At 36.3% G+C, this 273,245-nt stretch overlaps 2 protein-coding genes across 2 annotated transcripts; both read right to left on the reverse strand.

Moving 5' to 3' along the window:
• Nucleotides 1-56,353: 56,353 nt before the first annotated feature.
• On the reverse strand, nt 56,354-75,099 carry LOC101398725 (disintegrin and metalloproteinase domain-containing protein 18). The gene is made up of 6 exons (XM_087418666.1): nt 75,045-75,099; nt 74,396-74,472; nt 60,840-60,895; nt 57,995-58,073; nt 57,522-57,598; nt 56,354-56,558 (listed from the first exon to the last, which is right to left on the reverse strand). The coding sequence occupies exons 1-6, from the start codon at nt 75,097-75,099 to the stop codon at nt 56,354-56,356; spliced, it is 549 nt and encodes a 182-aa protein (XP_087274792.1).
• Nucleotides 75,100-80,534: 5,435 nt separating this feature from the next.
• Nucleotides 80,535-204,327, reverse strand: LOC101398993 (A disintegrin and metallopeptidase domain 3-like). Its single transcript, XM_087418641.1, is given in 19 exon segments — nt 80,535-80,598; nt 82,697-82,865; nt 91,502-91,616; nt 93,850-93,936; nt 105,784-105,973; nt 106,247-106,337; nt 106,833-107,028; nt 109,781-109,879; nt 133,083-133,269; nt 143,516-143,652; nt 150,765-150,846; nt 151,951-152,117; nt 152,347-152,418; nt 169,164-169,226; nt 178,720-178,897; nt 179,363-179,439; nt 188,948-189,026; nt 196,782-196,837; nt 204,210-204,327. Coding segments are annotated over 19 exon segments (2,220 nt in total). The 5' UTR covers nt 204,321-204,327.
• Between the last annotated feature and the right edge of the window lie 68,918 nt (nt 204,328-273,245).

The following is a 273,245-nucleotide window of genomic DNA, read 5'->3' on the forward strand; positions in this document are numbered from 1 at the left end:
ACCTTTACTCAATTAGCAAATGATTATATCCAAATGCATTTCACTGAGTAATACTGATCTATTCAAATATAATTTAATTCCTCTAAAAATACAAAATCATGTTGGGGAATTATGAATCACTGCTGCCTAAAAAGCAAGCATATATGCCTGAGTCTAATTTGAATTACTCCTCAAAACTGTTTAAAAAGCAAAATATAAAAATGAATTTTAATCAGTGGCTTATGACTACTGTTATCCTCGCAGTTCCTCAGTGAGGAAACATGATTATACCTGAATGAAATTCAGTCTGAACTTTTTAAATTTCATGCTATTAAAATTAGATCATAAACATGTGAAATAAAAGGAATTTTAAAATTTCAGTATCTACTGACTTGCCATTCCAATCTATATATAACTTGCGAGCTGTAAACATGGATTTTTGCCCAGGTAGCTAACTACCAAAAACAAGAATTAAACCATGAGAAAAGGAATGTGGAATGCTATGCTGGAAAACCTCAAACACTCCTCCAAAACTACGTTTCTTTAATTCAAATTTAATCTTTATTGAGCTTGTGATTCAGTTCTTCCAATTCTAAAGTTATGTGATACATACTACATCCTATAGAGGGATCCAAAGTTAAGGCAAAAGAAATATATAAGAAAGATCAATACCTTTTCCCAATATCTGGGCACACTGGTTATCAGTAGTTTGGCATTGTCCGTTATAACAATATGCAGTTCCCAACCTGCACAACTGGCCATTCAATGCATAAGTGTCAGGAACACAATTACCAGAAGTTCCATTGCAATACTCTGTAAAATCACACTCTTGATCAATACTCTTTCTACATGGAGTGCCTGCTACTGATATCTAGGAGGAAAAAGCAAAAGAAAATCACCTTCTGTGAATGACTATCCTCAATTACTTACTGAAGAGATTTACCAAATAACGTATGCCTGATTATTGATACTTGAGGGAATCACAGAGTTCCCTCAATGAAGTTCCCAGAAGGAAAAGTTAGGAACAGTATTCATGATGAAGCCTGAAGAAAAGGAACTGTCTCAAAGATGTTAAGGATCCCTTCTGACAGAGGGTTTGCACCTGCTTTGTGTTCCACATTGGGAGGACACGTGACTCAGCCAGCATTTGGACAGAGATTAAACAAAGTAGTTTAAACACACCTGTTCCTCAAAATTGGCAGAACAGTGTCTCTACCTTTCTGTTCTTGGAGAGACCCAGGAGCTGAACCGCCTGGTTTCAATCTCTTGCTTGGACTTTGACTAACTTATTTGTGTGGTTAGACACATAATCTCTCTGTTTTGCAGTTTCCTCATTTGTAAACTTGGGATAGTAATCCTTCTCTCACAGGGTTCTTGATAGTATTAAACTGAATTAATGTAAAAAGTGCTTAGAACAACACATGGTGAACAATGTATGTAATAGCTACCATCATCATTATATTTATTATTATCAGAGAGCAGAAAGTCCTAGCATAGCTCAGAGAACAAGTACAATTATTGTCAAACTTTTATGGTCTGAATACTAAATTGGTTGTCATTGCCTTCCACAGTGAAGGTCACCACGTCCAAATGCTGACCCACTATGTATGTTGAAGTAACTAACACACACACACACACACACTCTACAACCCAGTTTTATTGAATTAATACTTAACGGATTGAGACAAGACAAGTAATAAGTGAATGAAGTGTCTCGCAAAAGTGATGAAATAAACAACTCTTTCAACCTAGAATTCCATACCTTGGAAGAGTATATTTCAAAAATGAATGAGAAATAAAGACTTTCCTAGGCAAATAACTGAGAGAATTCATTTTTAGCAGATCTAAATTATGATAAATAATAAAGGGAGATCTTTAGTAACAAGGAATATGATACTAAGCAGAAATCTACAAAAAGAAATAAAGAGAGCCAGAAATGGAATAAATGATGCTAATTACAAAATCTCTTTTCATCTTATTTTACTTTAACTAAAAGATAAAAGACTATATAAAGCAAAAATAGCAACAATGTATTTTGTGTTTATAGTATACGGAAGTGTTGTTCTATTATAAGATCCATTCACTGTACATGAAGAGGTATATTACATAAAATCAGACTTTGATTAATCAAAAAATTTTAAACGGAGTCAAACAGTAAAATGATTTTTAAAGTATAAATAATAAACCAAAAGCAAAGATAAAAAGAAACCATGTGTTGTATAGTTTTAGAGTTTACATTTAGTTTGCAGAGCAACTGTAAGTATATAAATGGCTGGTGGAAATTCAACATAGTATAGCCACTTTGTAAAACAAGTTTTCAGTTTCCTATAAAGTTCCATATACATTTACCATATGATACAGCAATCTCACTTGTAGGTATCTATCTAAGGGGAATAAGACTCTATGTTCATACAAAATATGCTTATGAATATTCTTTATAGCAGCTATATTTTTGTCACCAAAAACTGAAAACACCCCAAATGTGCCTCAACTGGGGAATGTATTAACAAACTGTGGTACATACTTAACAATGCTTGCAATACTATTTGGCAACAAAAAAGGAATGAACTAGTTTGAACATCACACAAATGAATCTCAAGTGTTTTCTAAGATGCCTAATTATAAAGTTTATGCATATATGTGACTCAATTTATGTTATATTTTTGCAAAAGCAAAATTATAGATGCACAAAACAGATCTGTAGCTACCAGGGTCTGTGGGTAGAGGTGTGGAGTGACTACAAAGGGGCAGAGGGGGATTTTTTGAAAGTGCTGATGAAATCGCCTATCCCTTGATGTGGTGCTAGTTATAAAACTGAATACGTTTGTTATAATACTCAGAAGTATTTGTGAAAATAATTTTACTATAATAAATTACACCTTAATTGGAAATTTGGGGAAAAAGAATATATGGAATATTTATGTGTATGTAATTTACCAGAATTGGAATTATAAAACATTTTGCATTATGGAACTTGCGTTCTTATCCAAACATATGTCTTAAAGATAATATCATATTGGTGTATGTATATTTAGCCTGCATTTATTAACTCTTACACGATAATTTATGCAACCATTCCAATACCAATAAACATTGCTTGCCTTTATGATTTTCTATTGCAAATAATTCTGTAATTTTCCTTCCTGAGCTTTCCATACATGTGCATGTTTCTAGGGTATATACATAAGAGAGAAACTGATGATAATCAATTAACTTGATAATTTATACTCTATTCAGAGATATGCAAATATTTCTCACCAAAGGGATTATAGCTGAAATTCTACAAACACTATCCAAAAAAGACCTCTAGCCACACTCCTTGTTTTTAAGATTGCTGTTTGGACGACTGCTCCATGATATTGGGTTATTATTTTTAATAATGTTTACCTTAATTACTGCAATCAGTGTATACGTTGAACAATTCTACTTTCATTGCTGTAAACTGCCTAGGAACTCCCTTTGCCTCCGTGTGTGTGTGTGGGTGTGTGTGCACGTGTGTTTGACTTGCCTTTTACTTATCAATGTTTGAGAGTTCTTTGCATATTCTGTATGCTACACGTTTTGTCTGTTATTCATATCCAATTTTTTTCAAAAGTAATTTGCCATTTATTTGACTTTACAATTTCCTTGACAGTTGATTTTTTTTTGATATAGTAATGTATATGTCTATTCTACTCTTTATCTGATCATTTAAAAGATGGTAAACTGTGGTTTCAACACAATAGAGTAATCAGGACCAATCTGAGATGTCTCCTTCATTTCATAGTAATTTTCCTTATGAACTGGTGGTTTTTTTATGCTCTCTTTATTTTGCTCCACTGAATTACTTCTATATTCTTTTTATCAATTCCACATTAATTTAATTAATATAGCCTTCTATCATCGCAGTTCAATTTCCTTTTCATACATGTTAGAAACTTACGTCACATTTTGATGTACAGCATGGTCCAGAGCCACATTTTACAGGCCCTTTCAGTTTACATGTCTTATAATCACAGCACTTCTTAAATTGACATTCCTAAAATTTCATAAGAAGAAATATTATTCTAGTTCAACTACTTAATTAATAACTAAGCTGTTTATTAATCTCAACTTCTATTTAATACTCTCCGGTGTTCAACTTTTCAAATTATATTCAATCAATTTTTACTATTTCTAGAATATTCAAAGGCACATACAACTATAAGAACTAAATAAATAACATCTAAAATAGCAATTGACCAGGAACATTTATTACCTAAAATATTTAGTGTTAATTCATAAATTAACCAACATGGAAATATATCCTTGAAAAAAGGATGATTTTTCAAGAGAAACTTTCCCCAATCGTCTTTTTAGTGATTGTTTACTAAAGTTGCCCTCTGTGAATAAAGCTAAAGTAGAGTTAGGAAGTATATTTAATAAAAATAGATTTAGTATAGTAATTCTGTATCATTTTATTATAATGGAAATAAAAAAGGATATGTCAATACATATATATTTTTACAAGGTAAATGACAGTCAACTGTTACTCAAATTAGGTGATAATTTAAACAACGTTAACAAAGCAAATATTGTTTTTATGTAAATACATTGCATTAATACAATTCTTTAATATTTTTGTATTCTTAACACTTTTTTTAATCAAATAATTTCCATTTACTCAAAAATCCAGTTTCAAAGATCATGTCCTTTAACATGAAAGTAGGATTCTTCTTCATCTTTAATTTTCCATTTGTTTCTACTTTTTTATGTGTTTATGTGAATAGATATGTATTTATAAATATTCCCATACTAGAAATAATATAGAAAATACAGAGTAAAAGTGGAAGTTGCAGTTATACTCCACAGATTCTCTAGGGGTAATCACCTCGTATATTTCAGCGTTTAGTGACTCAAAGTTCACTATCATTATACGAGTGTATGTGTGTATATACATTCTTTCATGAACAGTGAATAAGGATGCTCTTCCAGCCATGTTTATCAATACTAATTGTGACCAATCAATTTAATTTGTAACAAGCTAATGGGGAAATAGTTTCACATTTTTTCATTTTCAGTTCTCTGATTACTAGTGAGTTTGAGCATGAATTTGCCTTTTGTATGATTTTATTTATGAATTAAATCATCATTTCTTTTGACCATTTTGCATAGTGGATTCTTTTTCCCATTAAGTAGTAGGAACAGCTTTTATATAATATCCAGTAATCCTTTCATTCTTCTATATGTTTATAACATTTCTTTGCAATCTATTGTTTGTCTTGTTAATGGTTCCTGTCATTTTGTGTAATTTGCAATGTTCTTCTTCCTTTATGGCTCTTGGGTTTTATGTCTCCTTACCAAGACCTCCATTATGCCAAGGCTATGTCATCAACACTTTATTCTGATATTTTATTGCTTTTTAAAAATGTATAAATTTATTTTTTTAAATGCATCCCTCTATATTTTGTGGAATATTTGCTCAGATATTTATTACTAGTCATTACATTTGTGAATACAGGAGCAAATAAATGCACACACTTGTATGTGTGTGGGTGAGAGCACAAAACAGAGCTTCCATTTGTGTAAGATGGGGGATATTTATGAAGATATACATGCCAAAGCCATTCTGCCAAAGACCACCTGAAACACATCTGTAGTTGAACTAGTTGGATTTATTGCTAGTTTCAGCAAAGGAGAAAAAATACCACAGGGAACTGCGACACCCCTCAATAAGAGGGTGTAATTATAGGACCTGGGCTCACGTTAGGTGATTGGCGAGGATTTAAGGAATCTGGACTTTACTAGATTAGATGCTGTCAGAAACCAGGGGTCCATCTATGACTGAGTATTTTAATAATTCTCACTTAGAAGAAGAAAGACTATACCAGTGCTCAAGCTTAAATTGGCAAAGGAGCAGGAATCACTCCTGTTAGCCAGGACAGGAGGGTCTTGAGTCATTTTTGTGACTTGGGCAATTCTCAAGTTTTAACTGTATTCGAACATAATTAGTGGCCTTGCTTTTTTCTTCACTCATCATGTTCACAGATGTTGACCTTTTATGAAACTGTATGTTCAATAGGAGAACACCACAGTCCATCTGTGTGAGTCAGGTCAGCTCCTAGCAACTCCAGGGCCCAGCTGATATTATTAGGCCAGATGCTGCATCTCAGGGGTTGCTTCTCCCTTTCTCATAGGGAACGCATTGGATTTATAGACTAACACTTGTGACATTAACTATTTCCATCCTGGAAATAGATGTTATATATAACTTTTGCATATTTAGATTGTTAGATCACTCGATAGATATAAATGTAGATATATAAATAGATACAGACATATAGATGTCAACTTTCATTTCTTAAGCCAATAGCCCAGTATCACAGTGAATAAAATTAAACAGCCTCATAGAATATTTTGATATTTTACAAGGCAAGCTTTCCCCCAAATCAACTCTTTTTCTAAAACGTTTCTTTGTATTCTTCGTTAATTCTCTTTAAGAAAAACTTTCGAATAAACTTTCCAAGTAACATTATTCCTAATGGGGTATTCTAAATACACCAAATAGTCAATCCTTGCCCACAAAGACAAACCATACATTACTTTAAAGATAATTACACTTTCTAGGCATTCATTCAATCAGCAAGTATTTGTTGAGCACCTAGTAGGTACCAGACACTGCTCTATGCACTGGTGATGTAGCAATGATCAAGACATGGACTACCTATTCACTTTAATTTTCGGTATTGTTTGGGTTTTTTTGCCAGTACTACCTCGTTTTAATCACAGTGTGTGTGTGTGCGTGCGCATGTGTGTGCGTGTGTGCGTGCATGTGTATTTAATTTGCTATGTATGGCCATTGTTCCAAATTATTAAAATGGATGCATACACTTGGGTTAGTTTTCCTTTCTAGATGAAATTTAGAATCTATTTTTGCGGAAGAGTAGTTCAATTTGGGTTAAAAGGGGAGTATTTATGAGGATTTAATAGAGAAGGAACTGTATGTGGTTTGACTTTAAATATTCCCATCCTACAAATAACTATCTACTCAAAGTTCTGTGTCTTTCACTTTTGATAAATTATTCAGATCTTTGAAGCACTGGAAAGTATTTACCTTGCAAAGTACTTGTTAACTTTATTTCTATTTGTTACATAGTTTTAATTTTTTAAGAGTGTAGTGAACTTGCTTTTTTCATTTCATTGTCCAATTTTTTATTGACATTTTTTATCAATACTATTACGTTTTTGTCTCTCATATTCCACTACTGCATTCCAGCAGTGATAACAGGCATTCTTTATTGTCAAATATAATGGACATGCCTCTAATGATTCGCTATTATGTATTAAATTTGTTGTACATTACTGGTAGAAATTTTCTCCAAATTGATAATTTTAAGTTCTATTAAAATGCATGATTTTGAGAAAAGAGTATTTAGTGATATAGTTTCTTTCTCAATCTGTTGTGGTCAGAATATGTATTTTCCTTTGTTTAGTATAATAATCACATGAATAAATTTACTTAGTTTGCATTCTTCAGGATAAACATCAGATGTTGCAGACCGAATTAGCCACATTTACCATGGAAAAAAAGTTTTAATTTAAAAACAATAGACAGACAAACCATGGTTATTCAGGCTTGGTCACCTGGCAGACATTTTCTAAAAAATAAATGAAGCATGCCTGTCACTTCAAGGATAACAAACAAATTTGCTGCTACTGTTGTAATTCAGTCCTTCAAATGAAAACTAGAATTTTGGAAAACCTTTATCAATAGGAGCTTTATTTTCCCATTACTTAAAGAATTTTGCGATGATATTAATAAAAAAGAAGCTTTGATATTTTATAATGAAATATGTCTACATTTAAAAAGTCTGCATAATTCAGTGAACCAATATTTTCCAAATGACGAATACATGATGTCACAAATTTATACATGGGTAAAAGATCCATTTGAAGTGCAATATAGACCAATGGATTTTAATGTAGTGGGGTATAAAAAAAATCCATTAATTTTGGTTTCATATTTGACAATGCAACTAACCTTTAAGAAATTTTTGCTTGTCAAGTTTGGTGTAGTACTCAAGTAGGATATGTGCAATTTTCTCAAAAGGCTATTAAAATTTCCCCTCTTTTTCTAACTATGTATTTGTTTGAGGAAGGATTTTCTTCCTACTGCAACTTTCTTCGCATTACAACAGAGTGAATGTAGAAGACGACTTGAGACTCTAGGTATCTTCTATGAAACCAGACATTAAAGAGATTTGCAAAAATGCAAAACAGTACCACTATTCTTACCATATTTTATTTTGTTTCATAAATATATTTTTATTAAAATATGTGATTTATATTAACATGTAGTGGATTTATCCTTTTTTTAAATGAATTATTAAATAAATATGTTTACATGTCTATTTTGTTTCTAATATGTCAAATATAACTCAAAAATCAAAATCTTTTTGGAGTACTCAATAATTTTTAAGAGTAAAAGGGCTTCTAAGACCAAAACGTTTAAGAATCATTTGTTTAAATAAATATGGATTATATGTTCCCTACTAGATGGATTGTCACAAATACATTCAGGGACAGAAATATACCACTGATGCTTTAAATTTTTGCTGTACTCTTTTGTATTTATTTATTAACATTCAATTTTTCCATAGTAATGTAATATTGCTGACTTATGAGTTAATATTTTAAATTTGCATTTCTTATAAAATCACCAAATTTATGAAGACATTAAAATGTATTAATAAAATCTTAAATAAAATATTCTCCACATCTCAAGCTATATTCTCTTTATCATTCCAAATATTCTTTCTGTGTTTCCTTGGTTTTACATCAATAAGTATGCCAAAGATTAGTCCACTGCTGTTTCCAGGGTCTCCAACACCATACACATATTTGATGTTTAGCTGGAAACATTCATGGGACTTAGCATATAGCTGTATTCAGCATATAGCTGTATTCAAAGATGAGATTTATCAAAGCAACATAGCAAGAATATATAGCCAGAGCAGTAAGGGGGAAAGACACATCACACAGAGTCTGGAGAAATCCATGCACAGATTTCTTCTTCTTCCCAGGAAAAGACACATTGAGTATGATCCTTTATCTAGCAGCATAAAGGCAGTAAGCATCACATGAAATGTTTCTGATTCAGGAAGCCCATTTGAGGCTCAGCATTTCTATTTGGGTTTGGTCATACAGACACCCTCTGTCCATGTGGTCAGTCACAATCCCCAAAATTCTAGACACCTAGAAGGAAAGCAGGTGTCCACCGTAAAACGCATTGTCTGTACAAACAGTCTAGGAGTGGCCAGGCAACATTATCAGCTAGAGAACATTTCAAACAACATATTCCCAGATGCCAACCAAAGGCCAACCTTGCAAGTAGGACCTTCAAAAGACAGCAGCCTCAGGCCTGCTAAGTTAACTCTGGCTGCACAACTGCATTGGTATTTTCACAGATTATACATTTTTGAGTTTGCTGTTATTGATTAAAAATGACTACTTTGTTTATGCTTATTTTATATTTTTTCTGGTTACAGGACTGGGATGTTTACATCATTCTTTTAAAAGAACACTTATTTTCTAATAAACGCCTTTAAAAACAAAGAATTTCTTCTACTTAGTAGATGGATTTTCAGGGACAGTGTTCTTTACGTTAATATTTATTTTCATTATGTTGGGAGAATGGATCATATTTATTTTCAGTTTCTCTAATTATTCCTGCATGGCCTAATGCATGACTGATTTTTAAAAATACCCCATGGGATTTAAAAATTATGTAAATTCTCTTTTGCTTATAAAATCCCTTAATATTAGATTATTCTTGTTCGTTATTGATACTATATGTCATTTTATAATTGATTAATTGTTAGCCTGAGGGAAGTATATTAAAGCCTTATTACTATGGATATGCACATATCTCCATGTATTTTATTTTATATATTTTGGAAACATCTCATTGGCCACATTAAGTTCAATATCTTGCCCATATTCTTAGTCAGTTTTATCTTTTTCAGTAGGAGCTATTGCTTATTTCTTGTTTAATGTTGTTGGTTTAGAACTTGGCTTGGTTTCCTGGTAATATATCACACACATAACTTCTGTCACATAAAAATAGAAAGTATCTTCTCTCTCATTGCGTGGTCTGCTCTTTCACTCTCTTATTGGGGTTTTCAACAGCTGATATTTTATCAGAGTCCAACTTAATCTTAAAAATTTCTGAGATTTAGAAAAACTTATAAATTATATTTTCTCCTATGTTTTCCTTTATTTGTTTTCCCTTTCACACATATATCAACAATACATATGGAACTAGGTTCAGTGTATTACTAGAATAGGTAAAGACTTTTTTCTTGTGTATATTTAATTGTTCCAAAATCATTTTTTGCAAATGCATCATTTCCTCTGCATTCCTATGTCCTTTTTGTCACAAAATAGTGACAAATTGTTTGCGGGTCTGTTTCTAGATTTCATTCTGTTCCATTTGTATGTGTCTGTCCACGCACAAACTGACTTAATCACTATAATTTAATAATGAATCTTGGTGTCTGATAATTTCAGTGCATCAAATTTGTTCTTTTTCAAGAATATTTTGACTAGTCTTACACCTTTTATGTTTTCATTTAAGTTTTAAAACCAACTTTTCTATCTACACACACACGCACATGCACAGAAATTCCTGTTAGCATATAGTTTGAGATTGCATCTGGGGATGATGAACATAGAAAAAAATGACATCTCATCAATATTGATTCTTCTGATCTTAAAATAAGGCATATTCTTGAATTTATGATGTAGTTCCATAAGTTATATTAGCAGTGCTTTACAGTTTTATATTTAGTGGTTTTTGTACATATTTTATTAGATACATTCCTAAACATTTTATGTTTCTTGGCGATATTATAATGCTGTTATTTTAAAATTTTCTAATATTTGTTGCTGATACAAAAAAGTCTTTTGACTTTTGTGAATTAACTATGTAAACAATGACCTTGCTAAATACACTTACACATGCAAACCATAATTTATTTCCAGATTATTTGGGGTTTCCATTTTGCACAATGCTACTATTATGAATGACAGCTAAATTTTTTCCCTTCTAACTGTTATATATTTTCTTTTCTTGCTTTGTTTTGCTGGCTAGCTTATCATATTCAATATTAAGTGGAAAAGATGATAGTGGGCATCACTGTCTCATTGCTGACCTCAGGGATAAAGAACATTATGTATGATTTTAAGAATAAGATTTTATAAATACCCTTTCTTAAATATAGTGAGTTCCCTTCTATTCTCTGTTTACTAGAAGATTATTATCTATCCTCTGAGATAATCACTTTTTCTTTTATTCCTGAAATAAACCAATGAATTCCCACTAGTTAGGCAAAATGTAAATGTGTGTTTGTTTGTGTGTGTCTGTCATTACATTCAATTTGTTAATCTCTTACTGAGAATTCTGTGTTCATGAGAAATACGGACATCTATAAATCCATCCTTGAGATATTCTCATCAGATTTTTTTATCAATGTTATTTTATTCTTAAAAAAGTGAGTTAGTGCATATAACATTTTCTCTATATTCTAGAAAATGTATAAAATCACTACAATTTCTTAATTTTAAAAAATTCACCAATAGGGCCGGCCCTATGGCTTAGAAGTTAAGTGCACGCGCTCCGCTGTTGGTGGCCTGGGTTCGGATCCCGGGCACGCACCGATGCACTGCTTCTCCGGCCATGCTGAGGCCGCGGCCCACATACAGCAACTAGAAAGATGTACAGCTCTGACATACAACTATCTACTGGGGCTTTGTGGGGAAAATAAATTTAAAAAAAATTCACCAATAGAGCCATTTGGCATGGATTTTTCTTTGATGAGAAGTTTTGAAATTATAGATACAATTCCTTAATATGTATTCCCAGATTCTCTATACCCTTACTCTACCCATGATGGTATTTTGGGTCCTCTTATGTAAGCACCGTGAGCAAAGAGTCTATATTCAATCATTCTACAATTCACATATGTCTACTCATGTTGGCTTTTATAGATGCTGTTTTTCATGGGATTGTCCATTTTATCTAGGTTGTTAAATTTATTAGTATAATGTTGTGGGTGATATAATCTTACTATTTTTTTTGTGTGTGAGGAAGACTAGCCCTGAGCTAACATCCACTGCCAGTCCTCTTTTTTTTTTTTGCTGAGGAAGATTGGGCCTGGGCTAACATCCGTGCCCATCTTCCTCTACTTTATATGAGACGTCGCCACAGCATGGCTTGACAAGCGGTGCTCTGGTGAGTGCCTGGGATCCGAACTGCAAACCCCAGGCCGCCGAAGCGGAGCATGCACACCTAACTGCTGCGCCACTGAGCCAGCCCCTCATTTTACTATTGCTAATGGCATATCATATAAGATCTATAATGATGTTCCATCTTTACTGTTTTTCTTGAATTTCTTTTCTTTTCTTTGCTAGTGTTAGTATGGGCTTACCCATTTAATTAATTTAATTATTTATACAAAGGAATTATATTTGGTTGCAGGATGATAGCTACAGAATCTGTGTTAACCACGATGATGTTTTGGGTCTTCTGATGTCAGCACTGTCTGTACAGATCATTTTGTAATGATCTTGATTTTCATTTCATTTTCATGTAGTTCAAATTACTCTCTACTTTCCCTTTTGATTTCTTCCTCCAGGATCTATTACTCCTTCTTAATTTCTATCCTGATAGTTTCAGGTGTTTACACTTGGCCTTTCCTATCCTTATAGTTTTTAATCCACATGTTGGGGAACCAGTGTGAGGGCCTGTCAGTTTCTAAGTATCTCACCACAATGTGTCACCAAAGAACTAGCAAAATGACCACAGGTTAGGCTAATGAATCCATTGAACCTAATGTGAGATGGATTTTTTTCAAGGAATCCAGGTATCACCCAGATTCTCTATACCCTTACTCTACCCATGATGGTGTTTTGGGTCCTCTTATGTGAGCACCATGAGCAGAGATTCTATATTCAATCATCCTACAATGATCTGGGTATTTCCCATTCTCCAGTGTACAGCTGTTCTAGTTAATGGCATAGGTCAGTTTGTGGGGGAATTATTGAGGGAATTGCTACTTTATATCCTTACTGGGGCATTGTAAGGTCTCATCCTTGGGCTGGCCCCATGGCTTAGCGGTTAAGTGCGCGCACTCTGCTGCTGGTGGCCCGGGTTCGGATCCCGGGCACGCACCGACGCACCGCTTCTCCGGCCATGCTGAGGCCGCGTTCCACATACAGCAACTAGAAGGATGTGCAGCTATGATGTACAACTATCTACTGGGGCTTTGGGGGGAAAAATAAATTAATTTTTAAAAAATTAAAAAAAAAATAAGGTCTCATCCCCTACTTGAACAGTGAGCTCTGGCTCTGAGACTCGCTTGGGTCTGGAAATTTAGCAAGGCATTGTGAATTTCCTCTTCTAGTAATTGGCACTGGTCCTCTGCTCATCTCTTCTTAATTTTTAGTTATATACATCAAGCAATATCATCACTGACTACCCAGATCTCTCTTAGTCATCAGTACAAATCCAGGCAGGTCAAAACCACTAGTTGCCATCTATGCCTCTCTTACCAATTACATCCACCTTGACCATTATGATTAAGTGCTGCCACTTGGCCTCTGCTACTTTGGAATTCAATGATCCCTAGTGACACCAGGATACCCAACACAATAAAGGCACTTCCAACCATAAGCCCTAGCCCATAGAAGAAAGCTACCACTGAGATTTTCAATAATGTAGGACCTCCTCAGTAGTGCATTTGCTCGTTGCTTTAGCAAAAGGAGTGTTCTCTGGGCCACCCAAATAATTGGACGCTGGATTTTTTATTCTTATATTCTATTATAATATGACCATTACTATGAACTTTTGACCTCTTCCATATTACTCTGTTGAGGTAGTTCTGGCATATCTACCACATTTATTGTAGGCCAGATTGTTCCCAATCTTCAAGGATCCATCTAGCAGCAAATCGAGACTGGCCCCAGGTTTCATTGCCAAGGTATTAAACTTTGATTTACCAGAGAGCATCCCCCTATCAATAAACTACACTATTGAGGCCTATATTTTAATATCTTGGGGTTAGCATCCTTAACATCCACTCCTAGCATGTTCTCCATGGTCTTGTCCATACATATTAGCAAAGTCTACAAATTTTTAAAAATAATATCTTTATTCCAACAGCAGAGAATACTTCCTCATTTGGACTAGAACCAACGAGAGAAGGCCAGGCCAGATATCCAGAAGAACAAGCATCATCTCAGGAGACATCCCTCTCAGGTAAAATCTCTGTGTGCTCTCCAGGCAATGTGAGGCTGCTCTCCTCCACCATGGGGATAACAGTCATTTCAAAGCCCAGGGAGCTCCAAGGAATTAGGAGGTTTAAGTCTCTAAAGTGCATCTGTTCAAATGTCCCAAACCAAGAAATTAGTACATTTTCCCATCTGGCCAGCAAGAAATCCACTTGCAGATTCTATTCTGAAGGTCTGCTTCCTACAATAACTTCTGGTACCAGCTGATATGGTTTGAGTTCCACCAGAAACAGACTTTGAAACATGAATGCATCCAAGTAATTTATTTGGAAGGTGTATTAGTTCCCTATTTTTTGTGTGTGTGTGAGGAAGATCAGCCCTAAGCTAACATCCATGCTAATCCCCCTCTTTTATTTGCTGAGGAAGACCGGCTCTGAGCTAACATCTATTGCCAATCCTCTTCCTTCCCCCCCGCCAAAGCCCCCATAGACAGTTGTATGTCATAGTTGCACATCCTTCTAGTTGCTGTATGTGGGACGCGGCCTCACCATGGCCGGAGAAGCGGTGCATGGGTGTGCACCCGGGATCCAAACCCGGGCCGCCAGTAGTGGAGCTCGCGCACTTAACCGCTAAGCCATGGGGCCAGCCCTATTAGTTCCCTATTGATACTGTCATAAGTTACCACAAACTCAGCAATTTTAAATAACACAAATTATCTCATAGTTTCTATAGATTAGAAGTTCATATAGGTAAACTAGGCCAGGTCATCTTTACAGTCTCACAAGGATAAAATCAAAGTGTCGGAAGGGCTATGATCCTTATTGGAGGCTCTGGGAAAGAATCCACTTCAAGGCTCATTCAGGTTGTTGGCCAAATTCAGTTTCTGTGGTTGTAGGACTGAGGTTCCTGTTTCCTTGGTTTGTCTTTTCTCCTAGGAACTATCAGCATTCCTTCTTGTGTTTCCATGTGTCTGCCTCCAGTAACAACAGGTTCATTCCTCTCACTCTCTAAGTCTTTGTGATTGTCCTTCTGCCACATCTTTCTGACTTCACCTGGAGAACGTTCTCTGTTTTTAAGGGCTCATGAGATTAGAGGGGACCTACTCAGATAATCCAGGATAATGTCCCCATCTTAAGGTCCATAATCTTAATTACTTCTGCAAAGTACTTTCTGCCATGTAATATAACATATCCTCAAGTTCCAGGGATTCCAGAGTGAGGACACCTTAGAAGGTCCATTCTGCCTACCACCAAAGCACTGGTGTGGGAGTATAGATGTTAGGGAAGTGAAGCAAGCCAATACATGTGAGTTTGTGAACCGGTTACTGGTCTTGTAAGGTAAAGCTAATTCCCACAAGTACCTCTGGGAAATGATATAGAATAGCGGACAGCAAACATTTTCTGTGAAGGATGAAATAGCAAATATTTTCAGCTTTGCTGAAATGGTGCACCATATGGTCTCTGCTGCAACAATTCAACTCTGCCATTGTAGCAGGGAAGCAGCTACAGTCCATACGCAAACATATGGGTGTGGCTGCATTCCAACAAAGTTCCATTTACAAAAATAAGTGGCAGCTGAATTTGGCCCACTGGCCACAGTTTGCAGAACTCTGATGTAAAGCATGCCTCAGAGAATTTCCTCATAAGGAACAAGAAACCTGGGGCATTTATCCACCAACTACCCATAGTAATTATCTGAGGGCTGACCATTAGTCCTGTGCACATTTAGCCCACTCTGCTAATGGCCGAGCATGCTACTGAGGCCAGAGGAAGCACTCCAACAGAAAGTCTCAGATACTTGAAGCAAAAACACTCTGTAGGAACAGTCAACGCCAAGGAGATACTAGTAGGGCACTGACAGTATCTGCTATAAGTGTCAACCTGCCTACAGTCAGTAGCTGCGGAAGATCACAATGTGAAAACCTACCCCAGATTATATTGCTTTATTCTATCTTTCATTAAAAATAACCAGTTTTTTGGCAGGTAATTGACACCGTATTTAGGGGTAGATGAATCCAGGATGAGCATAGTGCCACTTAGAAAACTAAGATGACATTGGGAAATCTGAGATAATTGGAAAATCTATATACATATATACAGAAACACACAGAATCATATACATACATACACACACACATATATGCGTGCGTGTGTGTATATATATATATATAACGTTTTGGGTAATGGTGGATAACTAAGAGAACTTGTAGGGATTTAATGTTATGTAAACAAGTGGAGGTCAGCTATTTTTGTAGGTGGATAAGGAATTCATGTAACTACTGGGGGAGTAATCACAAAGAAACCTTATTTTATTTAAATAGATGAAAATTGTTAAATATTATGTAATAGTGACATCATAATAGACTAAGTTTGTAGTCCTATCTGTTGAGAAGAGCGTGCATTGAACATTTGCTTGAAGGAACTCTAGTAGACTGCGTATCTGTATTTAGAAGTGAGCAAATAGAAACATTTTGATCATCCTGAAACTTGGGAAATGCAGAAATGTTTGAGAATGATTAATAAAAACCCGTTATAATGTTTCGGTATTCTTGCAACCACAAGAGATAGGGAAAAATTTGGTCCAAATTCAGAAGTTTGTAAAGAAAACAGAGACTGAGAGCCTATGAGTTAGGAAACAAGCTGTGGATTAAAAGAAATTCATTTAGTTTATATGCACATTCAAAGTCTCTTTCCTGGCATAACTGCGAACAGTGTGTGCCAACCAAGTTTTCATGACTCATTTGTCTTCTCAATTGAAGAGGTGTGGGAAAGTGATTCATATATCTTCACTTACCCTCATTTTCATATCTTAGTTCTATATTGAAGACATAATTGCATATAGTATTCCATATATGCCATGACAACCACTTATTAGAAACATAAGAAATTGTGCTCAAATTTCAATTTTCATTACTCACCTCTTCACTGCCACAGTCACATTCTTCATTAGGTTCCAAAATCCCATTACCACACACTGATTGACTTTGATATAATGGTTGCAAATTTGAAAAGTTCTGAAGACATTTAGCCTCAAATTTGGAAACAAAATATCTATAGTCATGCATGCTACAGTTGCTAAAAATCTTTATACCACCGGAACCCCTAAAATGAAATAATATTCCTCAGGTAAATAAACTTGGCTAATAAAGCCACATCTAAACAATGCTCCATATATAATGATACTAATTGCAAGATGGCTCAAGTGAAAATCTTGTACCTTCGCAGAGATGAAGTCAACCATGATTAAATTTCAGTTTATCATTGCTTATCTTTAACATTCTTTTTTTAAAAATGACATTGAAAACGTATCTGTCCAGGAAAGCAATATGGTGTAATGGTTAAATCTACTTATTATCTATCAATTTATCTATTGATCTAATCTATCTATCTATCTATCTTTCTTTACCTGATATGCTCTTCTCTTATACATCCAAAGCTTCCTTCCCTCGTTTCAGTCAGATGTCTGCTCAAATGTCACCTTCTAAAGAGGTCTTTCTTAACAACAGTATCTGAAATTTTGTCCCCTCCCACATTCTCCTTCGATTTTCAATATTTATTATTCTACGTGGTACTTTTGCATCATGTAAAAATAATCTTCTTTATTTGTATTTTTTAAATTTATTTTTACATGACCTAAATTATGCACTAAAATGTAAGTTCCACTAAGGTCTTCATTTTCATGTTCACAGCTACATTTCCAGTGGAATATCTAATAGAAATGTCTAATAGATGTCCAACAGACATTTCAAATATACTACATACAGTATTGAACTACTTATCATCTTAACCAAGCCTGCTCCATCCACTGTTCTCAGTTTCTGACAATTCTTTTTCTCTCTCACACTCTATACCAACACACACACACACACACACACACACACACGAATATAACATATCCAATTAAAAATTTTTATGTTGATTCCATATGGAAATTATAACATTTTAGATATATTGGGTTAAATAAAATTATTATTAAAATATATTATTGCAATTAATTTCATCTGAGTCTTTTAATTTTTTAATACAGCTGCTAGAAAATTTAAAATTATATATATGGCTCACATTTTTTCTATTGCACAGTGCCACTCTAAGCAATCATGTCTGAAATACTAATACCTAAAAAGCTATATCTGAGATGACAGAGGTCCTGGGTTGTCTCCTGAGCCTCCAAGGAAAGAAATGTATAACTGCTAAGGTTTTGGAGTTGGAAGAGTGTGAGAAAAAAGAGAAATGCTTTAGCTCTATGTAATGGGATAAATAGGGGAAAGTGGGAGAAATATCACAAGGAATAATCTTATTTAAGCAAATTTCTCTATTACTTTTAACTACTTGGTTTTAATAGGCATCAGTGCCACTCTGCTTTTGCAGGCCACTCTCATGCAAAAAGCTAAAAACTTTGAGCACCGATATCCTTTCACACAAAATTAGAGAGGGACTCAGGTTATTTTCTACTTGGACCATATGCTTTTTGAGTGAAAATTAAAAGAATTAATTAGAAATTGGAACTTTTGTTTAAGGTGGGTACAAAGCAATTTATTTTTTAAAATCTCTGCTGAAAAGATGGTCATGGCAAGGAAGAAATGAACAAGTTAGCTATATATAGCGTGGAGTAAGACGAAATTGAAATAATTATTTCAAGAGAACTTAGCTTTCCCTGCAGCCCTAACTCTTTCTGAATCCTGTGGACAAAATTTGGCAAAATCTCAACTATCTACTTTCTTTACATATACACTTTGGTAGCTATAATTAAACGGACTAAAATAAACAAGCATGCTGTTTGAGTTCACATGGAATTTAATTACAAATTCTAAGTCTGTTTTCAAAAAGCCCGTCAGTCCTATCACCTTTCCTAGTCATTTCTAATTTCCAGTCTCCAAGACAAGTGTTTCACATCTTCTCTCAAAGTTCTTTTACTCCTTGTTCTCAGCTTCCTATCAGAAGAAATTGTCCTCATCTTTAACCTCCATTAATCAAACTACCTACATCTTTATCTATTTACTCTCCTAACATCCTATCACAGTAATTGGATATACCCAGCTCTGATAAATGCTAGCCCCTCTACTTATGCACTAGATTCTATCCTCTCTAATTTACTCAATGATTTTGCTCTTAAGTCTTCATTATATCCAACATCATCATCTTTCCCCTCTCTTCTCTCCATTTCTATGGGTCTATAGATAATATGTAGTGTCTCCATCAATAAAATTCCTCCCTCGATCACGTGTTTATTTACTATCTCCATTTTCTCACCTCCTGTAGAGTTCATCAAGTTTCTTAAAAAATAATCTACAACATTGATTGAGCTTGTATTGAATTTATAAACCTTCTGGAAAAATTAACAATTTTATAATAGGTCGTCTATTTTCTTAATGCTGGTATACACACACCAATGTTGTCTAGCTTTATGTTATGGTTGCTCTAATTTGTATGATTCTGTTTATTTATGTAGGTAGTCAATAATAATATCTGCAAATAAGGATAATTTTTGTCCTCTTCCAATCCTTCCTCCTTTTTCTTTCCCTCAAAATACTAGTTGAAGTTGCCAGTACTGTCTTATATTGTTAAGGGTAATTTTAGACATCTTTGCCTTGAGCAAAAAATACCATAACAACCAAAACAACAATAGTATCATATGGTTATACAATATTTCATAGTCTTCATAAATCTTAAAATTTTCCCTCTCATTCCCTAAGTGAATATTTCTTAATCATGGGATTTACCACTTTCTGGAGTCCGGCATCACTTAGAAAAATTTGTTAGTGTGATATCTCTTCATGCACAAAATACCATTCCAATTTTTGATGTGGAGTTGAACATAAGGAAAAAAAATTCATCACATCTTATAAACAGCCTCATAAATACATATATGAAATTAATTCAGAAGAAAAAAAAAGCCTTACATTGCTTCACGATTCATTATGCACGTAGCTCTTGGACAAGAACACTTATTGTTGTCATCATATGTTAATCCTATTTTAAGGCCAAGTAGTTGAGCTATAATAACTGAAAAACCCTCCAAAGTTATTGCATCTGGATACTAAAATAAAGAAGATTGAAGAGAATACCATTGTATAAGAAGAAAACAAATGCAAGTAATAAATTAAAACATTTTTGTTCCTATAAAATTTTATATTTTAATGCTTTGACATTGAGCATATTTTTCAACACTTTATTTTGATGTGTCATTGAAATGAATATCCCTACTAGTCAATTGATTAAGAAGTATGAAAAAATGTAAAACGTATCAAACTACAAATATTGCCTGGTTTAAAATTTGGCATGTCCAATTCTATAACCTTAAACATATTTAGCATTTCTGATGCAATCAATATAAAACACATTTATTTAACTTTCTCATCAAATCAATTCATCCAATTAACAAATATTAATTCAATATACACGTCAGGCATTATGATAGAAGATGGGACTATAGAGGCATGCATGAAAGTTGTTGACTTTGTACACACTTGGAGCTTATATTACAGAAGGGGAGAAAGAAAATAAACAGGAAATTCAGAACAAACTTCCCAAATATAAAGAGATCATGAAAAGTGTTCTGAAGAAAATGAAGTACTACAACAGAGAATTTTGAGGAGGGATATAACTAGTTAGATAAGGTAGTTATAAAAACATATTTGTGGAATTGATATTTAGGCTGAGTTACAAAGTTTGGGAAATGACCCAGCAATATGAATTAAGGGTGGGTGCTTGTATGGGAACCTGTTGAAAGGTTGCAGTATAATGAGTGAAGTGAAGAAATGACAAAAGTTAGAGATGTAGAAAAGGCCGTGATAAAGAAATTTAGAATGAGATGTTATTAAAAAAAAAAAAGGCTGGTGGCAGTGCAGAGTGGCATTTAATATTATTTGACTTTGATAAATAAATCGTGATACTTTCCTTACCCCTTTAATCAAAATAAGCAAAATTCTGAGAACTTCTCTAATTTTTTTTACATCAGTTGAAATTTACAGTGAGTAAAATTTAACCAATCCATATCTAAAAGAAAAAAAGATTGTTTGTATGTGTGTGCACATGTATGAATGAAAACACGGAATATTATCTAGCAACATGGAAAAATGAGTTAATAGTTACCCTCTCCTGTTATCCTATAAGAGCTAAGTTTGAAAGAAAAAGAAAATCTCAGTATCAGAATCTGAAAGGAGGTTAAAGCCAGAGCAGAACATAAGAGATGACATCTGGCTGCCCAACAGGTTGTCGGGCAAGATGTAGGAACAAGAAGCTGGACTTTTAATGCCAGTTCAGAGAAAGGAGACATAGTCTTGTACTTCCATAATTATATAGTTGAAAATAAATCCCCTGTATAAAGTCATGCAACAGAATAAAATAACCCCCTAGTTATACTATGCAGGAAGAGAAGACAGATTATACAAAATATTAAAAACAGGAATAAAAAAGAAGACATCACTGCAGATCCTACAGATTAAAAACCTCTGAGGTGCAAAAATATAAAATCGAACCCCTATCTTATACCACTCACAAAAATTAACTTGAAATGGATCAAAGACTTAAACTTAAGACCTGAAACTGTAAAATTTTTAGAAGAAAACGTAGGTGAAAAGCTTCTTGACATTGATCATAGAAATGATTTTTTGGATTTCACACAAAAAGCAAAGGCAACAAAAGCAAAAATAAACAAGTGAGACTACATCAAACTAAAATGTTTCTGCACAGCAAAGGAAACAATCAACAAAATGAAAGGCAACCTTTGGAATTTGAGAAAATATTTGCAAACCACATATCCAATAAGGAGTTATATCCAAAATATATAAAGAACATAGAACTCAATAGCATATAATCCCAAATAACTCAATTAGAACATGGGCAAAGGACCTGAATATAAATTTTTCCAAAGAATACATGAAAATAGCCAAAAGGTTGTGAAAAGATGCTCAACATCACTTACCATCAGAGAAATGCAAATCAAAACCACAATGAGATAACATCTCACAATAGGTAGGATGGCTATTATCAAAAAGATAAAGAGATAGCAAATGTTGATGAGGATGGGGAGAAAAGGGAACCCTGGTACACTGTTGGTGGGAATGTAAATTGGTAGAGCCATTATGGAAAATAGTAGTTGAAAAGTTGAAAAAATACTGGAAAAGACAACCAACAGATAGCAAAACCAAGATCGCCCATACATTGCATTCTCTAACAAGGTGTTTAAAGCAACTATCACAAAATGCTCCAATAAGCTATTACAAAATATCTTAGAATAAATTAAAAAAAACAAAATATCTCATCAAAGAAATAGATAATATAAACAAGAAGCAAATGAAAATTTTACAACAGAAAAATACAATAAATCAAAAAATAAAACCCCACAAGATGGACTTAGTAACAAAATGGAGATGTCAGAGGAGAGAATGGGTAGACTTAAAGATTGATTAATATAAATTATCCAATCTGAACAACAGAGAAAATATAATTTTTAAAAAATTAACAGAGATACAGGCAGCAGTGGGACATAAACAAAAGATCAAACATTAATGTCATTAGTGTCCCAGAAGACAAAAGGAGTGTAGAGCTGAAAAATATTTGAAGGAAAATGGTCAAAAATTTCCCAAATTTTACAAAAGACATAAATCTACATATTTAACAGACTCACAAAACTTAGAATAAACTCAAAGTAATCCATGGCCAGACACATCATAATTAAACATAGCTGGAGAGAAAATTTAAATGTCTTGAAATCAGCCAAAGAAAAACACACACTGCTAATAGAGGAATAACGATTCATATGACATAGAATTTCTCATCCAAAATGATGGTGTACAGAAGATGTGGCACAACATTTTTCACGTGCTGAAAGAAAAGAAATGTCAACCCACAACTTTCACCCAGCAAAAATATCCTTCAAGAATGAAGATGAAAAAAAGACATTCTAAAATGAAGGAAAATTAGGAGACTATGTTGCCAGTAACCCTGCTTTAAAAGAATGACCAAAGAAAGTTCTTCAGACAGAAAGGAAAAGATAATAAAAGAAAACTTGTAGTATCAGGAATGAAAAAATCTATGCAGAAATAGAAGTATAATGATGTACACCTGAAATTTTTACAATGTTATAAACCAATGTTACTGCAATAAACAAAAAATTTAAAAAAAAAAGAGGAACAGAAAGGGTACATATATGGGAAAATAGACTATTCTTCTCCACTTGATTTTTTTAATAATTATGTTTCATAGTTGAAAACAAAAAGTATAATTTTGAGTGATACGGTTCTAAATGTATTTAGAAGTAATATTTAAGCAAACTGTATCATAAAATTCCCTATTTTATGATTATATGATATGATTTGGGACCTAAAATGTGCTGTTAACATTTCTACATTCTACCTGAAGTGGTAAATTGTTGATAAACACACCTGTTTGTCTGTGTAGTTGTGTGTGTGTGTAATCTCACTACAGAAAACACTAAAAAGCTTTATCAAAGAGAAATATTGAAAAACACTAAAGATTAGAAGTTGAGAGTTTCTGTAAAAAGACAGATAGGAAATATTTTAGTCTTTGTGTACCAGGTAGTCTCTGCCACAACTATGAATTCTGATGTTGTAGCAGGAAAGTAGTTATAGAGAACAGGTAAATGAATGGATGTAGCTCTGTTCCTATAGAACTCTATTTACAAAATAGATGGTGGGCCAGATTTGGCCTATGGGCCATGTTTGCTGATGTCTGCTATGGATAAATCAAAATGGAATACTAAAAAAATGTTCTAGTAACCCATAAGAAAGCTGGAAATGGCAACAGAGGACCAAAAAAACAGAGGGATAAAACAGAAAACAAATACTAAAATGACAGACTGAAATACAAACATATCAACAATTACATTTAATGCAAACTTGACTAAACACACCAATTAAAAGCCACAGACTGGCGAAGTGCAGGGGAAAAAAAAACATGACCCAACTATACGCTTATTACAATAAACTCACATAAAATATAAAGATAAACATAAGTTAAGAAAAAATATATAACATGTAAACATTTACCACAAGAAAGCTGGAGAAGGCTATATTAATAACGGGTGAAGTAAACTTCAGAGAAAAAATTATCATGGACAAAGGACATTATAACAATAATGAAAAGGTTCACTATACCATAAAACATAATAATCTTAAATGCTTAGACAGCAAACAATGGGGCTATGAAAAATATGAAGCAAAAACTGACACAATTGAAAGAATAAATACACAAATACATAATTTAGTTGGAGACTTCAACAACATTCTCATAATAATTGAAAGAAGTACTAGACAAAAAAAATCAGAAATTGTTTACAAGACATGAACAACACCATAAAATAATGTCTATAAACCGGCATTTATAAAACACTCAACTACAACGTGATACACATTTTTTCATGTGCACATTGAGTATTCACCAAGAGAGACCATATCCTATTTAATAAAACAAAATTTAACAACTATAAAAGAATTGAATATGCATTCTCTGATCACAGAAGAATCAAGCTAGAATAAATAACATAGGGATGAGAGGAAAATCTCCAAACACATGGCACATAGATATTAAACAACAGATTTTTAAATAATTTATGGTCAAAAAGAAAGTGTCTTTCTATTTATCTGCACCTATCATCTATCTATTATCTATTGTCTATCTATCTATCTACCTACCTACCTATGTGTCTATCCATATTATCAACTCTTACCGTTCTTATTCAACATAGTGTTGGAAGTACTAGCCAATGCAACAAGGCAATAAAAGGAAATAAAAGCACACATATTAGAAAGGAGAAAACAAAACTGTCCCTGTTTGCAGAAGACTGATTATCCATGTAGAAAATCTTAGGAAATATTAAAAATAAAAACTCATAGAACCCTAGATAGGAAACAGGTTCCAATCTCAACAAACAAAAATCAATCATATTTCTATATATTAGCACTGAACAACTGAAAACACAAAACCATTTACAATTTTTCTAAAAAAGTTAAAATACTTAGGTTTATGTATTAGTTTGCTAGAGCTGCCATAACAAAGTACTAAAAACTAGGTGGTTTAAATAACAGTCATTTATTTTCTCACAATTCTGCAGGCTAGAAGTCCCAGGTCAAGATGTAGGCAGAGTTGGTTTCTTCTAAGGCCTTTCTCCTTGGCTTATAGATGACCATCTTATTCTGATGTCTTCACATGGTCTGTTCTCAGAGTGTGTCCGTGTCCTAATCTCTTCTTAGAAAAACACTAGTCATATTGGATTAGTGCCCCACCCCGACACCCCATATGACCTCATTTTACTTTAATTACCTCTTTAAAGGCCACATCTCCAATTATAGCTACATTCTGAGGTACTGGGCTTGGGATTTCAACATATTAATTTTGGGGACACAATTCAGCTCATAATAGCATAAATGAAACAAAACATGTACAGGAACTACATGCTGAAAATTAGAAAATGTTGAAGACATAAATCTAAGAAGAACAAAAGAAATACAGAAACATAGCACATTCATGATTTCGAAAACACAACAGAGTAAAGATGTCAATTCTTCCCAGACTGATCTATAGGTTTAATGCAATACCTATCAAAACACCACCATGTTTTTTTAAAACCGATTCTGAAGTTCAAATGGAAAAGCACAGTAGTTAGAATAGTGAAAACAAATTTGAAAAAGAATAAATATGCCCAACTTTAAGCCTTATCATATATTTAAAGTAATCAAACAACGTAATATTGGAAAGAGAAGATAAATAGGTCAATGGAACAGATAAGACAGTCCAGAAACAGACCTAGACAAGTATGCTTAAGTGATTTTTGACAATGTTGCAAAATCAATTTAATGCAGAAAAGACAGTCTCTTCAGTAAATGATGTAAGAACAATCAGAAATTCATAGTAAAAAAAAAGTCTTCTTAAAAAATGAACAACTTAAATCTCACCCCTTATATAATTATTAACTCAAAATGGGTCCTATATCTAAACATAAATTGTAAATCTATAATAATTTTAGAAAACAAACGAAAAAGTCCGATGATTTCGATAATGCTTTATGGTTATTTAACAAGTTTTCATTGGGGAAATCTGGACAAAGAGTACAAAGGGACTCTTGTACTGAACTTCTTGTGGGTCTTAAATTTTTTCAAAGAAAAAGTCTAAATAAAGAAAAACACACAAGAGAGATCATGACATTGTCGGATCAAGCAGTGGAATTCTTCTTTATTGAACACTATCAGAGGTAGTAAATCCAACAGTCACTCACCATGAAGTGTCTCAGTATCTGAGGAGAATTTAAGAAAACTTTCAGTTGAAAGCAATGACAGTTTTTCATCAGTAACAAATTATGGTTGTAATGCGATTAAGTACTATACCTAGATTTTAGTAAAAGCATATTTGCTGCACCAAACATCAAAAGAACCATTCATTTAATCTTTTAGTCATTTACTTTGTAACCAGGAAGAGTAAAGAAATAATTTAATGCAACATTCCTTTATAAATTAACCAACAAAGAACAATCTTGAAATCAGTAAGAGATAAATGACAGATTACACACAAAGGAACAATAAACATTCCATTATTGATAGAATTCTCATTAGACAACAAGCAACACAGAAGGGTGTGGAATAATATGTTTTAAGTTCAGAAAGAAACGAGTATCATCCCCAAATTTATAAATCCAGCAAATTATCCCCCAAATTAGATTGAATAAAGATATTCACACATAAAATGCTAAAATAATTCATCGACAGTGGATATGAACTACAAAAATTCCTGAAGAAAGAGATTTAGACTGAAGGGAAATGATTCTAGATGGAAATTCAAATCCTCAGAAAATTAAAGAGTATGTATTGGAAATGGTAAATATCTGGGTAAATACAAAAGAGATTTTAGGTATTCTTTCTTAAGAGTTCTGTAACAATTATGACTATTAAAAGGAAAATGAATAGCATTATCTTGTGAGTTTTATCAATAAACTAAAGAATAAAAACCACATGAGTGTCTCACTAAATGCAGATTAAGGCATTTGACAAGATTCAACATTCATTTCTGGTAAAACAAACAAACAAAAGAAAAGCTATCACCAAAGCAGGAATCAAAAGAAGCTTCCTTAACCTGATAAAGGGCATCTTTAAAAAAACCTACAGCTAACATCATACAAAACGGTGAAACACCGAAGGCATTCCCTCTAAGACGGGGGAACAAGGTAAGGATTTGGACTCTCACCGTTTCTATTCAATACTGTCCTAGGGATTCTAGCTGGTGGAATAAATCAAGAAAAAGTAAAAGGCATGCAGATTGGAACAGAATAAATAAAATTATCTCCATTCTCAGATGACCTAATTATCTACATACAGAATCCCAAAGTCTATCAAACAACTCATATAACTAACTGTCTTTCCCAGCCTACAGATAGTGACCACAGAGAACATAGTCAAAAGATGGGTCAATTTGACAAAAATAATAAATATACTCCAATATCTCCATGTCTATAAGCCTATGAGTTCCTTTTTTTTCATTATGCCAACTTCATTGCAAATAGACCACCATTCATCACACATTTCAGTCAATCAATAAAACTGTAAAGCCACTCTCAAATTTTTGAGCTGGCACATTAAATCCAAAATCTCAAGTATTTTCACCTATATTAACAAATTTAGTATGAACCAAAGATCATTCTGTTGTTCTTTGTCTAGAACCGTCAGTATCTATTCTCTCATTTGTTCACAGGAACATGTCAATATAGAACAGCAAGCTCTTGTAAATTGTTTTGGTTTATAAATTGTCACCTTCTAGGGAAGGCCTTACTCCTTTTATTATTAATCTGTGAGCACAAGAGCTGATGGGAACAGAGCAGGGGTCGGTAAACTATGTCCACAGACCAAATCTGGCCTGTGACAGGTTTTGATACAGTTCGCAAATAAGAATGTTTTTTATAGTTCTAAATAGTTCAAAAACTCCAAAGAAAAATGCCATTTTGTAACAAATGAATATTATATGAGATTTAAATTTCAGTATTCATAAATAAAGTTTTACTGGAACACAGCTGTGCTCATTAATTTATATCCCGTCTATGTTGACCTTTGCACTACAATGGCAGAGTTGAGTCTTTGTGACACAGATCACACGGCCCACAAAGCCTAAAACATTTACTATCTGGCCCTTCACATAAAAGGTTTACCAATCCTTAAGATAGAGCTTGAAATGAGTAGGTGTCATTACAAGGCATTCAACTCAAATGAGGTCATTACAGGATCTTTAAGCAAGAAAAGTGAGAAAGCTCACCTCACCAGACAGATGAGGATCAGCTGCTTCAGGTGACAAAAACATTCTTAGAAGGACTTGGGGTTTAGAATTATCAGATTCATCGGGGTTCATCCAATGTTACCATCCCAAATCTGAGGTCTCACTCCTTTCTAATTATAAAGTAATAGATTTGGTGCCAACTTGCATTGATAATTTTGCAACATAAACAATTAATTTGGGACATGATTTTCAGCTATATTTGCCTAGTGGTTACAAGAAAAAAGAGATTATTTTAAAGCCACCACAGGATCCAAGAAGAAAGAATTTAATAAAAGCAACTGGTTAGCAGGTAAGAAATTATTGAGGAAGGAACAGAGGATGACAAGGCAACTCTGAGATTAGGAAAGCAGAATGTTGCTACCAACCCCAGGACAGGTTGTAGAAATGAGGAACCATTATTAGAATCCATAAGCAAGTGCTGTTCAGCAGGAGCTAACCCACAGTAGGAGGAGATGTTTCACAGGACCAGGAAGCAATAGTTTTGAGACATTGCTCCAAGCAGAGCCAGGATGTAGAGATACTGTGACATTTCTCCTCCTCCTGCCAATCAGGCACATTTGCTGAACATACCCCAAAGCCAGAAGGCAAAGAAGCCCAGGGAATAAATAGTTCCCTGTGAGATGGATCAGAGCAGGGGATAAGGAGGAAATGATTCTGAGAGCACTTAGGTGAGTGACTGATCCAAAATATAAATATTAATAAATATTAGAGGATGTAGAAATAAAAAAAATTAAATAAGGGAAAAGAAATTAGATGATGAGTCAAAATGTTCTAACATATAATTAACAAAATTCCAGAGAGAAAGGGGAAAGAAAAAATTATCAAATAAATAATATAAGAAAATTTCTCAAGTCAGAAGTTAATTAGTATCCAGATTGAAAAGCCTTCAATATAACCAGCATATTGGATGATAAAAGACATCACACAAGGATAAAAAGATCTCAAATGTTTCCATAGAGAAAACAAACAAGCAGACCACATACTAATGAATGAGAATAAGAATGGTATTAAATTTCTAAAGAGAAGCTAAAAGAAAAAGAAGAAGATTTTTGAAATTCCAAGGCCCAATTATTTTAAAACTAAAATTAACCAAACAATCTTTTAAAATAATTAAATACACTTTCAATCGTGCAACTCCCAAACAATTTACTACCCATCTACTTTTTCAGTAAATTATAGGAGCATGTATTCCACCAAAATGAGTAAGCAAGTCATGAAAGAGGTATATAGTATTCCAAAGAAGAGAAGATAGATGCTTCTTAAACAGCTATGCAGAAAGTCTAATGTAGATTGATAAAAGAGATATGTCTCCAGAGTTGAAAAGAGTAATTTCTGAAATATGTAGAAAAGTAGAGGCAATTTATAATTTTAACAAAGAATTTGGGCAAAAACAGTGTGATGCAATCACTAATTTGGAAAGAACCAAAAGTTATTCACAAAGGCAATTTCATCTTAGTTCATTATTTGGCTCATCAGAGAATAAAACACAATTCTAATAAGCTACATAATTATAGAGGAAGAATGGAAAAGGCAGAATGTAGATGTGATGAGCTATTAGAATGTTAAATTCTGACTTCAATAATAGGAAGTCAACAGCTAATGTCTAAATATGAATACTCAAGAAATGTCACGGGCATATTATTTAGAAATATAGAGTAAAGAATGGAAAAACTATTCCTACACACATAAACATGGATAACTTGCACAGACACAATTTTGAGCAAATAAATGGCAGACACAAGAATACACACTGTATTATTTCATTTACATAAAGCTCAAAAAGAGGTCAAACTAAGCAATGGTGATAGATGTCAGGATAGTGGTTTTGTTTGCTGTGAGTAGTAAGTGGGAGGAGGCATGATTCATAGGGGTCTTCTGAAGTGTTGATAATATTTATTTCTTGATCTCTGTGATGTTTATACCTACGGATTGACTTGGCCAAAATTAATTGTGCTATACACTTATGATTTGTGCATTGTTCTCTCTATAAGATGTACTTCAATAAAACTTTAATTAAAAAATAATGAACATGAAGTTATATGCCAGGAGGAAAAGTTAAAACAAAATGAGAAATAGGATTCAGGGGGTATAGATTAGGCAAGGGACTGATTTAGTTTTTTTCAGTATTAGTCTTGTGAAACCATTTGTATCTATAATTAGTATATGTGCATTACGTGATAAAATAAAAACTTTAAAAGAAAAACTAAGTATAGAATTTTTATATGTTTCAACATGAATACATCTTTTAAAAAGCTGTTCAAAAGAGTTCTGAAATGATACATAAAATAAAGACAATGCAGAATAATAATATAGTTAATTGGATACATACATTTGTAATAATAGTATAAAGTATGCATAATATGGGGAGCACAGATTCACGACTTTTGCTATTTCTTGAGCTTGAAGGAGACATACAGGAGGCTTTAACTTTGCTCTAATGTTTTGTGTTCTTAGAAAATCTGACGCAAATGTTAGTAGCCATTATGCCTTGTTGGTGCATGGGTATATTAATGTTTGTTCATATGATTTCCTTATGTTTGAAATTTATAATTAAGTAAATTTTCTAAGATTAAAATAATTTTATGCAAACAAAATAATAATAAATATACAGAGAAAAAATCAAGTTATTATACACTATATAACTACTTAAAATAATACTTATAAAACATAATATAAAGTTTAGAAAATTAGTAATGTAAAAAAGGATAAAAATTACATACCATAGCAATATCTGCATCATAGCTTTTATTGCATACTGTGCCAGGAAATGTTGCTCCCACATATTTAGGATGTTTCCTGTAACTACATCATAATAGTATTGCCTTTTTTATTAGCATAGTTATTAAGAAGAATGAATTTACTAGCTTATTTATTAAATTCAATCTTCCATAAAATTTAAAATGATTTTTCAATCATACAAATGTTTAATCTGGATAATATCTAATATATCATACAAAATGCTCAAATCATTGAAAACTATAATTCACTTTAATACTAATTTTCTTTCCTCCACCTAACTCCTAGACTTGATACAATTTTATTATCTCAAATTCTCCTCAATTTCCTTGATTCTGCATTCACTTTTGGTCAGTAAAAGTTAAAACAAAAGCGATTTTTAATTTGTGGAAGAAGTAATCTTCCCTGTCCTAAAGATAAGCATTTTTTCAAATTAAACATTACTAAAAAAAACAAATCCCTATTTGTCAAACAGTAGACATGAAATGTCTTAACATATTATAGGTAGTTTTAACTGAATAGTGTCAATTTTTACATCATTAATGAGCTTAGGCTTATATGTATTCTGTAGTATAGTTGATATCACAAAAGTTCACAATAGGCAGATGTTTTCACATAAATTAGATCCAAAATATATTGTTATGTAACTGATTCACATGGTTTTTATTTTTACCATATTTCCAACTACACTGTCACCTCCATGGCAGCACCTACGTTTTATTTAATGTTTCAAAGGGGATCATAGAAAGTTGAGGAACACAATAAAATGCATTAAATTATCAGATCAATGGAATTATTTATGTGTATCTCTTCAATAATGTAGAACATTGTGCTTACATAAGTAAGAATGCTATGTCATGAGGCCGTAGGATAAGACAGTCCCGTTTCCATGCCAAAAATCTTTCTAATACATCATCGGCATCCCCACTGGTAGAAACTTGGTTTTTATCTGACCACAGTTCCAAGGAGGACAGCATCACAGTCAATTTGAACGGAGTAAACATCTAAAAATAAGATTAATGGCATATTTATTCAAGTAACACAAATTATTACATAAAAGCAGTATATAAAAAATAAAGAAAAAATTCAGTTCACTATTTTGGGTACTGAATCAATTAAAGGCCTTTAACTCATTAATTTGTCATGACAGAATACAAATTATTTTCAATGATTTTTCATAAAATTATAAATGTAAAAGAGTTAAAACTTACAGTGTTGACAAGGCCAATAATCTGGATAATTTTCTGTGTTACAGCCATCATTTCTGATCCCATATAATCATACTGAAAAACAAATTTTTTTTATGATTTTTTAAAAATTATGAGCAACAGGGCCGGCCCGGTGGTGTAGCAGTTTGTTGCACTTCATTGGCCCGGGGTTCACAGGTTCAGATCCCAGGCGTGGACAAACGCACCGCTTGTCAAGCCATGCTGCGGCGGCGTCCCATATGACGTAGAGCAAGATGGCCATGGATGTTAGGCCAGGGCCAATCTTCCTCAGCAAAAAGAGGAGGATTGGCATGGATATTAGCTCAGGGCTAATCTTCCTCACAAAAAAAAAAAAATTGTGAGCAACAGCAATTTTTTAGTATAGTGATTATATCTTGGTGATATATTCAGGCAGAAAAACCATAGGATTTGTCAATCAATTTAAAGCATACTAATATAAATATGGTAACATTTATAATAAAAAGCAAAAAGAAAATTCATACTTGGACATTCGAAACAGATTCTCACTTGTTATATGTTTTAAAGACACCTTTGAGCAGAAACAATCAAAATCACCAAGAGGTACTAAAATAACTTCATGGATTTCTCCCTATTACAAAGGGATTTCTTGAGTTAGAAATTTTCTATGACACAGAGGGAATCATAGCATCTCCAGTTGCACACTTAGTAAATAAAGAAGATCACATAAATAAGGAACCATAAAACAATAATCAAAATGCTCAAATACATCTACAAGAAAAAAGACAGAAATCACAATGATGTAAAGTAAAATTACATAGAGTATGATTCAAAAAGTTTGATAAATAATAAGATGAAATATTGTGAAGGAAAGGAGAAAGGAAAGCAGTTGTCCTCTGAAACTGGTAAATTCTTGAAAAGATACGGACTCATTTTGGAGAGCTAAATGAATACACTGCTCTTTGGTGCATATTTAGAAAATGCTTAATACCTCTGCAAAGTTGCCAATTTTACAAATTGAAAACAAGGAATCCTACCAAATCTTAGAAATCTGTATAGCTTGTTCACTCACAATTATAATAGTTATTGAAATTGATGTACTGTTTACAAATGTTCATAAAAGAAGAAATGTAAAATTAATTACAAATTTCTGTTGGATGAATTCAAAATTAAATATATTCCAGATAAAATGTTTTCCTAGTCATACAAAAGACACTGCATTATGCATGTGTTAGATATATGAAATATATTTCTATAAAATACACAAATAATAAAATTATTATTTATGACAATCTGTTTGCAAACACTCAAGATCATCAAATAGTAGAAGTATAATTTCCTGTACTAAATGTTATGACACATTGGAAAATCACTAGCTCCAAAGGTTTATTCCACAAAGACAAAATTCTCAATATATGAGGAAGACAGAGCAATGCTTAATTAGTACATGCCATAAAAATATGGAAAACAAAATTGACACAATTAAATGAATAATTTAAGAAACCCACAATAATAGTTCAAGATATTAACACAATCCTCTCAGTAACTGATAGGACAAGAGGGCAAAAACTCAGTAAACACAGAAGGCCTGAACAACATGGTTAAAAGATTTGACTCATTAATACATATAGAGCACTGCATCCAACAAGCGCAGAGCATAATAAATCCTTTCCAAATGCATATGGAACATTTACAAAATTGACCATACACTGGGCCATAAAGGAAGCCACAATACATTTCAAAGATTTCACATCATTCAGATCATGTTCTTTCACAATATGGAGTAAAACAAAATATGAATAACAAAAATATAACTTGAAAATCCCCAAATATCTTGAATCTAACCAATATAATTCTAAATTAACCAAAGGTCAAATAGAAACATACACACACACACATACACACACACACACACACAAATGAATTAGAAAATAATTTTTTTTTAAACTAAATGTTGATGGAAATCAGACATATCAAAACCTGTGTTACTAGACACAAACCAAAAAACCTTGTATTCTATAACTACTTTGACTAGATATAAATGTTTTACCATGAATATATTAGAAAATAAGAAATGTATAAAATCAGTGATCTTAATATCTAAACCAAAGAAACTGGAATGGAAGAAATAAAGAAAAGAGAAGAAAGCAATAAACTGGAAAATGAACATAAAAAACCCCAGAAATCCAAAAATAGGTTCTTTGAAAAGATGAATACATGACAAACCCTTAATAAGCACTATCAGGAAAACAAGAGAGATGATATGAATTACCATTATCAGGAACGAAAGAGAGATCTAACTATAGATCCTACAAGATATTAAAATGATAACAATGGAGTATAAAAATGCTTATGCCAATAACTTTTTAAATTTTGATAAATTTGAAAATATCATTGAAAACACTATTTACCCAAACTGACTCAGATAAAGTTGAAAAAAATATAATCATATAACTATAAAAACTGGAACATGTAATAATAACCCTTTCCAAAAATAAATCACCAGGCTGAGAGGGCTACAAAAGCGAATTCTTACAGACGCTGAAAGAAGAAATAAAAACATTCATACACAAAATCTTCCACAATATAAGAAAAAGGTTAAAGACATCCTAATTTGTTTTATGAAACCAGCACTACCTTAACAACAGCTTAACCAGAAAAGATCACTGTTTTGCTATTCTTATCAAAAATACAGATTCTCAATCTAATCATGAGAAAACATCAGGCAAACTCATATAGAAGTACATTCTGCAAAATAACTGACTGGTAAGTATCTGCCAATACAAGAAAGGTACCAAGAAAGATAAAGAAAGGTGAGAAGGGATAAGAAAGACAAAGACCATGGTACGATAACAGATTAGAGGAGAATAAAGACAGGACAACTCATTAAGTAGTAGATAATAACAACAAACAAACACATAGAGACAGAGATTGGATTGGTGGTTACCAGAGGGGAAGCGGGGAGGGAGGAGGGTGAAAGGGATAATTAGGCACATGTGCAGTGATGGATTGTAATACGTATTTGGGTGGTGAACATGAGAACATAATGTAATCCATGCAGAAATAGAAGTATAATGATGTACACCTGAAATTTATACAATGTTATAAACCAATGTTACCGCAATAAACAAACAAAAAATAAATAAATAAATAAACATAGAAAAAACAAAACAAAAGACATGACAACTCAATGGAATGTAGGATCCTGGATTGGAGGCTGGACTAGAAAAACAACATTTGTGGGGAAACCATCAAAATCTAAACAAAACCTACAGACCAGTATTGTAAGAATGTTAATTTTAGTGTTTTGATGACTCTATTATAAAACTAAAGAGCAAAGAGAAATCACCAATAGCAATGGTGAGAAATAGAAATGGTGAAATCACTACAACTTTATCAGTTTTTACAAGATAATAAGAGAATATTATGAACAAATTTATTCCAATAATTTGAAAACTTAGATAATATGAAAAAATTCCTTAAAAACTTAACTAATAGAAAGTGAAACAAAACTTCAAAAATCTGAACTGCTCTATATATGCCAAAGCAATTAAATCTGTACTTAAAAATATTTCCTCCAAGAAAACTTAACATCTACATGGCTTCAGAGGTGAATTCTTCCAAATATATATGGAAGAGATCAAACCCATATGTATAAATTCTTGAACAGAATACAGGAAGAACAAAACTCACCAACTCATTTTATGAGGCCTACATAATCTTGATATCACACAGTGAAACAAAACATTATAGGAAAGGAATATTATACACCGTTATTTCATGAACATAAACCCTAAAATCCTAAACAGAATACTAAATAAAAGACCTATGATTTGTAAAAATGGATAAAATATATTAAACAAGTAGGATATATTTTAGAAACACAAAGGTGGTTTTAAAACTGTATGATCTTCTCAATGGGTGCAGAAAAAAAAGCATTTGATAAAATTCAACAACTGTCCATGATTTAAAAAATCTCAGAAAGCCAAGAATTTATGGGTACTTTCTCAATATTATAAAGGTTGTCTACCAAAAACTAAAGGGAAACATGGTACTTATAGAAAATGGCTACTCTATAAGGTAGGAAAAGGTTAGGAATGTACACAATACATTCATATGTTTTGGAGAGACCAGCTAAGACAATAAAGCAAGAAAAGGAAATATAAGCAAAAAAAAAAATAAAAATACAAAAGCAAGAAAAGGAAATAAAAAATTAGAAAAGAGGAATTAAAAGTGTCATCATTCACAGATATGATTGTGTACATAGATTTTGAAAGGAATCTACAAAAAAATACCTCATAAGAATTAACAAGTGAATTATGCAGGATCACAGGATATAAGATGAATACATAAAAAATCCACTGTATTTCCATAAACTAGCAAGAAAAACTGAAATGTTAAAGTAAAAAAAAAATTTTATTAGCCATTTACTAGTAAAAAAAACCCCATTTGATGGACCATCAAATACATAACAATAAAACAAAAAAGGATGTTCAAGACCACTACAGAACACTGGTGAAAGAAATTAACAAAGAATGTAAACATATGTATTTATGGATTGGAAGACTCAATACTGTTACGATAACAATTCTCCTCAAAGTGATCTGAGTATTCAAATTAATCCCAAAAGCAGAATCACAGTTGTTTTCTGTGTTCGTATGTGTGTGCGTGTATGGAAATTTGTAGAGCAATTCTAAAATGTATTTAAATGCAAAGGACCCAGAATAGTCACAGCAATAGTGAAGAATAAGAAGAGGATTTAAACAAATATCTTAAATGACAATAAAGCTACAGTAAGTACGACAGTGTGATACTGATTCAACAAAAAATAAATAGGCAAACAGAAAAGAATAGAGATTCAGGAAATAAGCCATACGTATTCCATGACTTTTTAAAAATTGCCAACACAACTGAATGAGATAAGATAGGTCTTTTTTATAAATGGTGCTGGAGCAAATGGATATGGAAAAAATAAACCTTAACCTCAACCTCACACCACATACTTTGATCAACTACAGATGGATCAAAAAACTATATATGAAAAATAGGTACATGAAAAGGTGCTCAACATCACTAATCGTCAGGGAAATGCAAATAAAAACCACAATGAGATACCCCCTTTCACCTGTTAGAACGGCTATTATCAAAAAGACAAGAGATATCAAATGTTGGCAAAGATGTGAATAAAAGGGAACCCTTGCACACTGTGGGAATGTAAATTGGTTCAGCTGTTATGGAAAACAGTATGTCGGTTCTTTAAAATATTAAAAAGAGAACTAATATGATCCAGCAAAATGAAATCAGTATCTCAAAGAGATATCTGCATTCCCATGTTCACTGCAGTATTATTCACAATAGCCTAGATATGGAAACAACCTAAGTGTCCATCAAAGGATGAATGGACAAAGAAAATGTGATATATATAGATAATGGAATATTATTCAGTCATAAAAAGAAGAAAATCCTCCCATTTGTAACAATCTGATGAACCTTAAGGGCATTATGCTAAGTGAAATAAACCAGACAGAGAAAGACAAAAACTGTATGGTTTCACTTACATGTAGAAGCTAAAACATATAAAGCAGATTTCATAGAAACAGAATAGAATGGTGGGTGTCACTGGCTGGAAGAAGAGGGAAATAAGAGATGTACCTATATCAAATGGTACAAACTTTCAGTTATAAAAAGAAGAAGTTCTGAGGATCTAATGTACAGCATGGTGACTAGAGTTAAATATACGGTATTATAAACTTGAAAGTTGCTGAGAGTAGATCTTAAGTATTCTCAACACACACACACATGCACACATGAAAGAAAAAAAGAGTTAACTATGTGAGGTGATGGATGTGTTAACTATCTTGATCTTGGTAACAAATCCACAATGTATACGTATATAAAATCATCATGTCATATACTTTAAATACATACAATTATATTTGTCAATTATTCCTCAAAAAAGTTGTAAAAAATAATAAGTGAATTGGTAAAATGGTAAATACCCGATATGTTCAAAGAAAACAATGTGACTAGAGAGGCTGGAGCAGGTTAAGGGAAGGGCAAGGCTGTCAGGAAGTGAAGTCAAAGATATACAGGGCTGGGGGCTGGCCCGTGGCGCAAGTAGTTAAGTGCGCGCGCTCCGCTGCGGCGGCCTGGGGTTCGCCAGTTCGGATCCCAGGCGCTCACCGATGCACGGCTTGGAAAGCCATGCTGTGGCAGCGTCCGATATACAGTGGAGGAAGATGGGCATGGATGTTAGCCCAGGGCCAGTCTTCCTCAGCAAAACAAAGAGGAGGATTGGCAGATGTTAGTCCTCACAAAAAAAAAAAAAAAAAAAGATATACAGAGCTGACTGGGGATGGGAGGCGGGTAGACAGTGTAGGGCATTCTAGGCTAGTTTGGGTTCTGGTCATAACTAACACCTAAAATAAAATATCTCTATTTGGAATGATAAAAAAAAATTCCATTATGTCTTCGAAATTAAGGAAAAATTTTCATTAAGTTTAAAGAGAGAGAGAGGGAGGGAGGGAAGTAGAAAGGGAGGGAGGGAGGGAGGAAGGAAGGAAGGAAAGAAAGAAAGTGGGAAAGAAGGAGGGAAGGCGGAAAGGTTTGACTTACCAAAGCTTTTTCCACTATAATGTGCATTTCTAGATATCGGGGTAATAGTTTTGAAAGAGTTTTCTTCTGAAAAAAAAAAAAGAGATTTAACAAATGTTAACATGTATTGAATTTGTTAAGTGCAAAGAGTAACATGTAAAGAAGGCAAAAAGAATGCATATAAAACTCTCATGAGGACTTAAATATAAAAATTAATTGCAAATCAGAAAATTTCACCTGAAAGCATATTCCAGGTTTAAACGAGTGCCAGTGAGCCTACTAGAGTAATGTAGAAGGCTAGGTACTCTCTATTAACACTGAATGAGAAAGTGAATATAAGGACACACATTCTGTTGTGTTCATCACATGACAAATCTACATTACCAGTTCACACTTGAGAATTCTTCATGGACTCTCCCCCTAAAGACTATGGTCACCAACTGTGCCACACTGGAAATCTTTCATTCATTCAGCAGAAAAGCATAGGAAATGTTTAAGAACTCATAGTCGACATAGAAATTCAGGTAGTGTGACTTGTACTATCAACCATATGGGTACACAGAAAAGAACAGAATGTATACTATCAGAAATAATTCTGTAGCTCCAAACCATAGGCTGTGTGTCCCATTTTATATGAGGTAATAATCTTTGTGCCAAGTCACTCAGCGGTAAATCAATTTATTACATCATCGTTTAGCACATTAATGGTGATTTTTACATAAGCTATATTTCTACCACATTGAAATCCCATTTCTCATACAGAAATTTCAAAGAAACCAAAATTTCTTCCTTGATCCATGTATATTGATCACTAAATATAAGAGTAAGGAGGGTACAAAGATTGGGTCTGTCATAAAATAGCCTAGGTTAAAACAAGCAAACAAACCGGACTCAGTGGGTAAAGCCTAGGTTTAAATGTTTGTTTATATTTCCATAGGTGAGGCAAGTACGCCTGCATGCTATACGTCTATTGCTGTCCTTATCTATGTGTCTGTCTGTCTGTCTGTCTGACTACATGCATATATACAATTTCGTAGGAAAGGAAGTACTCTTCACTCTCATTTTCCCTCATAAAATGCTGAAATACGTGGGTTTGGTCTCCTAAGCACTCTTGTATTATTTTCTCTACAACCTTTCAACACTTACTAGAGTTATAACAATGGTGATAATATAATTTATTGTTCTAACTAGAATAATGTGGGCTACACTAAGTGCACTGGGGGGGCGCTAAAAAAACCTAAATTACATAATTATTGAAATTGACATTTAGTTCAATTTTATTACTTTGGAAGACATAAAAATATTTCTACGCAAAAGTTATTTCCAAACTAGATTTTTTTCTAAATATATATATAAGTGTACACAAAGCCAAAATTTTTAAAGCTTTTCAATGATTAAAAATATAATAAGTAAAATAATCGTTCTTGATAAACACTCACGTACATTAGTTTCTTAGCTATTATCTCCCTCTAATTTTTCTGATAATTTTGGAACATTATTTATTTTCAATATCATCTTAAATTTTCATTATTCTGTTTATGATTTTGTTTAAAATGGCATTTTATGGCTAATATATTTGAAATTATCAATACCTTCAATTGACTGTATTCTAAACACAAAAATATTTTTAAATGGTAAAAAACCCTCTCTGAAGGTGATGACATATCGTCTAAATTCAGAGCAAATTCTGATGAATGGAGGATATTCATAATTCTAGTTATATTATGATAAAAACTAAAAAATATTTTAGGTCAAATATATTGTAGAGTTAAAATTCTTAGGCTCATCCAGAATATCCTTGTTTGATCATGTTTTATGAGATCCAATTTGTCAAATAATTTTCTTCTCTATGTGGTCCTTCTGCCAATTGTTGTGCACCTAAGAGAAAAATCAATACTGAGGGAATGATTTTTTTCCTTTGTGTTCAACATTAATTTCAAAAATAATTTCTATTTTTGTTACTCTTATAGTACACATATAAAAATATAAGTAAATGTTGACAACCACATCTTCTACATTGCAGCTTGAGTGAATATAATTATAAATTGTGTGCACCATAACCAATTTGAAGTATGTTTATGCACAGTAGGTTTTATATTTCAATGATGGCATTCCTTTTACCCCAACTTGTTGCCCTTCCAAATCCATATTCTTATTATCACAAAATAAATCAATTTGGAGTGACGTCAGCATCATGGCAGAGTGAGCTTTCCCGTAAACTCTTCCTCTGATAAGATACAACAAAAGTAACAGTCACAGACCAACAACGGACTTCTAGACAGTGAAAAGCAAGATTGAAAACATACACACTGCCGCACATCTGAGAGAGGAAGATGCTGGGACCCCGGAGGAAGTGGGGAGAGGTAAGGAGAACTCCTCTCCCTCCCCATCAGATCAGTGATCCAGGTCCGTTGGCTCCCAGAGATGGGGGAGGGGCGGCCCTCTGCAGGGAAACCGTAGCTCTTCAGGTTCTCTCAGCCAGTGGGAAACTCCCACACAGAGGACTCAAAACAGCTACAGGGCTACCCTCAACATCTGAGCACCCCAGGAGAGTGGATAATGAGGGGTGAGTGAGAAGCCCCCCACGCCAGGGACCCAGAAGGCAAAAGAGAGAGCCCCCCCCTTCCCTGCAAGATGGAAAGTGCAAATCAGCCAATCAGACCAGACCAAGTGGCCTGCCAATGGCAGGGAACAGCCAGGGCAGAGCGCAGGGGGCTCAGATTACACAGCCCTTAACCCCCACACGGTGGCAGTGGGTGGAAATTGCAACCAGATATTTCCAGGATGAGGAAAAATAAAGCCAATACAGGAACCACAATGCAAAGGTACATGAAATCACCAGACCAGAAGGAAAATGACAAGCACCCAGAAACCAACCTGGAAGATACAGAAATCCATAACCTAAATGACACAGATTTCAAAATAGCTATCATAAAAAAACTCAAACAAATATGAGATAACACAGAGAAACAATTGAATGAGTTTAGGAGTTTCTTCACAAAAGAGATTGAAATCATAAAGAAAAACCAATCAGTATTGATGGAGATGAGGAACACAATGGAGGAGATAAAGGAGAATCTGGAATCTTTAAAGAGCAGACCTGACAATATAAAGGAAAGAATTAGCATTGTAGAGGATAGGAATACAGATATGCTCCAGATGGAAGAGGAGAGAGAACTGAGACTGAAAAGAGACAAAGAAAGTCTCTGAGAAATATCTCACCCTATTAGGAAATGTAACATAAGAATTATAGGTATTCCTGAGGGAGAAGAGAGGGAAAGAGGAACAGAGAGCCTATTCAAGGAAATAATAGCTGAGAACTTCCCAAATCTGGGGAAGGAGCAGGAAATACCAGTAAGTGAAGCCAATAGGTCACCTAAATACATCAACAGGCAAAGGCCCAATCCTCCACATGCAGTGGTAAGGCTGGCCAAAGTCAATGAAAGAAGAAACAATATTAAGGGCAGCTAGACAAAAACAAAAAATAACGTACAAAGGAACTCCCATCAGGCTCTCAGCAGATTTCTCAACAGAAACTTTACAGGCTAGGAGAGACTGGAATGATATATTCAAAATACTGAAAGCCAAAAACTTGCAGCCAAGAATACTCTATCCAGCAAAATTTCCTTCAAATATAATGGAGAAACAGTAACTTTCCCAGATAAACAAAAGCTAAGGGAGTTCATGGCCACAAGATCCCCACTACAAGAAATACTCAAGAAGGACCTCGGGCCTGAAAAAAAGAAGAGAAAGGGAATACAAAGCTTGGAGCAAGGAGAAAAATAGGTAGATAAACTCAGAAAAATAGTAGATCTTTACCGGAATAGGTTAGCAACCACTTAAATGTCAAAATCAAAGATCAAAGGAAAGAATTCACCAAAAATAAATATAGCCTCATCAGTGTAAACACACACCCACAACACAAGATAGAATAAGGTATAACAAGAACGACTTAGAAGGGGAAGAGGAAAGATATTGAATTGACTTAGTATAAGGAAATAAGAGGCCATCAGATAATGGACTATCTCATACACAAGATTTTTTATACAAACGTCAAGGTAACCACTAAACAAATAATCAAAACACAATCACATATGATAAACAAAGAGAAAACTAGAAGAGTCATAAGACAGAACAACCAAACTGAATTGGCAGTCTGAAACAAATGGCACAAGAAACAAAGTAAATGCAAAAGAACTGGATAATAAGTGACAAAACAGCAACATTAAGCCATCATATATCAATAACTACCCTAAATGTAAATGGATTGAACTCTCCAATCAAAAGATACAGAGTGGCAGGATGGATTAAAAAGAAAGACCCAACAATATGCTGCCTCCAGGAAACACACCTCAGCTCTAAAGACAAGCACAGCCTCAGAGTGAAGGAATAAGAGACAATACTCCAAGCTAATGGCAAAAAAAGAAAGCAGGTGTTGCCATACTCATATCAGACATTGTAGACTTCAAGATAAAACAGGTTAAGAGAGACAAAGAAGGGAAATATATAATGACAAAAGGGACACTCCACCAAGAAGACTTATCACTTATAAATATATATGCACCCAACATAGGAGCACCAAAGTACATAAAGCAACTATTAACAAACCTAAAATGAGACATTAACAACACAATAAAAATAGGGGATCTTAATACCCCACTTAAATCAATGGATAGATCATCCAGACAAAAAGTCAATAAAGAAATAGCAGACATAAATGAAAAACTGGAAGAAATGGACCAGGTAGACATATACAGAGCACTCCATCCAAAAACATCTGACTGCACATTCTTCTCAAGCACGCATGGAACATTCTCAAGGATAGACTGTATGTTGGGAAAAAAAGCAAGCCGCAATAAATTTAAGAAGATTGAAATCATAACAACATAACATCATTTCAGACCATAATATTATGAAACTGGAAATCAACCACAAAAAAAAAAAAACTGGGAAAGTGACAAAAATGTGGAGATTAAACAACACGCTACTGAACAACCAATGGATAATTGATGAAATTAAAGGAGAAATCAAAAACTATCTGGAAACAAACGAAAATGAAAATATGCCAAACCAAATCATATGGGATGCAGCAAAAGCGGTCCCAAGAGGAAACTCATAGTGATACAAGCCCACCTTAATAAACAAGACAAAGCCCAAATAAGCAACCTTAAATTACACGTAACAGAACTAGAAAAAGAAGAACAAAGTCTAAAGTCAGCAGAAGGAGAGAGATAATAAAAATCAGAGCAGAAATAAGTGAAATTGAGACCAAAAAGACAGTAGAAAGGATTAATGAAGGAAAGAGTTTGTTCTTTGAGAAGATAAACAAAACTGACAAACCCTTAGCCAGACTTACTAAGAAAAAAAGAAAAAAGACTCAAGTACATAAAATTAGAAATGAAAGAGCAGAAATTAGAACAGATACCACGGAAATACAAAGGAGTATAAGAGAATACTATGAGAAATTATATGCCAACAAATCGGACAACCAGAAGAAATGGATAAATTCTTAGACTCACACAACCTCCCAAAACTGAACCAAGAAGAAATGGAGAATCTGAATAGACCAATCACAAGTAAAGAGATTGAAATAGTAATCAAATCCTCCCAAAAAAATTAAAGTACACAACCAGATGGCTTCTCTGGTGAATTTTACCAAAGGTTCAAAGATTTAACACCCATCCTTCTCAAACTATTCCAAAAAATAGAGGAAGATGGAATAATTCCTAAATCATTCTATGAGGCCAACATCACCCTAATACCAAAGCCAGACAAAGACAATACAAAGAAGGCAAATTACAGGCCAACATCGCTGATGAACATAGATGCAAAAATCCTCAACAAAATATTTGCAAACCAGATACAGCAATATATTTAAAAGATCATAAATCATGATCAAGTGGGAGTCATACAAGGGACGCAGGTATGGTTCAACATCTGCAAATCAATCACCATGATACACCACATCAACAAAACAAAGAATAAAAACCACATGGTCATCTCAATAGACGCAGAGAAGGCATTTGACAAGATACAACATCCATTTATGATAAAAACTCTCAACAAAATGGGTATAGAAGGAAAGTACCTCAACATAATAAAGGCTATTTATGATAAACCCACAGCCAACATCATACCCAATGGGGAAAGACTGAAAGCCATTCCTCTGAGAAGAGGAACGAGGCAGGGCTGCCCACTCTCATCACTCCTATTCAACATAGTACTGGAGGTTTTGGCCAGAGCAATTAGGCAAGAAAAAGGAATAAAAGGAATCCAGATAGGCAACGAAGAAGTGAAACTCTCACTATTTGCAGATGACATGATTTTATATATAGAAAATCCTAAAGATTCCATTGGGAAACTATTAGAAATAATCAACAACTACAGCAAAGTCGCAGGGTACAAAATCAGTCTACAAAAATCACTTGCATTTCTGTATGCTAATAATGAACAAACAGAAAAAGAGCTCAAAAAGATAATACCATTTGCAATGGCATCAAAAAGAATAAAATATCTAGGAACGAATCTTACCATGGAGGTGAAAGACCTATACAATGAAAACTACAAGACTTTATTGAAAGAAATCAATGATGACATAAAGAAATGGAAAGACATCCCATGCACATGGATTGGAAGAATAAACATAGTTAAAATGTCTATATTACCTAAAGCAATCTACAGATTCAATGCAAGCCCAATCAGAATCCCAATGACATTCTTCACAGAAATAGAACAAAGAATACTAAAATTCATAGGGGCAACAAAAGACCCCGAATAGCTAAAGAAATCCTAAGAAAAAAGAACAAATATGGAGGCATCACAAACTCTGACTTCAAAACATACTACAAAGCAATAGTAATCAAAGCAGCATGGTACTGGTACAAAAACAGACACACAGATCAATGGAACAGAATTGAAAGCCCAGAAATAAAACCACACATATATGGACAGCTAATTTTCGAGAAAGGAGCTAAGAACATAAAATAGAGAAAGGAAAGTCTCTTCAATAAATGGTGTTGGGAAAACTGGAAGGCCACATGCAAAAGAAGGAAAGTGGAGCACCTGCTATCGCCATCCACAAAAATTAACTCAAAATGGCTCAAAGACCTGAAGATGAGACCTGATACTATAAAACTCATACAAGAAAATATACGCAACACACTATTTGACACTGGTCATAAAGGAATCTTTTCAGATGCTATGCCTACCCAGGATAGGGAAACTAAAGAAAAAATAAGCAAATGGGACTTTATCAGATTAAAGAGCTTGTACAAGACAAATGAAACCAGAATCAAGATGAAGAGACAACTCACCAGCTGGGAGAAAATATTTGCAAAATCTGACAAGGGGTTAATCTCCATAATATATAAAGATCTCACACAACTGAACAACAAAAAAACAAACAACCCTGTCAAAAAATGGGCAGAGGAAATGAACAGACACTTCTCCAAAGATATACAGATTGCCAATAGGCACATGAAAAGATGTTCAACATCACTAATCATCAGTGAAATGCAAATCAAAACAACACTAAGATATCACCTCATGCCCATTAGAATGGCTATAATCACCAAGACAAAAAACAAAAAATTTTGGAGAGGATGTGGAGAAACAGGAACCCTCATACACAGCTCATGGGAATGCAAACTGGTGCAGCCTCTATGGAAAACGGTATGGAGATTCCTCAAAGAATCAAAAATAGAAATACCCTATGATCCAGCTATCCAATTACTGGGAGTTTATCCAACGAACCTGAAATCAACAACCCAAAGAGCCTTATGCACCCCTATGTTCATTGCAGCATTATTCACTACAGCCAAGAAGTGGAAGCAACACAAGTGTCCCTCGACTGATGACTGGATCAAGAAGATGTGGTATATATATACAATGGAATACTACTCAGCCATAAAAAAGACAAAATTGTCCCATTTGCAACAACATGGATGGGCCTGGAGGGTATTATGTTAAGCAAAATAAGCCAGAAAGAGAAAGACAAACACTATATGATCTCACTCATATGTGGAATATAAACAAACACATGGACAGAGAAAATTGTATTGTGGTTTCCAGGGACAATGGGGGTAGGAGGTGGGCACAAGGGGTGAAGGGAGACATATATATGGTGATGGACAAACAAAATGTACAACCCCAAATTTCACAATGTTATAAACTATTAAAACATCAATAAAAGAAAAATAAATAAATACATAAATAAATTTATCTTTAATATCTTAAGTTTTGGTGGTGTTGTTGTTGTTGTTTTTGTGAGGAAGATTAGCCCTGGGCTAACATCTTTGCCCATCTTCCTCTACTTTATATGCTGGACACCTGCCACAGCACGGCTTGATAAGTAGTGCATAGGTCCGCACCCGGGATCCCCAAACCCTTGAATCCTGGGTCGCCAAAGCGGAGTGTGAACTTAACCACTACGCCACCAGGCTGGCTCCTTTAATATGTAAGTTTCAAAATGAACTTTCAATAATCTTCACCATAATGTCAGATACGTCACTTTCAATAAAATGATCTTCAAAACTCATTAATTTATTAATAATTTTCATTTTCTTTATTTTTAATTTTTATTCATTTAGAAAATCCACTGAATCATAGAAAATTGCCAAAATACATCAGAGATCTCATGTATCATTCACTCTGTTTCCCCCAATGGTTACATCTTGCAAACCATAAGACATTATCAAAACCAGGAAACTGACTTGGTACAACGTGCGTGTGTATATTTCTATGTCATTTTGTCATGTGTACATTTATGTAACCACCATTGCAACCAAGATACAGATCTTTTCCATGACCACAAAGATCTCCCTTTTGTATCTCTTTAAAGTCACATGCACTTCCAACCTCCCCATTTTCTTAACCTGTGACAACCATTGATCTTCTCCCCATTTCTATATATTGTCATTTTAAGAAGGTTACATAAATGTAATCATACTGTATGTGCCCGTCTGACATTGGCTTGCTTCATTCTTCATATTGCCCTTGAAATTCATCCAAGTAGTGTGTGCATCAATAGTTCATTCCTTTTGTTGATGTGTAGTACTCTGAGATGTGAATGTACCATAGTTAAACCATTCACCTACTGAAGGATATTTTGGTTGTTTTTAACTTTTGGCTGCTACAAATGAAGCTTCTGCGACCATTTGTGTATAGGTTTTTGCATGGATATAAATTTTAATTTCTTCTGGATACATGCCCAGATATTTGATTGCTGGGTTGTCTGATAAGTGTGCATTTAGTATTTTTTAAGAATATTTTCAATGGCTGTACCATTTTCATTTCCACCAGCAATGCACGAAAGATCTAGTTATCCTAAGTCCTCATCAGCATTTGATAGTCACTATTTTTTTATTTTAGCTGCTCTAATAGGTGGAGAATAATATCAGATAATGATCTTAATTTGCATTGTCCTAAAGGCTAGTGATGATGTACATCTTTTCATGTGTTTTGTTTTGTTTCGTTGTCAGCTGTATATTCTCTTCAGTGAAATGTCTCTTCAGGTTTTGCCTATTTTCTAACTGTATTGTTTGCCTGTTAATGCTGACTTTGAGAGTTATTTATATAGTCTAGATAGCAGTCCCTTGTCACATTCTCCCATTCTTGTCTTTTCATTATTTTCACAGGGTTTTTTTGCAGATAAAAATACTTTAATTTTAAGGAAGGCCAATTCATCTTTTCCTTTCTTTTATGGATCATGCTTTTGGTATTATGTCTAAGAATTTTTTGCCAAGTCCTAGGTCCTCGCATTTTTCCTATGTTTCTTCTAAAGATTTTATAGTTTATTTTTAAATCTATGATCAATTTTGAGTTAATTTTTGTATATGGTATGAGATTTAGGTCATAGCTCATTTTATTGCCAATGGATATTAAACTGTTCCAGTACCATTTGCTGAAAAGACTATCCTCCCTTCATTGAATTGCTTTTATTTTGTGTAGGTCTATTTCTGAGTTCCCTATTCTGATCCATTGCTGAATGTGTCTATCTTTCCACCCATACCACACAATCTTGATTAGTGTAGCTACATAAGGCATCTTGAAATCAAGTAGAGTAGTTCTTCCTACTTTATGACTCTTTTCAAAATTATTTTAGCTATTTTAGTTTCTTCAACTTTCCATTTACCTTTTAGACTAAGCTTATATATAGCTATAAAACTTCTTTCTGGAATTTTGTTAGGAATCATATTAAATCTATAAATTAATTTGGAGGAAAATGGAATATCTACTCTACTGAGTCTTCCAATCCGTGAACATGGTATGTCTCTCCATTTGTCTCTCCATGATATATCTACTTTGATTTATTACATCAGCATTTTGTAGTTTTCAGTATACAAAGCCTGGATATATTTTGCTTGATATCTACCTGCAATATTTGTGTTCTCCAAAATTCTTATGCTGAAACCCTAATCCCAATGCAATCGTATTTGGAAGTGGGACCTTCCAAAGGTAATTAGGCCATGAAGCTAAATAATAAATGGGATTAGTGCCCTTATAAGAAGAGACCAGAGAGCTAGCTAGCTTCTCTCCACCATATGAGGACACAGCAAGAAGACAGCCATCTATATAAGAGGAAGAGGGCATTCACCAAGAATCTGAATATGCTGGCACCCTGATCTCAGTCTTCTAGGCTCTAGAACTGTGAGAAATAAATATTTGTTGTTTAAGCCAACCAGTCTATGGTAATTTGTTATAGCAGCCCAAACTGACTAAGACACTGTTTATTTCATTTTTGAATGATTGTAAATGGTATGTTTTTTCCTACAGTTTCCACATAGTCATCTCTAATACATAGAAACACAGTTGATTTTTGAACATTCATCAAGTATTCTGTGACTTTGCTGACTAAACTTATTAGTTCTAGGAATTATTTTCTACATTTCCTGAGATTTCTAAGGAGACAATCGTGTCATCTGCAAATGGCGACATTTTAGGGCTTCCTTTCTGATCTGTATGCCTTTTATTTCCTTTTCTTGCCTTATTATCCTGCCTAGGAATCCAACACTATGTTAAATAAGGGTGGAGAGAGTGGACATCCTTGCCTTGCACCAAATCTTAAGAGAAAAGTACTTAGTCTTTCTTCATTAATATTATGTTTGCTGTAGGTTTTTATAGGCACTTTTTAAAGATCTAGAACAAGTTCCTCTCTATTCCAAGGTCATTGAGAATTTACATAATAAATGGATGTTGAATTTTGCCTTATTTTTTTCTATATCAGTTGAGAAGAATGTGTAACTTTTCTTTTTTAACCTAGTAGTATGGTAGATTATTTTGATTTATTTTCAAATATTGAACCAGACTTCCATTGCTGGATAAACCCTGCTTAGTCATGGTGTCCAATCCTTTTTATAAGTTACTCAATTACTTTTGATGGTGTTTTCTTCAGAATTTTTACATTTATATTCATGTGCCGTATTCATCTATGAGTTTATTTGTTTTGTACTGTCTGTATCTAGTTTTAGTATAAGGACAATAGTGTCCTCACAAAATGAGTTGTAAAGTGTTGACTCCTCTTCAATTCTCTGGAGAAACTGTATAGAATTGGCACTATATCTTCTTTTAACATTTATTATAAATTTCCCATAAATCCATCTTCATCAGAGAGATTTTGTGTTTGAGAGCTTTTTTCATTGAAAATTCAATTTTTAATGGCTACAGGACTATTCAGGTTGTCTATTTTATCTTGGTTGAGTTATGGTAGTGGGTCATTTTTAAGATATTAGCCCTTTATTTACATTGCCAAATTTATATAATTAGAGTTGTTGGCAATATTGGAGATTTGGTTTCAGATTAGAAAGTAGAAAACTGGAAAGAGTGCTGCTTCGGTATGTACGACAGAGAAAAACCTGGACAAAGTACATATTAATGATTTTTCTTGAACCCATCAAAAAACTGAGACTGCAGATTAAACCACTAACCAAAATCTGGAGAGAGAAATATGCCTGCAGAGATGACCAGGAAGCAAGTATTTGCTTACCTGATTCAGATGACACCAAATGCCACATAAGCTGGTAAGGATATTCAGCTAGAAATTTTGGCTGAATTTTTAAAGGCCAAGCTTGGGCAAGCATCAAAGTATGAAGACTCTGAGAGCCATAAAAATATTTGGTTTCATAGCTTCTTACAGGGTCTTTCTCCAGAATCCCCACAAGCTACTCACAATGAGAACTGGAGAATATACTGAAAAAGACTCCTTCCTGGTGCTGGCTGGTGGGGAGGAACATCAGCCACCGTGGAAACTCTACCCAAACTCCTCTCCTCTATCTCCTCTCTGATACAAAATCCTTAATCTACTGGAGAAAGGGTAAGGAGTTTTGTACCTGAGGGCACTGGTGAAAGGGAGGCTGGGAGAGGGAAGAGGGAAATAAAGGTCTAATTCTGGAGGCAGAGGAAGGAATACTTGCTAGGCCCAGTATTACAACTGGAGGAGAGAGGTAGAGACATTTGTGAGAACTACATCCTCAAATCCAGGCTCATAGTGCCTTCCTAACACCAAGTCTTAATCCAAACATCAGAGAATTCCTCTGTTCTCTGCTCTATGCCTAACCCATGTTCTATGCTAAAATGTGTCAAGAAAAAATTACAGTAGAGGCAGCAGGGGGAGCTGGAAGAAACAGATTTTATCTGTAATGACTCAAAACAAAACCAAGTGGACAAATCCAAAGCCAAGCAGAGAACAGCAATCCCTCTAGGAAATTATCATTCACTATTAACAAAGATATCATTCACTATTAACAAAGATATCAGTAAAAGGAATGTGAAGCCTCTGGAAGGTACACTGAGTGTAGCCATAGCAATAACACACATAAACAGGCCTACATTCTGACTAGATTAATATAAACTTTCAAACGAAAGACCTAGCAGAAACAAAGCTATGCTCATATCCGAGCCTAAAAAAATATTTAATTCAGTATCTACTGCCTTATGTAACGTGTCTAGCTTTCACCAAAAAAATGAGAAGGTATACAGACACGCAAGAAGAAAATGCAATATGAAAGCTATACAAATCATGAGAATCAGACTGATAAATGACACAGATGTAAGAACTATCAGAAAGAAGATTTAAAGCAACTTCAATTAATACATTAAAGGCACTAATGGAAGATATTAAACAACATGCAAGATCATATTTGTAATTTCAACATCAAATACTTCTACCACAACTACGCAATACAGAAAGAAGTTGGTTGACCTGCCCACATGTGTCTAAGCACACTTTATTTTATCATTGAGTACCTTTGAGTTCTGCTCTTGATAAGGAAATGTTTCTTACCTTATAATTGGAAATGGTCTGGAAAAAGAGAAAAGAGTTCTCTCTGCTTGCCTCTCAGAGAAATCTGTTATTGTAATTTTCCTACAAACTTCTAGACAAAACCAATAAATGTCTGAAAGTAAAAGTTTGCCAACTTATCCTGTATTACTTTTACATAAGAATTAATAATGATATATCACTTAAAAATGAAAAATGCATAATAAAGTTCAAAAATACCCCACAGGAGAGGGTGAGCAACAGACAGAAACTACAAATTCCCTACAGTAAAAAAAGATGTGAAAAACAGAAGTTTTGAAGAATACAAATAAATTGACCTAATAAACATCTGTAGAACACTATATAAAACAATTGCTTAATATGGAGAGAAATAGACATACTGAAGTCAAACACATTCTCTGAACATGATAAATCTGTATCAAAAAGATATCTAGAAAATCCCCAAATATGCACACTTCTAAACTTCCCATGGGTGAATGGAGCAATAACAAGGAAAATTAGAAAACATGTTATATCAAAAGATTATAAATACATGTTATATAAAATTCATGAGGGCCGGCCCCATGGCTTAGTGGTTAAGTGCGCGCGCTCCGCTGCTGGCGGCCCGGGTTCGGATCTTGGGCGCGCGCCGACGCACTGCTTCTCTGGCCACGCTGAGGCCGCGTCCCACATATAGCAACTAGAAGGTTGTGCAGCTATGACATACAACTATCTGCTGGGGCTTTGGGGGGAAAAATAAATAAATAAAATCTTTAAAAATAAATAAATAAATAAATAAAATAAAATTGATGAAATGGAGTGACGTCAGTGAAAAGTAAGGTGACAATCTCCAAAAATTCTCTCCTACACAAAACTAAAACGAGAACTGGCAAAAACTGTTAGAATCAACTTTTTCAGATCTCTAGAAATTAACCAAAGGCTTACAGCACTCTGGGTAAGGTTTATTCAAAAAAAAATAACTCACCTCAGTAAAACAGTGATATTTGTGGAATTTGAATTTGCCCTAGACTCTTCTCCCATTAACTGAAAACTAATAGTCTGCATTTGCCATAAATATCAGCAGACTAGCAACCTCCAAAAAAAGAAGAATGTGGCTGGAGCATCTTCAAAGTCTTATTTCCAGAGAAATGTCATGATTTGACCTATTTGTGGTTCCTAGACGACCCACTTCAAACTCTTCTGAATTTGACCTAAATCAGATCTCATCTGGTATGAAAAGCCTTTTTCCCAAAGGTATTTGTTGAAAACAATTACAGGCATTTTTTTTAAAACTTCACAGTTCTCTGAGAAAGTGAATAACAGTGGGGTAACAACAGACCAACCAAAAAAACTTAAAAGGAAAAACTGGAGAATGAGATGTCCACATGGAGCTTTGAAAAGCTATGACAAATTTCTGCGAATCTAGAAGGTCACACACATGAATGGGACTAAGTGCATGCCCAAGGCTGTGTACATGCTTAGGAAAGACCTGAAAAGACTCTAAACTCTCACTTCTGCCTGATTTGTGGCTCTGTGCAAGCAGGAAGTGAAATGAAAGACATAGTTGTTAACTGCCTGGCTGACTGACATGCACACAGAGATCCTCAGCAAAGACTAGAAGACTTACTAGTTCTAAGCATAAAGAACTCTGTAGTTTTGATTTGCATTTCCCTGATAGGTAATGATTTTGAACATCTTTTCATGTGTCTGTTGGCCATCTGCACATCTTCTTTGGAGAAATGTCTGTTCAGGTCTTTTGCCCATTTTTTAATTGGGTTCTTAGTTTTATTTGTTGTTGAGATGCATGAGTTCTTTATATATTTTAGAGATTAACCCCTTATCAGATGTATGGTTTGCAAATATCTTCTCCCAGTTATTAGGCTGTCTTTTCATTTTGTTGATGGTTTCCTGTGCTGTGCAGAAGCTTTTCACCTCACGCCCGTCAGAATGGCTATAATTAACAAGACAGGAAATAACATGTGTTGGAAAGGATGTGGAGAGAAGGGAATTCTCATACACTGCTGGTGGGAGTGCAGACTGGTGCAGCCACTATGGAAAACAGTATGGAGATTCCTCAAAAAATTAAGGATAGAACTACCATATGATCCAGCTATTCCACTGCTGGGTATTTATCCTAAGACCTTGAAAACACCAATGCGTAAAGATACATGCACGCCTGTGTTCATTGCAGCGTTATTCACAATAGCCAAGACCTGAAAGCAACCTAAGTGCCCACCAAGGGACGAATGGATAAAGAAGATGTGGTATATATACACAATGGAATACTACTCAGCCATAAGAAACGATGAAATCAGCCATTTGTGACAACATGGATGGACATTGAGGGTATTATGCAAAGTGAAATAAGTCAGAGGGAGAAGGTCAAATACCATATGAATTCCTTCATTAAGTAGTAGATAATAACAACAATAAACAAACACATAGAGACAGATTGGATTGGTGGTTACCAGAGGGGAAGGGAGGAGGGAGGAGGGCGAAAGGGATAATTAGGCACATGTGTGTGGTGATGAGTTGTAACTAGTATTTGGGTGGTGAACATGATGTAATCTATGCAGAAATAGAAGTATAATGATGTACACCTGAAATTTATACAACGTTATAAACCAATGTTACTGCAATAAACAAAAAATTAAAAAAAAAAAGAACTCTGTGAGTGATCATTAACCCACCAATAAGATAACAGAACAGAGACTTCAGCAACTAAACACACCAAAGAATACAAACTTTAGAGAATCAGCCAAAAAATGTACAAAACAAACAACAACTACAACAAACAGCAATAATATTTGGGAGGGAGGCAAAATCTGATTTCCACAGTTACCAGATTATGTTATTTGGAATCACCAGTTTCAGTTTTCAAAAAATTATGAGACACGAAAAATACCAAAAGAGTATGGCCCATTTACAGGAAAAAGTCCGTCAACAGAAATCTTGGAGGAAGATTACATGTTAGACTTACTAGAAAAATACTTTAAATTAGGTATTTTAAATAATTTCAGAGACAAAAAGAAACCATGCATAAACAACTAAAGGAAAGTATAATAATGATGTCTTACTAAATGGAAATATCAATCAAGCCTTAGAAATTCTAGTACTGAAAAACACAATAATTGAAATGAAATATACATTAGAAAGGCTCAACAGCAGATTTGAGCAGACAGAAGAAAAATTCAGGGAACGTGATAGATCAATTGAGATTATACAGTCTGAGGAAGACAAAGAAAAAAGAATAGAGAAAAATGAACAGAACCCAATAGCCCTGTGGAGCACTATCAAGTATACCAACATACACATAATGGGAATACCAGAAAGTAAGGAGACAGATAAAAGGGCAGAAAGAATATTCAAAGAACTAATGGCCAAAAATTTCCCAAATTTGCCGAATAACATTAATTTATACATCCAAGCAGTTCAATGAACTCCAAGTGGGATAAATTCAAAGAGATCCACTCAAAGACACATCATAAGAAAACTGTCATAAGGCAAAGACTAACAGACAATCTTGAAAGAAGAAACAGAGAAGAGACTCATCCTGTATAAGGAATCCTCAATATGATTAATAATAGCTGACTTTTCAACAGAGACCACAGAGGCCAGAAGACGGTGAACTGAAATATACAAAGTGATGAAAGAAAAACACCTGTCGACCAAGAATTCTATATCCAGCCTACAGGTAAATTGAGAGAGCTTAATAATATACAAATGATTATCTATTTTGGAAAGATATGTTCCAGTACTATATAAAGCCACATATGAAAATATTAAAAGTAATTTTACCAGAATAGTGGTAATTAACAGTGACTCTATTCTTCTTGCCCTTATAAATTTTATTTAATAATATGTATTTTTATTTGAATAAAAACAAAAAATAAGACAGGTTACATAATAAATGATAAAACAATGTTTGAAATACATTATAACTTTCCATATATTCTAGATAGAATATAGATGTTTTACTTAAAGGTATGGAAAGAAGATACCAAATTCATTATTTCTGCTCACCAGCTTAGCTCCTTTTCACTACTAACAAAATTCTAGAGAACTAATCTGAAAGTATATCATAATATCAGAATAATCACAGTTACCTGTGAGCTTAAATGAACTTTATAGGGCTGGTATTTCTGCCAAATGTTGTTGTAATTTTCTGCTAACATTGGTATATCTGGATTGTCATTCTTCACTTGATAAATTATGTGCTCAAATCTTACTGAAGATTCCAATGGCTCAATTCCATAGCTGATATTTTCAAACTGAAGGAATCCCCTGAATATTTAGAAATCAACGTTATAAAAATCCTGCAAATGATGCCATCAAAGCTATAATCTAAAATGTTGTGAGAAATGAGGAACCATAGTACGAAACATTTAAACCCACTTTCTTTTCCTATTTTTTTCAGTCTACTGTTAGTAACTGAGTCACCACATCTGCCTTACTTTTGCTCGCATATTAAAGAACTAAACATATTGAAAAGTATTTTGTATTTTCTTTATAGTAGTCACATTCATTCAAGATATATTAAGACCAAGTGCTGGCTGGGAATCAAGATAATTGCTGAGAATTCCAAGAATAAAGTTCCTGTCCTTACAGAGGTGAGAATAACGGAAAGCAGGTATATACAGTAGAAATCTAAAGAGGTTGATATCTATGAAAACCACATTCAGGGAATGCCAATTTTTTGATTTGACATGAGTAAAATGCTGGAAATCAGACAACCAAAACCAAAAGGAAGTTAGGGAGAGTCTTTTCTATGCTGTGGGTCAGTCTTCCGATAAACTTACCTCCTTCCTCCTGCCACCATCAGTGATGAAAACCATTTATCCCTGCCCTTTACCTGAGGGACTTCTCAATTAGTTGTTTTATGTCTGATACTGAGTGCACCTAAACTGAGAGCATACAATATGTGGCTATTCAAGTAACTAATTAATGTCATTTTCCATAACTATTTGAGATAACTGACAGATAATGCGACAAGAGTTAGAGAGATGTTCTAAAGTTTCCTTTACTGAAATTATCCCCCTCTACACGCATCTTGAAAATACCCCCAGTCAGGTTTCCCTAGACTGATTTCATTTGAATGGGCCCTAAAGTCTAGCTAATAATATTAAAGTAAGGCCATCATAAAGGAAAATTTCAGATTTGGATGCCCCTTAACCCTTCGCAGAGTTGTGTCTCCTAGCCACTAAGTTTCATTTTCAAATATGTCCTAAGTTTTCCATGTATAAATACCTGAGTCCAGCACAGATGCTGAGTGTTGCAACCGAATTTGGAAATTCTGCAACATATCCTTGGTAATGGCAATGCATCTGAAAAACAGTATAGAAAGGAAAATAAATGCATTCTTTATGAATAAAAAATATATCGGTAAACATTACAGAAGACTCAAAATGTTAGAAGAGTTGAAAATAATAAGATTGTGTGTCACATAGATTTATTAATGCAGATTTTCAGGGAAGAAAGGTTTTTGATAACTCTCCTTGGTACCACCTCAGTGCCTAAGAGTATTCACTCAGTCTGGGCTCTGTGTCCAGCACATGCCACTTCTGTGTACAACAATCAGCCAGGTAACAGGTCATAATTATATGGAATAACATATTTGTATTAAACTGTCAACAGGAAACAAATATATCCCAACGGTAATGATATGTCCACTTCAATAAACAAACACATAATAATAAATATCTAAGACATCTGAATCTTACCTTAAAATATGAAGACTCAGAATGCAAAATTCCAGTTTCATTGTATGTATAAACCAAAAAGTTCTGGGATAAAAATGAGCTAAGAAAAACAAAAATAAAAAGTGTTTGAGCCATGAATTTAATATGAACACAAACAGTAAAATAATAAAAATAAATGTGAAATACATGATGCATATAATAATATGCTTTAATTAGAGTAATTTTAATGTAGCATAACAGTTTAAATTCACAGAACTGGTGTATCAGAGAGACCAGGCTTTGTTAACATTGCAATAGACTGAATCTTCTGTATCAGATATTTGTGAGTGCGTCTGTATATGTCTTCATTTAACAAATATTTACTGAGTGCCTATCATCTGACAGATCCTCTTCTAGGCACTGGAATACAGCAGTAAACAAAAGACAAAACCACTAGTCTTCATGACAGTGAGGGACACATACTGCTACCATGTTAGATGGCAATAAATAGGCCTGGATGAGGGACGTTGGTTGCAAAATGTAGATAGGATGGCATGAAAAGTCTCACTGAATAGATGGTTAAAGACCTGAAAACAAGCCACATGGATTTGTACAGAAATCTTATTCCAGACAGAGTTAGGAGAAAATGCCAAGACCGTGAGGCAGAAACATGCTTTGTGTATATGAAGAACAGCTGGGGGGCAATGTGCCTGGAGTGGAGCAGGATTGAGGATGAGAGACAGTAGGAACAGAAGGTGTCACAGAGGTGAGAAGCCATGGAAGATTCTGAGCAGATAAATGATAGGATCAGACCAACATTTCAATAGAATCAGACTGAATGCTGTGTTGAGAAGCATCTGTAGGGCAAATAAGCAGAAGCAGAGAGTGCAGTTAGGCTATTAGTCATCCGCGAAAGACAGGATGGTGGCTTGACCCAGAATAGTAACAGTGGTGGAGGTCCAATTCTGGATGTATTTTGAAAGTAGGACACACGGGATTTAATAATCCATCGGATGTGGGGGAAAACAAAAGAAAGAAAGATGTCAAGGATGACTCCAAGGTTTTTGTTCTGAGAAACTGGAAGAATAGAGTTACCATTTACTGAGATGGTTGTGGGAAGGATAAATTTTGGAAGAGGATCAGAAGTACAATTTAGACATGTTAAGTATGAGAATTCTAGTAAACAATTGTTTATCAAATAAGTAGTCAGATAAATGAATATGGTGTTCACTGGAGAGGAATAAAGTAGAGATGTAAGTTTGGGAATAATCAATACATAAACGGTAGATAATAACAAAAATAAACAAACACATAGGGACAGAGATTGGATTGGTGGTTACCAGAGGGGAAGGGGGGAGGGAGGAGGGCGAAAGGGATAATTCGGCACATGTGTGTGGTGATGGATTGTAATTAGTATTTGGGTGGTGAACATGATGTAATCTATGCAGAAATAGAAATATAATGATGTACACCTGAAATTTATACAATGTTGTAAACCAGTATGACTGCAATAAACAAAAAATTAAAAAATAATAAAAAAAAATACATAAACGGTATTTAAAGCCCAACACTGGATGAAATAACCACGTGATTGAATATAGCTAGGAAAAAACAAGAGTCAAGAATAACACAATGGAGTACTCTAAGATTAAAGAGGTGAGGAAGAATCTGAAAAACAAACAGACAAAATGTGACAAACAGGGGCCTGCCCAGTGGCGTAGTGGTTAAGCTCAGCGCACTCCGTTTCAGCAGCCCAGGTTCACAGGTTTGGATCCCAGGAGCAGACCTACACCACTCATCAAGCCATGCTGAGGCGGCGACCCACATATAAAATAGAGGAAGATTTGCACACACACACACAAAATGAAACAAACAAAAAACTGAGCAAGAGTAAGCACAATGGTGACGGTTAAACCAGGAGTCTGTAGTATTCTGGAAGCCAAATGAAGAAAGTATTTTATGGAGGAGACTATACAAGATGCTGCCAATTGGTCAAGAAAATGAAGACTAAAGATTAACTGGCATTCAGAAACATGAACATCATTGATGGTCTTATCAAAAAATGTTTTTAATGAAGTTGTAGAGCATTAAAGACCAACATGAGTTTCACTGTCACAAACTAGGTGAGAACAGTCGTGAATTAAGTGAGGATAATTTTCTCCAACCTTATGCAACTACAAAGATGCAGGAAGACACAATGCAGATGTTATAAATATATATTTTCAAAGATGCAATCAGAGAAGAGGCTGGTTGATTCCATTTATATGAAATGTTGAAAAAAATGCAAATTAGGAGACAGAAAGTAGATTGATTGTTGCCTGGAGTAATGAGTGGAAACAGGGATTAAAAGTGAAACGGCACAAGGAATCTTATGTGGGGAATGAAATGTTCTAAAATGTATTTATGGTTGATGGTTGCAACAATGCATAAACTTATTAAAATTAATTTACACACTTGAGTGACTTTTATGATATATAAACTGTAACCAATAAAATTAATAAAGTTGTTAAAAATAAATACATATATAATTAATACATTCATAAAATGTATGCCACTAGTTAAATTTCCCACCAATAACCACTTGATGTGTAACTATGTTTGATTTCATAAGACATACTTAATATACAACTTGTAGTTCTTGGGTTCAATGGCTTTATACTCAATTGAAGATTTACAAATATGTAGCTTATTTCTCAATTTGAAAATAACCATCTGGAAAATTAAAATGCAATGTTCTCATAGATCCAATATTCAAGACCTAATGAATTCTAAATTGAAAAATGGATTGATTAAACAATCTATATTATACTTCAATCCTGAATTTAAATAGTGTACGAAAACACTTACAAAGTAAAATCTAAGCTTTAAGGGAAAAATCAGATCTTACTGTTTTCTGAGATGCAGAGTGTATGGTTTTTCATCAACTTTAATGATATAAATCACCTAAAATAAAGGAAATAAATAAAGATGATTTAGTATATGAGAAATACATAAAATAAAATAGTATTTTTCACTGATGTCAAAAAAAGACTAGATCCATTTAAAAATTAACATATTCTTTAGAATTTATTTTTCTAAATACTAAGGATTTATCATTCTAATAAATTCAGGATTACGGATGAACTTAATGTGTATCACTGGCTACACATTGAAGAAAAAATGAAAGACTACATTTTGAAAAAATATAATTTTAGCATTATTAATACTATATATTAATTGTTTCTATTTAGAAAAACATACACATTTTCTAGTCAAGATGAATGAGACATGGTTGTGGCCTTCCATTTTACACCAAACATAATGAAACAACAGCACATTTAGAAATACATATATACATTCTACCATACACACCTAGAGCCACTTAGCAGTCCTCAACATATAAAAATGTAAGGGAAAAGGCCTGAGAGACTGAAGCCAGTGAGGAATGCCACATGTCCAGGCACAAGAGCTCTAGTGCAGCAGGACTGAACTACAGCAGTGCTCCAGGAGCAGGAGGGGGCTGGTGGATGTTCACAGAGTGAGTCAGTGCACCATCTCTACAAAGGCAGACAGACACCTCTCCAAGGAAATCCACAACTTCTCTTCAAGACAAACCAATTTCAAGAAAGATCTCTGATTAAAAGATCTCTGTGAGCTTAGGAGAGGGCAGTGCTGCTTATGACTGGAAACACCCAGGAAGTACAGGAAGGGCACACACTCAGAAGATCAGATGCCTAATAACCCAGAACAGAGGCAAACCTCGTCCCTGTCATTCCCCTAAAACGACTGCAATGTCCTACAACAGATCCAGTGCATTATCTCAGACTGGAAACAAACAGAGGAAGAAGAAAGTCTGACAGAATCTCAACTGTAATGGCAAGTGCACAGTAAAAACAGTTTAGCTTCTGAGGAATGTCGACACCAAGAAGGAAAGACAGCAATTCAACAAATGAAAAGAATTACTCCCGAGAAAACCATAAAGTGTGTAAGACAGGACCTGAAAATAAGGATATTTAATATCCTTAGAGAAGTAAGAGTACATATTAGGCCCAAGGAGTAGAGATTAGGGGTAATGGAATACTATTTCTAAACATTTCTAACACTCAATGAGTGCTTGTCATATGCATAGCACTGTCCTAAGCACTTTACATGTTCTTTTAAAAACATTTTACTCTCATGACAACCATAATTTTTATTTTGAGAAAAAGAGATTAAGCAACACTCCCAAGATAAAACATGTAATGAGTCTTAGAGCTTGGCAGAGGGGCCATGTGTTTTATCACTATATTACAGTGCCAACACGTGAAGAAGAGCAGACAGGGGTTATGGAAGGAAGAACAGACAATTATGAAAATGAATCAATTATAGATGATACAAATGAAAATGAAAATGTCAACTTTTAAGTAAACCATTATCCTGAATAAGAGATTGGACACATCTCAAGCAGGGATTGGTGAAGTTGAACATCAAAGCTAAGAAAGCTTCTGAGAATTAAATACAAAGTGTAGTGGTTAAGTTCGCATGCTCTGCTTTGGCAGCTCAGGGTTTGCAGGTTCGAATCCCGGGCGCAGACCTATGCACTGCTCATCAAGCCATATGTGGCGGCATCCCACATACAAAGTAGAGGAGGATGGGCACAGATGTTAGCTCAGGGCTAATCTTCCTCAGCAAAAAGAGAAGGATTGTCCAACAGATGTTAGCTCAGAGCTAATCTTCCTCACAAAAAATTTAAAAAAATAAATTAAAAAAAATGATTTTAACAGTGGAACATCTGCAAGAATAAATAAGAAACAGAGAAGCTATTTCCAAAATTTCCAACATCAGTTAATAAATATTTAAGCAGGCAAAAATAAAGAGAAAGAGAGAGCAATAGTTAAGAAATATTACTTCAAAATTGCCTAGAAATGGAGATTTTGGTATTCTCATTTCATGTGCTCACTATGGGTCATGTAGGAAATTATAAACAAAAAATTAACAAAAAGTGAAGGACCCAATACAGTCAATTATCAGAATTCTAAGGAAAAACAAAGTTGAAGTAATCACATTACCCAATCTCAAGATTTTCTATAAAGCTACCATAAACAAGACAGCATGATATTGGTGGAAAAAAAATAGACACAGCGACCAATGAAACAGAAAAAAGAGCCCAGAAATAGACCCACAAAAAATATAATCAACTTATTTTTTAAGAAAGTGCAAAGGTAATTCAAAGGAGAAATGACAGTCATTTCAACTGATGGTGCTGGGAAAATTGGATGTCTACATGCAAAATGATGTCCACATGCAAAATGATGAAACTCAACACACACTTCACACCTTACACAAACATTAACTGAATAAGGATCATAGACCTACATGTAAAATGCAAAACTATAAAACTTCTAGAATGAAACATCAGAGGAAACCTATGTGAACTTAGTATTGGTGATAAGTTTTTGTATATGACAGAAAAATACAATCCATGAATGAAAAATGATAAGTTGGACTTTACTTAATTTAAAATCTTTTGTTCTGGGGCCAGCCCTGTGGCATAGTGGTTAAGTGCACGTGCTCCACTGCTGGCAGCATGGGTTCAGATCCCAGGCGCACACGGATGCACTGCTTGTCAGGCCATGCTGTGGCAGCGTCCCATATAAAGTGGAGGAAGATGGGCACAGATGTTAGCCCAGAGCCAGTCTTTCTCAGCAAAAAGAGGAGGATTGGCGTGGATGTTAGCTCAGGGTTGATCTTCCTCACAAAAAAAAGAAAAAAATCTTTTGTTCTAAGAAAGACACTAAGACGATGAAAAAAACAAGCTATAGACTGGAAAAATCTTTGCAAGTCACATATCTGATAAAAGACTTGTATCCAAAATATACAAAGATCTTGTAGACTCAACAAGAAGGAAATAAACAACCCAATTGAAAAATAGGCAAAAGATCTAAACAGATATCTTACCAAAAAAGATATACAGATGGAAAATAAACACACGAAAATATGTTCAACATTATTTGTCATTAGAGACACGCAAATTTACACCTCAATGAGATAACACTACACAACTATTGGAATGGCTAAAATCCAATAACCTCACAATACCAAATGCTAGTGAGGATGTGGAGCAACAGGAACTTTCATTCATTGCTGGTAGACATGCAAAATGTACAGTCACCTTGGAAGACAATTTGCTAGTTACATATAAAACTAAACATAATCTTAACATACAATTCAGCAATCATTCTCCTAGGCATTCGTCCAACTGATTTGAAAAGTTATGTCTACAAAAACCTGCATGTTAAGGTTAACAGCAGCTTTATTCATAATTGCCACAAACTGGAAACAATCAAGAAGTCCTTTAATAGGGAAATGGATAAACAAACTATGAAACATCTATCCAATAGAATACTATTCAGCAATAAAAGGCATGAACTATCAAAACACGAAACCAACCCGGACACATTTTAAATGCATATTGCTAAATGAAAGAAGACAGTCTACAAATACTATATTCTGTATGATTCCAACTATATGACATTCGAGAAGAGGCAACACTATAGAGACTAAACAACAGATCAGTTGCCATGGGCTAGACAGAGGGGGTAGGATAATTGAAGTACAGGGGATATTTTAGAGAAGGGAAACTATTCTATATAATTCTGTAATGCTGGATACATGAAATTACACATTTGTCAAAACCCATAGACCTATACAGAACCAAGAGAGAACTTTAATGTATGCGAATTTAAAAAAATCATTTAGAAGGTCAAGAGATCCCACAGTGAAGGGCAGACTATGACAAAAGAATCTAACTTTATTACAAATGTATGACATAACATCACTGAAGTGGGTAGGGGACAAAATGTTCTGACCTAAGTAATTTTGGACACAAGTGGGGAACTGTAAGACCAAAGACAAATGAAGTCTACATAGTGCTAGTCTAGTTGGTAAAGTTTTTTCCCACCAGGATATGGGTTAAAAATTCTGAAACCACACTACATCTATACTGGGATTTTAAAATAAATAAATAAATCGGTGATGGACGATGAGAATCAGATTTCTCACTACTGGTCATGTAGGCACCTTCTACCAAGGACACACCAAAATGACAGAAAAGAATTCTAAAATCGTAAATGATCTTTAACAAATTCATCCAAACTGAAGATACTTTTCTTCATGTACTAATGCAGTGAGTTTATGACCTATGGATATGCTATGAATGAATCACCAAAAGATGAACTTCAGCAGGAAAAGTGAACCGAGAAGGAAGAACAGCATGCAAGAAGCAGTGATAATCAGTGACAACAATTCTATTCCTGCATGTTAGGAAAAACCGGCACCGAATGTGCTCTTCAGCTGCAATCAACTAGAAAACTAGATATATGAATGAAACAAATGCTTTATCCACTAGAAAATAGGCAGTGCAAGATTGTCATCATAGAGAGAAGGGATGAAAATGAAGTGGGCATTACAACTGCCCTGGCTTCCTGTCTCAGTGCATCTTCTAGACTGTACTGAAGGGGAGGGCTTTCCCTCGATTCTATTGATGAATACTAAGTCACACATACACCGAGTAGAATTTCATGAGGCTTGGTATATTAGTTTTATTGCTGCATAACAAATCATCACAAATATAGAAACTTATATGTAGGATTTTGCAGTTTCTATGGGTCAGGAGTCCATGCTGACTGGGTTCTCTGCTGCAAGGTCCCATTAAGCTGTAATCAATGAATCAGCTGGACTGTATTCTCACCCAAAGGCTCAATTGGAGAAGAATCTATTTCTACTTGCAAGTTCCGTCAGGTTCTTGGTAGAATTCATTTTCTTGCAGCCACAGGACTGAGAGTTTTAGATTTTTGCTATTGGCAAGAGGCCCTGGTCATTGACCAGAGGCCTTTTCCAGTTATTTGCCTCTTGGATACCTCTATGGGCAGTACACAATATGGCTGGTTGCTTTTACATTTTTCCAAAGAAGACACACAGATGCCCAATAGGTATATGATAAGATGCTCAATATCACTAATCATCATGGAAATGCAAATCAAATCACAATGAGAAATCATCTGACACCTTTCAGGATAGATATTATCAAAAAGACAAGAGGTAACAAATGCTGGCCAGTGTGTGGAGAAAAGGAAACTCTTGTACACTGCTGGTGGGAACTTTAATTGGTACAGCCATTATAGACAACAATATGAAGATTCCTCAAGAAATTAAAAATAAAATTACCATATGATCCAGCAGTCCTACTTTTGGTATATATCCAAAGGAAATAAAACCACTATCTCGAGATAGTCATACTGTTATGTTCACTGCAGCATTATTCACAATGGCCAAAATATGGAAACAACCTAAGTGTCTCTCAACAGAGAACAGATAAAGAAAATATGGCATATATACACAATGGAATATTATTAAACCTTAAAAAAGAAAGAAATTCTGCCATTTGCAACAACAGGGATGAACCTGAAGGGAATTATGCTAAGTAAGAATCGACAAAAACTGCATGGTATCACTTCTGTGTGATACTATACATCAAATTATCACATAGGATATAGACATATAAGCCACCCATACACTCATACAAACCACATCAAGACAAAAGAATCAGATTGAAATAAAAAGAGGGAAAAATTACAATCAGGCAGAAAAAATATATTAAGTATTTTCAGAGTAATAATAAGGATGGCCTGAGACTTTTCACCAGAAAATACGTAGGAACAAGATAAGAGGTTTACATCTTTTTAGTGAAGAATTTTTAAAAATCCAAAAAAAAAAATGCTGAGAAGTTTCATCAACCACAAAGTTACACTAAAGGAAAATTTAAAAGATTTTCTTCAGGAAAAAGAAGAGCATAATATCACAATGAAGTGTGATCACACAAAGTAGCATAAAGCACCAGGAATATTAAATATGTGGATAAACGTCATTTTATTTATCTGAGATCTAAGGATAATTTACAATTTAAAAGAAAAATAATGATATGTTCTGAGGTTTATAACAAAAGGAGAAATATACTGTATGTCAATAGCACAAAGAATAGGAGAATGCAAATAGAATTATATTGTTTCAAAATTCTACATTATGTGACATTGTATTATTTGAAGGTAACCTTTGATAAGTTAAAGATCCAATGGTGAAACAACAATCAATCACTAAAAAGAAAACAGAAAAAATATTGACAGTAAAAAGGAATATCAATGAATATTCAATAATTCAAAAGAAGTTAAGAAAGGAGGCCTTGACTCAAGCCGACCTGTTCCCCAAGTTCCCAGGTGGAACAGTGCCACTGGCTTTGCTCTGCAGACGATCAGCTGTGCCTGCCTTACTCTCTGAGCATTGCTGGGCTATGTAGCTCAGGTGTTCTTGCCAGCCTTTGTGATCAGGCAGGACTGGGAGATACACTCAGCACTGAGCTGGGCGATGACTCAGCTATGATGAGCTCCCCTGCCTGGACGGGATGGGAGGGCCATCTCCAAGCAGCCTCCCAGGTGTTCCATTCAGGCTGTCTGGTCGGGAGGGGCCGGGAGCTATACTCAGCAATGGGCCAGGCCACCAAAAACTGTCAAAGCTCATCAATGAATTCAGTCAAGTTGCAGCATTACAAGGTTAACATACAAAAATCAGTACTGTCTCTATACACTAACAACAAATTATCTGAAAAAGAAAGACAGTAGTCCCCCCTTATCTGCCATTTCACTTTTCACAGTTTCAGTTACCCGTGGTCAACTGCAGTCTGAAAATAACTCTACATCACAATGCCTACATTATTCATCTCACTTCTTCTCATCACATAGGCATTGTATCATCTCACATCATCACAAGAAGGGTGAGTACAGCACAATAAGATATTGTGAGAAGGAGAGAGACCACATTCACACAACTTTTATTACAGTATATTGTTATAATTCTTCTATTTTATTAGTTCTTGTTAATTTCTTGCTGTGCTTAATTTATTAAACTTTTTCATATGTATGAAAAGAACATAGTATATATAGGGTTCAGTTCTATGAGCAGTTTCAGGCACTCACTGGGAGTCTTGGAATATATCGCCCACAGATAAGGGGACACTATTATAAAGAAACAGATCCCATTTACAATAGGATCTAAAAAGAAATACTTAGGAATAAATTTAAGGAGGTGAAAGATCTCTACACTGAAAACTACCAGACATTGATGAAAGAAATCAAAGAAGACACAAATAAATGAAAAAGTATCCTATGTTCATGAATTGGAAGAATTAATATTGTTAAAATGTCCTTGGTATCCAAAGCCATCTATACATTCACTGCAATCCCTATCAATATTCCAATGACATTTTTTAGAGAAGTAGGAAAAACAATCCCATAATTTGTAATGAACTGCAAAAGACCCTGAATAGGCAAATAATCCTGAGAAAGAAAAACAAAGTGGGAGGCATCACACTTGCTGATTTCAAGCTATATTATAGAAGTATGGTAATACAAACAGTGTGGCACTGGCATAAAAACAGACACAAAGATGGGTGTCAGCCCAGTGGCATAGTGGTTAAGTTCGGACACTCTGCTTTGGCGGCCCAGGATTCATGGGTTCAGATCCTGGCTGTGGACCTACACAGTGCTCATCAAGCCATGCTGTGGTGGCATCCCACATACAAAAATAGAGGAAGACTGGCACAGATATTAGCTCAGCGACAATCTCCCTCGAGTAAAAAGAAGACTGGCAACAGATGTTAGGTCAGGGCCAATTTTCTTCACAACAACAATAACAAACAAAAACAGACATAATGATCAATGAAACATAATAGAGAGCCCCAAAATAAACCCATTCTTATATGGCCAGCTAGGATTTCACAAGGGAGACAAGAATACTCAATGGAGAAAAGACAGTCTCTTTAATAGTGTCGGGAAAACTGAATATTCACATATAAAAGAATGAACCTAGACCCTTATCTTACACCACTCACAAAACTTAACTCAAAATTAATTAAAGACTTAAATGTAAGACCAGAAACCATAAAACATAAAAACCATAAAACATAAAACACTGGAAGAAAAGAGAGGAAAAAAGGTCCTTGCCATGGGTCTTGGTGATGACTTTTTGGAAATTATACCTAAAGTTCAAGCTAAAAAATCAAAAATAAACAAGTAGGACTACATGTAACTAAAAAGCTTCTGTACGGAAAAGAAATGATCAACAAAATGAAAAGAGAACCTACAGAATGGGAAAAAATATATGCAAACCATATATCTGATAAGGGGATAATATCCAAAATATACAAAGACCTCATACAACTCAATAGCCAAAAAAACCAAAACAATCCAATTAAAAAATGAGCAAAGGACCTGAATAGACGTTTTTTCCAAAGAAGATGTACAAACAACTAACAGGTACATGAAAAGGTGTTCAACATCATTATAATTAGGGACATGCTAATCAAAACCACAATGAGCTATCACCTCACACCTGTTAGAATGGCTATCATCAAAAAGATCAAGAGATAACAAATGCTTGTGAGGATGTGGAGGAAAGAGGACCCTTGTGCACTGTTGGTGGGATTATAAATTGATACAGACAGCTTGGAAAATAGCATGGAAGTTGCTCAAAAAATTAAAAATAGAACTACCATGTGATCCAGCAATTCCACTTCTGGGAATATATCTGAAGGAAATTAAAACACTATGTGTAAGAGACAGCTGCACCCCCATGGTCATAATAGTATTATTTATAATATCCAAGACATGGAAAGACACGTACTTAGAATAGAATATTACTCAGCCATAAAAAGAAGGAAATCTTGCCATTTACAACAACATGGATGGACCTGGAAGGCATTATGCTAAATGAAGTAAGACTAAAAGGGCTGAGGAGAATACGTGGAAGCTGCGTAAGCCAGCAACGCTCAAGCCAAGAGACAGGCAGGCAGAGCAGAGAGTCTGCAGAGCAAAGCCAGTGGCCCTGTTTGGCCAGGGAACTTGGAGCGAGAGTCAGCTTGAGTTAAGAGAACAAACGAAGAGCTTCACCAGCTTTAGTGCTGCTTCTCCAGATGAGCCCAGACAAGCAAACTAATTCATAGCCCTGCTCGTTACGGAATATAGCTTTTAGCTTGCCCAACCAGGGAACCTAGCCAGAGCACACAGGAAGCTGCAGGGACCATCCAATAGCCCTGCCTAGAGTGGCACTTGGACAAGGAGCACAGCCCATGGCTTTCCCCATCTGCAGAGCAAAACTGGCAGCCTCACCTGCCCAGGGAATTCAGTGCACACTCTTGCCTGATTCTGGGGCCCAAACAATGAGCCATACAGGACCTGGATCCCATCCGGCTGCCCGTCAGAAAGTCAGGGCACCTTCTGCGCCTGCATTTAATAAAGCCCAGAATGCTTCACAAAGAGATTTTCCAACCTTGTCTTATTGCCTGAGATTGGCTCATCCTTTTTTTGTTTGCAAGACTGAATAATGGACCAGTTAGTTTTTTGAGGGAATACTTTCAAGCAGTTCTCGAGCTATCTTTCTGGCACATTTTGGCCCATCCCTAGCAGAAATATTAATATGTAAGTCTTTAATATCTCTTGAGATATTCCCATTTGGCTTCAGCCATCCATTTCTGCACGTCAGCAAGAACTAGCATCATGTGAATAAACTGGTAGAGATCTGGGAACCCTAGATTGTAAGCTTCAATTGGAATTCTGAATTCCTCATAAAATTTTTGAGGATTCCCTTTTGAGTTTGGAAAGTCTTTGACAATGGCCCTAAGCTCAGTTTTTGACCATGGAGAAAAAATAGTTACATGAGGTATTCCAGGCTCAGCACAGGACCTCACAGAGCCTTTATAAGGCACTGTTTAACCTCCAGCTCATCCTCATAGTGGAAAAGCAACTGAGCAAAGGAATTAGGTTCAGGATATTAAGAGAGAGGAGAGCAAAGGGAAGGAAAAGTTGGAGTCAGTCAGCGTGTACTCCTTTTTAGTCTCATAATCAATATGTTGCTTAAGATTTTCATTTGCCTTTTTGTAAGGAATATTTTAAAGAAGCAAATTTTTATTCATCCAATCTCCTAAAAGCTTCTGCATACCAATCAAAAAATACATCCCAGTGTTTTTGGGAAAATCGGGACCCCATTTTCCTTAGGGCACCTTGTAAATGGATAAGCTTATCTAGATTAAAACTTCTCCAGTGTGGCCATTGTAATTCAATATCATCTTTGGTAATGTCAATCGACTTCTTCAGAAAAGCACAAGTTTGGGGCCTAAAATTTTTAGACATATAGTTAGCCAGAGTCCCAAATGAATGAGTCTCAGACTCTTTAGACTTGGAGGAACCCATTTTCTTTCTTTTCCCTAAAAAAAAATAACCTAGCCCGGGGCCTCACACTAGACCTAGTCCAGCGTAAGTCAGATCCAGCGTAAGTGCGATCTCCGGACGCAGTCCGGAGAAAAAATGCCCAAATAAACTCAGAGAGCTTGTAATGCAAATGTGCAGAGCTGGGATCCTAGAGGACATTACCCTTGACAGTCAGTTGCAGCGAGAAAGCAGTGAGCACATGGGCTCAGCAGGTACCTTCGCCTATTGCTCATTGCTCCCAGAGGCCATGGGGGTATCTCCTTCACATCCCACTTCCAACACCAGAACTGTCAAAAGATAAGCTGAGGAACATTAAATTTTGAAGAGCTGATTTGAGCAAACAACGATTTGAATCAGGCAGCATCAAAACCCCAAATGGTTAGAGGCACTCCGTGGTTGGGGGCTAGAGCAGAGGACTTTATACGAAGACACGGAAGCAAAGCAAATTATTTAATTAGCTATAGCTTAAACAGTTGCCTTATTTGGGAAAATCTAGTTATTTGGCTATTTACGACTGCGTGTTCTTGAGTTTCGTTTTCTCTGATTCCAGTGCACTGACTCTGCCTTTGGTTTTGGTCTGCTTATGCAGGCTGCCAACGGCACTAGGGCCACCCCAGTCTAACGGCCTCTTTCTTGAACTCCTCTAACAGTGTATAGATAGATGTATAACACAAGATCAACAGTCAGCTGAAATACATATTCTGGTTAGATGGCTCTTCTGAAACTTACTACATCTTAAATCTAATATACTATACGTATATGTGTAGACATACATATATACATATGGTATACAAATATATCCCAGTTGTTTTCTGCTGTCCTTTACGATTTCAATACTTGCTTCACAGTGTAGCCTTGACTAAGATCCAATATGATCTAACACAGATTAATGGCATAAAACGTGAGAAAGAGAAAAGCAGTCTGATACTGAAGAGCTGTACTACCAGCTGGCCTTGGTGTTCTGCTGTTGAACATAAACACTCTCACAGAACTTCAACATCACACACAGCCACTGTGAAACAATTATGGATCAAGACAAAAACAAGACCATTTCATAATCATGTCTGAATACAAACAAAATATAAACACTTTCCGAGTCAGAAAAAATGACCAAATATGCCCTTATGGGGCTAATGTGAGTAGCTGTTGCTTCTTAACCAATTACAGCTTCAGGGCTGTTCTAGTCTTCCCTTCTCCTAGACAAGATTTACTAAGACACACAATCATACAATTACCTCTACTTCCTGATTGCATCCAAACCAGAGCAAAGTCCTGCTTCCTAAAACCTCCCCAAACCCCCTAACACAAGCCAACAACTCCAAAGGCCTTTCTAAAGCCCTCATATGGAGATGGCCCATGCTTCCCCACGGTGTGTGTTCCCCTCACTGCAATGACCAGGAAACCTGACTTGTTTAGCTACAGGTGTGTTCACACTGGTCTTTGGCAGGAAGGCACTGACAGGAGGAAGCAAACTCACCACAACTGAGGTCAGCTCTCTTCACCTGAGGAGTTTCTTCCCTGTGTTACACCAATAACAGCATGACGGCTTCCACAAATGTACTTAGATAAACCTTAGAAGGTTGGACACCTTCTTCACAATTCCTGTAATATCCCCAAATCCAAGCCATTGCTTTAGTGGAATATGTGTTATCAAGACAAACTGGAAGTCCATGAAAAAAGAATCCTTTATATATCTAATCAAAAAGAAAAAAGATGACGCAGGGTAGTAAGGGATTGAAGGAAGAGAACACGAGAGAGATAGGGAGGTCTACCGTAAGAAATAAAAGCAGAACATTAAGAATTCTCTATCACAGGAAAAAATGGCTTTCAGAGCTCCACATATAGAACACAAAAAATGGAGAAAGATACTGAACACTTCATGTCCTCCATAGCAAAACTATTTCATGTCCTGCACAGCTGCTGTATGCTTTGTGACAGGTAATTTGAAGTAAACAATTTGAAGTTTAAACTGTTCATGCAATGACAATGTAAAAACAGAACTAAATTAGGAAAAAAATGTAGAAGAAAATAAACTTTTATGTAAAGAATTTTTCAACAGAAGGTAGTTTCTTGTAATGGAATTGGAGTCATAAATTAAAGATTAGATTTCACGTCCAGAAACTTATAGCTTTGACACCCTTAACTTAACATTTTTAATGCTCTTTACTAAATACATATATAGATGATATATATAAAATAGGACATATATATATAATAGAAAGGTTAAAAAGTGAGAATTAAGTGAGCTTAGTACATTAAAATACAAATTCTCTAAAGGAAACTATTTTATTGTGATTTTCAAGTGCAATTTACATATATTTCATTTTTATTAAAATTGTTCACTAGTAAAACATAATCATGATAGGTTCCAATACTGGATGCCAAAATAGAGTCAATGGATTCTTAATTTTTTTACTTATTCTTATTTCAACAATTTTTCCTTCAACCTAAAAAAATGTTCTCAGGGTTATCACACATTGACCACATCACTTTAACCACATGGAAATCTAAATCCCTATATTGTGACTTATGACTTGTAAAATATTGTAGCTATGCCAATTTGAAGTATTTTAATCAAGAAAATATTCAAGACTGAATGCCTTCAATTTAATCACTTTTTTACATAGGAGGTAAGCATGTTTTTCAACTCCTTTTTCCGGTTAATATTTATTTATTGCAATCTTTTTCATCGTAATCAGGCAAACATGACATTTTTATTTTTCCTTTTCTTTTTTTCTGTCTTTCGTTAGCCATTAGTCATATTAAGTCTGATGCTTCTGGGTCAAAATTTGCAGGTCTAAATTGTACTCGACCAATTTCTCTGTCAGTGGCCATTCACAAATTTCTATTAATTGCAGGCTAAACCATTGTCACGTTTATTTCATATTGACTTTTTTTCTACCAGTATGATTCCTGAAAAGTGTTTACTATTTCTTGAAAATTGTGAACAAGTATGTCAGAAGAGACAGCGAGATGAAGGGAAGGGCACAGGACTGAGCAGCAGAGGTGTACGGAAGGAAGCATCAAAATGTACTAAGAGACAGAAAGAGCACAGTGAAAATATTTTGCTTTGCAATTGAATACAAATGAGTATGATCTGATTTAATACAAAGTAAATAAAAATAGTGTTAAAATTTTTAATTATAAAAAAATATTCTTGGTCATTTACCTGCTTCTCTGAATCTTCACTCTCATTTGACCTTATCTTCCGTGGAACTGTGAACTGCAGGAATATTCCTTCAGAATCTGCAGTAAGAAAATGGGGTTTTTTGTAACATGCTTGACTGTAACTCAGTCAAGCATGGGTTCCTAACCCTGAGTCCACGCGGGCTATGAAATTGTAGGTAAACTTATTATATGTGCCCACCCTCCTTCTTGGTCCACAGCTTTCACTAGATTTTCAATGGCACTTTAAAAATGGCTAAGATACAAACAAAAATTAGACGTCGCAGTTCCACAGGACCATCCTGTTCATTTCCAGAAGCACGTTGGGGCCTGTTGTCCTCCAGTCTCTGAGGAATAAATTGAGGGCAGCACACACCCCGCTAAATCCTCTGGCCACAGAGTAGGTGACCCAGGAAGACCGGCTGCCTTTCAGCTGCTGAGACCCTGGACCCCGGATGCAGAGTGGACTCCTTGGCCAGGGTCCTCAAGACACCTGCCCTGGTCTGCGGGGTGGGGACACACGGAGGCAGGCACCAGCAGGGGATCCGGGAAGGGCGCTGCAGGAGTCCCAGAGCTACAGGAAATCGTCCCCCAGGAAGAGCCCAGCCCTGCTCTGAGGCAAAAGGAGCAAGTCCAGGCTGCCCGGGGCTCACCCAGGCGGGCGTGCAGCCGTCCGAGCTCAGCGAGCAGCGCAAGGAGAAGGAGCATGGCTGGGCCGCGGGCGGGAAGCACGGCCAAGGTGGGAGGCGGTTGGGCAGCGCTGAGGCTCGCGGCCCGTGTCCTCAGGAGGACGGCGCCGCCCGGCCCTGGGGCGAGGGCTGCGGAGGACTGCGGTTCTTTCCTTGGAGCCGCTCACACCCTACGGGTCCCAAGTGGCCGGGCAGCTTCCACGGGGCGGGGAGAGGAAGCACCGGACTTGAGCACAGGCGATGGCGCACAGCTGGTTTGTTGGGGCAAGTTTACCTTGTTGAAATCCCTCAGTAGTGACGTGGGGGCAAGTAAGCATGATGTGCTTTTCTGGTGAAGTTCTTGGTAATTTCATTTCTCCTCGCCACAGTTTTCTGCCATGTTTTCTTGACTGTGGTGGAGGAGAAAGAGGAAGGGAGAAATGCTAACGATTTTTACGAGAAATTTTCTGCTTAAATCATGCTGCTGACAGTTTATTGTCTTTGCAAATCAGGAACTATCAAGAATATTGAACTTGGTCCTGGATAAGGCAATCAAAAGCACTTTTCTTCGTCTGAGTGTCTGTTCTTACAGTATTAGATTGTAACCGTTGAGGAGCAACCTAAGTGAGCCTTGCGAACAGTTACTCTAAGTACTAGCAAGGAAGCTGGCGAGATGGGAAGGGCAGCAAGGCAAACAGCGAGAGGAAAAGGGACACCACTGTAGAAGGAAGAGCAGGCAACTGTCTTTGAATTTTCTGACAAGTATCTTGAACCGCACACGTCTAAAACCTCACTCCACTTGTATCGCACCTCTCACCAAACCTTCTTTTATCCCAGGACACCCTGTTGCAAGGATGACTTGTGGCAGCAGTTGCAAAAATAAACTCTGGTCAGGCCTAAAACCTGGACCTGCCAGGGAGCAGTACACCTGGGAAATTCATCCTCAGAGGTTCTCAGAATAGAGCAGGCCCGTGATCATAATGCCCCAAATGAGGAGTGCTGTGAGGATGAGGGAAACTTAGGGAAGAATCAGCCCGATGTGTATTTTTTTTACCACACAATTCACCCACTTCAAGTGTACAATTGAATGATTGCAGGATTTTTAGTATCTCCACAGATATGTGCAATCATTACCACAGTCAATTTTAGTTTCATCATCTCAAAAGGAAACCCTGTACCATTTAGCCTGTCACCACCCCTCACCTCAGCTCTTCATCCCCCACCCCTACTCCCAGCCCTAAACAACCACTGATCCTTGTCTCTAAAGATGTCCCTGTTCTGGATATTTCATACAAATGAATAACGTGGTGTTTGTGACTGGCTGTATTCGCTCAGCATAATGGTTTCAAGGTTCATTCATATTGTAGCAGTACCTGTGCTTCATTCCTTGTTATGGCTAAATATCCCATTGTATGGCTAGACCATATTTTGTTTATCCATTCATCAGTTGATGGACATTTGGAAAAGGAAACTCTTGGCCTCTGTGGTGAGGTACTCCCACCCCTGATCCAGGAGCATCTTTGTTTAATGATGGAGGCTCTGTAGGTCCTAATTAGACTCCAGGTAGGCTGATGGTTCCTCAATCCACGTAGAATGCTTTGAGGTATGCAGAAGTGCACCATGCAGTAAGAGGGAGATGGGGAGAGGGAGCACTAAAGCGCGAAAATCTTACCCAGAAGAGCTCAGCTTCAGTGAAGAAAGAGCAGCAAGTCCGGGTTCCCCCAAAGGACAAAGATATGTCCTAGATCTCAATTTATATGAGGCCAAGGACGTATCACCTGGAGACACAACGGTTATCTACAGACAGGAACTCAGTCTGAGCAACTCCTTGAAGATAGAACAGATGCTAGTGACTCTCTGGGGGCTCTGGGGCTGGCCTTACCTAACACCACTTCCTCTCCATGTCCCAAAGCCAGCAATGGATAGGGCAGGGGAATCCTGAGCTCTTGGAGAGGTGCCGACTGTAGGTGTCCTCTCTTGAGATGGCAGCAGTTAGCATGGCCATGGGTACCTGAGGGCAGGCAGCAGCAGTGGACAATGGAATGTTTTCAGCTTGGGATGTGACAGTCTCCCAGCTTCCTAAGAGGCAAAGCTGCTTATTTCCTACTAAAGGATCCCAGGGGGAGAAGAAACAATAGACACAGCCTACATACTTGCACTCACAGGATTTATTTTGGTTTGTGATGCTGAAAGCTTTAAGCCATAACAAAAGGAGAGAAAAAGCAGATTTTTTTCATTCTTGGATCAGGCTAGTTAATGGTGAGTTTCTTAGTAATATCCCTTCTCCAACCTATGGCTTTTTGACACTATTCTTTAGTTACTGCTGTAAAAGAAATATAGAAAAATAGAAATGCTAAATGTTAATTGTTTTTAAAAGCTGTCTAATTTTCCTATGCTATAGGTATAGCAATTAATTGGTATAATAAGGCACTGGTTACACTGTCACAATCTATGCCTGTCCTCCACAAAATTTGTAAACCCAAGTTTCTTTTTCCTCGATCGTTTGTGACAGCCACATTAAAAGGAAACATTATAAATTGGTATTTATATATGTTTCATTTACACAGTCTCTACACTTTACGTGAGTAAAATCATTCTTCACTCCTCTCCACTTCATTACTCCAACCCAAACTGGTTCTAACCCTACTATACAATATGTCATTAGTAAAAGGCATCACTATCCATTGTGTCAGAAATGTTTAAGTCTTTGTAGTTCTCTTTTATTCTAACGCAAATACGTCCATCCAGTCATCACTTCATTTGAGTCTACCTCTGTTATATCTCTCAAGATTTTTCTGTTCTTTCCCTCCTATCTAATCTTGCCCTTACCACACCTCTCCTGTGGATTCTGTAGTCTCATAGGTGTTTCACTAGTCTCCAGTAATGACTGAATTGTCCCATACTTTATCCCAGTGAAATTTGTAAAAAGCAAACCATATCATGCTAAATCCCTCCGTTACCACTTCAAAAATACAACTATGTTCTGATTCATATATGGGAAAATTTAAACTCCTCATCATGGCATACCGGACACTTGTCTTGGATCATCATTACCCATGTAGATTTTATCTCCCAGCGTTCATAAATAGTAAAATGTATTAAGAGCACAAATTTAGAAACAGAGAGGTCTGAGTTTACATTTTAGCTTTGCTATCTTCCTGCTTTATATCAATAAACATTATTTAAACACTTTTTCTTATACTCTGCCAACTCAGAGTATAATTCTGTCAGTTCATTCTGTTGGTTCACTCTCAAAATGTATTCCTAAAACCATCTTTACCATCCCTGGTCTGAGGCACCATCTTTTCCCTCCTGGATTATTGCAGTAGTTTCTCCACTAACTGGTTTCTCCACTTCTACTCCTGCCATCATACAGACTATTTTCAACAAACCAGCCTTTAAAAGTGTAAGTCATGTGCTTGGAATCTAAATCCTCCAGTGATTCCTCCCTTTCAATCAGGATAAAACACAGATGGCCTCCAAGACCTCCCAGGACCTGTAGGAGTTTTACTTCTCTGACCTAATCACCACCACAGCCCTATTGCTAACTCTGCTCCAGATAAACTGGCATCGCTGTTGTTCATGAAACATTCCTGACTTAGTTTTTCATTCGATCACCATGTGCTAGGAAAGCTCCTGCCCTGATATACGCATGGATAGCTCTACCAGCTCTATGCCTGTGGAAGATAAAGCTGATTTACAGCTGGAATGGAAAAGCTCTATCTTTATCTCTGGGAAGGGCTGGATGTCTGGTTGCAATTTTTGCCGGGATAAGGGCAGTGGGATTTATGATGGGCTGTTTAAAATTTAAAATAAGGAACCTTGAGACCTTGAGCATGAGGTGTCTCTCTGACCCCCAATGCTCGCCTGCACTCTCTCTTGCTGCACTGTATCCTTCGCATTTAAATAAAAGCCTTATGTGAGTTGCCCCTGTGAAGTCAGGTGACTCCTTTCAAATGTCTAAATTGTAAATATTTGCACCTCCTCCAGTTATTTGCTTACATGTCACCTGCTCAACAGGACCTACTCAGTCAACCATGTTTAAGATTCCTGTCCAGTTCCTCCCTCAACATCAACTCTCCCAGTTACACCTACTGCTCTAATCTTTTCCATACAAGTAATCACTTTTCAATACAGTATATAATCAACTTATAAAATATGTTTATTACTTATAAACTGAATGCCTAACCCACTACCTCAAATTCTTGAGGCAAGATCTTAATGTAACCATAAAATACTGTTGGCAGGAGAAGTCTGTGAAAAAAAGAAAAAATAATAAAAGAAAGAAAGTAAGATACTGAATTTATGACTTAAGAGTTGGAAGAAATCAGGGAATTGGCAAGCTCAGTACATTGGTCTACGAGAAAATGACTGAAGTTGGGTGGTGTGAGGAGTTCAGGGGAAGACACTCAGCATGATGGTGAGACTACAACTTAAGGATGTGAGAGGAGGACAGTGAGCCGAGGGCCAAAATCCTCACCTAAGATGTGGGCTTTTAATAAAGTTGTCAAAGAAGAGGTAGAGATTGGTCTAGGCAGAAATAAGACTATTCTACATTGAGAGTAGGAGTTGTAAACGTTTTCTGGTGGCAGATAAAGAAACAGAGATCCCTTGACTTAACTCTGGATCAAAGTCAGATATGGGGCATTAGCAGATAGGTAATTGGATTAACTCTTGATCTCACTCTTGGTTGAATTTTTGAATTTTTCCATTTACTCCTTGTGATAGGTCTAATATGTGAAATATCATGATTTCTTCACATACATGAGTTAGAAATTTGAACAATATATACGGATGACTACTCTATCCCATTTTATAGTAAAGAATCATCTTTCTGCCTTGGAGGGAGAGTGCATCTAGCATTTTGCAAGGCATCTAATAGGTCCTCAATAAATGTAAATTCCATTCCCCATCCCCAGTAAAGAGGATGCATCAAGCTATACGTCAAAATCATGGAGTTCTTAAGAGTTTAAACCCTGGAGTCTGATTGTCCTAAACTCCAACTCAAAACCCTACTAAAATTCTATATGCATGGGGAATTGTTTAAATTCTTTATGTCTGTTCCCTCATTTCTAAAATAAGGATAACAATAACCATGGAGACTTACTGAGGAAGAAATGCAAATGTCGAAGGACAATCTGTGTAAATGTACCAATTAGAATGTTAAATGCAGGAGCAGGATGCACAATTGCTCACAAATATTTTAAGAACATACTTAAAATATCTTTAAAGTCATTTCTTATTGCAAGAATGCTGGTTAATAAATCTCTGGCTAATATTAGTTAACATTAAATATTTCTAAGTTAGTATAAAACAAAGTTAACAGCAAATGCTTTGCTTTAGTATATGACATTGAGAAATAGGCATCAGTGTGATGAAACATGGAAATAATAGCTTTCTTATACTGAGGTATTGCAAAAAATTAAAAAAAAACTATTTCATGAATTATATCATTTTGTCAATCATTTGATTCCTTTAATTCACGTTTAACTCTACATATGACTGCTTGCTGTTACTATTGCTGCCTTCTGATATACATCTGTATAAAAGAAACAGTGTTAGTTTTCGGGTTAGGAAACATTGTAATCTTAAACAAGATCAAGAAAAGTAAAACAGCTGGATTTGTACCAATTGGTCATTTAAAGTGTACCAATTTCCACTTTCCTTCCCATATCCCACTCAGTGATCATATATTCTAGTGTTTGGTATTTTCCAATGCTGATCTAACTTTTAAAGATTTAAGCATTTTTTAAATTTCAAACTAAAAATCCATCTATTATTTTTCTCTATCTTATTTATCTACATGGAAGACAGGATGGCATATTAATATATCCATGATAATGCTTCTCCAAAGTTCAAAAGGTAATTTACATGCAAATCTTCAAATTCTTAAATTATTATCTGTCTAGTTATAATATTTCTATTAAAAACTTATGGGGCTAGCCCTGGTGGCCCAGTGGTTAAGTTCCACATGCTGTGCTTTGACGGCCCACGTTGGGTTCCCCAGTGCAGACCTTCACTACTCATCTGTCAGTGGCCATGCTGTGGCAGCTGCTCACACACAAAAAGAGGAAGATGAGCAACAGATGTTAGCTCAGGGCAAAGCTTTTATTTCACTTTTATTAATGAGGTCCTTAATGAGGCCTCTAAGTCTTTCAGCTATGCTTAGTTACCTTTTGTGGTATTTATACAACCGACATTTTGTCTTTGGAAAACTCCTATACATACACAGTTCATGTTGAAGAGGAATGTCATGGTGTCCAGGTTCCTACTACGTGGCTACAATTCCTTGGCCACAGATGATAAAATCAGGTTTGAACACCTAACTCAGACAGACAGACAGAACACCGGCTGACTTTAGGTACACCTGCACAGCTATTTTCTTCCATCTCTTGAGAATATGAACTAAGAGGCATTGGCTGTGGACAGATTATTGGTATTTTATTTGAAAATGAATCTACGAAGGGTTGAGATATGTATGCTGCCCCATGTGCAAGCAGAGCAGTCCTTTTGGAGAGAATGGACAGAGACAAGAAGGATGATGCCAGTCATAGAGCCTTTGGGTGATGGACAGAATGACCTAGTTCCTGACCATCTAGTTTATGACCACCCTCTGTGCTTCAGCTCTACACCATTTCTTACCCTTGCAGTCCTGAAACCAGTTATTGCCTCTTTAATACTTAGGTTGTCATGACCAGATGTTGTTATTTATGATCAAAGATCCCTTATGATAACATCTCTTCCAAAAGTCAGATTTACTTCTGGCAACTATTCAGATTTTTCCAGGATGTCTTAAGTAATAGCACAGGAAGACTTATGAGAGATATCATTCAATTAAGTCAATTTATAGCAATTTGATGATCATGTAAAGGTGTATATAAAACATGCAAAATACGACCTTTAATTTAACTAGTTGCTGCTAGTTGTTGAAAATTAAAATTTGCTAACTTGGGAAATAGAGGTGTTGACAGAAATTTTATATCATTATTTTATCTCTATCTCCATGAATAAGAAACAAAACCATTTTCCTTTAGCATGGAACGAGACCCACTTATGTATCCTTACTTCTGCATTCTCATTTTCCTAAATATTCACTAAGCAAATTGTGGCTTGCATTGTTATTACATTAAAGAAAAAAGCTGTGCAAGTACCTTAATTCTAGTTTTAGAAACACATGAGCAATATTAATTACGTGTAAAATGGGGAGCATCCTATCTGTGATTTCCCCCTCATTCTTTGTCATCTTATATTTTTCTCACCTTTTGCATATTCTATTCACAAAATTTGCTTCCCTATCTCTATTAATCTCCTGGGCACAACTGACTGTCAATGCAAGGAAAATGGGGTTTCTTGGGAAGTAGACAGAACCTCCCAAAGCAATTATATCCAGCATGGCTTTTATCTGAAAGGCACTGAGGATTTAATGATAGCTTCAATTGTTTCTGGGCCTATAAGAACATGAAAGATACCTAACTACCTGAAGTCTGAAAAAAAATTGTTATATACTAAGACTCAATATTTTTAAACATTAAGCCAATCCATCCAACGATCCCTACTTGTAATATTCTGAATTACATCTGAATTCTTCCCGTAATGCATTTATAATATTAAATATAAAAGATAATGAGTTTACTTACTCTTCATTTACTGTTCACTCTCTACTCCAAAATCTCTTCATTTTACTCCATTTAAGAGCAACGATGGCAATTAAAATAAAGAAAGGTAGAAAAACGTAGACACTGATCAAGAGGCCATTTTTTCGAGGAGCAGCACCATTTCGTTTTACAAACGAGTATGTACTTTTACCTGAAAATGTGATATTACCTTTTAACTTTTTAAGAAATGGTATTTAAAGCTTATTATTAATTTGAATTATAACAATTTGGAATCAAATAATAGAGTTATGGAATGAATAAACTTAAATTTAAAAGTGTTTTCTATAATCTGTGACTATTCCCCAAAGTACCTTATGTATTTATGTCAACTCAATCAATATACATGTATATCTCATTGACATAAGTTTATTTTTAATATTTATACACATATTTAATCTTTATTTATATGCTGTACTCTTATGTATTTTATTCTATAATATTCCTTTCTATGAATTGCTACTTAGAATACATTAAATTGATATTATCTAATAAGTTATTCCACTTAAAAAATAGAACAAAAGGGATGGCCCAGTGGCGTAGTGGTTAAGTTGGCATGCTCCATTTCGGCGGTCTGAGGTTCTCAGTTTCGGATCCTGGGTGCAGACCTACACACCACTCATCAAGTCATGCTGTGGCAGCATCCCACATGCAAAATAGAGGAAGACAGGCACAGATGTTAGCTCAGCAACAATCTTCCTCAAGCAAAAAGAAGATTGGCAGCAGATGTTAGCTCAGTGCCAATCTTCCTCACAAAAAAAAAAAAAGGAAGAAAGAAAAATAGAGCCACAAAAAGAACTGTTTTACAAGTGGTTTAATGAAAAATTATTGGTATAACTGAGGGCTAATTTTAAAAAAACAATTAATGATAGTAAACTAGGTTAAATTTCCATATTATCTGCATAAGGTGATATTGTTCTAATTTTGACTATATTAATTAAAAAAATAGATATTCCTATAGGTGCCATAAAGATATTACAGAAAATTAGAAAATTAAAATCTACAGAAACTTGGTCCAATCAAACAAAGGAAATAAACCAGACGAGTAAAATACAAAAAACTAAATCAAGCAATCAGTATTACCACCAAAGCAACTATGATGGTATTAAATACAAATGAATTTAATGCCACTGAAAAAAGACAAAAAATCAGTAAATTTAAAACACACACAATCCAATTATATGTAGATTAGAAGTGATTTACCTAAAAGAAAGTGATTCAGGAAGTTTTATGTATTATAGAAAATAAATTGGCAAATATACTCACGTGCCACATAATGACGTTTCGGTCAATGATGGACTGCATATACAATGATGGTCCCATATGATTAGCACCATATAGCCTAAGTGTGCGGTAGGCCATACCATCTAGGTTTGTATAAGTACACTCTATGATGTTCGCACAAGGACATAATTGCCCAATGACACATTTCTCAGAATGTGTCCCCTTCGTTAAGAAACACATGACTGTACTAGTTTGAGCAGTGCTGGAAAACAGAGCACCAAGAAGATCCCAATTTCTCCACATCCTCACTAACACATTTTGCCTGCATTTGTTATTACAATCTGAATGAGCATGAAGTAGGATCTCATTGTGGTTTTGATTTGCATTTTCCTAAGATGTTGAGCATCTTTTCAGGTGCTTATTGGTCATTTGTATATCTTCTACGGAGATGTGTTTATTTAAATCCATTTCCATTTTTAATTGGGTTGTCTTTTTATTATGGACTTGTAGGTGTTCTTTACATATTCTGGATACAAGTCCCATATGACAAATAATATTTGCAAATATGTTCTCCCATTCTGTAGTTTGTCTTTCACTTTCTTGGTGGTATCATTTGCAGCACAAAAGTAAAGTTTGATGATGTTCAGTCAATCCATTGTTCTATTCTTCACTTGTGCTTTGGTGTCTTCTATAACATAGCCTATGCCAAGGGCACAAAGATTTACTTACATGTGTTCTAATGTTATATAAGTTTAGCTCATCCACTTATATCTATGATCCATTTTCAGGTAATTTTTGTGAATATTATAATGAAACAATCTATCTTCTTTCTTTTGCGCGTGGATATCTACTTGTCCCAACACCATTTGTTGAAAAGACCATTCTTTTCTCATTGAATTGCCTTAGCATCCTGTTAAAAATCAATAACTGTTAAGTATGAGGCTTTATATCTGGGCTCTCTGTTCTATTCCATTGAACTATGTGTCTAGCCTTATCCTTAGCACAGTACTACACTGTCTTGATTATTTTAGCTTTGTAATGTATTTTGGAATTGAGAAGTGGGTTTTCAGTTTTAAGTTTTCTTGAAAGCTACGTTTTCAAGATTGTTTTTACTATTCTGTGTCCCTTGAATTTATGTATGACTTTTAGGATCGGCTTGTCAATTTCTGCAAAAAAGACAGCTTGGGTTTGTTAAGGATTGTGTTGAATTTGTAGATAAATTTTAGGAGTATTCCTATACTAACAATATTGAGTCTTCAGATACATGAATATGAAATGTCTTCACATTTATGCAGATCTTTCTTTCAATAATGTGTTTTTAGTTTTCAGTGTCTTATACTTCTCATAAAATTATTTCTAAATACTGTATTATTTTGGGTGATATCATAAAAGGAATGTTTTCCTAATTTAATTTTTTATTGTGTTAAAATATACAACACTGAAAATTTATTATTTCAAACATTTAAAAAAAATTTTTTGATTTATTTATTTTTTCCCCCAAAGCCCCAGTAGATAGTTGTATGTCATAGCTGCACATCCTTCTAGTTGCTGTATGTGGGACGCAGCCTCAGCATGGCCGGAGAAGCGGTGCATCTATGCGTGCCCGGGATCCGAACCCAGGCCACCAGCAGCAGAGCGTGAGCACTTAACCGCTAAGCCACGGGGACAGCCCTATTTCAAACATTTTTAAGTGTACAGTCAGTGCATTAAGTCCATTCACATTGTTGTGCATCCATTACTCCATCAAACTCCAGAATATCTTCATCCTCCCAAATTGAAACTCTCTACCCCTTAAATATTAACTTACCATTTCCACCTCCTGTCAGCCCCTGTGAACTACCATTCTAACTTCTCTCTCTGAGTTTGACTACTCTAGGTACCTCATAAAAGCAGAATCATTCAATATTTGTCCTATTATGATTGGCTTGTTTTAGTTAACATAAGGTCTTTAAGTTCCATTCATGTTGTAGCATGCATCAGAATTTCATTTCTTTATAAAGCTGAATAATATTCCACTGTATGTATATATCACATTTTGTTTCTTCCTTTACATATCAATGAACATTTGGTTGTTTCCACCTTTTGGCTACTGTGAATAATGCTGCTATGAACACGGGTGTACAAATATCTGTTTCAGTCCATGCTTTTAATACTTTTGGGCATATACCTAGATGTGGAATTTTAGAATATGGTAATTCTATCTTTAATTTTTTAAGGAACCACCATACTATTTTCCACAGAGGCTGCATCATTTTACATTCCCACCAGCAATGCACAGGGGTTCCAATTTCTCCATATTCTCATGAACACTTGATATTTTCTGAATTTTTTTGAGGATAGCCATCCTAATATGTGTGAATTGGTATCTTGTTGTGGTTTTGACCTGCAATTCCCTAACAGTTAGTGGGGTTAATCATTTTTTCATGTCCTTATTGGCCATCTATGTATCTTCTTTGAAGAAATGTCTATTCAAGTCCTTTCCCATTTTTTAATTGGGTTGTTTCTTTGTTGTTGAGTTGTAGGAGTTCTTTACATGTTCTGGATATTAATCTTTCATCAGATTCATGATTTGCAAACATTTTCTCCATTCTGTGAGTTACCTTTTTACCTTGTTGATAGTGTCCTTTGATGCACAGCAGTTTTTAATTATGAAGAATTCCAATTTATCTAATTTTGCTTCTGTTGTGCTTTTGGTGTCATATCCAAATCATATCCAAATCATTGCCAAATCTAATGAAGATTTCCTCCTCTGTTTTCTTCTAAGAATTTTATAGTTTTAGCTCCTATAATTAAATATTTGATCCATTTGGAGTTAATTTTTGTATATGGTGTAAGTGTCCAACCTCATTCTTTTGCATATTGGTATCCAGTTATCCCAATACTGTTTGTTGAAAAGACTGTCCTTTCCCCTATTGAATGGTCAAGGCATCCTTATCAAAAATCATTAAACCATGTATGTGAGGGTTTATTTCTGAGCTCCTGATTGTATTCCATTGGAAAATTTCACTTTTCTTATTTTGTTGCCAAAAGTAATGTATCAACTTCCAAGAAGGTACAAAAGAGCCCTGAAGTCAATTTCTGTCTTTTTATTTTAGCTTCTATTGAGCATGACTGAGAACTCAGAAATTTTCTTTTACCGCTACAGTAATAAAGAAAAGAATATTGAGGGAGAAAGACATTTTATAATTTTTAATCAGACAAATGCAAAGAAACAGACAGCAGAAATCCTCCCTGTAATGGTGATGTTGAAATTGATCATACAAATGAAATCTCATACTATGAGTCTACACATGATGATATATCATAACTTTCCTCCAACTCAACAATCAATGAGTGAACAGAATATTTCTAATGACAAGAAGGAAATATGGTATTCTCATCCAGTTAGTCATACTTCAGCATGAACTATTTTGTCACAAATATCTGGAACATTATGTGTGTTAAAGAAGATCTATAATAGTATCCTTTCATCTTTTATAACAATTGGACAATTATAAACACTTTTTTTGACATGGTTCACAAGTGGACAAACATGTATGCAAAGTTGATTGGAAGGAGTTAGATGGTGTAGATGTGATAAACATTAAGATTAATCATTTTAATTGTTGCTTATAAATATAAATTAAAAATATGTTTATTTATAGTACATCATTTACAATTGATCTAAAGACAATGAAATAAATATGAAATAACAAAATATGAAATAATAAAACATGTACAGTATGTGGTGAAAATTACAAAATTCTGAGGAGGGAAATAAAAGAAGATCTAAATAAATGGAGAGACATACAGTGTTCATAGATTGAAAGATTCAGTAATAAATAATACAGATGTAAAATCTTTCTTAACTGATGCAAAAAGTTAACACAATTTGTATCATAATCACAGCAAGATTTTTTTGTAAACATTGACAAGCTTATTCTAAAACGTATATGAAAAGGACAAACCCTAGAATAGCCAAAAATTTTTTGAAAAAGAAGAATAAAGTGGGAGGAATCACTTATCCCGAAGTTAAAGATTACAATAATCAAAACAGTGTAGCACTGGTGGAGAGAATGACTTGTAGATCAATGGAACAGAATAGAGAACTGAGAAATACACCAACACAAAATGTCCAATTAATTTTTGACAATGGTGCAAAAACAATTCAATGGACAAGAAATAGCTTTTTCAAAGAATTGTGCTGAAGAAATTGACACCCATTAATCAAAAAATTAATCTCCCACCCTTTATAAAATGTAATTCAAAATGGATCATGGACTTAAATGCACAACATAAAACCACACCTTTTAGGAATATCATAGCAGAAAGTCTTCAGGACTTAAGATTGACAACCAGTTCATACACTTGACACCAAAAGCATGATCCACAAAGGAAAAAAGTAGACCTTATCAAAATAAGAATTAAAAAACGATTTTGGTCTGAGAAAAAACCAATTGCAGACTTGGAGAAAATATGTTCAAATTATATATCCAACAAAATACATATATGTAAAAAACAAAAAATTTCTGAAAATTCAACATTTAAAAACAGAAAATATCCAATTAGAAAATGGACAATAAACATGAACAGACTTTTTACTGGAAAGAATATGCTGATGCCACATAAACATATTAAAGATATTCAACATCATTCCCCTTTAGGGAAGTGCAAATTAAAACCTCAATGAGATATTAGTACACACCTAATAGAATGGCTAAAAAAAAATTAGTAGTATCATTAAATGTTGATGAGGATGCCAAAAAACTAATTCATTCATATATTATTGGTGGGAATGTCAAATGTCAAATGTTACAGTGACTCTGAAAAATGGTTTGGCAGTTGCTTTTAAAACTATAAATGCCTTACCATAAGCCCAGAAATTTCACTCTTGGGCATGTTTCCAAGAGAATTAAAAATTTACTTTCATGAAGAATCTTCTACATGAATGTCCATTGCAGATTCATTTATAATAGCTAAAAATTGGCAACCACCCAAATGTACTTCACTGGGTGAATAATTAAACAAATTTTTATACATCCATACAAAGGAATAGTAGGCAGAAATTAAAAACATTGAAGTAATCATACATGCAACAAATTGGATGCAGTTCATGGAAATTATGCAAGAGAAAAAAGCCAATCTCAAAGAGATACAAACTTTGTGATTCCATTTATATAACATCCATAAAATAGCATAATTAGAGAGATGGAAAGTAGTTTAGTAGTTACCAGGAGTTAGGAATGGGGAAAGAGAGGATCCGTGTTGCTATATAAAGGGGTAATGTTAGGGGCTGTGTAGTGATGATATACTTCTGAATCTTGATTGTGGTGGTGGTTACACAAATGTGAACATGAGGTAAAATTTCATAGAACGAAATACACACACACACATACACACAAATGAGTGCATGTATACTGGTGAAATCTGAATAGGGTCGGTGCATTTTACCAATGTCCATTTCCAATGTCCACTGGTTTTGATATTCTACTACAGTATTGAAACATGTTAACATTGGAGTAAAACGTACACAGGACTTTTCTCTACATTTCTTGGCAGCTCTTTTTGAATCTATAATTATTTCAACATAAAAAGTTAAATAAAAATCACAATGGAATATCGTTACACATCTAAAACTGGTAAAACAAAATCAAACAAAACAAACAAAAAAGATAATATCAAGTACTTCTGAAGTGTGGATCATCTGTGTAGAAAAAATGGAACACTCATAGATGAAAGGAGGGAAGGAAAAATGGTACAGCCACTTTGGAAAATAGTTTGGCTGTTTCTCCTAGAATTAAAAATACACTTACTAAAAACAAAACAAAACAAAACCTCACTCCTAGGTATTTACTCACCAAAAAATGAGAACTTATATATACACAAAAGCCTATGTGCACATTTATAACAGCTTTATTCATAATTGCCAATATCTAGAAACAACCTAAATACCCTTCAATGGGTGAATAGATAAGCAAACTATAATACCTCTTTTCAATAGAAGGCTACTTAACAATAAAAAAGAATGAATTACTAAAACATAAGGCAACAGGGATGAATCTCAAATATATATGTACTATATATAACATTCTGGAAAAGGCAAATCTATAGGGACAGAGAACATGTAATTGGTTACCAAGAATTGGCATTGGGGGATAAATATAAAGGAGGAGCCAGAGGGAAGTTTTGGGGTGATAGATCTATTGTGTATCATAACTGTGGTGTTGGGACAAAAGTCTGTACATTTTTCAATACCCATAGAACTGTATAGCATGGAGTAAATGTTACTGTGTATAAATGTTTTAATCCAAATATGTTAAATAAAAAATAAATATTAATAAAGAGACAATAGCTAAAGTTTTTTCCAAAATTTCCCAAAATACATCAAACCTATAGAGTCAAGAATCTCAGCCAACCCAAGCAGGATAAATTCAAAGAAAAATACAGCTTGGTAAATCATAGTGGAACTGTGGAAAATCAAAGCTGTAAAATAAGTTTCAAACTCAGACAAAGGATACAAGAAGCATTATATTATTAGCAGGAATATGAGAATGACAGCTGTATTCTCATCAGAAAATGCAAGCCAGGATATGATGGGATTACATCTTTGAACTCTTAAAAGAAATAATTCTCAGTGTACAATTCTAGTTTCACTGAAAATATCCTTCACAAATTAAGACATTATAAAAACATTTTAAAGACAAACAGAAGCTGAGACAATTGGTCACCAAAAGTCACACACAGGAAGAAATACAAAAGGAAGGTTTTCAGCTTGAAAGATGACGCACATGGAAATTTGAACGTGCTGGAAGAGTTGGAAAGCCCTAGAAAACAGTAAGGAGGTGGGTAAATGTAAATATTTATATTAAAAAATCTTTAATAGTCCATTGGCTATTTAAGCCAAATATAATAATGTATTTTCAGGTTTACAACATATATATAAAGAAAATATAACAGTAAAAGTACAAATGATGGAAAGACATAAATAGAATTATACTGTTATGACATGTTTACATTGTGAAGTTTAGAAAAAACAAATATGCTATATTTGTTCATGAATATTTACCAAATAATTAAAAACATGCTGTTCCCTCTACTATCCATATGTTATGGATGTGGAAGATTTGATTATTTTTACCTTCCAATAGTATGGTTAACTTGAAAGATGCAACTCAGTCTTGAACTATCACATCACGGTAGTTAACATCCTTGGAATATACAGTCTGTATAATAAAACCATCACCTATTCAATGACTTAACTATACCTATCTAGAAAACCTTGTGGATAAACAGAAATGTTTTGGGAAAGATGATTAAAATTAAGGGGAGGATTATTAAAATGTTCACTTCTAGATTTGAATTAATGTGTATACAAAACTTGGACACTATAATCTAGAGCTGTGCTGTCTACTAGCCACAAGTGGCTATTTAAATTTAAATTAACTAAAGTAAAATAAAATGAAAATTTTAGTCCCTTAGTTGCACTACCTACATATCAGGGGCTCAAAAGCCACATACACAGTGGAGATGCAGAACATTTCTATAAGTGCAAAAAGCTCTATTGAAGCACACCGATCTAATACTAACTCTGCACAATCCAAAACCCATCATCGATACTTCCTCCTGGTGATGATGGTGTCGGCTCACAAGACGGAGGAGCATATCCAACATCACATTGACAATTAAGGAAATTATTGCAAACCTAAAACAAAAACCAAATAAAACATAAGAACATTTTATGTGCAACATAAAAATTAGATGCATTATTTGTGATTGTTAGTCAATGTAAATTTTTAAAGGATTATCAATTAGTATGTTGAAGGTAATTTTCATTTTAATGTGGAAAATAATTTTCAAAATAAAATATAATAAATGTCCATGCAATATCTTTTCAAGTGTCGTAGAGATTTCCTCTTATTATCTCTTGCAGTTTTAAATAAAAGTACATAACATTCTTGATACAATTGAAATGCCTTCTTCTAGAAAGGCATAGAAATTATAAAATAGTGGGAGTTGAAATTTATTATGAATTGTGCTGGATTAAAAAATAGCTGTGATAAGAGCCAACTTTTACAAAAAAATGGAGGAAAAACTAAGGGAGAAGCTTGCTTAATCAGATACTGATATCAAAATTTATTTTGTTAAAAAATAGGAAGGCTAAAAAATATTTGTAAATGTGATCTTGTATACGAATTGCAGGAAGGATTAGAAGCAGAATAGAGAATCTAGAAACAGGTTGATGCATAAATTAAAATTAAAATTAAGAAAGGAAAGAAATAGGGCCGGCCCCGCGGCTTAGTGGTTAAGTGCGAGCGCTCCGCTGCTGGCGGCCCGGGTTCGGATCCCGGGCGGGCACCGCTTCTCCGGCCATGCTGAGGCCGCGTCCCACATACAGCAACTAGAAGGATGTGCAGCTATGACATACAACTATCTACTGGGGCTTTGGGGGGAAAAAATAAATAAATAAAATCTTTAAAAAAAAAAAAAGAAAGGAAAGAAATAGAAAAGAAACTGTAAATAATAGGACACGTAAGTGATTTGGGAGAGAATTTTGATACAAGACACACAGACAGGTCACTTTTTCATGGATTACTATATAAAATATGAAGCATCAATATGGCAGGAGACTCTAGTCACAAAGTTAAAGTCAAAAGCATGCTCAGAAAAACTTACAAAGTTTATAAAATTTCTATAACCCAGTAGATAATTTCACAATGGATGGACAAAAAGAAATGCAAATGGCAAATATGCCCATACATATATACTTAAGAATTGTACAATTAATTATTAAATAAATGCAAATTAACAATGGGTTTAGCATGTTAGAGGAGATTAAAAAGACTAAGAAGCTAGTCTGGCCAGAATTTGAGGAAGTGCACATTTTTATACATGATAGGTGGGAGCAAAAACTGCTATATTTCTGAAGACAATATAATATTTATGAACATTTAAATGGTGCATATATTTGACCCATCAGATTTCGTTGCTAACAATTTAAGAAATCAGATAAATGTGCAAAGGTGAATGTACGATAATGCCCATTGTACCACTTTTTACAATAGTTCAGTAAAAAATTTAACATTATTCACAAGTCCATCGGTAAATGACTTTTCAAACATAGTGTGAAAGAGACACACAGGGAAACAAACTGAAGCTATTGAAGGATGAAATGGATCTAAATGGACAAAAAACTTTGCTCTCACAAAAATGTTAGATTAGGGCCGGCCCTGTGGCTTGGTGGTTAAGTGCGCGCGCTGCGATGCTGGTGGCCCGGGTTCGGATCCCGGGTGCGCATTGAGGCACCGCTTCTCCGTTCATCCTGGGGCCGAGTCCCACATGCAGCAACTAAAAGGATGTGCAGCTACGACATACAACTATCCACTGGGGCTTTGGGGGGAAAAAATAAAATAAATAAAATCTTTAAAAAAAAAAAAATGTTAGATTATAAGTAATATGTGTAATGTGAATATATTAAATGTATGAGTGTTCAAATATACATCAGTATACATACACTCGATTATAAGCAATATTCATGTGTATAAATACATATGTGTAATCCTTAATAAATCCATTTACAAAATTTCATAATCTTAATCTGACATTATAATAATAGATTATGTTTCATATTGCATTTTGTATGAAGCTTAAAGCTTATTTGCTCATGAGGCCTATAAAAATCTGATTAAACACAAGGGACGAATGGATAAAGAAGATGTGGTATATATACACAATGGAATACTACTCAGCCATAAGAAACAATGAACACATAAATCATGTACATATGTATAAATAATAAAATCCATTTTCCTTATTTAACTGCAATTTTCCAAAAGAAATTTTCACATCAAATAATTCTGAACCTTATTATTATTTGGAAAACGTTATTAACAAGGATTTTTAAAACCATACATAAAAATAGAGTAACCATTACATACCCCATGTCCATGGCATTTTGTTTTTGAGTCACAATCGACTCTTCCTGCGTATTCACTGATATCATGGCAACTTCCACCGTTACAAAACTAAAATGTTAAAACAACCAACAACAGATGTAAATGTAAGGTCAAGAGTTGAGCAATTGCACTTGGTACATAAATTAGATGCCAAAGATATAGCTCTATCTATCTATCTATCTATCTATCTATCTATCTATCTAAAACAGATGAATCTGGATTTCAGGACATCTACTCATTCTAATAAAAGAACTTGAAATCAAAATAGTATGTTATTACTTTATCAAATATCAAAATTTGAGAATCAGATGCTATTTTTCCCTTGAGGAAGCAGAGCTGTGTGGTTATTGATACTAAGTGATGTAAGAACAAAAATAGCCAACTTATGATAAGCTAGGATCTATCTTCTCACTTTCTATGTATTTTTATAATATATACTCATATTGACCCTGTGAAGAAGACATTTTTATCCTCATTTTGTATTTGGTGAGAATTAAATTTTTATTTTTAAGGTCATGCTGTGAGTTATTGACAGAACCAATATTCAGTGCAAGACCTACTTTACTCACAGAGCTCAATGTTCAATGCTAAATACCAGTGTTTTTGTCATTTTTACATGTTTTCTAACTTTAATGACAATATATCTTATCTTTCACATTAGCAATGTGACCTTGAGCAAGTCGTTTAGTCCCTCCATACCTCAGTTTATCTACCTTTGAATTTATAATAGCAATTATACCCAAATAAAAAAAATATATAGGTTATGAGGATGAAATAATTTTTTACATATAAAGGAACAAAAGCAGGGTCTGGCACATGGTAGATGCTCACGAAATGCAAGATGTTGTTTTAATTATTCATGTATTTAACCTGATTTTCGTGTAGACTTTATGCCAATATTCCTCTATTCAAATGTTAATTTGAATATCTTTGGAGGCATCTTCTAAGTTTTTCTCAAGTTATCTGATAGAATATTCAATATATCATCAATAGTCTGAAACATTCATTATTTTCTATCACTATTGGTAAATAAAGAAAGAACAGATCTCAGCTTGTTCATTAACTGAAAGTGCTCTGATGAAGCCAGAAAGCCAGAAACAAAACGTTGAACAAATCAGCATTACCTGTGCACAAAACTATTTTCATTCTAGTGCTCCTTAAACATTGTCATTGAGGCAATAATAAATTGGTCATACTTGACTGGGTTGTTTTCAGAAGAAAAATAAGCCAGGAAAAGATGCATGCTTCTGATATAATTTTCTTCAAGTAAACAGATCAATGTGTAGCTGGCTCTTCTATAATGACGGGAAAAGCCAGGAATGCTATAAGAGTACTTAGCCCTGGTCAATGGCTGGGATGATGTTTTGCATATTAACTAACATATAAGACTTCCTTCTTTGAACAAGAGACAGATAGTGTCCCAGAAGCAATTACATCACGGTTCCCAAAATGAAATCCTTAATATAACTAAAAACATATTTCCTAAGGGGAAGTGCCTGTATTATGTAAGCATATTTTCTTACAGTCCTGTGTATAAGAATGGGTAAGGAAAAGGCAGTTAATTTTACTTATGTTTTCCTTGATTAGCTTGTCTGTTTTTGAACAATTACCTGCCCGAAACATATTCCTTTCCAAGTTTGAAATGAAAGTGCTGAGATGTGCTTGTCTCCCCTAGTCTACCTGTGTGGGCTAGGATCAGTTTGATATACTATTCTCCTGCTCTAAGTCCTACAAATAAAAAATTCAAAGAAGCTTTCTATCACAACCAATATTAAGCAAACTTGCATTGCTGGAATAATACCTATCTCCATGTAGTACATTGTTCACTTAGTATATTACAGCATTAAATTTATGAGTGTTTTACTTAGAATTTTTGTTAAAATTAATAAGGGAGACATACTTTTCTTCCTTGATAAATAAGAAATAAAGTCTCTCTCTCTCTCTTTTCCTATCTATTGATTGATCTATCTATCAATCAAGATACATAACCACAGAATGATTCCAATTCAAACTGACAGACCTGGTACACACAATAGCTCCCTTTTTCCAATAAATAATAGTGAAGGAGAATCAGAAAAAAGCAATTAGAAGATGAGAGATTTAAGAACTTACTGGGATTTTGAAATAAAAAGAAGGCCATTGATCGATAAAATGAAGTGAGAAAGCGACCACATTGAATACAATGGCAAAGCAGAGAGCTAGTTGGTCAGTCTCAGGGTGCTCTAGAGGAGCTGCAGCCTCAGAGTCACCAGGCAAAAGAGAGGAAGAAGAGCTGAAAGAGCGGGATTGGGAGGGTGGCAGGCACGTAGAATTATCAATGAAAGTCTGTCTGCGAAACCACAGAACCACTTAGCTCTCAATATTCACTACTCATCTCTCCCTTTCTCTGAATCACAGAATGCAGTGAACACAACATTTTTATCCCAAAGGAGACAATTTAGAAGAGTACTTTGTTTCCTAAAGCAACTGAATCAATGGTGACTACATAATTTGGGCTTCTCAAATGGTCTGTCCTATAGAATAGGCACTATCCAATTACGCTACTGGAAGGACCACAGCCTAAAAGCCAGCTTCCAAAATCAAGACTGTCATGTGACAAACCCCAGTCACACAGAGAAAGCTGCCAATTAGCTTTTTAATTTAAAATGCTGCGGTAGTAAAAAGTCATGCCAGCTTAAAGCTCCTACTGAGCCAAGCAGGACAAGTTAAAGCCTTTGCCTTTCCTTCCATCCTTCCTTGCCTCCCTCTATCTTCCTTTCCCTCCTTTCTTTCTTTTTCCTTCCATGAGGACATTGGCCAGTTGGGCATGGGATAATGATCAGACTTTCCCAGGCGGAGAATCACTGCTGGAGAAATGAGTAATCCGTAAAGCTTTTAGTGTCATTTAGGGCTGGTGTGACAAACCAGATGGCTTTCAAATGCCTTGCTCATTTTCCCACAGGACATTTGCTGAATTGAAGGATTGTGTGGGGTGGTAGAAGGTGAATTAACTAGGATGGCAACCTCCTGTGCTATTCATGTGCCTGGTTTCCATAGGGTTTTATTTCAACTGTTGTCATCACCATTGTGTTTTTCCCATATGTAAGACGTTGTTTCATTCTCACTACTTTTAGGATTCTTTTCCTTTGTCTTTATTATGCTGTATCCTACTGTGGATTTCACTAGGTTCATCCTATATGATGTTCTTTCAGCTTCTTGCATCTGTGGCTTTATGCCATTTGCCAAATTTGGAACCTTTCCGGGTATTATTTCCTCAAATACTTTTCCATCCTTGCATTCTTTCTCCTATTCTTCTAGGATAACAATATCATGGATATTATATCTTTTGTTATAATCCCACAAGTCCCTGTGGCTCTATTCATTTTTTTTCAGTCTATTTTCTGTCTATTGTTCAGATTGAGTATTTTTTCTGGTTCTGTCTTCAGCTTCACTTATTCTTTCTCCTGTCTCCTCCAATCTACTCCTGAGCCCTTCACTGAGTTTTTTGTTTTTGTTTTTGTTTTTGTTTGTATTGATGTCTTAATAGTTTATAACATTGTGAAATTTGGGGTTGTACATTTTTGTTGTCCATCACCACATACATGACTCCCTTCACCCCTTGTGCCCACCCACTACCCCATTGCCCCTGGTAACCACAATACAGTTTTCTCTGTCCATGTGTTGGTTTATATTCCACATATGAGTGAGATCATACAGTGTTTGTCTTTCTCTTTCCAGCTTATTTCACTTAACATAATAGCCTCCAGGTCCATCCATGTTGTTGCAAATGGGATGATTTTGGCTTTTTTATGGCTGAGTAGTATTCCATTGTATATATATACCACATCTTCTTGATCCAATCGTCAGTCGAGGGACACTTGGGGTGCTTCCACTTCTTGGCTATGGTGAATAATGCTGCAATGAACATAGAGGGGCATAAGCCTCTTTGGATTGTTGATTTCAGGTTTGTTGGATAGATTCCCAGTAGCGGGATAGCTGGATCATAGAGTATTTATATTTTTAAATTTTTGAGGAATCTCCATACCATTTTCCACAGAGGCAGCATCAGTTTGCATTCCCACCAGCTGTGTATGAGGGTTTCTGTTTCTCCACATCCTTTCCAACATTTGTTGTTTTTTGTCTTGGTGATTATAGCCGTTCTAAAGGGCGTGAGGTGATATCTTAGTGTTGTTTTGATTTGCATTTCCCTGATGATTAGTAATGTTGAACATCTTTTCATGTGCCTATTGGCCAACTGTATATCTTCTTTGGAGAAGATTGTTCATTTCCTCTGCCCATTTTTGGACTGGGTTGTTTGTTTTTTTGTTGTTCAGTTGTGTGAGTTCTTTATATATTATGGAGATTAACCCCTTGTCAGATATATGTTTTGCAAATATTTTCTCCCAGCTGGTGGGTTGTCTGTTCATTTTGATTCTGCTTTCATTTGTCTTGTAGGAGCTCTTTAATCTGATAAAGTCCCACTTGCTTATTTTTTCTTTAGTTTCCCTTTCTGGGTAGGCACAGCATCTGAAAAGATTCCTTTATGACCAATGTCAAATAGTGTGTTGCCTATATTTTCTTGTATGAGTTTTATAGTTTCAGGTCTCACCTTCAGGTCTTTGATCCTTTTTGAGTTAATTTTTGTGAATGGCGATAGCAGATGGTCAACTTTCATTCTTTTGCATGTGGCTGTCCAGTTTTCCCAGCACCATTTATTGAAGAGACTTTCCTTTCTCTATTGTATGTTCTTAGCTCCTTTGTTGAAAATTAGCTGTCTGTATACGTGTGGTTTTATTTCTGGGCTTTCAATTCTGTTCCATTGATCTGTGTGTCTGTTTTTGTACCAGTACCATGCTGTTTTGATTACTATTGCTTTGTAGTATGCTTTGAAGTCAGGGATCGTGATGCCTCCAGCTTTGTTGTTTTTTCTTAGGATTGCTTTAGCTATTTAGGGTTTTTTGTTGCCCCATATGAATTTTAGTATTCTTTTTTTCTATTTCTGTGAAGAATGTCACTGGGATTCTGATAGGGATTGCATTGAATCTGTAGATTGCCTTAGGTAATATAGACATTTTAATGTCTATATTATACTTCCAGTCCGTGTGCATGGGATGTCTTTCCATTTCTTTATGTCATCACCGATTTATTTCCATAATGTCTTGTAGTTTTCATTTTACAGGTCTTTCACCTCCTTGGTAAGATTCATTCCTAGATATTTTATTCTTTTTGATGCCATTGTAAATGGTATTATCTTTTTGAGCTCTCTTTTTGTTAGATTGTTATTAGCATACAGAAATGCAAGTGATTTTTGTAGATTGATTTTGTACCCTGCAACTTTGCTGTAGTTCTTGATTATTTTTAATAGTTTTCCAATGGATTCTTTAGATTTTTCTATATATAAAATCATGTCATCTGCAAATAGTGAGAGTTTCACTTCTTTGTTGCCTATTTGGATTCCTTTTATTCCTTTTTCTTGCCTAATTGCTCTGGCCCAAACCTCCAGTACTATGTTGAATAAGAGTGGTGAGAGTGGGCAGCCTTGTCTCGTTCCTGTTCTCTGAGGAATGGCTTTCAGTCTTTCCCCATTGAGGACGATGTTGGCTGTGGGTTTGTCATAGATAGCCTTTATTATGTTGAGGTACTTTCCTTCTATACCCATTTTATTAAGAGTTTTTATCATAAATGGATGTTGTATCACGTCAAATGCCTTCTCTGCTTCTATTGAGATGACCACGTGGTTTTCATTCTTTGTTTTCCTGATGTGGTGTATCATAGTGATTGATTTGCAGATGTTGAACCATCCCTGCAATCCTGGTATAAATCCCACTTGATCGTGGTGTATGATCTTTTTAATGTATTGCTGTATTCATTTTGCCAATAGTTTATTGAGGATTTTTGCACCTATGTTCATCAGCGATGTTGGCCTGTAATTTTCCTTCTTTGTGTTGTCTTTGTCTGGCTTTGATATCAGGGTGATGTTGGCCTCATAGAAAGAGTTAGGAAGTGTTCCATCTTCCTATATTTTTTGGAATAGTTTGAGAAGGATGTGTATCAAATCTTCTTTGAATGTTTGGTAAAATTCACTGGAGAAGCCATCTGGTCCTGGACTTTCATTTTTTGGGAGGATTTTGATTACTACTTCAATCTCTTTGCTTGTGATTGGTCTATTCAGATTCTCCATTTCTTCTTGGTTCAGTTTTGGGAGGTTGTATGAGTCCAAGAATTTATACATTTCTTCTAGAGTGTCCAATTTATTGGCATATAACTTCTCATAGTATTCTCTAATAATCCTTTGTATTTCCATTGTATCTGTTGTTATTTCTCCTCTTTCATTTCTAATTTTATTTATTTGAGCCTATTCTCTTTTTTTCTTAATAATTCTGGCTAAGGGTGTGTCAATTTTGTTTATCTTCTCAAAGAACCAACTCTTTGTTTCATTAATCCTTTCTACTGTTTTATTGGTCTCCATATCATTTATTTCTGCACTGATTTTTATTATCTCTCTCCTTCTGCTGGCTTTGGGCTTTGTTTGTTCTTCTTTTTCTAGTTCTGTTATGTGTAATTTAAGGTGGCTTATTTGGGCTTTTTCTTGTTTGTTAAGGTGGGTTTGTATTGCTATGAGTTTCCCTCTCAGGACCGCTTTTGCTGCATCCCATATGAATTGGTATGGCATATTTTCATTTTCATTTGTTTCCAGATATTTTTTATTTCTCCTTTAATTTCATCCATGATCCATTGGTTGTTCAATAGCATGTTGTTTAGTCTCCACATGTTTGTCACTTTCCCAGTTTTTTTCTCATAGTTGATTTCTAGTTTCATTGCATTATGGTCTGAAATGATGCTTGTTATGATTTCAATCTTCTTCAATTAATTGAGGCTTGCTTTGTTTCCCAACATATGGTCTATCCTTGAGAAAGTTCCATGCACACTTGAGAAGAATGCGTAGTTAGCTGTTTTTGGTTGGCGTGCTCTGTATATGTCTACTAGGTCCATCTCTTCCAGTTTTTCATTTAAGTCCGCTGTTTCTTTGTTGACTTTTTGTCTGGATGATCTATCCATTGCTGTAAGTGGGGTTTTACGATCCCCTACTATTATTGTGTTGTTGTTAATATCTCCTTTTAGGTTTTTCAATAGTTGCTTTATGTACTTTGGTGCTCCTATGTTGGGTGCATATATGTTTATAATTGATATGTCTTCTTGGTGGAGTGTGCCTTTTATAATTTTATATTGCCCTTCCTTGTCTCTCTTAACCTATTTTATCTTGAAGTCTACTTTGTCTGATATGAGCGTGGTAACACCTGCTTTCTTTTGTTTGCCATTAGCTTGGAGTATTGTCTTCCATCCTTTCACTCTGAGCCTGTGCTTGTCTTTAGTCCTGAGATGTGTTTCCTGGAGGCAGCATATTGTTGGGTCTTGCTTTTTAATCCATCCTGCCACTCTGTATCTTTTGATTGGAGAGTTCAATCCATTTACATTTAGCATAATTATTGATATATGAGGGCTTAATGTTGCTGTTTTGTCACTTATTTTCCAATTCTTTTGCATTTCCTTTGTTTCTTGTACCATTTGTTTCAGACTGCCAATTCTGTTTGGTTGTTCTGTCTTATAACTCTTCTAGTTTTCTCTTTGCTTATCATATGTGATTTTGTTTTGATTATTTGTTTAGTGGTTACCTTGAGGTTTGTATAAAAATCATGTGTATGAGATAGTCCATTATCTGATGGCCTCTTATTTCCTTATACTAAGTCAATTCAATATCTTTCCTCTTCCTCTTCTAAGTCATTCTTATTACAACTTATTCTATCTTTTGCTGTGGGTATGTGTTTACAGTGATGAGGTTATATTTATTTTTGGTGAATTCTTTCCTTTGATCTTTGATTTTGGTATTTAAGTGGTTGCTAACCTATTCCAGTAAAGATCTAATATTTTTCTTATTTTGTCTACCTATTTTTCTCCTTTCTCCAACCTTTGTACTCCCTTTCTCTTCTTTTTATCAGGCCTGAGGGCTTTCTTGTGTATTTTTTGTAGTGGGGGTCTCGTGGCCATGAACTCCCTTAGCTTTTGTTTATCTGGGAAAGTTACTATTTCTCCATCATATTTGAAGGATATTTTTACTGGATAGAGTATTCTTGGCTGAAAGTTTTTGTCTTTCAGTATTTTGAATATATCATTCAAGTCTCTACTAGCCTGTAAAGTTTCTGTTGAGAAATCTGCTGAGAGCCTGATGGGAGTTCCTTTGTACGTTATTTTTTGTTTTTGTCTAGCTGCCCTTAATATTGTTTCTTTGTCATTGACTTTAGCGAGCCTTACCACTATATGCCGTGGAGTGTGCCTTTGCCAGTTGACATATTTAGGTGACCTATTGGCTTCACTTACTGGTATTTCCTGCTCCTCCCCCAGATTTGGAAAGTTCTCAGCTATTATTTCCTTGAATAGGCTCTCTGTTCCTCTTTCCCTCTCTTCTCCCTCAGGAATACCTATAATTGTTATGTTACATTTCCTAATAGAGTTGGATATTTCTCAGAGACTTTCTTCATTTCATTTTAGTCTCAGTTCTCTCTCCTCTTCCACCTGGAGCATATCTGTATTCCTATCCTCTATAATGCTAATTCTTTCCTCCATATTGTCAGCTCTGTTCTTTAAAGATTCCAGATTCTCCTTTATCTCCATTGTGTTCTTCATCTCCATCAGTACTGATTGGGTTTTCTTTATGATTTCAATCTTTTTTGTGAAGAAACTCCTAATCTCATTGAATTGTTTGTCTGTGTTATCCTGTATTTCATTGAGTTTTTTTGTGATAGCTATTTTGAAATCTATGTCCTTTAGGTTATAGATTTCTATGCCTTCAGGGTTGGTTTCTGGGTGCTTCTCATTTTCCTTCTGGTCTGGTGATCTCATGTACCTTTGCGTTGTACTTCCTGTATTGGCTTTGTTTTTCCTCATCCCGGAAATATCTGGTTGCAGTTTCTGCCTGCCATCACTGTGTGGGGGTCAAGGGCTGTGTAATCTGAGCCCCCTGCACTCCACCCCAGCTGCTTTCTGCAATTGGCCTGGCCGCTCTGTCTGGTCTGGTCAGCTGAGCTGCACTGTTGGGCATGCAGGGAGGGGAGGCTCTCTCTTTTGCCCCCTGGGTCCCTGGCATGGGGGGCTTCTCACTCACCATTCATTATCTGCTCTCCTGGGGTGCCCAGATGTTGATGGCACCCCTGCAGCAGTTCTGTGTCATCTGTGTGGGAGTTTCCCACTGGCTGAGAGAGCCCGAAGAGCTATGGTTTCCCTGCAGAGGGCCGCCCCTCCCCCCTCTCTGTGAGCCGAGTGGACCTGGATCGCTGGTCTGATGGGGAGGGAGAGGATTTATCCTTACCTCTCCCCACTTCCTCCAAGGGCCCCAGCACGTCCACTGTCAGATGTGTGGCAGTGTGGATCTTTCTGATCTTCCTTTTTGCTGTCTAGTAGTCCATTATTGGTCTATGACTGTCCCTTTTGTTGTATCTTTTCGGGGGAAGAATTTATGGGAAAGCTCACTTCGCCATGATGCTGACATCACTTTTCATGGAGTTTTATAAATTGATTATTGTATTTTTCAGTTCTAAAATTTCCAGCTGGTTCTTCTTTATATCTTCTATCTCTTTTCTGGAACTTTCTATTGTTTCATTTGTTTCAAGCATGTTTGTAATTGCTCATTCAAATATGTTAATGATGGCTGCTCTACATTCTTTGAAAGATATTTCTAATACCAGTGTCATCTTGGTGTTGCGTCTATCGACTTTTTTCTCATTCAAATTGAGATTCCTGGTTTTTGGTATGAAGAATGACTTTCAATTGAAACATAGATATCTTGAGTGTTTTGTTATGATATCTCTGAATCCTGTTTCAGCCTTCTGTTTTAGCAGTTCTCCCCTGTTAGAGCTCTGGAGAGGGGAAAGGGAATACTGCCTCATTATTGTGAGGTAAGGCTGGAAGCATAGGTTCCACTAGCACCTGGGATGAGAGAAGCTCCTAATTACTGCAAGGGTCAGGGGTGGACCTCTCCAGTAGGCCTCTACTCATATCACCCTGGTGAGAGTTGAGTTGTGGCTGCATATTTTTATGTTGCTTGGCTGAAATAGAGAAGTTATTGTTTAATAGTGTACTCTCTTATTAGGCTGTTCCTTTGGCTACAGCAGTCAGGCTTTCCTTGATGACTTCTTTTTGTCTGCTCCATTTGGCATTTCTGAGTTGCTGGCTTCTCTGGCACCCAGTTTGGGATACATGAGGCAAAAAGAAAATTCTGACACTGTCTACCTGGAGTTAGAATGAGATCTCACAAGTAAAAGGGGTCAGCCCCACATGTCTGCTTCTACTTCAACACCAGATGCAAGTCCTAGACCACCCATACTTCTGACTGACTATAAATTGAAGGTTCCCATGGCCCTCTCCTCAGATCTGATAATTTGCTCATTTGGGTCTCAGAACTCAGGAAAACTTCACTTATGTTTACTTGTTTATTATAAAGGATACAACTCAGGAACAGCAAAATGGAAAGAGATGCATACGGCAAGGTATGTTGTGGGGAGAGGGATATCATAGCTTCCATGGCCTCTCCAGGCATGTCATCATCACAGCAAATTGATGTGTTCACCAACTTAGAAGCTCTCTGAATCAAAGGTTTCATAGCGTTCCATCTCCAGCCACACTACTCCCTTTCCTGGAGGTCTGCAAGTAGGGCTAAAAGTTCCAACTGTCTAATGGTTTGGTCCTTCTGGTGACCTGCTCCACCTGAAACTGTCTAGACGCCCCACCCTAAGTCACCTCATTAGCATAAACTCAGGTTTGGTTGGAAGAGGATGAGTAACAAAAAATATTCCTATCACTCAGGAAATTCCAAGGTGTTTAGGAGCTCTGTGCCAGAAACCAGGGACAAAGACCAGATTATTTTTATGATGTTATACTACATATGTGTACCATTTTTGTGCTTTTTTCTAATAAATGAGTGATTAAAGTAGTTAATAAATTTATGTATTTACTCTGCCATATTTATAGTAAACACTAAGTTTGTTTTAAATGATCTTTGAAGGAATGACGTTATTACATTATAATGCTGTCAGCACCGACATGTTCCTTTGTAATTACTTCATTATTTTTATGTGAGATTATCTTTTCCCATTCTGAGATAAGTTTACTACTCATTTCTATTTTCCTCTTATTTTTCATTTCTTAAACTGTTATATCTCAATGTAAAATATTTTAATTAAAATGTGAGAAATTGTGTACCTTTTCTTCTTGAGCCAATTAATTTTTTAATGATACTAGTTTAAAAATCCTTTATCCATTATGTTTCTCAAAATTTTTAAGAAAAAGAAAAATAAATAAAGCTTAGACTCTGTTTTATTATTGTGTTTTGTAGGAGGGCCAAATTTTAACAAGTCTATTTTTAACAAGTCCATTATATTTTTGGAGAAAGAATTAGAAGAGTAGGCTAATGAACAAATAAATGTTTTACTTTTATTACAAACTCATCTCCTTGCAAACCACTGCAAGACTAAATACTTCACTTTTTTTGTTTTCTTTGTTTTTCTTATTATTCAGGTTGTTCTGACCTACTTTTTAGTGTATATTTGATTCTTTCTTTTTTTAACACATATTATTGCAGACCAGATTCTGGTCTAATGAAGAAGCTTAGATTCTCAAGTATCAGAAATAAATTTAAATATCTATAACAAAATTCATAATAAAAAATGATAGTGAAGCAAGTATTCCTTTGACCAACAGAAATTCTGACCTTTGAATCTTAAAAGCATGATACAGTAACCAAAATTTGTAATATTAATTATAAACAAAAAATCTTAAGATGTTTTTCTCTCTCACTTTCTCACTCTTTTTCTCATGCACACACACACACACAGACACTCAGACACACACAGATCGTATACAGAAGCAAGTAAGATTTTTATTTACCTGATTCTCACCACATATAGTGCCATCAACTGCATAAGTTATATCCCTTGGTGTAGCTACTGTTTGATTTCTTAATACTGCTGACATACATATATGGCCTCCAAGGTAAGTATATTGAATATCAAAATTTGAATGAGGTACTATCTCTGAATGTGTCCAGTGACAAACCATCTTTCCACAAAGGGTACTCCTAGCAATATACAGCAGAAAAAGTTGTCCATATGTCACTTAGAGATACAATATATTAAATAAATAACAGTTAAAAATACGAGAATAATTAAAAATGTTACTCAGATCATAACACCAAAGCTATTCAGAACATATACCATCTTATGACATGCAACATATAAATTCATCTGTATGTACTAAGTTCATCATTCGTTTGTATTAAATGACTCTTTGCAGTACACACACACACACATACACATGCATTTGGAAAAGGTGTAATTTTCTAAATACACACTTAAAAAAACAAGACCTCCTATTACAGTTTCCATAGTCATCTGCTTGAAAATTCACTTCTTGTGCACATAGATAAGTAGAACCTTTAGCAACTGAAAAAATAAATAAAGTTCCAATTAGTCATCTTAAGAAAAAAAACATTAGAAACCAAACATGTGATAAATTAATACGGAGATATCTAGGGAACAGCAATGCCCAGTCAATGTAATCTACTATGAGGTTTTGGTGTTATCTACCAGCTATACAAGGAGAAGCACTAAAAACTACCCACTTGGGGAAAAAAAAAGGTGTCAAGGTGTAGAAATGATTAAGAAGTCAAATTGTCATTTGCTCTCTTATCTACAATTCTAAAATCAACTCCCTTTCAACCAATCACCTAAAATTTGACTAATATCCTATTCTTTTTGTCTTGTACTTGTGAGGTCTATTTTACCTCTTGACATAGTTCAAAGTTGCTTTGATTTTCAGTTTTATGTTTAAATTTGATTTTAAAAAACAGTACTTTTTATTATGACTATGCAGTGGATTACTGACTTTAGAAAAATATAGTTTAAAAATGAACCCCAGAAAAAAGATACAACTATTACATTTTCCAAATAACTCTACACACTGTACATCTGGATCTCGGCATGTTCCGCCAAAGCAGTAGGCAGTCTTATTACTGCATGGTTCTAAATCAGCAGATATTGCATCAGGTACACAAAACTCAGATATTCCATTGCAATATTCTGGAAAATCACACAGATCTTTGCTTTTCCTACATAGAATTCCTCTTTCAGATACCTGTGAGACAAAGAAAAACAAATATTTTTTAAAGTAGTACACCAAAAATGTAAAAAATTTAAATAGAAGCATTATATGTGTAACTATCATTTGCATTATTACTACACTTTTAACCACTTAAATATGAATCTACTTAAAAGTTCTAGTGAAATAGATTGGAAAGAACCCAATCTATTATTATATATATAGTGGAATATTTTCAGCCATATGAAGGAATAGAATACTGATACATGCTATAAGGTAAATGAACAGTGAAAACACTATATTAAGTGAAGAAAACCAGACACAAAAGGTCACATATTATATGGTTCTACTTATATGAAATATCCAGAATAGGTAAATCCATAAAGACAGAATGCAGATTGGTGGTTGCCAGAGACTGAGGGGAAGGGAGAAAGGAGAGTAAGAACTTGATGGGTCGGGGGTTTCCTGGTTGGGTGATGAACATATTTTGGAACTAGATAGAGGTGGTAGTTGCACATTGTGATTGTATAAACGTCACTGAATTGTTCACTTGAAAATGGTTAATTTTATGTTGTGTGAATTTCACCTCAATTTAAAAATAGGATCTAGTGAAAGCTCTAATAGTTAAAATGCTGTGGCTATCCTGAATATTTAGTTCAAGATAAATAGAAAATAACTGATGTAAAGCTACGCATATTTTTCTCAACCTTTGATTCTTGGGGACTAACTGCACTCCTGAAATGTTGTACTAACTCAGATGCCAGTCTTGACCACATTTCTAAAATATTACTTAATGGACATCTTTTTCATTTCTGCATTTCAAGAAATTTTCCTTTCAGGACCTACTCTACCTCCACCATGAGGGGTTATAAATCTCAAGCATCTGCTTCTAACTCAAGATGATGATCAGAGCACTTCTCCCTAGACACAGTGATTGATACAGCGGTGGGAAATTCAGTTTAGCAGGATCAGTCAGGCTTTCCTTCACTACCAAGGATTGAGACGGATGTTGGGAAAGAGAAGATCCTGCTACTTTTCTGAAATATTGTACACTACAGACTAGAAAAGCCAGGAGCTACATTGAGCAATCTCTACCACATATGGAGAAAGCTTGTTTGAGAAATGTCAACAAAAAAAGCAAGGATATCTGACAGGTGTATAGAATAAGAATCCTGTTGCACCTGTTTGAAACAAAGATTCAAGTGAGCATGAAGCTAGACTCATCTTTTACTTCAGCTTCATAAGCTTCATTTGCTTGGCCATTCATCATCAAGACACAACTGACCAGTACACAATTGGTATCACGCAGTATCAAATACAATTTTTTAAATTACATGTAGGAATATCTGAGTGTTGGTTAGAAACATGTTAATTATTTTACATGTCAGCAAAAAAGCTGGTTAAACTATTGTCTTCCATATTTTTGCACTTGGTATATGCAAGCGTATATCTAAATTGAGTGTATTGACTTGTGTATATCTAAATTGAAAACGCAAAAGAAAAAAACTGGATTAAATCACTAAATTTCAGACAAGCATTGGTGGAAACTAGCCTAATTGAAAGCAGACAGAAGAAAATAGCCTTTTACACTTATGGCCAATAATGAAAGAGCAGAGTGTAAGACACCTGTGAGCATTTAAATGACACCAAAGCCAAATTCTATGCTATAACACATAATAAAATTAAGGTAAACTAATGTAGTACATTTAGCCGTCACCCTGAAACCCTCCCTAGAAACTTGTATTGTGAATTTTCACTCCCCCAAATGTAGCAATTATCTCCATTTTAAAGAACTATACTTTGGGGTGTAGGTAGAGGGCAAAGGACTGTTTAGAAAAGCCTCATTGCTCAGTCCCACTGATTTGGAGACAACGGCCAAGATGAGAGCTCTGGTGAAGAGAAAAGCAACAAGGTTTATTGCTAAGAAGAAAAAACCCTGGGCTGGCCTCTACATTCACGCACCTTGAAAACAAATGACCACTGGCTTTAATTACTAGCCCATAGAGTGAAAAGGATCACACATAGAACAAAGTAGAATAATGTTAAGAGAGGTCACATTGACAGAGAAAAAACAAATCTGGAACTCAAAATCTCTAATTAATCAGCTTTATGTTTGTCATAGAGTCTTGAAAGTGACACAAAAAAGGTGAGCTACCATGAAGCAATCCCCGGAAGACAAATTTTACGCGGTGTCCTCTCAGATGTGGCTATAAAGGAAAATTGAATGGAAAACTTCCCAAGGGAAGTCAAGGATTCAGTCACCTTCAGGGCCAGGAGTCCTTGCTGAAAGAAAGCTTCAGTATTAGATACGCTACATATTGCTGACTATTTAACATGGACTCCTATTTTGCTATTTTCAAAATGATATTTTTTATTGTTATTGCCTGTCTATTCAAACATTTCATGTCAAGTGTGTGTTGAGTGGCTTATGTACAATTTTGCCATAAGTTGTTTGATCATGAAGAGCCACACTCAGGCATAACCAAGAGGAATTCATAGCACCCAAATGGTCTGGAATTGGTGTGGAATGCAGTAACTGGATGGGCCTTGAGTAAAGACTGAAACAATACAGAGAAAGACAGAGCTAAAAAGGAGGTGGAAAAAGACCTAAGGACATCCTCTGAATTCTAAAATCAACTATGTATCCGGGTACCTAAAGTAACATAATCGAAAGATGTGTAAAAAAAAGTTTTAAAAAATTGAAATATGTGTAAAAACAAAAAGCAAAAGTACACAAAAAAATTCATGAATTCATGAAAGAAAATAATGCAATATTTTGAAAGCTTACCAGACAAGTCTTTTCATCACAGCATGGTCCAGTGCCACACTCCGAAAAGTCAATCAGAGTACAGTTTTCAGGATGACAGCATTTTTCAAATTTGCAATGCTAAAAGCAAATATAATCCAGTTCAATAGTAGGAATTTTCAATCAAATAAATAATTTTACTTACGGTTAATTACAGTAAATGTAAGTTAAATACAATCACAGTATGATTTTTACTACTATATTTATTTTTAACAGTACTTAATATTTTCAGTATAAGAAAACAAGATAGCAATGAAATTATTTGTGATTCCATACTCAAGAAATTGACCTGTTAAAAATTTCATGCAATTTCTTTCAATCTTCTTTCTGTTAGTAAATATATGCACTGTAAGTTTTTAGATTCTTTTCATTTATTATTATCATAAGTACTTTTTCATCTTATCAAGTCTCCTCAAGATATAATTTCGAGAATATAAAACAATTTATGGATGTGACAAAATAGAAGTTTCAAAATTATAACAAGGTTTTATCATTGTGAATAATTTTTCAAAGAAAATTTCTGACTATTTTTTTAGCTATAAAATTTTATATTAAAGATTATTTCTAGAAGTTATTAGGTTATAGAGTACAAAAGTATTAAGGACTCCTTATAATATACTCATTTCCTTCTTTATGTACAGTTATCTATTCAACGTAAGAGTGATGTTTTACAAGACTGACAGCAATATTTAAAAATTAGTAAAGTGGATAGGCACAAATAACCGTTTCTATCTTTTTCAATTTTACATTTATTATTAATGTGCTAAAAAAATTGATATATCTGTACATTCTGGGTTATTTTATATTTCTATGCCTATATTTCCATTGAGGTATTCCTCTGTTTATTTCCTTTATTTGTAAGCATGTTTATATTAAAGATATTAACCCCTAGCTGCTAATATATGTTACTACATTTTACAATTTGTCATGAAAACTTACTTTTGTTTTGGCTGGGGTTTTCTTGGCAATTTTTGATACTGTGATATTGTAAAATCGAATACTTTTAAGAAATCTGAGAACTATCACCTTTTTGTGGATTTGTTCTTTGAGTTTATGGATAAAACTTTCTTCCATCCTAACCTCAGTAAAAATGTGAGTGTATAGTGTGTGTGTAAAATATTAGTGACATATATATATTTATTTTTATTTTACATTGAATGTTTGAGTGGTATGTTATAAGAGAAGCTGTAATAATGGATCTTTTTTCTCAAAAGTTAAATTTAGTTAAATGTAGTTAAATTTATCAGTTGCATTTATAGAATAATAATTTGTTCCTGATTTTTTTGTAATACCTAGATTATCTTGTAATATCTTACAAAAAATTAGATTCAATGTCTTCAATTACACTAACTGCAAAGTTGGTGTATTATTAAAGTATACAAAAAATTTATTACTGTATAACAAGTTTTAATATTTACAGGAGTCAGGTAATATTCTTTATTTCCATATTCATAATTCAATATTAAGAAAAGTGTTATGCTTCACAATACAAATATTTTAATAAAACATTATCAAGAGTAATTAGTAAAGACAGAAGATTGAACACACACTAAATATTAATACTGGGGGGAGAAAAGCAAAAATCAATGAGATGAAAGGGAAATTTCCACAGTCTAGAATCAAAGAGAGAGCCTAGAGTGGAGAGCATGATTTGACAATACTCAACATATAATGGAAATCTAGAATAAATGCCAGGCTTAGAAATTGACTTTTAATGACTTGTGGTTTAGGAATGGAATCTCATCATGGGAGGGATAGAGGCCAAAACTTTGTAAAATAGGTAGCTGTGATTTATCATTGAGAAATTATAGAAATCAAAAGGACATACCTTTACTCCCAGTAGTCCAAACTTTTATCAAATGTCTCTTCAGTATTTAACATCTTATAATTTTTATCTCTGTTAATTTAATGATATATTTTGAAAAATACTGAAATATTTCTCTATTTCTGGAGTAAACTCCAAAAGCATACATTTTTTCATATATTCATTGGGATTATTTAATAATTTTGATTGAGAAATTTTGCAAGTATTTTCCAAAGTATGAATCAATCATTCAAAGTAATGTTAAGCTGGCTATAGGAGGAATCATCAACTTTCATGATTTAATTTTATTTCTGTATGCCTGCAAAGAGCATTGGAAATTGAAATAAAAAAATATGTATACAATTTACAATGACATTCAAAAATATAAAATACTGAGTTAAATTTAAGTAATTAAAGACACACAAATAAATGGAACATACCATATTTACGGTTGGAAAATCACGACATTATGAACATGTCAATTGTCCACAAAATCATCTATAGATTCAAAAAACTCCCAAAATACCAGCAGAGGTTTTTTTTGGGGGGGGGGCTAAAAGTGGAAAAGTTGACTCTAAATTTCACATAGATATCCAAAGACTTAGAAAAGCCAAATCTATCTTGATAAAGAAGTACAAAAGATGAAGACACATTTTACTTGATTTTGTGAGCTAGGGTAAGGAGAACTGGAATTGGTGCAAGGATAGACATATGGATCAGTGGAACACAACTTAAAGAATATGATGAATTGTTTTTCAATAAAGGTATCAAGGTAATTCAATGGGGAAAGGATAGTCTTTTCAACAAGTGGGACTAGAACAATTGAATATCTATATGGAGAAATATATACTCTGATCCTTAACTTATAAAAATTATTCAAAATTGATAACAGACACACACATAAAAGCTAAAATCAGTAAACTTCTAGAAGAACACTTATGAGAAAGCTTTACAACCTTGGGATAGATAGGACACAAGTAGGATAATAGGTAAAAGGAAAAAAAAGTGTTAATATGGATTTCATCCAATTAAAAACTTTGACTCTTTGAATGACATCATTAAGAAAATACAAAGTCAAGCCACATACTGGGAGAAAAATCTGGAAAAGGGCTTGTATATAGTTTATATTAAGAATTCCTGTAACTACATAATAAAAAGAAAAACGACCCCATAAAAATGTCCAAGATATTTGAACAGACACTTTTAAAAGGAGACATATGAATGTCCAATAATCACATGAAACACTGTCCAATATAATTAGTTATCAGGGAAACATAAATTAAAACAACAATGAGATACCAGTACACATTTGAATGACTAAAATGAAAAAGACTGACAATAACAAAAGTTGGTGAGGATAAGCAACAACTGCCACTCTCATACATAGATGGTTGGAATGTAAAATATTACAATTATTTTGGAAAGTGGTTTGACACTTTGTTATAAATTTAATAGTACAATTAACATATGACCCAGTAATTCTACACCTAGATATTTACACAAGAGAAATGAAAACCGAAGTCCACACAAAGATTTGGACATGAATGTTCTTTAGAAGTATTTTTTATAATACTCCAAACCAAAAACAACCTAAATGTTCACTAATAATTGCACGGATAAATACACTATGGTATATCCATACAAAGAGATACCACTCTACAATAAATACCAATGAACTACATATACAATCAAGCATATGGCTGAATATAAAAATATTACATAAAGCAAAAATTCCAGCATCAAAAAGAATCCATCAGCTATGATTCATTCATATGAAGTTCAATAGTGGGCAAAAATAATGAGTCATGACAGAAATTAGAAGTTTAAATATTTATGGGATTGAATTTTAGGAGGTATAGGAGAACTGTCTATGGTAATACAAATGTTCTACATCTTTTTTTGGCATCTAATTAAGGACAACATCAATCAAATTAAAAAACTCAAGAGTGACATCAGCAACATGGTGAAGTGAGCTGCTCCCTTTGTCTCCCACCCTTCAAACTACAACTAAATGGACATTCATTTATCAGTGGAGGACACCCACATACACATCAGGATGCCTGAGAGACCCATGCAGCTATACATTTGAAGGTGGATGGACTACTCCCAGGGAGGTGGTGGAGATAGGTGAGCACTCTCCAGCCCCCAGGCAGTCCAGTATAAGTGTGCAACTGCTCTCCTAGCTGGAGCACTCATAGCACCACTGCAGCCCAGAGGGTGGGAGTGCACCTCAGTGTGACTGCAGAAACAAGTGACAGCAGCCCTGAGCCCCTACATGATTGCTACCCCATCTGGTGGGAGAGTCCACAGGGTCACACAGTCCACAGGGAGCAGCTCAGGTTCAGACCCAGTGGGGAGGCCGTGCCCACAAAGCACAATGGCTGGTGTGACATAGGAGCAGATGGTGGTGGAGCTGCACACCCAGGGGAATGAGCTCCTGGCTTCCACGATTGCCCCTAGTACCACGGTGGCCCCAAGGGTGGAGTGCATCTAGGCAGGACTGTGGGAACAGGTGACAGCAGCCCTGAGCCCTTGTGAGATGGCTCTCTGGACCAGTGGGAGAGCCCACAGTCCCACCAGGGTCCCAGGGAGTGGCTCTGGCTCAGACCCAGTGGGGAGGCCCTGCCCACCAAACACAATGGCTGGTGCAACCTAGGAGCAGACGGCAGCGGGTCTGCAGCCCAGGCAAAGGAGCTCCCAGCTGCAACCAATGCCCATAGTACTGCTGCAGCCCCAAAGTGGGTAGCACATCTCAGCAGGGCTGTGAGAGCAGGCGAAAGCAGCCCTGAGCTCCCAGGTGATTGCTTTCCAATTTGGTGGCAGAGCCCACAGGGCTGCTGCAGTCCCAAGGAGTGGCCCATGCTCAGATAGGCACAGCTGACAGGGATCTCACAGGGCTCAGATTACACAGCTCCTGCCCCACTATGCCCAGTGGCGGAAGGTGGAACCTGTAACCTGATACTATCGCTATGTGATGTCACAAACCCACTCCATCAAATAGTATGAAGAAATATATTAATACTCTAGACCAGAAGGAAAAAGACAAACACCCAGAAATCAATCCTGAAGGCATAGAAATCTAAAATCTAAATGACAGAGAATTCAAAATAGGTATAACAAAAAACTAGACAAGTTACAAGAGAACTCAGAAGGATGGGTCAATGAAATCAGGAACAAAATTAATGAACAGAGGGAATTCTTCACAAAAGAGATTGAAACTATAAAGAAAAACCAATCAGAAATGCTGGAGACGAAAAACACAATGGATGAGATAAAGAAAAATCTGAAGTCTTTAATTAACAGAACTGATATTATGGAGGATAGAATTAGCAATCTAGATGATAGGAATACAGAAATGCTTCAGATGGAGGAAATAGAACTAAGACTAAAAAGAAATGAAGAAATTATCTGAGAAATGTCTGACTCAATTAGGAAATGCAACATAAGGATTGTTGAGGGAGAAGAGACAGAGAAAGGAGCAGAGAGCTTGTTGAAAGAAATAATAGCTGACAACTGTCCAAACCTGAAGAAGGAGCTGGAATTAATGTAAATGAAGCCAATAGAACTCCTAATTACATCAGTGTAAAAAGACCTTCTCCAAGGCATATATTAGTAAAGCTGGTAAAAGTCAAGGACAAGGAAAACTATTAAGGGCAGCAAGCCAGAGGATACAAAGGAACCTCTATCAGGCTTTGAGTAGATTTCTCAGCAGAAACCTTACAGGATAGGAGAGAGTGGAATGATATATTGAAAATTCTGAAAGACAAAAACTTTCAGCCAAGAATACTATATCCAGTGAAACTATCCTTCAGATATGATGGAGAGATAAAAAAAACTTTCCCAGATAAATGAAAGCTGAAGGAGTTCATTGCCACAAGACGCCCCACAAGATATGATCAAGAAGGACCTCATACCTGAAAAAAAAAGAAGAAAGGGTTTACAAAGCCTTGTGCAAGGAGATAAATAGGCATACAAAATCAGAAAATTGCAATATTCTATCAGAACAGATTAGCAAACACTTAATTATAACTCTAAAGAAAAAGGGAAGGAGAACATCAAAAAAATATATAATCACTTCATTTTAAACACAAACTCACAACACAAAATGGAATAAGTTGTGAGAACAACAACATAAAAGGGAAATAGGAATGGAATGGAACCTGCCTAGACTAAGGGAATAAGAGGCTATCAGAAAATGGACTATCTCATCTACGAGATCTGTCATACAGACCTCACAGTAACCACTAAACAAAAATTCAGAACAGAGACACAAATGATAAATAAAGAGAAAACTGATAAAACCATCATAGACAGCCACCAAACTGAATTGGCAATCCAAAATACACAGAATGAGAAACAAGGGAAATACAAAACAACCAGAAAACATGCAATAAAAACATGCAAAAAAATTATCACTCTAAATGTAAATGGATTGAAATCCCCAATCAAAAGAGACAGAGTGGCTGGATGGATTAAAAAACAAGACCCGACAATATGCTGCCTCCAGGAAACACTCTGCTCTAAAGCAAACACAGGCTTAGAGTGAAGGGATGGAAGATGATACTTCAAGATAATGACAAACAAAAGAAAGTAGGTGCAGCCATACTTAGACAAAGTAGACTTCTAGATAAAAAAGACAATGAGAGACAGAGAGGGGCAGTATATAATGATAAAAGGGACACTCCACCAAGAGGACATAACACATAAATATATATACACCTAAAACAGGAAAACCAAAGTACGTAAAGCAACTATTAATTGACCTAAAAGGAGACATTAACAGCAACACAATAATAGCAAGGGACTGTAACACCCCACTGTCATCAATGGGTAGATCAACCAGAGAGAAAGTCAACAAGGAAATATTGGAACTAAATGAAAAACTAGACGAGATGGACTTAACAGATATATATAGACCACGCCATCCAAAATCAGCAGTATACACATTCTTCTCAAGTTCACATGGAACATTCTCAAAGATATACTATATGTTGGGAAACACAGCAAGCCTCAACAAATTTAATAAGATTGATAGCATATCAAAAATCTTTTCCAACCAGGGGGCAGGCCTGGTGGTGCAAGCAGTTAAGTGCGTGCGCTCTGCCGAGGTGGCCTAGGGTTCACCTGTTCTGATCCCAGGCACGTACCAATGCACCATTTGTCAAGCCATGGTGTGGCAGCATCCCATATAAAGTGGAGGAAGATGGGCATGGATGTTAGCCCAGGGCCAGTCTTCCTCAGCAAAAAAAGAGGAGGATTGGCAGATGTTAGCTCAGGGCCGATATTCCTCACCAAAAAAACAACACAACCCTTTCTGATCATAATGCTGTGACACTAGAAATCAACTACAAGGAAAAATCTGGGAAAGTGACAAAAACACGAAGACTAAACAATATGCTACTGAACAACCAATGAATCATTTAAGAAATTAAAGGAGCAATCAAAGAATATCTAGAGACAAATGAAAATGAAAATATACCATACCAACTCATATGTGATGCAGCAAAAGCAGTCCTAAGAGGGAAATTCACATCAATACAGGCCCACCTTAACAAACAAGAAAAATCTCAAATAAGCAATCTTAAACTACACCTAACAGAACTAGAAAAAGAAGAAAAAACAAAGCCCAAAGTCAGCAGGAGGAGAGAAACAATAAAAATTAGAGCAGAAATAAATTAAATTGAAACCAAAAAAACAGTAGAAAGGATCAATGAAACTAAGAGCTGATTCTTTGATAAGATAAAGAAAATTGACAAACCCTTAGCCAGACTCATCAAGAAAAAAAGAGAGAAGGCTCAAATACATAAAATTGGAAATGAAAGACTAGAAATTACAACAGATACCACAGAAATACAAAGGATCATAAGACAATACTATGAAAAACTATGTGCCAACAAATTTGACAATTTAGAAGAAATGGATAAATTCTTAGACTCATACAACCTCCGAAAACTGAACCAGTGAGAAATAGAGAATCTGAGTAGACCAGTCACAAATAAAGAGATTGAAACAGTAATCAAAAACCTCCCAAAAAATAAAAGTCCAGGACCAGATGGCTTCTCTGGGGAATTCTACCAAACATTCAAAGAAGATTTAGTAGCTATCCTCCTCAAACTATTCCAAAAAATTGAAGATGACGGAATACTTCCTAACTCATTCTATGAGGCCAACATCACCCTGATACCAAAGCCAGATAAGGACAACACAAAGAAGGAAAACTACAAGTCAATATTGCTGATGAATATAGATGAAAAAATCCTCAATAAAATATTAGCAAACTGAACACAGCACTACATCAGAAGGATCATACACCATGATCAAGTGAGATTTACAATAGGGACACAGTGATGGTTCAACATCTGCAAATCAATCAATGTGATATACCACATTAACAAAATGAGGACTAAAAACCACATGATCATCTCAATAGATGCTGAGAAAGCATTTGACAAGATCCAACAACCGTTTATGATAAAAACTCTCAACAAAATGGGTACAGAAGGAAAGAACCTCAACATAATAAAGGTCATATATGACAAACCCACATCCAACATCATGGTCAACGAGGAAAAACTGAAAGCCATCTCTCTGAGAACAGGAACAAGACAAGCATGCTCACTCTTACCACTCTTATTCATCACATTACTGAAGGATTTGGCCAGAGAAATTAAGCAAGAAAAAGAAATAAAAGATATCCAAATTGGCAAGGAAGAAGCGAAACTCTTGCTGTTTGCAGACGACGTGATTTTATATATAGAAAACCCTAGAGAATCCATTGGAAAACTATTAGAAATAATCAACAAAGTTGCATGGGACAAAATCAACTTACAAATATCAGTTGTATTTCTATACTCTAATAATGAACTAACATAAAGAGAACTCAAGAATAAAATCTCATTTCCAAATGCAACAAAAAGAGTAAAATATCTAGGAATAAATTTAACCAATGAAGTAAAAGACCTATACAAGGAAAACTATAAGACATTACTGAAAGAAATTGAAGATAACATAAAGAAATGGAAAGATATTCCATGCAGATGGATTGGAAGAATAAACATAGTTAAAATGTCCATACCACATAAAGCAATCTACAGATTCAATGCAATCCCAATCAGAATCCCAATGACATTCTTCACAGAAATAGAACAAAGAATCCTAAAGTTCATATGGGGCAACAAAAGTCTCCGATAGCTAAAGGAATCCTAAGAAAGAAGAACAAAGCTGGAGGCATCACAGTCCCTGACTTCAAAATATACTACAAAGCTATAGTAATCAAAACAGCATGGTACTGGTACAAAAATAGACACACAGATCAATGGAAGATAGTTCAAAGCCCAGAAATAAAATCACATGTATACTAATATTTTACAAAGGAGATATGGACATACAATGGAGAAAGGAAAGTCTCTTCAATAAATGGTGTTGTGAAAACTGGACAGCCACATGCAAAAGAATTAAGGTAGACCATTTTCTTTCACCATAGACAAAAATTAACTCAAAATGGATCAAAGACTTGAAGGTAAGATGTGAAACCATAAAACTCCTACAAGAAAATATAGGCAGTACACTCTTTGACATCGGTCTTAGCGGCATCTTTTCTAATACCATATCTACTCTGGCAAGGGAAACAAAAGAAAAAATAAACAAATGGGACTTAATTAGACTAAAGAGCTTCTGCAAGGCAAAGGAATCCATGAACAAAATGAAAAGACAACCCACCAAGTGGGAGAAAATATTTGCAAATTATGTATCTGCCAAGAGGTTATTCTCCCAAATATATAAAGAACTCACACAACTCAGCAACAAAAACCAAACAACCTGATCAAAAAATGGGCAGAGAATATGAACAGACATTTTTCCAAAGAAGATATAGATATGGCCAACAGGAACATGAAAAGATGTTCAACATCACTAATCATCAGGGAAACGCAAATCAAAACTACAATGAGATATCATCTTACACCTATTAGAATGGCTATAATTACCAAGACAAAAAATAACAAGTGTTGGAGAAGATGTGGAGAAAAGAAAAGCATCATATACTGCTATTGGGAATGCATACTTGTACAGCCACTATGGAAAACAGTATGGAGATTTCTCAAAAAATTAAAAATTGAAATACCATACAACTCAACTATTCCACTACTGGGTATTTATCAAAGAACTTAAAATCAACAATTCAAAGAGACTTACGCACCCCTATGTTCATTGCAGCATTATTCACAATAGCCAAGACATGGAAGCAACCCAAGTGCCAAGTGATGAATGGATGAAGACAATGTGGTATACATATATAGTGGAATACTACTCAGCCATAAAGAAGACAAAATTGTCCTGTTTGCAACAAGACAGATAGAACTTGAGGGTATTGTGTTAAGCGAGATAAGCCAGACAGAGAAACACAAACACTGAATGATTTCACTCATACATGGGAGATAAACAAATACATGGACGAAGAGAACAGATTAGTGGTTACCAGAGGGGAAGGGGGTTCGGGGTGGGCATAAGGGGTAAAAGGGCACATATATATGGTGACTGACAAATAGTAATGTACAACTGAAATTTCACAATGTTATAAACTATTATGACCTCAATAATAAAAAAAAAAAACCTCAGGAAGTCAGAAAGAAACCAAAATAAATAAATATAATGAAGACCACCTAGACACATCATAAGTTTTTGAGTTGAAAACAAAAGACAAAGTCACAACGCCTTTGTGGATACAAAGACAGATGGGCCTATGGATCATCTGGCCAGGAACAGCAGGCAGAAGCAGACTTGGTCACTGAAGTCTTCAGTGACATTGGGGACAAACAGCCTTCGACCATCATTGTTGAGACTCCTGATGAGTTCCATCAGCGTATGTGTGTGGGGGTGTGGTCTTGTAATGCTAAAGAAAGTGTATCATCGTTGTTGTTGTTGTATCAAGAAAGTAAAACCTGTCTTGTTAATTATAGCCATTCTGACGGGCGTGAGGTGATATCTCATTGTAGTTTTGATTTGCATTTCCCTGATAGTTAGTGATTTTGAACATCTTTTCATGTGTCTGTTGGCCATCTGTATATCTTCTTTGGAGAAATGTCTGTTCAGGTCTTTTGCCCATTTTTTAATTGACATAGGGAGAGAGATTGGATTGGTGGTTACCAGAGGGGAAGGGGGGAGGGAGGAGGGTGAAAGGGATAATTCGGTACATGTGTGTGGTGATGGGTTGTAATTAGTATTTTGGTGGTGAACATGATGTAGTCCATGCAGAAATAGAAGTACAATGATGTACACCTGAAATTTTTGCAATGTTATAAACCAATGTTTCTGCAATAAACAAGGAAAGAATTATAAAAAAAAAAAAAAAAGAAAGAAAGTAAAACCACTTCTTTTCTGCTGGTGGCCGCAACTATACATGGAAAAATACCTGATGATCAAGAGCAGTTAGTCACTCCAGAATTTACTGAGATACATTCTTACAATGCATGAGGAAGGAAAGAAATTAGAGCTATACTTAAGCAAAAGCCTGATAAAATCATAAAAGCTAGGCTCATCCAATGAGCATATTATGGTTCTATGCAAGTTTTTCTGGATTTGAAGGCTAGGAAGTCACTTGATCACTTAAGAACCAGCCTCACGCTCTGAACACCACTGGTCAGTGACCACTCCGGCTAATGACATGGACATGGAGGAAGAAAATGTAAAGACCTATTGCAGCCTATTGCAGTAGGTCTTTACAGCCATAATAAAACAGTGACCTACCCAAGATGAATTCCCTTTTTCCAATAAATACCCTTGAAATCCACTGGAGCAAGCTTCTACATCTCTTTGGTCCACTGTGACTCAATCCAGGATATTTAAGGAAGACTAAGAGTGCCCAGATGATGAAATAGTCATCCAAATCAGACCAGCTCATTCAAATGGTGCAATCAGGCTATCAGAGACAACTGAACCTCCTCTTGTGTCCCAAGAATAATCTCTCACAAAGTATTCAGGAGCTGGGCAATAAACTCCCCAGAATGGACAAAGCTTTGGTAAATGCTAAACAAAACTCCCTGCAACAAAATGGCTAGAAAAAGAAACCAACCAATAGTTCAAGTCTGCATCATAAGGCCATGTAGATCTGGATATTAGACCAGAGAGGATTTAACGAGGAAATTGATGGTCTGCCCTTGGGAAAAATTATCTCTTTCTACTGGTCTACAGAGTAGCCATGGTACTTTAAGATTTGGATTGTGGTCGGGAATATTCCTGGTCTCTCTTGTGTTTACTGTGGGCAAGCAAAAGGAAGCCAAGAGGGCCTCGATCCCCTGTCTGACATTATGCCATTTGGATTGGCACATTCTCTGCACACATATTTTACCTCCTTCAACAGCAAACAAGACAAGGATGAAGGGCTTCGTGCACATGAAATGAAAGTCGTATATACTGGTCAAGGTGTGTTGGAGAACTGATGGTAACCAAGTTTCCAAACTGTTTCATCTCTCCTGGGGACTGCAGCACAGTCCATTATGGTACCAAGAAGTTCCCCGGAGTGAGGTTGAAAGAATGTTCTTACTGGATTTGGAAATACTCTCAATTTGTAAAATGGAATCATATAAATTTCTGGTGGGCCCTTTGGGGCCAACACATACCCTAGCAGTTGTAACCAATATTACTGAATATATGGTGGGAATAGATATTTTATGTATTTGTAATAATTCTCTTGATTTTAAGGGATGTTCTCAATGGGGAAATGCTACAATTTGGACAATGATAGTGGGATGAGTATACAATTGGAATATCATGTAGCTCCCCTGATCTATCCATATCCTTATCGTGAAAGCAGCATAAGATACTGGCATAAGGGGAGAGGGAGAAAGTAACAGGGGCTTGTCGGAGAGAAAAGCGAGCTGGAAAGAAGATCACCATCTTGATCAAAGAGGCAGGGATACTCAAAGAAATCTACCATCTAATAATAAACCTGCGTGACCAGTAAAAAAGGGCAGTAGTGCACAGTGCCTCATGGCAGCTTACAGCAACCCAAATATGGCAGTGGCCCCAACTGCAATGGCAGTTCCCGGCATTATCATAGTCACGGACTGTAGGCATCAGGTGTGCATTGGTGGGCATTAGTAAAGTCCTTTTTTAGCATCCCACTATATCCAGAGGATCATAAACAGTTTGCCTTTGTCATCATGTAGCTTGGGTTACAGTAAATTCCCATGTGATTTGCTATTGCTGGATCTTCTGAGAGTGAGAAAGTTGGAATTGGATAAAAACTGTATTATTACCATTATATTGATGACATCATCCTAATTGGAAAAACTAGGGACAGTGTACAAAGTGTCCAGAATGAAATGGTCCAATATCTAAGTGAAAAAGGTTGGAGAACTAATCCAAGATACAAGGGCCTGCCACTCAAGCAAAGTCCTTAGCAAATATGTGGGCTGATACACAGAAAACAACACTTGAACCTGTAAAATTAAAAAAAGTAAAAGAAAAACTGCTAATCTTAAAAACCTCTAGGAAAAATGGAAAAAACATCCATCTGATGGGTGTGTTCAGATATCAGATACAATTTATAACACATGCAGGTGTTCTAAGACCATTGCAATCCACCTATAATCCAGACTGGACCCCAAAACAAGACCTAGTATTTCTACTACATGGGATCAAGGAAGATTGGCAAATGTGCCTGTTCTACCATCTACAGTCAAGTGACAGAGGAAAATCTGGGGCATATATCCCAGGGCAATGGCCAGTCCTTGCTAATACAGCATACATGTCCCTACTCTCCTCTCGAAAGTGCTACTTGGCATTAACTGCAATAGACACCTTTTCCAGGTATAATATAGCAATTTGTCTCTGCACAGAGGATGTTAGTCATACTAATCAAAGACTCTGAAATGGACAAAATTATACCTCCAGTCAGACAATGGTGCCAACTTTAGAGCCAAGAGTACTTAGCTCTGGGCAGCTGGCTGAGGAAGTCACTGGACATTTCATGATCTACATTGTGCACAAGCAGCAGGTGCTATTAAAAGATGAAATGTACTCATAAGATAAAATTTGGAAAAAGGATAAGCTGTACAATCAAGGCTTATTTTCCAGTGGAGCACACACTTAAGACAGGCAGTATCATCTCCAAATGTGGTAATTACCTGGAAGGAAATAGATTGGGAAGGAAGCTCAGACTGACTCTAAAAGAACCAAACCACATAATTAAACCTCTTATTTTTCTGTTATTCCTTTCCCGTGTCTCTCCCAAGACACCAGGCTACTGAGACTGAAAGGTAGGAGATAAGAGCCAGGGAGTGGTAGACATGAACACAGTGCTTCTTTAACTGCCATCTTTGCTTGCTGGATCAAGGTGATAGTGAATAAAAATGATATGGCCAAGAGGTCAAAACTCCCAAGGTGATCCTGCTGTGGTTTACATATCAGTGGATGGGAGATATTCCAAGATGGCACAAGATATACAAGAAATAAACTACTGAAGTACCTAAGGATGAACCAAGCTGAATGGTCTGGTTTGCCATGGTGAGGATGGAAGGAGAGTAAAGTAGTTATTGTAGACACTGGTCATACTGATCACATGGCCATGAAATAAGAGCAAGAACTCTGGCAGGTGGAGAAAGAACATCTTAGATAGACTCTGGGAGGTCAAGGATGGGAGGAGGGAAAATTAAATTCTTGGCTCTCATTTACAGGACACTTGGCCTGGCCCTGTCAATTTAAAATGCTTTGGTGATCTTGTCTCAGGCTATCACTACTGCCCTTAACCTAAGGACTGGATACCCATTCTATCAGGAAATCTTAACCTGAAACTTGTTGACTTCAGAGGCAGACAGCTGCTGCCCATGATAAACTTTTGAACGCTGATATGGTTCCCCTTGCACACATTTTATTAGATTTGGAGGTCTGCATTTCCTACCTAAGGAAAAACAAAACTCTCTTGTATACTTTCCTCAGGCCCATAGCCACTACTCTGATTGCTGGATTTATCATCTCATTGATCCTCTTGATGAAAACCATCAGCTGTTCCTTTGAACACTTCAGAATATAGATTCCCTCCTACAGGTCCCTTCTGGCACTTAGGTTTCTCTCACAAAAATCCCCACCTCACGTCAGCAAAATGCAGCTGCTGAGATTGCTACAAATGTCTTGGCAGAAATGATTTTGCCAAAAATAGCCCAATGTATCAAATCTAGGCTGGCTATGATAGCTAAATTGCTGTTCTCTTCAGAAACATTGCAGTCTGTTTGGCTGGAAATATTTAAATCCATTCAAGGAGTTTGTCTATCCCAAGGGACACAGGATTGGCTCAGTCTTGTATTCATTTACTATTTCTGCTATAATAAATTACCATAAACTGAGTTGCTTAAAACTACATACATGCATTATTTTATAGTTATAGGGGTCAAAAGTCCATAAGAGGTCTTATTGGACTAAAATTAAGATGTTGGAAGTTCTACATTCCTCCTAGAAGCTCTAGAGAAAATCCATTTTGCTGCTTTTTCCAGCTTCTAGATGCCACCTGCATTCCTTGGCTCATGGACTCTTCCTCCATCTTCAAAATCATAAGTCTAGCATCTTCAAATATCTTCTGCCTGCTTCCCTTTAATAAGGACACTTGTGATTACATTGGGCCCACCTGGATAATATAGGATATCTCCCCACATCAAGATCCTTAACTTGATCATATCTTCAAATTCCCTTTTGCCATGTAAGATAACATATTCACAAGTTATGGGGATTAGAACATGGGAAACTTTGAGGGTTATCCTACCACTTTTCACCATCTGGTCCCCAAAGACTCATGTCCATCTCACAGGCAAAATATATGCATTCCATCTTAACATCCACAAAAGTCAAAACTCATTATAGCATTAACTCAAAGTTGTTGATCTGCTAATTCGTCTCAATGGAGTAAAGGAGCAGTTGGGTCTGCAATTGCTCTCCTTTCCTCCCGGATCGTCCCTCAGTTTATCTGACTCCTGGGCATAGTGAGTGTGTGTTCAGTTCCATGACAAAGCCTCCATAATTATGTGAGCCAATTCCCATAATTTCCTGTCCTTATTAATATATTATAAAAATATATGTATATGAGTATATATATTTATTATATTAATACCTTATATTACCAGATACATATAAAAAAGAAAAAAATACTTCAATATTAATTTTTATGTAGATTACATGTCGAAACGATACTATATTAGATCTATTAAGTCAAAATATATTATTAAATTAATCTCACCTGTTTCTTTTTACTTTTTAAAAATGTGGGTACATTTTAAAATGTAAAATATAGGGGCTGGCCCGGTGGCGCAAGTAGTTAAGTGTGCACGCTCCGGTTCGGCGACCCAGGGTTCACAGGTTCGGATCCTGGGCACGCACTGCTTGTCAAGCCATGCTGTGGTGGCATCCTATATAAAGTAGAGGAAGATGGGCACGGATGTTAGCTCAGGGCCAATCTTCCTCAGCAAAAAAGAGGAGGATTGGGATCAGATATTAGCTCAGGGCTGATCTTCCTCACAAAATTAAAAATTAAAAATAAATAAATAAATAAATAAATAAAATTTAAAATATAAAATACATATGTGGCTCACATTATATTCCTATTGGATAACACTGACCTAAAGAAACACTAATGGAATTAATAATTGAACTTAGCAAGATTGCTGTAAATAAGGTTAAAATACAAATATCTATTGTATTTTTATGTATTATTAATAAACAGAAAACAAATGTTTATTATGATTTATAATACCATCAAAAATAAAAAACATAGAGATAAAAATTAAAAACTATATCAGTGAAAGACCTTTACACTGAATACTAGAAAATAATGTTGAGAGAAATTAAAAGAGATAAAAAAATGGAGGCACATACCTCCATTTTATCTAACCTCCAATTAATCTAAAGATTCAATGAAATGTCTTTTGATCTTTTTTGGCAAAAACTGAAAAGACAAATCAGAAGTTCATACCAAAATGCATAGGGCCAAGAATATTCAAGACAATTATGAACTAGAAAAACAATGCTGGGGGATATGTAATATCATATTCCATGAATTAACAAAAGTCTATAGTAATTAAGGTAGTGTGGTATTGGCAAAAGAGTGGGAAAAAAAGAAAAACTTATAAATGTTCACTTGATCTATACCAAGATTATGATTCAGAGCAGTGAGGGAAGGACAGTCTTTAAGTAAATTGTGACTGTTCAATTTGATATCTGTATAATATATATAACAATAAATTACAATTGAATTGCATATTTAAATGTAAATTGTATAAAAAATTCCTAATACCTTAGAGGAAAACATTTGAACATTTTTGTGACATATAGAGTGACACACATAAAGTGGTATGTGTTATCTACTGCTTCGTAACAAATACCTACTGGCTTAAAACAATAGTCATTTATTATTTTATGGTTTCTTTGGGTCAGGGATTTGGGTATGGCTTAGATGAGTAATTACGGTTTTGGGTCTCCCACAAATTGCCATCTGAACACTTGACTTGGCCTGGAGGATGTGTTTTCAAGGTTGCATCCACACATATTTGGCAAGTTGGTGCTGATTATTGATAAGGTCTCAGTTACTCTCCATATGAGCATCTCCAGGGGTCTGCTTGAGTATCCTTATGACATGGTGGCTAACTTCTCCCAAAGTGAGTGGTCTAAGACAGAGCAATGCAGATGCCACAATTGTCCTTTATGGCTTAGCCATGGAAGTAACACATCATTATTTCCATAGACCCTAATAATCATAAAGGTGAGCCCTATTCAATGTAGCAGGGTACTTTATAAGAACACCAATAGAAAAACTCCATTGGGGCAATGATGGAGATTGGTTACCAAAGGCAGGACTAGGATAAGGCAAGCAAGCCAACTAGTACACAAATTGTAAGAAGGTGCTCCCTCTCAGGTAATGCAATTGCTGACTCTGTGTGTTTTGTGGAAGTGATGGTTCAAATTGGTTACCATGGGTTTGATAAACATTCCCTCCCTAGGGACTGGGCTAGACCCTAGAGAGGAGAGATGGGAAAGCTGATAGCCTATGGCTCCTGAGGGGTTAGAGAAATATATCAGCAGGGTCTGATAGCCACTAACTCCCAAAACAAACGGATCATTCAAATTCTGAAGGTGCTAACCAGTGAAAAAGAGATTGGAGAAATTCAGGGACTTCTGGTTTCAGCTCTGACATATGAAGAGCTTGGAAGTCATCATTCCTGCCTTAACAAAGAGAAAAAAGCAGAAGAAAGGCAATTGAATAAAGAAGAGCAATCTTTTCAACAAATGTTGCTGGAACAATTGGATCTCCATATGGAAAAAAAATTTAGATACAGACCTTACCTTTTTCACAAAAATCAACTCAAAATGGATCATAGACATAGGAGTTAGGGAGAAATGACGGAGGACTGAATATGTGAAGCAAAGGGGATTTTTGGGGTGGTGAACCTATTCTGGATGTTACTGTAATGGTCAATAGGTGTCTTTAGGAATTTACCAAAATCCATAGAATTGTATAACACAAAGAGTGAACCTTAATGTACACTATTGAATTTAGTTATTATAAAGTATCAATACTGGCTCATTAATTGTAATAAATGTACCACACTAATATAAGATGCTAATAATAGGAAAACTGTGCTAGAGTTGAGATAGTGGGTGGGGTGGGTATATAGAACTTGTTGCTTTATCTGCTCAATTTTTCCGTGAGTCTAATACTGTACTAAAAAAAGTCATTAATATTTTTATAAATAAATAAATAGATAGATTGGGATTTTGTAGCCCAGTGATATGTTCTGCAAATGTGTAGGTTGTATGTTTAAGCTTATTAAACGCTGGAACTAATCTGGCTATTAGTTTGTTTTTTTCATGCCTTTCAAATATTTTTGTTCTTTTGTTAGTCTTTGTCATTTGATAAATTTGTTCTCGGTTCTCACACACATAGATAAACTGACTGGATATGTTCATTGTGACGTATGTTGGTGACTTCTGTAATGATTGGATAGACTAAAAACTGCCTATTCTCCTAAAACTTTTCAAGGTTGTAGAATGTTGCATACAAGGAAAACGAAATTTCTGTCTGGCTAGGGGAAGTCATGGGTAATTAGAGCCTTGCATTATACTACTGAGGTTTAAACAAGAAGTGGAAACCATTGCTACCAGGATGATTGACAACAATAATTAAAATAATATTTTCCACTAATGACTTTTGGTATAGTGTGCTGGGTATTGCTAACACTTTTTTATACAGTTCTGGGAAGTTGACCAAATTCATTTCAATTTCATCAGGTAAGGCTGAGAGCACAGTTTTACTGCTCTGGACTCCCACAGTGATGTGTCATCTCTAGATTATACCAATTCTTGTAAAATGCTAAATACTATTGAGTGTGTAGATATTGTCACAATCATTATGTTTTTATGATGACCTGCACTGATAAATTGATTGGTCTGCCCTGCACCTCATTTAAGCGTAAATGACTGAAGACAGACTCCCATTCAAATAATATTCTTGACACACTACTATACTGAATTACCAAAAAAGCAGCTAAGTTTCCATGGAGCTGGGTGGAGCTCAGCAACGAGAAGCATTGAAAGCAGTCCAGGATAAAGGAAGGAGTGTGAGAAAAAGGCCCTGCCATTGGGTACTGTGTCTGATTAGGACCCTATGCACCTGCAGGCATCTCCAACCTTGCCATTGGGTACTGTGTCTGATTAGGACCCCATGCAACTGCAGGCATCTCCGACCCCACCATTGGGTACTGTGTCTGATTAGGACCCTATGCACCTGCAGGCATCTCCAACCTTGCCATTGGGTACTGTGTCTGATTAGGACCCCATGCAACTGCAGGTATCTCCGACCACACAGCTGATTTCATCCACTGGCCCTGAATTTCCTTTGATATTCACTGGCTCCTGGAATTTGGAACTGAAGAAATTTATCCTAGAGTTAAGTGGAAAAAAGATATGATTCCAATATTTGCATTCTGTTAAAAGTTCTTTACGAAACAGTCCAACACAATTGGGGGGATTAACCCCCAGAAGTTCCACTCTAAAGACATTGGCTTCTGACACTTGTAAACTCCACAAGTAGGAGGCTGTCCACCCATAACAAACAGAAATAGCCCACCTAATGCTTCGCCTAAACTACTAGATCACTGGGGGTCCTCCCAAAAGACTTGTCTCATGCCAAAAAAAAAACTTAGTTTAGTGGATAAACAGCATACGTCTGAGCCTTCTACCATATTGATGATAAATTGCTTATAATTTACAGAAGTGAATGCTGATGAAATGATAGGAAAATGTGTACAAGACATGAAAAGACCATTCAAGCATAAGGAAACCCAAGGTAAGTAAGATATCCTCAATTCAAAGTTACATTCACATATATTCCTCATAACACAGCACATTCACTTCTTGGCACACAACCTAGAGAATTGCAGGCACACATGCAGCAGGAGACATGTGCAAGAAAAGTCATAACTCCATGAATCTTAATAGCCAAAGTTGAAAATAACTTAAATTTTCATCAATACAGAATATATAAATGAACTCTCATATTCATAAAATTAATACTAAAAGCAATCAAAACAATTGGACTATAGCTACACTCAAAAACTGATGAACTTTTCAAGTAGAATATTGAATGAAAGACCAAGTTACCAAGTGATATAAACCATATGATTGAAAATTATATAAAGGTAGAAAACAGTGAACCAAACTATATTGTGTAAGGATGCAAAAATAGGAAGAAAAACTATGATGAAAAGTAAAGCACTGAAATTATTACATTATTCTAAGCCATGGTTGGAAGGAATGGGCATGTGATTGATAAGGCACATACAGAGAACTTCTTTGGCAGAGGTAAGGTTTGCTTTGACCTGAGTGCAAATTATCTAGGTGCTTGTTAATTATCTATTCATTACACTCTTCACCCATATTTCATGTATATATTTCACATGTATTATATATCACAATTAAATAATGACAATGGCATAAATATTTATTGTTAAGCAAAGTGGGCAGAGAACTGTCTAAAAGTATATTTTAAGGAATAGAATATAACTTAAAAAGAAATTGTCAGAAGGAAACATTGATATGCAAAAAAACCCCACTAATAAACAATAGGAATAGTAGATAAAATAAAGCAACTATTTTCTGAATAAAGTCTTCATAGTACTTTCTAATGTAAAGATTAAAGATGATAGAAATGAAATATTTACAAAAATATTATGTAAGCTAATTGGGTTGTGAACCCTGTTATTTTGGGGGAAGGTGGCCCAGATATGGTTAAACCTTAGATAGGTTTAAGGTAATAATAATAAATAAATAGGTATGGTAAAAATTCAAGGATATTCACTAAAGGGAAATAAAAAGTATATATCCACTGAGTTAGTGAAAGAAATAATGGAAGAAAGGAAAACAAAACAGGTCAAAGGAAATCAACAAAAATTTAACTAAAAAACAAATGTGGCAAAAAAAACATAAAAATAAAAATTTTGAGACAAATAAAATTATAAAACTATGCAGTCTAAAGGAGCATAAGGAGTCATAACAACTAAATAGGATGAAGTATCCTGGAGGAGATCCTGGGACAGAAAAAGTCCATTAGGGAAAAATAAAGGAAATCTTTGGAGAAATGTCTGTTCAGGTCTTTTGCCCATTTTTTAATTGGGTTGTTAGTTTTTTTGTTGTTGAGATGCATGAGTTCTTTATATATTTTGGAAATTAAGCCCTTATCAGATGTATGGTTTGCAAATATCTTCTCCCAATTGTTAGGTTGTCTTTTCGTTTTGTTGATGGTTTCCTTTGCTGTACAGAAGCTTTTTAGTTTGATGTAGTCCCATTTGTTTATTTATTTTTTCTATTGTTTCTCTTGCCCGGTCAGACATGGTGCTTGAAAAGATGTTGCTAAGACCGATGTCGAAGAGCGTACTGCCTATGTTTTCCAGGCATTTGTGACAACATGGATGGACATTGAGGGTATAATGCAAAGTGAAATAAGTCAGAGGGAGAAGGTCAAATACCGTATGATTTCCTTCATTAAGTAGTAGATAATAACAACAATAAACAAACACATAGAGACAGAGATTGGATTGGTGGTTACCAGAGGGGAAGGGGGGAGGGAGGAGGGTGGAAGGGATAATTCGATACATGTGTGTGGTGATGGGTTGTAATTAGTATTTTGGTGGTGAACATGATGTAATCTATGCAGAAATAGAAGTATAATGATGTACACCTGAAATTTTTACAATGTTATAAACCAATGTTACTGCAATAAACAAAAAATTAAAAAAAAATAAAAAAATAATAAAGGAAATCTGAATAAACTATGGACTTGAGTTAATTAAAACAATATGCAAAAATATTAATCACAATAGTGTTTAAGGGGATAATCTTAAAATCAAAGACAAACTGAATAATAAATTAAAATCCAATGTAGATACTGAACTTATACAGAAAAACTAAATGAGAATAGAGAGATATCAGAGAAATACTAATTACAGGAAGCTAGTGTGTGCATAGATATAGATATATGGATGTATCCGGCCAAATAGACTTTAAAACAGAAATCAACTTTAGAAATAAAGATATCCAGTATTTGAAGATAAAAAATTAAATTTCTAGAAAGATATAACAATTTTACATAAGTTTGTACCATATAAAACAGCTTCAAAATATATAAAGCATGAATTGAGAGAATTAGGCAAATCCAACTGTATAGTAGGATGTATCAATATTATGTCTCAAGTACTGAGATGTCAGCCAATCAAAATCAGTAAAAACACGGAAGATGTGGGTCATTCACTTAAAAATTATGATGTAATCAAGTTATACAGAATTTTGTTCCTAACAATTAAAGAGCTTTCAACTTCTCAAGCAAATAAGGAACATTCCAAAAAATCATCATGCATAAGTGCGTGCAGGCAGTCACAACAAAATTCAATGATTAGCTTATCTTAGCAAGAACAACTGAAACAAAAAAAGATAAGAGCAAAAATGCTAAATATAACAATTACAAACCAAGGATTATGACTAATCGAATTTTGTGAAGCCAAGTTAAAATAAATGAAGTTCGCCCAGATACAAGAACTGAAACTAAGAGGTGAGGAAGTAAACAACCACATACATTTAATAACTTAGTGAACCAATGCAGTCACTTTGGAGGAATTCAGGAGATGATGTAGGTGATGATTATACTATTAATGATACTGACGTTTATGATACAGAAAGGTGGTTATTACTTTAATGGTTACACAATGAAGAAAATCTATTTCTTTAATCCATGCTACACTTACCCCATACTTAAACTCTTCAAATGCTTCAAATTCAGGATGAGTCAGTTATCAAATGCCCGATATCTTCCTATCTTAGATATCTGATAAAATGGTGCAGCATTTGGAAAAAAAAGTCCCTTCCTTTTATATAACATCTATATTTATAAGACTACATGAGAAGCACAAATGCAAGTCTTTAGATAAGCTATGAAGGTTTGTTACTAACCTCTGGAAGGCCACAATCACATTGCTCTGGCGGTTCCAAAATCCCGTTGCCACAAGACCTAGATCTTCCTTGGTTAACCACTTTTGAAGCTGCTTGATTCTGAAGACATTCAAATTCAGGCTGTGAAACTATACGTTTAAATTCATTCATGCTGCAACTGCTAAAAAACTTTGTGCCATGGGAACGTCTAAAATGAAATTATAATCCTCAGATAAATGTAATAAATCAGTATCGAAGTAACACTCCTCAATAAATTGCTATGAATTCTGTACTATTCACTTACAGAAGAGCCAAGAAGGAAGGGTGAGTGCTTTTATTTTTGATACAAGTTGTAAATAAAAGCAATAACTTCATTTCTATTGTAATTCGACATAAAAGACATCTAGCAAGTAGACAAAGTTAAGATGACATGAGTTAGAATATATTAAAACACAACAGTGTTTGGCACACAAAAAGCTCTATCTAAGTATGTTTTATTATTTATTATTTTCATTATTATTGTCAACATCATAATTATAATCATTATAAGAAGCATTAATTATTTATAAGAAAATAAAACAGTAAAAAATTTATGTGGAAAACCAAAGGAATAAAAGATGATTGATTGTGTTAATGAAAAATCAGGATTATTTGTACTTTGGTAACAAAATTAATCAATTAAAATATCTCAACATTGAGTATATAAAATGTATACGCCCTAGATTCTTTTTACTTTTTTAACTTTTTTTATATTTCTACACTTCTTGTTTTTTTACTGCGATAACATTGTTTTATAACATTATATAATTTTCAAGTGTACATCATTACGCTTCTATTTCTGCACAGATTACATCATGTTCACCACCCAAAGACTAATTCCAATCTATCACCACACACATGTGCCTAATCATCCCTTTTGTGTACTGTTTAATGGGTTTTTGTTTAATTTTGTAACAATCTCCAATTGAGAGAAAAAATGCAAATATAGTCCAAAGAATAAATTTTGTTTCTTGAAACAGTTAAGAGTGAAATGCCAACACAATATCTTGATAACTCTAAGTATTTTAATGTATAATTCTTACACAGAAATTAATTATCCTAAAACAGACCCTTGAATACCAGGAAGTAAAGATACATTCCTAACATCTAATCCTCAGTTTCCACTCACATTTACCTTCATCACAATATTGGCACTTTATAGCAGAAGGATCCAGTTTAGAATCAATCATTGTATTTAGTTTTCACGTCTCCTTAGTTTACTGACCTACATTTTTTGTTGGTTTCATGACCTTGAAAAGTTTTATGACTACAGGATGATTATTTGGTAAAAGGTCCCTCAATTTAGGATTATAAAATGTTTCCTCATAATTAAACTCTGGTTATGCATCTTGGCAACATTATCAAAGGAGAGTTGCTGAGTTTATTTCATTGCACCATAACAAATGGTACACAATCTCAATTTGTTATATTACTGATAAAAGTCATTTTGATCAGTTGATTAAGGTACGTCTGTCTGTCTTCACTCTAAAATTAATTTTTTTCCTTATCAATTAATAATTATTTGGCAAGATTGCTGGGAAGATGGAGACATAGGAGGACTCTGAACTCATCTCCTCCCATGGACACAACAAATTCCAACTACCCTTGGAATAATTACCCCTGAGAGAGAACCAGAAACTGGATAAAAAGAACCCCCACAACAAGGGACAGCACTGACTGAGGTGGAAGAGGCAGAAATTCCTTTCTGGAGAGGAAAAAGCCACATTCTAGCCACAGCACTTCATGGCCAGGAGCAATCTTAAGCTCCTGGAGGAGTGGGGGATCTGAGAGGGAGAGTTCTGCCACAATCAGCAGCTTTTGAACTCAGCACAACCAAGACAACTGTCATACTATTTGGCTTTGATGACTATTAACAACAATGGAGACTATCCCCAGAGAAGCTATGAACATCAGAGAAAGAAAAGCCTGCTCTTAAAGGGCTCATGCACAAATTCATCTGCTTCAGAAAGCAACATAAAATCACCAGGAAGAAAGATGCACAATCCTTCAGCAAAAAGAGACTCACATGATAGGCTATGGGCATATTTCCGGGAGGCAGGAGGTGGCTGGGACCACCTCTGCAGGGACTGAGACATTGGTGGCACCCATTATTGTGACCTAGTACAGGCATGCTGACAGACACTGGCAGAAGCCATTGGAGTTCTTCCCCTGGCCTGTTAGCACAAGAGTTTGCTCTGCCCACTAGAGCACTGATTTAATCCAGCTCAGTGAGGGTAGGCAGCCTGCCCTATGGACTGGCCCCACCCACCAGCAAGCCCTCAGGCAACTTGTAGGCCTGCATAGGTGGGGTGTGTGGGAACTCTGTAGCAGGGGAAGGGGATCTGCCTCTGCAAGGCACGGCAGGCATGAGGGGCAGGCCTGTGTTGGCAGAGTGTGTGGGGCCTCTGCAGCAGGGCAAGTGGGTCCACTTCAGTGGGTTGGGGCATGCACACAGGGCAGGACTCTGTTAACAGAGTGTGTGCACCTGGGGGCAGTACGGCTTGTCAGTTGCAGCAGACTAGTGCTTCTCAAGCATCCATATAGGTGATCTATCCCATATTCCAATACCTGAAAAAACTGTGTGCTGCCACGCCTGGTGCCAGCCCCACCCAGCTGCACTACTGAGAGAGCTGACTATATCCTTGCAGGCTGGAGGCCTACAGCAATTGTTAGCCCCTGAGCCTAGCAACCAGCCATGCTAGGGGCCTACTCACTTAACAGAAAAACTGCAGCAGGACTGTGCTATTAGACCTTGCAGCCAACTGTGTTGGGGCTCCTCCTTCCCAATAAAGTGATTGAAGGGACCACAGCAGTTGCATGCAGCCTTAGAACAAGCCAGCCTAGACTTCCTGTGCACCTGCAGTAAGAGCAACCCCACCACAACATAAGGACACATGTAGCTCACACAGGGGACATTCCTGGAACATTTATAACTGGTGACAAGAGGGAAGCACATTGCTGGGCCTCATAAGGCATCTCTTACATAGGGCCACATCTCCAAGATCAGAAGACGTAGCTGACCTACCTAAAACACAGATATAAGCACAGAGACATAGGAAAAATGAGGAGACAAAGGAATATGTTCTAAGTGAGGGAACAGCACAAATCCTCAGAAAAAGAACTAAACAAAACAGAGATAAACAATATACCTAATAAAGAGTACAAACTAATAGTCATAAGGATGCTCACTGATCTGAGGGAAGAATAGATGAATACAGTAAGAACAACAAAGAACTGGAAAATATAAAAAAGAATCAATCAGAACTGAAGAATACAATAATGGAAATGAAAAATTCACGAGAGGGACTCAATAGCAGAGTGGATGATACAGAATGGATTAGCAAGCTGGATAAAAGACTAGAGGAAATCACCAAGGCTGAACAGAAAAAAGAGAAAAAGAATTAAAAAGAACAAAGATTGTCCCAGTGGCATAGTGGTTAAGTTTGGCATGCTTTGCTTCAGTGGCCCAGGTTCAGGGGTTCATATCCCAGGCATGGACCTACACCACTCATCAAGCCATGCTGTGGCAGTGACCCACATACAAAAAAATAGAAGAAGATTGGCACAGATGTTAGCTCAGAGCCAATCTTCCTCAAGCAAAAATGAGGAAGACTGCCAACAGATGTTAGTTCAGGGCCAATCTTCTTCACTAAAAAAAAAAAAAGAATGAGGACAGTCTAAGGGACTTCTGAGACAACATGAAGCATACTAACATCTGTATAATAGGTGTCCCAGAAGGAGAAGAGAGAGACAAAGGGGCAGAGAATCTATTCAAAGAAATAATAGCTGAAAACTTTCTTAACCTAAAGAAAGAAACAGACATCCAGGTACAGGAAGCACAGAGAGCACCAAACAAGGTGAACCTAAAGAGGCCCACACCAAGACACATTATAATTAAACTGTCAAGAACTAAAGATAAAGAGAGAATCCTAAAAGCTGCAAGAGAAAGGCTACAAGTTACATACAATGGAAACCCCATAAGGCTATCAGCTGACTTCTCAGCAGAAAGCTTACAGTGTAGAAGGGAGTGGCACATTATATTTAAAGTGCTGAAAGGAAAAAAGCTAAGCCAAGAATACTCTACCTGGCAAGGTTATCATTGAGAACAGGAGGAGAACTAAAGAGCTCTCCAGACAAGCAAAAACTAAAGGAGTTTATCATCAATAAACCAGTCTTACAAGAAATGCTGAAGGGACTTACTTAAGTGAAAAAGTAAAGACCACAAATAGGAACAATAAAATTATCAAAAAATAAATAAAATAAAATCACTGGGAAAGGCAAACATACAGCCAAGGTAGTAGATCAACCACCTATGAAGCTAATATGAAAGTCACCAGACAAAAGTAATAAAAGTATCTATTTCCATGATAAGAGTTTAACAGATACACACACAAAAGAAGAGTTAAATATGATATCAAAAGCATGAAATGTGGGAGGAGGGGAGTAAAAGAGTAGAGCTTTTCGCAAGAGGTCAAATTTAAGAGATCATCAACAATATAAATTGCTATTTACATAGGATATTATATATGAACCTCATGGTAAACACATACTAGAAACCTATAATAAATACATGAAAAATTAAGAGAAAGGAACCCAAACATAATACTAAAGAAAGCCATCAAACCACAAGGGAAGAGCAAGAGAAGAAGAAAGGAACACAGAAGAATTACAAAAAGACCCATAAAAAAAACTAAGAAATTGGCAATAAGTACATACTTATCAATAGCTACTATAAATGTCAATGCACTAAATGCTCCAATCAAAAGACATAGGGTTGCTGATTGGATAAAAAAAGAAGACCCATATATATGCTGCATACAAGAGACACATTTCAGACGTAAAGACACTCACAAACTGAAAATGAAGAGATGGAAAAAAATACTCCATGAAAATGGCAATGGAAAGAAAGCTGGTGTAGCAATACTTATAGCAGACAAAATAGACTTTAAAATAAAATGTAATAAGAGACAAAGAAGGGCACTACATAATGATAAAGGGAATAATCCAACAAGAAGACTTAACACTTGTAAACATCTATGCATCCAACATAGGAGCACCTAAATATATAAAGCAATTATTAACAGACATAGAAGGAGAAATGGACAGTAACACAATAATAGTAGAGGACTTTAGCTCTCCACTTATATCAATGGGTAGATCATCCAAACAGAAAATCAACAAGGAAACATTAGCCTTAAATGACACATTAGACCAGATGGACTTAGAACAGTACGAAGCAGTACGAAGAGTGAAGTTTATAGCAATACAAGCCTACCTCAACAAACAAGAAGAATCTCAAATAAACAATCTAATAGTAAACCCCAAAGGAACTAGAAAAAGAGCAAAGCCCAAAATCAGTTGAAGGAAGGAAAAAATAAAAATCAGTGCAGAAATAAATGAAATAGAGACTAAAAAGGAAAAAAAAGAAAAAATCAATGAAACTAAGAGTTGGTTGTTTGAAAAGATTAAAAAATCGACAAACCTTTAGCTAGACACACAAGGATAAAAAGAGAGAAGGCTCAACTAAATAAAATAAGAAATGAAAGAGGAGGAATTACAACGGACACCTCAGAAATACAAACGATTATAAGAGAATATTAGGAAAAGCTATATGCCAACAAATTGGATAATCTAGAAGAAATGGATAAATTCTTAGAATCATACAACCTTCCAAAACTGAATCAAGAAGAAATAGAGAATGCAAATAGACCAATCACCACTAAGGAGATAGAATAGTAATCAAAAATCACCCCAAAAATTACATTCCAGGAGAAGACGGCTTTCCTGGTGAATTCCACCAAACATTCAAAGAAGAATTAATACGTATCCTTCTCAAACTCTTCCAAAAAATTGAAGAGTAGGGGAAGCTTCCTGACTCGTTTTATGAAGCCAATGTTACCTGAAACCAAAACCAGACAATGACAACACACACACACACAAATTAAAGGCCAATATCATTGATGAACATCAATGCAAAAATACTCAACAAAACACTAGCAAATCAAATACAATACATTAAAAAGAGCATACACCATGATCAACTGGGATTTATTTCAGGAATGCAGAGATGGTTCAACATCTCCAAATCAATCAACGTGATACACCACAATAACATAATAAAGAATAAAAATCACATGATCACCTCAACAGATGCAGAGAAAGCATTTGACACAATATAGCATACATTGATGATAAAAAACCGAATAAAATGGACATAGAAGGAAAATACCTCAAAATAATAAAGGCCTTAAATGCCAAACCCACAGCTAATATCATCCTCATTGGTGAAAAACTGAAAGCTATCCCTCTAAGAACAGGAACCAGACAAGGATGCCCAGTTTCACCACTCTTACTTACAATAATGTTGGAAGTCCTAGCCAGAGAAATTGGGCAAGAAAAAGAAATAAAAAGGATCCAACAAAATGGAAGTAGTAAAACTGTCACTATTTGCAGATGACATGATTTTATATATAGACAACCCTGAAGAATCCACCAAACAACGTTTAGAAATAACAAATGAATAAAGTTGCAGGATACAAAATTAACATATGAAAATCAGTTGCATTTCTATACACTAGCAATGAAGTAGCAGAAAGAGAAATTAAGAATACAATCCCATTTCCAACTGCACCAAAAAAAAAAAATACCTAGGAATAAATTTAACCAAAGAGGTGAAAGACCAGTACACTGAAAACTATAAAACATTGTTGAAAGAAATTGAAGAAGACACAAAGAAAAAGAAAGATATTCCATGCTCTTAGATTGGAAGAATTAACATAGTTAACATGTCCATACTTCCTAAACCAATCTACAGATTCAATGCAACCCCTATCAAAGTTCCAAAGACATTTTTCACAGAAGCAGTACAAAGAATCCTAAAATGTATATGGAACAACAAAAGACCCTAAATACCCACATGCAAAAGAATGGAAGTAGACCATTATCTTACACCATACACAAAAATTAACTCAAAATGGATTAAAGATTTGAATGTAAGACCTGAAACCATAAAGCTTACAGCAGAAAACATAGGCGGTATTCTCTTACATCTGTCTTAGCAGTATCTTTTCGAATACCATGTCTCACAGGTAAGAGAAATGAAAGAAAAAGACAAATTAGACTGCATCAATCTAAAAAGCTTCTAAAGAGAAAAGGAAACCATCAACAAAATGAAAAGACAACCTAAAAATTGGGAGAAGGTATTTGCAAACTACATATATGATAGGGGGTTAATATCTAAATATATAAAGAACACATACATCTCAACAATAGAAAAACAAACCACCCAATTAAAAAATGGGCAAAAGATCTGAACAGACATTTTTCCAAAGAAGATATGCAGATGGCCAACAGGCACATGAAAAGATGTTCAATGTCACTAACTATTAGGGAAATGCAAATCAAAAATACAATGAGATCTCACCTTATGCACGTCAGAATGGCTACAGTTAACAAGACAAGAAATAACAGGTGTTGGAGAGGACATCGAGAGAAGGGAACTCTCATACACTGCTGAAGGGAATGCAAACTGGTGCAGCCACTATGGAACACAGTATGGAGATTCCCCCAAAAAATTAAGAATAGAACTACTACATGAACCTGTTATACCACTGCTAGGTATTTATCTAAAGAACACGAAAACAGGAATGCATAAAGATACATGCACCCCTATGTTCATTGCAGTATTATTCACAATAGCCAAGACTGGAAGCAACCTAAGTGCCCATCAAGGGACGAATGAATAAAGACAATGTGGTATATATACACAATGGAATACTACTTGGCTATAAAAAAAAAATGAAATCTTTCCATTAGCAAGAACATGGGTGGAACTTGAGGGTATTATGCTAAGCAAAATAAGTCAGAGGGAGAAAGTCAAATACCGTGTGATCTCACTCATAAATAGAAGATAAAAACAACAACAAAGACATAGATACAGAGAATAGATTAGTGGTTACCAGAAGGGAAGGGGGAAGGGAAGAGGACAAAAGGGGTGACTGGGCACATGTTTACAGTGATGGATGGTAATTAGTCTTTGGGTGGTGAACAAGATGCAGTCTACACAGAAATCAAAATATAATGATGTATGCCTGAAATTTATATAATGTTATACACCAATGTTACCTCAATAAAAAAAATTATTTGGAGAGAAGTACTTTGGTTTTATGTAAATATCCGATTCCTAATTACATTTTCAGTTTATTCATTCATTTATTTATATGAATATGGAATCATGTTTTCCTGCTATACTAAATGGATTATATTATGTTACTATCGCTACTATTTACAACATTCAAATTGTCCCAGATTTGGCTATTGGGAGTCCCTTCAAAGTGTTTTTGTGTTCCTTCGACAAATCTCCATGATTCTTTGAACACTTCCTTATTTTCTGACACAAGATGTTCCAGGCTCACTTGTATTTTCTCTGCCTTAGTCCTGGAATCAATAATTTCTCCAAGGAGCTCCAGTTCCTTTCAGTGGAGAATAGTACTTTAAGATATGATCTGGGTGATACATGTGCTTACTGTTATTAAATATTTTAAGGTCAGTACCAAAGCCATACCAGCATCTTAAGAAATGTTCACAGTCCCTTTGCTCTCACCTACAATTTGCAATATCTCCGCCAAATTTGGCTCCTGTCATGGAATGAGCTCACTGATATTTCAGTCACAGGGGGGACCCCTTTTTGGGGTGTGGATTAGTCAATGATTTCTGAGTTCCCAGGTCTGTAAGGTTTTAGTGGTTCCATTGTGTTCCTTTTACTTCCTCCTACACAGCTACTTCCTTCAGCAGGTCTTATTTTCTTGGTGGGTTGGCCCCACCGGCTGGTATCTTTGGTGCGTTCCAATTTGGGAAACGTGGAACAGGCTTTTGCTTTTTGTTTGTATTCCTAGTTTTACTCTCTATTTTGTGAGAGAATTGGGGGAGGCTAAAATACCATGCTGATGGTATTTTTCTTCTTATTCATAAAACACATTCCTCCCAAGGTAAGACTCCCTCCTATCTTGGTTCTTGTCCTAAAATTTTCTTCCTTGCTGTTCCTTCTCACACCATGTCACTGCTTTTTCCTCAATAACTCAGCCTGTAAATATGAGAAGTATGCAGAGCTGCATCTTAAGGTACCTCTTTTTACCCTTTTCAAATTCTTTCTAAATGATTTGTTCATGGTTTTAATTCCCATCAACCACACATTTTAGATCCCTTGTCCTCTGAGATCCGGAATCATACAACTGTGCACTTAACTCTAATGGAGGACTTAGGACCCCCAATTTAACACATATAAATTCTCCTCAAGGTTTCCCCCCATTTTTCACCTTTCCTAAAATATTTGCATTTTTAATATCTGAAAATAAGTTGTGGCATCCAAAAACCTACAAATAATTCCTGACATCTCCCTTTCTTTCCATCTTAAGAAACTATTGTAGATTATTACGAGAATCATTATTTTTCAAATATTACTATATTGTTGTGCCTTCTGATACACTTACATTAATTTTATAAGAATAATTTTTACTCTCCATACTGCATGAATCAATTAAAAATGTGTTTTGTTACATTTATTATAATATCCCAAGTCCTGCATCATGACTGCATGATCAGACCCTTTCCTACATTTCCTATGCTCCCTCCTGGACTTCTTCCCCTGACTTGTCCTTTAGCCTCATTGTATTTTATTTTATTTTCCCTATGCCTAAAATATTCTTCCTTATAGTCCCAGTTATTTCTTTCTTTCTTTTCATTTTTATCCTTCCCCCATCTGTTTATTCCATTTTGTTGAGCTTTTCAAGTTTCTTTCTATCCAAGTATCACTTCACTTGCTGACCCTGAAAAGTTTTCAACAAGCTCTTTACATGACCAGATTCATTCCTTCACTTTCAGGTTCCAACATAATTATTTCCTCAGAGAAAGTCTCCTAGACCACTTTATCACAAAACTTCTTTTCCCCATGTATTCCATACTTATTTCCTTCTTGGTACCTACCATAAGCTATTTATATTTCATTTATTTATATGTCCATTTTTAATTTTCTGTTTGTGATGGACTAATATAAGATATTTAGGACATATCTATCTTGTTAACCATTTATAAGACAAACTAACATAATCCCTGGGATGCAGTAGATGTTTATTACATATTTCTAGAAAGAATGAATGAATTTCACCTCAAGACTCTAGTAAACCCCAGAAAGTCATCATCAACACCCATTTTCTCTCTATACTATAACATTGAATATAGAACTATTATACACATTTTCTACATATCAAGTACTCATTTTCTTAATAAGCTGTAAACAGGGACTTATGTATTTAATAAAAATATTCTTACTCAAATTATATTGCAAGAGATTATATGTCAAAGTCTACTACAAATATTTCCTAAGAGAAGCTATAGATTTTACAAAAATAACACTTTACATTGCCTCAGGATTCATTATGCATGTAGTTCCTGGACAGTAACAATTGTAGATGTCATCATATGTTAATCCAAGATTAATTCCAAGCAACTGTGCCATAACAACTGCAAATGCATCTAACGTTATCATCTTTGGATACTAAATACAAAAAAAAAACAGAATTGTTGTCTAAGTTATTTCTGCACGCCCTTGATATTTTCAATAATTTGTGGGCATATTACTTAAATGCAAATACATATTTAAAGAACTATTATACCAAATCATTATTTTCTTAGGAACATGGAAAAAAATTAGGTAAATTTTGTTATTCTTTTTGAGTAATAGGGTTTTTAATACAAATGGCATTGACATATAACAAAGGAAGATTATAGCTATAATGTTTTTATTACATGTTACTGATTTAAATTCCAATAAACTTTAAAAACTTTTTGAGAAGAATAAACATTGTTTCAATTTCAATAAGCATTGTTCACTTTTCAAGTGAACACTTGGAAAAAATACACAGATTCTTGAGGGTTGAATTGGTATCAGTTTGACTTTCAAAATAGTTTTAAGAGAGAGAGTCAAATTATTTTTTTCTAAAGGGAGAATACTATAACACCTTGCAAGTGGCATCTTTTTTGTCTTAGGAAAAAAAAAACTTGAGAAGCAGTGATGTCAGCAAGACACAAAGCCTGGGCAACCAATGACCTTTTTATTATCTCCCATAGTTTTGCCTTTTCTAGAATGTCACAGAGCTGGAATCATACAGTATGTAGCCTTTTCAGAGTGGCTTCTTGCACTAACGATTATGCATTTAAGCTTCCTCCATGTCTTTTCACTGCTTGATGGCTCATTTTTTTAATTACTAAATAATATTCCTTTACATGTATTTACCCAAATTTGTTTATTAATTCACTTATTAAAGGCCATCTTGGTTTCTTCTGATTTTTGCCAATTATGAATACAGCTGCTATAAACATTCACGTGCAGGTTTTTGTGGTTATATAAGTTTTCAACTCATTTGGGTAATTGTCAAAAAGAACATTTACTGGATCATATGGTAAGAGTATATCAAGTTTTGTAAGAAATTGCCAAACTGTTTGCCACAGTGACTGTACCATTTTCCATTCCCATCAACAATGAATGAGAGTTTCTGTTACTCCACATCCTCATGGTATTTGGTATTGTCAATGTTTTGCACTTCCAGTATGATGCTAAATAGGACTAGTGAGCTACATTCTTGCCTTGTTCCTCATCTTAGTGGGAAAGCATTTAGCTTCTCAGCACTAAGTAGTGATGTTAGCTGTAGGTTTTTTGTCGATGTTCTTTCTGAAGTTGAGGAAGTTCCCTTCTATTCATAGTTTGCTACAATTTTTTAAATCATAAATGGTGTTAGATTTTGTCAAATTCTTTTTATGCATCTCTTGATATGATCATATGATTTTTCTTGTTTAACCTATTGATGATATCGATTAAATAAATTGATATTTGAATGCTGAACCAGCCTTACATATGTGAAATAAATTCCAGGTATAAATATCAACAAGGATATATAAAATATTAAAAAAAGAAATTCTGGAGCTGAAAAATACAATAAATGAACTAAAAAATTCACTGGAAGGATTCAAAAGCAGACTTTATCAGGAAGAAGAAAGAAGCAGACCTGAAGACATGTCATCTGAAGTCACTGAGTCAGAGGAGAAAAAGAATAAAGAAAATGAAAGAATCTATGGACACTACAAGCAGACCACTATGAGTCTCAGAAAGAGAAGAGAGATACAAAGAGGCAGAGAGCTGATTTGAAGAAATAATAGCCAAAAACTTCAGAAATCTGAGGCAGAAAATGAACATTTAGATTCAAGAAGCTCAACAAAGTCCAACTAGGATAAACCCAAAGAGACCTAAACGGAGACACATTGTAATCAAACTATCATAAATCAAAGACAAAGAGAAAATCTTGAAAGTAGCCAGAGAAAAGTGACTTGTCACCTATAAGGGAGCTCCCATAAGATTACCAGTGGATTTGTCAGCAGAAACTTTGCAGGCCAGAAGGGTGGTGGGTGATATATTCAAAGTACTGAAAGAAACTTCCAACCAAGAATATTATATCCAGCAAAACTTTCCTTTTCCAAAGCAATATTTTTCCAAAGAAACTAAAATTGATGGAGTTCATTACCACTAGATCTGATCTACAAGAGATGCTAAAGGAAGGCCTTCAAGTTAAAAATGAAGAATACTAGATAGCAATATAAAGCCAAAAGAAAATTACAAAGTTCTTTAATAAAGGTAAATACATGTTCAAATATAGTAACCTGTATTATTGTAATTTTGGTGCATAAATTCACTTTTAATTCTTCCATAGAATTTAAAGGACAAAAACCAAAAAAAATTGAAGTCTATGTAATAACATAAAGTGAGAGGTAGAGCTGTAAACGAGTAGAGTTTTTGAATACAATTGAAGTCAAGTTCCTATCAGTTTAAAACTGACTGTTATAACATTAAAATGTTTTAAGCAATTGCAATGGTAACCACAAAGAAAATATCTACACAATATATACAAAAGGAAAAGAGAAGGGAACATAACATGTCACGATAAAAAAAATCAATGAAAGACCAAGGAAAGCCTTAAGAGAGGAGGAAAATGACAAAAATGCTATAGGATATAGAGGAAAAATTAGCAAAATGTCAATAGTAAGTTCTTCCTATCAGTAATTACTTTAAATGTAAATGGATTAAATTCTCCTATCGAAAGACATGGAATGGCTTATTAGATTAAAAAGCAGAGTCCTACTACATGCTGTCTACAAGACAATTACTGTATATCTAAAGACTCACAAAGGCTGAAAGGTTAAGTATGGAAAAAGTTATTCCATGAAAATAGTAACCAAAAGAGAGTAGGGGTGGTTATACTATTATCAAACAGAATTACTTTTAGTCAAAAACTGTTAGAAGAGACAAGGAAACTATATAATGATAAAAGGGTCAATTAGCCAAGTAAATGTAACAATTATATTTAACTACCAAAAAACAGAGTTCCTAAATATATGAGGCAGAATTTGACAGAATTGAAGGGATAAATAGATAGCAACACAATAGAAGACTTCAATACCTCACTTTTAATAATGGACAAAACAACCAGACAAAAGATAAATAAGTAGAAGAAGGACTTAACAACAGTATATATCATTGGACCTAACAGACATATGTGGGGCATTACACACAACAACAGCAGGATACACATTTTTCTCAAGTGCACATAGAACATTCTCCAGGTCTCCAGATAGACCACCTGTTAGGCTACAAAACAAGCCTAACAACCTTAAAAATACTGAAATTATACAAAGTATATTTTCTAATCCCAATGGAATGAAACAAGAAATTAATGAGAGAAAGAAAACTTGAAAATCCACAAAACTGTGGGACTTCAACGACACACTTTTGAACATCAATAAGTCCAAAGAATAAGTCATAAGGGAAATTAGATAATACCTTGAGACAAATGAAAATGAAAACACAACAAACTTATAGGCTCTAGCAAAAGCTGCACTAAGAGGGAAGTTTATAGCTATAAATACATATATTTAAAAAGAAAGATGAAAGATCTCAAATCAACAATGTAACTTTATACCTCAAGGAATCAGAAAAAGAAGAACGAACTGAACCCAAGCAAACAGAAGGAAAGAAATGATAAATTTTAAAGCAGAAATAAATAAAATATATAAAATAGATTAAAAAATAAATGAAATAAAGAGTTGGTTCTTTGAAAAGATCAATAAAATTGGTAAAATTAGCTAGATTAGCAAAGAAAAGAAGAGATAAGACTCAAATAACAAAAATAACAAATAAAAGAGGGGACATTACAATTGATGCCACAAAATTTTTTTTAAAGATTATAAGAGAATATTATGAAAGTTGTATGTCAACATACCGGATAAGCTAGAAGAAAAGGACAAACTCCTAGAAACACATAACCTATCAAGACTGAATCATAGAAAAATAGAAAATCTGAATAGACTAATAACTAGTAAGAAGATTAAAGCAGTAATCAAAAACCTTCCAACAAAGAATAGCCCAGGACCTGATGGTTTTACTAGTAAATTCTGCCAAAGATGTAATGAAGAATTAATACCAATACTCTGCAAACTCTTCCAAAGGATTGAAGAAGAAGGAACACTCCCAAACTCATTTTGTGAGATAAATATTACCTTGATACAAAAACCCGACCAACACTCAACAAGAAATGAAAATTTCACTTTGCATGGTACCCTCAATGTCCATCCATGTTGTCACAAATGGCTGGATTTAATCGTTTCTTATGGCTGAGTAGTATTCCATTGTGTATATATACCACATCTTCTTTACCCATTCATCCCTTGAGGGGCATTTAGGTTGCTTCCAAGTCTTGGCTATTGTGAATAACACTGCAATGAACACAGGGGTGCTGGGGGGAGAGAGGAGGGTGAAAGGGATAATTCGGCACAAGTGTGTGGTGATGGGTTGTGGTTAGTATTTGGGTGGTGAACATGATGTAATCTATGCAGAAATAGAAGTATAATGATGTACACCTGCAATTTATACAATGTTATAAACCAGTGTTACTGCAATAAACAAAAAATTTAAAAAAAAGAAAAGAAAAGAAAATTTCAGACCAATATCCCTGATGAATGTTGATGCAAAAATCCTCAACAAATTAACAAACCAAATTCAACAGAAAATTAAAAGGATTATACACCATGACCAAGTGGGATTTATCCCTGGAATGCAAGGATAGTTTAACATATGAAAATGTATCAATGTAATACAGCATTTTTACAGAATAAACGACAAAAACCACCTGATCATCTCAATTAATGCACAAAATCCATTTCATAAGATTCAACACGTTTTTGTGATTAAAACCCTCAATGAAATAGGAATATAAGAAAACTACTTCAACATAATAAAGGACATGTATGAAAAGCCCACAGCTAACATCACACTCAATGGTGAAATCCTGAAAGTTTTTCCTCTAAGACCAAGAACAAAAAAGGATGCTCACTCTCACCACTTCTTTTTATCATAATATTGGGAGGCCTAGACAGAGCAATTAAGCAATAAAATAAATAAAAGACTTCAAACTTGGAAAGGAAGAAGTAAAATTTTCTCTACTCATGGATGACATGATTCTATATGTAGAAAACGCAAAAGATTCCACATAAAGAAACTGTTAGAACAAGTAAACAAATTGCAGGATACAAAATCAATATAATCAACTGTGTTTCTATACACTAACAATGAACAATCTGAAAAGAAATTCAGAAAATAATTCCAGTTACAATAGCATGAAAAAGAGCAAAATACTTAGGAATAAACCAAATGAAAGACGTGAAATAGTTGTACATTGAACACTGCAAAATATTGTTGAAAGAAACTACAAAAGAAGCAAATAAATGGAAAGACATTCTAGTCCATAGATTAGAAGACTTAATATTAAGATCACCTTACTACCCAAAGTGATCTGCAGATTCAATGCAGTTACTACCACAATCCCAACAGCATTTTTTGGCAGGAAAAGAAAAAAAAAACTCAAAATGCATATGGAATTTCAAGGGATCCTGAATAACCATAACAATTTTTAAAAAGAACAAAGTTGGAGGACTCACATTTTCTGATTTCAAAACATATTATAAAGCTAAAGTAATCACAATATTGTGGTACTGGCAAAAAGACAGACCTATAGATCATTGGAATAGAATAGACAGCATAGAAATTAAACCATCATATATATGGTCAAATGATCTACGACAAGGGTACCAAGACCACACAATGGGGAAAGAACAGTCTCTTCAACAAGAATATTCAATAGAAAAAAAGAGATCGCTTCAATAAATGGTTATGGGAAAACTGGATATCCACTTGAAAAAGAACAAAGTTGAACCCTTAAATTACACCATATACAAAAATTAACTCAAAATGGATTAGAGATCTAAATGTAAGACCCAAAACTATAAAACTGTTAGAAGAAAACATAGAGGAAAATCTTCATGACACTGGGTTTGACAATGATTTCTTGTATATGATGCCAATGACACAGGTAACAAAAGCAAAAATAGACAAATGAGACTACACCAAACTTAAACCTTTTGTGCTTCAAAGGATACAATCAACCAAGTGTAAAGGGAATCTACAGAATGGGAGAAAATACTTGAAAATCATATATCTGATAAAGAGTTAACATTCAAAATATTCTGCAACGCAACACAAAAAATCAAGTCACAATTAAAAAATGGGCTAAGGACTTGAACAGATATTTCTCAAGAAATGATATACAAAAAGCATACAAAAGATGCTCAACCTCACTAATAATCAGAGAAATGCAAATCAAAACCACAATGAGATATCACCTCACCCCAATTAGGACGGCTGCTATTTAAAAAAAAAAAAAAAACAGAAAATAACAAGTGTTGGTGAGCATGTGATGAATATAATGTGAACTATTGGTGGGATTATAAAATGGTGCAACCACTCTGGAAATAAGTTTGATGGGCCCTCAAAATATTAAAAATAGAACTACTGTATAATCTAGCGAACCCAATTCAAGTATATATGCAAAATAATTGAAGTCAGTATCTTGAGGAGAAATCTGCAATCTCATGTTCATTGCAGCATTATTCACAATAACCAAGGTACGAAAGCAACCTAAGTGTCTGTTGACAGATAAATGAATAAAGAAAACGTCATATATATATATATGGAATATTATTCAGCCATAAAAATAATAAAATCTTGCCACTTGCAAAAACATGAATGAACCTGGATGGTATTACGCTAAGTGAAATAAGCTAGACACAGAAAGACAAATATTGTATGATCTCCCTTATATGTAGAATCCAAAAATGTCATACTCACAGAAGCAGAGTAGAATGGTGGTTGCCAGGGTCTAGAGGGTGTGGGAAATGGGGTCATGTTGGTTAAAGGGTAGAAAGTTTCAGTTATGCAAGATGAAAAGTTCTGGAGATCTGTTTCACAACAATGTAAATATACTTAATACGACTGACCTATACACTTAAAAATGGTTAAGATGGTAAATTTTATGTTATGTATATTTTACACAATAAAAAATCTTTATAAATTATAACATTTGAGTTTCAAAATCCAAAAAAAAATCATTTTATAAAAATTTGTCAAACAGCATAGTAGGTACACTATATGTACTTTCATTTCTTGAACTGGATATTAACTTTCAAAATGTGATATAACTACTGAAGAGATGGGAATAAAATGCATACCAGAGCAATTCCTGCAGCAAACTTTGGATCACACGCCATTCCATGATATGTTGCTCCTACATAATTAGGATGGTCCTGATATCTAAATAATAAAATTTTTCTTGTGGATAAATGCATTTTAAATTATTAATAACAATGACTTTTTAAGAATTGGATTCCTCAATAAAGCTATGTTTTCTTTAAAACATGAGTGTTACATATCATGTCTAATGCTTTCAATCATTCTGTATTTGGGTAATCTCCCATAGTTCCTACAAAGTTAAGTTCTAAAGGCTACTTTAACATTAAATGATACACAGCCCAAAACCCAGCAGTGCCTAATCCTTCCAAAAAATTAATCACCACTGTTGTTGCCACTGGGTGGATACAATCCTAATATGTAAAAGCCAGGATAGTTTACTGCCATGATTTGCAGTTAGTGAATGCATAAAGTGTGTAAAAAGTGTGGGACGGGAGGACAGGGAGAGAAAGAGACAGAATATGCAGTGGAATCACTAAGAAAAAGAGAGAAAGAATGTAGAAAGTGACCTCACTCATTTTAGTCCTTAGTTAATGTTGCTCTTGAATCTCCAAACCTGACCTTAAATTCCACAGGAGACACCAATAGATTTATAAATGTATTCCATATTATTTAAGATCTTCAGAACTGTTTTTTGAGTTTTTTCATTGAAAATAATCAAATTATCAAAACAAAAATCTATATAAAGACTCTTGAAAGATACAGTACAAGTAGTTAAATAGCTACACCTTAGGTCACTATAGAAATACCAGAAGGTAACCATATTACTATTTAAATGTTTTGTATTGTAACCAGCTTTATTTGCCATTATTGCATTCTGTTAACTAATTTACATTCTATTTAATGTTAAAATGATGGCTTCAGTTATTTACTTCTGAGAAAATCTTTAAAACCATAGAGACCCCATGTTTATGCCAAGGTTTTCATATTTTCCAGTTCATTAAATTTCCATAGATAAACAGTCCACTCTGAGAATAATGGCCTACCATAATTTAGTGTCTTACATTGTTATCGAATTTTTATAATTTACATTTTGCCAACACAGTATTCTTACAATATTTTTTTGAGATAACTTGTTACTATATGTAATAAATTTGTATATAATTTTTATAGCTAACATATCAAATAATTTGATAAACCCTATATCAATGCAAATAAGGTACTTACATTAATAAGTATGCCATATCATGAGACCTTTGTGATAAAAATTTTTCTTTCCATGACACAAATCTTTGTAGTACTTCATCAGCATGCCCATTAGAGGAAATCTTATTTTGATCTGACCAGATCTCTAAAGAAGTTAACATAACAGTCACTTTAAGCTGGGAAATCATCTGAAAACAGAAGATACACGATACACAGTTTTAGGTAATATAACATTGCATGTCTATACATAATGCTAATATATTCAATTTACTATTTTTTTGGAGATGAAATCCACTGGTGAATGAATCTAGTTGGTAGGACTATACTTTTCATAAAAATGCAAATGCTATTTATACAAACAATGCTACTGCATCAATAGAAATATTTCTTATTTAAATATGAAACATAAATACTTACACTGTTGATAAGACTAAAGATATGAACAACTTTCTCAGCTGCAACTGCCACTTCAGAGCCCATGTAATTATACTGAAAGACAAATTGTTGTTTCTTAATCAATAGTAAAAAAGACTAAACTACATCTTAAATGGATATAAAATATAAAATGTTAAAATAATGCAGTGCTCAAGTGAAAGGACAAAAGCAGAATTAAGATGTATCAGGTGCTTAGTAAGTTTTAAGCATAAACCTAGGGACTTCATATATTAATCAATAATATTAAAATGAGATGATTGTGATTACCTCCCTCTTTACACATGCAGAAATTAAGGATCAAAAGTTAAGGTCAAGATTGCAACAAAGACTAAGGGTGAGAATCAGGACTCAAATCTCTAACTAAATTGCTGTCTTTTTTGTCTGCTACACTATGCTCCATCATTTGTCTTCATCCAAATGAGACAAAAGGACTATATAATCTGGATAAACAATGTACTTTGTAAACACAGAGCTCTGAGTGCCATAATAATGAACCATCTAAGAGTATGTCCTCATTCAAGGGAACAAAAGTCATAATATTATCTCTGAAATACTTGTAATTGTGTGTGCACACACGTTTCTAAGTGTCGGCTGAAAACATAAAAAGTGACAGCTTGTGATCTTCAATAATCTCCAGTAAATCTGCGGAAGACTCCTGATAGAAAATAAAATGCAATGGCTAGAGTTTTCTGATACAGACAAAAGAGATGCCATCCCCCTAGCTCTTTAGAGACTCTTTGCACTTTGCTATTTCTCTGTATGTAAACTTCCCCAATAAGCCATACTATATAGTTACACAATGCAGCATGTGTGGTACTAGTGAAGGTGATCCTTTGCACGACTGAACATTTGAAAAGCAAGACAAATGAAAACAAAAATATGGTTTTGGAAATGAATCCACATGTCAATAATCACAAATTATCAACAGACCAACACTAAGCAAATGACAAAGACTAAAAAAATCCACTATAGGCAAATTAAAATTGAAACTCCTAAATTATAAGGACATACAACTATTAAGAGTCAAAGCAAGAAAATATATAACAGGACAATGCCAGACAAAAAGTATATGTTATATTATGCGATAGTTATAGTAATTAATACAATAGTTATATTAATATGAAAAAAGCTTAAAGGCAAAAATGAATATAATAATCACAACATATAAAATATTCAACTCATCAGAAAGATGGATGCATTCTAAACTTTCTTATAACTAATAGCATGCAACATAATACATAAAACAAAATTTAACAGAATTATAAATAGAAATTGATGATCGTAGTGAGGGATTTTTACATAGTTCTCTTAATTATTAAGAGATAAAGCAGGCAAATTAACAGTAAAGATATACAAGATTTTAAACACTCAAGCAAACTTTGGACATGATATGCATATATAAAAGTTAATATAAAACAATGAGATAATATATATATATTTTTTCAAATGTTCATGAAAGTTTTATATAAATTGATTCATATTAGGCCATAAAACAGTTCTTTGAATATAAAACATAGTATGACTTAGATCACATTGTCCAACCACAATGCAATTAAGTTATAGTAGACTTGATTAAAAGTATTTTCATGATAATGTATTTCATGTAATGTATTTTTAATTAGATGGATAACTCCATTGTAGTTATATAACATAATGATCTTATTCTAGGTAAAAGCACACTGAAAAAAAAGCTCCATGATGCAATTTACAATTTACTTTCAAATGGAGAGAGCACAAGTGATAATGTGATACAATATTAACAATAAATCCAAGTAAAGATAATATAGGTGTTCTTTGTATTATTCTTATTCTTGCAACTTTTCTGAAAGTTTGAAAATATTTCCAAATAAAATGTTTAAAGATTTTTTTAGAAGGCTACTGCAGGAGAGAAGCAAGACGGTGGCATAGGTGGACTCTGAACTCACCTCCTTCCACAGACAGTTGTAAGCAGACTTACAACTACTCTTGGAAAAATTATCCCTGAGAGAGAACTGAAAACTGGATAAGAGGAACCCCTGCAAAAAACAACAGTCCCAACTGAGGTGGAAGAGGCAGAAATTCCCTTCTGGAGAGAAAAGAAATACCACCTTCACAAGCCACAACACTTCAGGGCTGTCCAGGAGCAATCCAAAGGTATGCTTCCCTGGATGAGTGGGGAACCTGACCCGAGGAGAATTGCTGCTATAGGTATTTTTTTTGCCCAGCACAACTGAGACAAGTGTCATAATATCTGGCTTTGCTGGCTACTAACAACAATGGGGAATACCCCCAAAAAGCTGAGACACAAAAAAATTATAGCCGGCTCTTAAGGGCCCATGCACAAACTCACCCATTTCAGAAAGCAAGCTAAAATCACCAGAAAGAAAGGTGCACAGTCCTTTAGTGAAAAGAGACTCACCTGATAGGCTATGGGTGCATCTCAGTGAGAAGTGAGATATGTCGAGGGACTAGGACACAGGCGGTGGCCATTGTTGTGACCTGGTGTGGGCGTGCTGACACAGACACCGGCAGACACCATTGGAGTTCTCCCTGTGGGCTGCTAGCCCAGGGTCTGCCCCACCCACTAGAGCACCAATTTAATCCAGCTCAACCAAGGAAAGCAGCCTGCCCTAGGGACTGGACCCACCCAACAACAATCCCTCGGGCAACTTGTGGGCCTGCGTAAGTGAGCTGCCTGGATTCTCTGCAGCCTGGCAAGTGGGCTCACCTCTGTGGGGCAGGGTGTGCACAAGGAGCAGGTGGAGAGTGTGGGGCATTTGTGGAGTGTGTGGGGCCCCAGCCTTGGAGGGACTGAGTCCCCTTCAGGGGGTCAGGGCATGTGCATGAGACAAGACTATGTTGACAGTGTGTGTTGCCCTGTGGGCAGCAGGGCTTGTCAGCTGCAGAAGACTTGTGCTTCTCAAGCAGCCACATAGGGGATTGGCCCCACCTTCCAAAGCCTGAAACAATTGGGTGGTCCCATGCCAGGGGCCAGCCCTACCCAACTGCAATCCGCAGAGAGCTGACAAGAGCCTTATGGGCCAGATGCTTAAAACAATTGTAAGCCTCTGAGCCTAAGAACCAGCCATGCTGGGAGCCTACTCACTCAATAGAAAAACTGCAACAGGAATGTGCTATTAGACCTTGTAGCCAACTTTGCTGGGGCTCCCCACACCTGACAAAGAGAGCAAAGGGCCCACAACAACCACACACAGATGAGCATTACAACCAGCCAGCCAGGGGGACAGCTCAGCCACCTAGGGCAAGAACAAGCCTGCCACGACAGAAGGACACATGTAGCCCACCCAGGAATCACTCCTGAAACATCTTGGACTGGTGACAAGAGAGAAGCACACTGCTGGGCCTCATAAGGCGTCACTGACATAAGGTCACCTCTCCAAGATCAGGAGCCACAGCTGACCTACCTAATACATAGATACAAGCACGAGAAAGAGGCAAAATAAGGAGGCAAAGGAATACGTTCCAAGTAAGGGAACAGGACAAAACCCCAGAAAAAGGAACTAAATGAAACAGAAATGAGCAATCTACCTGACAGTTCAAACAAAGAGTCATAAGGATGCTCACTGATCTTGTGAGAAGAACGGATGAACTTAGTGAGAATGTCAACAAAGAAATGGAATATATAAAAAAAAGAATGAATCAGAAATGAAGAATACAATACTGGAAAAGAAAAATTCACTAGAGAGACTTAAAAACAGAGTAGAGGATAGTGACGTCAGCATCATGGCGGAGTGAGCTTTCCCGTGAACTCTTCCCCCACAAGATACAACAAAAGCAACAGCCACAGACCAACAACGGAATCCCAGACAGTGAAAACCTAGAGTGGAGGGATCCACACTGCCGCACATCTGAGAGCGGAACGTGCTGGGCCCCCGGAGGAAGTGGGGAGAGGTAAGGAGAACTCCGCTCCCTCCCCATCAGATCAGCGATCCCGGTCCGCGTGGCTCCCAGAGAGGGGGGAGGGGCGGCCCTCGGTGGGGAAACCGTGGCTCTTCGGACTCTCTCAGCCAGTGGGAATCTCCCGCACAGAGGACTCAGAGGAGCCACAGGGCTACCATCAACATCTGAGCACCCTAGAGAGCGGATAAAGAGGGGCAAACGAGAAGCCTCCCACGTCAGGGACCCAGAGGGCAAAAGAGAGAGCTCCCCCCTCCCCGCAACCCAGAGTCTGCAGCTCGACCAGACCAGACCTAGCGATCCGAGGCAGACCTGAACAAACTGGACTGGACCCGTGGATCGCAGCGGGAAAAAAAAAAAAAAAAACCTGCAGATCGCAGCAGAAAAACCGGGGCAGAGCGCAGGGGGCTTAGACTACACAGCCCTTTACCACCAGACAGTGGCGACAGGTGGAAATTGCAACCAGAGACTTCCAGGATGAGGAAAAACAGAACCAACACAGGAACCACAATGCAAAAATATATGAAATCACCAGACCAGAAACAAAATGACAAGCACCCAGAAATCAACCCCGAAGACACAGAAATCCATAAACTAAATGACAGAGATTTCAAAATAGCTATCATAAAAACACTCAACGAAATACGAGACAACACAGACAAACAATTCAATGAGATTAGGAGTTTCTTCACAAAAGAGATTGAAATCATAAAGAAAAACCAATCAGTGCTGATCGAGATGAAGAACACAATGGAGGAGATAAAGGAGAATCTGGAATCTTTAAAGAACAGAGCTGACAATATGGAGGAAAGAATTAGCATTATAGAGGATAGGAATACAGATATACTCCAGATGGAAGAAGAGAGAGAACTAAGACTAAAAAGAAATGAAGAAAGACTCCGAGAAATATCTGACTCTATTAGAAAATGTAACATAAGAATTATAGGTATTCCTGAGGGAGAGGAGAGGGAAAGAGGAACAGAGAGCCTATTCAAGGAAATAATAGCTGAAAATTTCCCAAATCTGGGGAAGGAGCAGGAAATACCAGTAAGCGAAGCCAACAGGACACCTATATATATTAACAGACAAAGGCCTTCACCACGACACCTAGTGGTAAGGCTAGCCAGGGTCAACGACAAAGAAACAATATTAAGGGCAGCTAGACAAAAACAAAAAATAACGTACACAGGAACTCCCATCAGGCTCTCAGCAGATTTCTCAACAGAAACTTTTCAGGCTAGAAGAGACTGGAATGATATATTCAAAATACTGAAAGACAAAAACTTTCAGCCAAGAATACTCTATCCAGCAAAAATATCCTTCAAATACGATGAAGAAATAGTAACTCTCCCAGATAAACAAAAGCTAAGGGAGTTCATGGCCACGAGACTCCCACTACAAGAAATACTCAAGAAGGCCCTCAGGCCTGAAAAAAAGAAGAGAAAGGGAACACAAAGCTTGGAGGAAGGAGAAAAGTAGGTAGACAAAATCAGAGAAATAGTAGTTCGTTACCGGAATAGGTTAGCAACCACTTAAATACTAAACTCAAAGATCAAAGGAAGAAATTCACCAAAAATAAATTTAACCTCATCACTGTAAACACACAGCCACAACACAAAATAGAATAAGGTATAACAAGAGTAACTTAGAAGGGGAAGAGGAAAGTGACTGAATTGACTTAGTATAAGGAAATAGGAGGCTATCAGATCATGGACTATCTCATACACAAGATTTTTTGCCCAAACCTCAAGGTAACCACTAAACAAATAATCAAAGCAAAACCACATACGATAAACAAAGAGAAAACTAGAAGAATCATAAGACAGAACAACCAAACGGAATTGGCAGTCCAAAACAAATGGGACAAGAAACAAAGGAAATGCAAAAGAACCAGAAAATAAGTGACAAAACAGCAACATTAAGCCCTCATATTTCAATAATTACCCTAAATGTAAATGGATTGAACTCTCCAATCAAAAGATACAGAGTGGCAGGATGGATTAAAAAGCAAGACCCAACAATATGCTGCCTTCAGGAAACACATCTTAGCACTAAAGACAAGCACAGGCTCAGAGTGAAAGGATGGAAGACAATACTCCAAGCTAATGGCAAACAAAAGAAAGCAGGTGTTGCCATACTCATATCAGACAAAGTAGACTTCAAGATAAAACAGGTTAAGAAAGACAAAGAAGGGAAATATATAATGATAAAAGGGACACTACATCAAGAAGACATATCACTTATAAATATATATGCACCCAACATAGGAGCAGCAATGTACATAAAGCAACTATTAACAAACCTAAAAGGAGAAATCAACAACAACACAATAATAGTAGGGGATCTTAACACCCCACTTACAGCAATGGATAGATCATCCAGACAAAAAGTTAATAAAGAAATATTAGACTTAAATGAAAAACTGGACGAGATGGACCTAGTAGACATATACAGAGCACTCCATCCAAAAACAGCTGACTACACATTCTTCTCAAGCGCATGGAACATTCTCTAGGATAGACCATATGTTGGGAAACAAAGCAAGCCTCAATAAATTTAAGAAGATTGAAATCATAACAAGCATCTTTTCAGACCATAAGGCTATGAAACTGGAAATGAACCATGAAAAAAAAACTGGGAAAGTGACAAAAATGTGGAGAATAAACAACATGCTACTGAACAACCAATGGATCATTGATGAAATTAAAGGAGAAATCAAAAACTATCTGGAAACAAACGAAAATGATAACATGCCATATCAAACCATATGGGATGCAGCAAAAGCGGTCCTGAGAGGGAAACTCATAGCGATACAAGCCCACCTTAACAAACAAGAAAAAGCCCTAATAGGCAACCTTAAATTACACCTAACAGAACTAGAAAAAGAAGAACAAACAAAGCGCAAAGTCAGCAGAAGGAGAGAAATAATAAAAATCAGAGCAGAAATAAATGATATTGAGATCAAAAAAACAGTAGAAAGGATTAATGAAACAAAGAGCTGGTTCTTCGAGAAGATAAACAAAATAGACAAACCCTTAGCCAGGCTTACTAAGAAAAAAAGAGAAAAGGCTCAAGTAAATAAAATTAGAAATGAAAGAGGAGAAATTACAACGGATACCATGGAAATACAGAGGATTATAAGAGAATACTATGAGAAATTATATGCCAACAAATTGGACAATCTAGAAGAAATGGATAAATTCTTAGGCTTATACAACCTCCCAAAATTGAACCAAGAAGAAATGGAGAATCTGAATAGACCAATAACAAGTAAAGAGATTGAAATAGTAATCAAAAAGCTCCCAAAAATAAAAGTCCAGGACCAGATGGCTTCTCCAGTGAATTTTACCAAACATTCAAAGAAGATTTAATACCCATCCTCCTCAAACTATTCCAAAAAATAGAGGAAGATGGAACACTTCCTAAATCATTCTATGAGGCCAACATCACCCTGATACCAAAACCAGACAAAGACAATACAAAGAAAGAAAATTACAGGCCAATATTGCTGATGAACATTGATGCAAAAATCCTCCACAAAATATTGGCAAACCGAATACAACAATACATTAAAAAGATCATACACCATGATCAAGTGGGATTTATACCAGAGACGCAGGGATGGTTCAACATCCGCAAATCAATCAACGTGATACATCACATCAACAAAACAAAGAACAAAAACCACATGATCATCTCAATAGACGCAGAGAAGGCATTTGACAAGATACAACATCCATTTATGATAAAAACTGTCAATAAAATGGGAATAGAAGGAAAGTACCTCAACATAATAAAGGCCATATATGACAAACCCACAGCTAACATCATACTCAATGGGGAAAGACTGAAAGCCATTCCTCTGAGAACAGGAACGAGGCAGGGCTGCCCACTCTCACCACTCCTGTTCAACATAGTACTGGAGGTTTTGGCCAGAGCAATTAGGCAAGAAAAAGGAATAAAAGGAATCCAAATAGGTAACGAAGAAGGGAAACTCTCACTATTTGCAGATGACATGATTGTATATATAGAAAACCATAAAGAATCTGTTGGAAAACTATTAGAAACAATCAACAACTACAGCAAAGTTGCAGGGTACAAAATCAATCTACAAAAATCAGTTGCATTTCTATATGCTAATAATGAACTAACAGAAAGAGAGCTCAAAAAGATAATACCATTTACAATTGCATCAAAAAGAATAAAATACCTAGGAATAAATCTTACCAAGGAGGTGAAGGACCTATACAAGGAGAACTACAAGACATTATTGAGGGAAATCCATGATGACATAAAGAAATGGAAAGATATCCCATGCACGTGGATTGGAAGAATAAACATAGTTAAAATGTCTATATTACCTAAAGCAATCTACAGATTCAATGCAATCCCAATCAGAATCCCAATGACATTCTTCACAGAAATAGAAAAAAGAATACTAAAATTTATATGGGGCAACAAAAGACCCCGAATAGCTAAAGAAATCCTAAAGAAAAAGAACAAAGCAGGAGGCATCACAATTCCTGACTTCAAAACATACTACAAAGCAATAGTAATCAAAACAGCATGGTACTGGTACAAAAACAGACACACAGATCAATGGAACAGAATTGAAAGCCCAGAAATAAAACCACACATATACGGACAGCTAATTTTCGACAAAGGTGCTAAGAACATGCAATGGAGAAAGGAAAGTCTCTTCAATAAATGGTGTTGGGAAAACTGGACAGCCACATGCAAAAGAATGAAAGTGGACCATGTGCTATCGCCATTCACAAAAATTAACTCAAAATGGATCAAAGACCTGAAGGTGAGACCTGAAACTATAAAACTCATACAAGAAAATATAGGCAACACACTATTTGACATTGGGTTTAAAGGAAACTTTTCGGATGACATGCCTACCCAGACTAGGGAAACTAAAGAAAAAATAAACAAGTGGGACTTTATCAGATTAAAGAGCTTTTATAAGACAAATGAAACCAGAATCAAGATGAACAAACAACCAACCAGCTGGGAGAGAATATTTGCAAAACATACATCTGACAAGGGGTTGATCTCCATAATATATAAAGAACTCACACAATTGAACAACAAAAAAACAAACAACCCAATCAAAAAGTGGGCAGAGGAAATGAACAGACACTTCTCCAAGGAAGATATACAGATGGCCAATAGGCACATGAAAAGATGCTCAACATCACTAATCATCAGGGAAATGCAAATCAAAACAACAATAAGATACCACCTCACGCCCGTTAGAATGGCTATAATCACCAAGACAAAAAACAACAAATGTTGGAGAGGATGTGGAGAAACAGGAACCCTCATACACAGCTGGTGGGAATGCAAATTGGTGCAGCCTCTATGGAAAACGGTATGGAGATTCCACAAAGAATTAAAAATAGAGATGCCCTATGATCCAGCCATCCCACTACTGGGAATCTATCCAACGCACCTGAAATCAACAATCCAAAGAGGCTTATGCACCCCTATGTTCATTGCAGCATTATTCACCATAGCCAAGAAGTGGAAGCAACCTAAGTGTCCCTCGACTGACGATTGGATTAAGAAAATGTGGTATATATATACAATGGAATACTACTCAGCCATAAAAAAAGACAAAATCGTCCCATTTGCAACAACATGGATGGGCCTGGAGCATATTATGTTAAGTGAAATAAGCCAGAAAGAGAAAGACAAACACTGTATGATCTCACTCATATGTGGAATATAAACCAACACATGGACAGAGAAAACTGGACTGTGGTTACCAGGGCAGTGGGGGTGGGGGGTGGGCACAAGTGGTGAAGGGAGTCATATATGTGGTGATGGACAAACAAAAATGTACAACCCAAAATTTCACAATGTTAGAAACCATTAAAATATCAATTAAAAAAAAAAAAAACCAGAGTAGAGGATACAGAAGAATGGATCAGCGAGCTGGACAAAAGACAAGAGGAAATCACCCATGCTGAACAGATTAAAAAAAGAAAGAATTAAAAAGAGTGAAGACAGTCTAAGGGACCTCTGGGACAAAATCAAGTGCACTAACATCAGTGTCATAGGTGTCCCAGAAGGAGAAGAGAGAGACAAAGGAGCACAGAATATATTTGAAGAAATAATAGCTGAAAACTTCCCTAACCTTAGGATGGAAACAGACATCCAGGTACAGGAAGCATAGAGAACACCAAACAAGATAACCTAAAGAGGCCCACACAAGACACATCATAATTTGAATGTCAAGAATTAAAGATCAAGAGAGAATCCTAATAGCCACAAGATAAAGGCAACAAGTTACATACAAAGGAAACCACATAAGGCTGTAAGCTGACTTCTCAGCAGAAATCTTATAGAGTAGAAGAGAGAGGCATGATATATTAAAAATTCTAAAAGGAGAAAACCTAGAGCAAAGAATACTCTACCTGGCAAGGTTATTATTCAGAATGGAAGGAGAGATAAAGAGCTTCCCAGACAAGCAAAAATTAAAGGAGTTTGCCACCAAGAAACCAGTCCTACAAAAAATGCTAAAGGGACTTATTTAAGGGGGAAAGAGAAGACCACAAATAGGAAAAAATTATCTATTTCCATGATAAGAAGGTAATGGATACAAATGCACAAATGAGGTTAGATATGATATCAAAAACATAAAACATGGGAGGAGGGGAGTAAAAGAGAAGAGCTGTTAGATAGAGGTCAAACTAAAGAGACCATCAACTTAGTATAGACTGCTATATACATAAGTTATTATACATGAACCTCATGGTAATCACAAACCAGAAACCAATAATAAATACACAAAAAACTAAGAGAAAGGAACCCAAACATAATACTAAAGAAAGCCATCAAACCACAAGGGAAGAGAGCATGAGAAGAAGAAAGGAACACAGCAGAACTACTAAAACACCAAGAAAAAAAATGGCAGTAAGTACATACTTATCAAAAGTTACTTTAAATGTCAATGGACTAAATGCTGCAATTAAAATGCTTAGGAGGACTGATTGTATAAAAAAAGCAAGACCCATATATAAGCTGCATACAAGAGACACACTTCAGCCCTAAAGACACTCACAAACTGAAAGTGAAAGGATGGAAAGAGATAATCCATGCAAATTGCAATGAAAAGAAAGCTGGGGTAGCAATATTCATATGAGAAAAAATAGACTTTAAAACAAAAACTATGACAAGAGACAAAGAAGGACACCACATGATGATCAAGAGAACAATCCAACAAGAGGATATAAATCTCATCAATATCTATGCACCCAACATAGGAGCACCTAAATATGTAAAGCAATTATTAACAGACATAAAAGGAGAAATAGCCAGTAACACAATAATAGCAGGGGACTTAAATACTCCACATATCATCCAAACAGAAGATCAATAAGGAGACATTGGCCTTAAATGACACACCAGACCAGACAGACTTAGCAGGTATATACAGAATATTCCATACAAAAACCACAGAATATACATTCTTTCCCAATGCACATGGAACATTCTCCAGAATTGATCACATATTAGGCCACAATACAAGTCTCAATAAATTTAAGAAGATTGAAATAATACCAAGCATCTTTTCTCACCACAACAGTATGAAACTAGACATCAACTATAGGAAGAAAATCAGAAAAGCCACAAATATGTGGAGAATAAACAAAATCCCACTGAACAACAATTGGGTCAATGAAGAAATCAAAGGAGAAATCAAAACATATCTGGAAACAAATGAAAATGAAAATACAACATGCCAGAAGTTAAGGGCTACAGTAAAAGCTATTGTAAGAGGGAAGTTTATAGCAATACAAGCGTAACTCAACAGCAAAAATCTCAAATGAACAATCTAACAGTGCACCTCAAGGAAGTGGAAAAAGAAGAACAAACAAAGCCCCAAATAAGTAGAAAGAGGGAAATAATAAAAATCAGAGCAAAAATAAATAGAGACTTAAAAAAACAATAGAAAGAATCAACGTAACCAAGAGCTGGTTTTTTGAAAAGACAAACAAAATTGACAAACCTTTAGCTAGACTCACCAATAAAAAAAGAGATGAGGCTCAAATAAGTAAAATCAGAAATGAAAGAGGAGAAATTACATCAGTCACCTCAGAAATACAGAAGATTGTAAGAGAATATTGTGAAAAGCTATATGCCAACAAATTGGATAATCTAGAAGAAATGGATAAATTCTTAGAATCATACAATCTTCCAAAACTGAATCAAGAAAAAATAGAATAGAATAGAAATAGAATAGACCAATCACCACTAAGGAGATCGAAACAGCAATCAAAAACCTCCCCAAAAATTAAAGTCCAGGACCAGGCAGCTTCCCTGGTGAACTCTACCAAACATTCAAAGAAGACTTAATACCTATCCTTCTCAAGCTCTTCCAAAAAATTGAAGAGAAGGGGAAGCTTCCTAACTCATTCTACAAAGCCAACATTATCCTGATACCACAACCAGACAAGGACAATACAAAAAAGGAAAATTACAGGCCAATATCACTGATGAACATTGATGCAAAAATCCTCATCAAAATACTAGCAAATCGAATACAATAATACATTAAAAAGATCATACACCATGATCAACTGGGATTTATTTTAGGAATGCAGGGATGGTTCAACATCCACAAATCAATCAACATGATACACCACATTAATAAAATGAAGAATAAAAATCACATGTTATCTCAATAGATGCAGAGAAAGCATTTGACAAGATACAGCATCCATTTATGAAAAATACTCTGAATAAAATGGATATAGAAATAAAATATCTCAACATAATAAAGGCCATGTATGACAAACCCACAGCTAATATCATTCTCATTGGTGAAAAACTGAAAGCTATTCCTCTAAGAGCAGGAGCCAGATAGGATGCCCACTTTGACCACTCCTATTTAACATAGTATTGGAAGTCCTGGCCAGAGCAATCAGACAAGAAGAGAAATAAAAGGGATCCAAATTGGAAAGGAAGAAGTGAAACTGTCACTATTTGCAGATGACATGATTTTATATATAGAAAATCTTAAAGAATGCACCAAAATACTTTTAGAAATAATCAATGAATATGGTAAAATTGCAGGATACAAAATCAGCATAAAAAATCAGTTTCATTTCTATACACTAGCAATGAAGTGGCAGAAAGACAAATTAAGAATACAATGCCATTTACAATTGCAACAAAAAGAATAAAATACCTAGGAATAAACTTACCCAAAGAGGTGAAAGATCTGTACACTGAAAACTATAAAGCATTGTTGAAAGAAATTGAAGAAGACACAAAGAAGTAGAAAGACAGTCCATGCTCTTGGATTGGAAGAATTAACATAGTGAAAATGTCCACACTTTCTAAAGCAATCTATAGATTCAGTGCAATCCCTATCAAAGTTTCAACAACATTTTTCACATAAATAGGACAAAGAATCCTAAAATTTATATGGAACAACAAAAGACCCCCACTAGCCAAAGGAATCTTCAGAAAAATGAACAAAGCTGGAGGTATCACACTCCCTGATTTCAAAATATACTACAAAGCTATAGTAACCAAAACAGCATGGCACTGGCACAAAAACAGACACATAGATCAAGGGCACAGATACGGGAACCCAGAAATAAACCCACACATCTATGGACAGCTAATTTTCGACAAGGGAGCCAACAATATACAATAGAGAAAGCAAAGTCTCTTCAATAAATGGTGTTGGGAAAACTGGACAGCCACATGCAAAAAAATGAAAGTAGTCCTTTATCTTACACCATACATAAAAATTACCTCAAAATGGATTAAAGACTTGAATGTAAGACCTGAAACCATGAAACTTCTAGAAGAAAGCATAGGCGGTATGCTCTTTGACCTCAGTCTTAGCAACATATTTTCAAGTACTGTGTCTGACTGGGCAAAGGAAACTATAGAAAAAATAAACAAATGGGACTACATTAAACTAAAAAGCTTCTGCACAGCAAAGGAAACCATTGACAAAACAAAAAGACAACCTAACAATTGGGAGAAGACATTTGTAAACCATACATCTGATAAGGGGTTAATCTCCAAATTATATAAAGAACACACACATCTCAACAATAAAAAAACTAACAACCCAATTAAAAAAATGGGAAAAATACCTGAACAGGCATTACTCCAAAGAAGATATACAGATGGCCCATAGGTACATGAAAAGATGTTCAACATCATTCACTATCAGGGAAATGCAAATCAAAACTACAATGAGATATCACCTTACGCCCATCAGAATGGCTATAAATAACAAGACAGGAAATAACAAGTAGTGGAGAGGACGTGGAGTGAAGGGAACACTCATACACTGCCAGTGGGAGTGCAAACTGATGCAGCCACTATGGAAAACAGTATGGAGATTCCTCAAAAAATTAAGGATAGAAATACCATATGATCCAGCTAGTCCACTGCTGGGTATTTATCCAAAGAACATGAAAACATGAATGCATAAAGATACATGCACCCTGTTTTGATTGCAGCATTATTCATAATAGCCAAGACTTGGAAGCAACCTAAGTGCCCATCAAGGAATGAATGGATAAAGAAGATGTGGTATATATACACAGTGGAATACTACTCAGCCATAAGAAACGATGAAATCCAGCCATTTGTTACAATATGGATAGACACTAAGGGTATTATACTAAGTGAAATAAGTCAGAGGGAGAAGGTCAAATACCATATGATCTCAGTCATAATTAGAAGATAAAAACAACAACAAATACACAGAGACAGAGATTGGATTGGTGGTTACCAAAGGGGAAGGGGGGAGGGAGGAGGACAAAAGGGATGATTAGGCACACGTGTGTGGTGATGTATTGTAATTAGTATATGGGTGGTGAACATGATGTACTCTATGCAGAAATAGAAGTATAATGATGTACACCTGAAATCTATACAGTGTTATAAAGCAATGTTTCCTCAATAAAAAAAGGATTAAAAAAATGTTTAAAAAGCACAGATGAAATAAAGGTAATTTCAGTGAACAAAAGATGAAGAGAATTCATCAACAGGCTAAACAGAAATATCAGAAACACAGGCCTACAAGAAAGAATGAAGAACTTTGGAAATGGTAAGTATGTGGAAAAAAATGAAATACTTTTTTCTTTCTTTAATTTCTTTAAACGATTGAACATTTAATTTAAAATAATTTATTCTGTGGTTTATAACACATGGAGAAGTAACATAAGTTACAGTAATATCACAAAGGTGTTAAATGGAATTTTGCTGTTATAAGGCTCTTATATCTGAAGTCGTATAACATTAATTCTAGATTGTAATAAATTGTGATAAATTAGGAACGCTAATTGGAACCACTCGTTAAACCACTAGAGTGAGGTGGGGAAGATAAAGAGATATAGCAGAAAAAACAAATATACGAGATAAAAATAAATGCTGAAAATAACCCACTATTCCAAGAGTAGCAAAGGAGGAACAAAAGAACAAATAATTTATCAAACAAATAGATGGATAATAGCATAGGAGTACTTAACCTACATTCAAAGTTATCAGTACTTTTGATAAACATATCAACTATACATTCTAAGGAAAAGGCGGGAATTATCTGACCCAGTAGAGGAAAAAAAGATCTATCTGTACAGTTTAGCATCAAACTTTAAAATTTAAGACAGATAAGCTCAACATAAAGGAGGGGAAATACTAATCATAGGGTACTATAAAGAATTCTTTGGAGTTTGTTTTTATTTTTATTTTTTTTGCGTGAGACATTTGTATTTGAAAATGTCTTCTGTTGCTATTGGAAGGTAGGCAGCTAAGTGGAGAGAGGAAATTGGGCCATCTAGATTTAATTTTAGAAACCTCATGTGGTTGGCTGTGGCAGCATAATTCCAATGCTTGTGATCCTGGTTTTAGGCCAAATAGTGTTATTCTCCATGTAGCAACAATAATGAAAATATAAATGCCCCAAAGGGCGTTAGCTAGTAAAATAGATTAAATTATATTAAATATATTAATTGGACACGATGTAAACATTACAATTAAATTGAAATAATATATTCCATTAATATATGGGAACACACTATAAAACAGTTTACTAAACAGCATATATAAAAAAGATATATAAATATATACATATATGTATGTATATATTAAAAATAGGAAATGTGTGCATATAAGTTATCTCCTGGTGATAAAATTATGTGTTGTTTTCTTTATTATTTTGTTATTGTTTTTGTAAAAAATTATTTAAAGATCTAAAGATTTCCTTTTATAAACAAAGTCTCACACATTACTACACTCATTGAGAAACTTTATGAAAAAATATCAGTGATAATGGACAAATGAGACTTTTTAACTTGCTACTCATATGGCTTTGCTAAAACTGATGGTATAAACAAAAATTTCTGTGACTAAATGAATGTTCCTATGAATAATTCTTTCCATTTTTAAAATACAGAACTTTCCACCAGAGAACCCAAGCTACTATAAAGCATATAATAATCTTATAAAAGACAAAATTTAATAACAAGGATCTCCAATTGAGTAATAAATGAAATAGCCGGTTTTAAAATGGAAATTGATTTAAGGAAAAGAGTTTCACCACGATTTGGGGTAGATTCAGAAATATCTGCAGCTAGTTATAATCCAATAGATTATAATGTACTAGAATCCTTCCATTATACAATGTTATACATTATTGCTAGAATTCTATACTGATTTGGAAATCAATACCATAAATATTGATTCCCCATGTCAATGTACAGGCAATTGACAACATTTCTTTATATTCTGCTTTACTGAGATCTGTATTTTGAACAGAGTAAAATATATCTGTATTGCAAACAATGGAAGTTTCTTTTTCATATTCCCTTTGACTTTAAACACAAAATAAAGATAGGAAGAAATATAACAATAATGCATACCAAGGCTTTATCCATAATGATTTGTATCTTCAGAATTCTTTTCAATAGCACATCTGAATTTTTCTGGGAAACAGAGGGCATGAATTAAATAAAACATTTTTAAAAATCTTATATTGTTTGTAATTATGTACATTATATATCCATATATAATGTATAATATGTATATCCATATATACACACACACACAGAAGTATAGATAGATAAATAGATAAATAGGTACAAATACAGATGTATAAAGATAGAGATAAACATAATAGGAAAATAAAAGGATGGATGCCACTGAGTAAATAAGCAGGTGAGATTCCAAATAAAAATTTTAGGAACAAATCAGAAGCTTTTATTTTATATTCTTGATAATTAGAATCCTCCAGAAAGTCACTGAAATAAGAGAGAACTCATGTATCCTTTCTCTCAACACCTTCCTCTAGCACACTCTCCCAACCCTCAAGCTAAACAAACTCCCACCAATTTTCCCCCAAACATTGGCTCTATTTTCTCATTGCTGTTGTACTTTTAATTATTTAACTTTACTGTGGCTTACACTCTATAAATGCATCCATTTTAAGAATACAGTCATATGAATTGGTACTAACATGTGCACCCATGTAACCATTTCTGTAAGTAAGACAAAACATATTTCCATCACCTTTTTCCAAGTCAACAGCCCACATGGCTCAAGGCAACCAACAGTCTGCTTTCTCTCACCATAAATTAAAATAATCTATTCTAAAATTTCATATAGATAGAATCACAGGGTATGTGCTCTCTCATATCTGGCTTCGTTCACTCAGCATTTATCTATGTTGTTGTGATTATCAATAATTCATTAGTTTTTACTGCTAAGTAGTGTGCCATTTCAGAAATACATCACAATTTGTTTATACGTTTACTGTTGATGATCACTTGGATTATTTAGACATTTTAGCAATTATAAATAAAGCTCCTATGAATATCCATGTGCAGGTCTTTGTGCATTTATATTCTTTCCTTTTTCTGGTTAAATACTTAGAAATGGAATACCTGAGTCATATGGTAATTGTGGGTGTGTAAAGTAGTACAAAAGTGCCAGATTGCTTTCTAAAGTAGTTTGATCATTCTGCATTTTCACCAAGGATTAATAAGAGTGCCAAGTGCTGCACATTCTTGCCTATACTCGGTATTGTCAGTCTTTTTCTTTGTATCCATTCTTGTCAGTCTGCATTAATATCTCATTGAAGTTCTAGTCTGCAGTTCCCTGATGATTAATGATGTTGAACATCTTTTCACATGCTGATGGCTCATTAATTTCCTTCCTCCTAAGTTTCCTACTAGAAATTTTACATTTTGTCTTGACATTTAAGACTATGCTCTAGTTCAATTTTTTAAATAAGAGCCAAGATTCATTTTCTTCCACATGGAGGATAGCCAGGCTTCTAGCATCATTTGTTGAAGAGATCATTCTTTAACCTTTCAAAGTCCTTAGCATCTTTGTGGAAAATCAATCAGCCAATAGTATGCAGGTTTACTTCTGATCTACTCTGTTCCGTTGTTCTATATGTCTATACTTATAATAATGACACAATATGTATCTCTATAGCAGCGATCAGCAAACCATAACCCAAGGTATGGCCACTTGTTTTGTAAACAATATTTTATTGGAACACACTCACATCATTTATTTGTGTATTGTCTATGCTGCTTTCACTCTGCTTTTGAAGCAGAGTGAAGTAGCTGCAACAGACCACATGCCCCACAAGCCTAACATTTTTACTACCTAGCCCTTCAAGGATAAGTAACGTAAGCCTTCCATCTTGTCCTTCTTTTTAAAGCTGTTTGACTATTCTAGGATATTTGCATCTCTTTACACATTTGAGAACCAATTTCTACAAAATGTTTCCTGGAATTTTAGTTGGGATTACACTAAAGCTACAGATCAATTTGGGGAAAATGAACATTTTAACAATGTCAATTTCTTCCTCTTCTGTGACTTTGCTAGACTCTCTTATTAGTCCTGATAGCTTGGTGGAGATCCTTTAGGATTTTCCATGTACAGAGTTAGATCACTAAAAAAATAGTGTTACTTTTTCCTTTCAAAAACATGTGCCCTTGATTATTACCCTTTTTCTTATTGCACTATCTAGGCACTCGAGTAAAATGTTGACTAGAAGTAGTGAGGGCAAACAGCCTCCCGTCATTCCTAATCTTAGGGGCTGTTTTAGTCAGTTCAGGCTACAAAAAATATATCACAGACTAGGTGGCTTAAACAACAAACATTTATTTCTCACAGTTTGGGACGCTGGGAAGTTCAAGATCAAGGCACCAGCAGATGTGGTGTCTGATGAGAGCACTCTTACTAGTTTGCAGATGGCCATCTTTTCCTTGTACACTCATGGGAAGGAGAGCAGAGAGAGATCTCCTGTCTCTTCCTCTTTTTATAACAGCATTAATCCCATCATGAGGACCCTGCCCTTATGACCTAATCTAACCTAATCTATTTTCCAAAAGCCCTTCCTAATACCATCCTATGCGGGGTTAGGGTTTCAACATACGAATTCGGGGGGTGGGGATGGTCACAAGCATGCAGTCCATATCAGAGACAAAACATTCAGTCATTTACATTCATTATATTAGCTGTAGATGCTAATAGATGCTCTTTGTTAGATCAATGAAATTTTCTATTTCTAGTTTTTATCATGAATGGGTGTTGAATTTTGCCAAATGATATTTCTGGAACTATTGATATGATTCTCTTGTTTTCTACATAAATCCGTTAAATTGTTGGACTTAATGCCTATTTTGCTATACTGATTGAAGTAATATTGCCACCAGGTTTCACAGATACTATAGTCTCAGATTTCTTGAAAAAGTAAGAATGTTTTTATATATAACGGCAACCTGACTGGGTAAAAATTTGTTGGGATATTGCATACAGGCATATCTCATTTTATTGCACTTTGCAGATACTGTGTTTATTACAAGACCCTTCATCAGCAAAAAGATTACTACTTGTTGAAGGCTCACGTGATAGTTAGCATTTTTTAGCAATTAAGTATTTATTAAGGTATGTACACTTTTTTTAGACATAATGCTATTGTACACTTAATAGACTACTGGATAGTTTAAACATAACTTTTATATGCATTGGGAAATCAAAAAATTTGTGTGACTTGCTATATTGTGATATTTGTTTTATTGCAGTGGTCTGGAACCGAACCTACAATGTCTCCGAGGTATGTACCCCCTAGAGAAGCAATTCTCTATACCCCCTCTTAGATAGACATTCTTGACTGTCTTATAAGTATTTCATTTTGGCAAAGGTTAAAGCCAGTTTGAATTTTTCCACCTTTGTGGGTGACTTTCCTTGAGGCCAAGGTGCCTATAGGATTATTCATTATATATTTATAAAGTCCAGTATATTTACCATATTATATCTCAGTGTTGCCAGTTTTTATCAGGGTTTCTTGGGACATTTTGCAAATTCAGCACTCCTTTATTTCAACAAAATTTTATTCTTTAATAACCTGGAATACTTTGTGTGCTATTTTATCAGTGAATGACAATTTTGATTATCTTTAATTTCTATTATCAATCTTTTATACTCTATTAGTCAGGGTTCCCCAGAGATACAGAGTAAATAGGATGTCTGTATGTATGTTTATACATTCATTTTAATTTATTATAACTAGATTTATGATAAGGAATTGGCTTATGATTCTGGAGGGTAGGCCAGTAGGCAGGAGATCCAGGGAGAGCTGATGCTGCTCTTCAGGTCTGGAGGCCTTCAGACTGGAGACCCAGGGAGAGCTGATGCCATAGTTCCAGTCTGAAGGCAGCTGGCTGGAAAAGTCTGTCTTATTCAGGGGAGGGTCGGTCCTTTTGTTCTATTCAGGACATCAATCAATTGCATGAGATCCATTCACGTTATGGAGGACAATCTGCTTTACTCAAAGTCCACTGATGTAAATGTTAAATCTTATTCAAAAACATCTTCACCAAAACACTCATCAAATTTGACCAACTATCTGAGCACTGTGGTCCAGCCAAGCTGACACATAAAATTAACCATCACACATTCTTAGGTGTTCTCTACCTACCATCGTTTTTACATCACTGCTTTCTCTATTTCCTTAAACCTGGCTATAATATTACAAATTGGGGTTTCAGCTCAATGTTTATTCTGTTATTCACTAGTTCTATTATCAGTGTCTTTCATTTTTAAAATAGCTTTATTTTTCTCTTACATTTATTTCCTGAGCACTTCCAGGGATCTTTTAAGCAGACTGTATAGAGGTAGACCATTAGGATACTAAAGAACATATCTCTGGGGTCATATTACCTAGGTTTGAATTTTAATGCAGCAATGTACCAGAAAATTTCCTAGATTAATAATTTAAACTCTCTAAATCTCAGTTTCGTGATCTGAAAAGAGAGATAATGGTACTAACTCTTAGAATTGTTGAAAGAATTAGAAAGACACAATTAGAAAGATGGGATATATGTAAAGCTCTTAGAACAATATATGGCACCTATGAGGCAGTATGTGAATATAAAATAACATCAGTTATTGTTTTTTTACTCACTTTGGATTTTGTATTTTTCTATCTTACTCTTTAGATTTATATTCATTCATATGCCCCGTGTTTACTCCTTTCTGAATATTATTCTTATTTTAGATTACATGCAGTTCTTTCAAGTCCAACCTTTCTTGAAAAAAGGGTGGGAAATAGTGACTTTCATTACACTTTGGGTTACATTATAAGAAATGACCAATTATCCAAGAATGATGTTTACTCCCTCTGCAAAAGAAGAGATGTCAATGAGAGGCACCTGTCCAGGCTCAATTGCATCAAGGTGGAAACATACACACTCTTTTCCCTTTACTCCTGATTAGATTTAGATAATCTAGTGGGAGACTCTTAGGGGCCCTGAGTGAAAGCCAGGAAGGGAAGCAACCAGGAGAGTTTCATCCACCTTGGTCTTTGCCTGAGCAAGACATAACCTTTATGTTAAACCACAGAGAGCTGGAAATTGTTTGCTTTGAAATCAAGTGGTATTTGACCTAATAGTGATTCTCATGAAGAATACAGTTTGAGGAAAGCTGCTTACACAGTTGTTCCATTTTTTGATTTGGTTGAAAGTTCACTCTATTTGGTTGTGATTGTGGTTAGCTGCTATTTTCATTCAGGATGAGAGTAGAGTTTTTTTTCTTTTGTTTGACAATGGTTTGTTTGTTTTATACATTAGGAAGGACGTTTCACATTAGGGAGGAAAGAAATGGTCTCAATAAAAAAATCTCAATTAAGTAGTTCTGGTTGGGTACAGAATTATAGACTGGAAATTACTTCACCTCATTTTAAGTAATTGTAGTATTGCCTTTCAACTTTCACTATTGCTGCTGGAAAATTTCATGCCATTCTGCATCTTCATCACGTATAAGAAATCTGATTTTTTTTATATCAGTCCAGCAACTCATCTTAAGTAATTGAGAATTTTTCTTGGATTGTTTTGTGATTTATGCAACTCAATTTTCTTTGTTTATTTGTACTGGAACTCCTATTAGTATCACCCATATTGTTATTTTAACTTCATTTCTTATCTCTCAAATTTCCCTTTCATTTGTCTTCATTCTTTATCTTTTGTGTGATTTCTGTAATTTTATCTTGTAAACTTTCTATTGAGTTTTTACGTTTTCATTATCAGACTTTTAATTTCCAAGAACTGTTACTTATCCGATGAAAGTTATTTTTTAAATAGCACTCCATTCTTATTTTGCGGATGAAATATTTTCTCTTACCTCTCTGAGGATATAGTCATTTTGTTTTCTTCACCCTCTATATTCGGGTACCTCAAACTTTAAAACTTTGATTTTTTTCATGTCTCCATCTTCCATAGTAAATTGTTTCATCACATAGCTAGTGCCCCTTCATATTAGAAATTGAACATTTAATGGCTTATTCCAACATGTATAACCACATATGGAGTTTATGGGCTGTTGTCTTCACAGAGGGTAATTTGTCTGGGTTGTTGGTTGGGAACATCCTGCTGTCAATATGGTTAGTTTTGATTCTTTGGGCTGGTTTGATTCCATCCTAGAGAAGAGTCTTCCAATACACTTCTTAGAATGTGTAAGCCTGGTTTCCAATATCCAGTGTGCCAAGTTTAACTTAATTACATTAGTTTCGGTATGGTGTTCTTCCCCTAGTGCGAAATGCAATAGAACATCTACCTTCAATTATCTATCAGTCTGTAACAGAGACAATTGATTAGGAGAGGAAATCAGGATTCTAAATATTTACACAACTTATTTTCAACTAATTCTCTTCTTAGGTCCTCCTTTAAAGTCACTCCCTAATGTGTTTGGGCATGCAATTCCAGAAATGTTTCAGTAGCACTGCACTATGTATCGAGTTTCCAACAGGAGATCCCAATTGTCAGTTTAGGATTCAGCTTTTTAGGGGCTAAATCAGCTACTATTCAATTTCCATTGTTCTTACTCCTATCCGGTTCTGTTTGTATGTTTACACCATTTTAAAAATCCCTTTTCACTTTCGTGGGGTTTAAGGAAGGGAAGGAGTAAATGCATGTATCCAATGTGCTTTTAAAAGATAACCCCTTTATTGTAATTTGTTTAGTTTCTGTTCCATTTTTCAACTCTGGTTATAATGGATGTGTTCACCTTGTTTATAAGTTTATTTATGTTTACTTTCAGAAATATAAAAAGGTGCCTACAATATGAGTTTTCACATTACCTTTTTCTGTTCCTTTCTAAAATCTGTTACCTTGAAGATATTCATTTTGTTTATTTGTGCTTATAAAAGCACTAGCGCACGTGAAAACATGCTTAACTAAACCCATAGATTTAAGTCTATCAAATTCAGGATGAAAAGCAATTATCGAGTTTCCCTATATATATAAAATATAACATTCACAAACACGTACCATACCCACTTATCTCCATTCCTGCAGTGACTGCCCTGGTTTTTTCTTAGGTTCTGAAACCTTTGTCTCTATTTTATTTCATTATTGCATTTTGTTTTGTACCCAAACTTTTCATAATTACTTCCATTACCTTACTCCACTACATTAGAAAATGTGCTGAGCAAATACTCATAGTAGTAGTAGCAATGTTATTGATCACTTACATTTTTCCACATACTGTGGTAATTTCCATTTATAAACTTATTTAATCTTTGAAATAATTGTATGAGTTAGGTATTATTTTTATTATTGGCTTTTTACAAGTGAGAACATTTAAACACAGAAAGGTTATGTTATTCACCCAAGTTCTTGTGTCTACAGATGGACAGACTTGGATTTCAGACTGAGGCAGTTGGGACTGTCTATTATCTGTATCTCTTCCAATCCCTCTCTTGTTGCTGATTCACTGGAGGGGGATGGCTTCAAGTGCTGTGTTATTTGTCTTTCTCAAAGCATGTCCACCCCTTCAGCTTCTCCTTCTGCCACAGAAGAGTATTCATGGAATAATTCAAAGTTTTTCAATTTAATTTATGTGATAGTGCTCTATTTCAGTTGTGAAAATTGCCTTCGTGTCCAATGTTGTGTTGCAACATGCAGATGGTTTCTAGAACTGGCATAAAGTTTGTGGTCATATCTTAGTTTCATTAAAAATAAAATTTTAATTTCTATATATGGTCATATTTTACCATTTTTATGAGTTTCTGAAAGGGTAGTTTTATTAATCTATATTTGTACCAACATCTTTGCCAAAATAAATAAAAGTAAATGAAAGCAAGAGTGAGATGGAGTCCATCGTAAATTAAATTCTAGTTTCATTTATTACTATTTTGTTTTGTTTCTCTTTAATATGATATCCAATTTTGATGAGAATATGTGGACAGAGATTCTTTTCTTTGGCCACTGATGATAAAATGTAAAATTGTTCAAAATTTCTTGAGGAGGAACTTAGGATATGTATATATTAAAAAACCTTTGGAAATATGCCTACTCTTACATGTAAGTATTCAGAAGCAAAGTATGATTGCTCAAAAATTGGGTACACGGGGCCGGCCCCGTGGCTTAGCGGTTAAGTGCGCGCGCTCCGCTGCTGGCGGCCCGGGTCCAGATCCCGGGTGCGCACCGAAGCACCGCTTCTCCGGCCATGCTGAGGCCGCGTCCCACATACAGCAACTAGAGGGATGTGCAACTATGACATACAACTGTCTACTGGGGCTTTGGGGGGGAAAATAAATAACTAAAAAAAAAAAAAAAAAATTGAGTACACTTGTGAAGTTCACTTCTTGATTAAATTAAAAATGTAAATGTGTAAAATATGACATAGTTTTATAAAATATATACATTTTAAGTTTGTGCATATATACATACATATATATATGAAAAAGTATAAAAGAGTATACATCAAAATAATTGCAGTGGATTCCACAATAGCATTTACCTCTAGAAAATAGCATTATTGTTTCATTTACATATGTATATATTTAATATTTTAACAGATGTTAACCAATATTAATTTAAAATGACAAATGTAAAATAATTTAATGATAAGTAAAAATGTACATTATCCTCTTAATAGCAAAAAGAAAATGTCAAAGAAGCACATGTGGTTAGATCATTTTTTGTTTTAAAAAAATCTATACATTTATAACTGGATATATTAAAAAAACTGGAACAAATACTTGAAAATGCTAAGAGAACTATCTCTAGCCAAGGAGATCTGAAACAATTTCTTGCCTTTTTTCTACTTTTAAATTTGCTCTTCAAATAACACTTTTACAAGGAAAAAAATATATTGACAAGGAAAATGCTGACACAGTAATAATCAGCAAATTTGGGTATCACTATACTAGTAGGATGCAAATTCAGTAACAATGCAACTCTATATACACATAAAAATACTTACAATTAGAGAATTGTGGTTTTTGAATTATGTGTCTTCATATCTATTGCATTTTCTAAATAGTGTGTGAATAAACAAAAATATATTTAAAATAAATATATTACAAGAGAAGGTTTTAATATGATCAACATATGTTTAAATTTGTTTTCCAAATGTGACACATTTCATTGTGAATATGTTTATCAAAAGTAACACAAGTGGGGGGGCCGGCCCGGTGGCGCAAGCGGTTGAGTGCGCACGCTCCACTGCGGCGGCCCGGGGTTCGCTGGTTCGGATCCCGGGCGCGCACCGACGCACTGCTTGGCAAGCCATGCTGTGGCGGCGTCCCATGTAGGGTGGAGGAAGATGGGCACAGATGTTAGCCCAGGGCCGTCTTCCTCAGCAAAAAAAGAGGAGGATTGGCGGATGTTAGCACAGGGCTGATCTCCTCACAAAAAAAAAAAAAAAAGTAACACAAGTGGGGCCGGCCCTGTGGTGTAGTGGTTAAGTCCGGTGAGCTCTGCTTTGGTGGCCTGGGTTCGCGGGTTCAGATCTCGGGCGCAGACATACACCACTCATCAAGCCATGCTATGGCAGCGACCCACATACAAAATAGAGGAAGACTGGCGCAGATATTAGCTCAGGGCAAATATTCCTCACCAAAAAAAAATATATATATATATATATAACACAAGTGAAGATCTCATAAAAGGGGTTACTTACTTCGGATTTCACAAGGATCCTGTAGGATTTATCTACCAATTGGGTCAAACGATAAGTTTTTCGTAAGGGAGGAAAATCAATTTTATTATTCTTTATTTGATAAAGCATATGCTCATATGTAGCTGCAGATTCCAATGGTTCAATTCCATAACTGACATTTTCCAATTGCAATAATCCCCTGAATATTTAAATTAAAAAAGAAAAGGTAATTAATATAGATTTCCCACTGAGAAATGTAAATCAACATTAAATAATAACATTTTATAGAAATTTGATAGTGGTCTTTGTGGTCTGATCTCTAAGAATCATCCCATGTTACTTGGATTAACTTTCAGACTCAATTTTATACCTTCTTCTGTCTATTATGGCATTTAGCCATGACTGTGGTTCTAGTGTGGCTAAGAAATGTGAATATTCTTCATACTAGTGGGAGGTTTTTCTGAATAAATTTTACAACTGCAAGCCTGGTACAGAGACAAAGAGAATATGAAAAAGGATAAGAAGAGGAGGAAAACAAAGCACATGAGAAGACAACAATCAAAGTCTATATTTTCTTTGCCTGCACTCTATCCTTTAAGAAGTTTCTAAAAATAAAGCTTACGTAAGATTTTCAATCATGTACATCTCTTGCATATGCCAATACCTGAGTCCGGAACAAGTGTTTAGTGTCACAACTGATTTTGGAATCTCTGCAGCATATCCTTGATGAAAGCAATGGCCCTAAACAGGAGTATATAAAGACACATTCATGAATGATTTGAAAACAAAGTTTTTGGTTTTATCCTTACTTTGTAGACATCATCAAACATTCAGATTTAGCCACTACCATAACATTATTCACTAGATATTCCATTTCCTTGTTATCTACCTGCAATCTCTCCCTCTAAACCCTCTTCAGCCTATGAATAATCATGACCTCTAACCTCCCCCAAATAATTCTTGCTATAATTCTAAATTTTTGGCAAAGAACTTTCTTTTCTGCATCTTTTCTTTCTCAGCCACATTGCTTAAATGTATAGTTTATAACTGCTAACTCAGTGTAATTAACAGTATTAATCTGACTTCAACTGTGAACATTTCAATTGTTTTTTGTTCCCCAAAAGTATCTTAAATGACATTTCCTCATTTTTATTTCTTTTTAGTATCTCACCATATTGGTCATCCCTAGTTCCACTCTCCTGCACATGGACTGTCACAGCATTAGTCTTCCCAGAGTCTCCCCTAGTATTCTCTTTCAGTGACTATTTCCTTCTCTGCCCTTAAGAGTCTAATGATATGTAGAATCAGTCCTGTTCCTTTGTTAATCCTGTGCTATGAGAACTTTAATATTATCACATTCTCTCCTATGAATTTGTTTATATGTTATTAGCTCTCAGACATACATCTCCATCAGTAACCGTTCACTTTTTCTCAAAACTAGGCTTAACTCCTATCCCCCACCCACTGAGAGTGGCAGAGAATACTCTACTCCACGTCAAGCAACAGCAGCAGCCACCTCCACCTGCACTGGTACTAGCAGACATTGTAGCTCCAAGCCCTTCACAAAGAGATAGAAAATAAACCAGGTTCCAACCCTCAACCCAGCAGCAGAGAGCAATTCAGTCTCTGCAGTTCCTGGCCTTGTACTCAGTGGGAGAAAATGATCCTCATGAGATAATTCCCAATACCTCCAACTCCAAGCAGCAAAACGTGGCCCAGTTAGGAACTTCCTCACCCAGGGGCACTAGCAGAGATAGAGTGAGAAGGACACTGACATCCACTGGATGGAAAGGAGACAGATGACATATTTTCCATCCCATGGATCCTTTATACCCAACCCCACCTGGCAACACAAGGTAGCCCTGGAAAGTACCTTTTATCACTACAGGCTGCACCAGTGGAGATTCAGTAGGAGCTCCAGCAGAGCCAGAAGAATGAATCACAACACAATAATATTTAAAGCCCCAAGAAAGCTAAATTGTCATTGGAACAACAAACCACACTAAATCTAAACTTAAGCTATATGACTGCCTTAAAAATAGAAGATTTAAATGTCAAGGATATAATTTAAAATCATACACTCACTAAGAACCAAAAGAATCACAACAAGAATGAGAAAAAATGACCAACTGATGCCAATATTGAGAAGAACCATATGTTAGAATTATTAGACAAAGATTTTAAAGCAGCTGTGATAAAACTGCTTCAATGAAAATACAAATTATTTTGAAACAAATGAAAAAACAAAATCTCAGAAAAGAAATGGAAGCCATAAAAGAAAATAAAATATTAGAACTGAAAAATATAATAAACAAAACAACAATACACTTGATAGGCTCAAAAGTAGAGTGGAGACGACAAGGCATAGAATTAGTGAACTTGAGGACAGATAATAGAATTTACTCAACACATAAAACAGAGAAAAATGAGCTAAAAAATGCACAGAGCCTCAAGGACCTGTGGAACAATTACAAAAGATTTAACTACATATCAGAACCCAAGAAGGAGAACAGAAAGAATGTGGGCTTGAAAAGTATTCAAAGAAATAAAGTCTGAAATTCTGGTCAGGAAGATGGTGAAGTAGGAAGCCCTGGACCCTCCCTCCCCCAAGAAACACACAATTCAGCAACAATTCACAGACAAATTCCCTTTGTGAGAAATAAGAAACTAATTGAAAGCCTTCTGCACACTCTGGGAGAATGCAAAATCAGACTCACCAAAGGCAGTAGGGAAATTTGGATGCCCTTTCATCAGAGACTCTGTCTCAGAGCACTGCCTTATGATCAGAAAGAGACCCTCTAGTTCCCAGCTTGACATAGGGGAGGAAAGGGGCACATGTCCAGTGCCCCAATTTTTCTAGAGGGGTGTACCCAAACAACTATTATTTGTGTCACCAGTGTTGGAGTTCTGATGGGTTCAGCACAGTCTAGCCACCCAGACAACAAAAGAAGTGGTGGTCTCTGATAGTAGACACCATTGACCACCCCCACTACATCCTCACTCACCACAGCGTGAGTGGATGAAAAGTCCCATCTCTCTGTGTTCCTCTGGGAAAGGAAAGGGTTGATCCATGCCTGTGGTGCCCCCACTTCACCAAAAATGCCCAAAGAACTAGCATCTGTCTCACCAATCCTGGAGCACTGATGGGTCCGGCACAATCTAGTTGTCTGGAGGAGAATAAAGGCAGCAGCTTGGGATAGTAGATGCCACTGATCCTCCCTCATGGCCAGTACAGAGAAAGCAGGAAAAAACACAGATGTCTGCTTCTCCCCAATTACTTGAAAGACACAATTTAGCAAACCTCACACAAGAGGAAATAGACAATCTGAATAGGTCTATATCTATTAAAGAAATTGAATAAAAAATGAACAACATTCCAAAAAAAAAACAAGGTATGAGGAATAGAGATGCATTTTTCTTGAAGGAAAAAAAGAAAGTAATTTTGTCCTAAAGTAAAATGATTGTTCCAGAATAAAAAAGAAAGAGATAGGACAAAGCCTAACTAGATAGAAGCAGCTGTAGACGGTTTGGGGAAAAGAAATCTTGAGAAAGGAATTTTATGTGTGGTCAAGCTGACTAAGATTGGAATGAATTTAAAGTTAAAAAGAAAAAAAAAAGAGGACAATTCTAATATTAAAAGTACACCGGTGCAGGGGCCGGCCCAGCGGCATAGCGGTTAAGTTGACAGGTTCTGTTTCGGCAGCCCAGGGTTCACCAGTTCGGATCCTGGGTGTGGACCTACTCAACGGCTCATCAAGTCATACTGAGGCAGCGTCCCACATAGAAGAGCTACAACTCTACAACTATGATATACGACTGTATACTGGGGCTTTGGGGAGAAAAAAGAAAAAGATGAAGATTGGCGACAGATGTTAGGGCAGGGCCAATCTTCCTCAAAATAAATAAATAAATAAATAAAGCACACTGGTGCAAAATTAGAATTTGGTTTTCTCTCTATTAAAGGAGAAAGTTTTCTTAGATTATTGGTCTGATTCTTAACAAGAAATTGTAAAAAAGGTTTTTCTTTACCTTTTAAGTAATCTGCCTGGAAAACAAACATTTTAAGTTTTATCAAAATAATCTCTTGTCTTCCATGTTATCTTTAACATCAGGTCTTTGATCATAAAAGTAAACCTAGTTTTCTCAATGTTAACAACTAAATTTTGCTCAGAACTATGTAACTTTCTATATTTGCCTTTGAAATATTTTATTGTCACTTTGATTAAATGAATAATTCCCCTCCATATGAAAAGAGGTATATTTCACTAATTAAGCTTATTTAGTATATTAAATTACATGGGAAGCATTATCAAATGAAAAGTAACACTAAGCCTTCTTTATGTTATATTTATATGTTATAAATATTCCAAAAATTATATGAAATTCTTAAAATTCTGATATGTCCTGGTATAATGTTAGTAGTCATTATTTTATTTTATTTTATTTTATTATTATTTTATTATTTGCTTGAGGTCACATTGGTTTATAATGTTGTGTAAATTTCAGGTGTACATTATTATATTTCAGCTTCTATATACTCTGCATCATGTTCAGCACCAATACTCTAGTTTCCATCTGTCACCATACATATGTGATCCTTTACCTCTTTGCCCTCCCCCCACGTGCTTCCTCTCTGGTAACCACTAACCTGTTCTCCTTATCTATGTGTTTGTTTGTTTATCTTCCACATCTGAGTGAAATCATATGGCAGCATTGTCTTTCTCTGTCTGACTTATTTTGCTTAGCATAATACCTTCAAGGTCCATGCATGTTGTTGCAAATGGCATGATTTTATCTTTTTTATGGCTTTATCTTTTTTTATTCCATTGAGTGTGTGTGTGTGTATATATACACACACACATATACCACATCTTCTTTATCCATTCATCCATTGATGGGCACTTGGGTTGCTTCCAAGTCTTGGCTATTGTGAATAATGTTGCGAAGAATGATACACATATCTTTTTGAATTAGTGTTTTTATGTTCTTTGGATAAATACTCAGGAGTGGAATAGCTGGATCATATGGTATTTCTATTTTTCATTTTTTGAGAAATCTCCATACTGTCTTCCATAGTGGCTGCACCCATTTGCATTCCCACCAGCAGTGTATGAGGATTCTCTTTTCTCCAACACTCGTTATTTTTTGTCATTTTAATAACATTAGACCAGATGGACTTAATAGACATACAGAGAAAATTCCATCCAAAAGCAGCAGAATACACATTCTTCTCAAGTGCACGTAGAACATTCTCAAAGATAGACCATATGTTGGGAAACAAAGCAAGTCTCATAATTTTAAAATGTATGTCACAGAAATAACCAAATTCCTTTGTAAATTACATTGTAATGAACTCTCATCTGATCTTTAATCATTGATACTTCTAAGCTGTTTGTCATTTACAGACAGGTATTGTTTTACTTTGATGATTTTGCAAATATGTTTCATCTTCAGAGAAGTTCATGGGAAAGACCCTGACAAGTATTCTAGAATGTAGGTTTTTGATAACTTTAAGAACATATCACTGAATTGGTTAAGAATTTCTAAAACTCTAATGGAAAACTGATTGAATCATAAAGCTGCTAACCCAAGATCAAGCAAAACAAGAATTAATTACATAAGACCGGATAGCTGATGAAGAAGATTATAATTTTTATGACTTCATTAAAAACTGTGCAAGTTTTTAATGTTTTGTTTCCCAGATTTAAAGGACCTTTTTTATCCTCTCTTAAGATATCTATAACTTACAGCAGCTTGGTAAAATGTATCTTTGCAACAAAGTTTTAAACATTTATCTTTTGCTCCCTACCTGATCCCTCCAGAATTTAGAAACTCTTATTAAATATTCTTATTTTTCATTACAATATATGTATTTGCGTAAGTTCAATAAAAACTTTTTCTCCTTGTAATAGGACATGATTAGATGAGTCCTTGGCTAGGCTTTCTAGCCTAAAGAGTCTTTTTTTTTTTTTTCTCATTGTATGGTTTTAATAATAGTTTCCAATCAGAATCAACCTAGATAATTACTAATGGGAGAAATTTTACACATCCATTAAAAAACAAAAATAAAACATCCTCATGGAGGAGTTACATTACAGAGTGGACTCAAGGAGAAGCCCTCTCCTAAATTAAAGGCTGATGGGTGTGGTCATGGGTGGGAATTAGGATTTGGGTAGCCATGGAGAACCACGCAGAGGCTGATGAGAGACAAGCTGATTAGGTGCCCTGAGCTATTGCTCATGCTTTCTTTTTTTTAATTTTTATTTATTTATTTATTTTTTCCCATCTGTGGGGCTGGCCTGGTGGCATAGTGGTTAAGTCCACATGCTCTGCTTCAGTGGCCTGTGATTTGTGGGTTCAGATCCCGGGTGTGGACCTACGCACCACTTATCAAGACATGCTGTGGCAGGCGTCCCAGATATAAAGTAGAGGAAGATAGGCACGGATGTTAGCTCAGGGCCGGTCTTCCTCAGCAAAAAGAGGGGGATTGGCAGCAGATGTTAGCTCAGGGCTAATCTTCCTCACACACACAAAAAAAAGTCTCATCTGAGATTCCTTATGAAAAAAAAATCTCAGGAAAGCAGATTTAAAAGGACATATATGGTCAATCAATATTCTTGCTATAAACAATCAGGCCAGATTTATTGAAATTAGTCTTTCCGGGGTTATCTTTCGTAGAAATGAGGATGATTATAAAGTGGAAAATTATGTTTCAATAATACAACCTTATGGATATCAGATTCTAGTACTATTAAATGTTTTTGAGGTTTGTTTTCTACCTGTAAACTAGATTGGATCTTAAGTTCTTCTAATTTCCTCCAGTATATGGCTAGAACTCTCCAAACTAACATTTCCAGTTTTCTCCCACTCTTTTTACTTGGAATCACTACGAAACTAAAATTTTTCTTTTCCCAAGACTGTACAAGCTAAAGCTGGACAACTTGATATAAACGTCAGAGAAATCACCACAACAGCTCAGCCGTGTAAAGAGCACCAGAGCATTCAAAATACAAACCAGAAAAATCTATCAGATTGCCACTGCATGCCGTTAGTCCATCTGAGGATGCTTAAAACTCCACATCTAGAAATTTTCTCAATTGGCTGCTCTCCAAAACTCAAAAAATGAATTTATAATTTGGTTAAACTATTAACTTTGTTTTTCTTTTGTCTTGATAAAAATATCTTTTCCCAAATGTATGTAAACTAAACCATCCACCTTAGAGGGACATAACTAAAATCCTTCATTTTTCAATCCTCTTCTTGTTCAAATGAGACCAATGAAGTTGCATATCACTTTTCTCCTCCATGAGACAGGACACCTGAGGATGGTCAGCCTCAGCTCTGTGGGACAAAACACCTGAGGATGGACCGCCTCAGTTTCATGGAAAATAAACGCCTAAGGACAACCCTCCTCAGCTCCATGGGGCATAATTAAATAAAAAGACTAACAAATAACACCTGAATGACATAATTGATCAGTGATGCTTTCTGTGAAAGACCTTGATCAAAAGGGGAAAATGTGAAAGAACTTCAATCTAAAATAGAACCAGAGGATAGAAAACGGAGGATCTCATGCATGTGTCCTCAGGAAAATAAAACTTAAGGACTAAGAGACTGATTTCCCATAAATGCCTGATTTACAGAAAACTGATGGTGTTGGAATTTTCTTTGATGATGGGGCATTGATCAGAGATTGTCTCATATGAACCATGGGAAGTTTTGCCAGAAGCATGAATGAGAGATGACCCAGGTTGGGTTGGTTTCACAAAGTGAGCCGAATTGAAATTTTTTGTGTGACTGGACTGATTTTGTCTGCTCAAGAAGTTTTCAAGGCTGCTCTCCATTTGTTTTTTATTTTAACTGACTCTAGCTGAAATCTTCCCAATTTACATTCCCTGCCCATAACTACAATCTATCCCAAGCCCTCAACAGACTCACTGTAGCTTGCTACAGTTTGCTCGTTCCAAATTGCTATTCCTTGGCAATTCCCAAATAAACTCACCTTTTTGAGTTTGCCTCAGTTTACCTCTTTATTTAGGTGAACAAAGATAGAAGAAGGATAAGTGAAAAATACACAAATATTTGGAAATTAAGCAACAAACTCTTGATCAACAATTGAATCAAAGAAAAAAAAGGGAAATTACAAAATATCTCAAGACAAATGAAAGAGAAAACACAACATACCAAAACTTACAAGATCCAGTTAAAGAAGAGCTAAGAGTAAGTTTATAGCTGTAAACATACATTAAAGAAGAAAAAGAAGATGATTAAAATTAGTAAACAAACTTCACACCTCAAAGAGCTGGGAAAAGAAGAACAAACTAAGCCCAAAGTAGCAAAAATAAGGCAATAACAAAGATTAGAGCAGAAATAAAGTAGAACATAGAAAAAAATCACGAAAATAAAAGTTGGTTTTTTGAAAAGATAAACAAAATTGTCAATCCTCTAGCTAGACTAAGAAAAAGAGAGGAGATTCAAATAGATAAAATCAGAAATAAAAGCAGAGAAATTACAACTGATGTCACAGAAATAAAAAGTATCAAAGCAAGTACTATGAACAATTCTATGCCAACAACTGGATACTATAGAAAATGGATAAATTTCTAGAAACATACATCCTACCAAGACTGAATCATGAAGAAATAGAAAATCTGAAAAGACTTGTAACTAGTATGGAGACTGAATAAGTAACCAAAAACCTCCCAAAAAAGAGAAGCTCCAAATCAAATGGCTTCTACAAAAGTTGTAAGGATGAATCCTTAAGAGCAATCTTTTACACACTCTTTCAAAAAATTGAAGAGGAAGGAACACTTCCAAACTCATTTTATGAGGTCAGCATTACCCTGATACAAAAGCCACACAAACAGTCCAGAAGAAAAGAAAACTACAAGCCAATATTGTTCATGAATAGAGATGCAAAAATCTTGTTGCTGGGTTTTAGGCTTTGGGGTGGAGAATGCAGATTGATCCTTCCTCCTAAGGATTAGCCTTTCTGGTCTCAGCTGAATGCCTGGCCTTTTAGCAAGGTCACTCTACTCTGCCTTTGCTGGATATCCAACATCTCCGAACATTGTTTGACCTTTAGTATCATCTTCATTTTACTCTCTACCCTTCAAGTAGAGTCTTACCCAGCACATACATAGCCTAATCCTTAGTCAAGGACATAAGGACAACTCCCCTCTTCCCCCCAAAACATACATCTGATAGGCCCTCTTCATCTCTGGTCCCATGTCACGCAAGTTCCAGTTGCTTCAGCAGCTCTGAACTCCAAACTGAGAGTTCTGCTTGAAAAATCATAGTCCACCTCCCTATGCTTTAGTTAAGGCATTATCCCCTGTCAGAGGGCCAAGTTAAATGTGAGACTCACCTTCTGTGCCTTCTTTCTCTCAGAGAGAAAATTTCTGAGCACCTATTGTCAAATGTCTGAAAACAGATGCCTCATGCATTTTTTTCTGCTTTCTACTTGTAGATGGTGAGAAAGACAAATGTTGTACTAGTTACCATATTTTTAATTTCATTATCTCTCAATTGCATGTCGAAAGCTGAGATAATGTCAAAAGCTTGGCCTCTTGCACCAAACAATTAGCCAAGTTGTGAATGCAAATTAAAGTTCTTGAAGGAAATTAAAAGCGCTACTCTAGTGAACACATGAATGATAAGAAAGCAATATAGCGCTAGAAGCTGACAAATCACTTGCATTTGCCTCTTCCGAATCTTCTGTTCTGGCAAAATAAGTATCTTACAGACTAACGATAACTTTGTCACATACTTTTAAAAATTTCCTGACTTCTATCGGCATTTTGGGATACAATTCAAATTCCTATGTTTCACATGTGAACCTATTCTGATTCTGTACTCAATATGCTTTTTCATTCTCACTTTCCCTGTGATCTATCTATACAGAAATTTCTATCATTTCCTCCACTCCTCAGGTCCTATGATATCTCAATTAAAATTTCTCAGTGTGTTTGGGGTCTCTTTCCTCCTTCACTGTTTTTTTCTTCTCAAACTCCTACTAATACTTCCAGATAGTTTAAGTGACCTTTTTGGATAAGTGACTCCTGAGTTTCAAATTTAAAAAGTAGTTGTTCTATTCAATATGCTTTCATAGTAATTGCCACATTACATTTGTGTTTATGATCTGTTTGTCCAACAGTTATGTGGAATATAAAGCATTCTTTTTCTTCCCGCTAATGGCACCTTAACCACATAAAAAATGTAAATATATACAGCATAAAACGAATCTTACCTTTATAAATGAAGAATCTGAATTCAATGTTCCTGATTTGTTGTATGAATACACCATGAAATGAGGGTCTAAAAATGACCTAATTCAACCAAAGTAATGACACTTCATTGTAATATCATTAATAAAAATAACTTCCAGAATCATAAAATTAAACAAAATTTACTTTCAATTTTACAAGCTCAAATATCCAAAAATTAAACAGACTGATTTCTCCTTTACCTAGCTTGCTGTTTGACAGCATATTGTGTATATAAAAAAAAATAACAACCAGTATAACCAGATACCAGTATGAACACTGTAATGACACAGATTTATGTATAGTAAAAACCAGGGCTTCCAGATTCCCACAACAGTTTTCTTTTAGATTCAACGATCAATAAATCTCATGGCATAAATATGTTCATTAATATTTGCTAATAAGTAGCTATAAATTGATAAAAAAACAAAAAATATAAGCTTTTTTTGTTAGTTTCCATAAAGTTATGCTGCCATAAAAACAACTCCAAAATTCTCAGTGCCTTAACACAACAATGAATGTTCTTCACAAGTTTATTGCAGGCTCAGCTCCACACTGCCTTCATTCTGGAACCTAGGCAAAGGCATGGCCCCTCTCTGGAACATGCCTTTCTTGTAGCAGAAGGAGAAAAGAAATTGTAGAAGCACATAATGGTTCTTAAAGCATTTGTTTAGAAGTGGGATACTAGTGTTTGCTCAAATTTCATAAGCTAAATGATTTCTATAGATAAACATGATATAAACATGGTACAGAAGTATAATCTTCTTACAGGGAAGATAGCGATTATTATGGAACAATCTAACATCATTATTTATTGTAGGGAGACTGGGATTTCTTAAGGATTCTAAATACCAAGAGGCATTTCAAAGCCAGAATCGAAAAGAAACTAGAGTATTCACAGAGTGCTTTCTTTCACCACTGTAGGCATACCTCACTTTATTGTGCTTCACTTTAATGAGCTTTGCAGATATTGTGTTCTTTACAAATTAAAGGTTTGTGGCCAGTCTGTGACAGTGAGTCTATCAGTGCCATTTTTGCAACAGCATTTTCTCACTTCGTGTCTCTGGGTCACATTTTGCTAGTTGTCTCAATGTTTCAAACTTTTCATTATTATTATATTTGTTATGATGATCTGTAATCAGTGATCTTTGATGTTACTATTGTAATTGTTTTGGGGTGCTACAAACCACGCCCATATAAGATGACGAACTTAATTGATAAATGTTTTGTGTGTTCTGACTGCTCCACTGACTGCCCATTCCCCCATCTCTCTCCCTCTCCTTGGGCCTCCCTATTCCCTGAGGCACAACAATACTGAAATTAGGCCAATTAATAATCCTACGGTGGCTTCTAAGTGTTCAAGTAAAAGGAATATTCGCATATCTCTCACTTTAAATCAAAAGCTAGAAATGATTAAGCTTAGTGAGGAAGGCATGTTGAAAGAGAAGATAGGCCAAAAGCGAGGCCTCCTGTGCCAAACAGTTAGCCAAGTTACGAATGCAAAGGAAAAGTTCTTGAAGGAAATTAAAAGTGCTACTCCAGTGAACAAACAATGATAAGAAAGCAAAACAGCCTTATTGCTGACATGGAGAAAGTTTTAGTGGTCTGGATAGAGGAGCAAACCAGCCACAACATTTCCTTAAGCCAAAGCCTAACCCAGAATAAGGCCTTAACTTTTTTCAATTCTATGAAGACTGAGAGAGGTGAGGAAGCTGCACGAGAAAAGTTTGAAGCTATCAGAGGTTGGTTCATGAGATTTAAGGAACAAAGCCATCTCCATAACATAAAAGTGCAAGATGCACCAAGTACTGATGTAGAAGCTGCAGCAAGGTATCCAGAAGATCTAGCTAAGATAACTAATGACGGTGGCTACACTAAACAACAGATTTTCAATGCAGACAAAGCAGCCTTATATTGAAAGAAGATATCATCTAGGACTTTCATAGCTAGAGAGGAGAAGTCAATGTCTGGTTTCAAAGCTTCAAAGAACAGGCTGACTCTCTTGTTAGGGGCTAATGAAGCTGGGGACTTTAAGTTGAAGCCAATGCTCATTTACCATTCTAGAAGTACAAGGGCCCTTAAGAATCATGCTAAATCTACTCTGCCTGTGCTCTATAAGTATAACAATAAAGCCTGGATGACAGTACATCTGTTTACAACATGGTTTACTGACTATTTTAAGCCCACTGTTGAGAATTACTGCTCAAGAAAAAAATCCTTTCAAAATATGACTGCTTATTGACAATGCACCTGGTCACCCAAGAGCTCTGACAGAGATGTACAACAAGATAAATGTTGTTTTCATGCCTGCTAACACAACATCCATTCTGTAGCCCATGGATCAAGGAGTAATTTTGACTTTTAAGTCTTATTATTTAAGAAATACATTTAATAACGCTATAGCTGTCATAAATAGTGATTCCTTTGAAGGATCTGGGCAAAGTAAATTGAAAACATTCCAAAATGGGTTCTCCGTTCTAGATGCCATTAAGAACCTTCATGATTCATGGGAAGAGGTCAAAATATCAGCAATAACAGGAGTTTGGAAGAAGTTGATTCCAATCCTCATGGATAACATTAAGGGGTTCAAGACTTCAGTGGAGGAAGTAACCGCAGATGCAGTGGTAACAGCAAGAGAACTAGAACTAGAAGTGAAGCCTGAAGATGTGACTGAACTGCTGCAATCTCATGATATAACTCTAATGAATGAGGAGTTGCTTCTTATGGGTGAACAAAGAAAGTCGTCTCTTGAGATGGAATCTACTTCTGGTGAAGATGCTGTGAAGACTGTCGAAATGACAACAAAGGATGTAGAATATTACAAAAATTAGTTGATAAAGCACTGGCAGGGTTTGAAAAGATTGGCTCCATTTTTGAAAGAAGTTCTACTGTAGGTAAAATGCTATCAACAGCATCACATGCTACAGAGAAATCATTCATGAAAGGAAGAGTCAATTGATGTGTCAAACTTCACTGTTGTCTGATTTTAAGAAACTGTCACAGCCATCCAAACCTTAGCAACCACCACCCTGATCAGTCAGCAGCCATCAACATCAAGGCAAGACCCTCGACCAACAAAAAGATTATGACTCACTGAAGGTTCAGATGATGGTTAGCATTTTTTAGCTTCAAGTACTTTTTAATTAATGTATGTACATTGTTTTCTTTTTTAGATATGATGCTATTTCACACTTAATAAACTATAGTATAGTGTAAATATAACTTTTATATGCTTTGGGAAACCAAAAAATTTGCGTGACTCACTTTATTGAGATATATGCTTTATTGCAGAGGTCTAGAACTGAACCCACAACATCTCTGAGGTATGCTTCATTTTCTCTCATTCCTGACAACTTTTCCTTTTCCTCAATTCAAATAAGAAAACTAGAGAGCTTCCCAGAGAAAAACTGATATTTATCAGTTTATATTCCACATATATTCAAGGAAAAACTCTGAATGGCCTGGGTTAGTTTAGGTGCAAGTGCCTGGAACCTAAATTCTAGCACAAGGGCAGAGACACATTTTAATAACTGTAAGCATGTTAAATGGAAGTGGTGGAAATAGGAATCTGGAAGCAGTTCCCAGGAAAAAGAAATTAGACTTAAAAAACTTAATAGATATCTGACAAGCATAATAAAAAGGATAAAACTTTAGTTTGCAAGTTTATTTTCCCTGGGACCTCAAAAGTATACTATCTGCTTCTATACAAAACACTGAAACAGTCTGGCTTAATCAGTGAAATAATAAAAATATGAATCACCATTCAAAGAAAAACAACATCCCATGTAAAAAAAATGAACAATAAAAAGGCAGAAGGCAAACTTAAAAGTTAGATCCTAATGAAGTAGCACTGATTGAAGAAAATAATCATAATTTTAAGAAAAGTTAATAAGGAGATCAAGAACAAAAGGACACTCAAACTAAAACACATGACAGTTAAAATTAAATAATTCAATAAATGTGTCAAAGACAATTTGGTTACTGAGAACAAAATTAGAGGCCTAGGCAATAAAGAGAAAAAATACTGGTAAAATATACAGAAAAATAAAGATTTGGAAATAGTTATAGAAAAACTATGATATAAAGGGCAGAACCATAAGGATGAAATCATAGATTTCCCATAGAATTAAAAAATGTGTAGGAATTTAATACTAAAATGAAAAATTAAAGGACTTTTGATATATCAGGGAGGATTAGTGTAACACCACACACTTGCACACACACACAAAATGTACTGGAAAATTCAATTAAGAAGGACTATATCAAATTATAAAAATTTATAGTAAAGGAATATGACTCACAAATTATATACATTGCCAAGATGTTATTCAACTATAAGAACAAAAAGGACATTTTCAGATATGCACAGATTCAGAAAGCATGCCATCTGCATATTCTATCCAAAGAAAATAATCTGAGTGTTCTAACTAAACAATACCTGAGTCAGCATAAAATTGCAATAAAATAAAAAGGAAGCAGTGATAAAACTTGCAAAATGCAATATAGTTGTTAAGTAAAGAAACTGAAAGCATTGAATTTACATCTTAAATGTAAAAATAATTTTAAAAAATACTATAGGAATATTATGAAATAAATTCAGAATCTGAGACACAAGAAAGGAACCTGAGAACCTATAAAAGAAAATATGAAGATAACGATTACATAAAAATTTAATTTTTATAACAATAAATCCCACTAACAAAGGAAGAAGATGATCAATAGGCTGGATGGCATATTTGCAACACATAGAACAGATTAAGGGTTAATATGTACGGTAAACAAAAACTCCCACAAATTGAAAAAGAAAAAGAAATAAAAACAGAAAGATAAGCCATAGATTAAAATAAATAACTCAAAACAAATAGATGAAAATAAAAACCTGAAAGAAAAAATAAAAGCTAAGGAGAGGCAATTCAATTAGAAAACAATTGAAAGGTCAGTAAACATTTGAAAAGACACTACATGTTATTAACAAGTGAAGTGCATATTAAAACAACAAGAAAATAGCATTTCTTATCCATTAATTAACAAAAATAAGTGACTGAAGATACTCATTTTGTCAAGAATGTAGAGAACAGAAACATCTTTGAGTTGTTGATGTGAGTGAAAATTGGTATAAACTCTTTGAAGAAACAAACTGGCAGTACATAGCACACTTGAGAATTTTCTTATTTATAGCCCATCAATTTACTGGTGCCCAGAAAGTCGTGACCAAGGAGATGCACAAAACAGCTTTTCTTGCTATAAATATGGGTGGATAAATGAGATATATTCCTTTGACAGCTAAATATGCGTTTAACATTAATGAACTCATTTTGCACACATCAATATGAATGCATTTTAAACTATATTATGCAAAATGTTGCATGAGAAACAACCACAAAACCACAACCAAATACAATAAAATAATAAGTATCTACTGCTCACATTTCTGGGTCTTGTTTGGATAGCCATGGTAGTTCTGCTAATTGGGGCCAGGCTCACTCAATGGTCCAGCATTCAGTTGAATGTTGGCTGCTCTAGGGATGATCAGGGCACCTGGCTGTGCTCCATGTGTCTCTATCTTCCATCAAGCTAGCCCAAGCATATTCTCATGGGGATGGCAGACAAACAAGATGGAAAACAGAAAAGCATGAGAGCTTTTTCAGGCCTCTGTTTGAATCAAGTCAGCTAATATCTCTTTGGTCAAAGTAAATCATATAGCCACAGAGGTCACATAGCTATGTAATTTGCAGGGCCCAAGGTAAAATGAAAATGTGAAGCCTGTTGTTCAGAAATATTATGCTTTAGTATGTGGTACTGTCCATAGAGCATTAAACCAAGTACAGGGCCCTTCTAACCGTGGGGCCCTGCAGAACCACACACCCATGAAGTTGGCCTTGCATAGATAAACTGAGACCCAATGGCTGGGGAGTGGGGAGGTTGGAGCAGATGTATACACTCCACTCTTGATGATAGGAATTCAAAGTTATATGGCAGAGTGAAGATACAGGGAAAGGGAAAGGTTGGGGTCACTTTTGTGGTCCACCACATTAAGATAAACAAATGTATAATGGAATTTACAATACTGTGTCATTTATGTCTATTTAAAGTAATGCTCAAACAGTATGATTTTTATTGATCTCTAGGAATATGGATGAATGAAGAGAAAAATATGACAGAAGAATATGTGTCAATATCATAATTGTGATTAGCACTGGAGAGTGAGAGAATTGAATAGGTCTGCACATGGGAGTAACAGATTTCATTATTACCTGCCATGTACGCTTCTATAAAAAAATATATGTAGGCAAAATGCTTACATGTATGTCATTCACAATAAGAACGTAATTTATACTATTTTCAGAAATTTCCTTTTTTATTTTTAATCATTCTAAAGAAAAAATCCAATATAAAAAATATTGGGCTACTATAAACCAGGGACTTTGGGTAATAATTATGTGTCAATGTAGGAGCATCAATTATAACAAATATATCACTCTGGTGGGGGATGTTGAGAAGCAGGGAGGCTGTGCACGTGTGGGGACAGGAAGCATACGGGAAATCTCTGCATCTTCCACTCAATTTTGCTGTGAATCTAAAACTGCTCTGAAAAGGAAAGTATATTAAAATAATAATAATAGATAACGGGAAAACTATATGAATAGGCAAGCCTCATACAGGAAAATACAAATAGCTGATGAATGTTTAGAGAAATTAAGGAAGTATGAACTGACGTTAAGATGAAATATAATATTTTAACACATCATGCATGCTTTTGGAAATCTAAATTGCTACTGTCTTTTCAGAATATAACTGGCAATATTGCCCAAAATCTTAACACACTGTAAACTGGAGATAATGAAGAATGCCTACCTTAGAGGCGGTTGTGAAAATTAAATCAGTTACTACGTGCAAATTGCTTAGAAATATGCCTGGCCAATGCTATGTGTTCAATAAAAGTCAGTTACTTTTGTTGTTTGTGTTATTATTATTATCTTCACTATTATTATTCACACTTCTTGATCCAGAAACCTGTTTCTTGATATCAAGCCTACAAAACGAAATCTCTATTACATAAGAATATACAGACAAGGATGTTTATTGCGGGACTCTATAGTGACAATCCCTGGAGAGAACCTTAATGCCTATCAATATTACTTACTATGGAATGTTATCTATTAAAGAATAAGTTAAGATATATAATTAGAGCAAGAAATGAACACCACTGTCAAATAAGTCCTGCCAGTTGCAAAACACTATTTCCATTAGAATAAAAACAAACTTTTTTGCTAGGTTTCTCTTTGTTTTATTTAAGGGAAAGGTGAAATTTAGAGTACAAAATTATGGAAATATATACACAAGGTTATTGATATTGGTTTCCTCACAGAGCAAAAGCAAAAACTAGAAAATTTAAGAGAGTAAAAATATATGTTATAGCAAAATGATAAAAAATTATGGTGTAATAATCAAGTAAAATGCTTAAAATCACATAAATATGTAAAATGACATGAAGACAAATAAAACTAAACATGGACAAATAAAATGGTTCCCTTAATTGTTGCAAACGTGGTTATATTTTAAGGAGTTACATAGAGTAATTTTCATTTATCTGATATACACTAATATTTACATCATTAAATTAGAATTTGGCTGGAATATTACATTTAAAATCTCAAGATGAATACTTGAAATTCTAGTCTGACAGGAATCACAAAGTAGATATAACACGGTGAATAAATACAATATTCATGCTTTTGTTTAGGCTTAATTTAGTGTAGTGATTGTAAAAATTATGAAACTAAAAACAACTGCATGAAAAGAAGAATGGCCACTTACTGTTTCTCGAGATGGAAAGTGTATGTTTTCCCGTCAATTTTGATGGCATAAGTGACCTACAGCAAAGTATTCAGAAAGAAAGTAATTATTAGAAATTCCAAACTCTTAAAAGTCGATGGCCATAATTTTTAAAATGTATGTACTCTTTCGTATAAACGGATTGTATCATGCATGTCTCAAGACTATATACACATATATAAGTATATTGCTGTCTTTCTTCAATGTAGGAATGTATGACAGAATTAATCATAGTCAAATTTAAATAAAATCAAGGACTATAAATCAACTTCAAAACTAAAAGCATCAGTCATTAGCATTTATTAAGTATCATAATCAAATTATATTTTAAAATGGTTACATTTAGAAATGCTAGTAATCTCTGAAGAAACTTGAATTTTATGTATTATCTTTTTCTACTTTGCAGTTTCTAGCACAAATAAATCGAAACTTAAATAATACAACAGAAGTCCCTTTTAAGATTAAAGGAAGTATCACCAAGGGGTTTGCCAGTTCGGATCCTGGGCATGCACTGACGCACCGCTTGTCAATCCATGCTGTGGCGGCGTCCCATGTAAAGTAGAGGAAGATGGGCACGGATGTTAGCGCAGGGCCCATCTTCCTCAGCAAAAAGAAAAGGATTGGCAACAGATGTTAGCTCAGGGCTGATCTTCCTCACAAAAAAAGAAAAAAAAGAACTTTTCATTCCTTTATTTTAATCTATTCATGTCTTTCATTTTAATCCATTCATGTATTTTATTTAAAGGACATTTCTTGCAGATAGCCTTCAATTTTTCCACCCAATCTGACAATCTCTAACTTCATTTGCAAAATTTACGCCAATTACTTTTAACAAAATTCATTAGAGTATAGCCTACTCTCTTGCTGTTTGTTTTGCCATATCCTATCTGTTCTTTCCCAGTTTTTTTTTTCTTTTCCTGTAGTTTTAGATTGGAATTGGGTATATCAATATAAATTTATGGTTTTAATACAAATACACCCACAGATTTATACACATGCACACATGTGTGCTCACACACCCTACATCTGTGTTTATGTGTGTGCACACACATTTTCTAGCTTGGGCCACTGAACAATATATAAGTGGTGACATCCCAGTAGGAATTAGCACACCTAGCATACAGTGATTGGGTTCTAAACACCATTATCCACTCCCCACTAATAGGAAACAGGCTCTTTTTTTTTTTTTTTTTTTTTTTTTTTTATAGATTTTATTTATTTATTTTTTCCCCCCAAAGCCCCAGTAGATAGTTGTGTGTCATAGCTGCACATCCTTCTAGTTGCTGTATGTGGGACGCGGCCTCAGCATGGCCGGAGAAGCAGCGCGTCGGTGCGAGCCCGGGATCCGAACCCAGGTCGCCAGCAGTGGAGCGCGCTCACTTAACCACCAAGCCACGGGGCCGGCCCGGAAACAGGCTCTTTAATTGAAAAATAGTTAAAATCCAATTTACAAGATAGATTGGATTAATTAAAAAGAAAACATGGAAAGAACTAAAAAATGTAACAGAAACAAAGTTCATACAGAGATAATGAAAAGTTGATAGATTTAAACTCAACTATATCAAGAATTTGAATTTGTAATTAAAAATATTCTCACAAAGGAATATCTAGGTCGAGAGGTTTTCAATGGTGAATTGTACTAAACATTTGAATAAGGAAAAAATACTAACCTTATAGAAATTCATGAACTATATAAAGTTAGAACACTTCCCCACTAATTTTATAAGGCAGCATAATCCAGATATTGCAACAAGACAACTGTATTCCAAGGAAGTAAAATACTTCTGATGATCATAATTTCAAAGCCCTAAACAAAATATTAGCAAATTAAATCCAACCAAAATAAAATATATCATGACAAAATGGGCTTTATCCCAAGAATAAAAGGCTGATTCACTACACTGACAAGAAATGTATATATACATACACACACAGACATACATACATATATATATCTGCAGAGTGATAGATCTCCAGATAGATAGATCTGCAGATATATAGATATAGATATCTGTCTAAAAATATAAGAAACTTCCATAAACTGATAACGGTTATTTATGAAACCTACAGCCAACAGCATACTTATTTTTGAAATATTGAGTTTCTTCCTACAGTAAAAACAAAACAAACATGAATCAACTAGCTGAACTATTACTTCCTATTCAACATCATGTGGGATTCCTAGACTGTACCAAAAAAAGCATAAATATTGGAAAAAAGAAACAAAACTGTCCTTATCTGCAAATAATACAAATGCAGTACATAGAAAAGCCAAAGGAAACAGCAGAAAACTATTATTAATGATAGTGATTTATTATTTGCAAAATTGATATATACAGTTAAATACACAAAAATCTGTTTTATTTCTATAAAATGAGAGATAAACAACTGGAAAAGTAAACTGTATAAATAGAATTTACCAAAGCATCAGAAAACATAAAAAGATATGGAGGGCCTCTACATAAAAACTACAGAACATGGCAGAGAAAAATTGAATCACACCTAAGTAATGGTACAAATATACCAATTTCATGAATTAGAAATCTCAACGTTCTTAAGATTTCATTTCAATCAAAATTGACTTGTAGATTGAATGTTATCCAATAGCTTATTAGTAAAATTTGGCAGTATAATGTTCAATTTTTATATAAATGCAAATGACCTATAATGGACAAAATAATTCTGAAGAAAAGCAAAAGCAGAGAGACTTTAAGTATGAAATTTTAAGACTTACTATAAAGCTATAGTAATTAAGATAGCGTGCCATTTATGTAAAAACAATTATATAACCTGGAAGGAATTGAGTCTAGAATAAATCCACAAAAAATAACTTTTTTTCCAATGGAGGTGCCTATTTAAATTAATGGGAAAAGGATGGTATTTTAAATAAATGGACTTAAGTCAATAGATACTCATATGGAAAAAAAAGACCCTTGACCCCCTACCTCACATCATAAAAAATTTTAGAAATGAACACAGACATAAATACCAAAACTAAAATTATGAAGTTTCTGGAAGAAAATACAGGAGAATATTTCCATGGCCTTGCGGTGGCAAATAATTCTTAAGTAAAAGATAAAAAGAAAAGCCACAAAATAAATATTTGATTAATTTGACACTATCAAAATTAAAAACTGTTGTTCACCTAAAGACACCATTACGCAAGTTGAAAGACAATCCCTAGACTGAAGAATGATATTTGTCCTTCATATCCAATTGGCCCATCAACATTCTACAAGTCACTCATCATCGATATGCATCATGGGATACCAAATAAACCAAAAAGGATAGAGAAAAAGGAATAAAATTAACAAACCTGCAAACAACAACAACAAAAGATTGAGAATGCCAAGTGTTAGTGACTATATGGAACAGCTGAAACTCCCATATACTGCTAGCGGACATGGAAAATAGTATAACCGTTTTAGTAAACTATTTACCAGATTTCTGTAAATTTAAATGTGTACTTTATACGGCAGCATTTCACTGCTCAAGATATGTACATGAAAGCATCTATCAACAAAACACTTGCTTCTTCATAGAAGATTTATTCATAACGGTTATAAACTGGAAACAATGTCCACTAAGAGATTAGTAACTCAGTTTTTAGCACACTATACAACCATAAAATTTATGAGCTAATTCATATATTAATCTACATGGATGAATCTCAAAAACAGTATGTTGAATGCAAGAAGCCACACACAATAAAAGTACTACTCAATGATCCCTTTCATGTGAAGTTCAAGACAACAAAATAGTGAAGTTGGTGGTTATATCTAAAAAAGGCACAAGGGGACTTTCTGAGGAGCCTGATTTGCGTGAGGGTACTCAGCAGTTTAGATAGGCAATAAGATTTTTGGATTTGTGTGTTTTGATGTAATTATACACGTTTTAAGAATCAGTATAGCCTGTAATTGGAGGGAGGGGCAGAGGATTTAAACAATATTTCACTTTCTTAATAGGGTAGGAGTATCAATGCTGTTTATTTCATCTTAAGTTAGATTTGTTATATTTTTATGAATTTATTTTGTTTAAATTACAATTTATAAGCACACTTTCACATTTTTATTTACTTCTTTGTGTGTTTCTCATTTCTAATATTACATGTTTTTTCTCCTTTTCATTTTCCTTAGTTTATCTCACCAAAATATCTGTTTTATACTCTTTTCAGAAATCAACTTTTGATGTTGTGAATCCAGGCTACTTTAGCTTAATTTTCTCTTTCATTAATTCTGTTTCTTAATTTTATTAATATCTTTACAAATTTTAAGATTATAATTATTTTTCTAATTTAATTTTCAGACATTTTTGTTTGCTTAGTTGAGTATTTGTAGTTATAAATTATGCCCCTATATCATTTTCAGAGCCTGATTCAAATTTTGGTTTGCAATTTCTTCATTCTTGTCCATTATTTATTATTCCATACTTATTATGATTTATGGTTTCTTATTCAACCCATGAATCACGTAGAAGTGTATTTTTATTATTATTATTTTGTGTGTGTGTGTGTGTGTGTGTGTGTGAGGAAGATTAGCCCTGAGCTAACATCCGTGCCCACCTTCCTCTACTTTATATGGGACGCCTCCACAGCATGGCTTGACAAGCACTGCCTAAGTCCATGCCCAGGATCTGAACCTGTGAACCCCTGGCCGCCAAAGCAGAGCTCGTGAACTTAACCGCTATGCCACCCAGCCGGCCCCAGAAGTGTATTTTTACATTTCCAAATACATTTTTCAGTCTTTCTGTTAAGTTTTAACTTAATTGAATTGTTACCAGATAATGAGTTCTGTACTATCAATACTTGATTTTTAATTTTTTTTCCCTGCTGTGGTCAATTTTGTTAATGTTCTATATATTCTAGAGAAGAATGTGCATTATTTACTATGGAGATAGAGCTAAATTACAGCTGGATTAGAAAAGCTCTATCTTGATTTCTGGGGATGCCTACAAATCTGGATGTTGCTGACTCTTAGCTAAGACAAGAGCAGTGAGATTTATAATGTACTTTCTAGGATTCAAAACTCCCCTGGCCAAGCTTGGCTTTAGTGTGGCCCTAACTAGTTTGACAAGGCTGGTTTGGCTACCTAAAGAATCACTGAAAGCTTTCTAAAGAGTTCTCCCAAAGCCAAAAGTCCTCCCATAGGTCTTGTTATTTCAAGCCAGAGACTCTGCATGTTCCAGGAGCGCAGAGACTGGGTTCACCGGGAGCTAACTGTGCATGTTTCTTGGATTCCTGATAGTATTTGCCCTGAATTCTCTTTCTCTTGCTGCACCATATGCTTTGCCATTAAATAAAAGCTCCGTGTGTGATTCCTTGTAGAGTCTAGTGAATCCTAACAATTAGAAGAAAGAGGAAAACGATATATTCACTAAATTGGGTTCACTTCTCCACATACACATCAAATAAAATATTTATTTTTGCTGTTTAAATTGTCCTTATATTTATGAATATTTTTATGATTTTTCAACCATTTGAGAAAAAACGTTTTAAGATCTCACTATGAAAATGGATTTGAAAATTTCTTCCTCTAATGCCATCAGTTTTTATATGTGCTGAGGGCATTTTACTAAATTCATACAAATTTAGAATTGCTATGTGTTCCTAGTGAAGTGAATATTTTATTAAGTAATGATGCTTATCCCTCATAATGTACATCTGTGTGCATGTGTGTGTGTGTATGTATATGTATGTGTGTACTAAATGCTGTTGTTTTTTTCCTCCTATTATCATGGATACTCATGTTTTCTTTTGGCTAGCATTTTCTCAGTATTTCTTGTACTCTTCTAAACATTTTAACCTCTCTGGATATTTATGTTTTTGTTGTAACAGTATTCTTAAACATACAATCACTAGATTTTGTTGGTGCCATAAAGTGAGACAGTCAGACAGACCACTTAGTCTATAAAGCTGCCTCAGTGTGTAACAGTGTTTCAGTTGGCAATTCAACACTCCTCTCAGACCTTGCTGCTGCCATTCCAGTCCTTGGATTCCTATTAGATCCCTGTGGGTCTTTACATCAATACTTCCTTCTTGAAAACCAAGTGTTCTAACCAAAACTGCTAATTCATATAAAAAGAGAAGTCAAAATCAGTAAGAAATTAACAACAAAAAATTATTTAAATAGACAATATATATAAAGGCATAGCTTGTTAATACTTAATCAAAAAATACCAGTTAAAAGTGAATCATTCATTACAATGCTCACCAGAGGCGAGAAGAGAAGACTGGACCAAGCCTGGAGAGGCCTCAAGAAGATACTCATCATTACTCTTGGTTAAGGGGAGTCAAAAATAATGTGACTTTTCAGGTAGACATTTTGTAATATTTATCAGAATTTTTTTTAAATGGCTTGCCTGTTGATCCTATTGAGATGATCCAAGAAGGCTTATGAAACTACATGTTGAAAATTTGATAAACTATATGATGCTACATCCATATAATGAGATAGGCAGTTGTGAAAAATAATGATAGAGCTATATTTATTATTATAAAAGTAACTCCTAACTTTATAAATAAATGAAAAGGCCAATTATAACCATATATTATCATTTAAAATGTATGTGCGTGTGTGTGTGCATGTCTTTAAAACTTCATTTAGTTCAAATTTACTACTTTTTAAAAATTAGGTGGAAGGACATTCACTTTCTTAACAACTCTGCTATCTGGATTTAATTTTACAATGTATATGCTTTATTATTTTAATCAGATTAAAATACAAAGATTTTACAAAGATTTATATATGCATATATATGTAAATATAGGCATGAATATATTCTTTATTTTTTGTGTGTGTGTGAGGAAGATCAGCCCTGTGCTAACATCTGCCAATCCTCCTCTTTTTGCTAAGGAAGACTGGCCCTGGGCTAACATATGTGCCCATCTTCCTCCACTTTATATGGGACGCTGCCACAGCATGGCTTGCCAAGCAGTGCGTGGGTGAGCGCCCGGGATCCAAACTGGGGAACCCTGGGGCCACCGCAGCAGAGCGGCCACACTTAACCGCTTGCGCCACTGTCACCGGGCTGGCCCCATGAAGATATTCTTTATATATTGTCATTTTAAAATCATGTTACAAGGTAAATATTAGTATGACCTCACATAGAATAAATATTTAAAAGTATATATTTTCTAGAAAAAAGTCTAGTAGACTGTATACGTCATTTCTGCGATTGAAATTTGGGGCATTTTTTCCCGAGTCTGTGCTTTAAAAGAGTTTCATAATGTTCATATATTACTTAAGAAATTAAAAAAGAAATCAAAACACTTGCTCTGGTTCAGAGAAAACAGCTCTTTAACACAGTAATTAGAACAAAATTGCACAAAGGGATATGCATGAATTGATTTGGGTCATGTAGTCCAGTAAAAATAAAACACTCATTTAAAAAAAAAAGTGATTTCTTAATTACATGCGTTTCTGAACCATCGCCATCATTGGTGTTGGTCGCAATCTTCTGTGGCACTGTAATTTGTATAAGTGGTGTTTCAGAATCTGCAGTAAGGAAAACAAGTGTGAGCATCCCCAGTGCACTGCAGCATCCTTAGTCCTCATTCACTTGTACTCTCATATCACACCACTCTTGGAACTTCCAAGCCCTAACACACGCACACCCCCCACAAAATCATACTTTGTATGATTCCAGAAAGAGGCTCCTCTAGAACTGGCAGTATTACCTACCACCCTCCAGAGGCACTTTGGGGCTTGTTGACCTCGGCCCTGAGTAGGTGAAGATGGCTGGTCTCGGGACCCGGGAGATGGGCGCCCTCTCCTGCAAGTGCAGGGGCAGTTAAGTGACGGACAACTGTCCCAGTCCTGCTCTGAGCAACCACCAGGCCCAGCAGGATCCTGAGACTAGGCGGGCTCTGACAGGACGCTGGGCTCTCGCAGCCTGGCCTGGGGTTTTGGAGCAAGGAGGGCGACGCCCGCCACGGCAAGGGGCACTGGGACAGGCGGCCCTCCTGGCAGCAGGGTCCTTCACTTACTTTGGCCGGCGGAGGTCAGCCGGCCCAGGCCTGAGAGGATCAGCAAGAGAGACAGCATTGCGTGGCCTGCTGGCCTGGCCACAGCGATGGCGGTTGGCTGCTCGCGCGCGGGGAGGCATCTGGAGAGAAAGGGCGGTGCAGCGTGGAGGGCGCCGCTGCTCGCCCCCGCTCGGCCCCAGCTCTGCGGACCCGACACCCAGTTGCAGCCCCAGGTGTGACCAGTCATGGCCCTCTGCACACCGGAGGCATGCTGCAGCCTGCCCTCCTGCCCACGTGGGCTTTATTTTCCAAAAATTTGACTTTTTAAACATGTTCAGGGGTAACATAACGGTTATAAAGTGTACTTTCTCCTCTGGAAATAAGCCATGTGCTGGTGAATTTCTTGGCAATATCAATAGTCCACGTCATAGCTTTCTGCTACCATGGCTGAATTACTGTAGTCAAGGAAAAATAATAGAAATTCACAATATGTTTAGTAGCAGACAGTTGCCTATTTTAACTATATCTACTACAGGATTTCTCTTTTAAGTTTCAGGTCAGAAAAAACACAAGCACACACACAAAGAAATATTAAAAAAAATCTAAACCAATTCTTCTATTGTAAATAAGTTTGTTTCTTAGAAAACTCTTTGGTTAAAGAAATTAAATAAAAAGCTAAATATGAAGTGTATGTATGTATGTGTTTTAATCCCTCAGTATGGATTTATGATTTAAGTATCAGGCCAAAAAAGAATCACAACTATGAAATGATCCTGTAAAAATAACTTTATTTTCCCATGCTTTATTTATTCTATTGTGTATAATTTGGCTTCTTAGGAAAATCTGTGGCTAAGGAGGCTAAATCAAAAGTTAAATATAAACTTTTTTTCCCCATCAGTATGGAGTTCACACATGGAGAGGCAATGAAATTAACTTGGAAAGAGCTTTCATTTTACGGCTTAAATGCAGGTTGGTGACTTGCACAATTTCAATTTTGCAAGGATTTTAGCTTTGTTGTGATGTGTGTTGTATACCATATTCATTTAATTTATTTGAATATCTCCATATACCTAAAAATTATTATTACTGTTTTTGCCAAATTATATGAAAATTGATAGAATTTGATATTTAAGTATTAATTATGTTGCTCTTAAAGTAAAATGTCTTCCTGATTGTCTATAACTTGATCAAATTTTTGAAGGTTAATATACGTCACTGAAGGCATGATAAATATTAAAAGGTTGTTCATGGTTATACTAAAAATCTCTGTTATTCAGTCAAGTAGCTAAAAGGGGAAAAGTATATTTATTATTTAAATTCATTATTTAAAAATGCATGATTATTTAAATTCATTACTGTATTTGCTCATTTTTTAATGGACATGACTTACAGGCATTCAAATTATTTGTATTTAATTCAACAATTATTTTTTACATGCTTACTACAAGCCTGGAGCTAGGCAGATATCAAAACATGTGTGACATCATCCCTTTTTCCAACATATCAGAAACTGACAGAAGACTGGATATGTAGAAGAGATGGCACAGCTAGAAATGAAAAGCTCTGTGTTAGAGAGATGTTCAAAGTTCTCTGGGAATACAGCCAAGATCATTTTATTTTCTCTACAGATATCAAGTGAAGCCAAAGAGAGGATGTAACATTTGAGATCTGAGCCATATTTGGATGAGTGAATGACTTGTATGGATGTTAGTACATTTTAGGACTTTGTTCTTAAATAATTTAAAATCATTCAAAAATTTTAGTGCAAGTGAATGATGGATTTTTGTGTTAGAATGATAACTTGTAATAGTCTGGGAGTGGTGGGATTGAAATGATGAAGACGGGAGGCAATAAGTTCATTAAGGGGAATTTTCCATAGTTTAGGCCAAAAAGGTCTATATGCTCAGGATTAGAGACTGGGAAGAAAAATAAAAGTAATAAAGATATCTGAGAGATATTTAGGAAGAAATAAGTTTATTGAATAACTTTATATGGAGGTTGATGAAATGGTTAAGATGATTAAGCAGCTGTAATGACAGGGACACCGATTCTAGAGAAGCAGATTTGTACCGAGAGTGAGAGATAATGAGTTCGGTTAAAGATATATTGAATGGGAGGTGCTTGTGGAATAGCAGGTATAGATATTGGATGGGTGGTTAGAAATATAGAAACTCAAACCAGAGTTTGAGTTGAAGTATATAGATTTATGAACACATAGAAAAGGAACTTGAGGGGAAAAGAGTGAGTAAGATCTTCTAAGAGAAACATATGGAAAGGGAAAAGAGGTCCAAAATAGAATTGTGAGCAATACAGATGATTGGGGATTAAGAGAAAAGAATTCAGATATGAAATGAAACTAGCAAAGATTAAGGTCAGTAAGGAATTAGAAGATGGTGACATGGTAACTAAAAATAAAATAGAATAGAATTTCAGAGTGGAATATTAGTCAACAACTTCAAATGCCCCTCAGAGGCCAACCAGAATGAGAACTGAGAAAGTGATTATTGTATTGGTGGTAATGAGTCAATAATGAATATCCCCATTGTGTTCTCCAGAAGCAGATGCTGAGGAAGAGCTAGAGAGCAAAAAGTTTTTTGGGGGTAACACTTGTGAAAGAAAGGGGGAAGCAGAATTGAGTAAAAGGGGCCAAGGACCATAATAAAGACCTGACAAAGTTTCTGCCAACCCAGAAGGGTTGCTCCAGAGCAAGGGAGCTCCTGAGCAAAGATTGAGAAGCACCAGAGCAAAAATTGCTTATCCAAGGAGACAAAGTTTAGGCCTAGCTTTGTCAGTAATTGGCCGGTAGCTTGCTCAGTAATTGAACTGATGCACCCTCAAAAGGTCATATAGTTGGCTGAAAAGCTGAGATAGACGTCAAAGCAGGTAAGAATTGGAGGCTATCAGCTAGCCACCCTCCTCTCTTGGGTAGCAAATCCTTTCTTGAAGAGAGATCTGAGTGGTGAGCATTTTTCTGTTAGCCAAATAGACCTTGCTAGAAGCTGGCAGAACAGCAGGGACGGAAGCTATCATGGAGAAATTTAAGAAAGAAAGTGAGATGAAATGACGCAGATATTAAAAGAGGTAGCCTGTTTTTAGCAGAGTCAAGGAAAGGTCAAGTTAGGAAGGAAGAAACTTAGGGCGAAAGGTGGTTGAGAAGAAGTGATTAAAAATTAACTATGAAAGTAAAAAGAAAAGTAACTCACACTTTGAAACAGACATGATTAAAATATTAAATTAATAATCTATTACTTTTTTTGAAAAGTAAAGAGGGGAGAACTATTACACCAAAAGATTTAAGATTTTGGGCCCTGCCCGGTGGCGTAGTGGTTAAGTGCCTGCACTCCACTGTGGCAGCCCTGGGTCTGGAACCCCAGGCACGCACAGACGAACCCCTTGTCAGGCCATGCTGTGGCGGCGTCGCACATAAAGTGGAGGAAGATGGGCACAGATGTTAGCCCAGGGTCAGTCTTCCTCAGCAAAAAGAGAAGGCTTGGCATGGATGTTAGCTCAGGGCCGATCTTCCTCACAAAAAGAAAAAAAGATTTAAGATTTAGATAAAAGTAGCAGTCCAAATGTTAAGAGGTATTGTCTACTGTGGGACACAGAAGATAGTAAAGATAGTGATATTTTCCTAATTAGAATGTAAGCTGCATAGGGCAGGGATATCTTTTTTATTTTTTTTTAATTTCTATTTTTCTTGCTATGCCTAAAACAATGTCTAGCATATAGTAAGTACTCCATAACAACATGCTGACTGAATAAATATTTGTTGAATCAGCTATACAGTTTATTAAACTGTGTTACATGCAAAGGAAAAAACATAGTGTTGAGATAAACAGTAAGAGAGTAGTGTGGAACACTGCCATGATGTGTGCTGTAGCAATTTCCCAGCAACTTTCAATGGATGGTGAATGAAAGCAGCGTGATGAACACACAGGACATATAATTATTTGAGGCAAGGAGAAAAGCGATGTCAATGCAAAGGCAGTTTGAGAATTACAGGTGTAAAGGTGTATTCTGTCCCCGGTTTCCACATATATTGTTGATAGTGAATGTAGAGGAAAAATAGAAATGCTGCTGAAGAGATGCTATGTGAAGGCAGGCACTGTGGATGGTGGAGAAGAATGCAATTGAACCTAAAGTGAGCTTTAATTTTTTCCAAGATATGGAAATGATGAAATTAAGAGATTCTTAGAGATAAAAATTATAAGCCATTATGTCAGATCATAAACATATAATAGCTCATTTAATATAGAAACAGGCTTCCCTATAACACAGTTGAATTCATTAAGATAGGTAAAGAAAGAATATAGGCATGTTTCCTACAATGTGGAGGATGATATATTCTGAAAAAATTCCTCTGGTACAAAATAAATTAAAATGTTTGTTAAAACTACAGTTATATATATATATATGAATTCAATATAAAAAGTATAATCTCAAATGCATACACCCAAGAAAGTAAGAGAAATCCTCAAGAGCAAAAAAGGAAGAGACAAATTTAAACTAAATGGTAAACAGGCATTAAATTTTGAGATGACTTTAGAGATTTTGCCTATTACGTTTTTCTTTTCTTACAGGTTTATTAAAGCATAATTGAAGTATAATAATTTGCAAACACTTAAATCTACAACTCGATGAGTTTTGACATTTGGAAACAATCCTGAAACCACAATCAAAATAGTGAACATACCAATCGCCTCCAAATGTTTTCTTATGCCCCTTTGTAATCCATTTCTCCCTCCAGCACCCGCAATCCTCAGGCAACCACTGATTGGTCTGCTTTCTGTCACTACAGATTAGTTTGCCTTCTCTAGAATTGTATGTAAATACAATCATAATGTATGTACCATTTTTGGTCTGATTTCTTTCATTCAGCGTAAGTGTTTTAAGATTTATCTATATTGTGTATATCAAGATTTCATTCCAGTTTATGGCTGAATAGTAATCCATTGTTTAGATGCACTATAATTTGCTTATCCATTCACATGTTCATGGACAGTAAGATTGCACGTCATTTTTGCTACTACAAACAAAGCTGCTATAAACATTCATGTATAAGTCTTTGTGTGGCTGTTTGTTTTCATTTCTCTTTTGGTAAATATCTAGGAGAGAAAAGGGTGGGTCATAAGGTTAATATATGGTTAACTTTATGAGAAACTTCCAAACTGTTTTCTAAAATAGTTGTACAATTTCACTTGCTTACCAGCAATAAATGATTCCCAGTTCCTCTAAATCCTTGTCAATACTTGGTAAGTTGTTCTTTTATTTTTAGTGATGGTAAATGGGTAGTAATGATATCTTATTGTGGTTTAACTTTGTATTTGTGTAATAACTAATGATGTTAAGCAGATTTTCATGTGTTTATTTGCCATCCATTTATCTTCTTCAATGAAGTATCCATTCATTCAAATCTTTTGTCCAGTTTATTTGGGTTGTCTGTGTTCAAACAGTTGTAAGAATTCTTGATATGCTATTTGCTAAATATAGGTTTTACAAAGGTTTTTCAGAGTTTGTGAATTGTCGTTATATTTTCTTAACAATGCTTTTTAATGAGCAAAAGTTTCCATTTTAATGACTCCAATTTATCAATTTTTCCTTAACGACTTGTACTTTGTTTTCTCTGTAAGAAATCTTTGCCTCACCCAAGATCGCTAAGATTTTGCTCTGTTTCTTCTAGGGATTTCATAGTTTTTGCTCTTATATTTTATTCTGTGATCTATTTTGAGGTAATTTGTATTTAAGGTATGAGATTAGTCAAGATTCTTTGGTTTGTTGTTGTTTTATTTTTGCATATGGCTTTCCAGTGGTACCAAGACAATTTGTTGAAAAGATTATTTTCCCCCATTGAATTATCTTGGTACCTTTGTTGTAAATCAATTGACATTATGGGTATAGGTCTATTTCTGAACTCTATTTTATTCCATTGATCAATGTATCTATCTTTATACCAATAATACACTGTTATGATTACTCTAGCTTTAAAATAAGCTATTAACTCAGATGTTTTAAATACTCCAATTTACTTCTTTTAAAAAAATTATTTTTCTATTCTAGATACTTTGACAGTTTTGCTTCTTCCTTATGAATCTTTCTGACCTTTATTTCTTTTCTTGCCATATTGAACTGACTAGTGCAAATGGTAAAAGCAGACATCTATGCCTTTTCCAAAATTGGAGAGTGACAAAAACATTCAGTCATTCCCTATTGTGGATGATAGGTGTATGGTTTCTATAAACGTTCTTTACAAGATTAAGAAAGTTCTCCTCTATTCCAAGTTTGTGTAGAGTTTTTTATACATGAGTGGATATTGACCTTTGTCAAATGCTTTTCCTTCATCTATTGAGTTGACCATACATGCAGTTGTTGTTGTTCTGCTGTAGTCTGTTAATATGGTAAAATATATTGATGGGTTTCTAAGGCTGAACCAACCTTGTATTTCTTGGAAAAACCACACTTTGTCATGATTTTTACTCTTTTTGTATATTCTGTTTGTTAAAATTGAATTCAATTTATTGGATTTGATTTGTTAAAATTCTGTTAACATTTGCATCCATGTTCATGAGGGATATGGGTATGTAATTTTCTTATCTTGTTATTTCTTTGCCTAGTTTTGGTATCAGGGTAATGCTGGCCTCATAGAATGAGTTGAGAAGTGTTTCATTCCCTTCAATTATTTTCAAGCTTTTGTATAGAATTATACTATTTCTTCCTGTAATCTTTAGTAGAATTCACCAGTGAAGCCATGTGGGCCTCAAGATATCTTTCTAGACAGGTTTTTAACTATAATTTCAATTTCTTTAATAAATATAGAGTTATCTATTTCTTCTTGAGTGAACTTTCATAATTAGTCTTTCAAGGAATTTGACAATTTCATATGAGTTTTCAATTTTATTGGCGTGAATTTCTCTCGGCATCATTTCATTACTTGAAGGAACAGTGATGATAGATCCTCTCTCATTTCCAATACCGGTAATTTGTGTCTTTTTCTTTTTTATCCTCAACAATTTGGCTACATGTGTCTAAATTGTATTGATCTTCCCTCAAAAAGAAAGCTTTCCATTACACTGATTTTATCTATAGTTTCTCTGTTTTCTATTTTGTCATTGTTGTTTTAGAGTATACTTCATTTTTTTTTAGAGGAGTTTTAGGTTCACAGAAAAATAGAGCACAAAGTACAGAGAGTTCTCATATACCCCTTAATCCTCCACATCCACAACCCCTTCTACTATCCATATCCCACACCACAGTGGTACATTTATTACAATCATTGAACGTATATTAATATATTACTATCACACAGAGTATATAGTTTACACTAGGGTTCACTTTTGGTGTTGTACATTCTATTGATTTTGACAAATGTATACCTACCACTGATATGTACCTACCATTGTAGTATCGTACTGAACAGTTTTACTGCCCTAAAAATTCTCTGTGCTCTGCCTATTCATCCCTCCCTCTCTGTGACCTGCTGGCAACCACCAATCTTTTCATTGTCTCTAAAGTTTTTTCCAGAATATCATATAGTTGGAATCATACAGTATGTAACCTTTTCACATAGGCTTCTTTCACTAAGTAATATAATATACATTTAGGTTTCTTCATGTCTTTTCATAGCTTGATAGCTCATTTCTTTTTAGCACTGAATAATATTCCATCTCTGGATGTACCACACTTGGTTTATCCAGTCACCTGCTGAATGACATCTGGGTTGCATGCAAGTTTTGACAATTATGAATAAAGCCTCTAAAAATATCCACGTGCAGTTTTTTGTGTGGACGTAAGTTTTCAGTTCATTTGGGTAAATTACAAGGAATGTGATTGCTGGATCATGTGGTAAGAGTATGTTTAGTTTCCACCCAGTGGTTCCTGGCACCTGGTCAACCCCCATGGACCCAGGATCCAGACCTTCCCACAAATACCCAGGTACCAGGCCCATTACCACAGACTCAAGAGTCAGGCCTTCCCCAGTAAACCCAGGTTCCAGGCCTGCCTCTAAGACCTAGGCATGAGGAAAGTCCCCATGTTCCCAAGCACCAGGCCTGCCCATTGCTGACCCAGGACAAGACCTGCCTGCCTAAGGGCTTCAGCAGTAAGCCCTCCCGTGGACACCAACAGATGACCCACCCAGAATCTCTGAACTGTTGACTGGTAAAGAGCTTTCACTGCCAAAGCCAGTCTGTAAGGACTGGAAAAAGTGTCTACTCAAATGTACAGACAAAAACACAGGGCCATAAGGATCATGACATTCATGGAAACATGATATCACCAAAGGAAACTAATAAAGCTTCCAACGGCTGATCCAAAAGAAATGAGATCTATGAACAGAGAATTCAGAATAATATTCTTAAAGAAATTCAGTGAACTACAGGAAAACAGATAGACAACTGAGTGAATTTAGGAAAAGAATGCATGAATGAAATGAGAAGTTCACCAAAAAATTAGAAACCATTTAAAAAAAAAAAAAAACATTTTAAGAAATCATAGAGTTGAAGAATAAAATAACTGGAATGAAAAATATAGTGAAGAGCCTCAACACAGACTTGATCAAACAGAAGAAACAATTAGTGAACTAAAAAACAGGTCCTTTTAAATCATCTAATCAGAGGAGTAAAAAGAAAAAAGAATGAAAAAGAGTGAAGAAAGCCTACCTGATTATGAGATACTATAATAGAATGTGAAGAGAGAGAGGAAGGGACAGAAAGATTATTTAAAGAAATGATGCTGAGGAATCCTCAAATCTGGGGAAGCAATTGACTCAAGTTCATGAAGCTAATTAGTCATCTCAAAATTTCAACCAAAAACAATCTTCTCCAAGATATGTTTTTTTTGTTTGTTTTTTTCTTTGTTTTTGTGAGGAAGATTAGCTCCAAGCTAACATCCATTGCCAATCCTCCTCTTTTCTGCTGAGGAAGATTGGCCCTGGGCTAACATATGTGCCCATCTTCCTCTACCTTATATGTGGGATGCCTGCCACAGCATGGCTAGATAAGCGATGCATAGGTCCATGCCCAGGATCCAAACCTGCAAACCTGGGCCGCCGAAGCAGAGCAAGTGAACATAACCACTATGCCACCGGGCCAGCCCCAAGACATATTATAATAATACAGTCTAAAATAAAAAGCAAAGAGAATATTTTGAAAACAGCAAGAGAAAAAAATTTCTCAAATATAAAAGAATCCCAATAAGGCTATCAGTGAATCTCTCAGCTAAACCTTGCATGCCAGGAGAGAGGGGGCTGATGTATTCAAAGTGCTGAAACAACAAAACAGCCAACCAAGAATAATTTACCCATCAAAGTTGTCTTTCAGAAATGTTTTTTATTAAACAAACAAAAACTGAGGGAGATCATCAACACTAGACCTGACTCACAAGAAATTCAAAGGAGTTCTACAAGCTGAAATGAAAGTATGCAAATTAGTAACATGAAAATGTAAAATATATTGGTAAAGGTCAGTATACAGTAAAATTTAGAATCTCCAACACTTTAATATGATAGTGTGTTAATCATTTAACTCTAGCATAGAATTTAAGGGACCAAAGTATTAAAATTAACTATAGCTACAATAATTTCTTAATGAATACACAATATAAAAAGATGGAAATTGTGACATCAAAAACATAAAATGTTGGAAGAGAGTAAAAGGGTAGTTTTTATATGTAATCAAAGTTAAGTTGTTATCAACTTAAAACAGACTATAATTATCTATAAGATGTTTTTCTCTATGCCTCATGGTAAACACAAAGCAAAACCTACAATAGATATACAAAGGATAAAGGAAGGGAATCAAAACACATAATTACAGAAAAATCATCAATTCAAAAAGAAAAGAAGAAAAAAAGAAGGGAACTGCAAAAATTCCAAGAAACAATGAGATGGCTTTAAGTCCATACCTATCGATAATTTGTTTAAATGTAAATAGTCTAAATTCAATGAATAGATTGTCCAGAAAGAAAATCAACAAGGAAACATTGGACTTGAGCTACACTGTAGACCTAATGTACCTAAAAGACATACAGAACGCTCCACCCAACAGCAGCAGAATACACATTCTTCTCAAGCACTTGCAGAACATTCAATGAAAAAGATCATAAGTTAGATCACAAAACAAGCCATAGCAAATGGAAGAAGATTGAAATCATACCAAGTATCTTTTCCAACAATGGTATGAAGTTAGAAATCAATGACAGGAGAAAAATTAGAAAATTAAAAAATTAGGTGGAAATTAAGCAACATTCTCCTGAACAACCAAGGAGTCAAAGAAGAAATTTTTAAAAATCTTAAGACAAATGAAAATGGAGACACAATATATCAAAACTTATGAGATGCAGCAAAAGCAGTTCTAAGAGAGAAGTTCATAGCAATAAGATCTCAAATAAACAATCTAACTTTACACCTCAGGAACTAGATGAGGAAAAGCACACTAATCCCAAAGTTACCAGAAGGAAGGAAATAACAAAGTTCAGAGCAGAAATAAATGAAATAGAGACTAAAAACAATAGAAAAGATGAATGAAACTAGGAGTTGGTGATTTTAAAAAATAAATGAAGTTGAAAACCTTTTGCTAGACTAAGAAAATTTTATTTGAGAAGACTCAAATAAAATCAGAAATGGAAGAGAAGACATTACAACTTATACCACAGAAATTAAAATGATTATAAGAGACTACTGTGAATAATTATTCACCAACAAATTGGATAACCTAGAAGAAATGGATAAATTCCTAGAAACATACAAACCACCAGACAGAATCACAAAGAAATAGAAAGTCTGGACAGAGTAATAACAAGCAAGGAAGTTGAAATGGTAATCAAAAATGTCCAAACAAAGAAATGTTCAGGACAAGATGGCTTCGTTTATGAATTCTACCAAATATTAAAGAAGATTTAACACTATTACAAAAACTGAAGATAAGTGAACACCTCCAAACTCATATTATGAGGCCAGAATTACCCTCATACTAAAACCAGACAAGGACACTACAAGTAAAGAAAATTTCAGGCCACTATCCCTAATGAATACAGATGCAAAAATTCTCTAAAATATTAGCAAACCAAATTGAACAGCACATTAAAAGGATCATACAACACGAACAGGTGGGATTTATCTGCAGCATGCAAGGATGATTCAGCATATGCAAATCAATAAATGTGATATTCACATTAGCAGAATGATGGATCAAATTATATGACCATCGCAATAGATGCAGAAAAATATTTGACAAAATTCAAATCTATTTATGATAAAGACTCTCAACAAAGTGGGCATAGAGGGGACATACCTTAACATATAAAGGCCTTATATGACAAGTTCACAACTGACCTCACTCTCAATGGGGAAAAGCTGAAAGCTTGTCACCTAAGAACAGGAATAAAACAGGGATGCCCACTCTCATCACCTTTATTTAACATAGCATTTGAAGTCTTAGCCAGAGCGATTAGGCAAGAGAAATAAATAAAAGGCTTATAAAGTGGAAAGTAAAGAACTAACACTGTCACTATTTGCAGATGACATGATACTATGCATACAGAAAACCCTAAAGGCGCCACCAAAAAGCTGTTAGAACTAATAAATGAATTCAGTAAAGTTACAGGATACAAAATCAATATACAGAAATCTGTTGCATTTCTATACACTAACAAACTATCAGAAAGAGAAATTAAGAAAACAATCTCATTTACAATTGCATCAAAAAGAATAAAATACCTAGGAATAAATTTAACCAAAGAGATGAAAGACCTATTTACTGAAAACTATAAGACGTTGATGAAATAAATGGAAGACACAAATAAATGAAAAGATATTCCATGCTCACAGATTAGTAGAACTAATATTGTTAAAATGTCCATACTACCCAAAGCAATCTATAATTTCAATGCGATCCCTATCAAAATTCCAATGATATTTTTCACAGAAATAGGACAAACAATTCTAAAATTTGTATTTAACAATAAAAGAACCTGAATAGTCAAAGCAATCTCGAGAAGGAAGAACAAAGCTGGAGGCATCACACTCCCTGATTTCAAGATATATTACAAAGCTATAGTAATCAAAATAGTATGAGATTGGCATAAAAACAGACACATAGATCAATGGAACAGAATAGAGAGCCCAGAAATAAACCCACACATATATGGTCAATTAAGGAGCCAAGAATATACAATGGGGAAAGGACAGTCTTTCCAATAAATGATGTTGGGGAAACTGGATAGCCAACATGCAAAAGGATAAAACTGGGCCACACTATTTTATATCACACACAAAAATTAACTCAAAGTAGATTAAAGACTTGAACATAAGACCTCAAACCATAAAACTCCTGGAAGAAAACATGGGTGGTGACCTATTTGAAATGGGACTTGGTGAGCATTTTTTGGATTTGACACCAGCAAAAGCAACAAAATCAAAAATAAACAAATAGGACTACATCAAACTAAAAGCTTCCACACAGCAAAGGAAACCATCAACAAAATGAAACGGCAACCTGCTGAATGGGAAAAATATTTGCAAATTATATATCTTATAAGGGGTTAATATCCAAAATATATAAAGAACTCATACCACAGAAACAATCTGATTAAAAAAATGACGCACATGGTCTGGCACCATAGTGTAGTGGTTAAGTCCGGCACGCTCTGCTTTGGCAGCCTGGGTTCGCGGGTTCAGATCCCAGGCAAGAACCTACACCACTCGTCAGCCATGCTGAGCCCGTGACCAACATACAAAATAGAGGAAGCTTGGCACAGATGTTAGCTCAGGCCTAATCTTCCTCAAGCAAAAAAAACGAGGAAGATTGGCAATAGATGTTAGTTCAGGGCAAAGCTTCCTCAGCAAAAAAAAAAAAAAATGGCCAACAGGTTTGAAAATGTGCTCAACATCACTAATCATCAGGGAAATGCAAACCAAAACTACAATGAGATATCACCTCACATCTGTTAGAATGGCTATTATCAAAAAGCCATTGAGAAATAACAAGTGTTGGCAAGGATGTGGAGAAAAGGAAACCCTTGTGCACTGTTGGTAGGAATGTAAACTGGTCCAACCACTACAGAAAACAGTATGGAGTTTCCTCAAAAAATTAAAAATAGGACTTCCATATGATCCAGCAATTCTATTTCTGGGTATGTACATGAAGAAAGAGAAAACACTAACCCAAAAAGTTATGTGCACCCCAAGTTCATTGCAGCATTGTTTACAAAAGTCAAGATATGGAAACAACCTAAGTGTCCATCAACATATGAATGAATAAAGAAGATGTAGTATGTATATACAAGAGAATATTATTCATCCATGAAAAAAGAATGAAATCTTGCTGTTTGTGACAAATGGATGGACCTGGCGGGCATTATGCTAAGTGAAATAAGTCAGACAGAGAAAGACAAACACTGTATGATGTCACTTATATGCAGAATCAAAAATCAAAACAAAAACCAAGCTCATAGGTACAGAGAATGGATTGATGGTTGCCTGAAGTGGGGGGTGGGGATGGGTGAAATGGGTAAAAGAGACCAAAAGGTACAAACTTCCAGATATAAATAAATAAGTCATGGGGATGTAATGTACAGCACGGTGACTATAGTTAATAATACTGTATTGCATAATTGAAAGTTGCTAAGAGAGTAAATTTTAAAAGTTCTCATCAAAAGAAAATAATTCTGTAACTACGTACGGTGATGAATATTAACTAGACTTATTGTGGTGATCATTTTGCAATATATGCAAATATTGATTCATTATTTTGTACACCTTAAACTAATATAAAGTTATATGTCAATTATACCTCAATAAAAATAAAAAAATAAAAACTCAGATCACTATAATAAAAAATGGAACTTCCTTGATATGATGAAGAGGATTAACCAAAAATCTCCAGTTAACAGCATACTTAAATAAAAGAATAAATGTTTTCCTTCTAAGATGAGGACAATTCTCTAATGTCTACTCCCACCATTCATGTTTAACATTGTAGTAAAAATCCTATTTAGTACAGTAAGAAAAATAAATTGTAAAAATTCTATATCTATGTTTATATATATATGTCTACATCTATGCCTTTATCTATATCCATATCTATATCTATCCCTAGATATATCTAACTTTTCACAAATAAGAAAGAAAGAAATAAAACTATTTGCATTCTCAGATGACAAGATTTTCTGCATAGAAAATTTGAAATAATCAATAAAAATGCTACTAGAATAATGGAATTTAGTATGCGAAAATTATTTTTTTCTACATTTTAGCAATGTACAATTAGAAATTTAAAAATTTTGGTGCTACATTTACAGTAGCACCAAAAAACTGTGAGATTTATACTTAGAAGTATTATTGATAGTGATATTCAGCATATCAAATTATACAGTGAAATCTCCAAAAATACTAATTGAAGAAATTAAAGACCTAAATAAGTGAATAGTTATATTGTATTTATTGGATAGGTATTATTCAGTTGGTATATGTATTTATTGTCAAGATGTCAATTATCCTACAAATTGATATATAAAAATCAATGCAATGCCAAGATTAATTTTCAATTGAAAGACTTGTTCTCAATTCACACGGAAAGGCAATGTGGTGAACTTACAGCTGTTCTGGGTTAGCTATATGCTTATCTCTAGGGATACCTAGACTGCTAGTATTTACTCTTGACCATGATGAGGATGAAATGTATTAGTGTTTTATAGTATGTTGTTTTAAATTCTGAAACTCCACTGGAGGCACCTGTGCTGGCTTCTCTACATTGTTCAGTGAAAATGTGTAGATTATGGTTTACACTTGGTTTAACTGGTTTAACAAACTTATTTTAGCTACATGACCAGGGGAGTAAAAAATACCCCTCAGTAAACTTATGCCTGTGGTCCCTTGAAACCAAGATACCTTGCACATATCTTAGTGGATTATAATCTAAAAATAAATGTATCTATAGAACTGAGAAAAAAATCCTTGAGGTTGGATCTAGAGGTCTTGGTCCTCTCTGTGACTGTCTGCTCTTTCTTATGCCTCCTATATTGTAATACTTACATTTACCAACGTCTTACATGAGGATACCGTGAAATTTCATGAATTCTTTCAGTGATCCCATACTGTCTAATAGATGCAGGCAAAGGAACACAACTAGACAAAAGAATTTTGAAAAAATAGAATAAAGTCAGAGGACATACACTCTCTGATTTTAAAGCATACTGTAAAGACACAGTATTTAAGACTATATAATATTAACAAAAGGAGAGACACATAAATCAGAGGAAAACAATTGCAGTCTAGAAATAGATCCACATAAATTTCATCAATTATTTTCAACAAAGATGCCAAGGCAAATCAAGAGACACAAGATATTCTTTTTATTAAGTGGTGCTGGGAACATTTCCAACAAATGAACCTTTGCCTATGCCTCACACATATACAAAAATTAACAGAAAATAATTCACAGGAAATGAAAGTAAAATCTAATGTCATAAAAATTCTTAAGGAAAACATAGGAGAAAATCTTTGTGACCTTGGGTAAAGGAATATTTTCTTAGATAAAATAATATAATCATGGCTCATAAAAGAAAAAAAATACATAAATTGGACTTTACCAAAGTCGGAATCACCTGCTCTTCAAAAGTCCCTATTAGGAGAATGAAACTTCTAATAAAACAAACTCTAGATAAGATTTATTATTTACAAAAATATTTAAAAACTAACCAAGTATTGGTGAGATATGGAGCAACTATAACTCTCATGTATTGCTGGTGGGGATGAGAAATTGTACAGCAACTTTGAAAAACAGTTTAGCAGTTTTTTATAAAGTTAAGCATATACTTACCATCTGAGTTAAGCATATACTTACCATCTGATGCAATAATCTCACATGTAGATGTTCACTTGAGAAAAATGAAAACTTACTTTCACGAAAAATCTGAACATGAATGCTTATAACATTTTTCTTTATAATTTTAAACAGTCCAAATGCCATTCAATTAATAAAAATGGATAAATAAGTGGAATAAATCCATACAATTGACAACTAATTATTAAAAAATGAACTGAAACTTGCAACACGATTGAATTATAAATGCATTATTACATTAAGATAGACTCAAAAGGCTATAAACTATGATTTCATTTATGTGACATTCTCAAAAAGGCAAAATTATAATGACAGAAATCAGATCAGGGGTATGGTGGGAGAATACTGACTATAAAACAGAATGAAAAAATTGGAAATATGATGGAAATGTACCCTATTTTATTTTTTGTAATGGTAACATGACTGCATGTATTTTTTTGAAGCACATAAAAGAGTGAATTTTATTCTATGTAAATTATGTCAATAAATCTTATTTTCTTTTTTAATAATAGAGAATATTTAATAGAGAATAACAAAACATGAATACTTTATGGAACTGGTTGAGAAAAGAGACGTAGAATGAAGAATATTTTTTAAAAAGTCAGAGATATCAAAGAAAAATCCAAATTTATCATTTGTTTAGTTTAGTGTTCTTTTGTTTTTGTTTTTGAGAAACTGAAAAATCTGGGCAACACTAAGCCTAAATTCCTGAAAAGTGATAAGGGGTAAAAGCTGAGTAGAGGCTGTCTACTTTCAAGAGTCCATGTACACTTTCAATAGTCCATATACTGTCAATGTTTGGGAGTCCCCATACTCTTCATTCTCTTTCACCTAATCTGCTTTACTGATTTCTAGGATATTGTGGACATCTCTGTTTGCTGCTCCTGAACCAAGAGACCAATAATGATTTATATCTGTTGTTTAAGAGAGGGAAAAAACAAGTATTATCAAAGGAGAAAAGATATGCTAAAAACAAGAAATAATTACAGGAAATATTGTTTAACCAACAACAATGATGATAGCGATTATTAGGAATTTTAACGTTTTCAAAAATAAAAAACTTTAAATGATTTAAGAGTATCTAAGAGTACAAAGAGTCATTATAATTTAGTGATTAAAAAAGCACTTTTGCTATCAGGATACAGAAAGATTTGGTCATATTAACAGAGACAGAACTAATAACTCATTTTTACTTTTTTCTATATCACTCATGTAATAATTTGCAGTACAGGATTTATAAGCCTTTCTTCCACAACAATAAACCTATCACATGTAACCAACTTTGTCAAAAAATTTAAACATTTCACTTTTTCTTTTAAACTAGCTGAAATAGAGCCTGAGGGATGCTGGAAAGCCCTACTACAGAAGGAAGAGGAACGGAGATAATGATAGGATTTATAGCCCATCACTGCAGGCAAGGTTTATTTCTATCTTATCAATAAATATAGTTGTCCTTGCTGATTTAAGAAATTGGAAATTGGGAGCTACTGTATATCTTGGAACACTATCTTAGTTCTCAGAGGCTTCTAACTATCTAGTTGTTTTTTTTTCTTAAATCTTTTTTGGTACATTGGGACAATAAAATTTCTAGTAATCTTTTTGTTTATAACATCCACTAGTATCCTTGTTGAAAGGGGAGAAGAGATTGTTTGTTAAGCATATATTAACTTTGAAATATTTTTCAAAACTGTGCCAATTAGCCTTTCTCAATTAAATTTTTTCATGTCTTGTTCCAACAAGAAATTGACTAATAATAGAGGTAAGGACTGGAGTGTATGTGCCCAGGAAAAGTCTGAGTTCATCAACAGACTTTTTCCTTTCTCTCCTGGAATTCGGAAAATATTTTAGGGAGACAATTTTAGAATTCAAATTGCATGAGGAAGCTTCCTTTCGTTGGTTAAAGGATGCAGACCATTGGATATTGGAATTTGTTTCTTTTTGATTTTAAGACTCTTCTCAAATGAATGATCTTGTTCATGTCAAAAGTTCTTTAAGGTTGCCATTCCAATTCTAAGTTGTACTTGTTGAAATCATGCCATTTAGAGAGATATAGGCATGCATTAAAATTATGTGAAAACATAAGAGAAGCAGGAGTTCATCCTAGAGGAACAAATTTAAACAAGATGACCCCATAAAAACTACAAACGTCTGTGAGAATGATGTTTCTATAACATCAAATCTCTAGAAATTGGCCCAAAACAGCTGTCAGTAGTTGTGGAATTGACAAATTCACAGTTCCAGGAAGACAGAATAAATAAAGCATTTCTCAGAAAAATAAAAATAATGCTAAGGAAATGTCCTAAAGTTTTTTGAAAGGATGACCCAAGTTAAAGTTTGTCTAAAAGATTGCAGTCTGACAAGATCTTCAGAACCCCCCCAAAAAACACTGGACTAGATCAAAGACATATATATAAGATAGATATGTTGTCAAACTGTCATTATAGACTACCTAGAAATGAATAATGCTTAAGACGCTGAGCAAGAAAACAGATAATTGGTATGTGAGGTTAGAAGCCATGTCTGACCAAGGAACATGTAATATTATCAGAATTCAGTTGCATTAGGAAACAAAAATAAATCTAACATTGAAGGGCCCAGCAAACTCTTCAGAGATCACATGTAGCATAAGATGTGTCTGTCATTACAGGCAGGGTGGTCTCCAGCAGGTGAAAACTCAAGGGCCTTTCAGATAATCACACCATCACTGAGAAGAAGGCGCTAGTCCCTGGCAGTGAGGATTTTAACCAGATTTCAGGGGAAACTCCAGGATTGTTGAAATCCATCAGTAAAGACCACAAGGAAAAACATGTAGTTAAAAATAAAGTTAGGTTTATGTAGCTTGCTCCAGAAAAGAAGAACATAACATTAAAGCAAACGCACAAACAAAAACTATGGGAATATCTCAATAAGAGGACAGGGACTTTTTAAATAGGATTTTGATTTATGACTGATGATATTAAGTGAGGATTAAGAAATTAGGGGGCTGGTTGTGGATTATATGCTGTCAGAAAGTAAGGTCAAATCAGCATTTAAATATCTTAATTTTCATCTAGGAAAGAGGATTAAGGTTAGGCTAGAGTTGACATTGCTAAGAAAGCAGCAATCCATCCAGGTTAGTCAGAGAATAAAGCTGTTGAGGGGGCCAGTCCCCCGGCCTAGTAGTTAAGTCCTGTGCACTCCGCTTCAGCTGCCCGGGTTCATTGTTTGGATCCTGTGTGTGGACCTACACCACTCATCAGCCATGCTGTGGCAGGGACCCATGTACAAAATAGAGAAAGATTGGCACAGATGTTGGCTCAGGGCTAATCTTCCTCAAGCAAAAAAAAGAGGAAGATTGGCAACAGATGTTAGCTCAGAGTGAATCTTCCTCACCAAAACAAAAAAGAAAAAGCTGTTGACTCATTTTTTTGGTTGCAGAGAAGTCTTGTCTCTGTCTTGTTCTGAATATGATCATGATGTGTACTTGCCTGTCCTTGTCTGAGCATATTAAATATTAAATTAGGGCCATCACTAGATTTTTATAAATTTGAAATGTTAATTGTAATACCCAAGATAACCAGTAGGACTATAACAAAAAATAACAAATAACAAAATGCACAGAAAAGGAAAAAAGAAGAAAATCAAAACAGTACCCTAGAAAGGCAATTAGACACAAAAGAATACGTAATGGAGGAAATGATGAAAAAAATTATTATAAGACACGTAGAACCCAAATAGCAAAATGGCAGAAATTAGTCCTTCCTTAACAGTAATTACTTTTAATGCAAATGGATTAAACTCTCCAAACTCTTAAAAGGGAGAAATTGGCAGAGGGATAAACAAACAAACAAGCATAATCCAACTATTTGAACTATTTGCTGTCTACAAGAGACTCGCTTTAAATCCAAGGATACAAGTAGATTAAAAGTGAAAGAATGTAGGAGCCGGCCCGGTGGCACAAGCCATTAAGTGCATGCGCTCCTCTGTGGCGGCCCAGGGTTCGCCGGTTCGGATCCCGGGCGCGCACCGACGCACTACTTGTCAAGCCATGCTGTGGCAGCGTCTTATATAAAGTAGAGGAAGATGGGCATGGATGTTAGCCCAGGGCCAGTCTTCCTCAGCAAAAGGAGGAGGATTGGCAGATGTTAGCTCACGGCCAATCTTCCTCACAAAAAAAAAAAAAAAGAAAGAAAAGTGAAAGAATGTAAAGATGTTCCATTAAAATAGAAACTGAAAGAAAGTTCAAGTGGCAATGCTAATAATAGGTAAAATAGACTTTAAATAAAAATTGTTACCAGTGGCAAAAAAGATATTGTATTAGTAAAAGTATCACTTCATGAATAGGATATAATAATTATAAACATTTACAGAAATAGCAACAGAACCCAAAGTATATGAAGCAAAATCTACAGGGAGAAATAGACAGTTCTACAATAATAGTTGAAGATTTTAATACTCTCCCTTTCAATAATGGATGTAACAACTAACAGAAGATCAGTAAGCAAGTAGTAGAAGACTTGAACAACACTATATATCAATTAGATCTAATAGACATATAGAGAATACTGCACTCAATAAGAGCAGAATATTCATTCTTCTCAAGTGCAGATGGAACATTCTTCAAGATAGAGCATATGTTAGGTCACAAGACAAATATCAATACATTTTAAAAGGCTGAAATTATTCCAAATATCTTCTTTGACTACAATAGAATGAAATAGAAATCAAAAGGAGAAGGAAAACTGGAAAGTTTACAATATGTGGAAATTAAACAACACAATCTTAAACAACAATATCTCAAGGAAGAAATCACAAGTCAAATTAGAAAATACTTATGGTCAAATGAAAATACCAAAAAATTTTATACCAAATTGGTACACAATTGTACACCAACAAATAGCATAACATAGATGAAATGGACAAATTCCTAGAAACACACAAACTACCAAAACTGAATCATGAAGAAATAGAAAATATGAACAGACCTACAACAAAGGGATGGAATCAGTAATCAAAAACCTCCCAGCAAATAAAACCCCAAGCCCAGACAACTTCACTGCAGAACTCTACCAGTCAAAGAATTAATATCAAATCTTTACAAACTCTTCCAAAAAACAGAAGAGTCAAGAATGCTTCCCAGCTCATTCTATAAGGCCAGTATTACATTGATACCAACACCAGATGAAGACATTACACAAAAAAGAAAATTATAGACCAATAACTTTTACTAAAGTAGATGCAAAAATTCTCAACAAAATGCTAGCTACTGAAACCCAGCAGCTTATTAAAAGGATTATATACCAAGACCAAGTAGGGTATAATTTATGCTAGAAATGCAAAGTTTGTGCAACATGTGAAAATCAATGTAATACGACATTTTAATAGAAGGAAGGGAAAAAAAACACATGATCACTTCAATTATGCAGAAAAAGCATTCAATAAAATTCAACACCTTTTCTTGACAAAAAACACTCAGAAAACTAGGAATAAAAGGAATTTCCTCAACATGAAAAAGAATATTATTGAAAAACTCACAGTTAACATTATACCCAGTGTTGAAAGCCTGGAAACTTCCCCTCTGAGGTCAGGAAAAGACAGGGATGCTCACTTTGCCACTTCTATTCTAGCTAGGGAAAACAGACAAGAAAAAAAAAAAGCCGTCTATACTGGAAAAGAAGTAAACTACCTATTTGCGGATGACACGATCTTATATATAGAAAATCTACAGGAATCCACATACACACACACACAAAATGTTATAGCTTATAATTAAATTCGTAAAAGTTGCATGATAACCAGATCAACACACAAAAATTAGTTGTATTTCTATACACCAATAATGAACAATTTGAGATGAAAATTAAGAAAACTATTCAATTTGCAGTAGTATCAAAAAGAACAAAATAATTTTAATAAAGGAGGTGCAAGATTTGTACACTGAAAAATATGAAACATGGCTGAAAGAAATAAAATAAAACCTATATAAATGAAAAGATATCCCATGTCCATGAATAAAAGAGTTAATGTTAAGTTGCAACACACCCAAAGCAATCTACAGATTCATTGTAATTTCCATCAAAATCTCAATGGTATTTTTGATGAAAAATTCATCCTAAATTTCATATGGAATTGGAAGATACCAGGTATAGCCAAAACAATCTTGAAAAGAAGGAACAAAATAGGAAGAAATATATTTCCGTTTCAAAACTTACTACAAAGAAGTGGTCATCAGACACTGTGGTATTGGGATAAGGATAAACATATAGATCCATATATAGATATATAGGAATAGAATTGAGAATCCAGAAATAAACCCACCCACCTATAGTCAACTGATTTTTGAACTAGTCAATGAGGAAAGAAGAGTGCTTTTGACAACTGAATAGCCATATACAAAAAACATGAAGTTTGATTCTTACCTCACACCATATTAAAAAATTAGCACAAAATGGGTCAAATATCTATATATAAGAACTTTTTAATTTTTGATGTTATATTGTAAGTGCATATATATTTGCTATTAGTATATGTTAGATTTATTCTTAATTATGAAATATAAATCTTTAATTCAAGTAATGTTTTTCTTTCAAATAGCTATTCCTGATTTTTATTGAATAATATTTCTATGAGACATATATTTCCATGTTTTTATTATTAAAATGTCTATATCCTTGCACGTGTATCATTTGTAATGTGCATATAGTTAAGAGGTTTTTTTTTCACAGTCTGATATCTGTTTTTTAAATGTGTATGGGTTTCTAGATTATTACACAACAAGATATCATCGAAATTTTAAAATATAACAAAGCCTTTTCAATCATGTTTTTTTTTTTACTATACTATATAATATTGCTTTCCAATGGCTAGTATTCTGAGTGTGAACACCTTGAATGATCAGGATACATATATATATTTATTTATAAACAGAAAAATAAATAGGATACGTACATATGCATGTGTATGTATATATATCTATATAGAGAGAGACTCAAACATGAATGAGTTTATTTATTTTACAAATAAATTAACCTTGAAAGATTAATGGTCAAGATAAAAAACAAACTACTTGCTTTCATGTCAATTTAAAACCAAGAAGTCCAGATTTCAAATTCAGCATTTACTTTAGTACTTCTGTCCATTTCAGCTCATTGTTATGGAAATGAGAGAGAGAGAAACTTCATATGTATGATCAAGCAAGTTAAATTTGGAGTCATTGCAATATATAATATGCATTTGAATTTGTATTAAGATTTACCCTCTCAAGGAAATGAAGAACATAAAAATAATATTACAGGACTGCTATCATGTGGTTTATTCATTATGAAGCATGTTAAAAGGACCAGAAGGATGAAATTATCTTAGAACAACAAAAAAAGGTAACATTGCCAATAGTAGTTGAATGTATATTTTATGTCAGGTTGAAATGTTATAGAACCATAATGTCCATTGAAAGGGTTTACATTTATGTATTTTCCAATCATTATCCTTCTTTCATATATATTAGTATATCTATATTCTTTAATATATAAAAAAAGTGAATCATATACAAATACAGTGTACATTTCCATTCATAATTAAAGTATTTGAAACTTACTTTAATAACTTGGGTTCTAGATTTCCAGGCTACTCTTGGGGCACATCCTCACTTTCATATTGTCCAAATGTATTTTTAAAAATCATAAGAGGTAAATATTTCTATTTAAAATAAATAGAAACGTATTTTCTTACTGATTTTCGTGGACCACCAGAACGCTGCTACTATCCAAAAACGTTGAAACAGTTCTCACCTGATGACCAAGTCCATTTAAAATTACAAAAGTCGAAATCAAGTTATTTTGAATTTATAATTTTCTTGGTTTTATAATTTTGTCATTTTTTTCTCTCTTAAATATTTCTGTTGCAATCACAAAACCAACAACTTTATCCGCAAAGACTTTTGATTTCATTTTTCAACAATAAAAATGTATCTAAGTAATTTTGTTTAATATATTTCATTATTTCTATACTACTGTACTTTCTGTATTTCTGCTTTCATATATTTTCATACTCATTTCATGAGAAACTAATTTCACTATTATTGTCTGCGAGACTCATAACTATAACTACAGATTTTTAGTCATATATATTATTATTTAAATTTTATTTTTATTCTTCTCTGATTAATTTTGGGTCTACTGGAAAGACCTAAGCTTCTCTGCCTTATTTTCTTTAACTGTACTAGACGTTAAAATACCCTCTTGAATTTTCATGAAACTTCAATAAAATAGTATATAAAAATGTTTTTAAGAATGTCTAATTTTGTGAATACAATAATGTAATAGTAATAATGTGAATAATCAAAGAAAATAGAAATCTTTCAAATGAGAAATAAGTTATGCTTGAGTTCATCCTTAACAGAGTTTAAGTTGCTATAAACTTAAAAACATTGAACTTTTTTCTTTTATTATTCTGTTATTTTTCATGTTAATAATTGTTATATCAAGTAATAAACTTGCATATAAAGACAAATTTTAAATCTGAATTTTTATTATTAATTCTACCGTAATATTATCTATCAATAGTTTGTATGTATAATTTAATAAATCTTACAATTAAAAATCTAAAAAAGAATTCTGTGTACCCATAGCTTGAAGATTTGGCAGTTCTCCATTTTTTCCCTAGGAGAGTAACTGTTACAAGTACAATGATCAGAACACAGAGAATAATAAAATAACAAGAAATACAATTAGCCATTTCCTAGTTTTTTGATGGAGAGCATTCTCATTGCAGTAAATATCTAGGAAAGAAAACAGTAGATTTTAAAGAGCAATGAACAAGAACATTAATATTACTACATGTCATTCTGATTATCAAAATAAATTTGTTTATATTTTAAACTATTTTGTAACTATATAATATGCATTTTAGATATGAAAAGGATCCAATCATAGCATGAAAGCACACCCCCCCCTGTGACACAGGTACAAAACTGTATATAAAAGGTAGGATTTTCTTAGGGATTCTCTAAACCCCTTTCCTTGCACTTTTATAGAGATACTACTCTTATTATGAAAACTGCAATTACCCACTTCCTTGCAAATATTTAGTATTATGAGGCTTTTTAACTTTTGAATATTGTGATGGGAATTAGGTGATGTTTTATTAATTTGTATTTCCTTGATTACTAATGATATTAAGTGCCATTTCGTGTGCTTATTGGACATTCCTTTTTCTTCCAGAATTTGTAAATATCTTCTACAAAATAGTAACAAAAAGATAAACACAATAAAAAGATTGGCAAATGTTGTGATATGCTAATCCGAAAAAAGATAAATGAATATCCTATAAGTACATGAAAAGGTGCTCGGTTTAGAGGTCTTGTCCATCTCCTGCTAGATTTATTCTTTAGGTATTTGATGCTCTCTATAGCCAATATAAATGACATGGATTTTCAATCTTTTTTATTTTAATTTTATTATCCAACTCTGTGATTATTTTTATAAGGAAATATAACTTTTTAAGTTTACCTTTTATATTGTGATCTTGCTAATTTTATTAGTTCTAGTAGTTGCTTTGTAGTTTCCTTAGGATTTTCTATTTACACAACTACATTATTAGCAAAAAAGGTCAATTTTATTTTTTCCTCATAATTTTGACGCTTCCTTCCTTTCTTCTCTTTCCCTCCCCTTCTTCCTTCCTTCCAGCCATCCATCTATCCATCCATCTGTCCACCCATCCTTCTGACCATTCACTTGTTTGTCCTTCCCTCCTCTGTCCTTCCATCCTTCTTTCCTCCCATTTCTCCAACTTCTCTTCTTTGTCTTTATTCTTCTTCCTTTATCTTTGACTCTCCATTTGTCCATTTTTCTTCTGTCCATCCATGTATCCCATCTATCTGTCCATTTTTATGCTCATCCATCTATCTGTCCTCTGTTCAGTCTCTCTCGTTTACCTGTTCTCACTCTCTTGGGTTTGTTTCATTCACAGGCTTGCTCATCCCCCTACTTACACAATCACTCCTTCCCTCACTCTCATTTATGGGTCACTTGTGAATGATTGTCCTAGGACAACCGCTGCTGGAGCCCAGGTGAGCATGGCAGCTTCTCCCACCCTGTGGAGGGCTTTGTCCCTCCCCGATGACTGCTCTTTTCACAGCTCCCAAGCCATCCACCACATTCCCACCTACTTCATCATAACCTGTGCAACCAGAAACCACCACAGGTATCTGAGGGCCCCTTTTCCTTCCCAAGAGAAACTCTCCAGCCTCACGCCTCCACCAGCTAATTGTAACACAGGAGCTGGGAAGCCAGGGTGTGAAAATTCTGGTTTTAGGGCAATCATGCTGACCACAAAGGGTATACCAACAATTCAATCTGATGCCAGCCCTCAGAGAGCCCCTAGTCTTGTGAAATTAACAGGCCATTATAATGCAATATGGGATGTTTTGGGGAGAGGCACTGGCATAATTTGGAGGGGAAGACTTTTCTGGAGAAAGTTTCCCCTGAATGGACTCTTTAAGAATGAGTAGGAGTAATCCAGGCAAACAGTGGATGAAGAGTTTTCCTGGCAGAGGGAGTTCCTTGAGCAAAGGCTCAGTGGCCATAAACATCATGAAGTATGGGGAGAATTGAGAGAAATTTGGTCCGCATGAAGCATAAAGCCTAACATGGAGTAGATGGATAAATGAAACTGAAAGGTCAGCAGGAGCCAGATTGAAAAGGGCCTTGAGTGCCCGGTCAAGAAGCTTCAACTTAACACTGAAGGCCATAGGGAGCCATGGGCAGTACTAGAGCAGTGGGAGCCCTAGTGAGATTTTTATTTCAGAAAGAATCTTCCAGAGGGAGTCAAGATGGCGGCGTAGGCAGACTCTGAACTCACCTCCTCCCGTGGACACAGCCAATTTACAACTACTCGTGGAAAAATTACCCCTGAGACAGAACTGAAAACTGGATGAGAGGAACTCCTGCAACAACGGACAATCCTAACTGAGGTGGAGGAGGCAGAGACTCCCTTCTGGAGAGGAAAAACGCCGCCTTCACAAGCCGCCAGCTTCACGACCGCCGGGAGCAGCTCACAGGTACGCAGCCTCCCTGGAGGCGCGGGGCCCTGAGCCGGGAGCGCCCCCGCTGTGGGCATTTTGTGGACCCAGCACAATCGAGACCAGCGGCATAATATCTGACTGTGCCTGCTACTAAAGCATTGGGGAGCACCCCCAGAAAACCCGGTTCACAAAGAAACTAAAACTGGCTCTTAAAGGGCCCGCGCACAAACTCACCCGTTCCAGAAAGCATCCTAAAATCACCAGAAAGAAAGGTGCACAGTGCTTCGGTGAAAAGAGACTCACCTAATAGGCCCTGAGTGCATCTCCGTGAGGGGTGAGACCTCTCCAGGGACTGGGACATTAGCGGCGGCCATTGTTGTGGCCTGGTGTGAGCATGCTGACACAGACGCCATTGGAGTTCTCCCTGAGGCCTGCTAGCCCAGGGTCTGCTCCACCCGCTAGAGCACCGATTTAATCCAGCTCAGCCAGGGCAGGCAGCCCACCCTAGAGACTGGCCCCACCCAACAACAAGCCCTCAGGCAACGTGTGGGCCTGCATAGATTGGTGACTGGATTCTCTGCAGCCTGGCAACTGAGCCGACTTGAGCGGGGCAGGGTGTGCACAAGGAGCGGGTGGAGAGTGTGGGGTGGTGGCGGAGTGTGTGGGGCTCCCGCCGTGGAGAGACTGGGTCCGCTTGGGGAGGTCGGGGCACTCACACAGGGCAGGACTGTGTTGACTGTGTGTGTGGACCTGTGGGCAACAGGGCTTGTCAGCTGCAGAAGACTTGTGCTTCTCAAAGACCCACATAGGGGGTTTGCCCCACCTTCCAAAGCCTGAAACAATTGGGTGCTCCTGTGCCTAAGGGCAGCCCCACCCAGCTGCAATCCTCAGAGAGCTGACAAGAGACCTAATAGGCTAGAGGTTTACAGCAATTGTAAGGCCCTGAGCCTAACAACCTGCCACACTGGGGGCCTACTCACTTAAAAGAAATACTGCAACACAGATGTGGTATTAGAACTTGCAGCCAACTGTGCTGGGGCTCCTCACACCTGATAAAGAGACTGAAGGGCCCACAACAACTACAAGCAGCTGAGCATTACAACAGCTGGCCAGGAGCATAACTCAGCCCCCTGGGCGCCTATAGGGAGAGCTAACAGGCCACAATAGAAGGACACACGTAGCCCACATAGGGGCCACCCTGGATCATTGAGAACTGAGGGAAGCACACTGGAAGCCTCCTAAGCCATCACTTACATAAGGTCACCTATCCAAGAGCAGGAGACGTAGCTGACCTACCTAATACATAGACACAAGCACAGGGAAAGAGGCAAAATGAGGAGGCAAAAGAATACATTCCAAGTAAGGGAACAGGACAAAACCCCAGAAAAGGAACTAAGTGAAACAGAAATGAGCAACCTACCCGACAGAGAGTTCAAACTAAGAGTGTTAAGGATGCTAACTGATCTGGGGAGAAGAATAGATGAACTCAGTGAGAATGTCAACAAAGAAATGGAAAATATAAAAAAGAACCAATCAGAAATGAAGAATACAATACTGGAAATGAAAAATTCATTAGAGGGACTCAAAAGCAGAGTAGAGGATACAGAAGAACGGATCTGTGAGCTGGAAGAAAGACTAGAAGAAATTACCCAAGGTGAACAGGTAAAAGAGAAAAGAATTAAAAAGAGTGAGGACAGTCTAAGGGACCTCTGGGACAACATCAAGCGCACTAACATCCGTGTTATAGGTGTCCCGGAAGGAGAAGAGCGAGACAAGGGGGCAGAGAATCTATTTCAAGAAATAATAGATGCAAACTTCCCTAACCTAAGGAAGGAAACAGACATCCAGGTACAGGAGGCACAGAGAGCCCCAAACAAGATAAACCCAAAGAGGCCCACACCAAGACACATCATAATCAAAATGTCCAGAATTAAAGATAAAGAGAGAATCCTAAAAGCCGCAAGAGAATGTCAAGTTACATACAAAGGAAACCCCATAAGGCTATCAGCTGACTTCTCAGCAGAAACCTTACAGGCTAGAAGAGAATGGCACGATATATTTAAAGTGCTAAAAGAAAAAAACTTACAGCCAAGAATACTCTACCCAGCAAGGTTATCGTTCAAAATGGAAGGAGAGATCAAAATTTTCCCAGATAAGTAAAAATTAAAGGAGTTTGTCACCAAGAAACCAGTGTTACAAGAAATGTTAAAGGGACTGATTAAAGGAGAAAGAGAAGACCACAAATAGGAAAAATTATCTATTTCCACGATTAGAACGTAATGGATACAAATGCCCAAAAAAGAAGTTGGATATGATATCAAAAACATAAAAGGAGGGAGGAGGGTAGTTAAAGAGTACAGCTTTCAGACAGAGGTCAAACTAAAGTGACCATCAATTCTGTATAGAAGAAGTAAGGAACAGAGAAGGACTACTAAAACACTGAGGGAAAAAAAAAAAAAAAAGGAAAAAAAAGGCAATAAGTACAAAATTATCAATAGCAACATTAAATGTCAATGGACTAAATGCTCCAATTAAAAGGCATAGGGTGGCTGACTGGATAAAAACAAGACCCATATATATGCTGCATACAAGAGACACACTTCAGACCTAAAGACACTCACAAACTGAAAGTGAAGGGATGGAAAAAGATACTCCACGCAAATGGCAATGAAAAGAAAGCAGGGGTAGCAGTACTCATATCAGACAAAATAGACTTTAAAACAAAAACTGTAAAACGAGACAAAGAAGGGCATTACATAATGATCAAGGGAACAATCCAACAAGAGGATATAACACTTGTAAATATCTATGCACCCAATGTAGGTGCACCTAAATATATAAAGCTATTATTAACAGACATAAAAACAGAAATAGACAGTAACACAATAATAGTAGGGGACTTTAACACTCCACTTACACCAACGGATAGATCATCCAAACAGAAGATCAATAAGGAAACATTGGCCTTAAACGACACACTAGAACAGATGGACCTAGTAGATATATACAGAGCATTCCATCCAAAAACCGAAGAATACACGTTCTTTTCAAATGCACATGGAACATTCTCCAGGATTGATCACATATTAGGCCACAAAACAAGTCTCCATAAATTTAAGAAGATTGAAATAATACCAACCATCTTTTCTGACCACAACGGTATGAAACTAGAAATCAACTATAGGAAGAAAATCAAAAAAGCCACAAATACATGGAGATTAAACAAAATGCTACTGAACAACAATTGGGTTAACGAAGAAATCAAAGAAGAAATCAAAAAATACCTGGAGACAAATGAAAATGAAAATACGACATGCCAGAATTTATGGGATACAGCAAAAGCGGTTCTAAGAGGGAAGTTTATAGCAATACAGGCCTATCTCAACAAACAAGAAAAATCTCAAATAAACAATCTAACAATGCACCTAAAGGAACTGGAAAAAGAAGAACAAACAAAGCCCAAAATCAGTAGAAGAAGGGAAATAATAAAAATCAGAGCAGAAATAAATGAAATAGAGACCAAAAAAAAATAGAAAAAATTAATAAAACCAAGAGCTGGTTCTTTGAAAAGAAAAAATTGACAAACCTTTAGCTAGACTCACCAAGAAAAAAAGAGAGAAGGCACAAATAAGTAAAATCAGAAATGAAAGAGGAGAGGTTACAACAGACACCTCAGAAATACAAAAGATTATAAGAGAATACTATGAAAAACTATATGCCAACCAATTCGACAATCTGGAAGAAATGGATAAATTCTTAGAATCATACAACCTTCCAAAACTGGATCAAGAAGAAGTAGAGAATTTGAATAGACCAATCACCAGTAAGGAGATCGAAACAGTAATCAAAAACCTCCCCAAAAATAAAAGTCCAGGACCAGATGGCTTCCCTGGTGAATTCTACCAAACATTCAAAGAAGACTTAATACCTATCCTTCTCAAACTCTTCCAAACAATTGAGGAGGGGGGGAAGCTCCTAACTCATTCTACTGAAGCTGACATTACCCTGATACCAAAACCAGACAAGGACAACACAAAAAAGAAAATTACAGGCCAATATCACTGATGAACATCGATGTGAAAATCCTCAACAAAATACTAGCAAATCGCATACAACAATACGTTAAAAGATTATACACCATGATCAAGTGGGATTTATTCCAGGTATGCAGGGATGGTTTAACATTCGCAAATCAATCAACGTAATACACCACATTAATAAAATGAAGAATAAAAATCACATGATCATCTCAATAGATGCAGAGAAAGCATTTGACAAGATACAGCATCCATTTATGATAAAAACTCTGAATAAAATGGGTATAGAAGGAAAGTACCTCAACATAATAAAGACCATATATGACAAACCCACAGCTAATATCATCCTCAATGGTGAAAAACTGAAAGCTATCCCTCTAAGAACAGGAACCAGACAAGGATGCCCACTGTCACCACTCCTATTTAACATAGTATTGGAAGTCCTAGCCAGAGCAATCAGGCAAGAGAAAGAAATAAAAGGGATCCAAATTGGAAAGGAAGAAGTGAAACTGTCACTATTTGCAGATGACATTATTTTATATATAGAAAACCCTAAAGAATCCACCAGAAAACTTTTAGAAGTAATAAACGACTATGGTAAAGTTGCAGGATACAAAATCAACATACAAAAATCAGTTGCATTTCTGTACACTAACAACGAAGTAGCAGAAAGAGAAATTAAGAATACCATCCCATTTACAATTGCAACAAAAAGAATAAAATACCTAGGAATAAACTTAACAAAAGAGGTGAAATATCTGTACACCGAAAACTATAAAACATTGCTGAAAGACATTGAAGAGGACACAAAGAAATGGAAAGATATTCCATGCCCTTGGATTGGAAGAATTAACATAGTTAAGATGTCCATACTTCCTAAAGCCATCTATAGATTCAATGCAATCCCTATCAAAGTTCCAACAACATTTTTCACAGAAATAGAACAAAGAATCCTAAAATTTATATGGAACAACAAAAGACCCCGAATAGCTAAAGGAATCCTGAGGAAAAAGAACAAAGCTGGAGGTATCACACTCCCTGATTTCAAAATATACTACAAAGCTATAGTAACCAAAACAGCATGGTACTGGCACAAAAACAGACACACAGATCAATGGAATAGAATCGAAAGCCCAGAAATAAACCCACACATCTATGGACAGCTAATCTTCGACAAAGGAGCCAAGAACATACAATGGGGAAAAGAAAGTCTCTTCAACAAATGGTGTTGGGAAAACTGGATAGCCACATGCAAAAAATGAAAGTAGACCCTTACCTTACACCATACACAAAAATTAACTCCAAATGGATTAAAGACTTGAATGTAAGACCTGAAACTGTGAAACTTCTAGAAGAAAACATAGGCAGTACGCTCTTCCACATCAGTCTTAGCAACATCTTTTCAAACACCACATCTGACCAGGCAAGAGAAACAATAGAAAAAATAAACAAATGGGACTACATCAAACTAAAAAGCTTCTGCACAGCAAAAGAAACCATCAACAAAACGAAAAGACAACCTAACAATTGGGAGAAGATATTTGCAAACCATACATCTGATAAGGGCTTAATCTCCAAAATATATAAAGAACTCATGCATCTCAACAACAAAAAAACTACCAACCCAATTAAAAAATGGGCAAAAGACCTGAACAGACATTTCTCCAAAGAAGATATACAGATGGCCAACAGACACATGAAAAGATGTTCAAAATCACTAACTATCGGGGAAATGCAAATCAAAACTACAATGAGATATCACCTCACGCCCGTCAGAATGGCTATAATTAACAAGACAGGAAACAACATGTGTTGGAGAGGATGTGGAGAGAAGGGAACTCTCATACACTGCTGGTGGGAGTGCAAACTGGTGCAGCCACTATGGAAAACAGTATGGAGATTCCTCAAAAAATCAACGATAGAACTACCATATGATCCAGCTATTCCACTGTTGGGTATTTATCCAAAGAACTTGAAAACACCAATTTGCAAAGGTACATGCACCCCTGTGTTCATTGCAGCCTTATTCACGATAGCCAAGACATGGAAGCAACCTAAGTGCCCATCAAGGGACGAATGGATAAAGAAGCTGTGGTATATATACACAATGGAATACTACTCAGCCATAAGAAACGACGAAATCCAGCCATTTGTGACAACATGGATGGACATTGAGGGTATAATGCAAAGTGAAATAAGTCAGAGGGAGAAGGTCAAATACCGTATGATTTCCTTCATTAAGTAGTAGATAATAACAACAATAAACAAACACATAGGGACAGAGATTGGATTGGTGGTTACCAGAGGGGAAGGGGGGAGGGAGGAGGGTGAAAGGGATAATTCGGTACATGTGTGTGGTGATGGGTTGTAATTAGTATTTTGGTGGTGAACATGATGTAATCTATGCAGAAATAGAAGTACAATGATGTACATCTGAAATTTTTACAATGTCATAAACCAATGTTACTGCAATAAACAAAAAAAAAAACAAAAACAAAAAAAAAAAAAAAAAGAATCTTCCAGTATTCAATTTAGAGAACATCCTTTAGACAGAGCATCCAGTGAGCCTGCTGGGATGTTGGTCCAGGTGAAAGAAGATAAGACCTGAGCTGGGAGAGGGATTGAGAGAGGAAATACATGTGAGGACCATTCTGCAAGTGGAATTGAAGGAGCTGAACAGATATGCTGGTTTTGACTTGGGTGACCACATTGGTGGGTAGTGATACACTGGGAGAGAGGACAACAGATTGTAATGAATGCAAGACTGATCTGGTCTCAGGCCAGCTCTCAGTGATAGCCATCTCTCTCTGTATGTTCTTTCAGCTATGGGGCACCATCTGAAGATCCTCGCACTCAACTTCACCATCTCCAACCTCCAGTATTCAACAGACATGAGCAACAGCTCATCACATTCAACTCCACCAAGAGGGCCTTGCACAGCCTGGTGAGATCCTGGTCCCAGCAACTCCTGGTGGGATAAATCCCATCCAGCCCCTCTCCCAACCCCTGTCTCTTCTACTCATCCTCCTCTTCCTTCCTCTGCAGCTTGGATCCATGTTCAAGAAGAGCAGCCTGGGCCCTTCTACTCAAATTGCAGACAGATCTCTCTCAGGTAAGACCCTTTCTTGAGTATTTGCCAGTAATGACCTTTTTGGGGGGTCACCGCTTTCTCAGTCTTCCCACTGACCTCTCATTTACTCCTCCATCTTTCTGGCCCCCACCCCCAAGGTTTTCAAGACCTCTCTCTAGAGTCCCATATCCATCTCTTCTCTGGCTTGAGATGGATGGGGCAGCAACCAGTATGGATGCTGTCTGCACCTAACAGCCTGAACCCATGGGCTTCCAGCTGAAGAGAGAGTGGCTTTGTTGGGAGCTGAACCCGCTGACCCATGGTGCCCTCAGATGGGCCTCTACACCCTGGTAAGGACAGCTTCTTCGTCAATAGTGAGTGGTCGTGCTGAACTTGGATTTACAGTGATCATTGCTTGTCCCTGTTCTATTTTATTTCCTCTTTAACAAGTCAGCCTAAGTTCTGGTTGGGGAAGACCCTCCTCAAACCTCCATGGGGAAGGTCTCTCCTGTTATTTCAGGTAAATAGCATGAAATCCTTTGACCAAATTAATGTAATGAATTTTAATGCAAAACCAAAATGTCTGACCCACGCAATCTCTTTGGCAGGGGTTTTATGCAAGGTTCTTCTACGCCAATGATTCTACCCCCCCCCAGGAGACACTTGTCAATGTCTGGAGACATTTTGTAATTGTCACAACTTGGGGAGGATGCTACCGACATCCGGTGGATAGAGCCCAGGGATGTTGCTAATATCTCCAATGTACATGAGAACCACCCCCCCACACACCAAGAATTATACAGCCCAAAATGTCAATAGTTCTAAGGGTAAAAATCCCTGCTGTATATGATCCCACAGTTCCTAGATGGGTACCAGATCAACATTTATCACACTTTACCACAATTACTTGTTTAATTATCCAACTGTCCCCTTATACTTTGAGCTCCACGACATTAGGGTTTGTCTAGGGAGGCACTGTATCCTCAGTTCTTAATATGTCAGTACATTCTAGTACTGAATGAATGAGTGAATGAATGAATAAATGAGAGATAAGTATCTTAGCTTCCTATATTTGGGGATCTGCTGCAGCTCACATTCATTAATTCATCAAACACGTACCTGTGACCATTCTGTCCTAAGCCATGTGCTGGGTACGAAGATAGAAGACACAGATTCTATCCCTGAAAAACTCACAGCCAAATGAACTAAAGATTACTTAGGGACACAATAAAGGCAGGGACATAAATTACCAGGGTGCCATGGGAGTGCAGAGGAGGGGGGAGTCAAGGATTGGCTTCCTGGAAGAGGATAATATGCACCTCGCACTGCGTTAGACACTGGTACATAATGGTGAACAAGATAGACGAGTCCCTTTTCCAGGAACAGAAGAGTGTGGAAGAGCATTCCGAGAAGCAGGAACTGCATCAGCACAAGCAGAAAAGCTCTGCTCAGGAGAATCCTTGTAAAACTCCAGTATTCTCCCTTTTTAGGGTGACTTTCCATTTGGGGGCCCCTGCAGGTCCCAGCGTGTGGGCCTGATTTTGGCTGATTCTGACAGTAGGCAGGGGCCCCCTGGGTAATCATGCCTCCATGCTAAAAGCTAAGAGTCTCCACCTGTCTTTTCTTCCTCTTGGTGGCTCCAGGCTGTGCAACCCAGAGTTTATATATCCAGAGCGAGTACAAGCTAAATTTCTGCACCATCAACTGGAACCTCAGAAACCCAGAGCCCATATCTTCAGAGTATACTGCCCTGCTGAGGGACATCCAGGGCAAGGTTGGGGTCTCTCTTCCTCTTCTCATCTCTCCTTGTCCTGGGGGCCCCTCTCATTCCTCCATCTGACTTACATCTATTAAGTGCTTGTTTCAACCCTTCACTTTCCCTACGTACTCTGAGTTCTCTCAGTTTCCAGAGGCAGTGCCCTAGTTGCCTTTCCCATTTCTCAGATAGGTAAACTGAGGCTCAGAAAGGGAAGCAATGTGTCTAAGGTCATCCAGTGAGTCAGGAGCAGAGCCAGGATTTGAACTCAGGTATCTCTTGCTCCAAGGCCTGTGTTCTTTCATTGGCTCCAGTGCCCCCCTCCAGCCCCAAGAGGTCTCCATCTCACCCACTCTCCCTACCCTTTCTTCAAGGTCACCAAGCTCTACAGAGGCAGCCAGCTACAAGACATATTCCACTTCTACCTGGTCACTGACTTGATGTAAGTTGAAGAGTTTGGAAGCGTTGGCTGAACTGAAAGCTGGTGGCTCTGAGCTCCTGTGGCATATCCTTGATCTGGAAGTCACTGACATCATGGCCATTCTCCCCTGCATTCTTAGCTGATCCTACCATCTCCTTCCATAGGTTTTCAGGCATTGGAAAAGCATTAACCTCATGGGGCCATCAACCCCCAGCCTCCACTTCCTCCTCTTCTGGATACTCTCAACAAATATCAGCTCAATAATAACATTTACCATGGCCAGCCTCCCTGCTGAGCACTTTCATGCAAGATCATCTCATTTAATTCTCACAACAGCCCCATGAGGCCGAAACAATGATCATCCTCATGGTTCAGATGGGAAAACTGAGGTTCAGAGTAATGAAGTGAACATCCAGAGAATTGCCCATAGGTTTGAACCCAGGTCTCTGAAGGATGGGTGGAGGAACTAGGACATCTACACTGGGGAAGAGGGGGATCATGGGACACAATGCTGGCTTTGAATATTTATAAACTTCAGTTCCTTTGTCTTTAACATGGGGATAATTATAATAATACCTTCCACTAGAGTGATGATTAGGGAATGTGTAAGTCACTTCTTAGAGGTGCTCAATAGATGTTCATTATTGTTTCTGTTATTACTTCTATTCCCAATTCCTTGAAGCCTTCCCTTTTTGGTCAGGGTCTCTTCTCTAGCCTGGGAGAAAAGGCTGCCAGATAATCTCTCATGTCTTGCCCCTATGTCTTTGGCTATATAAAGCAGGAACTCAGGAGACACTGCTGATGTTGGGTGCTGGCTGAGTCTTGTGGTCTCTGTCTCTAGGCTGGGCACCTGTTGGTCACTATTGAGGCACTGTTCTCCTCCAATCTGGCCCCCTGCATGGTGAAGCAAGTCTTTCTAGACAAGACCCTGAACACCTCATCCCACTGGCTGGGCACTACCTAACCGTTTGCAGTCATGCATGTGACAGGTAAGAAATGGTTTCATGGCTTGAAGAGGTGGAGCTGTAAGGAAGTATGGGTCTTCTCCACAGCAGTGAAATAGATGGAGATCTGGAGGTAAAAGGGGGCTTTCTGTAAGACCATATTGATGATCCATGGCAGTGGGTCATCCAACAGAAGGCAAGAAGAGAACACGCAGCAATTGCACCCAAGGGAGTGGTTATTTTTACATGTAAATTTTTCCAGCCTAAAATGTGGAGGATCTTGAGTTGTCTTCTTAGTTATGAGTCATGCATTGATTGATTGGTTGATTCATTCATTCATTCAACAAATACTTAATGAAAGTAAGTAGGCAATGATGGTACATTGTGATGATTTCTATAATCAGGGAATTTCAAGAGCCTGTGGGAACCTTAAGGAGGGACACACAGCACTTTCTTAGAAAGTTTTTTGGAGGAAGTGATGAAAAAACTGATATGTGATGGAGAACAGAGCCTAGCAAGGGGGAAGAGATGGGGAGTTGTGCTACATGTGTCTATAACTTAGAAGATAGAAAAATCATGGCCTATTAGGGGAACCTTTAAGAAATTTGGTGTGGCTGAAGCATACACTTTCACATGGGAGAGGTCACAGTTGAGGCTAATGATGTGGGCTGGGACTTTGCTGGGCACTGGAATGGTTTGAATACAAACATGACACACTCAGAGTTCTGCTTTATAAATCTCATCCTCTAAGTGCTGTTTGGAGAATGGATTGGGAAGGGGAAGAAGACTAGTGGCAGGAAGACCCATTAGGAACCTAGGTCAGCAAATGTGTGTGACAGATGCCCACTGGGGTGCTCAGCACCTTCATTTTCTGAGTATGCCCCAAAGAGGCTTAATCTCCTCTTCCCCACATCCTAGTGAACTCTCATAATGCTTGGTGGAGAGTTAAACAGGTAGACACATGAATGAATTCAAGGTAGACATGCAGATGGAGGGTCTTCGGTAGCCCACCTTTAAAACTCACATTGCCAGGAATAAGCAGAGTGGCTGGAATGTTGTCTTTATTAAAAGCTTCTCCTGATATAGTATTTTTATACTTTCTTTTTATTCTGGGAGTGGAGCCATCAGTTCATCTACTGACAAACAAACCAACAAGCAGTCTCAGCCTCCAGCACTTCCAGCTGAATCTCTGTCTCCAACCTACTCTATTCCCAGGATATACCCCAGCCAGGCACCACCAAATACCAGCAGAACAAGAGAAGTATTGAGGAAGCAGTTAGAATGGGGTTGTATGTCTACTCTGTTCCCATGTAGAAACTGACCTATGGACACTGGATAATCAGAGGGTGACTTTTCATAACCAATTCATGAAGACAGGTTCTTATTCCCATTTTGCACATTAAGAAATAGGCACCGAGAAGTTGTGCAGCTGGCTCAGGGTCACATAGTTAAGTCACCCTGGAACAAGATGTCCTTTGGTATATATACCTGGTCTAGTGTTTTTTGAGACAAGAAAAAATAGATGTGAGAGTGCACTCAGTGGCTGAAAATTCTCTGAGGCCACTGAGCCTGGGATTCTGATCTAGGAAATATTTCCCTGATTCAGCTCAACTGCTCTTCTGAAACAGCAGCATCAAGAGTTATTTTTCTGACTGTCAAAGCTTAGCATTCAGGTGAGTTCTAACTCAGGACCTAATCACTCTGAAAGTTCTCCTTTAAGTAAAAGTGTCCCCATGCCGTAGTCTCTTAGTTCCTAGATGTTATGGAAGAGAGCCTTAGGAATGTAGAACTGTTACCTAAAACCCAACTTGTTCCCAAACCGGTGAGCCCAGCTGGTTTAGAAACTCAAGAGAGTTTGTGTCAAGTCAGCAGACATGGAGTTGCCTGGTGCTGGGATCCACGGAATATGGAGCATAGAAACCATGCCTTAAGAAATCAGCTACTGAAGTCAGGATCCATGGAAGTTGAGGGGCTAAAACCAGTTGACTTAGAATCTATCAGTCTAACTATGCTGTGTAATAGTGTAGTCACTAACCACATGAGGCAATTTAAGTTTTTATACACCTATTGGGGTACGATTCATATACCGTGTGTGTCTGAGTGTATGTTTATTTCTTAGGATTTTCTGTATACGATATCATTTCATTGGCAAAAAGAAATAGTTTTACATCTTTCTTTCCAATTTGTATGCCTTTTATTTCTTTTTATTGCATAATTGCCCTCATTAGAACCTCTAGTACAATGTGATTAACATATGAGATGAGGGCGGACATCATTGTCTTGTCCCTAGTCTCAAGGGAAATTTTTCAGTCTTTCACCATTGAGTACAATGTTTGCTGTGGGTTTTTCAAAAATGCTATTTATCAGGTTGGCAAAGTTTCTTTCTATTCCTAATTTGTTGAATATTTTCCTTTTTAATTATGAAGGATGAAGATAATTTCTGCTCCACCATCTTGTAACACCTCCTCCTTTATGAGTATGATTTTATCCTCTTTTTGTCCTTGTCACTCTCAACTGCACAAGTCCTGGTACTCCCTCTCAGGACACGTGATCTCCAGTCTTTTTCTAAATCCCAAATCCTACCGTTCTTCTGTGTTAACTGACTCTTCATTTGGTTAACCCATTGACTACTTGTTGTTTATAGCTCCTTTAGAGCTTAAATCAATAGTGAGATTATCTTGCACCCCACTCTTAGCAACTCACTCCCATATTCTAGATGTTCCCATCAACCCAAATAACTCAAAAATAAATAATTCAGAAAACATATTCACCCACCACAAATTCCTGACTTCCAGTTTTTACTCAAACACTCATACAATAGATATTTGTTCCTAAAGATGGGAAGTGATGCCAGATCTCCATATCTTCACCTTAATTTCTTTTCTCTTATTCCTAACAATCCTGGATTTTATGGTCTATGATATCAATAATTCCCTAGGAATAATCCAAAATTCCTTACTGCTCATAACATCTGCCTTGTAACACTTCAAACCCAGAAGATCCCGATTATCTGCCATGCCTTAGCTACTGCTGGTCTTATGATAACTGCAAAGAAAAGCACACAAGATGCTATTTTGGTACCACTGTAAATGCAAAATCATCTGCATCAACTGGGAAGCATCCATAGTCCCAGGAGAAGCCCAAGGAGGAGCCCCTAAGAGGAGCCCCAGGAGGAAATTTTACTTTCTTTTTACGTGTTGGTGTATTTACTCCTTGATTTTCCACAAAGCTTGTTTCAAATATTCCCCACATTTCTTTTTCCTTTTTACACATTCACAGGCCCTTACCTTGCCTGATATTTCACAGAGAAATTGCTCTCTCTACTCCATCCACTTAGTTGTGAACCATTGAGAAAAGGTCATCTACATCACGTGCCTCTGTGGCCTCACCTCCAACCACCTCCTCAGGCCATCCCCCACTTCCATCGGCCCTCACCATTCTATGGGTGCTTCCCTTGGTAAAGTCACAATGACCCCTTATTAATTAGACCCAATAGGAACTTTGCATTATTCATCTGTTGTGATCTTTAAGTGGAAAACTTTTAAGAAAGTTTGGAACAACTTAGATATGTGAACCTTATTTTACAACTGTGAACATTGTAATTTCTCAATATGGAGAATGTATATCTGAAAAAATTCAACTTTTAAATTGAGATTGTGCTGTAAGTGGAAAATACAAACTGGATTTGCGGAACCCAGTTAAAAAACAGAATGTAAATTTACCTCGTTATTAATTTTGGTATAGATTGCATGCACAAATGATAATATCTTGGTAATAGTAGGGTTAAAATACATTATTAACATTAGTTTCACCTGTTTGTTTTTACTTCTTTAAATATGGCTACTAAAAAAACTTTAAATTCCATGGTATAAAGTGCTTAATGCTACTACTGAACAGCACTAGTCAAGCCATAAGTAAAAATAAAGCCCAAAGAAAGTGGTTAGGAAAATTTTTTCCAAAGAAAATGAGTCTACTTTGGCCCACTCTGCAAGATGCAGCAAACACTGTCATACACACACATACACACACACATAAACATACACACAAATGAAACAAACATCATCGTAGATTTCTCAAATGCACTCCTACATAGTTCTAAGTGGACTAATCTCAAGAAAGAAGTCAGAATTCAAGATAACTTACCAGTTAGGAAGATCTAAAACCAGAGACTGAAGTTCAAGATTCAATTTTGTGAATTTCCCATTGATAGCTTCTGTTATTAATTCAATATGTGAGGGAGACTTTCGAAGAGGGTTGTTTTAAAATTCACTTTTTCTTTACTATGTAAAAATATACAAGATATGTAAAGAATAATTACTCTAGCCAATCAATGAAAAGGAGATGATAGAACACAAATATCATTATTATAAATCACTACTGGATTAGTGAGTCAGTCAGGGAACAGATAACATTGGATTAATTTGGACCTCATTTGGCTGATTCTGATTTCATGACCATTATATTGATTGTATTATGCTAGGACCTATGAAACGTGCCACCTCCCCTACTGTTTAACCACCAACGCCCACTAACCAGACTAGTCCTTGCTGACAAATCCCCTGGCTCCACCCCTTCTGACAACACCTGGAGGATTTTCCCCAAATCCCACTCTGTCACTGCATTCTTTTACTTGCCCCAGGCCAGGGAAACATTTTTTGCAAGGTTCACGCTCTGTCTGCCCAGTTCTGGGGATGACACTTCTCCCCAGAGTGAAGAAAAGGATCAGAGTGCAGACCTTGTGAGCTGCAGCAATTAGCACAAGCACTGGGGTTTGCTAGAGAGAGAAGAGAACCTTTAGTGGGCACGGTTACCAGAGTCCAAGAAGCCCCAGTCATTTCTGGATAGAATCAAAGGAGAGGATGCAAGACAGAGCAGGTATGTTTGGGTGTGATTCTGCTTGGGAATGCCCGTAGGATGACATATGTGACACTGGAAATGCATTCAACAGTGTTGTTCTTCCTTTATTCATCTTATATCATGGAGTGCTTTCCACATCCATCCAGGTACTAGTCTCCCCTCTGGAGCTTACGGACAATGTCAGAAGAATTTTAAAATTTTATTTATAATATATAGATACAGCACCTCTGATATGCTAAATATTCCAAGCATTTTTCTTTTCTTTTGGGGGGGGGAAGCCACATTCTTTATTTTTTTTTTAATGTTTTGTTTATTGCAGTAACTTTGGTTTAGAACATTGTATAAATTTCAGGTGTACATCATTATACTTCTATTTCTGCATAGTCAAGCATTTTTCAAACATTAACTCCTTTAATACTTTCCATGACCTTACAAAGTGGGTATGCTTATCATTATTGCCAACTAACAGATGAAGAAACTAGGGCACCAACAAGGTAAGTAATTTGCCTAATACAAATATCTAGTAAGTAATTGATCTGGAATTTGAACACAAGATGTTGGCTCCATATTCTGTGCTCTTAACCAAGATATTTGCTCTGTAAAGGCTTCACAGAATGAAAAATATTTGATCAACTTATCCCTTTTCTTGGTACATCCAATAGCCCTGCTATTGTATCTGTGTCTGAAAAATATAAGACCTGCATAGAAACTATTGCACATACTCACCCAAATTCTTCTACTAATATTCCCTGTCTCTGACACTTAAAACAGAGAACACTTCAAAACATTTCTTCCCTAGGCTTGGAGGGCTCTGAGGAAATCTCATTGTTAGTCTAATAAGCCAGGGGCAGACTGAGGGTTGGGTCTCAGGGGAAAGGTGACCTCAGGAGTCACCATTGAATTACAAAATGGATGGGAGGGTCTCAGCAGTAACTGAATTTAGGATCTGGTGGTGTTTCAACTTGGGTGCTCATTTTCTGGCTGTGGGTTTAGGGGCTGGTGCTGCAGTACAGGAAGAGAGTATGGCTCACTGTATTCTTGGGGAAACCAGACCCATGAAAGAGAGGGAATGGTGGTTTCCTTTCACAATGGACCTGTGGTGGGAAAAATTTGGCCTGGAAGAGACAGTGGTGTGCCTGGTGTAACCATAAGGAGTTGCATCTTCTTCAGCCAAAGCAGACAGCCCTTTCTCATGGACTCAGTTTATTTAAATAGTACCAAGAAATAGGAAATAATTTAATGCTCTTCTGCATATGAGATCTGTGACAGTAGAGACTCTGCCTAGGAGGTTCTGAAAGGCCTCACTGAGGTGATATTTGCTGGGACACAAATGACAAGTGTAATCCACCCCTGCCTATGTCTTGGGAGAGTATGTCAGGGAGAAGTCACCACCGGTGCAGAGACTCACAGGTGGAAGTGAGTTTGACTGGAGGAGGTCAGAAAGGTGGCCAGTGTGGCTGGAGGGAGCCTGAGAAGAAAGGAGGGGAGAGGAAAGGGCGATAGGGCTGGATCGAGAGACCTGGGAGTAGACTGTGTTCTCTGTTCATCTCTGACAACATTGATCCAAAACCTTGTACATATAAATTATAAATATTTAACATCTCACAGTTTCTGTGGGCCAGGCATCTGGGCACAGCTTAGCTGGGTGCCGCCTCAAGGTTTCTGTGAAGCAGGGGCTGCAGTTTCAACTGATGCTCGACTGGGGAAGTATTTGCTCCCAAGTTCACTCACATGGGATTTGTCAGGATTCAGTTTGGACTGAGAGTCTGAGTTCCTCTCTGTCTGTTGGCTGGACACTCCCTCAGTTCTCTCATATGGAGCCTATTCTCTCCTATAGGGCAACTGAAAACATCAGCGCTTGCTGTCCCAGTTCCAGAGACATGACAGAGAGAGAGAGAGAGATGGAAAGAGAGGGAGAAAGAAAGGGAAGGAACTCAAGAAAACAAATAAGAGGGAAGTGACAGAAGTTTTGTAATTAAAACTTAGACTTGACGTCCCATCACCTTGGCTGTATTCTGTTGTTCAGAAGCCAGTTACTAACCACTTATTGGTTACACAAGGATGTGCACTCCAAGAGGCAGGGAGCACTGGGAACCATTGTGGAGGCTGCCCACTACATAGGCCCATGGGAGGCATTCCGGTTCGATTCTAAGTAAAACAGGAGACCACGGAAAGTTTAATGCCAGTGGTTGACAATATCTCAGCTTCCTCTAATTTCAACTCCTTAAAGGTGCAGACCTGAAAATGAGGGCAGAGGGTCAGTGAGTTTCCCAAGATCACATGACTGGAACCCAGGCCTGTTTTGAGTGGTATTCCATGCTGTGTCCCACTCCTTGTAATTCTTCCGTCTCTGAGTTTGTGCATCAGATAATGTGACACAAACCCACAGGTGCTGTAGTTACTATCTCATATACACCTGACAATGTCCCTAGGAAGCTGTTTCTGGCATCAACTCCATTGTGCAGGTTGGGAGATTGAGGAAGTCCTGAGAGGCACAATGGCTTTTCCAGCACACAGAATTGGTAAGAAAAAAAGAGGTCTGAACTCAGTTCTGACTCCTCAGAGCTGGGACCCTGGTTTCATTCCTAAGGAGCAATGGGGAGGGCTGTGTTGGATATTTGTGTACAGTTATAGAGATGACATGTGTAAGAAGGGTGAGCAGTCAACAGCCAAGAGGGGGATTTGGGTAGGTCTGTTGGAGAAGTGACCTCACTTCCTTCGTGACAGACCCCAACAGAACTTAGTATTCTGGTCACCGGTCACCCACATTCTAGACACAGCCTCCTATCCAGCTCACTTGACCAAAAACACTCAACAGAGCAGGATGTTCTCGTGTTGTATCAGGACTCTCCGAGGCTCTGGCTTCTGCAAAGCAAGGAGTAAAAGCTTCTTCAGGTCACTGTAGACATTAGCTCAGCCCTCACCTCCAATGCCTCTGGCTGTTTGGCAAGAGGAACCCTAGGGTAACTCCAGGGCAGGCCACTCCAGGGCAGGCCACAACTTTGATCCCACCTGGGCAGCCCCATAATCCTTGACCCTTATTGTGTGTTGGGGGGGTAGAGTGAAGGAAGGTGAGGAAGAGGGGGGACCCACCTTGGGCAGAAGGAGGTTGTTAGCTGTTGGAAGCCTGGTGTCATGTTCATACCCCAGGTCACAGCTGGCAGGATGGGAAGGTGAATGCTGGGGACCAAGCTCCTCTATCCATATGTTAATCCCAAGCCCTCGAGGTGTCATTTCTTTCCCTTCCTGGCTTGAGATCTATAGAGATACCCCTCTGTGCCTGAACTGTGGTGGGAGTTTCCCTCTGTGGCAAGGTCCATGCAGGCCCCTGATACCTCCTGGCCTGGCTATGGGGCACTGTCTTTGCAGGGCTCCACTCAGGAGATGGATGAGGAGCTGGTGGATGGGTTCAACTACTCCATCAACCTGGACAGAGTGCAGGTGCACAGTCCACCAGCAATGGTCAGGAATGGTCTGAGTTGAGAGTGGGTGCAGAGGACTCTACATCCAGAACCCTGAGATGACTAGGGAGGGCCCCGAATCCAGACTCAAATCCAGGGACTCTCCCAAGACCCTCTCAGAGCTTTCCCACTAGAGTGTCCCACAATCCCACTCCCAAGGTAAACTGGACCTCCACTCCTCCCCATCAGCTGCGTAGGAGGGTAGAAAATCACTCTTTGCATATTTCTGGGAATGTTAGAGAAAAAATTTGTGTTGTTTTCACTTCACACTAGGCCATGAGTACCTTTGAATTTTGACTTTTTCTTAATTTGGGATCTCCATAATAAGGGTCCTAAAACTCCTTTTAATGTTAAACAAAGAAAAATCTATGTCTTTTTTGGAAGTCAATGGGATTTTCATAGAGTGCATATCCCCTGTACACTGTCTCCAAACTGGGGAGGGATGAGGTTCCCCCAGAACATCTCCCTCCATGTCAGGATCACATGAAGCCTCAGGCAGTTTAGAGAGAATTTCATGCAGCCCTGGCTTAGGGGCATTCTCAGTTCTGACCCACATGACCTTGAGCAGCCACATGGCATCCCTAAGCTTCTGTTTTCTCATCTCTATAAAGGGGATGTTCATTGAGGATTCACTGAGATAATGATTTTAATACAAGTTATTAATACAGGGAGGTCTGCTGTTCCTCAGCTAACAAAGTGCCTTGAAGGAACTAATTCTATAATCCTTCCCCTGCCCAAACTCAGACTGTAATTTTAAAACCTAGAACTTTGTTCAGTGTGGGAACTCCTGTCCTTCCTCTTGCACGCATCCCCGAGGGTCTGGGAATTCCTGAGTGAGCTCCAGACCTCAGTCCGCCTGGTGCTTTATGGTGATGCCGCTGACTGTATGTCCCTCAACATCCACCCAGTGTGAAGATGAGTCAATCAAGTATCTAAATGAGGCCTGCAGAATGCTGGGCCTCCAGGCAGGCATGATGGAGAATCTGTCAGAGTCCATGGTACTAGCCTTCCAGGGTAGAAACATATTCTACATCACCATCTTCCTGTTCAGCTACTCAGACTTCAATACCACCCAACAGGTCCTGGACCAGCTGTTCACTATGTGAGTGCCTGCCCTCTCTTCAGTACAGTGGTGACTCTGTCCACTGCCATCTGTGTGTCTTGGGAATGTCACCACATCTCTCTGAGCCTCGGTTTGCTCCTCTCAAAAGTAGGGTGGGAGAGGACCAACTTTATAGGGTTCTCCTAGGGACTAATGGGATCAGCCATGACAGGTGCTTACCTGGTGCCTGGTTCTGCAGAGAGGGCTACTGGACGTGCTGTGGTTGCTCATGGTCATTATTTCTCTCTCCCCTATGAAAAGTAGTCTGCCTCACCCATCACAAGGGTGTGGCCTTTCTGAGTTTGGAAAAGCACATGGAAATCATCCTGTCAAGTTTGAGATTCTATCCAGCTGGTCCTGGTCCTTGTCCTTGTCGCAGCCAATTAGGGATCTCTGGGGCAGCAGAGGGGCCCGAGGCCCACTCAGATATCTGGGATGGTTCTGGCTGGAGTTCATTCAACAATGTATATTAAGCACTTACACTTAGGACTTTTTGACACACTTAGCATAACTCAATGAATGAAGCGGACACAATCGCTGGGCCTCAATTCTAGTCTGAGTCAGACAGTCACACTAGACATAATTCTCAGGACCTGTCCACCATACATCACATGTGATGCCCTCATAGACTCCTTTACATCTGGAGGCATCTTCCCATGCTCTGACCAGGATGACAGCCCAGAGGACCAACTGAAAAAGTGAGTGGTCTGTGGATTCAGAAGGAGGGCCTCCTGTCTCTACAGAATAGGGTGGGGGCAGAGTATGGGAGCTGTGGCGGGGATGGGCCTGGCAGAACCGTGGATGTCACTCATCTTTTGACTCCCGTGGGAGGGTTTAGGTGTGGTGTCTTCCACTTCAGGAAGACAGGAGTCAAAGAGGGCTGTGGATGGGGTCCCAGGACCCCTGGGAACCAGAGGAGAGGCTGAGCTGGGTTGTCCCCTAGAGACCCAATGGTACCAAAGTCCCATCTCGATCTGCCTCTCCTTCTCCATATCCACCCCTTCTGACCACCACCAGGGGTCCAGAACAGAGAGTGTGTGAGCAACGTGCTCAAAACCTGCCTCAATTCTCAGCAGTTGCCCAAGTGCGTGGAGGGCTGGGGTGGGCTATGTCCAGGCCCTAAGAGTGTCAGTGGAAAGGAGAGCCACACAGACTGTTCAACCTGCTGAATGACCAGGTCCGCCGCTGCCAGGACAGGCACACTAGGGTTGGATGTGGGATGGGGCTCTCTCCTGGAGGGGAAGGGGCAGGCATAAGGGCCCAGACCCAAATAAGTGTTCCTTAGGATGGAAGTATGGAAAGAAAGGCCAGGCCTCTGACTCTACTGCCCAACTGCCTCCCCACAGTGCCATCTCTTCTATGGTGGGAACCTGGCTGGACCAGGTGCAGGATTTCTGGGACCCCCTGCACTTTCCCTATTTCAAGTTGAAGCTGGCCTATGTGCATGTCAGCTTGCCTGGCTCATACCTGGAGGGCCATTCCCACCTTCTCCAGGTCCAGCTGGAGCATCTAGAACCCATTAAGGCAGAGCTGGAAGGTGAGGGGACTGCAGTCTGGGATGCTAATCTGCACTGTGGTTCCCAGGCTAGAGTTCCCTTAAAGGCAGTGGAGTCTTTCCTGTCTTTGGAAAGTCATAGGTAAAGTCAGGTATGTTGGTGAAACTGCCTCTTTATCCTGCTCCAGCAAGCTCCAGAGGCAGAGAAAGGGCTAGCTCCTGAGCTAGAGCCAGTTCCAGCTCTAGCTCTACCACTTGTGCTAGAGCTGAAGCAAGTGTCACCTCTATTAGCCCCTCCAGGGCCTGCCTGAGCACATGCCAGCATCAACTTCAGCCCCAGTTCCAGCTCCAGAGCTGGAGCAAGATTGACCATCGGCTCTAGGGCCACTTCCACCTCCAGCTGAAGAAATCACAACAGATCCGGATCCAGCCCCAGAACCTGCCGGTCTCTGGGCTTTGACCACCAAGAACATGCTGAGGGAGGAGAAGCCTAATCTCTTGGAGTTACCTCCCCAGCTGGTGGCAGAGAAGTTGACTCTGATGGATGTGGTGAGCAGTGGGGTTCTCAGGGAAGGTGGGGCAGCCCTCCCTGCACCATCAGCTGCAGCAGATCTGCCATTCCCTGATCTGGAATCCAAGGATCTGAGTCCAAATCACAGTTCTCTCCCTTACTCACTGTGTGACCTGGACAACTTTCTTAACCCCAAGCCTTTGCCGTCCCTACATGGACAGTAGAGATAAACACTAAGAGCACCTGCTGCACAGAGTCGCTGTGCAGATGAATGAGGGAGAACAGAGAGGAAGTTGGGCAGAGTCTGGCCCTTTGGTGAGAGAGGGGAAGTGCTGCCAGGTCCTTGAGTCACTCACCCATCTGCCCAGGAGGCCTCAACAGCCTCAGCACTTGTTAGGGACCTGATGTGTACTTGATTACATGGGAGACAAACAAACAAAGTCCCTAGTTGTCACTGCCTTGGAAGAGTGTGCATCCGAATGAGGACTTGGACCCAAGGGTGACAGAACGTATGGAAGATGTGCTTTGAGATGGGCAGAGTTCTGGTGCTTGGAGGAAGTGAGACTGGACTGGAAGCAAATGCCACTTCCCTTCCCCCACACTATTGTGTCCTGAGTTATTCGGTGTTGGGCATCTTCAATGGAACTAAACTCAGGGGCTCCCACAAGCCTCAGGCCACATCCTCAGCTTCCTGAGCTCCAGTTGACCAGTGACTCCTTCCTGGGATTGTGGGGGACTGCAGACACCGAGCTGAGGTGTGGCAGGGCTCAGTGAGACTCCACATCCTCCCCAAGAGCTGTTTAAGAAGATGGTGCCCCGACAGTGCCTGGACTCCATCTGGTCCCAGAAGGACAACAGGAGCAATGAGCACATGGCACTGACCCTCCATGCCAACTTCACACACTTCGACAGTGTGGTCAACTGCATCATCACCCTCTGTCTCAGGGACCCGAGCAAGATGGCCCAGGACAGGGCCAGGGTGATGGAATTCTGGATCCAGGTGGCCAAGGTATGTCATGGGAGGGCCCAGGGAATCCCTCTCTGGAGTTTTGGGAACTGCCCCTTCTCCTCTCTCAGCTTTCATAACTGAATTCTGTGGCCTGAGCCCCTGCATGGTATCTAGGTCCCTCCTGCCAGGGGCATGCTGACCTTGAATCCTGGTCCCAGTGGTGGGAAGCTCACTTCCTTTGTGGGCTCATTCCTTGCATTGAGCTAAAATCCACTTCCTTGTGAGTGTTACTCATCAGGGCCCAGGTATAACCTCCCCAGGTTCCCTGAGCATCTCTCTCATCCAGGACAGGAGAAGTCAATCAGGGTACAGATGCCAGAGGAAGCGGGGCTCCAGCTCCCCCTCACAGCTCACTCTCTTCCCTTCCCCAGGAGTGCCAAGTCCTCAAGAACTTCTCCTCACTGCACGCCATCATCTCTGCTCTGCCAAGCCCCTCAATTCACCACCTGAAGAAGACACGGGGACAAGTTTCTAGGTGGGTAGGCCACTCTCCATCCAAGCACCACCAGGGTTGGCCAGTCACTCCCCAAAGGGCTGGCACTGCCCCCTCAGTCAGCTGGGACCTCCTGGGAAACAGCAGACCCTGGGGACAGGGACTGACCTGGTTGGTAGTTCTCTGAGTCTCTCTGAGACCTTACGCCAGAGATTCTGCTTCAGGAATCAGTTTCCTTTAATGTTGAATCCTGGATCAAGACAAATTGAAGATTTTAAAGTGTTTACTTTACAGCAATGGAACTCTCTGTCCGACTGAAACCAACACTGTTTAAACAGGTCTGCTCAGTAGATATAGGAACGGAGGCCCCAGGTGACAACAGGAGAGCCCCTCGCCAGTCCCATGGAGACCTCAGGGCTCAGAAGAACCCAGTGAAAACCCTCATCCAAGCTACTTGGATCTTCTGGGTTCTTAAACAAAAGGTATTTTCCCTCAAATCTCCCACATTATTCCCAAGTCTTTCCTTCCTTCCTCCCCTCCCCTCAGAATTGGCTCCCCAAAATTTTAGCAGCTGTGCACCAAGGACCAGTGGGTGAGCAGAAAGCTATCACTGAGGTGAAGTAGAGGCTGTAAATCTGAAGAAGGGGAGGAGGAAAGGGGAGGACCTCTGTCCTAGTCCATTCCCAGGAAGTCAGGCCCCCACTGCTCCTTCTGTCTTCACTGCACCTCACAGGGGAGGGCACCCTGCCTGCCCCAGTTATGGGCACCATGAAATCCTATGGGCCAGGGGACACAGGGGCTGCCCAGCCTTGGGACAAGTGGTGGTCCTGGGACAGATATGTGTGCTTTCTGTGACTCCCCACTCTGCCCCAATGGTGGTCACCTCATTTAGATCAATCCCATTTGGATTCTTACCCAGTTCTCTGTTGGCAATGACATACGCCGACATATAGAATGAGAAGTATCTGGGAAATTGGTGGATTCTTAATAGATCCTTCCTGACCAGATGTTAAAAGTTTCCACAGAAAAGAGGAAGCAAATGTCACCACTCAATGCCCTAGTCACCCCCTACTCCGTCAGTCAGACATGGTACTTGGGGGGTCCCCCTTCTGAGTGGATGAAGGAAGAGTTCTGCAGGGGACCATCCTGAGGGGTTTCTAGGGAGGTGAGGCCTTTGGCATGGGCTCAGGCCCAGCCTGGGTTCAGAGACTCCTGGGGGCTGGGGCAGGCAGGCATTGTTTCACCAGGCCCCCTGAGACACCCCATCTCTCTCCATCCATGGCGTGACCCAGGTGGGACACACCCTAAGAGTCCAGAGGACAGGACTCTGGTCAGTGGTGGGGCTGGGGCTGGGGTGAAGGCAGGAGAACATGGCCTCTGGCTGGGAGTGGGAGTGGCCTCTCGTCTGTGGGCCCCTGAGAAAGTCACTGCCCCTCTGTGGGCCTGTGTCTCCTCCTCTGGGAAATTGAAGGAGATGGCCTGTGGTACAGGCCGCACAGAAGGGTGATGAGGTTCAAGGGAGGACAGGAACGTGTGAAGCTTTGTGCTGGTTCCACCTGGAGGGGTGATGGTAGATCAGTGATGACAGTCAGATGACACTGAGTCCTCAGGAGACCCTGGGAGGCAGGTGGGGTTCTCCTCACACTTTGCAGATGAGGAAACAGGCTTGGGGAGGCCAGGGCAGGCCCAAGGTCACACAGGAATGAGTGTGGAAGCTGAGATTGATGTAGAATCGAAACATGCTGGAGGTGGGAGCAGCACAGGCACCAGGTGACTAGAGCCAAATGTCCAGGGTCTGAGGTCAGGGGCATGGGGAGGAGAGCATGGCCTCACTGACCCTGTCCTTGACCCTGGCAGGAGGCGATCTCCGTGTTGGCCAACTCCCTGACATCTCTACCCCAGCACCTATTTACCTGTTGTGGAGGGGCAATATTTATTTGTTATTCATAGTAAATGTTAGATTTTAACATTATATTAAAATCCTGTTTCTTTTACAGCCTGGGAGTGGTGGTGTGGTTCTTTGACTGCCTGTGCTCATGTAAATGAGACACAGAATCTCACATACCTCCTCGAATTAAAAAATCTTGCAGGGTCACAGCTTATTGCATGTGGGAGAAGGGAGAAGGGCCAGCCCCCTCTCTAGCTGCTGAGGGACGCCCCCAAGTCCCCCTTACTCAGTGGACAGGTTCATTTCAATGTGGTTCACCTGGGTCAGGAGCAGAGTCAGCCCCTCAGAACTCCTGGGATTTATCTTATTTATTTATTCTTTTTCTGTAGTAACAGTGGTTTATAATATTATATAAATTTCAGGTGTACATCGTTATATTTCAATTTCTGTGTAGATTACATCATGTTCACCACCCAAAGACTAATTACAATCCATCACCACACACGTGTGACTAATCACCCCTTTCACCCTTCCTCCTCTCTTCCCCTCTGGTAACCACCAATCCAATCTCTGTCCTTCTGTGTTTGTTGTTATTGTTGTGTTTTTTTGTTTTTTTGTTTTTACGAGGAAGATCAGCCTTGAGCTAACATCCATGCCAATCCTCCTTGTTTTGCTGAGGAAGACTGGCCCTGGGCTAACATCCGTGCCCATCTTCCTCCACTATGTGGGATGCCACCACAGCATGGCCTGACAAGCGGTGCCTCGGTACACACCCAGGATCCAAACCCGGGCTGCCAGCAGCGGAGCACACACACTTAACCACTACACCATGGAGCCGGCCCCCTGTTTTTGTGGGGTTTTTTGGTGAAGAAGATTAGACCTGAGCTAACATCTGTTGCCAATCTTCCTCTTTTTTGCTGAGGAAGATTGGCCCTGAGCTGACATGCGTGCCCATCTTCCTCTATTTTATGTGTGGGACGCCTGCCACACCATGGCTTGATAAGCAATGTGTGGGTCCATGCCAGGGATACGAACCTGTGAACTCCAGGCCACTGAAGCGTAGAGCATGAACTTAAGCACTGTGTCACTGGGTCGGCCCCCTGTTTGTTGTTGTTTTTATCTTCTATTTATAAGTGAGATCATACAGTATTTGACTTTCTCCATCTTACTTATTTCACTTAGCATAATACTCTCAAGGTCTATCCATGTTGTCAAAAATGACCAGATTTCATATTTTTTTATGGCTGAGTAGTATCCCATTGTGTATATATACCACATCTTCTTTATCCATCCGTCCCTTGATGGACACCTAAGTTGCTTTAAAGCCTTGGCTATTGTGAATAACGCTTCAATGAACATAGAGGTGCATATATCTGTACGCACTCGTGTTTTCATGTTTTTTGGATAAATACCCAGCAGTGGAATAGCTGGATCGTATGGTAGTTCTATTCTTGATTTTTTGAGGAATCTCCATACTATTTTCTATAGTGGCTGTACCAGTTTGCACTCCCACCAGCAGTGTATGAGAGTTCCGTTTTCTCCACATCCTCTCCAACACTTATTACTTCATGTCTTGTTAAGTATAGCCATTCTAACGGGCATGAGGTGATATTTCATTGCAGTTTTGATTTGCATTTCCCTGATAGTTAATGATGTTGAACATCTTTTCATGTGCCTGAAGACCACCTGTATATCTTCTTTGGAGAAATGTCTGTTCAGATCTTTTGCCCATTTTTAACTGGGTTGTTTTTATTGTTGAGATGTATGTGTTCTTTATATATTTTGGATATTAACCCCTTATCCCTTTGGATATTAACCCCTTTGCAAACAACTTCTCCCAATTGTTAGGTTGTCTTTTTGTTTTGTTGATGGTTTCCTTTGCCGCACAGAAGGTTTTCAGTTTTATGTCGTCCCATTTGTTTATTTTTTCTATTGTTTCTCTTTCCTAGTCAGACATGGTACTTGAAAATATGCTGCTAAAATCAATGTCAAAGAGTGTGCTGCCTATGTTTTCTTCTAGAAGTTTCATGGCTTCAGGTCTTACATTCAAGTCTTTAATCCATTTTGAGTTAATTTTTGTGTATTGTTGTAAGATAATGGTATATTTTCATTTTTTTGCATGTGGCTGTCCAGTTTTCTCAGCACCGCTTATTGAAGAGACTTTCTTTACTCCATTGTATATTCTTTGCTCCCTTGTTGAGGATTAGCTGTCCATAAATGTGTGGGTGTATCTCTGGGCTCTTTTTTGTTTTGTTTTGTTTTGTTTTGTTTTGTTTTGTGAGGAAGATCAGCCCTGAGCTAACATCTATGCTAATCCTCCTCTTTTTGCTGAGGAAGACCGGCTCTGAGTTAACATCTATTGCCAATCCTCCTCCTTTTTTTTTTCCCCCAAAGCCCCAGTAGATAGTTGTATGGTCATAGATGCACATCCTTCTAGTTGCTGTATGTGGGACACGGCCTCAGCATGGCTGGAGAAGCAGTGCATCAGTGCTCGCCTGGGATCCAAACCCGGGCCGCCAGTAGCGGAGCGCGCACTTAACCACTAAGCCGCGGGGCCGGCCCATCTGGGCTCTTGATTCTGTTCCATTGATCTGTGTGTCTGTTTTTGTGCCAGTACCATGCTCTTTTGATTACTATAGGCTTGTAGTATATTTTCAAGTCAGGGACAGTGGTGCCTCCAGCTTTGTTCTTTTTTTCTCAGGATTACTTTGGCTATGCAGGGTCTTTTGTTGTACCATATAAATTTTAGGATTCTTCTTTCTATTTCTGTGAAAACTGTTGCTGGAACTTTGATAGGGATTGCATTGAATCTGTAGATTGCTTTAAGAAGTGTGGACATTTTAACTATGTTAATTCTTCCAATCCAAGAGCACAGAATATTTTTCCATTTCTTTCTGTCTTCTTAAATTTCTTTCAACAATGTTTTATAGTTTTCAGTGTACAGGTCTTTCACCTCTTTGGTTAAGTTTATTCCTAGGTATTTCATTCTTTTTGTTGCAATTGTAAATGGGATTGTATTCTTAATTTCTCTTTCTGCTACTTCGTTGTTACTGTATAGAAATGCAACTGATTTTTGTATGTTGATTTTGTACCCTGCAACTTTACCATAATCATTTATTATGTCTAAAATTTTTTGGTGGATTCTTTAGGGTTTTCTATATATAAAATCATGTCATCTGCAAGTAGTGGCAGTTTCACTTCTTCCTTTCCAATTTGGATCTGTTTTATTTCTTTTTCTTGCCTGATTGCCCTGGCTAGGACTTCCAATACTATGCTAAACAAGAATGGTGAAAGTGGGCTTCCCTGTCTGATTCCGGGCTTAGAGGGATAGCGTTCAGTTTTTCACCATTGAGAAAGATATTAGCTGTGGGTTTGTCATATATGGCCTTCATTATCTTGAGGTACTTTCCTTCTATACCCATTTTATTCAGGGTTTTTATCATAAATGGATGCTGTATCTTGTCAAATGCTTCCTCTGCATTTATTGAGATGATCATGTGATTTTTATTCTTCATTTTGTTAATGTGGTGTATCACGTTGATTGATTTGCAGATGTTGAACCATCCCTGTGTCCCTGGAATAAATCCCAGTTGATCATGGTGTATGATCTTTTTAATGTATTGTTGTATTCGATTTGCTAGTATTTTGTTGAGAATTTTTGCATCAATGTTCATCAGTGGTATTGGCCTGTAATATTTTTTTTGTGTGTTGTCCTTGTCTGCTTGTGGTATCAGGGTAATGTTGGCTTCATAGAATGAGTTTGGACGCTTCCCCTCCTCTTCAATTTTTTGGAGGAGTTTGATGAGGATAGCTATTGTTTTCTTTGAATGTTTGGTAGAATTCACCAGGGAAGCCATCTGGTCCTGGACTTTTATTTTGGGGGAGACTTTTGATTACTGTTTCAATCTCCTTACTGGTGATTGGTCTACTTTCTTCTTGACTCAGTTTTGGAAGGTTGTAAAATTCTAAGAATTTATCCATTTCTTCTAGATTATCCAATTTGTTGGCATATAGCTTTTTGTAATATTCTCTTATAATCTTTTGTATTTCTGAGATGTCCATTGTAATTTCTCTTCTTTCATATTTGATATTATTTATTTGAGCCTTCTTTCTTTTTTTCTTGGTGAGTCTAGCTAAAGGTTTGTCAATTTTGTTTATCTTTTTAAAGAACCTGCACTCAGTTTCATTGGTTTTTTTTCTATTGTTGTTTTAGTCTCTATTTCATTGATTTCTGCTCTGATTTTTATTTCTTTCCTTCTACTGATTTGGGCTTTGTTGGTTCTTCTTTTTCCAATTCCTTTAGGTGCACTGTTATATTGTCTATTAGAGATTTTTCTTGTTTGTTGAGGTAGGCCTGTATTGCTATAAACTTCCCTCTTAGAACCACTTTTGCTGTATCCCATAAATTTTGGCATCTTGTATTTTCATTTTCATTTGTCTCCAGGTATTTTTTGATTTCTCCTTTGATTTCTTCGTTGACCCAATCATTGTTCAGTAACATTTTGTTTAATCTCCACATATTTGTGGCTTTTCTGATTTTCTTCCTGTAACTGTTTCTAGTTTCATATCATGTGGTCAGAAAAGATGCTTGGTATTATTTCAGTCTTCTTAAATTTATTGACACTTGTATTGTGGACTAGTATGTGATCTATCATGGAGAATGTTCTATGTGCATTTGAAAAGAATGTGTATTATGCAGTTTTTGGGTAGAATGTTTTGTATAAATCTACTAAGACCAACTGGTCTAATGTGTCATTTAAGGCCAATATTTCCTTATTATTCTGTTTGTATGATCTATCTATTTGTGTAAGTGGAGTGTTAAAGTCCCCTGCTCTTATTTTGTTGCTATTTCTCCTTTTATGTCTGTTAATAATTGCTTTATATATCTAGGTGCTCCTATGTTGGATGCATAGATATTTACAAGTGTTATATCCTCTTGTTGGATTGTTCCCTTTATCATTACGTAGTGCCCTTCTTTGTTTCTTAAAGTCTACTTTGTCAGGTATAAGTGTTGCTACTCCAGCTTTCTTTTCTTTGCTGTTTGCCTGGAGTACCTTTTTCCATCCTTTCACTTTCAATTTGTGAGTGTCTTTATGTCTGAAGTGTGTCTCTTGTATGCAGCATATATATGGGTCTTGTTTTTTTATCCAGTCAGCCACCATATGCCTTTTGGTTCGAGCATTTAGTCCATTGACATTTAAAGTCGTTAGTGATAAGAATGTACTTATTGCCATTTTGTTACTTTTTTTCTGGGTGTTTTAGTAGTTCTTCTGTGTTCCTTTGTTCTCTTGCTCTCTTCCCTTCTGGCTTGATGGCTTTCTTTAGTATTATGTTTGGGTCCCTTTCAATTAATTTTTTTGTGTATTTATTATAGATTGCTGGTGTGTGATTGCCATGAGGTTCATATATAATAACCTATGTATATAGCAATCTATACTAAGTTGATGGTCTCTTTAGTCTAACCTCTTGCTAAAAGCTCTACTCTTTTGCTCCCCTCATCCCACATTTTATATTTTTCATATCATATCTAACCTCTTTTTTTGTGCATGTGTATCCATTACCTTCTGATCATAGAAATAGATAATTTAATACTTTTGTCTTTTGACTTTCATATAAGCTTCATAGTTGGTTGATCTGCTACCTTTATTGTATATTTGCCTTTACCAGTGATTTTATGGCTTTTTATTTTTTGATAATTTTATTATTCCTATTTGTGGTGTTCTCTTTTCCACTTAACAAGTCGCTTTAGCATTTCTTGTAAAGCTGGTTTCTTGGTGATAAACTCCTTTAACTTTTGCTTGTCTGGAAAACTCTTTATCTCTCCTTCCGTTCTGAATGATAACCTTGCCAGGCAGAGTATTCTTGGCTGTAGGATTTTTCCTTTCAGCACTTTAAATATATCATGCCTCTCCCTTCTAGCCTGTGAGGTTTCTGCTGAGAAGTCAGCTGATAGCCTTATGGGGTTTCCTTTGTATGTAACTTGTTGCCTTTCTCTTGCAGCTTTGAGGATTCTCTCTTTGTCTTTAATGCTTGACATTTTAATTATAATGTGTCTTGGTATTGGCATCTTTGAGTTTATCTTGTTTGGTGCTTTCATGCTTCCTGTACCTGGGTATCTGTTTCCTTTTTTAGGTTAGGAAATTTTTCAGCTATTATTTCTTTAAACAGATTCTCTGCCCTTTGTCTCTCTCTTCTTCTTCTGGCACACCTATAACATGGATGTTACTGTGCTTGATGTTGTCCCAGAGGTCCCTTAGACTGTCTTTTTAATTCCTTTTTCTTTTATCTGTTCAGCTTGGGTGATTTCCTCTAGTCTTTCATCCAGCTTGCTGATCTGTTCTGTATCATCCACTCTGCTATTGAGTCCCTCTAGTGAATTTTTCATTTCCATTATTGTATTCTTCATTTATGATTCATTCTTTTTTATATTTTCCAATTCTTTGTTGAAGTTCTCACTGAGTTCATCCATTCTTCTCCCAAGATCAGTGAGCATCCTTATGATTATTTGTTTGAACTCTTTGTCAGGTAGATTGTTTATTTCTGTTTTGTTTAGTTCTTTTTTAGGGGTTTTGTCCTGTTCCCTTACTTGGAACATATTCCTTTGTCTCCTCATTTTGCCTCTTTCTTTGTGCTTATATCTATGTATTAGGTAGGTCAGCTATGTCTCACAATCTTGGAGAGGAGGCCTTATGTAAGAGATGCCTCATGAGGCCCAGCAGTGTGCTTCCCTCTCGTCACCAGTTCCAAATGTTCCAGGAGTGTCCCCTGTGTGGACTATGTGTGTCCTTCTGTTATGGTAGGGTTGTTCTTGCTGCAGGTGTCTGGAGAGGCTAGGCTGTCCCCATGGATGGCTGGTTGTAATGCTCAGCTGAGTGTGGCTGCTATAGTCTCTTCACTTACTTTATTGGGTGTGGGGAGCTCCAGCACAGTTGGCTATAAGGTCTAATGGCACATTTCTGTTACAGTTTTTCTGTTATATGAGTAAGCCCCCAGCATAGCTGGTTGCTAGGCTCAGGGGCTTACAATTGTTGTAGACCTCTTCCCTGCAAGTCTGTTGTTAGCTCTTTCAGGATTGCAGCTGAGTGTGGCTGGCCCCAGGCATAGGAGCACCCAATTGTTTCAGGCTCTGGAAGGTGGGTCAATCCCCTATGTGGCTTAAGGTTACTCCCAGCTGGCCATAAAGCATTGCAGCTAGAAGGTGTGGTTTTCTCTCCAGAAAGGAATTTCTGCGTCTTCCACCTCAGTCAGCTTGTGGTGGGGGTGTCCCTTGTGGTGGGGGTAATTTTTATCCAGTTTTCAGTTTTCTCTCGGGGTAACTGTTCCAAGAGTAGTTGTAAATTCATTGTTTCCAGGGGAGGAGGTGAGTTCAGAGTCCACTTATGCTGCCATCTTGACACCATCCCCAACTCCTGGGATTTAGAGGTTGGAGGTACTTTCACAGGCAGAGCAACAACAGATATATGGGTGTCTTTCAAATAGCACTATCCAGGACAATGTCCTACCCCAGGGCATCGGCTGCCTTTCTGTAACTTTGGGGTAAGAGGGAATATTTTTTGCTTCTTTTGTTGAGATTTCTTCTGACCAGGTATTAAAAACTTGTAGTTTTCTACTTCAATCTCTAGATTGCAACAGTACTAAGTGGGGAAAACAATGTAGAAAGATGAAAACGTGCACATGGAAAGGACAAGGCCAGAGGAAGGTCATGTGCAGATGGACCAAGAGCAGGCAGGACTTTCTCTTCTCAGGCCCTCTGCAGGGGCTCCATGTTCACCATTTGCCTAGAGTTGAATCCTCTTGGGATCCTGGTCCATGACGTCTGAAGTCCTTTTCCTGCTTGTTTGGTATCCAGGGGAAAGATTTTTGATGCAGATTTTAAGGCTACAATGGAGCTTCATTCCATAAACATCACTGCTTCTTGTAAACTAGGATTTCTAGCATCCCTGCACTTCCTCATACAATTCTTTTTAGGGTAGAAATTCCCCAGAAGGTCCCCATCCTCTCTGTCAGGTATGGTGTGGCTCCTTCCTGGCTGAGGCCTGATGGATCACAAATGAGCTCTGATTTGCCAGGATCAGGGACCATAATCCTGGCCAGTAAATGACCCACCCTCTCCCTTGCTGCCGAGTGTGACTTCTGGGCCTGTGTGGTTCTGAAATCCACGGTCTTTGACAATCCGCAGTTTACACACTCAGTCATGTTGTTACCAATTTTTCCTAAAGGGGCAAATGGGCCTGGGCCTGTAGAGTATGTAGGCCCTGGGCTGACTGTGTTCTTTTCCCCAGTCTTGTGCTGTGGTTATGCGTTATGGGGATGTGAAACTTCCCTGTTCGGAACTTTGAAAAATGAGGCATGAGAGTGGCTGGGGGTGTCCAGCAGGGGGATGCCATCAAATTGATGATCCTTGGGCCTGCATGGACACAACTTTACCAATTAAAATACTAAAATGCTTCCCATCTTGGTGGTGAATGCACACTGCTCTGAGCTCACCCTGAGTACCAACACTGTGACTATGAGCTAAAGTGTTACAACCTGGCATTTTGAACATCATCCCCTGGAAACACTCTGTAAGACAAGGGCAAGATGAATTTCTTGTTACTTCTTCCCCCTCTTTTCTGATCGCTGCAAGTATCACCCAGGAGGGCCTTTCAGTTCAGCCAGAAGCAGAGTATAAATCATGGTTCCTAGAGCCCAGGTCCTTCCTGACATGGCCCAACCATCTAGGAAAGTGATTTACTAAAGGAAAGTTGGTAAGCTTGTACTTTCCGTCCAAAGAGAAAGAGAAGTGCCAGTTTCCAGGGTTAGTCCAGAGCCAAGAGTAAGGCACAGTGCCTGAGGAGTGGCTCCTGAGAGCTGACCCTACATGTAGAAATATTTAATGTCTTGTGCCTACCATATGGCAGAAGAGGGACAATTTTTGGCATCTTTGGGCTTCCATTACACAAAAATGCACTGACAGTCACCCAGAAGAGGGCCATGCTTGTAGCATGGGTCACATATGATGCAATATCTTTTTTTACATTCATGAAAATTTAACATATATATACATATATCCATATGTGTGTATAACATATATATGTATACATATGTATAGTATACATACACTCAAGCAATCATAACAGAGTCAGAAAAAAATATAACAATCAAATCCATGTTTTTCAGCTGGTCACCTTTTCATCGCTGATATTTATAACTTCCTTCCTCCATTACCAATTTCATATTCCCTTTGCCTCAGCAAGCACCCAGCTGGTCATGATTCTCTGCTTGTTTGGGGGACCCTAACCTTCATTTCTGAAGGATCAGGGCTGTTAGTAGTCCTGCCTGGATTGGTTTCTTGTAGCTTTTCATTGACTTTAATCACAGGACATGCTGATACTAAGGAAGCCCTAAGGAATCTCCTGAATTCCAGACATAGGCTTCCTTACCTCTATAGTGGAGCAGCAGTCCAACTTCCTCTTGCAAGGAAGAGCATCAACATCAATCACCTCAGCCAGTACGAATACTTCATTCTTTGCCTGTTGATTCAGAGGCATGAGGGTACCACAGTGGCCGGGTGACCATCTTAACCTTCAGTTCAATGGAATCAATGTTTCTCCTGGTAGAAGCCTAACTCCCTTGGGAATTAAGACCTTTAGGCCAGCAGAGCATACAGTCACATGGACCTGCAGCAAAAATTCTGATTACTAGGGGTAATAGTGGTAATAGTTAGTAGTGCCACTCACATTCCCACGTTGGTCGCTGGACCTGTAAATCCTGGCTATGGGAAAATCAGTGTCATATCAAAGATGCTGATTTAGAGCATATACAGCCTCCTGGAAAACATCTCCACAGCCTTGCAAGGTATTGCCACCTAAGAGACACTGTCACTCAGTCTTCAAAAGCCCATTCTACTGTTCTATCATGGCAGCTGCTTCAGAGTGGTGGGAACATGGAAAGGTCAGTGAGTCCATGTATGTCAGATTTGACAAAAGCATTGCATGCAGGGTAGGCAAATCTATATCCAGAGTCAGCACCTATCCCAGAAAGAACAAAACATTGCTCCTTCAATGTCCAAATTAGTCCAATGGAACCACCTGCCACTCAGGGCTGATCACCCCAGGGAATGTTGCCCTCTCAAGGACTCTGCCTTGGTCCTGGCTGCTGGCAGATTTGGCACTCAGCAGTGGCTGTGAATTGGTCAAGGTTGATAAGCTGAACCCCATGATGCTGAGACCATGCACAACCTCCATCCCTGCCATCTTGACACTTTATTCATGAGCCCATTGGGCATTTACCAGTATGACGGAGGAAAGAAACTGACTGGCATCAGCAGAAAGAGTTATCCTATCCACTTGATCATTAAAATCCTGCCTGCCGAGATCATTCTTTTGTGACTATTCTTATGGGAAACAAATAGGTTCACAATTTTTGTCCATTCAGAGAGATCTATGCACGGATCACTTCCCAACACCTCTTGGTCACAAATATTCTGATCATATTCCTTCCAAGTCCCTGACCAACCAGCCAAACCTGTGAACCTTGAATTAAAATATCTCATGCTGTGGCTATGTCTCCTTCCAAGCAAAATGAACAACCCAACATATCGCTCAAAATTGTGCCCATATGGAGGATTTCCCTTCACCACTTTCTTTCAGGAATGTCCCAAAAAGGCACAGTAGTGCTGCAGCTGTCCACTTTCATGTGGTGCCTGCCTATCACATAGAATCACGTGTAAACTGGGCCCAAGTGTTCTCTTCCTCAGTTAATTTATTGTAGGATTTTTCCCATGAGGCCATAGGTGCGGTCTGGGAGAAAGAAGGTAATGTAGCCTGAGTGGGGGTCATGGACATTTTGGCCATATCCTCATGTAACTTAAACATGCCTTCAGTGCCTGCTCCAGCCTGATCTCATAGACAGCACTTCTTTTTGATGATGGAGTGCTGCTGTGCATACCCAACGTTATGGCTTGGTAAGTAAGGTAACACCTCATTCAAAACGGATGGCCAAGTTCACATGGTCACTTGGTGGCTACAGTTACGCATTTAACCCCCACAAAGGCCCAGTAGTAAGCAAAAAACCGTTTCTCAAAGGACAGTTTTATCTGCAGTGGATCTCAGGGCTTTGCTCCCAAATCCTAATGGTCTGTGTTGTGATTCCTCTATTGGGGCCTGCTAATGGCACCATACAACACCTCCATGTGCCATTGGCACTTCAAGTACCATTGGGTCTGCTGGATCGTATGGCCCAAAGGTCAGAGCAGCTTACCCAGTAGCCTGGACCTGTTTCAGAGCCCTCTCTTGTTCTGGGTCCCACTAAAGACTAGCAGATTTTTGGGTCACTCAGTCAATGAGCTTGAGTTATCCACCCTAAAGGATTCTGTTGCCTCTAAAATACAGAGACCCATTAGGCATTATGTCTCTTTTCTGTTTGTAGTAGAGGAGAGGCCAGATTTCACAACTTATCCTTCACCTTAAAAGTGATATCTTAACATGTCCAACACCACTAGAATCCTAGAAATTTCACTGAGGGAGGTAGCCCCTGAATTTTCATTGGGTTTATTTCCTACCTTCTGACACACAATGTCTTGGCAATAAGACTAGAAGAGTTGCTACTCCTTGCTGACTAGATCGAATCATCACAATGTCATAAATGTAATAGAATAGTGTTAGGCTTTGTGGAGGAGAAAGGCAATTAATGCCCCTATACACTGAATCAAGACATAGGGCTTGAGATATGATACACCCCTGAGGTAGGACTTTGAAGGTGTATTGCTGTCCTTGCCAGCTCAAAGCAAACTGCTTTTGGTGGTATTTCCTAACAGATGTTGAGAAAAAAAATTACCAGATCAAAACCTGCATACAAGGTACCAGGGATCAAGTAGTGAAACCACATTAGAGACAGTAGCTGTAATTGGAGTCACCACTTGGTTGAATTGATGATAATACTCCATCATTTTCCAAGATCCGTGTGTTTCATGTATAGGCCAAAAGAGAGATTGATTGGAAATGTAGTGGGATTTATCACCCTTGGATCTTTCAAGGCCTTGATGGTGACACTAATCTCTGCCATCCCTCCAGGGATGCAATATTTCTTTGGTTTGCTATTCTCCTAGGCAGAAGCAATTCTAAGTGATTCCACTTGGTGTTTCCTACCATAATAGCTCTCATTCCACAGATCAGGGAAACCGTATGGGGATTCTGCCATTTGCTTAGTATGTCTATCCCAATGATGCATTCTGGAACTGGGGGAAAAGTTACAAGATGGGTTCAGGGAGCCACTGTACCCATGTGAGACAGACTTGAGTTAAATGGCATTAATCATCCTGACCTCATTTGTCCTACCCTGATTGATGAAACACAGTGATATTTTTGATTCCTGGAATTAGTGTCAGATGAGGAAAAGTATCTAGTAATCCCTAAAATAATTAATTATTTCCTTTTCTCCAGTGTACAGTAACCAATATAAACAGCTATGGTTTCTTTGGGAGTGGCTGGGGGAAAGAGTAACCCAATAAAATTATTGGAAGTGTAGGTAGATCCTTCCTCGAGAGGCTTGGCCTCCCCTTCATACAAGGGGTTCTGTTTCTGTCAACTGGCTCAACTCTGGGAAATGATTGAAGGGCCATGACTCTGTTCTGGAGATTCAAGTTAGACTTGTGTTCACTTGACATAGAATTATTCTGCTTATATGGATCAAGTAAGACTTTAGTAGTAGACTGCCTTCTCTTTCTCTTCTAAAGACATCATGATCAACTAGCTAACACCACAGGTCTCTGTGTGTCAGACAATTCTGATTACTGCTTGAGTCCACTGACCAGTATGGAATACCACATCTGCCTTGTCTTTGGAGAGTAATAGTCACCACTGGTTCTCTGCCACACTGAGATCCAGTTATCCCCATTGTGTATAAGGATCTCAGTTCAGTGACAGCAATTCCCATTGTAATTCCTGACCTACAGAGAAGAGTGACCACAGAGCTTCTCAAGAATTCTTGGGCTCCCTTCAAGAATTTGTTTCTCACAGTAGTGGAGCAAATTGTGTCCTCTGGACCCTTGCAGGGTGGATGAGCAGGTCTTACATGATCAATCCACTCTAACATTCCAATCACATAAGCCTTTGGATACCTTCTCCTACAGTATACTAAAGAAATTCAACTTCGTTTAGCATACTCCACTTTTTGGTCTGTGTTACAGCCAATCAACTGAACAAACTGGTAGAGCTCTTTCTAACTCCTTAAGATGCAATATTAAATAGAAAATGTCTGCTTAGTGGGCCCAAACCACTATATTTGGCCTGATCCAACTTTATATTATTCCATCTCTTGTTTTGTTTGTTCCCTCTGTTTCTCATTCCTCTTTTTCCTTTTTTCTTGCTTGCCTGTTGTAATTTATTTAGAATTCCATTATGATTCATCTATAGTGATTTTGAGTATATCTTTTGTATAGTTTTCTTAGTGGTTGCTTGAGGGTATGACAATATTCAAATACAACTTATTACAGTCTACTGGTAGACAATTTACCACTTCAAATGAAGTGAAGAAACTACTTCCACTTAGGTCCCTTTACCTCTCCCCACTTTTAAATATAATCGTCTCATGCATTTCCTCTCCCTTCAGTAAGCACCACATAAAATGACATTATAAATTTTACTTCAGTTGTCAAACATGAATAAAAAGAACATGAGAGGATAGGTGATTATATTTACCCTTATTTTTACCTTTTTAATGGTTCTTTTTTCCTTTCTGGAGTTCCAAGCCACCTTCTGTTACCATTTCTTTTGCTTTTGGAGAATTTCTTTTCCATTCTTGAAGAGTATGTCTGTTGGCAACAAATTCTCTTAGTTTTCCTTCTTCTGTGAATGTCTTTATTTTCCCAATATTTTCACTGGATGTAAAATTTGGGGTTGATAATTATTTTCTTTCATCACTTGAAAAATATTGTGTCATTTCCTTCTGGCCTCTGGTTTTAGACAAGAAATCTGCTGTTATTTGAATCATTGTTCCTCTATAGGTGATATGTCATTTCTCTCCAGATGCTTGCAATATTTTTGTCTTTAGTTTTGGGAAGTTTAAATATAACGTGTTTTGGCATGGTTTTGGGGGGAGTTTGGGTGGAGGCTTGTCCTATTTGAGGTACATTCAGCTTATTAAATCTGTAGGTTTATGTCTTTCGCCAAGTTGGAGACATTTTCAGTCATTATTTTAAAAAATATTTCTCAGCCACACACTCTTTCTCCTATGTTTATGGGACTCCAACTACATAAATGTTACATCATTTGCTATTGTCTCAGGTCTCTAAGGCTTTGTTCATTTTTTAAAATCTGTTTTCTCCTCATGTTCAGCTCTGATCAATTCTATTGATCTAAACTCAACTTCACTGGTTGTATCATCTGCCATTTCCAATCTAATATTGAGCCCATTCAGTGAGTTTTTTTCTTTCAGTTATTTTATTTTTCAGCTCTACAGTTTTCATTTGGTTTGTTTTTATATCTTCTATTTCTTTGCTGAGATTTTCCATATTTTCATTTCAAGGTTATTCCTAATTGTTCATTGAAGCACTTTTGTGATGGATGCTTTAAAACTCTCATCAGATAATTCTATCTGAGTCATTTCAACGTTGGCATCTTTTGATTGTCTATATTCTAGTTGTGATTTTCCTGGTTCCTGGCATGACAGGTGATTTTCTATTGTATCCTGGACATTTTGTGTATTATATTGGGAGACTCTGGATCCTATTTAAATCTTCAATTTTAGCAGGTATTCATCCTGGTTAAGTTTAGTACATAAGTCCTCATATAATTTTGTGGGCTGTGGTTTCCATGACAATTTAGTTTCTGAGCCCTTGACGTGCTACTATGACCTCCCTCATTTGGCATCACTTGGAGGCCACTCTGAAAATACAGCATAGGATCTCACATTGCACTTCAGGTTTCAAAATTTTTGGCATGTTCTGATCAGTTCATGTTTGCATCATAAAGTGTCTGCCCAGGACTGCTTATGCAGTTTTGAAGAGTCCCTTTCTCCAGCCCCCTCCTCTCCAAGAGCCTCCCTCTCTAATTGGGAGAATGAGGGATGCCACAAGCCACTGCTGGGTGGGAATGGAAGTTCAGACTCCCACTCTATCTGTACTGACAAAAGAGAAAGATAGTGCCAACCTGGGCTGCTGACTGCCACCACACGGGGGCAAATGTCCAAACTTTCTACTCAGTTTTCCCTGATACTGATCCAGCAGGCTATCTCCTACAACACTGGTGGGAGACAAAGGAAAAGACTCCCAGCTCTGTGACCACTGATGCTGCCAGTGGAATAGGAAAGCACCCACCTGGGTGCCTGCTGTTGCCCAGTAGCAGGTGAGAGACTGGGTGTCTGGCTCGCTCTTTGTTGATGTTGCCAGTGGAACAGGAAAGTGATTTCCTGAGCTACTTGCTGCTGCTGGGTTAGGGACTCCACAGAGACCAGAGCAGCGGGTAGGAAAGTGCCCACCTGGGCGGCCTGATGATTCTAGGTGGGAAACAGGCATCTACACGTCCCACTCAGTCCCTGCTGACACCAGGGAGGGGGTCATCCATGGTGTTTGGGTGGGGTAGGGTGATTATTGTAAAAAATATTTCTGTCCTGCTGAGCTTCCCATGTTCTGACCTTTTGGCCAGAGAGAACAGGTTTTTCTTAGTTTTTTTTTTTTTTTGGTCTGGGTCTGCTGGTGATTCCAGATTGCAGGCTTCTCCAGTGATCAGTATGAGACAAATGAGAGACTCAAAGAAAACCGAAGGAACTCATAGCTGTGGCATTCTTTAATTGCTGAAGTCTTTAGCCCAATCCACTTTTCTCTTTCCATCTTTTAGTCTTCATACAATTGTCTGTAAAATTATTTCCAAGGTTTTTAATTGTATTTAGCAAGGAGAAACTGAGAAAAATGAGTCTACGCCATCTTGTTTAGAACTAAAAGCCACATTATCATTTTTTTCTTTATGATTTGGACATTTCTTGTTAAGTTTTTGCTTCATATTTTACATGTTTATTAATCTAATTAAATGACTCTTTTTTTCTATTATATTTTCATATGTGTTATCCTCAGGCATAAAAAGCTTCTCACAGGGGCTGGCCTTGTGGCATAGTGGGTAAGTTCACATGCTCTGCTTTGGTGGCCCGGGACTGGCAGGTTCGGATCCCAGGCACTGACCGATGCACCACTCATCAAGTCATGCTGTGGTGGTGTACCATACACAAAATAGGGGAAGATGGGCACAGATGGTAGCTCAGGGCTAATCTTCCTCAGCAGGAGGATTGGCAATGGATGTTAGCTCAGAGCATCTTCCTCACAAAAAAGAGAGAAAGCTTCTTACATATTGACCTCCTATGCAGTCACCATAATGAGCTTACAGATTAGAAATGGAAATGTGACTAGAGCCTCTCAGATTTCCTTGGCCATTGACATTGTTATTAGGATTATTAATGATGCAATATTCTTGTCTTGGTCTCACATAAATTGGGAGTTGTTTCAATCATTAACCACTAGTGATTGTTATGGGCTGAAATGTGCACCCCCAAAAACATTCATATGTTGTAGTTCTAACCCCTAGTACCTCAGAACGTGGTGGTATTTGAAGACAAATCTTTATAGAGGTAATTAAATTAAAATGGAGTCATTAGGGCAGGCCCTAATCCAATACGACTAGTGTCCTTGTAAGAGG

This window comes from Ceratotherium simum, chromosome 28 (genome assembly GCF_057802395.1).
Source record: "Ceratotherium simum simum isolate JZ-2026a chromosome 28, ASM5780239v1, whole genome shotgun sequence".
Lineage (NCBI taxonomy): Eukaryota > Metazoa > Chordata > Mammalia > Perissodactyla > Rhinocerotidae > Ceratotherium > Ceratotherium simum.

Excerpts from the sequence above, each read along its gene's own strand:
- LOC101398725 (XM_087418666.1), bottom strand. The coding sequence starts at position 75,099 with ATGCTCCTTCTCCTTGCGCTGCTCGCTGAGCTCGGACGGCTGCACGCC. Across the intron at positions 60,896-74,395 it reads GTGAAGATTCAGAGAAGCAG|GTGATTTATATCATTAAAGT; the intron begins GTAAATGACCAA and ends CCTTTATTTTAG. Across the intron at positions 57,599-57,994 it reads CTGAGTCTTCATATTTTAAG|ATGCATTGCCATTACCAAGG; the intron begins GTAAGATTCAGA and ends ACTGTTTTTCAG.